Source organism: Delphinapterus leucas, chromosome 4 (assembly GCF_059928025.1).
Source record: "Delphinapterus leucas isolate spDelLeu-1000000601 "Yukka" chromosome 4, BTC_Dleu_Yukka2, whole genome shotgun sequence".
Lineage (NCBI taxonomy): Eukaryota > Metazoa > Chordata > Mammalia > Artiodactyla > Monodontidae > Delphinapterus > Delphinapterus leucas.
In genome coordinates, this window is record NC_143132.1 from 106,919,145 (window position 1) to 107,162,937 (window position 243,793).

At 39.7% G+C, this 243,793-nt stretch overlaps 2 protein-coding genes, 1 non-coding gene and 1 pseudogene across 3 annotated transcripts; 3 read left to right on the forward strand and 1 right to left on the reverse strand.

The window, feature by feature from the left end:
- The first annotated feature begins 33,187 nt into the window (after window positions 1-33,187).
- VEPH1 (ventricular zone expressed PH domain containing 1) lies at window positions 33,188-242,984 on the forward strand. Its single transcript, XM_022573628.2, has 13 exons — window positions 33,188-33,382; window positions 59,308-59,523; window positions 68,950-69,124; window positions 91,621-91,787; window positions 103,399-103,608; window positions 130,663-130,883; window positions 146,454-146,663; window positions 147,235-147,632; window positions 188,617-188,756; window positions 191,186-191,320; window positions 220,780-220,897; window positions 237,082-237,218; window positions 241,201-242,984. Exons 1-13 carry the CDS (start codon window positions 33,245-33,247, stop codon window positions 241,435-241,437), a joined length of 2,502 nt encoding a protein of 833 aa, XP_022429336.1. The 5' UTR covers window positions 33,188-33,244; the 3' UTR covers window positions 241,438-242,984.
- On the forward strand, window positions 34,122-55,870 carry LOC149749403 (THAP domain-containing protein 7 pseudogene; annotated as a pseudogene).
- On the reverse strand, window positions 78,506-84,799 carry PTX3 (pentraxin 3). Its single transcript, XM_022573605.3, has 3 exons — window positions 84,141-84,799; window positions 83,289-83,693; window positions 78,506-80,070 (listed from the first exon to the last, which is right to left on the reverse strand). The coding sequence occupies exons 1-3, from the start codon at window positions 84,268-84,270 to the stop codon at window positions 79,457-79,459; spliced, it is 1,149 nt and encodes a 382-aa protein (XP_022429313.1). The 5' UTR covers window positions 84,271-84,799; the 3' UTR covers window positions 78,506-79,456.
- Window positions 135,190-135,296, forward strand: LOC115802408 (U6 spliceosomal RNA). Its single transcript, XR_004022874.1, has one exon. It is a non-coding gene; the product is annotated as a U6 spliceosomal RNA (small nuclear RNA).
- Window positions 242,985-243,793: the final 809 nt, after the last annotated feature.

Sequence of the window (243,793 nt, forward strand, 5' to 3'; positions counted from 1 at the left end):
TTCCAATCCAAGGACATGGTATGTCTTTCCATCTGTTTGTGTCATCTTCGATTTCTTTCATCAGAGTCTTATAGTTTTTGGAGTTCAGGTTTTTTGCCTCCTTAGGTAGGTTTATTCCTAGGTATGGTTTTTTCTTTTGATGCGATGGTAAATGGGATTGTTTCTTTAATTTCACTTTCTGATCTTTTGTTGTTAGTGTATAGAAATGCAGCAGATTTAATCTCCAAAATTTACAAACACCTCTTGTGGCTCAATATCCAAAAACAAACAACCCAATCAAAAAATGGGCAGAAGACCTAAATAGACATTTCTCCAAAGAAGACCTACAGATGGCCAAAAAGCAAATGAAAACATGCTCGACATCACGAATTATTAGAGAAATGCAAATCAAAACTACAATGAGATATCACTTCACACCAGTTAGAATGGCCATCATCAAAAAATCTACAAACAATAAATGCTGCAGAGAGTGTGGAGAAAAGGGAACCCTCCTGCACTGTTGGTGGGAATGTAAGTTGGTACAGCCGCTATGGAGAACTTAAGGAGGTATGGAGATTCCTTAAGAAACTAAAAACAGAGCTACCATATGATCCAGCAATCCCACTCCTGGGCATATATCCAGAGAAAAACATTTTTCAAAAGGATACATGCACCCCAGTGTTCACTGCAGTGCTGTTTACAATAGCCAAGACATGGAAGCAACCTAAATGCCACTGACAGATGAACAGATAAAGAAGATGTGGTACATATATACAATGGAATATTACTCAGCCATTAAAAAGAATGAAATAATGCCATGTGCAGCAACATGGATGGACCTGGAGATTATCATACTAAGTGAACTAAGTCAGACAAAGAAAGAAATATCATATGATATCACTTATATGGGGAATCTAAAAAAAAATTGATACAAATGAACTTATTTACAAAATAGAACCAGACTCGCTGACTGAGAGAACAAACTTATGGTTACCAGTGGGGGAAGGGTGTGGGGGAGGGATAGATTGGGAGTTTGGGATTGACATGTTCGCACTGCTCTATTTAAAATAGGTAACCGGGACTTCCCTGGTGGTCCAGTGGTAAAGAATCTGCCTTCCAATGCAGGGGACGTGGCTTTGATCCCTGGTCAGGGAACTGAGATCCCACATGCCGCGCGGCAACTAAGCCTGTGCGCCTCAACAAGAGAGCCCACGTGCTGCAAACTACAGAGCCCATGAGCTCTGAAGCCCGCTCACCACAACCAGAGAGAAGCCCATGCTCCGCAATGAAGGCTCCCACGTACCGCAACTAAGACCCTATGCAGCCCAAAATTAAAATAAATAAATAATAAAATAGGTAACCAACAAGGACTTACTGCATAGCACAGGGAACTCTGCTCAATACTCTGTAATAACCTAAATGGGAAAAGAATTTGAAAAAGAATAAATAAATATATACGTATAACTGAATCACTTTGCTGTATACCTGAAACTAACACAACATTGTTAATCAACTATATTCCATATAAAATAAAAAATTTTTAAAATACCTTTATCAGTTTAAACTCCCACTATTTACAATAGCAACAAAAATAAAATGACTGGATCTTTATCTTACACTATACAAAAATCAACTCAAAATAGAGTAAAGACTTAAATGTAAGACCTGAAACTATAAAACTTCTAGAAGAAAACATAGAGGGAAATCTTGACATTTGTCTTGGGAATGATTTCTTGGATATAACACCAAAAGCACAGGCAATAAAAGCAAAAATTAATAAATGGTACTACATCAAACTAAAATCTTCTACACAGCAAAGGAAACAATCAGTAGAATGAAAAGGCAACATATGAAATGAGAGAAAATATTTGCAAACCATATATCTGATAAGTAGTTAATATCCAAAATATACAAGAAAATCCAAACTCAGTAGCAAACCCCACTCCCCGAATAACCCAATTTTAAAAATGAACAAAGGACTTGAATAGACATTTCTTCAAAAAAGAAATACAAATGGCCACCAGGTATATGGAAGGATGCTCAGCATCACTAATCATCAGGAAAATGTAAATCAAAACTACAATGAGATATTCCCCCACCTGTTAGGATTGCTATTATCAAAAAAAAAAACCAAATATTAGCAAGCATGTTGAGAAATTGGTACGCTTGTATACTGTTGGTGGGAATGTAAATTGGTGCAGCCATTATAGAAAACAATATGGAGTTTCCTCCAGAAATTAAAAATAGCAGTACCATATGATCCAGCAATTCCACTTCTGGGTATATATCCACAAGAATAGAAATCAGGATCACAAAGAGATATGTGCCCTTCCATTTTCACTGCACAGTGTTCACAATAGCCAAGATATGGAAACAACCTAAATTTGTCCATTGACAGATAAAGGAAATGTGGTATATACATACAATGGAATATCATTCAGAATATAAAATTCTGTCACACATGACAACATGAATGAACCTGAAGGACACTATACTAAGTGAAATAAGCCAGTCACAGAAAGACAAATAATGCATGATTCCATTTATGTGAGGTGTCTAAAACAGTCAAACTCATAGAAACAGAGAATAGAACAGTGGGTAGCAGGGACTGGGGGCATGGGGAGCAGGGGGGTTGTTCACTGGGTAGAAAGTTTCAGTTACACAGGTAAACAAGTTCTAGAGATCTGCTGTACAACATAGTTCCTTTAGTTAACAATACTGTGTTGTGCACTTAAAAAATGTATGAAGAGGGGAGATCTCATGTTAATTATTCTTACCACACAAAATCATAAACAAAGTGGCACAAAGAAACTTTGGGGGTGATGGATCTGTCTATTACCTTGACCTAGATTGTGCCTATAGTTTCATGAAAGGCTGTATGCATATGTCCAAACTCATCAAATTGTACATGAAAAAACTAATTGACTGAAAAACATTAAAGAAGATCTAAATGATTTTGGAATTATAGCATGCTATGTTTAGGGAAATTCAATATTATATAAATATTAACACTCCTCAAGTTAACTGTAAATTTCATGATATTCCAATCAAATCTTAGAATTTTACGTGGAAGTTACCATCTGATTCTGAAGTTTACAGGGAAATTCAAAGGGCTGAGAGTAGCTAGAATAATTTTGCAAAAGTAAAAGGTGAGACAACTAGCTCTACCAAATGTGATAATTAAGACAATGTGTTATTAGTTCAAAGATAGGCTATATATTGAAAGAAAAAAACATAGAACTCAGAAACAGAGCATTCTCTAGAAGGAAATGGATAGAGATGGCAGCGCAGATCACTGAAGAAGGGATAAACTCATAAGTAAATGGCACCTGACTATTGGTTGACAATAGGAGGAAAAATAAAACAGATCCCTACATACCACCACATACAACAATCAGTTCCTTGTGGATTAAAAACTTAAATGTGAAATGCAAAACTATAAAACCTTTTAAAAGACAGTGAGAGGATATATTTATGATCTCAGTGTACAAAAGAATATCTTCAATAATATACAAAAAGCACAGTGCATAAAGAAAAAGATTTATAAGTTTGACTACATGAAAATCAAAATATCAGAAGACATTTTAAAATATCATAAAGACGGACTTCCCTGATGGCTCAGTGGTTAAGAGTCCACCCGCCAATACAGGGGACATGGATTCAATCTGTGGTCCAGGAAGATCCCACATGCCACAGAGCAACTAAGCCCGTGTGCCACAGCTGCTAAGCCTGCGCTCTGGAGCCCGCGAGCCACAACTTCTGAGCCTGTGTGCCACAACTGCTGAGGCCCGTGCACCTGGAGCCCACGCTCTGCAACAAGAGAAGCCCATGCACCACAGCGAGGAGTGGCCCCTGCACACCGCAACTAGAGAAAAGCCGGTGCACAACAACGAAGACCCAATGCAGCCAAAATAATAATAAATAAAATTTTTAAAATGTCATAAAGAGAATGAAATTCAAACCACAAACTGGGTAGTACTGTACTGTTGGTAGTGCAAAATTTGTACTACCAATGTCTGGAAAAGAACTCATCAGTAAAGCATATAAAGAGTTCCTATGAATCATCAAGAAAAAGATAACCAAACAGAAAAAAGACATGAATAGCATTTCACAGAAGAAAAATACGAATGGCAAATAAATGTTAAGAGATGATCAAACTCATTGGTGATCAAGGAATTGTAATTTAAAGCCCAAGTGAGACATAATATCACACTCACCCAACTGGCAACAATTAAGAAGTCAAGCAATAATCTATTGGCAATGATGTGGAGCTAAGAACTCTCACCCACTGCGGATGAGAATGTAAATCAAGACAACTACTTTGGAAAATAAACAAGCATTTTTCAGTACAGTGGGAGGTTCACATATCCTATGACCTAAAAATTCCACTGCTAAGTGTATAAGCAAGAGAAATACTTGCACATTTGTATGCGGAGACATGTATAGGAATGTCCAGAGCAGACTCTCCATTACAGCAAAAATGGAACAAGCCAAAAGCCCACTGACAAGTTAAAAATAAAGTGGGACAAAGGCGTAGAGTGGAATACTATACATCTGTTAAAAGCAAATCAGCTACATTTCCATGGAAGAATCACAAGAACATAATGTTGAGTAAAAAACATTGAGTCACAGAAGAATATAGTTTATTATCCAATTATTATTTCAAAACCATGTGAAGTATTTAGATATAAACATGGGTTATAAAACTATTTCTGAAAAGCAAGAGAATAATGATATACAATTCAAATAGTACATTACTTCTGGGTGGGGAAAGGGAGGGAAAATTGAGGAAGGGCACACATTCTAATTGCAGGTTTTTTTTTTTAAACATCTTTATTGGAGTATAATTGCTTTACAATGGTGTGTTAGTTTCTGCTTTATAACAAAGTGAATCAGCTATATGTATACATATATCCCTGTATCCCCTCCCTCTCGTGTCTCTCTCCCCCCCTCCCTGTCCCACCCCTCTAGGTGGTCACAAACCACCGAGCTGATCTCCCTGTGCTATGCGGCTGCTTCCCACTAGCTATCTATTTTACATTTGGTAGTGTATATATGTCCATGCCACTCTTTCAGTTTGTCACAGCTACCCTTCCCCCTCCCCATATCCTCAAGTCCACTCTCTAGTAGGTCTGTGTCTTTATTCCTGTCTTACCCCTAGGTTAAGCTGGGTGGTGAGTAGATGAGCGTTCATTTTATTATAATCACTTAAATTGTATATTTAAAAATAATACATTCATTTGTATATATTACAGAGTTTACAATTTAAAAAGACAAAAGGAATTATATAGCTAACAAATACAGCAAAAATTGTGAAGGTACCCCTTGATTGACCAAAGTAGGTGTCTTTCCATGCCAGAGAGGAAAAGGAAGTATGACTGCAGCATGTGCACTGCCAAAGGTCCTGTTAATTCTTTGGGGACACCAGCATATACTTGAACATTTGGCACCTGGCATGTAATACATATTCAATACAGTTGGTGAAAGAAAGAAGGAAAGAAAGGAAGGAAGAGGAGGAGGGAAAAAAGTAAAGAATGGGGTGGGGAGGGAAGGAGGCTGGCCATTCTGTGCTTGTGAATAATTGATTCTACATAATAAAGAGATTCCTTGTTGTCTGGAAAGAATTCACTCTTGTCTTGATGAGGGAGAGCTCTATTCTCTTGCAGAATTTAGCCCATTGTGTCTTCCTGTTACTAATGGCTATACTGACAGCTATAGTATACCACTGAGACTTGCTTGTCAAACATTAACTGCTATGCTATGTTATTATAGATTTTTTTTTCTGATAGAGTAATCATTACTACTTATGCAGAATGACAGAAGCTGCCTGATAGTATTTAATCTAATCTGAAAATACAAGAAATAGCCCAACTATGTAAGACATAGAATGAACCCAAAGGGATTTTTCTTGAAAAGTCAGGACAGGAAGGGAAACATTAAGCACATAACAAAACTCTGACAGACTGTACCTTTCACTTTAGCTTCAGGAGAATTGGAGTAGTAGGCAAACAGCCCAGCAATTTGATGGCATGCTTAAATCTGCATTTTTAAAATTAATTTTTAAAGGTTGAATACATACAAAATCATACTCATAAGACATTTCAAAATATAAAAATAATGATAAAACAAAAACTTGTGTACACACACCACACAGCTTTAAAAAATAAAACATTAAAAAAAAAAACAACTTAGAAGCTCTTCCTGTATCTTATCCCCTCAACTTTCCATCACCCCATGCAAAGTAATGACTGTCCTGAATTTTATCTGTATCATTCCATGACTTTTGTTTATAGTGTCACATATTTGTATATATTCCTAAACACTAAATTCTTTGCACACATTCAAACCTTATATAAATACAATACTACTACATTTTTTTTCTACTATGACTTTTTTCCATTCAGCACTGTTTTTGAGATTCATCCATGTTGATAATATATGTGCCTATAATTCACTCATTTCCATTGCTCTTTGTATGAATAGCACAACTTACATCCATTTTGTCTACTGATTGATATTTAAGCTGTTTCCAGTTTTTTGTTATTATGACACTATGATCTTTCTTGTTCACCTCTCCTGGTTCACATGTGAAAGTTTCTCTGAGACTATACCCAGTAGTGGAATTGTTGGGATATAGGGCATACGTATCTGCAACTCTGCTAGATAATAATTATTTTCTACAGCAGTTTACTAATTTGCACACCCACCAACATTGACTGAAAGTTCCCGTTGCCTCATATCTTCACCAGTCATTTTTGCCACTCTTAGGAGTTAGTATTTATCAAGTTCTCTGATGTGCCCACTTATATCATACTTTTAAGTAATCACAGATGTGATTCAGTCAGTATATTAACCATGTACTTAGATCTGTGCCCACAATTTGAAGTTAGTGCCCCATATCGAATTGAGCCACAGCCTCATTTGGACATTTATCAAAAAGCAGGGCTTAAAATGGAGAATAACTCTGTTGTTTTCTCAATAAAGTGCTGATTGACAAATATGAGAAAAAAACCATGTTAGTGGTAGAAATGAAATATTGCATTTGGCACTGTTGGGAAATCACCCAAGTTTTGTGGGTTTCTGACTTCATAACTACAAGATATTTGGATCAAAGTATACTTACTTTAGGTGACATATGAATTCATAATCCAAGGGAAAAAGCCTCATAAAAATAACTTAACATTAAATATATCTTGCAAAAGAACCATTTAACTTGGCAAAATATTAATGAAATAAAACACATGGGTTAGATTTCCCTTATAATACACATAGGAATAAAATGTGCTCAACAAAATGTACTTTGGCTTTTTCCAAACTAGAAACATCTGAAAATAAACTAAGAGATTTCTCTAAACCATAGCATGTTTCTGGCTTTGTCCTCCACTTAATTGAGTGTTGCTTTCATAATGAAGCACATTAGGGATGGGGGTTGTATTCAGCCTACAAACCATTCTTTATGAGGTAGTAAAGATAAAGACAATGATACCAACATAAAAAATACTTAATTTCATGGTCTTACCTTGTTAGCATATGTTTCATATCAGCCATACGAGTTCTTTTCTGAAATCCCCTTTAGTTAAGAAAGTTAACCATTGTTTTGTCCTGGAAAATTTAGGTAGAAATCTATTAATGAAGGTTACAGATAAAGAAGCTAGGTAGGATGTTTCCCTGGCAACTGTAATTCCATTGCTTATAAAGAACAAAGTTATCTATGTTGGTAAAGCATAACTGAAGTTCAGACATTTTTCAAGGCAAATTATTGCTTTATTCTGTGTCCACCAATGTGAACTGTTGACCCATTAAAACTAAGGTTGTAGAAATAATAAAAATATCCACAAATGCAATTTTAGTATAATCTCAGTGCATGTGCAGACTAATTTTCTAAACGTGCAAAAAAATAACACATTTTAGAGATAAAAACTTAACTGTTTTAGACTTCCACTTTCAATATACTGTAGGCAAATCAATTCATCTGATGAGAACAATAAAATCTGGACAAAATACTTTTTTTGGTGTTTGGAAAAAAATATGTTTCAAGGCACTGAAAAGGCAAAAACATAATAAAGTATCAGGGAGCCTAGATGTAGAGGAGGATTGAAGACCAGGGAAGTGAACCTGGATTTGGGGGCCATTTTTCCGTGATGGGCTTTGCTGACTCAAAAAGGAATCTGAAAGTCTAACAGGCAGAGAACCTGAGCATTACTTTTCACAGCTTCACAGAGAAAGGGGAATAGGCATTAGAGTCCAGGACCTATCAAGAAGGGAGGAGACTTGCAGAAACTCCTGTAGAAATTCCAAAGGGCTGCACCCTAGGGACAAGGTAAACTGGAAATAGAGGAAATAAAGTTTCAACTTATCTCAATACTTAAAATTGGTGATACCAGTGCTAATGCATGAGCATATTTGAATCCTCTTCTCAAGCAGAAGACATCCTTAGTTTCAAATTATTTTTATAGTCAATTTTGTAAATACAATGTCCATTCACTCACACACATGAACACACAAACACACACACACACATACATACTCACATACACATAAATAACCAAGCATACAAGGAGATAACATATATGAATAAAAACAAGAGGGGGAAGAAAACCAGGCAACAGAAATGGACTCACCAGGTCTCCAGATACTGGATTTATTAGGCACAGACCTTAAGATAATTTTGCTTATGATATTCAAGGAGGAAAAAAAGACACGACTAAAAAATTGGCAGGGAACTGGAATCTACATGTGAAAAAAAGCAAATGAAAATTTTAGAGACAAAAAAATAACTGAAATGAAAAATTTAGTGGATGGGATATTATATTAGACACAGCTGAACAGAGAATTAATAAGCTGAAAGATCAGAATAAAATATCCATAATGTAGAACAGAAAATCAAAGGATGGAAACAAGTGAAATTTAGAAAAAAAAAAGTACTATAAAGAGCCTATCATACATGTAATTAAAGACCCAGAAGGAAAAGAGGGAGAGGAAATGGGGCAGGAGTAATATTTGAAGAGACAAAGGCTGAAAAATTACAAAATGACCTCTAACCACAAATTCAAGAAACCCTAGGAATCCCAAGTGCAGGATAAATTAAAATAGATCCACACCTAAGCACAACATAATGTCATTGTTAAAATAATAAAGTCTTGTGGAGATATACATACACATTATATATACACATATTACACAGTGTACACCTATATATATTGTATTCACCAAGGAAGTACAAAAAGATAGTAAATGAGTATGTAATTTTGAAGCTTATTGAGGAGACAAAGGGAATAAAAAAGGTTCAATCAAAACAAAAGCAAGGGGCTTCCCTGGTAGCACAGTGGTTAAGAATCTGCCTGCCAATGCAGGGGACATGGGCTCGAGCCCTGGTCCGGGAAGATCCCACATGCCGTGGAGCAACTAAGCCCATGCACTGTAACTACTGAGCCTGTGCTCTAGAGCCCATGAGCCACAACTATTGAGCCTACACACCACAAATACTAAAGCCCACGCGCCCAGAGCCCGTGCTCTGCAGCAAGAGAAGCTACCACAATGAGAAGCGTGCGCACTGCAATGAAGAGTAGCCCCTGCTCGCTGCAACTAGAGAAAGCCTGCACACAGCAACAAAGACCCAACACAGCCAAAAAGAATAATAAAAATAAATAAATTTAAAAAAATTTTTTTTAAATATCAAGAAAGAAAAAATCATAAAACAGAATATAAAACAAATACTATAATGATAAACTTAAACCCAAATATATAAGTAATTAGATTAAATGAAAATGGTTTAAATATTCTAATTAAAACATGAAAGTAATGAGATTGAGGGGGCAAAACTATATGACGTAAAAAAGAGACATATCCAAAACATAAGGATAAAGAGAGGTTGAAATTAGGATCTAGAGCATACAAATATTAACCAAAAGATATACTGCATAATTATATTATTGTCAAACAAAGCTGACTTTAGAAGAAAAATCATTATTACCAGTAAGGAACGCTTCTTAATAATAAAAGTTTTCAACCACCAGAGACGATAACAATTCTAATTTTCTAAGTATAACAGAGCCTCACAATAGTATAATTACAAAATAGACAGAACTTCTAAAGAGACCAATGGAGAAATGGACAATTCTAAAACACAGCAGAAAATTGTAACTCATCTTGAAATATCTAATTCAAAAAGCCATATAAAAAGTAATATTAGAGAGAGGGGGAAGATGGCGGAAGAGTAACACGCTGACATCACCTTCCTCCCCACAGATACATCAGAAATACATTTACACATGGAACAACTCCTACAGAACACCTACTGAACGCTGGCAGAAGACCTCAGACCTCCCAAAAGGCAAGAAACTCCCCACGTACCTGGGTAGGGCAAAAGAAAAAAGAATAAACAGAGACAAAAGAATAGGGATGGGACCTGCACCAGTGGGAGGGAGCCGTGAAGGAGGAAAGGTTTCCACACACTAGAAGCCCCTTCGCGGGCGGAGACTGCGGGTGGCAGAGGGGGTAGCTTTGGAGCCCCGGAGGAGAGCACAGCAACAGGGGTGCGGGGGGCAAAGCGGAGATATTCCCGCACAGAGGATCAGAGCCGACCAGCACTCACCAGCCGGAGAGGCTTGTCTGCTCACCTGCCGAGGTGGGCAAGGCTGGGAGCTGAGGCTCGGGCTTCGGTCAGAGCGCAGGGAGAGGACTGGCAGCGTGAACACAGCCTGAAGGGGTTAGTGCACCACGGCTAGCCGGGAGGGAGTCCCGGAAAAAGTCTGTACCTGACGAAGAGGCAAGAGACTTTTTCTTCCCTCTTTGTTTCCTGGTGCGAGAGGAGAGGGGATTAAGAGCGCTGCTTAAAGGAGCTCCAGAGACGGGCGTGAGCCGCGGCTAACAGCACGGACCCCAGAGATGGGCATGAGATCCTAAGGCTGCTGCTGCGGCCACCAAGAAGCCTGTGTGCGAGCACAGGTCACCCTCCACACCTCCCTTCCGGGGAGCCTGTGCAGCCCGCCACTGCCAGGGTCCCGGGATCCAGGGACAACTTCCCTGGATCCGCTGCAGGCTCGCCCCGCACTCTGTACCCCTCCCTCCCCCCAGCCTGAGTGAGCCAGAGCCCCCGAATCAGCGGCTCCTTTAACCACATCCTGTCGGAGCGAAGAACAGACGCCCTCCGGCGACCTACATGCAGAGGCGGGGCCAAATCCAAAACTGAACGCTGGGAGCTGTGCGAACAAAGAAGAAAAAGGGAAATCTCTCCCAGCAGCCTCAGAAGCAGTGGATTAAAGCTCCACAATCAACTTGATGTACCCTGCATCTGTGGAATACATGAATAGACAACGAATCATCCCAAATTGAGGAGGTGGACTTTGAGAGCAAGATTTATTATTTTTTCCTCTTTTCCTCTTTTTGTGAGTGTGTATGTGTATGCTTCTGTGTGAGATTTTGTCTGTATAGCTTTGCTTTCACCATTTGTCCTAGGGTTCTATCCGTCCGTTTTTTGTGGGTTTTTTTTTTACTTAAAAAATTTCTTTTTCTTAATAATTATTTTTTCATTTTAATAATTTTATTTTACCTTACTTTATTTTATTTTATCCTCTTTCTTTCTTTCTACTTCTCCCTTTTATTATGAGCCATGTGGATGAAAGGCTCTTGGTGCTGCAGACAGGAGTCAGTGCTGTGCCTCTGAGGTGGGAGAGCCAACTTCAGGACACTGGTCCACAAGAGACCTCCCAGCTTCATGTAATATCAAACGGCAAAAATCTCCCAGAGATCTCCATCTCAACACCAACACCCAGCTTCACTCAACGACCAGCAAGCTACAGGGCTGGACACCCTATGCCAAACAACTAGCAAGGCAGGAACACAACACCACCCATTAGCAGAGAGGCTGCCTAAAATCATAATAAGTCCACAGACACCCCAAAACACACCACCAGACGTGGACCTGCCCACCAGAAAGACAAGATCCAGCCTCATCCACCAGAACACAGGCACTAGTCCCCTCCACCAGGAAGCCTACAGAACCCACTGAACCAACTTTAGCCACTGGGGACAGACACCAAAAACAACAGGAACTATGAACCTGCAGCCTGCAAAAAGGAGACCCCAAACACAGTGAGATAAGCAAAATGAGAAGACAGAAAAACACACAGCAGATGAAGGAGCAAGATAAAAACCCACCAGACCTAACAAATGAAGATGAAATATGCAGTCTACCTGAAAAAGAATTCAGAATAATGATAGTAAAGATGATCCAAAATCTTGGAAATAGAATGGACAAAATACAAGAAACATTTAACAAAGACCTAGAAGAACTAAAGATGAAAAAACCAACGATGAACAACACAATAAATGAAATGAAAAATACTCTAGATGGGATCAATAGCAGAATAACTGACGTAGAAGAACGGATAAGTGACCTGGAAGATAAAATAGTGAAAATAACCACTGCAGAGCAGAATAAAGAAAAAAGAATGAAAAGAACTGAGGACAGTCTCAGAGACCTCTGGGACAACATTAAATGCACCAACATTCGAATTATAGGGGTTCCAGAAGAAGAAGAGAAAAAGAAAGGGACTGAGAAAATATTTGAAGAGATTATAGTTGAAAACTTCCCTAATATGGGAAAGGAAATAGTTAAAAAAAGTCCAGGAAGCACAGAGAGTCCCATACAGGATAAATCCAAGGAGAAATATGCCAAGACACATATTAATCAAAGTATCAAAAATTAAATACAAAGAACAACTATTAAAAGCAGCAAAGGAAAAACAACAAATAACACACAAGGGAATGCCCATAAGGTTAACAGCTGATCTTTCAGCAGAAACTCTGCAAGCCAGAAGGGACTGGCAGGACATATTTAAAGTGATGAAGGAGAAAAACCTACAACCAAGATTACTCTACCCAGCAAGGATCTCGTGCAAATTTGACGGAGAAATGAAAACCTTTACAGACAAGCAAAAGCAGAGAGAGTTCAGCACCACCAAACCAGCTTTACAACAAATGCTAAAGGATTTTCTCTAGGCAAGAAACACAAGAGAAGGAAAAGACCTACAATAACAAATGCAAAACAATTAAGAAAATGGGAATAGGAACATACATATCGATAATTACCTTAAATGTAAACGGATTAAATGCTCCCACCAAGAGACACAGACTGGCTGAATGGATACAAAAACAAGACCCATACATATGCTGTCTACAAGAGACCCACTTCAGACCTAGAGACACATACACACTGAAAGTGAGGGGATGGAAAAAGATATTCCAGGCAAATGGAAACCAAAAGAAAGCTGGAGTAGCAATTCTCATATCAGACAAAATACACTTTAAAATAAAGACTATTAGAAGGGACAAAGAAGGACACTACATAATGATCAAGGGATCGATCCAAGAAGAAGATATAACAATTGTAAATATTTATGCACCCAACATAGGAGCACCTCAATACATAAGGCAAATACTAACAGCCATAAAAGGGGAAATCAACAGTAACACATTCATAGTAGGGGACTTTAACACCCCACTTTTACCAATGGACAGATCATCCAAAATGAAAATAAATAAGGAAACACAAGCTTTAAATGATAAACAAGATGGACTTAATTGATATTTATAGGACATTCCATCCAAAAACGACAGAGTACACATTTTTCTCAAGTGCTCATGGAACGTTCTCCAGGATAGATCATATCTTGGGTCACAAATCAAGCCTTGGTAAATATAAGAAAATTGAAATTTTATCAAGTATCTTTTCCGACCACAATGGTATGAGACTAGATATCAATTACAGGAAAAGATCTGTAAAAAATACAAACACATGGAAGCTGAACAATACACTACTTAATAACGAAGTGATCACTGAAGAAATCAAAGAGGAAATCAAAAAATGCCTAGAAACAAACGACAATGGAGACACGACGACCCAAAACCTATGGGATGCAGCAAAAGCAGTTCTAAGAGGGAAGTCTATAGCAATAAAGTCCTACCTTAAGAAACAGGAAACATCTCGAATAAACAACCTCACCTTGCACCTAAAGCAATTAGAGAAAGAAGAACCAAAAAACCCCGAAGTTAGCAGATGGAAAGAAATCATAAAGATCAGATCAGAAATAAATGAAAAAGGAATGAAGGAAACAATAGCAAAGATCAATAAAACTAAAAGCTGGTTCTTTGAGAAGATAAACAAAATTGATAAACCATTAGCCAGACTCGTCAAGAGAAAAAGGGAGAAGACTCAAATCAATAGAATTAGAAATGAAAAAGGAGAAGTAACAACTGACACTGCAGAAATACAAAAGATCATGAGAGATTACTATAAGCAACACTATGCCAATAAAATGGGCAACCTGGAAGATAAGGACAAATTCTTAGAAATGCACAAGCTGCCAAGACTGAATCAGGAAGAAATAGAAAATATGAACAGAACAATCACAAGCACTGTAATTGAAACTGTGATTAAAAATCTTCCAACAAACAAAAGCCCAGGTCCAGATGTCTTCACAGGCAAATTCTATCAAACATTTAGAGAAAAGCTAACACCTATCCTTCTCAAACTCTTCCAAAATATAGCAGAGGGAGGAACACTCCCAAACTCATTCTACGAGACCACCATCACCTTGATACCAAAACCAGACAAGGATGTCACAAAGAAAGAAAACTACAGGCCAATATCACTGATGAAGATAGATGTAAAAATCCTCAACAAAATACTAGCAAACACAATCCAACAGCACATTTAAAGGATCATACACCACGATCAAGTGGGGTTTATTCCAGGAATGCAAGGATTCTTCAATATACACAAATCAATCAATGAGATACACCACATTAACAAATTGAAGGAGAAAAACCATATGGTCATCTCAATAGATGCAGAGAAAGCTTTGGACAAAATTCAACACCCATTTATGATAAAAACCCTCCAGAAAGTAGGCATAGAGGGAACTTTCCTCAACATAATAAAGGCCATATATGACAAACCCACAGCCAACATCGTCCTCAATGGTGGAAAACTGAAAACATTTCCACTAAGATCAGGAACAAGACAAGGTTGCCCACTCTTACCACTGTTATTCAACATAGTTTTGGAAGTTTTAGCCCCAGCAATCAGAGAAGAAAAGGAAATAAAAGGAATCCAAATCGGAAAAGAAGAAGTAAAGCTGTCACTGTTTGCACATGACATGATTCTATACATAGAGAATCCTAAAGATGCTACCAGAAAACTACTAGAGTGAATCAATGAATTTGGTAAAGTTGCAGGATACAAAATTAATGCACAGAAATCTCTGGCATTCCTATACACTAATGATGAAAAATCTGAAAGTGAAATCAAGAAAACACTCCCATTTACCATTGCAACAAAAAGAATAAAATATCTAGGAATAAATCTACCTAAGGAGACAAAAGACCTTTATGCAGAAAATTATAAGACACTGATGAATGAAATTAAAGATGATACAAATAGATGGAGAGATATAACATGTTCTTGGATTGGAAGAATCAACATTATGAAAATGACTCTATGACCCAAAGCAATCTACAGATTCAATGCAATCCCTATCAAACTACCACTGGCATTTTTCACAGAACTAGAACAAAAAATTTCACAATTTGTATGGAAACACAAAAGACCCCGAATAGCCAAAGCAATCTTGAGAACGAAAAACGGAGCTGGAGGAATCAGGCTCCCTGACTTCAAACTATACTACAAAGCTACAGTAATCAAGACAGTATGGTACTGGCACAAAAACAGAAATATCGATCAATGGAACAGGATAGAAAGCCCAGAGATAAACCCATGCACATATGATCACCTTCTCTTTGATAAAGGAAACAGGAATGTACAGTGGAGAAAGGACAGCCTCTTCAATAAGTGGTGCTGGGAAAACTGGGCAGGTACATGTAAAAGTATGAGATTAGATCACTCCCTAACACCATACACAAAAATAAGCTCAAAATGGATTAAAGACCTAAATGTAAGGCCAAAAACTATCAAGCTCTTAGAGGAAAACATAGGCAGGACACTCTATGACATAAATCGCAGCAAGATCCTTTTTGACCCACCTCCTAGAGAAACAGAAATCAAAACAAAAAGAAACAAATGGGACCTAATGAAACTTCAGAGCTTTTGCACAGCAAAGGAAACCATAAACAAGACCAAAAGACAACCCTCAGAATGGGAGAAAATATTTGCAAATGAAGCAACTGACAAAGGATTAATCTCCAAAATTTATAAGCAGCTCATGCAGCTCAATATCAAAAAAACAAACAGACCAATCCAAAAATGGGCAGAACACTTAAATAGACATTTCTCCAAAGAAGATATACAGACTGCCAACAAACACATGAAAGAATGCTCAGCATCATTAATCATTAGAGAAATGCAAATCAAAACTACAATGAGATATCATCTCACACCAGTCAGAATGGCCATCATCAAAAGTCTAGAAACAATAAATGCTGGAGAGGGTGTGGAGAAAAGGGAACACTCTTGCACTGCTGGTGGGAATGTGAATTGGTACAGCCACTATGGAGAACAGTATGGAGGTTCCTTAAAAAACTACAAATAGAACTACCATATGACCCAGCAATCCCACTACTGGGCATATACCCTGAGAAAACCATAATTCAAAAAGAGTCATGTACCAAAATGTTCACTGCAGCTCTATTTACAATAGCCAGGACATGGAAGCAACCTAAGTGTCCATCATCGGATGAATGGATAAAGAAGATGTGGCACATATATACAATGGAATATTACTCAGTCATAAAAAGAAACGAAATTGAGCTATTTGTAATGAGGTGGATGGACCTAGAGTCTGTCATACAGAGTGAAGTAAGTCAGAAAGAGAGAGACAAATACCATATGCTAACACATATATATGGAATTTAGGAAAAAAAAATGTCATGAAGAACCTAGGGGTAAGACAGCAATAAAGACACAGACCTACTAGAGAATGGACTTGAGGATATGAGGAGGGGGAAGGGTAAGCTGTGACAAAGTGAGAGAGTGGCATGGACATATATACACTACCAAACGTAAAATAGATAGCTAGTGGGAAGCAGCCGCATAGCACAGGGAGATCAGCTCGGTGCTTTGTGACCACCTAAAGGGGTGGGATAGGGAGGGTGGGAGGGAGGGAGATGCAAGAGGAAAGAGATATGGGAACATATGTATATGTATAACTGATTCACTTTGTTATAAAGCAGAAACTAACACACCATTGTAAAGTAATTATACTCCAATAAAGATGTAAAAAAAAAAAGTAATATTATAACATTTGGAAAGCTAATTTGTAAATTTGATGTAGTGTACATAAACAGAACACTGAATCCAACATACAATCATATTTTAAAAGACCATATGCTGAGACATAAAACAATATTCAAAGCATTTTAAAGGATTGAATAGAGTGGATTCTCTGCCTAAAATGGGGGAATAAAAAGGCAACTAGAAAATCACTAAATGTTTGGAAGTTAAACAATAAACTTCTAAATAAGTCATGGGTCAAAGAAGTCATGATGAAAATAGAAAATATTATGAACTCAATAATGATAAAAATACCACATATCAAAACTTATGAGTGACAGCTAAAACTATGCTTAAAAGAAAATTTAGTTTTAAAGGCAAATATGAAGAAAGAAGGAAGGGTGAAAATCAATAACCTCAACATCAAACTCAGGAAAACAGAAAAGAACAGCAAAATAAACCCATAGAAAGCAGAAGGAGGGAAGTAATGAAGAGTATAAAATCTATAAATACAATATAAAGGAAATTTTTTAGAAAACTAAAAATTATATATGGCTAAGCTAGTCATTCCAAGGGACTAGGGGAAAAAATGTAAGCTCAATAAAATTTGTAGAAAAGAAACAATAGTGATAAAAGCAGAAGTTAATGAAACAGAAACTAAAAAGAAAAATAGGACTGACCAACGAAACTGATGCTGGTTCTTCGAAATGACTAATGGCAAAATGTGTTAAAAAAATCAGAAGGGGTTCAAATGAATAAAAAAGAAGAGGAATATAAATTGGGGGGGGATGGATAAAACTGTCCTATTTACAGATGGTAAGATTATCTACATTCAGAAGTCTCTATAGATAAACTTTTAAAACTACTAAAAGTATTCAACAAGGTTTTGGATACAAGATTAATATACAAATTTCTTTAAGGCTCCCTTACACTAGGAATAATAAAATAGAAAATGTAATTAAAAAAAAGAATCACAAAAAAATTATACAACAGTACCTAAGTTACAAATTACCTAGGAACAAATCCTACAAATATGTGCATGAAGTTCATAAAAAAATATGTTATTGAATAACATAAAAGAGAACTTGAATTAAGTGGAAATTGTACCTTGCTCATGAATTAAATAAATCAACACTGAAAAGGTATCAAGGGACTTCCCTGCTGGTGCAGTGGATAAACTCTGCACTCCCAATGGAGGAGGCCCGGGTTCAATCCCTGGTTGGGGAACTAGATCCCACACACATGCAGCAGCTAAAAGTTCACATGCCACAACTAAGGAGCTGGCGAGCCACAATCAAGTAGCCCGCCTGCCGTAACTAAGACCCAGTGCAAATAAATAAATAAATATTTTTTAAAAAGAAATCAATACTTCCGAAATAATCTATAAAATTCATTAAAATCCATATAATTTTAATTACAATTCTAATCAAAATCTCAAATTGATTTCTATGAAAAAATATTAACTGAGTCTACAATTTATGTGGTCAACAAGCTGTAAAGGTCAAAGAATTGCTAACACAATTTCAAAAAGAAAGCACAAAGAAGGGGTACTCTTTCTATACAATATTAAAGACATATGCAAGACATATTAAAGACATATGCAAGATATATTAAAAAGCTAAGATCATCAAAACTGTGTAGTATTGGCACAGAGGAAAACAAATAGGCCAATGGAACATAATAGGTACTCCTGAAATAAACCCAAACATATATGTAAATGTGGACTATAACAGAGCTGGTATAGTAAATCAATGGGTAAAGAGCAGACTATTTACAAAAAAAAAATCATGCTAGAAAAATTATATATATATACATACACATATATGTATATACATATATACTAATAAAGCCAGATTCCTACCTCACATTATAAACAATAAATTTTGCATTAAAACCTAAATATGAAAAATCTCTATATTAGACATTAGAAGTATGAATCATAAAAGGAAAGATGAATTTTTTAAAAGCTAAAAGCTTCTATTCTAATTTACTACTCTATTTGTAGAAATGAAGAAAGATTGGAATTACCCAAACACCCATTACTAAATAAATTATGCCGTATCCATACAGTAGAATAAAATGCAGATTTAAAAAGAATGAATTGGACTTCCCTGGTGGCACAGTAGTTAATAATCCACCTGCCAATGCAGGGGACACGGGTTCGAGCCCTGGTCTTGGAAGATCCCACATGCTGTGGGGCAACTGGGACCGCGAGCCACAACTACTGAGTCCGCGTGCCACAACTACTGAAGCCCACGCTCCTAGAGCCCATGCTCCGCAACAAGAGAAGCCACAGCAATGAGAAGCCCACACACCTCAACTAAGAGTAGCCCCCGCTCACCGCAACTAGAGAAACCCCACATGCAGCAACAAAGACCCAACGCAGCCAAAAATAAATAATTTAAAAATTAAAAAAAATTTAAATAAAAAAAATAACGAATAAGCTAGAGCACCATGTTATACTGTTAAGTGATTGAAGTGTTATATACCTAAAGTATCTGTAGTGATGTCAACTCTTTTATTCCTGATACAGGTAATTTGTGTCTTCTCTCTGTTTCTCTGATTGGGCTGGTTAGAGTTTTTTTGGTAAAGGATATGCCTCCTTACCAGTGCTAGGAAAATAAAAAAAATTTTTTTTTACCAATTTAACAAGAAAATAATTATATCTCAGCCAAATTGATTTATTTGCTATATACTTCTTTGTTTCTGCATCAGAATTCTTTTCAATTACAGAATTACTGTTTTACTGATGCTTTAAAAATGAAGCCTTTATTCATGAAATTTTTATTGAAGTCCTCCTCTGTGCCAGATAGTAGGCTAGAGCTGGAGTTTCTCAGATGAATTAAAACCTGGTCCCTGCCCATAAGGGTTTGTCAGCTAGTGGGAGATAATGAGATTAATATGGTAGATTAATATGGAAACAAAAGACGATGAGGTCAGCTCTACTTGGCATGAGTATCTTTACAGAGAGGAAGAGGTAAGAATCATGGTGAAAGGATGAGCTGGCACTTTATACACAGACCAGGTGTTCCAGGTAGAGGGGCTGCCAGGTACAAGGCACAGTAGCAGAAGGGAGAATGATGGCTGTATCATGGTTCCTTTTTTTAGTTGCAAGCAGTGGAAGCAGTTTGGGGTTGATTAAACAGAAATGGATTTTCATTAAAAATCCATATTAGGAGTTCCCAGAATGCTGGGAGGAGTGAAGGATCATTGGAGAACAGGTGGGGAAGCCCCTTCTGCTCCTGCACTGGGAACTGTGGGGAAACCACTCCAGCCTGGTCCCACAGGTGCCTGTGTTGAGTCAGGACCATGACCTTGCCACCACTCCTGCCCATGAAAGATGGATGTTTCTTTTACCAAACTAAATGACAAAGTGGGTTCTACACAGTTATCCTTCATCAGGTTGTTCACTTCTAAATTACAGTCTTGCATGGAGAGTCTGATTAAGCTTAAATTACCTTCCTTTATTTACTCAAAGTTTATTCAACAAGTCAGGTCCATACTATATGCCAGACACCAGGTTGAACTCTACGGAATCAACTGAACAAAGTTCCTACCTCCATGAGGTTTATAGTTTTGGAGGACTGGTGAGAAAGAAGTGTAATAAAAATTTTTTACAAAGAAAGAAGTAAATATATGTTGCGGGCAAACATATATAGTATGTCAGGTGACAGTAAGTGGTATGGACAAAAATTTTAAAATAAAACATGCAGTGGGCTTCCCTGGTGGCGCAGTGGTTAAGAATCCGCCTGCCAATGCAGGGGACACGGGTTCGAGCCCTGGTCCGGGAAGATCCCACATGCCGTGGAGCAACTAAGCCCATGCACTGTAACTACTGAGCGTGTGCTCTAGAGCCCACAAGCCACAACTACTGAGCCCACATGCCACAACTACTGAAGCCTGTGTGCCTAGAGCCCATGCTCCACAACAAGGGAAGCTACCGCAATGAGAAGCCCGTGCACTGCAACGAGGAGTAGCCCCCACTCGTCGCAACTAGAGAAAGCCTGCACGCAGCAACGAAGACCCAATGCAACCAATAAATAAATAAATAAATAAAACAGGAACTGAGACATGCAAGGGAGGCAGGGAATGTCACTGTTTTATAGACAGTGGTCAAGCAAAGCACGCTAAGGTGATATGTGGGTAAATATATGAAGTCAAGGAGCCAGCCATAAGGACCTCTGAGGGTAGGGCCTTCCAGGCAGAGGAAACACAAATACAAATGCCCTCTGCTGGAAATATATCTACTGTGTCCAAGGAATAGCAAGGAAGAAGAAAACTCTGTGTAGCTCCAGTGTGGCTGGAGCAGAGACAGCAAAAAGCAAGAGTGGCAGATGAAGTTGAAGACAAGGAGGAAGAAGGGGGGGAAAAGCTGTATCATACAAGGCTTTGCTGATCATCGAAAGGACTTTGGCTCTGAGTCAGGGTGAGATGGAGAGCCATTCCACCGGAGAGTATTGAACAGAAGGGAGTCAGTTTTGACTTGCATTTTCATAAGATCATCTAGTTGTTCTGTTAGGACTATATTTTAACAAGGCAAGAACAGAAGCCAGGGAGCTATTGCAATAATCCAAGTGAGACATGAAATAATGGTGTTTGGATCACAGTAGTAGTGGTAGTAAAGAGAGGAGAGTGAAAGGTGATAGGCTCCTGGATGTATTCTGAAGGCACTGGCCTCACTACACAGGGCTGTGTGTGCGTGAGTGGTGCAGCAAGCTTGAAAGGGGGTGGGAGCCAGATTACAAAGCCCTTTGTATACCAAGTAAAGGAGTTTGGATTTCATCTTCAGGCAGTGAGCTGTCACTTACTCAGTTTTAAGTAAAAGAGTCATATATCATATTTTATTTGAGAAAGCTAATCAAAGTTGAGAATGGAATTGAAGGGGCCATGCTGGAGGCAGGGAGATCTGCTAGGAGACTTCTGTCACTATCCAGATAAGAAAGGATGAAGAATTTGACAAAAAAAAGAATTTAACAGAAACAAAGCTATCTAGCTATCGCAGTGGAGAGGGGGGAATTGTCATGTATTAGTTTTCTATTGCTCTATAACAAATTATCATGAACTTAGTGGTTTAAAACGGCACACATCTATTGTTTCACATTTTCTGTGGGTCAGGAATCCAGGCATGCCTTAGGTGGGTCCTCTGCTCAGGGTTTCACAAGGCTGCAATCCAGGCGATGGCTGCGCTGTGTTCTATGGAAACTTGACTGGGGAAGAGTCCTCCTCCAAGTTCACTCAGGTTGATGGAAGAATTCATTTCCTTGTGTCTGTAGGACTGAAGGCCCTGGCTTCTTGCTGGTTCTTGGCTGGACGCTGCCCTCAGTTCCTAGAGGCCTCCCATAGTTCCTTGTCACGTAGGACCAATTACTTCATCAAGCCAGCAAGGAGAATCTGAGAGGGAGTCTGTCAGCAAGATGGAGTCCCATATAACATTAGGTAATCATGGGAGTAACCTTCCACCGTCTTTGCCGTATTCTGTTTCTTAGAAGCAAGTCACAAGTTCCACTCACACTCTAGGGGAGAAAATTACACAGGGCATGAACATCAGAAAACGGATCATTGAGGGTCACCTTAAGATCTGCCCGCCACATATAATAAAGAATGTGGAGAACACAGAATGGACAGGATCTAGGATGTGACAGGGTCATTGTATGTGAGCCTTGTGGCTTGTGGGATCTTAGTTCCCTGACCAGGGATCGAACCCACGTGCCCCCTGCCCTCGCAGTGGAAGCGCAGAGTCCTAACCACTGGACTGCCAGGGAATTCCCACTACCACATTTTTAAAATCAAAGTATTTTTTATTTTAATGAAATAGACAATAAACCTAGCCCCAGGTCCTTATTCTCCTTTTCCTAAAACAAACGAACAAACCAAAAAAACAAACTCTTGCAGTTCAAGCCATGTGTTATTTTGCTGAGCTAAAAGGAAGTTCCTGGACCTGTGTGAATTTCTGTGTTTCTAATGGACTCTTGCAAACCTGGGAGACTGAACACAGAAATGGTATACCTGAAGCAGTGTGAGTGGTTTCAGGTAAGAAAAATTATTTATAGAAAATGAAATCATCCAGGAATTCTCAGTGTTTATATATAATTTACACATTTAAAGCCATTTTAGAATTTATATATGTTCTGTAAAGGAAGCATCTTAGTTTGACTGTGGTTAGAGATTCTTTATTTCAAGTTTGCCAAGGGAGTGTGGGAAGGGGTGGAAGTTGTGCAGAAACAGGGGAGGGGGGAGAGCAATACTCTGTGAAACTAATTACCCAAAGGAATTTATGAAAATTGTACATGGATGGATGGATTCCATGATTAGGTTTATTAAGGTCACATAGTACGTGACTAGGATCCACCAAACAAGTTTAGGTGGTTAAAGTGGAAATATTTGGGGAAGTTAACATATAATTGTTTAAAAAGAATTAATTTGGAATGTCCCAGTTTCAAGTACACTGAATGACTACATTCCTTGTAGGCCTTTCCTGTCTCTAACTGTTGTCTGTGGAAGCCTGTGGTTGTCACTGAAGAGGCCCGTTTGACAGAGGTGGTTGTCCACTTCCTTTGCAAGGAGCTGCCCTGTGGGGACCCAGGAGAGCCCATCCACAAACCTGTCTTCAGCTGATTCTGTCCCATAAAACTTTTTCAAAACAAATGGCAGAAAACCCAACCTAAAATCACTTAAGCTATAAAGGCTTACAGTGAAGGGTGGATCTTGCCAATATCAGAAGCAGCTGGTTTAAGAGCTTAAACAAAGTCACAAGATTTGTTTTTTGGTGGCAAGAGCAACCAGACCTTATATCACATCATCAAGTCTAGCAGGAAAGACTCTGTCCCCCCAAAGCCAAACAATCATCTTTATCTTGACTTTCATTGGGCTGGAAGGGGTCATACACCTCCCCTAAATTAATCACTATGGTTAGGAGAATCCAATTCTCTGATTGGCTAAGATCCAACCTGTTTATGTAAATCAACTCTATCTGAAGGACATCATTTCCAAGGAAAATTTGGGTATAGTTTTTACCAGAAGTAGGATGAGTGGATGTTGGGCAGTAAACACAGAAGAAAGTCCTCTTCACCCCATGAGAATGCCTTTTAACTGAGCCAGCAATTTATTTACGTGGTAGCATGATTGCCAATGACATGGAAACATTGATATCTGTGCAACTTGTACAGTTGTACAACTTACATCTTATTCTCCCCACCACACTACCCCACCACACTCACATACTTCATTTGACTGAAAGCTCTAGTTAGAAGAGGCTCAGAAATATTCCATTGCTTTGTGTGCAGGCAAAATCTCAGATCAATAAGTGTAGAAAGCCCATGTCATGTACATAAGGGGAGAGAAGTGCCTCCAGATACAACAATCCACTGGGTACCACCAATTAATTTATGCATTAGAGGTTTGAAGAGCACTCTCCTTAAAGGAGAGAGAGAGATGTAAGGATATGTAGGACTGCTTGTAAGGGATCCTCAGTGTATTAGACCTGAGAAGAGGAGTTCCATATTTGGATGGTAAGAGGAAGTGAATTAGAAATTTGGATGGGCACAAGAAGGGACAGTGCTGGCTTGGAAAGATCTCTAGTGCTACTAGATGCTTCATTCAGTTGTTCAGGGTTTCACTAGCAATACTAATATAGTTAGATTGTTTGCTCATTGAGACTAGTTATTTTCCTTCTCTTGTGGTATTTTTCTTCTATCATATTTGGCTTAAATACTATCTCATTCCACTACATTCCTCCCTCCATCCCTCCCCAGACCTTTTCACTGATGCCTGCCTGATAAAAGGCCCCACATCTGATATTAACCTAAAAGTTCCTTGATTCCTTAGAGTGAGCTATTCATTAACAGCACCTAAATTACTGGTTGTTAGGCAAATCTAATTCTTTTCAATCTACGGATCTGCTCCGAGAGGCTTCTGTAAATCTACTGCAGAAATAAGTGAAGCTTTGTGCCAGTTGTTAGCACTAAGCAGAAGTTTGAAAGAGGGAGGAGAAGTTACTCATTTGCTCGATTCAGCATGGTGAGTCCAGGGGAGGGAATCAAGTGTACCTCAGGCTTGACAAGCAGCTCAGGAAAACACGGCTGCTGCCTGCCGACAGGACAGAACCAGGCAGGGGCGACTGGGCTGCTTCTGAGCATGGTCGTGGGTTCCTGCCGAATTGCTCTAAAGATCAAGCATTTTTCCATCTATTTCCTATGATGGCCAGAGTTTCCTGTGCTAAGAGGTATGGCTGTCTTCTTTCCTGTCCTTTTGTTCAGCAAAAACAAAAGCTAATTAAAGTAAACGTCAGAAGCGGTACTGGGGCAAGGAGTGGGCTTCGGGACTGGGGCAGAGAAACTTCCAGCGGCTGTGGCTGATTATGCAGATAAGGTGCACTTGGGAGCTGTGTGTCTAGCCATGTATGCATGCTTTTCAGTTATTATGATAAAGAAAAAAAGCAACCTCTCTGTGGGTTATTAAAACATGTCTCTAGGCCTCTGAAGCAGAAAACTGTGTTTCTAGATTCACAGAATGTGCATTTTTGTTTTACTCCATAAGAGTCTAGGCTCATTTCTATTTCATACTTTTGTTTACCTCAAGAAACATTTTGCAACCAGCAAAGAAACTGGCTCTGCCTATCATTTTCAAAGAAAATTCAGTGGCATCATTACAATCACTGGGTAGGACAGTCACCATTATTGTTTGTTGTTGCTGTCATTTTTTTCCCTTGATGTTTCAGATACCTTACAAATCATAACTGAATCTAGCCACTTTTTTGTTTTTCAAATACATATTTAAATCGCTATAGTACTCAACTGCTGAATTCCATGACATTTATATATGTTTTCAATTTAAAGAAAATACTTAGGGCATTATTTGAATTGGTCATGCAGTTGTTTAATATATGAAATTTAAATGTAAATAAAGATACATTTAACATTGAATTTTCCCTGTAATTTGCAACTCTGGATATGTTCTCTGGAAAAGCAAACCCAGAAAATTGGAATTAAAATTTTTTTGGTGAGATTTGTATCAATTCCAGAGCAAACGTGTCTTGTGAAGTCAAAATTTACAAGTGAAAATTGATACACCTTGAAATCATTATGACAGGTCACAAATTCTTGGTTTAGAAAGTTTGCTAGATGTTTCCTTCATTCCTGATGAAATGTTTCCTATCTATTTGTGTTCTCATGAGTTGCAATACACTTTCAAAATAAAGTAGAATTTTTTGAGCTCTTGCCTAAACAGGTCACCAAACCTATTTTTTGTATGCGCCTATGATAACAAGGCTGCTACAAACTTAGACTGTATGAGTTCTAGCAAAAACACCAAGGGTTGAGTCCTTTAGCATCATTTGGAATAACCCAGCCTCAAAGGCTTTCAGTAGAAGTGAAGTGTAGCAACATGTCGCAGCAGAGGGAGCCAAGAGACGCCCAGGGAACAATAGACATCTTGTGGGAAGGGCTGAAATGTATGCGGCCCATTCCCATGGGAACGCCTGTAGTTCTTTCACACTGTGTGAAAAAGATGCTCCTTGAAAAGGATCTTTAATCCTTTCTTTCAAGGGAAAATCTGAGAACTTTATTGAAAGTTTCTAGAACGCAAATGGGTCTAAGTTAGTCACTGGGTATTTTAAACACAGGTGAATAAAATGAGAATTTTTTGATGCACAGTAGTGTTATCCAAAGCATAATGTAAATAAATATTGCTATTCTAGAATTGTCTGAAGTGAAGAAACCAGAGAATATCCTAACCTGGAGTTGGAAGCTAGAGGCTCATTTCTTCAGAATAATTTGGCTTCCTGAGATAGTTATGTTTATTGAAATCCCCCCAAAAGTGGTATCCCAATAGCTGGGCGAGTAAGTCCTCTGGTTCAAGTGTGTTTTCATTTAGCAGAATCTACTGATGCATACTAGAGTAAACCAGCAATGTCTTATTAGCCCCCATTCAGCGTAAGTCACCTTGAAAAGTCATAAAGAACTTTTCCCTCTGGTGCCCTGGAGGGTATAATACCCTCCCTCCTTCCTAATAAACATGGGAGTGAGCGTGACACTTAAGTAGAAAGCTCAGGTATTTGGATTACCTGGCCACAAAAAGTCTGAGATACATTGTATTTCAGTCCATATCCGCTCTGTGAAAAAATTCACTCTTACTGTTTGGCCATGGTGGGGACAGCATCACAGTAAAGCTGTCTCTCCAAGAGAACAAAGCAAGTTTGCCAAGAAATCAACAGGGACACATACAAGATAGTGTATGAACTGCCCAGATTTAAGACTGGGGGAGAGTACAACTAGGATATAAATATGACACAAATGGGAAAGACCTAGGCATCTTTAACGCTGTGAATTCAATGTCAGGTAGCAGTACAGTCATTGTTAGCATTTACAAGGTATGGCATGGGGACATGTAAACAGGAGAATGACCTACAAGAATAATGATATTATTAAGGATATGATTGCTGTCACTCTTCGTGTGGTTGCTATACGCCAGATCTGTGTGAAATGCTTTACATAATCTCTTTAAACCTCCCAACAACCCACATCACCATCCTCAGGTGTAAATAAGGAACCTGAGGCTCAGGGAGGTTGATTAATCTGCCCAGGTTTATACTGCAGGTAACGGCAGAGCTGAGCCCAGATGTGTCCACGTCCCCCCGCACTTACCACTCTGCTCTTCTTACTGGGTCCCCATACTCTGTCCAATTCTGGACCCTAAGCTCATTTAAAAATGAAAGAAATTGAATAAAAACTAGTGATAAGTACCGTGAATGATGAATAGAGGATGAAGAAGAGGGAAGACTAAAGAAATATAGTCTATTCCAATAAAAGGAAATAGAATACAGCTACTGTATCAGAAAATTATCAGTGAGAGAATACACCTTCTCACGGATGACTAGGTTCTCTATTTTTATAAAGTAAACTCTTTAAGGGGACAGTCCTCCACATGTGGATGGCATAAAAATAGATTGACCACCAAGTGTTTAGGAAGATTTAAGAGGTTATTCTCCTGAAGCATATGACCTGGCTCAGTGGCAGGTGTGTGGCCACCCTGAGCACACACCTTTATGGGGTAGCACCACTGGGGAGACACCTGCAGTGTTCACATCTTGGTGATCATGCAGATGAATTTATCTGCAGCACAGCTTTTTGTGCACTTTGTCAGCAGATAGGTGACTCCATGGGACGAGCAGACCTACTATAGGAACAGACAAGCTAGGGGTAGAGAATAATATAGTTTAAAACATGATTTAAAGATGTGTCACTAACTTTTGAAACAGTAAGGAAGGGTTTCGGTACCTTTTTCTCCTCTGCAGTATCAACAGATGAAGCAGTATCAACATTTTCTCTGAGTATTGCTGCAATATTTAAAGTACCAATCTAAGTCTGATCCAAGAATCTCCCAGCAAATAAAGTGGGAAAAAACAGGGTATGCATCTTTGTTGAGTGAGTTTGTTCTGTTTATTAGCAACTTCCTGCATCCTGAAACTTTCAACAATGTTGATCTAGAGGCAAAGCAAAAGGATGACTTCTTTAGGAGCTGTGACTCTTCCTGAACAAACTCTCAGTGTTTCACACTCTGTACGTGAAATCTCGAGGGGGAGGGAAGTGTTAATTAAGCTGCAATTCTCCTCCCTTCCGGGGAGGGGAGGGGAGGGGGGTGGATGTTGAGAAATGGCTCCGATAGCCGTCCCATTCACCTGCTTGAGTTCCTATTGAAACCGTGTTATCTGCGTGGCTTTTTTTTTTTTTCCCCCTCCATTCTTCTCAGGGAAAGTATAGATTTTCATGAACACAGGCAGTTTTGTTTTCGCTGTTAAAAACAACTCCACTTTACTGGAGCAGGCTTTCTGTTTCACCCCAGGAAACAGAGCGTTTCACTCAGAGGTAACTCTCCACTGGGTGAGGCGCAGCCTGTCACCTGACCAGCTCCAGAGCTGCCAGTGGCATTCCTAGAATTCTTGAACCCGGCACCGCAATGAACAACTTCAGGTTCACTGAGCTGAGTAGATTCCACTCCCTGTGCCCTTGGAGTCCGCTGCCCGAGTCTCCCACCCAGTCTCAAAATAGACCGTTGAGTAGCAGCAAGTGCGTCTTTGAGGAGTAGCACGCAGGTAAAGCGCGTTTGTGGGGGACAGCTGGGACTCCCCGAAATGTGTTGCGCATGGTTCAGAATAATTTCTCTTTTTGGGGCGTCTGTTTCTCCATACAGAAACCCGACTTGTCAGTCAACATCTGCTTAAAAAACGTAGACTGAATAATGAGAACCTGGGCGTCAGATTAGGGAATGAAATTAGGAGGGCCAAAGGCGGGGATGGAAAGGAATTTTATAAGGCAGTTTTTGTAACATAGAAAGTAGAAGATTTGGAGGCTGACCTACTTGGATGTGAATCTTGGCTCTGTGTGTAACCTGGGGCATGATGTTTAACCTCACCAGTCCTGTTTCCTCTTTGGTAATCATATCTACCTGCAGGGTTGATGGGAGAACTGAGAAGAAAGTGTCTAGTGAAGAACTTGGTACATAGGAAGTGTCCTAGTGTGTGTACATACATGTGCTTGTGTGTGTACGGTGGATGCATATGTACACCTACATATAGGCCACAGGACTATGACATTCATAAGAGTACGAAGTTTCTCAGAAGATGAGGTAAAATTTGATCTGGCTCTAACCTTCTGGGCTGTTGCAAACAGAGCAGCAAGAGAAACCAGACACCTGAGCAAAACATTGACCGGAGCTGCTGAAAAATAAATAACATGCCCTGTTGATTCTTATCCAGGAAAGGGAGGACTGGATAAGTATGCAGGGTGCTCTTTAAATGAGGACAGATGGAAGGGAGGTGCTCAATAATTACCATGCACAGTCATGTATGTACCTACACACAGTCCTGAGAGGGGCTTTGTCCTGGGAGACCAACTGCTTTCAATCCTGACTCTGCAACTTACTCTCCAGGTCCCCCTGGACTGCTTGTTTTCCTCTCTGGACATCAGTTTCTCATCGCATGGAATTGTTGTGAGAATTCAGTGACTTGTTATGTGGGAAACTCTCAAGAGTAGTGCCTGACACATGGTAAACACCCACTAAACATCAGCTGGTGGGGTCATTATTTTACAAAGTGCTCTTTTGTGTGTTATCTGCTTTGATCTTCAAAACAACCTGATGAGGTAGATGAGGTGTGCCTTACACACGTTTTGCAGATGAGAAAACTGAGGCCTGGGGAAGGGCAGAGCATGAACCAAAGGCCCCATGACCACTGACTGGCTGGGCTGGAACTTGAATCTGGGGCCCCAGACAAGCAGGTGGCTTAGTATGTACTCAGCACACATGCACTGAATGAAACCTGAAAGTTCTGGCTAAACACCATTTCCTCCACAGACCCATTCCTTGTCATCTTGCCCTAGGAGAGATCTCTCTCTCCCTCGTACTTCCCCAAACTTCCTTTTGTAGTACCTCGGCGACTTTTCTCTGGGTCATCCTTGTAATGTAGAATGTTTGGTACAAGTCTCCTCTCTCCCTCCTCCACCCCTGGATGTGTGAAAGTTTTCATGTATGGCTATGTGTTGAATAACAATGTTGCACATGGTGGACACACAAGAGTAACAGCTGCAGTTGGAAGCATGAGCGTGGGACTCCACACCAGGTGTCACTGCAAGTGTGAAAAGAAAAGAAGGAGCCCAGGAGAACCCTGTGGGTGCCCCTCTCCCCCAGCACGTATTTCTGCTCCTTCTCGAGTTCCAGCTTGAGAAGCTCTGCTATGTCTGGGGCAGCTCAATCTGCTTCCAGAAGTGCCTGATAGTGACCAACAAGCTGACTGGTCGAGGTGAAGTAATTTCCATCCAATACCTTATTTTCCTGAATATTATTTCACGGAGACTCTGTCATTGCAAATACCTGGGTGGGGGAGGGCGAGGGGAGCAGGGGAAAATTCAGGAAAACACTGCCCTAATTTTTCTTATAGATATTGTAATTCACCCCTCCACATTTGCCAGGATGCAAAGGTCCTTTGTAGGATCCTCACTCTCCTCTCTCCCCATCCCCTGAAACCTTCCCCACCCCTCTCGTTCTTTTCTCATCCTCTAAGCCTCTCTTCCTTGTGACTCTCCTGCTCTCTGGTTGGCCTAAATCCCAGGGTGTAGATGGACAAGGATGCAGGGTCAGTGTAGGAGGCAAGAGGAATTCATCTTCTTGCTTTATGACCCTACCCATATCTTCATCCTCAAATGTTACTAATGAGGTCTCTACTCCTAATGGTAGCTTCACGTGGAGCCTTACGTGTCATCATTGGTCCACAGCAGTTATCGACTGGGAGCCCAGCACTAGAGTCTCTGGGTCCAAATCCCAGCTCTCTAATCTACTAGCTATGTGGCTTAGACAAGTTATTTAATGCCTTGTGTTCCCCACCTGTAAAATAGGAATGAAATAGCCTCATACAGTTGTTATGAGGATTAAAGGAGTTAATGTTTACAAAGCATCCAGGATCTGGCATATAGACAAGCATATGTAAGTATTGGGCGTCATTTTTCTAAAGCTGGTAGGTAGTGCAAAAGTTGCATGTAGACAATACTACCCTTGAAATCTCTTCAATGGCCTGTAAATTGCACCGTTTGGAATACTACAGGTAGCTTCTTCAGTTAGGTGCCTGATGAGGGATTTGGCTTGTGTTTAGAGAGCATGTTGTATGGAGAGTATGTATCTTTAAACTTTAAAAGTGCTTTCAGCACAGAGAGGTGCTGCCACAGTGATAGCTCACGGGGGGACACCCAAGGGAGCAGCAGACTTTCCCTTTTCACACTCATTCTGGGGAACACATTCAGACTGAAATGCTGGGCAGAATCGCTTATGTTACATAAATCACTCTCAGCTCTCACTCTTGGAACAAGTGGCTGCATTTGTAAGTTACCTGTATGTATGAGGTGACGCCACTCTAACGTAAACTTGGGGGGAACCCACTGGCCTGCGATCAGGAGAAGAGCACTGCCACAGCTACTGTGAGGCCTCGAAGAAGTCTTAAACCTCCCTGGTTAAGAAATGATTGCTAAGGTCTCTACCAGTGCAAATGGTCTATGGTTTTATTAGGCCCAGAAAGGAGCTGATGAGAATAATCAGTTATTTAATTGGTACCATTGCCTTACTCTCTGTGGGCTGTTAATTAAGTAAGAACTACAATGGGACTGTATTATTTCAACTTTGGGAATAGAGGGAGGATTGCCCGATCCTAAAACCCTTCCTCTTTAGCCTTCATTGCAACGTTCTCACCTTCAAGCTCTGTGTTCAAGTTCACGCTCACGTTCTATAGAGATTTATCTGGTCTCATACTCCCAGGCAGAGTTCTTTATTTCATAGCCATTTGTTTAGAGAGTACATAAGAATAGGGCACCTCCTGGACTGAGGTTCAGGAAGCTCCTGTTGTCAATACAGCAAAGAAGCCCAGCCAAGGAGGTAAGTTAAGCATTGGTTTCCACGTCCAGGAAACAGGCAGTGGGTCTAAAAGGTGTTTCCTGTGTTCTATCTTCCTTTCATTGCCCTTTTCTGTTTGGTTCCCGTGGGAATCTGTTTGGGGAAAATCTGGCAAGTATTGGGCATATTTGTTGCTGGTCCACTTGTTTCCTTGTGGCAGGGAGAGAAGGACAGGATATAGAAAGGATATAGAAAGGAGAAAAGTAGGGGATTTAAGCTGCTTTTTGAGGCTCAAATTAAATTCTGGAGAAATATAATCATTTTTGACAGGACTTTTTGAGACAAAATAAGGAAAGAGTTCTTTTGAAGATCATCAAGCCAGAATCTGTGATTCCATGCACATTTCCAAATGTCTTTGTTTTCCTCTCTCTCTTCTGGGCACCAAGTTCACATTCTGAGCTCATGCCATCCTACTAAAGGCTATCTTGTGTCATTTGTTTCTCTTGCAGAGCGTGTCAAAGAAGACCTCAAAGTCTGGAGAAAAATGACCTTTCAAGGAATACGAAGTCTATGTCCTGCTACATGTTTTTGTCTCACTAACCTCTGGTGACTGAGACGCGTGGTCCTGGGCCTGCGGATAGTCCATTGATTATCAGACCCCTCAGCATGCATCAACTCTTCAGACTGGTCTTGGGACAAAAAGATCTTTCACGAGCCGGCGACCTCTTCTCCTTAGATGACTCTGAGATTGAAGACAGCCTGACAGAAGCCTTGGAGCAAATTAAAATCATTAGCTCATCTTCAGTAAGTAAACTCGTTCTTAGACTAGACCCCTGAAATGACCTATTCCGGAGCTAAATGACTGTACATATCCTGGGGAAAAAGATCTTTGCAGAGGAAAGAGGAAGGACCACTCATGTTGGTCTCTCTTAGCCCTTCTCTGTGGTTTAGCTGGCATCTGAGAAATAATACCAGGGAAGTCTTTGATTTGGGGAGCACCCAGACCACCTTTTGCCCATTCACAGAGACCAGAACTCTGGAAATGGCAGACCAGAGTGGAATTCTCACAAAAGGCTGTCTAAAGGTTGTTTCTACATCCTTGAAATGACATGGAGAGGAGAGGGAGCAAATCTGGGGGAAAGCAGACCCACCGAGCTGCACAAGAGCATCAGTAAACAAAGCAGCGCCTGAGATGGGGGTTAAATAATGAAAGAAGGCAAGGTGACACCTCCTGCCACACAGGTAATACGAGACCAGGACAGCTATCTCTCTGCTGCCAGAAGTGACAGTTGCCCAGGGCTTAATCACGCTGATTCTGTTTGCTTCTGTATAATCTCTATTTTTTGAACCTTTCCTTTGCTCCTTTTTCTACACCCCCCCCACCCATTTAATTCAACTCACCCGTTATTAGCCCCCGGTACGATTAGACAAACTTAAAATCTCCATCAACCCTCCCATTCCTTCGCTTTTCCTCAGTGTCAAGATTATATATCCTGAAAGCACTTCTGAAAGAGAGCGCGTGTGGAGTGCCTGGCGTGGTCGGATGTTGACCTTCTTGACTGTGCTTGCAGGTTGGTCCCATTTCAAAGGCCAAGGCCACCAATTATCCCTTCCCATCCTCCCAGCTCAACAGTGTTTTTGCCAACACTTGGCACAAACACCCACCAGGCAAAGGAAAGAGACAGGACTCCAGCCATAAAATACTGAATAGCAAATATGTACATATTTCAGAGATAACAGCTTTCTTCCATGTCATAATGAAAAGATGCTTAAAAGGCATAGCAACCAGTGCTGCTTCCTCCTCAAATCTGTCAGCACGTTCTCTTGTTGGCTGCCATTAACGTGCCAAGTCCGCCCAGTGACAAGTGAAGTCACTGCCCAAACACTATTTTTTTCTCAGGTAATGTTTTTGACAGCAATTATGTGTCCAGAAAATTAATCAACTTAGTCTGACTCAGAAAACAAAGTATTCCTGGTACATTTCCGCTTTCTGGGTAGGATTTGTGTGCTATTTCCAGCAGTCCCTTCCTTCATACTCCTCTGGAAGTAAACTGGCTGAATGTGCTACTGATTTTATCTAATCTAATGGAAAATATGTGTATGTATATCTAGGTATCTGTATCTATATTTCCCTGAAGCCTATTTCCACTAGAGGTCACTAGTGTCAGTGATTTCTTCTGTTTCTTCATCAATTGCTTTGTCTCACAGATGTCAAATTCAGAATTTCAGGACTGGTGAGTTCTATTATGTGTCCCCACTTTTAACCATTAAGGCTGGCATGTCCTTTGTCATCAAGAGCACTGTCCATACTTTAAGCCCTCCACTTAGCATCCCACGAGACTAGTAGGTCTGGAGAGCTAGTAGTTCTCTTGAGATCTACATCTACTAATTTCTGTCACATCCCATTTCTTCCATTCTCTATCTGTAACCATGGCACAGAGTAGATAGGTGGCAGAATAAAAAGAATAATTTTTTTTTAGAGGAAATCATGCAGATCATTCCAATTTTTAAATGCAGGGATCATGTTGATCGATACAGTTTTGAAATTTGCTGATCAATCCTAGTTATAAACATGTCCCTGTTTGGCATTCCTTCCCAGCTCCCCTTCTTTAAAAGCCAGTTCAAGTTTCATTATTCCTGAAATGATTTCTAGTGGTTCTAGTTCTTAGTGGTTGCCTCTTTCTAAAAGGACTTAATTGCCCTTTTGCATTATACTTTTCTTATTGAAAGTCATCTATTCATATATCCTCAAGTGCAGTCTCTACATGGGGGAGTCCAGGATCTATGTTTTCAGCCTTCATATCTCTCGCTGAATTTCAAGCTCGTACTAATTGATATCCATCACCTCAGATTCAATATATCTAAATTAGCAGTTGTCACCTTTCTTCCAGTTATACTATACTACCCTTTTCCTAGATCTCCAGGTTTGAAACCTGGAGTCATTCTTGACCTCTTTCTCTCACTCTCGCCTTTTCCTGTAAATTCTGTAGGCACTGCATGAGAAATGCCTCTCATCTGCTGCTTCCCTTCCCTTCCTGCTGCTATCACCTTGGCTTAGGCTCTCAAACTAATTGATCTCCCTGCCTTTGGCCTTGCCTTTCTCTAGTTCAATCTACTAACAGTTACCAGCTTAAATTTCCTAAGCCAGGTTTTATTACATGTCTCTCCATTGTTCATAGTGTTTCCATGATGCCTCAATACCCATGACATTCAATGACCAATGCCAGTGACCAGTCCCCTGAACGACCATGCCTACTCTATGGTTACTTCCCTGTTAGCTGCATCCCATCCTTCCCTTATAACCAAGATCAGATAAATATTCCTTCTTAGGCCTTTCCTAATGACCCTGGATCTCAGTAATCAATTCGACTTCTCAGTTCCTCTTTAGAAACATAGAACTGGAAGGACCTTCTAAACTGTCTTGTCCAACTTCCTTACAGCACAGAAATCCCTTCTTTAGGATTCTCGACAAATAGGTGGCCTCTCCTTCTGTTTTTGCAACGATGGGGACATAGTACGTTTCTGATATTTTTTTCCTGCTCCACCATTTTCCTTTGGTAAATTGCCCCTTCCCATTGCCTGAAGCCTTCCTTGATGGGGCCTTGAGTCAAGGTTTTCTACTTTGCCTTTGACAGGGAGGGGGGAAGGCAGGAGTGGGGACACCTGACCCAAGCTATGCCAATCAGATTTTCTTTCCCAGTAATTCTAGAAAAGAAATCAGCAAAGGGTGAGCTATCATGATGATGGTGTCCCAAAGAAACAGTCCTTGCTTCCTGTCCCTCTATGACTATAGCTGCCTCAGTCATTGTCTTTCTAAGGCTAGATACTACAAATTTCCCTTCAAATCTGCAAGCCACCTCATATCTTTTAATTATTTTATTTGTTTGTTTATTTTGCTACAGTTATCCAAACTTTTCCTGCTGCTTATGAACAAAGAATCCTAACTGTCAAAGAGATAGCTGTCTCACTGTTGGAAGTTCAAATTGTTAGTGTGTTCCTCCTTTTGGCCTAATAAAATCGCAGTCTATGTATTTTCTTTCTACTATTCTTTGTTCTATTCTCTGCCCTCAACAATCAAGAGAATCTAACCTCTGTTCCTACAAGAAGAACTTTAAACATGTGCAGATAGGTATCAGGTCTCACCTCTGGCTTCTCTTCCCAGCTGAATATCCTTATGTTTTTCCGTGACAAAGAAGGGCCTGTAGCAGGGATAGTTTACACCAGTCTCTGGTCTGGAAACTCAATTTTGTCAGTACGTGAGAAATGCTATTTAAATCATGCTATCAGAAGTATGAAACATAATGGTGACTTAGTGATTTATAATGAAAAGTATAACGTCTGTCAGAATTATTGTGTGTTCCATGCTATTCTCCCCGACTCTATTTACCCAGTCTTTCTCTAGACAAGGAGTATTATTACTGATTAAGCGTCTTCCTCCTCTATTATAATCACATTTTAGCCCTACCTCCCGGAGATTGTATTTAACTTACCTGTAAAGTCACCCATGTATAGGTAGTGTCTTGCATTAGCCCTGTAGTTATTAGCTAATCCCACTCATACAAGTGGGGTTTTTTTGTTTGTTTAATCCTCAAAGGGCAATCTTTTTTCCAGATTTTTGGAGGATGCCTCTTTGTAGCCTATGTTCTCAGAATTTTGGTTACCCTCCCCTGGAATCTTTTAAATTTGTTATTGTAATTTATCATTGCCTGATACTTGAACCAATTGCTTGGAACAGTTGCTGATTCTAGTCAGATACTCTGCTTCTAAAACTTCTTTTCAATAGTAACGTCACACAATTGGCCACATTTATCCTTTGATGTTCCAAGACCCTCAGGTTAAATCAAGATTTGTAATTAGATAACTTGAAAAAAAATTTTAAGTATAGAATATCACATTTTAACCATTGAAATAATATTCTTGTCTTTAGGCCCTCATTCCAGAATGTTTATACCTTTTAAAAAACCATGATTCTGTCCAATATATTAGTTATCATTCCCAGCTTTGCAGAATCTGAAAATTCAGTAAGCAAGCCTCTAATCCTTCCCCCAAAGTCACTCATAAAACAATCGAATGTTACTTGACTCTGCTCTGCAGTCCATGCCCTTTTTTTCCATCAGTTACTCTAAAACAGAGCTCGAAAATATTTTATCCTCAGGCTTGATTTGAGAAAGTGACTTCTCATTCGAAATTCTAAGTTCCCAAATACACCTTTAAGTTTTGTCTTTTCATTTCAAGTCTTATCTGGACTACCTAGGCTCCCTCTTTCCAGACTATCCAGGTGAGACTTTCTCCCTATCCATTCAGCCTCTTCTCATACTCTCAGCACCACCTTTCCCACGATGCGCACCCATGCCTAATCGATCTACCCGTCTTCCAGTTCTCTTTAATTTTTTTAACAATAAAAAAATGTTAGGTACACGAAAATCACCAAATTTAAGAAATTAAATAAAATTGTTATCACCTGCATGTGTCTCTCTAACCCAACGCACCTCCCTTTCCTCTCTTAAGGAAACCAATATCCTGTTGTGGTATTTATCCATACGTGTTTTTATTTCTTTGCTACATATGCACGGCTCAAAAATGATATAGCACTGTAGTTCATGTTTTTAAACTTTATATAAATAGTGTCATAAGTCTCAATGTTATGTTTTTGAGGTTTATCTATGTCGGTACATGTAGTTCCAATTCTTTTGTTTTCAGTGAAATAGTGTATTCGATCACATGACTATGCCACAATTTATCTATGCAATCTTTTTTTGATGGACATTCACTATTTTAACAGTGCTGCAGCGAACATTCTTATAATTAACAATTTTGGCAAATGTGCTTAATATCTAGTGTACACAATCAGTAGCGAAACAACTAATTTTGGGGTTTTGTGTACTTTCAATTTTCTGATAAACCACCAAATTGCTCTCCAATGTGGTTTTACCAATTTACACTCCCATCAAACATGTACAGTATGAGAGTCCCAGTGGCTTTTTTTCCTTATCAATGCTTGCTTTTATCAGATTTTTAAAGCGTCAGTTTAAGTGAAGCAGTGTCTGATTGTTATTTAAACTTTCACTCCTCTCATTATTATTATTATTATTTTTGTGGTACGCGGGCCTCTCACTGCTGTGGCCTCTCCCGTTGTGGAGCACAGGCTCCGGACACGCAGGCTCAGCGGCCATGGCTTACGGGCCCAGCCGCTCCGCGGCATGTGGTATCTTCCCAGACCGGGGCACAAACCCGCGTACCCTGCATCGGCAGGCGGACTCTCAACCACTGCGCCACCAGGGAAGCTCTCACTCCTCTCATTATTAGGGAGTCTGACCATTTCTTCATATGTTTATTTGCTATTTGCTATTTGAGTTTTCTTTTAAGTAAAGCACCTCTTTATGGTTTGGGTTTTTTTTTTCCTTTCCATTTTTCTCTTGAGGTTTAAAAAGAATCTGTTCTTGTTAAAGGAGTTTTTTGTATATTTTTCTACAAATCCTTTGTCACTTTGTGCATGTTGCATGTCTCTTACTCCAAATATAGCTTGCCTTTTTTTTTTTTTTTTTTCTTTTGCGGTACACGGGCCTCTCACTGTTGTGGTCTCTCCCGTTGTGGAGCACAGGCTCCGGACGCGCAGGCTCAGCGGCCATGGCTCACGGGCCCAGATGTTCTGCGGCATGTGGGATCCTCCCGGGCCGGGGCATGAACCCCTGTCCCCTGCATCGGCAGGTGGACTCTCAACCTCTGCGCCACCAGGGAAGCCCAGCTTGCCTTTTACTGTAACATCTTGATATCCGATAGGATGAGTATCCCCAAACTCTTTCTTTAAAATTGTTTTGATTTATTTCTGTTCTTTAATAATTTTGTATTAAGCTTCTCAAGTTTCATGAATAATTCTGTCAGTATCTTGATTGAAATTTCATTATATCTATAGATTAATCTGAAGAAAATTAACATCTTTATGGTACTGTTTTCTTATCTGTAGATAATGTTCATCTGTCCATTTATTTAGATCTTCTTCAATATCTTTCAATAAGGTTTTATGATTTTTTTTCTTAAGGGTCTTGAGTCTTATACATTCTTTAAAATTTATAAATATTTTATGCTTTTAGCTGAAGTTATAAATGGTACCCTTTTAAAAAATTATATTTTTCAACTATTTTTGAGGTGATAATAGCATAAATAACACTTGTATAGTAATATTATGTCCAGTAAACTCCCTCAACTCTCTTATTACTTATAAATTTTTTCCATTTATTCAACAAATATTTATTAGGTACCTACTATGTTCCAGACACTTCTATGCTGAGGACATAGGAGTAAGTAAAATAGACCAAAAAAAACACAAAAAACAACTCTGCCTTCATCCATTTAATTGGGTGAGGCAGAAGACAAAATAAATAAGGAAAATATGTAGTATATTAGAAGAGGATAAGTGCTATGCAGAAAAATAAAACAAAGAATGGGGACATAAAATTGGAGGTTTGAAATTTTAAGTAGAACAGACAAGGCAGGCCATACTAAGAAGCTGACATTTAAGCAAAACTTGAAGGAGATGAGGGAGCATTACCTGTGGATACCTGCAGGAAATCATTTCAGGTAGAGGACCATAAAGTACAAAGGTCCTTAAGTTGAGGGCAGCCTAGAGTTTTTGAGGAACAGCAAGGAGGTCAGTGTGCTTGCAGCAGAGGGAGCAAAGTGGAAAGATCATAGGAGATCGGGTCAGAAGGAAAGGGCAGGCTGGATCATATTGGTCCTTGGGCAGAGAGCTGGAGAGTTCTGACCAGAGAAGTAACATGATCTGACTTTCCTTTTCCTGTTTTGAAAAGAGTCTGCAAAAAGGCAAAAGTGGAAACAGGGTGGCCAATTAACCTGCTTCTGCAATAACCCAGATATAAGAAACAACAGAGACTCTTGGAGCAATAGAGGTGATAAGAAGTGTTCAGATTCTGGATATATTTTGAAAGTGGTACAAACAAGATTCGTTGATATGGGTACGGCATGTAAAATGAGAGAGAGAAAGGACTCGAAGATTTTTGGCCTGAAAAACTAGAATGATAAAATTGTTGTTAAGTAAAATGGAGAAGACTGGGAGGAACAGATTTGGGGGAGAGGTAGAAAGGACTCAAGAGTTCTTTGGACATGTAAAGTCTGAGCTGTCAGACATCTGAGCAGAGATATAGTGTAGATAGTTGGATATATGAGTCTGGGGTTGAGCAGAGAAGTCTGGGCTGGATATTTTAATGTTGGAACTCATCGGCCTTGAGACTGGATGGGATCACCAAGGAAGTGAGTGTAGACAGAGAAGAAAGTCCAAAGGCTGAGTCCAGCGCACAAAGATCAAAAAGATGATGAAGGAGGACAAGTCAAGTACACTGAGAGAAGGGTCCAGTGAAAGAGGAAGAAAGTCAGAAAAGCATGATGTCCCGAGAGCCAAGTGGACACTATCAAGGACAGAGCGATGTCAAATGCTGCTGATAGGTCAAGTGATGTGAGGACTGAGAACTGACCATTATTCCAGCACATGAAGGTCATTGTGACTTGACAAAAACAGTATCATTGGGTAGAGAGGAGTGAAAACTGGATTGGAGTTCAAGACAGAATGGGAGGAGATTTGGAGAAAATGAGCCGTGACAACTCTGGGCATTTTCCTACCAAGAGCAACAGGGAAATGGAGTGGTAATTAGAAAGAATTAGGGAGTCCAAGAAAGGATTTTTTTAAGAAAAGAGAAGCACATTCTTTGGAATTTTTTATATATACAATCATTATCTTAAAATAATGATGGTTTTGTTTCTTCCTTCTCAATTCTTACGTCTTTTATTTGATTTCTCTGTCTCCTTGTCCTGACTAGCTCTCGAGAACAATGTTGAATACAATAGGAATAGCAGATACACTTTTTTCCTTCTTTAAAGGAAGCTTTCTGACTTTGCAATGTAAGTATAACGTCGTTTGCTCCAGGCTTTTGGTTAATATCTTTTGTCAGATTAAGGAGATTCCCTTTCATTTGTATTTTTCTAAGAACTGTTAAAGTTTATCAACTGCTTTTTCTGCTCTTTCTAGATAATCCGATTTTCTCTTTTAATCTGTTAATGTGGTGAACTGCAGTAATAGATTTTTAAAATATAAAGCCATTGTTACACTCCTGGGATAAAATAAAATTTTACATTTATTTTAATATATTTCCTGATTTGGTTTCATATTTTTAAAGCAGTTTTGGAACTGTAAGCTTGGCCTATAATTATCCTTTCTTCTACTAATCTTACCTGGCTTTGGTATCAAAGTATAAATACTAGTCTCATAAAATGAGTTGGGAAATATCTCCACATTTCTATTATATACAACAGTTTTATAAGGTGGTGATGATCTATTCCTTGATCTCACAAAACACCCTTGGGGCACCATGAGTTTGTCTGGTTGGTTTTCTGGGGTAGATTTCTGAGGTACTGATTCAATTTCTTTGAAGAAAATGGAAGGATTTTTGCTTCAGTCACTTTTGATAAAATATAATTTCTAGGAAATTGTACATCTGAGTTTTCAAATTGATTGACATAAAAATGTTTGCATTATTTTGTGTGTGTTCTGCTGCATCTGTATTTAAATGCTCTTTTTCACTGATATTTTCTTTCATCAATATTTTTAGAATTTTGTCTTTTTTTAAAGCTTTTAGCATCTATATAGGATCTTTCTTTCTTATTAATTTCTTTTTTAATGTTTATGATTTTCCTCTTTATTCTTTCTCTGGTTGTATTCTGCTTTTTTTTTTTTTTTTTACTCATCTCCTGAGTTGTATGATTAGCTTATTGCTTTTTTTTATTTTCTTATTTTTTAATATAAGCACTTAAGATGATAGATTTCTTGCTAAGTACCACTTAGCTTCATCCTACAAGTTTTTGAGACATAGTATTTTCATTATAAGTTCTAAATACTTTATTGATTGTGATTTCCTCTTTGACTCATAAGTAAGTTAGAAGGTTGTGCTTTAATGTCCCAAAGAATATTTGTAATCTTGTTGAGTTAAAATTTAACTGCATTGTAGTCAGAGAATGTTAACTGCATGATACCAATTGTTTGGAAATGGTTGACTTGCTTTGTAGCATAGTTTATGGCTAATCTGTGTACATAGTAATAGCTAATGCTTATGTAGCAGTTGCTTTGTTCCAGGAACTGTTCTAAGAGCTTATCACAAGTTAATATGCTTTTTCCTTTCTAAACTTTTGAGATAAATATACTAATATTATCCCCATTTTATAGACGAGGAAACTGAGAGACAGAGAGTTTAGTAATTTAACTTGTCCAAGATTATATAGCTAGTAAATTGTAGAGCCAAGAATCAAGTTCAGAGAGTTTGGCTTCAGAAACTGTTCTTAGCACCACACTATACTGCCTGCCTCTTTACATGTTTCATATGTGCCCAAGAAGAATGCGTATTTTCTAATCATTGAGCATAAGACATTAAGCTTGTCAATTAAAGAATTCTTATTAATTATATTGTTCAAATTTTCTATAGCCTTAATAAAATTGTTTTTGCTTGGACTGCCAATTGCTAAGAGAGGCATTTAAAAATTTTAAATTTCTATTTCTAGTCTCTTAGTAGTCACCTTTAAAATTTTAGCAAACATAGTCACTATATTTCATCAATTCTAAGATACTTTTCACATATCTATATCTCTGAAACAAGTATACATTTTATAATTGATTGAAATCTAACAGTTGCTATGGGCCAGGCAATAGGCATAATATAGTTGTCATTGCCCACGTATGCATGAACTTATCATAGCTTTGCATATTGTTACCATTCCAACTGAATTATGTGCATTATTATTACCAATATTGAGTTAATATACATTTAAAATGTTTCAAAACTTCTAAATATAATGTGGCACTGAAACAAAAACTTATTAGCAATGCAGAAAGGCACGGAAAGAGAGGACCAGGGTATAAATTCTGTATTAACGAATGAAATATTCATAATTGCGGGAAAGATAGAAATTCCATCTTTTCTTGCAAAACAGTAACTGAGAACTTTATGGAACCTAAAACAAAACAAAATAAAAACACCTTTTTATTACTGAGGTATTTGTAAAAGATTGCCTATTAAAATATAGTAAGTAGTGCAACTGAAAGCAGAAGAAACAGGCAAGTCCCTTAGAATAGATGAAAGAAATTTCAAAGAAACGAATTCGTGTCGTGCATAAGATTTTCTTTAAGGCATGATGTAACTCACAATTAAATGGCACATTTTTCTCTTTCTTCATAATGGTAGGTCTTATAATTGACACCTTCTTACATCTGATAAATTATAATGAATGTCTAAAGTTATGCAATGGCTCTATTCTCCTCCTATTACCACAAGGAAGTTGGAACACTTTAATACTCATCTTACATATTCTTAAGCAGCACTTTTATTCTACCTTGTTTAATGCCCTCAAAACTATTCTTTAAAATTACTGACTTGTTTTTTTAAATTCAGCCAATGCTTACTTTGAGCACCTAAGGTACTGTTTCTTTTCTCACCATTCTTTTTTTTTTTTATTATTCTCTTCCTCCTTTTTTTTTTCCTTTTGAATCCAAATTCCTACTTTCTGAAGTATACATTTTAAAGCCCCTTCAGTGAAGGTCTGTTAGTAATAAACCCTCTCAATGTTTGTTTTTCTGTTTTTCAGACTTTCTGTCTTTATTTTGCCCTTAATTTTGAATGATAATTACCTGGATATAGATTTCTAGATTTGTAGTCTTTTTATTCCTCAGTAATCTATACTATTGCTGTTGTGAAATCTGCTGTCAGTTTGTCATTCCTTTATGCATAATCTACTTTTTTCTATTTTAATATTTTCTCTGTGTCTTTGATGTTATAGGTTTTCACTCTATTATGTGTCTAGATGTGGTTTTATTTGTGTACTTCTACTTAATCCTCATTGTGTTTTGTGATTTTGAGTTTTATGCCTTTTATCAAACTTGGAAAGTTCTTAAATATTGTATCAAATATTGCCTTTCCCATCTAATCTCTCCTTCTGGAAATCCTATTTATTTACTGATTTATGCATTCCAAAAATATGTTTTGAGTACCTACTATCTTCCAGCAATGTTTTTAGATATTGGGAATATAATGGTAAACAAAGCAGACAAAAAGAATTGCCCTCATATCCTTTATATTCTATCCTATTTTATTCATGTCTCTCTTTCTTTTTAATTGTGGTATAATTGACATATAACATTATGTTAGTGTCAGGTATACAACATAATGATTTGATATTTGTATGTATTGCAAAATGGTCACCACAATAGGCCTAGTTAACATCCATCACCATCAAAGTTACAAATTTTTCCCCTTGTGATGATAGTTAATAACACTGTATTGCATATTTGAAAGCTGCTGAGAGAGTAGATCATAAAGGTTCTCATCACAGGAAAAAAATGTTTTGGAACTCTATGTCTCTTCATCTTTTATATTTTCCATCTCTATGTGATACTTTGTTTTTTCGTTTCCTCAGCTCTGTATTCCAATCCACTGAGTATTTGGGGGTTGGAATTTGATTGCCATCCAAGTTTCATTTGGCTTCCATTCTAAGTTTCATTCGGTTCTTTTTGACATCTTTGGGGCCTTTTTAAAGTGACTTGGTCTTTGTTCATAAAAATAATTTTCCTTTGGGGCTTCCTTGGTGGCGCAGTGGTTGAGAGTCCGCCTGCCGATACAGGGGACACGGGTTCGTGCCCCGGTCCGGGAAGATCCCACATGCCGCAGAGTGGCTGGGCCCGTGAGCCATGGCCGCTGAGCCTGCGCGTCCGGAGCCTGTGCTCCGCAACGGAAGAGGCCACAACAGTGAGAGCCCCGCGTACTGCAAAAAAATAATAATAATTTTCCTTTATACATTGAATCATTTTGAACATATAATTGCATAATTTGAGATCAATAATTCTATTACTTGAAATTTTTGAGTATCTAATCTGCTTATTAGAGACTTAGCTTCTTATTTCCTTGAGTGCTTTATAAATCTGAATTTTTTAGTTGTGTTTAAATAAGGATTTTACTTGTGTGAATACTGAATTGCTTGAGGGTTGAGTGTTTTATCCCTCAAAGCAGTTTTATACTTGCTTCTGCTGGGAACCCCAGTGATATTATCATCTCTGAGACAGCTTCTGGTTTTGTTGTTGTTGTTAGTGTTAGTGTCTTGAGTTTGGAGATTCTTGGAATGGTAAAATAAATGAGGTATGCATATAGGTGTGGTTTTTAAAGTGGAAAGAGTGATACAAATATAAAGGATTATCAATATGGACGCCAATGTAGAATGTGACCATAACCGAGGAGTAACTATGTGGTGTTTTTTGTGCTGTATGTTATTTAGTGGTTATGGAATAAATGTATAAAAATTGTAACCAAAGAAGGCAATATCTGGAATTCTCTGTAAGTTATAAACCCAAGGCTGGCTTTTAGGGTTCTGGTATCCTTAAGAGAAATAATAAACATAGGAATAGCTAACCTTTATCTGTACTTACTATGTGCCACACACTATTGTAAATCCTTTCCCTGTATGTTAGCTCATTTAATCCTCACAACTATGACTATAGGAGGTAAATATTAATAACATTCCAATTTTAAAGATTAGTCAACTGAGTTATAGAGAGAAGTGATTGCCCAAGATTGCAGAGCTGATAAGACCAGAACATAGCTTTGAGCTTGGGCGGTCTGACCCAAGAGCCCATGCTCATAACCACTATGTTATACTGTCTCTAAAGGGGAAGAGAAATGGTCCATCCTTTGCCATAAGATGTCTCCCTTCTTCTCTCTCAAGCCCCTACTTTCATGCCAAATCCACTCTTCCCACCACTAACCATTTTATTTCAGAGGTTCCACATTCCCTTTTGCCAGTGGGCCATTCCCTGAAGAGTGCTTACAACATAGAGAAGGGTGACTAAAAGATTAATGGATGGTGATGTGGAGGTGTGGTGTCTATGGCTGAGTGGGAGTTATCCATCCTGATAACTAGACCTGGAGCAGCACAATGCGTGACTTTTTCATTGTCCTACTCCTCCATTTTGACATGCCCACCACTTTAGGATAAATTACTTTAAAATTGACAATGACCAGGTCACTGTGAGAATGAATCTCTAAACTCAGCTTGATGGGTTTGCTATTAAATAGATCTGGTCCTTGGAAGATATTCATTTTAATATGCATGGGTACTAACCCAATCTTGTGCTCAAGCATAAACACATACATATGAACACATATATATTTCATAAGAACAGGGTGTTTCCTGGAATGTGAATCAGGAAAACCCTAACTTCAAAGCTGATTCTTCACCAAAAAGCTTTAAACTATTCAATTACATCATTAAAATAATTTAAAAGGTTGGGTTTTTTTGTTTTTGTTTGTTTGTTTTGCTTTGTCTTTTTGAATATCTGCCGAAGGAAGCAGTTAACCACTAATTCAGGTTTTTCCCTTTACTGGAGGAAATCTCCTTTTTAGAGAATAAATTTTTCTTCATGTCATACATAGGAATTTGAATATATAAAATTTCCAGTTGAGAAGTCTCTTTATTTTTAGTGAAGTGGTATGGAATAAGAAATTATTAGCTTCAAGAAGTTCACAGTAATAAGAAGGTTCCTAACTGGTGCACCTATACCTAATATATTAACATATCAGCTGAATTTACGACCAGTGTGAAGTGATTTATCCTTATGGACAGCTGCTCAACTTTGCTAGTTAGAAATCTTTGAATATATGCCTTTGGTTCAACAATCTCACTGACACTATCCTGCACACTCCAGCGTCATTCCAAGGCAGCTTTTTCAAAATTTCCTAAAAATTCAGTACTCTCTTAGCATGGAAGTTATTGAACCTTTGTGTTCATGAACCAAGACACATACATATGCCATGTGCTTTCATTGATTTGCACCTTCAACTTTTACTGAGGCTTGTTTCATCCAAATGAAAATCTCTTTGCTATTTGTTGTTAAATGATTGTTTAGGCATGGTTTAGTATGTTTCTCAATGTCATCTATATAAGCTCTGTGGTAACTGGGTTCCAGGGACCCAATTTAAAATGACTGCTCCAAGGGAGAAACAAAATCTTGGGTGAGGCCATTTCCTTTGACCAAGGACAGTTTTGGCAGGCAAACTTGGCTATGAACCAGCTGAGAAAATAAGTGTCTTTTTCCTAGCAGGGGATTTGGGCAGTGTAGCATAGTCTCTACTACAGTCTACCCCTGGCACCATGTGAGTCCATTTGCTTTATGTAATCATTTCTTCCCATACGGAAACAGCTTCTCGGAGATGCTGATTGATCTCTACCACTCCAGTTGGTATCAGTGCTGCAATTGGTACTCATCGTCTCATGGCAGGCTGAATAATGGTTCCCCAAAGATGTCCACATCTTAAACTCCAGAACCTATGGATTTTACCTTACATGGCAAAAGGGATTTTTCAGATGTAATATAGTTCAGGATCTTGACATGGGGAGATTTTTCTCTTTTATCTGGGTGGGCTTGGTATAATCACAAGGATCCTTGCAGTAGGGAGGCGAGAAAGTCAGAGGCAGAAGAAGGAGATGGAATGATGGAAGCAAGGTTGGAGTGATGTACTTTGAAGATGGAGGCTCATGGAGGCCATGAGTCAAGGAATGCACATAACTTGTAGAAACTAGAAAAGAAAAGGAATTGGATTCTCCCCTCAGAGCCTCCAGATGAACTATCTGTACTTTAGCCCAATGAGACTCATTTTCAACTTTTTACCTCCAGAACTGTAAGAAAATTAATTTGTCAACACAAATTCTTGAGCCTCTAAATATGTGATAATTCATTACAGCAGCAACAAGAAAGCTGATATAGTCTTCCTCCTTCAGCACCTATTCTAGATTCTTCTCACCTTCAGCTTGCACCTCTGCTGATTTAAGTTGCTTCTTAGTTGGGGGACTCAGATGCTTTTTCCTGAGGGATCTGAGACCCTGGTCTCCATGCCCTTCTTAGGCTGCGACTACTCCATTGTCCATTTACATCAAAATTGGGCAAGGGAGTGCCTACAGATGCCCCACTGTGTAACAGCAGCCCAACCTCCTCCTAATGCTGTGGCCAACTACCCTTGCCAGGATGGCAGCTCTTTTTGTTTTCTGCTGGTCTCTTGACTCAGGAACCTGGAGTGGCTGGGCTCCCAGGCGTGTGTATTCTACCCATAGTGAATTCAACACCATGCGATGGTCATTATTTTAGCATGTATGTATGTATATATATTGCTTGTTGGAGAATGGTGGCCCATTCATATAGAGTATTTGGCTGAGTTGCTCCTTCAAAAGCCTATTCTATTGATCTGTTAGTCCAGCAGTTTCAGGTGGTATGTGATAAGAACAAGTGATAGAATCCCATGATCATGTGCCAACTGCTGAACCTCCTTGCTGTAAAGTGGTTCTTTGGTCAGATACAATGTTTTGTGGGATCCTATGTCAGCAGATCACATACTCTGTGACCCCTTAAATAGTAGTTGAGGCTTAAGACCTGGGGGCAGGAAAGGCAAACTCAAACTCTGATTACATCTATTCAGTAGGTATTGATGTCTTTTCTGGAGTGGAAAGACCTAAAGCAAAAAAATTGCCATCAAATGATTGATTGGTTTTCTTGAGGGATAGTGCATTTTGGGGGCTGAGCACTGACCTCTGTTGCCAGCAGACTGCACACTTAGGCAATGACAATAATAACAAGATCAACCTTGGTGAATAGGAGCTTATGCTGTTGGGTGATGCCTAGCTTATATCCCAAGGCTACTCCATTCATGCACCCATTGGATCACACTGTAGTGGCTATGATAAAGCTGATGTCATCTAAGCCATTCTATCCACTTGTTTTTTTAGTGCCCCTTCTGTGGTTAATGCTCTCATGGGCATTAAAATGGGATAAAAAAGATATCTACACTTTGTGCCAAATTCCATGTATCAAACCACATGTTTCTTGCTCAGAGTTCCTTATCTCTGATCTCTCAATCTTCCTTCTTCCAGGCCCTTGTCCATTCAGCCAAGCCATCTGCCACCACTCATGATTCTTAGCTCTTACATGTACGTTCCTTTTTCCATACAAAGTTAATGACCAAGTGCACAGCCTGAAGCTCTGTCCATTGGGAGAATTTTCTCTTATTGTTGTCATTCAAGGTCTACTTCTAACTAGGTCTACACTGTAACAGCAGTCAAATTTTGACTTCCATCCACATACTGAGCTAACCCATCAGTAGTCCAAGTTCACATGTTTTCCTACTCTGTCAGCAGATCATAAGGGAACCTGCCATATGACTGTGTCTTGGAGGTGTCATTTCTATAGTAGTAGATGACAAAGGAGTCTAGGCTTATTTGTGCCTTCTGGCTTTGTTTGTGTCTAACCCAAGATGTGCCACTTCCTAGCAAAATAACTGAACTCCAAAAGTTAAGAAAAAACAAAATCATAGTACAAAATAAAATGACATATTAAGATCAAATATATCTATCATATCATTTCATCTAAATGGTCAAACTTGTCTGTTATAAGAAAAAGACTTTTAGATGGGATCACAAGGCAAAAGCTAGCAAACAAGAGACATATATTAAATAAAATGATTTAGAAAATGTAAAAATAAAAAGATGAAAATCAATAATTTACTTTATTAAAGTACATGTTAAAATTTATTCAAATTAAAGCAAATCCTTTTGATATTTACAGCAAAACCATATGCCACATATTCAAAACTAATATGAGTTTATTATTATTTTTTGTACCATGCCAAATTACCAAATAAAGCACATGAAATGACACTTTGAGACAGAAAGTCAACACTGAGTCAAAATTAATCCTCTTTGCTGAAAATTCTGAGAAGCAGTTTGTCCACATATCTGCTAAAGCAGGGCCCTCTGTTCTCAAATGAAGATCTGTGAACTCTGCATGTAATCCCACCATGTTTAAAAAAGAGTGGATATATGTATATGTATAACTGATTCACTCTGCTGTACAGCAGAAACTAACACAACATTGTAAATCAACTATACTCCAATAAAAATTAATTTTAAAAAAGTGCTGACAGAATGATTTGGAATCATATGATCAAGTACTACCTTCTTATTTTTGTATAACCTATATACTAGGCATATCTTCAGCTATTAAGAAGCATTGAATAATGACTACTAAATTGTTTTATACAAAGTTATATTAACAGCCATTCATTTGATGTAAATCAATGTAAAAGTATGTAAAAGAAATGTTAAAAATAAGAAAATGATGCTAGGAAAATGCAAACCAAAAGAAAGAACTCATGATCTTTATATCAGACAAGGAAAAACATATGCCAAAAACACTAAATGAGACAAAGAAAGGAAATTTTTACGACAAAGGATTTGGTTCACAAGTTATAAAGATTAAGAATATCTATGTATCAAATTATATAGCAACAATATTCATAAAATGAAAACTTTAGGAGATACCAGGAAAAAAAGATAAGATATATTAGTTGTAGGAAATTTTAATTCACTTCTCTTGGGCCATAATACATGAAAGTAAAAAAATTTAAGTAAGGCTATAAGAAAGATCTTCCAAAATCTTTTTATGAAATTGTCATAAAGTTGGTATGAAACCTGACAAAGATAAAGACAAATCCCTCAAATATTGATGCAAAATTATTAAATAAAATATTAATAAACCAAACCCAGTAGCACATTAAAAAATTAATTTCCCAGGATGCAATAGGATATATTCCAGGAATGCAAAGATAACTGACATTAGGAAATTTGTGTCTATAATTTATCATATTAATAGATCTAAGGGCAAAAATAATATATCTATAAATTCTAAAAAGGCATTTAATGAAATTCATTATCCATTCTTGATTAAAAGATAAATTCAATAAAACAGGAATAGAGGGCTTCCCTGGTGGCGCAGTGGTTGAGAGTCCGCCTGCCGATGCAGGGGACACGGGTTCGTGCCCCGGTCCAGGAAGATCCCACATGCCGCGGAGCGGCTGGGCCCGTGAGCCACGGCCGCTGAGCCTGCGCGTCCGGAGCCTGTGCTCCACAACGGGAGAGGCCACAACAGTGAGAGGCCCGCGTACCGAAAAAAAAAAAAAAAAAAAAACAGGAATAGATTGGTACTTTCTTAACATTATAAAAAAACAGCATAATGCTGTTTACGCTGTTTCTTAACATTATAAAATATATCTTAACATTACAAAAAAACAGCATAATACTTACTAGAGAAATTCTAGGAGTATTTTCCTTAAAGTTAGGAACTGTACAAGACTTTCTAGTATAATGTAATTCTTTTACATTTTTCTAGAGATTCTAGCCAAAACAATAAGAAGATAAAATTAGCAAAAAGTTTAAAAAGGAGGAGGTAAAATTGCCATCTTTTGCAAATAACATGAGAACATAACTGGAAATCCAAGAGGATCAACTGAAAACACTCTAACATTAAAAGAATTCAGTGAATTGGTAGGGTATTAAATTAGTGTTCAGAAATTGGTAGATTTTATATAACAATAACCAGTTAGTGGAAATAGTCACCAAGAAGAACCAATTTAGAATGTCAACAGAAAGATAAAGTATCTAGATATATAAATAATCTGCATGAATAAATGTGCATGCTCTAGATTAAGAAATCTTTAAAATCTTTTTGAGGGGCACAAAAGTGGACCTGAAAAGTAGAGAGCCATGCTATATTCTTACATAGGAAACTCAGCATCATAAATATGTCAGTTATCCCTAAATTAGTTGAAATATTTTAATAAAAACATCATCAGAAATTTTCTTTCTGAACTAGGCAAGATGATTCTATAGCTCCTCTGTGTAGCAGTAGTAGTACTCACAGTAGTGATAATAACAACCAAGAAAAAATATAAAACAGAAGAGTAATGGAGAGACACCAATCTACTTCCACTTATAGGAATTTGTTCTATGCACATGCTCCTGTAAGTGTGAAGTAACTTGCATATGAAGTTAGACAATGCAACATTTTTCATAATTCCAAAGACTGGAAACTGCCTAAACATTCATCAATAGGGGGCAAATTAAATACACTATGGTACCTCCTTACATTGGTGTACTATCCTACCATAAACGTGAAAGGCGAAACTCTTCATATGTTAGTTTGAAAAGATCTCCAAGATTTAGTATGAAGTGAGAAAGCAAGATGCAGATGTGTATGTCCATTTTGCTACCATTTGTGTGTAAAATAGGGAGTGGGGGAGTATATATGTATATGTACGTATGTATGTGTATCATATATTTCTCTACGTACATATGTACATTTGCTTGAATATGTATATAAAGTCTTTGTAAGGATACACAAGAAAGTAATAACTTGGTTCTTTGTGGGAGGGTAATGAGTAGGGGAAAAGGGAGGCTTTTTTCTTATTTCCTATTTTTTAAATTAAATTTTAAATTAAGATTCATAAATATATTTTTTCACATAATTAAATTCTGAAAATCAGTGCCAACAAAATCTTCTTTCCTATTCAATTAAAACCAATGAGAATATTATGCTTAGTGAAATAAGTCAGAGAAATACAAATACTATATGATATCACTTATATGTGGAATCTAAAATAATAATACAAATGAATGTATACAAGACAGAAACAAACTCACAAACATAGAAAACAAACTTGTGGATATCAAAGGGGAGAGGGAAGAAGGGAGGGACAAATCAGGGGTATGGGATTAACAGATATAAATCACTATATATAAAACAGATAAGCAACAAGGATTTACTATATAGCATTATACCCATTATCTTATAATAACCTATAATGGAATATAATCTGCAAAAATACTGAACCACTATGCTGTACACCTGAAACTAACACACCTGAAACTAACATAATATTGTATATTGTGATACATATATCAACTATACTTCAATTTTTTATAAATTAAATAAATGAATAAAACCAATGAACCTTTACTGGGCATCAACTATGTACCAGGTACGATTATATGTTCCGGAAGCACTGTGGTACACAATTTCCTCTTCTTCTTGGAGTCCAGAGAGCTTAGAGAAAATGTTATGGAGCAATCATATTAACCATCTTAGCATTTACAGTTGGAATACAGGCTTCCTTCTGTCTGTGGTATTGGTTCTGTTTCATCTGATTTTATGTATATTCCCTTTATTACATAAAGTAACCAATATGATGCTGCTTCATATTTGAAGATGATGCCATTAAAATAACTGCTTTTTACAAGAACAGTTATGGCCAAAGATAGTGATTTTAGCCCAATGGTGTTCTCTGTTATTTTTCTCCCCTAAGGATGGTTTTGGTTTTTCTGTTGCTGCAGAGATTTTTGGAAAAGTCAGCGTCACTTATTTGCCCTCTAATATTCCATTTTTCTCTATGACTTGGCTCTATAAGTACCTATTTGCTATATAGGTTCTGGCACAAGTAATAAGTCTGCTGCATTAAAATTAAAAATACACTCACCAACAAAGGAGAAAGGTAAAAGAAAATATAATAAACAGTCCACCAAACCAAGTGATGTTCATTCTAGGAATATGGTGATGGATTAATATCCGGAAATTTCATACTATATGATAACGTAACACTTCACATCCATAAGCCAGGTAAGGAAAAAAATGCTTGGTTACCTCTATATATGCTGAAAGGACATGAAAAAAATTAAAACAAATATTTAAACTTTCAAAATAGAAAGTGGTGCATCTATATGATTTAAAACACAGTATTTTCTTGCTTTTGGCCATAAAATTGTATATATCAAAAATCAAGAACTAAAACCAGAAACTAAACCGCATTCCTTCTTTTATCCTTTTTATGTGAAATAGCTTAGGAAATTCTAGCTGACACAATAAGCCGTGAGATATATAAAAGGTACAGATACAATACAGAAGTCTTTCTAGTAAACCCAAGAGAATGATCAGAAAAAATACTACAATTAAGAAGGCTAGAGGGCTTCCCTGGTGGCGCAGTGGTTGAGAATCTGACTGCCAATGCAGGGGACATGGGTTTGAGCCCTGGTCTGGGAAAATCCCACATGCTGCAGAGCAACTAAGCCCGTGCACCACAACTACTGAGCCCACGTGCCACAACTACTGAAGCCCACGCGCCTAGAGCCTGCGCTCCGCAACAAGAGAAGCCACCACAACGACAAGCCCGCGCACTGCAAGGAAGAGTAGCCCCCGCTCACGGCAACCACAGAAAGCCTGCCCTCAGCAACGAAGACCCAACGCAGCCAAAAATAAAGTAAATAAAATTAATAAATTTTTTTAAAAAAAGAAGACGAGCTAAACGGCTCGGTATCACACCTCGCCAGACTTCAGCGCAGCAATGGTGAAACCACGTCCCGTCACTGCTCCGTGCAGGGAAATGCACGTGGGACACATGCGAGACGTGCAACCGTGGCATCTCCTTCCACAGGCTTCCCAACAAGGACAACCAGAGGCGAGGCTTGTGGCTGGCCAACTACCAGCGCCTGGACCCTAGTGGCCAGGGCCTGTGGGACCCGGCACCCGAGTACATCTGCTTCAAACACTTTGAGGAGAACTGCTTTGAGCTGGTGGGAATCAGTGGGTATCACAGGCTGAAGGAGGGAGCAGTTCCCACAATATCTGAGTGCTTCTCCAAGTTCCGCCCAACGACCAGGACCCAGGGGCACAGTTACCCACTTGGACCTCCTAAAGTCAGCCAGCTCCCGCGACGCAGTAAGCACTGCTCTGAGGGCCAAGGGTCCACAATGCCAACTTCTCCGCCTCCACCTCCTGACGTCACTTGCCTTCCGGCGGAAGAGCCGTCAGCCCCTGCCGCTTTGCCTACGTACCCCACTGAGAGGCTGGAGGCTCGCCTCAGTAGCGCCTTCTGAGACCTCTTGGGGCCTCTGGGCGCCCAGGCAGATGAAGCGGGCCGCAGCACTGATCCGGCACCCAAGCGGGAACCGGCAGCCGTCGCCTCTGGAGCCGAGGACCGCCTCCCCCTCGGCCTGCGTGCTGCGCCTTCCGCCACCCGCCGGAGCCTCCATCCAAAACGAGCCCAGCGACCGGGTGGGCAGCGGCCTGCTCTGGAAGCGGCGGGCTGAGGCCGCACCTGACGCCCTGGACAAGGCCCAGCGCCAGCTGCAGGCCTGCAAGCGGCGGGAGCAGAGGCTGACCAAGCTGCAGCAGGGGCGGCGCGGGAGAAGAGGGCCCAGGCGGCTGCCCGCCGGACTCTGCAGGAGCATGCGCAGGACTTTGCCATGCAGCTAAGCCGCAGCATGGCCTGAGCGAGGGGCTGCCCGTCAGGGCTCCAGCCTCTGCCAAGCTCAGAATCCTCCTGGAGAGGGACCTGACCTGAGTTGCGTTCACCAGACCTGCCAGATGCCAAAATAAATGGGATTCTAGAAGGAAGCCCTGCTCTCTGGCTCAGCTCCCCACTCACCACCAGGCCTGTCTCATCGGAAAAACACGAGAATGACGATTACTGACCTCCTGAGGCTGCTATGCTTGGCAAGTAGTGAGGGCCCTACAATGACCTTTCTGGTCCCTGGAGGGCAGGGATGAGGCATGTGGGGAGCAGAGGGACAGGCACGTGGGCAGCCATCCTGGCCTCGACCTGTGTCCTCATTTTCCTTCAGTTCAGCTGGAATGTGGAAGGCCTCCCCTCACCTGTGGTCATCAGGTAAGTGTGTGAGGTGACGTACAGCACACGTGACCTCTGCCTCTTGGGCCTCGGCCACAACGGCCCCAAGAGCACCACTGAATTCTTTCTAGTCCTGGAAACGGCCACACAGTGTTGTGAAATTTGCTTTTGGGGGCCCTCGGAGTACAACTTCATTGATTCACATTACGCCTGGGAGAGTGGAACGGCCATTACAGGAGGCGGACGCAGAGCAGGGTTCACAGGTGGTTCCCGAGCCCAAACTCTGAGGCCAGCTGAGGCGCATCTTGCACCGCCGGCTGCTAGCTTGCAGGTGGCTACAGGTGAACTCCCCTCGCCTCAGGGCCACCAGCACACGGCACCCGGGACTCTTCAGCAAGGCCTGAGGAGTGGCAGGTGCTGCATTTACGCGGGGCACAACCAGAGGCAGGAAACGAACTCTAAGGCCCAGAAAGTAGACCATCTTTCCCTAAAGTGGCTTCCTGGCAGCTGGGGCAGAAGGGCGCTTGTTCCCAGAAGGGAGGCAGAGTGGTGGCTTCGGCACCGGGCTGGACTCTCAGCACCTTCTGCCGGGAAGGTGGGGTGGCCTGCCCTTGCTTTCCCGGCCCAGGCAGGAGCCTCCAGTGCAGCCCAGGAGCAAGGCAGCCACAGAGGGGCCGGGAGAGCCGGCTCCAGCCCCCCAGGGCTCCGCTCCGGCGGGGAGAGGCCAGAAGTCGGCCTGCATTCCTCCCACCGGCCTTCCAACTACCTGGCGGGGGCACCCCCGGTAGGGGTGGGGAGCTGCTGGCATGAGCAGAGAACCAGGCAAGACTGGCTGATCCTGAGGCCTCTGGTGGCACGGCCAGGCCTCAGCTCCAGGAGACCGCGGACTGGAACCCACCAATGGGGACTGTGTGGCAAGGTTTGTGTGTAGGTAGCACTGCTGTGGCTTTAATGGAGCAAACCTATGACAAATACTTACGAGAGACAAAAAAAAAAAAAATTGAACAAGTAAACAGAAGAGACAGCCCTGAATTAGAACCTGATATACACATAAAACAATAACTAGGAAATGCATTATTCAGTGAATAATGATGGGAAAATTAGATGAGCTAATTCGTAGAAAATGAACATCTTTACTTACTTCCATAAATGCCAGGTAGACTCAAGAGCTAAGTGAATGGTTAAAATATTAATTTCTAAAATACTAAACATTAAATGTTGTTGAGTTGTTTTTTTTTAATGTAGAAAAAGTACAGGTAAATTTTTTAAAAATATTTATTTATTTATTTGGCTGTGCCGGATCTTAGTTGTGGCATGCAGGATTTTCGTTACTACGTGCGGGATCTTTTAGTTGCAGCATGTGAACTCTTAGTTGTGGCATGTCAGATCTAGTTCCCTGACCAGGGATCAAACCTGGGCTCCCTGCATTGGGAGTGTGGAGTCCTGGCCACTGGACCACCAGGGAAGTCTCCAGGTAAATTTTTATTAAACCTTTGAATAAAGAAAACATGAAGTTAATAAAAAGCTATTAAAGGAATCACAAAGAAAGGGAGGGAGGGAGGGAGGAAGGAAGGAAGGAAGGAGTGCATGTAGGTGGAGATTTGTATGAGCAAAGAGTACATCTGTCAAATACGTGAGAAATTGGTGAGCATGGTTTCCCCAGGGAAGGGAACTGAGGTGAAAGGGAGACTAACTTTTCAGTGTAAATCTGTTCTTTGTGTCTTTTGTATTTTTGTACCATGTCCATGTATTATCTTTTCAAAAAACTAAATAATTTAACTAACTTTAATTTCCAATTAAAAAAAGGAGAAACAATAAAGTCCCCAAAGACTGATAGATTTGGCTATCTAAAACCTTAGCATGTCAATAAGAGCAGCAAAACAACTAAAAATAATGTAACATGGGGACATACTCACAACCAATATGCCAAAGGTTGACATAATATCCTTAATAGAAAAAGATATTATTTCACCAAAGAAGGACCAAAAAAAAAAAAAAATGAAGTCATTTAAGGAAAAATAGACATAAGATACAGTGGGCAATTCCCAAAGGAGGAAATACAAATGACAAATAAAACGTGTGAAAATATTCAACCTTACTTCTGATCAAGAAATTCCAAGGAAAACAGCAATGAGATACTGTTTTTCACCGATCAAATTAGCAAAAATTAAAAATACTCTGTTCTTGCAAAGGTACAATGGGCAGAGCTCGCTTTAACCCAACTGATGGGAGTATAAATCAGTAAGACCTTTCTGGAAAATAGTTTGGCAGTATGTATCATGAGCCTTAAAATGTTCCTGAGTTTTGTCTCAGAAATTTCCACTTCTGGTGAATCTGGACTATACATAATCTACAGCATGGAGAGGGCTTCACGCATAAGATATTTATTGCAACGTTAGTTGTAAGAGTAGAAAAAAGATCAAGCTAGAGCCTGCAGTTGGACAGGAAAGCCCCACCACTTCCTGGCTCTAATGGCACATGATGGTGCAAGAATCTAAGCTCTTCCCTGCTCTGTTTTGTGTTCAGTTTTGCCAATCCACCACACAGAGTTCACAGGCCAATTTTCCAAGTTAAAGTGATGGACCTATTTTTCACATTTAGATTTTTTGAATGGTCATATTACCTCTCCATAAAGATCATTAGGTATTTGAGGAAGAATTAAAATAGGGGAATGGAGGGAAATTTGGTTGGGGAGAGCTACAATGGACTTGGTAGTTATTTGAATTGAAAAGGAAGAGATGAAATGATAAGTTCTGTTATGTGCAGAAAGAGAGAGAACACTCCTGAGGGGAAATTGGAGAGTAATTTGAAACATTTCACAAAAGTTGCTGAAATGTCAGAGCAAAGAATAAACCCTGACCTCTAATGAACTTAGAAACTGAAATAGCCTGAAATTTGAACCCACGTGCAAGTGAATAATTAAGCTCTTTTGGACTCTCTCTGCTCCCTGTCTGTGTATCTGTGATAGTACAAACCTGCTCCATTTTAGCACGTTTGCAAATCTGCCTAGTCCACAAAGTACCCATCTCCAAAGAAGAAGGTATTGCATTGGGCTTTACAACCTCATCCTTTAGCCGCAGTGTGGCACACCCATTTGTTAAGTGACTGAGTTCATATTTTGAAGGTCCTTCAAAGGATAACTTTCCAGAGTATTATTTAACATGAAGGTTTTCTTTCAAACAGGATTACCAAACCAATAACAATGACCAAGCAGTGGTTGAAATCTGTATCACACGAATCACAACAGCCATCAGAGAAACAGAGTCGATTGAAAAGCACGCAAAGGCCCTTGTGGGGCTCTGGGACTCCTGCCTGGAGCACAACCTGAGACCGTCCGGGAAAGATGAAGATACTCCCCACGCAAAAATCGCGTCTGATATCATGAGTTGCATTTTACAGGTACGTCAGTGTTCAGCATCATGCTATTTGAGACCGGCTTGGCAGCTTAGGTGAACACGTGGTGTCTCTGAACCGAGAGCCAATGTTTCTGTAGCATTCAGATACTGTAAAAAGACACCACCAACCATCAGTAGCTAAGCTGAGCAGGCTGGTAATTAATAAACCGAGAAGGTTGTACTGAGCCCCTACTGTATGCAAGACACACTGAGGGGAATTCAAAGTAACACCACAGCAAGCTCTGATCTATTTGGAGAGATAAGACGTGTACATATAAAAAGCTAACAGTAAAGCACTGTGTGTCCAGATCCAAATGAGGAACATTGGAAAATTCAGAAAAGGAGACCAAAGAGGGGGTGGAGTCTGAGTTGAGGGGCAGTGAACTTGGAATATGTGGAGAGAAGTGGCTAAGTCATTTTTAAGTGCATTTCTGTATGTACTGTGAATTTTCCATTATAATAATATTTGCCTGTTCTGACCATGTTTAAGTTCTTTCCTGTGGCATAAACGTGAATTTGGAATTTTGGCTTAGCCATGAACTAATTATGTAAAATTTAAATGTTGGACAAGTCACATAACTTCTAAGCCACGGTTTCCTCCCTACAAAATGCAGATGAAGTGACATTGTGACAAATTTTACCAACCAGTAATGTTGATAGTTGTTTCTTTAAAAAGAATTCTGTGGTCAAATAAGTTGGGAAACACTGAATTCAGTTTTTCCCTTTTGAGCTGTCACAATGTTTCATAGCACATTAAAAGCTCTGAAAAGTCCTGCAATAAAGAAAGCTGGTTAATTGTTTAGAACAGCATTTTGCAGTCTGATCTGACCATGTAACTTCCTTCCCCATCTCACCCCAACACAGCGTTTATGAGCATCCCTCAGAACTAGTGTTCTATCGAGCATAGGTCAGGAAATTCCAGCTATGTTAAAGTGTTTAGCACTGTGTGTAGCAGCTAATATTAGCTTCCTTTCTTCTGTTTTTTCTCACAGTTGTCTGTGTTTAACTGAAGCATATTGCATTTTGTCTGCTCAGTTCCGGGACTGGTCAACTGAACAAGAGTCTCCACACACTATCATACTGTTTTTCCTTTGTCCCCAGGGTTAGAGATGGGAGGGGAGGAAATGGGAATTTCAGCGAAATTAATGGAAGATTAATGCTTTTGGATATAACAACAAAGACCTAACACACCTTTTCTTCATTGATTATTCTTCTATTTTTATCTTGAGTATTTATTAATTTTTAAATTTTATTTATTTTTTATACAATTTTTAAAGGTTACACTCCATTTATAGTTATTACAAAATATTGGCTATATTCCCGGTGTTGTACAATACATCCTTGAGCCTATCTTTCACTCAATAGTTTATACATCCCACTCCCCTACCCCTATGTCGCCCCTCCTCCCCTCCACTGGCAACCACTAGTTTGTTGATTATTCTTGACTATGTTATTGAAATACATCAGAAACCTAGATTATTTCACTCCAAAGTGCTACTCCACAGACATTCAGACAGAAACTCATAAATCAGCCCGATTCTCCAGCTCCCCCTGTGATTTCAAAACCACTGGTCTAGATTCCAGCAGCACTGTCCAACAGAAATACAATGCAAGCTACAAACATTAGCCACATATGGAATTTAAAATTTTCTAATAGCCATATTAAAAAGAGGTGAAAACAGACGAAATTGATTTGATATTATATTTTCCTTAACCCAATATATCCAAAACGTTATTATTTCAACATGTAATAAGTATAAAAATTAATGAGATGTTTTACTTGTTTTGTATACTAAGTCTCATAAATCCATTGTGTGTGTTAGCATATCTTACTTTGCACTGGTCACAATTCAGGGGCTTAGTAGGTTCACTCGGCTCCTGTGTTGGTACAGTTCTAGAGAGTCTGGAAGGCTTTCTGGATGGAGATCGAATTTGAAAGGGTTATGAGCAATTATTGGGAATTTTACCAGGTAGGAAAAGTGGAGTGAGAGAACATTCCAAGTAGACAAAACAGATTGTACAAAAGTCCAAATTTGTGAAATGAGACCCAGATCAGAGAACTAAGCAGGCTGACCTTCCAAAATGCCCCAAAGTCTAACATAAAGGGGTGTTTCATTCTGGCTAAGGCATTATGTCTCCTACTTTAAAAAGGGGATGGTGGGGAGCAAATAAAAACGTGAAACTCACTGCTGATCAAGGAGAATGAGTTTGTAAGATTGTTGAGAGCAGGGCCCTGAGGACAAGCACTGACATTTTGGGAAAGGACAGAGAAAAGGGCTAAGGGTTAGGCGTCTTGGTTGAGAGGGACAAGTGAGTCACAGGAGTGGGAGATTCTAGCCTGTAGGGCCAGTGTGGTCACAGGGCGTCCATTGTGTGCCCTCTGAGCAGGCAGAAGGTGTAATAATGGAAGATGGAAAGCCCTAAATGTAAACTTGCCTTTTTCAGAGCAAAGTGCAGCAATTTGTCCAGGCTACCCCTAGGGGTGTGGTCCCAGAAAGTCATTTCCCACGAACCAAAGGCAAGCCTGTGGTTGCAGCTTTGGCATTTAGCTTTCAATCAGATTTTAAGGGGAACATTTTGGCCTGCGGTAAATATTGAAAAGAAGATTTTGTCCTACTTGTAAAATAGGTTCTTGTGGGAAACATGTAGAAATCCAGATGACTCATATTCTGTTTTGTTTTTTCAGGAAAATAAAACAATAGGTCAACTTTAAAGTCAACCACTTAACATTTTTAGCTACACACACACAAAGATTCCCTCTCCGCCCACCTTACCGCCCAAGATAAGCAATCCCAGCCTCACACAACCTGATCAAGCAAGGGCCCACCAGTTCTTCTGCCCGTATTCTTAAACATTTTTTTTTCTGGCCACTTTGCTGTCATTTGAAGCTAAATATGTTCACACACACACAAGAAAAAACCTTTTTTTTTTTCCTAAATTTCCTTTTTCAACCTACACTCAAACCTACTTCAGATGACCATTCCTATTCTACTTTTATATCTTTTTTTTTTTTTTTTTTTTTGCGGTACGCGGGCTTCTTACTGCCGCGGCCTCTCCTGCCATGGAGCACAGGCTCCGGACGCGCAGGCCCAGCGGCCACGGCCCATGGGCCCAGCCGCTCCGCGGCACGCGGGATCCTCCCGGACCGGGGCACGAACCCGCATCCCCCGCATCAGCAGGCGGACCCCCAACCACTGCACCACCAGGGAAGCCCCCTATTCTACTTTTAATAATGAGTGGTTATACTGCTTTCTTTTCTTGGTCCTAACTGTATGAACTTGCAACATTTACCTCAAAATAGTTGTAAAATTTTCAGAATTCACCTTCTATACCTTCCTCAGTGCAGAATCTGTACATGTATGAGGCATGCACTTGTGAGTTCTGGTTTCTTTTGTGGTGGGTGATACTATCCTGCCATCCCACCCTGTGTCCTTAGACATCTGTAAAATGAAGGATGAATCAGGTGAGCTCTCAGATCACCTCCTAGTCTGAAATTCTGACTCCCTTAGGAGATGCTGAGAGGTAGAAGAGCAAAAGGCTTTAGAGCTTGAGGGCCTTAGAATCAGATACTCTTGGTCTCGTATCAGTGAGAGATTGGCAAATTATTTCGTCTCTCCAAGCCTCTGTAAAATGGGCATAACAATACTTGCTGCTCACGAAGAACAATTTTATTATAAAAGCAATCTCCATTTGTGATCCAGCCACTATCTGGAAGTACCTATTTCAAACAACAGCTTCCTCTGACCAGGGTTCTATATGGAGTTGGCCAATGCTTCTTTGTTTGCCTGTAGAAAAATCCTGAAAGAGTAGATACCCCTCTCCCCCTCCACAAAGCATATTACATTCTAGGATAAATCCAAACCTGAAGAGGGTTGAAGAAAATACACATGCACCTCAAGGGGGTTGTAATTACTGACATAACTGATGGGCTAGAATGAAATTCTAGAGAACTGACAGACCAACCATCATGATGTTGAGAGCCAATGCTTGGTTTTCTCCTCAGTACAAGTTACAGTGGTTTCAGCCTCTTCCCCAACCAACCAAATCGCTTAGCAGAGCTAATGCCAAGTAAGCTCTGGCTTTTATCTCTTCCTCCACATCTTCTCACACTGTTGATGATCATTTGAAGAGGGAGATAGCCAAAGCAGGGAGGAGGGAAGAATGAAATAGCCACCAAATTCACTGTGGGAAAATCCAAAAGTATCTGTTTTTCCTTCTTTATAGAAGGAACCCCCACTATCCATTCACCTTGATTCCACGCTTCAGTTTTCTTATTTCCTCTTCCCCAGTTAATGCTGCATGAAGATTCAAAATCTGTCCCTGGCTGGCATGCAAAATGCCTTAGGCAATGTTGAGAGCATTTCCTTTTCAGCTCTCAGAGGCAGGACTGGTCATGTTCATCTAGAAGTTTATTCAATAGGCAATCCCAGCTCTACCATTTACTGGCAGGGTGATCTTGGGCATTTCATCTTTCTGTGCCCTAATTTCCTCATCTATAAAATGAAGGTAAGAGTAGCTGCCTCATGAGTTTGTTGTGAGGATTAGATGGATAGACATTAAAAAATAGACATAAAATATTTAAGACACAGGAAGTGCAGTATGAGGATTAGCTCTGGTTGGTATTGTCCTCATTATCATCACCTGCAGGAAACTCTAAAATAGCAGCAACACTTTGTCATTTAATTATTTATTTTAGCCATCGTTCATTGCCTGTCTCCCCCTAGCCAAAATAGAAGCTTAGTTTTATTCACTGATATGGTCCCATCACCTAGAACAGTGAATGGCACATAGTAGGTGCTCAAGATAATATTTCCTGAATGAATTAATCAATGGACAAATGAACACATGAGTAGCTCAGGAGACCTGACTGCCCTCTGGCTTTTGTACTAGCCGTGCTTCACCCCAGAGTGGGCCCCAGTACCATTTCCTCACTTAATGCTACATAAGACAGGGGCATGAAATGGGAGGAGATTGGGACACCCCCCTACCCCCCAGGTTCCTGAGACCCATTCCCTTATTGCCTGTCAGAAAATACACTGGGAAAACTTAAGTGGATGCCATTTAGATTTTATATATAGCCATGCTGCTAAGAACCAAACATTTTATATATAAATCCAAAATTTGATTATCTGATCCATGATGGGGATGAAAAACAATAAAATAACCATTTTAATATATGGCATTTAATATTTCTTGAGATTACTCTTTTACGGCTCTTAGTTGAATTCAAGGCCTGAGACCAAAGAGCTTTTTAGTTGCTATCACCTCAGATATCTATCTCTTTTACTTAGCTTTATTCTTTTCAATTATAAAACACTGGGAAACCTTCCCAAAGTGCATTTTCCAAAGGAAAATCTCCACCAGCAGCTCAAATTGGTGCTAATCTAGTCAAGAAATAGAATTCTTGGCATCTGTAGAACAAAGCCCTCTTGTTTTGTTTCTACTGCTGGATATAACTGTCCCCATGAGCAAGTCTTTATTGCTACCTTGTACTTCACTGAATTGTTCCCTGAGTGCTGAGTATTGAATTGTGCGTAAGAAGATACACATGCCATCATGCTCACATCTGCATGGAGGGGCAAGATGTAGCATAAGCTCTGGCATTAACAGTTGCTGTTAAAGTGGTTTATTTGTACGAGCAATCACAGGGGCTTTGTCTGCATGTATACCATTAGCATTCCTAGGATCCAAATAATCATAGGGATAAAATAATTTCAGGGGCCTGAGATCTACTGCATTAGCAAATCCTTTTGCTTCACCTGAGAGCAAAGCTCAGCCATTGGAAGGAGGTCCATAGGACCCATGTTTGCCCAGCCTCACCTTGGCCTACCAACCCCTCACTCATATCCTGTTGCTCTCACTAGTGCCCATGGTCTCTTGAAACACTAGGAACCGTCTAGATGCTGTTTAGAGATTGAGAGCCTTTGGTGGCAATTCCTTGGTGTTTATATGAACTATTTGCTCTTTGCTTAATGTTTCACTTCTCTTCTCATTTGAGAGATTTCCAGATGACATATGTGGGAGGAAAACAGAAAAATTGAGTGTGTTAAAGTTTTGTTTTGTTTTGTTTTTTAATAATGATATTATACATTAAAAATTTTTTAAATAATTTTCACTTGGAACCACACTTCAGAGACTTCAATAGCTGCCCACTATTTTTCCCTAAGACATCTAGAATTGTAAAAAAAATATGACCAAATTGGTTAAGACAGCCTGTTCTTTCATTGTTGCTGGCAAACGTTAGCTCATTCCCAAGGTTTAAAAACATTAGTTGCTGTTAATATGATTTTCACTGATCTTTTACTATGCCTGTCAGTGTTCACAATTGGTAGGAAACACTTGAGTTGTACTTCCAATGCCACCATCGTGGTTTCTCAAAAAGTTACAGGTAAATATGCTTAGAGACATTTTCCTCCAATGGAAGGCGTATACTTCTCTAGCTGCAAGTTGTTTTGGCTAAAGACAGAAAAGATAAAGTAACTGGGGCATGATATTCTTTGTTGGAAAGCTCTAAGAAGAATTGTGTGATTGTGTTCCACTCTCAAAACTACAGCTTTGGCAGCCATGACAGGGACAAAGATATGTCATGTAAAAGGTAAACTAGCAAAAATCTACACACTATGGAGAGATTGGGGCAACCCAAGAAAATTGATAGATGAGACGGAAGCGTTTGGGAAATACTCTGTTCAAATTGGGGTATAACTTAAATGTAACCTTAAGGGAGCGGGCATAGAATAAGATTATAACAGAGAAAATCGACAAATCATTCGGGCTTCCTAAACACCACATGTCTGAAGTGCATGTCAACAAAAAGAGGATGCTCAGTATGGGGTCATTATTTTGACACATTTCCTCAGCACTGTCTGGGGGGGGGTGAAGGGTGGGTAGAGACTTAATCTGATGGAGAGGAAAGTTCCAATCACCAGACATGGGGATTGGCTGTAGGGCAGGACCGTTAGGTTTCACCATGGCCTAGATGAAATAGCCCTCAAGATATTCCTTTGCTCTGATCTGCTCTTGTGCCCATGAGTGAACATTCTGGTTAGTAATCTGGCTCCTGATTTCCTAATGGTGTGAAAGGGTGTGACCTGAAAAGACTGTCACTGTGAGAGAGTAAATTGGCATACCTGATCATGCACCAGCCTTTTGGAAATCCCTCGGTGTGAGTTTCCCTCAGTGGATGCAAACAGTTCTGTAAGGCCTGGCCAAGTACACAGGCAGACTTCTAACGCTGAAGGGTGGGGAGCAGCCAGCCTCCCAGGGATGCCTGACAGCTCATCACTCCAATAATGGCCCAGTCTAATCAGGCACAGTTAAATTACCAGGAGGGGAGACACTCTAGATAAAGCCTGATCTGAGAGAAGTCTGGCTGCAGGCCCTGGTTCTGATAGTTAGATGGTGTTAGGAACTCTAAGAAGGATAAGACAGAGACTTACTGAGTGGAACTGATACATAAACACATGATTTGTCACCAAGGAATAGGGTCAGAGCTTTCATCATGGCTGACTTCATGGTGAGACATCAACTTAGGTTGTTGAATACCTATTTTCTCTGCTCAGGAGTCAGACTGATCCTTGAATCTGAAAAATGGGTGGAACTACAGGAATGGATTATGGATTTATCAGGTCTATTTTTGTTTCTAGGGACTGGGAAGAAAAAAAGTCTAAGCATAAGAGACTTAATTGGCTCACTTAGAAAAATTTAGGGATAGAACTGGCCTCAGGCACAGCCTAATACATGGGGCTCAAATGATGCCACCAGGTTTCTCTTAACTTGTCTCAGATAGATCCATGTTGCCTTGAATCTCATACAGATTCTCTCCTACTGAGGTCACAAAATGACAGCTACTCTTGATCTTCCATTCTCAGCATTTTGAATACGACAGAAGAGAGAGAGTCTCTTTCACAGAGCCCTTGAATGGCTCCTCCATTATAATTGGGTAACTTGCCCATCCCTGAACTTATCATTTGGAAATGTGATTCTCTGGTTGGTCAACGTCTGAGTCATTTGATGGCCCATGAAGCTAAGGGTGTAAGTGCCTTCATTAGAAGTACCTGGGAGGTGGCCGTGGAAGTCCTATTTGCTAAGGAGTGTGTAACAACTCACCTGCCCAATCAACTAGCCCTGAAAATGGATGGCACTGGAAGCCATTGCTGGCAGTTGGTGACCCAAGCAAGAAGGTGGGAGCGAGCAGGCCCTTTCCCAACCCCATCACCTGCCCTTCCTTCTTCCCACCACATTGGGTTCCCAATCATAACTATCACTATAGATTTGTATTTTCTTCATTAGTTATTCAACTTGACAAATGTTTATTGAAGACCTGCCGTAAACCTAGAATTGTGGGAGGTATTAGAGGGGATAATCTATGGGTAGAAAGATAGAAGCATTTTTCACATGAACAGTCAGAGAAAAACAACCACTTTTTATTTCTAATGTAGTAATGTAAAGTTGAACAAATTGTGCACTGTGCAACTTTTGCTTTATAGTTAGCCTAAGGGGTGGGGTTGATGGTTAGAATGGTTAATGGTAGGGAAGACATATCATTCATTTGTAAGAAAACAATTTGTATTTTCCAAATAGTATCCCCTAATTAGGTAATTGAATGCTGATGGCACTATTGTGTATGTAAGGATATTGATGTTCAGTCACAAAGTACATCAAAAAGAGAATTATTTCAGGATCCAGAATTCCTTTAGTTTTTAGCCTTACGTTCATTCATCTTTTTCCTTCCGAATCTCAGTCGAAACTTTAGTTTTTAACATACAGTCAGGAAGCAACTGATTCAACATTCCGTAGGGTTTTTTTTCTCAAGTATAAATCTAAGTTATTCCTCTCATCAGTGACTCCTGATCACCCTAAAGATCAATTCCAAACTCCTTAGCATGGTGGCAGACCTTTCATAATTAAGCCTGTTTACCTCTCCAGTCCCCTCTCTCATCTCCTACCCCAGTTTTCCCATGTGTACCCCACATCATCCATACTGAACTATTTACAGTTCCTCAGATGCACAAGTTCTCTCACCTTTCTGCTTTCACACACGCTTTTCCTTTTGTCCACTCCTTTCCTAGCTATCTCCCAGCCATTTCCTCTTCATCCACCAGGTCTCAGGGAAGACATCACCTCCTCCAGGAAGTCTTCCTTGACACCCCCTTCAGACTGGATTAAGCGCTCCTTTTTTGCTCCCTTATCCCCCTGCACATTCCTTATCATGGCCCTCATTAGCCTATGCTATTAAACGCCAGTTTGCCTCGAAGTCTCCCTAACAAGAACAAGAGTTCCCAGAGTTCCCAAATACAAGGAAAATAAGGTGGGCCCTGTGTTTTCACAGCTGCACTCTGAGAGCTTAGCTCAATAAATATTTTTCGGATGAATGAATAAATGAATAAAGAATGAACCACTTATTATTTGTTGATTTCTTATATTTCCTCAGAATTACAACCGGCCCCCTGTGATGGCATTAGCCATCCCCATTGCAGTGAAATTCCTCCACAGAGGCAACAAGGAACTGTGCAGGAATATGTCCAACTACCTGTCCCTGGCTGCAATTACCAAGGCAGACCTCCTGGCCGATCACACAGAGGTTATAGTAAAGAGCATACTCCAAGGTATGGTGCAACGGCTGAGCTTGGGGACGTGTTTTAACAATCATTTTAAAGTATTTTCATGAAGCAGTTATGGTTTGTGGAAAGTAAGACTTTGAGTATTGAGAGGTACGTTAGATTCTCTGCTTTGCCACTAGGTGGCTGGGGAACATGGATAAGGTTACTTGAGCTGGCTGAGTCAGGGTCTCTTCACCAGGCAGATGAATTCTTTGGACTCATTAGATGAGTCGCACGCTTCCTTTCAGCTCTTCATGTCTCATTTGGAGAACTGTGTTTTCCGTGCTTCTGGTAATCTTGTCCAACTACCAACTGTGCAGAACCTGTCTGTACTAAGTGGAATGTGTCCCACTGCTGTCGGTGGCAGATGGAAAAGCTCTTCATCCTTTGTTTTCCAAAAGCACAAAATGCTAGATAAAATACACCAGAGAATGTGTAAAGACCTCTTAAATGTGAACACGATTTGGGACTGATTTATAATTGTGTTAAATACTACCATAAAGTATCAAATGAGGACATCTCTGTTAATGTTTTCATATTTGTATGAAAGAGATCAAGTTAGTGCAGTCAGAATATTCTCTTTTCTTGTATTGTTTTCCTTTGGTTTTAGATCTATCAGAAACCTTTTTTTTGTTTGTTTGTTTTTGGTTTGGGATCAAAGAGCAATATATGGTATTATTTGATAGGTACCCAAATATCCCCAGCCCTCATTAATATAAATGTCTGAGGTCCATGAGTATCTTGGCCCACATTTGACTGCCACAGGCCCACATACTCAAATGGAGCATCAGCCCTCTGGAAAGTGCTCCCAGACCAAGTATTTCTGAAAGCCCCAGTATTCTCTTCTTGCCACAGCATAGTGTGGTGATGCCCATCTCTACCACCCTGAGCCCAGGAAACTCTGTGGACTGCTACCATGGAGGCCCCAGGAATGGACTTGCCCCACACTGTCCTGCCCGGGATGGCAGCCTCTGTCTCTTTGTGCTGTTACCCCTGAAGTTTCAGAAGCCACCAGTCCTCAGTCCACTGTGGTAGGATGGGGAAGAGAACCTGTCTTTCCCCTTCGTGTTAGACTTTGGTAGACAGCCAGAGCAAGGTTGCTTGGCTCCCAGTGTCAAAGTATGGTACTGAGTTCACAGTAGAATATGTTGTTCCATTTTATCTGAAACTCTCTCTTTCTTCCCTGGGCTCAACTATCCACCCAAGAGTCAGGCTAGTAACCAATTAGTCCACCAGTTCTCAAAATTCCTACAGCCCACCAAGGACCAGGATTTTGTTCACCATACCAGACATTCCCAAGAAGAGCTCTTAGTACCCGCCCCCAACCCTGGACATCTGACCAGCCACCCCAGTGGTCTGCCAGATGCCCAGTTTGTCTGAACCCCAACCATGACAGTGGGGTTTGGCTACAGGACTGAACTGCTAATTTCTCTTTATGCATGATCTAAATTTGCTAGAAGTCCAGGAAAGCAATTATGCTTCTTTCACCACCTTGACTACATATTTGGTACAGATTTTATAGAAATTACAAACACACACGCCACACATTTTAAATCCATGATAGTTAGACTTGCAAGTAACTGATTTATGAGGGGAAAAAATGGAATTGTCTCTTTGCACCTGCCAAGAACTTAACTCATGTATTTGTTTTGTTTTGTTTTTTTGAAATGCGCTTTCAATGACAAAGAAATCTTTTGAAACGCAAAATACGCTTTCTGAATTAACTGCTAGTATTTAAAATAAATGATTTCGTTTATTTGATCTGGCACTATGAAAATCATCATAAAATAAATGAAAATTTAACCTATAAAAGGTTGGGACTAAATATTTCAGGGTCAGATTTTTAGGACTGATGTGTCTGTAAAAGTCTGCAGTCACTCACATAAGCTTATCAAACTTTGAGTTGCAAAACGGAAGGGACCTTTGTGTCTCTGAGTAGTAAGTTTCCTGCTCTGCAAATCTTTGTCATATATCCCCTGCAAAACAGCCTTAGGAGGCATCATTGGGATTTCTTTTTTCTTTACATGTAGTTTTCTCCCCTTTCGATTTTCCTCTTTGATTTATATTATCCTAATCCTTATTCTCCCATTTTTCTACTTCTGCAGAAAATGCTAAAGTGTTAGAGCTATTTGATTTGATCTGTTTTTATTAGACTAGAATTGTAAAATTGTAGAATCTTAGGTTGATTCAGCTCAGTTACCCAGGCAGTGCTTGAATCCCCACAAAATTGTCATCCATTCAGTGATAACGATAATAATTATAATAACAGTAATAACTACAATGGCTAGAATTTATTTCATGCTCTGTTTATGCCAAATGCTGTACTAAGCATTTTATACTGGTTAAATCATTTAATCCCCACAAGAATTCCATAACAGAATCCTATTATTATCCCACTTTACCAATTAGTTATAGCTTAAGTAACAGAAACCCAGGTATAAATAGCTTGATGATGATGATGAAGAAGAGGAAGAGAAGAAGAAGGAGGAGGAACTCCTTACTGGCACACATGACTGAAGAATGCATGAATGTTTCAGATTTCCCACATGGATTGATTCAGGACTCAAATGTGGTCCCAAAAAGTCATTACTCGGTTCTGCTTCCTGTGGATTGGTTTCACTTTCATGTTTCATGTAATGGGCCTCTCTCATCATGAGAGCTCACATGAGCTCATATCATCATGAATACCAGTTAAGAAAAAGAAACTCCATATCCAGTCTTATTGTCCCTGTTTGACCACATGCCCATTTCTGAACCAATCCATCATTGCTGCCGGGAGATACAGTACTTCAACTGGCCGGACTAGGGTCATGAGCCACCCTCAGAGCAGGAGCTGATAGTAAACTCAGCAGAACCATATGGATGAGGAGTAGATAACCTGAAAATCCAGGACTGTGCCCAACAGTGTTGTAAATTAATACTGGGTACCAAAAAGCAGCCTTATGTAAGTATTTACTTTTATCCCTTCATACTTCTTAAGAGATTCAGTTCACTTCTTTGGCATGCCAAGATCTCACTGATAATGATCCTCCATTTCAATATATCTCCAATTCTTCCAAGCTTCTTGTCATCTGTAAATTTTATGAACAGAATCACTCTATCTTCATTTTAAAACGGTAATGAAAAGGTAGACCCAATGGGGCCAGGCAAGCCTTGTGGTGTACCAGTGGCAACTAACCCCTTACCCTTGGCTGGTGTTATTCCATTGATCATATTTTTTCAGTTGTGTTATATACATGTCTATCCCTAATTCCAAACCAAATGCGTCCTTTAAGCTTAAATCAATCATGAGAGAATGTCAAATGGGGTTAAATATTTATCCCTGAAGGCTAGTTCCAAGCCAGTGTTTTACTACTTCCCATTATTAATGATTGTATATGAGTAATACTATTTACTTTTACATTAAATGTAAATATGAATTCATTTATTCAAATTGCTTAGACTCCATTTGCCTGTTTTGTGTTCTTTGAATTCTCCCAGTGAGAAGGAAATTCTGAAAGTCCCTCTTTTTGGAGAAAGGATTAAAGGCACGAGCAGAATGTTGTCTTGATTTGTATTAATACTTGAACGCTAAGGAGATAGAGAACCTGAATGTCCCTATATCTAATAAGACAATTCTGTCAGTATTTTTAAATCAACCCACCAAAAAAAAAAAAAAGCCTGTCACATTTAGTATTATATGCAAATTAGAACAAATATGCAAGGAGTAATTACAGTCTTATCTAAACTTTTTCATATAATTAAAAAAGAAGATAGGGAGGGTGGGAGGGAGATGCAAGAGGGAGGAGATATGGGGGTATATATATGTGTAACTGTATATATGCTATATATATATGTATATATGCTATATATATATATATAACTGTATATATGCTATATATATGTATATATATGTATAACTGATTCACCTTGTTATAAAGCAGAAACTAACACATCATTGTAAAGCAGTTATACTCCAATAAAGATGAAAAACAAAGCATTATGGGAATGTATGGGCACAGATTTTTGTATAACAATATTAATGAAACTACAAAACAGAACCTAAAATACTGCTTTAATGAGTACGTGCACAGTACCTTGCAGGTGAATCACAGTACAGTTTCCCTTTTGTTCTGCTTGCTTGGTAGTTTACACATGTTATTATATATGCCTGCCTGCACCTAGCTGTGTTGACAATAAATTAATGTGGTAATTTAAAAAAAAAAGTACATTCTCCAGCTAATTCTATAAGGCTGGTATAGCCATGATATCAATACCAAAGGACAATATAAGAAAGGAAAATATAGACCCATCCTAATTATAAACAGAGATGCACAAATCACAAAAATTTTAGCAAAGTGATTCTCGCAATGCATAAAGAATATAATAGTTAACATTCGTTGAGTTCTTGCTCTGTACCAGGTACTAGTCTTTTAACTCATATAATTCTCCTAATAGCTTATGAGGGAGGAACTATTGTTATCCTCTTTTTATAAAAGTTATCCCAGGAATTCAAGGATGACAATATTCAAGATGTAATTCTCCACAGTAAAAGACTAAAAGGGAAAAAAGTCATTTGATCAGTAAAAGCATCTCATAAAATTCTGTGTCCATTCATGAAAAAAAATAAAGAATGCAACCTAGGAATTTTGGAGAACTTCCTGAAACATTAAGAGGATATAATATATATATATGTATATAACTAAGATATATATATATATATATATATCTCCTTTCCTTTTGTAAAATTCAAAGTCTGTTCATGATTTAAAAAAAAAAAAACCTCTCAGCAAACTAGCAATAGAGGGAACATCCTTAATCTAATAAAGGATATCTGCAAAAACCTACATCTAAAATCATACTTAATGAGGAAATGTTGAATGCTTTCCCATTGAATTAAAAAGATAAGACAAGGATGTCCCTTGGGTAATTAATTTGTTTTCTGCTTAAATCATATCAGGGCAATTTAATATTTTGTAACGTCAGAACCTTTTCAGAGTGGGAGATATGTTTTTCAGTGGTCCTGAATAATTCTTCAAATTTGTTCTTTGCTATGTGAAAATGCTTTGTTAAACCTGTCCAGTACTGGAATATAAAAGCACAACCAATGCTTAGTGCAGCATGAGTTAGCATATCTTTCACCTAGGAAGTTGACAATATTATTGGTGATCCCTAAAATGAGGGTATCACAAACTGTAAGGGATTATTTGAGAGCCTATGGGGAAATCCTTTCCAAATTTTTATTTGGAACTCTGATGCAATACACACCACTACTATCAAAACTAAAAACAGTGACGTCCTTTCATCTGCATTTCTGAATCAGTGATCATAATAAGGAAATATTCCTCTCTGTCAATATGCCTTTTACACGGTCCTCTGGCACAAATCACAAGATGACCTCAAATGATTTGAAACTTAAGTAGAAAGTCTTTGGAAAGAAATGTAATCTTGTCTCAGCAAGAGTCCAGATTCCTTTCTGACTTCCTGGCAATGGCCTAGAAAAGACTGTCTAGTTAATTATGATAAATTCACCTCATTTCTTTCTCAGTGTGAGACAAAGTTCAAACCACTGATTGGTGAGCTGTCTCAGAGAAATTGAGATAGAAAATTGACCTCCCGTTTATTGTGGCAGTGATAATACGTACCAAATAGTGTGGATGTGAGGCTTAAATAGATAAAGCAGCTATACTTCGCACGGTGCCGGGCCCACAGTTCATCAGCGGTTACCATGATTCTTCTTTTTATCACCATCATCATAATCATCGTCATCGTTACTGTCATCACTGAGCGTCTGCTTTATACCAAGTCCATATTAAAATATTAAAGGCAGAATCACATCCATTTGTGTAGTTTTGTAATTTCTGGGGAGATACTTAGCCATTAAAAATTCACGATACAGTTATTCTTCAAGGAAAAGGTTTTAAGTTCACCATATTACAGGTTGTTGAGAAAGAATTTACTAATCAAATATTCTAGAAAACAGGCTGCCAAAGTAATCTCATTAAGAATATTCAACGTGAATATTAATAGATATAGGGAAATATTAAATATAATGTTATAGAAGTCAATACAAATGTGCACCAAGAAATAGAGACACGTCTTAAATCAGAAAAGAATCTCTTCTGAATCGTTAACCAAGTCTTGGATCTGATGCACGCCAGAGTTTGCACCTTCCTGACTTCACCAGCAGATGTTGCTGTGGAGTAGAATAAGGCCTGCACAGTTATAAGCATCCATGGGCCGAACTCTGAGAATAACTTACCCACGATGGAAGGGAATCTTTATATTTATTTGTTTGTATTTTTGTTTGCTTATTTTTTATTTAATCCACTGGGAACGACTTGAAAAACATTTTTATGATAACTATTTCATTTCAAAAATTATTTTAGGGTTTATAAAGCATTTTTAGATACATTATCTCTTGTTGTATCATTTTCATAATGCCCCTTCAGCAAGGTAGGTAAGTCCTGTTATCCCCAGTTTTTTGGCTAATTTGAGATTCATAAAGATTAGTTAGCAGGCCTGACATTTTATCGTTAGTGGGTAATGGTACTAGGATTTGAATGTTGTGTTTTTGACCCCAAGCCCAGCAAGCTTTCTTCTATACTCCAGATTTATAAAACCGAATGCAAGGGTCAGCAATCTGAGTTTTCAAGTTCACTGAATCCAGGAATATATAAGTGAACACATACAATTACTTTGACCAAGATTTTTAACTTTTTGAGTGCCCTCCCTCCCTCCCTCCCTCCCTCCCTCCCTCCCTCCCTCCCTTCCTCCCTTCCTTCCTTCCTTCCTTCCTTCCTTCCTTCCTTCCTTTTCTTTTTCTTTTTGGCTGTGGTGGGTCTTCATTGCTGCACGTGCGCTTTCTCTAGTTGCGTCAAGTGAGGGCTACTCTTCGTTGCGGTGCGCGGGCTTCTCATTGCAGTGGCTTCTCTTGTTGCGGAGCACGGGCTCTAGGCGCGGGCTTCAGTAGTTGTGGCACCCGGGCTTCAGAAGTTGTGGCGCATGGGCTTAGTTGCTCCGCGGCATGTGGGATCTTCCCGGACCAGGGCTCAAACCCATGTCCCCTGCATTGACAGGTGGATTCTTAACCACTGTGCCACCAGGGAAGTCTTTGAGTGCTAGTTCTTAGTGGCTAAAATACAGTTCTGGAAACATTTGGCCTTAGTAAGCTTCTCAAAGAAGAGCTTTCTAATATAAAATTTAAGAAGAGATGAAATAAAAATCAATTATAGTTTCTTCTTTGTTTTCAAATCTGTTTATGAAAGTGAAGTTAGTTGAGTAATTGCAAATACCTAGCTCTAATATTCTATAATATATACTTAATAGTCAACTGTTCTGGATTTTTTTAAAGGAATTAATACTTAATTAAAAGCCAACTCACATTGCAATAGACAAGGAAAATATATCAACTCTATCTTGTTCAGATACTCTCTCTGCAAAAAAGTTGCTCTACTTACATACATATGTAGGTACTAGAGTGACAAAGTGTCACAGTTTGCCTAGGACTGAAGGATTTCCTGGAACAGGGGACTATCAGTACTAAAGCTGGGTTGGTCCTAGGCAAACCAGGACAGTTTGTCACTCTAGCACACATACATAATATTTTATATTTTGTACATGTAATGTATTATATATTAGTTATACATGTATTTTTTCCTCTGAATAACTTGAGCCATCTTGCACAGTTCTTTTACTGTGCTATAATATGATGATGCCCTCAGTAACCATCCTGGTGAGTGAAACTCTTTGCCAATGTGCTAGACTAAGCCAGCACGCTGATATTTCTCTTTAGATTATTTTATTACTATTTTACACATTTCTTACTTCCTCCTTTTGCTGACACTGTGTATTCTAAAACTCATTAAATGCTATTAGTTTAAAGAAAAGAGTCAGATAGCCAGCTTCCTGAGACTGTAAAGTGTATTTTGTACATATAGTCTGAGTATTTTGAGGGAATAAAGTGCTTGGTCTTTTTTATTAAAAAGAAAAATTGCTCTACGGGATCAGGATTAGATTAAGTGGTCAACCAATAGTGGATTGAAGAAAAGATAAAGGTGTATTTTTTTGTTGTTGTTGTGTAAAAGAAGTGCAGGGACAGGCAGCCTAGGGCTGGCAAGACAGCTTCATGATATTAAAGGCCCAAGCTTATTCTATATTGTTATGCTAAATCTCTTGATCTAAAATGGTTGCTGAAATTCCAGCTGTGATTACCATATTCCCATCAGTCAGAAGGAGGAAGGGAAAGGGAGTCACATTCGTTATTTCACCATCAGCCAGAACATAGTCATTTGGCCACATCTAGCTGCAATTGATGCTGGAAAATAGAGACTTTACTCCGAGTGGCCATACATACCATTAAAACCAGAATTCTGTTACTTAGGAAAAGAGGGAAAATAGATATCAGGGAACAATTAGAAGTCCCTGGAACACTTATCCAGATTTACTGCTGTAGCAGAGGTAATTTCTACTTTAGTAACTCAAGGGTTACTTTCTTTTTTTCAGTTTGTTTCTTCTCTGCCTTCAACATGTAATTCCTGTTAAAAATTAGAAGTTCCCTTACATTGAACTCTATCAGCGTATGAATTTGCATATCTCTTGGCCAGCATCATCTTGGGTCTCTTGAACAGATGTACTTCATGCTGAAATGTGAAAAGGAATTGAAAGCATGCCTAACTCTCTGCTGAAGGTTCGGTCAAGTATTTCCTCCTTCAGCTCAGCATTCAGAGTCATAGACAGTGGCTAAACAGGGACTCGCATATGGCCACTGTAACCTTGGATTATGTAATCTCCGAGTGTCTGAGACTGACCTGTGACCTCAAAACTGGGAAGGATTTTCTTTGAGACATTTCACCCTGGCTTTGTGGGTCTCACGAGTAGGGTGAAGCTGTATTGATACCATGAGTATATCTTCAAAGATTCCTAGATTTATAGAATTTCACTGGACACTAAGAGTTTAACCCCCTCCTTTTACTGAGAAGTTCCAGAGGAGTTAAATAACTTGTCTAAGGACCAGGCTAGTTAGTTACAAAATGTGGTTTGATAATTACTCCTGGCTCCCTTCTCCACACCTCATGAACAGGAGATGACCTGTGGTTGTTCAGGTCCTACCTTTAGGCGGACACATCATCACTGTGGTTCTACCACATTTCCTACTGATGTTCAGATGTGGCTTTGTGGTTCTTCTGTCAGCCCTTGCTTGCGTCGCCTCTACAGGAAGAGAACATTAGTGTGGTAGAGAGTTATCTCCCCATCTACAGGTTGAAGGGACTTGAGTGTTCTCTCCTTTATGCATAAGAGAATGGGATGTGTATTAAGGGCAGAAGTCATTGTTTCTTTTCCAGATTTTTAGATCTCCCCAATAACAGTCCTAAACCATCTCATGTGAATCTGAGGAACTCTGAATATAATTCATATTTTTTCCCCTGTATACATGGGACAGAAAGTTGTATATGCTCATAGCATCATCAAATTGGAAGGAATCATTATTTCTTCAATTCCTTGACTTCTCAGTTGAGGAAACTAAAACCCAGAGAGATGAATTGACTTAGCCAAGATCATATTTCTTGCCTATGATTTATAGGAAGCCAATGCTTAAAACAACTCTATAGTTTGTTTCTAACGATAGTAACTATTACTATTTACATAACAGATTAGTATCTGAAAACTAATTGCCTGCTTTAGATTTAAAAAAAGTGTGGATTTGCTCCCAAACATTTTAAATTTATAATTAGATGACATGGACTCATTTTTATAAAATATTTTATTTACAGTAGAGATTTACAAAAATAGTCTCAATAAAATTAATACAAAACCATTTTACAATATAACTTATATAACTATCTCCTCAAAAAATGACATTTGATTATAACACACACTACATTTGTATTTGTTAAGTCACATGGTAGTATAAATATGTTCTATCATCATTTTTTCATAATAAGATGTGTACCAATAACAATGAACAGTGGACAACAAATGTTATTTTATTATTCTTCCAATGTAAAATTCATCTCTGGCCAAAACAAAATTAGCCAAAGAAAAGTAAAACAATTGTCCTTGTGTTCAACCATACAGTCTTTTTTCATTATTTGAGAGTTTATCTGACAAAGACACAGCATTAATCTGAAAGCACATGGCATAAAGTCTAGTAACAATATCCCCAAAAGCCTTCTCCAATGTCTCCCCTTCGACTATTTATTCAGTATTTTGCCAAGATAAATAAAGATTGATCTCAACTCTCTCCTTCATTAGTCTCAAGTGTTCTTAATAATGCATTCAGGTTGTTAGACCTTCCCAAGTGGCATATGCTTAAAATGTGAGTTTCTTTCTTTGGCTTTAAGTAGAGTTTCGCCACACTTAAGAAACATACTGCGCTCCTCCGTGGGGCTGAATCTCCGTGACTGCCCACCCAACCACATTGCCCCGGATGTGACAGGACTCTGCTCCTCCGGTCTTTCTTATGTCTTCATTGCTGAGAACATGATCCCAGATGTTGAAGCCCGTGAGTCTGCCAGAAAAGGCTAATGTCTCATCAAAGCCACCACCCACACAGCAGCCGTTCTTTTCTTGGCCAACCTGCAGGATTCCTCCCTCGGGAACAACGTGACCCGTGGCCATGTCTACAGTGGCGGCCACCAGGTCACCATTTACCCACAAGGCCACGTGCCCTTTCTCTGAATTCCAGGTGCTGCACAGATGGGTCCACGTTCCCAGGGAAATCACAGTATCGGTGACCAGTCTGTTTTCCTCTCCACCCACCACAAGCACGATGGACTGATAGCTGAGGTACAGCTGGATCTCATATGGATTCCTCTTTGTGCCATAGGAAAACAGGACAGTTTTGTTTAACACATCTGTGGCTTTGACCCAAATGCAGGCACTGAAAGCCTCAAGTTTCATTGGTGTTGCTGGATGCACACTTGCAAAAATCTTCTTGGAACGCATGGGGAATAAAATCGCTGTTTCACAACCTAGAGTAGCAAGGGAGTAAGAATATGAAAGAAAATACAAATTCATTCCGAAATGATTCTGGCAGTTAGGCATTTTAGGATGGGCCTTTTCATGACTACGGTTAAAAACTATATGCAGCAATATGTTATGACTTGAGGGGCCCAAGTATAAAATCTCTATAAAGGAAAGAAAACAGGAATAAGGAAAATCAACTGTCTCATTCAGAAGCATGTAAATGGAAAAGAAGGCACACAGAGAAATGGTAAAATTGGGTTTGAACTTGGGCACTCTGGCAGCAGGAGCCACACCCTTAACCAGCACACTGCATTGCCTCTTAGTGGTAGAAGAACCCCTGGATTTGGCTAAAAGAGCTGGAATTCAGTTTGTTTTACTACTAGTAAGCTGTGTTGCTTTCGATGAGCCCCACAATCTCTCCAGGCTTTATAGTTATCTGTCAAAGGCTCTTCCATTCTCCTTGTAATATTCTGCAAGTCTGTAAAGAACAAGCATGTAGCAGTCGAGAAGAGCTCTGTGGACCAAAGATATGCTTAAAAATTCTTACTCTGTCCACATGCTTATAAATGCTATGTAAGCCGTAACAGAAAACCTTTAAGGAAGAGTGAATTCTTCCACGGGGTCGGATAGAGTATATATTTCTGCTAATACGCACTTAGAAGGAGACTTTCAAACTTGGGGGTTGGGAGCTTAGTAAATTCCCATCTCTGTCCATCTCCAGGTCACATGGCCAGTCAGGGAGCTGCAGATGCTGAAGTGAAGACCTTTTAGGTGTCTCTAGGAAATAATGTGCTAAAGCCTTTAACAAGTGAGCTCTACCTTGTGCTAACCTCATATATGCATAAAAGACCATATAAAGAAAGAATTTTTAAAAATCTAAAGTAGGGCTAGGTATTCAGTTTATAACAACCTAAAGAAGATTTACCGTAAGATAGCTTTAAAAAGCAAACTCTCAGAGATTTTAAAGACTAACTGGTGAATAGAACTTACAGGAACCAAATATCCATGCAAAGTGTGGTAAACTAAGCTAACTGCCTACAAGTGGCTGAAGGCTAGGCTCCATCCTGAAAAAATTAAGCAGATGGACCTTATCCTTTAGAAATAGTCAGAGAAGATAATGAGGTTCAGAAAATCCTAGAAAAATAACTATCATACTAAAGCACAAAATTGGTCCTGTCATACTTTGGTATTAACTTTTTCACTGAATAATTTGAATTTCTGAAGATTTTTAAAAATTAATTTTTAATGAGGTGTTGATTCTTTTTTCAGATGAAATTGGTAGGTACATGCTTTCCTAGCTATGTTATTTAAATCAATCAAAGATCATGGAACGAAAGATCACCATATGCATGGGCATTTGACATACTCTCTGTAATGTTTCAGTAGTGTTCAGAGAGGGTGCCAACTACAATCTCATGAACTGATTTCCTGTTTAAATAAGCCCAGGCAGTTAGGATTGCATTCCAAAGCCTTCCTTGATTGCTTCTCAGAGACCCAGCTTCCCCTCTTGGCTGCACTGGTTATGTGAGTTCATGGAGTAGAACTGCATGTTGACAAGTTTTTTTGTGGCTTCTTTTGGGGGCCAGTGATTGAGGCTCTTGATATGTCTTTAAAATGTCAGAAACTCTCTCATGAAATGGCTTTTAACTAATAGGTTTTTCTGATTATATTATCAAAGACCAAACAGAATTAAAACCAGGTTCTTAAGAGGCTGACAACAGAATGATTAGGAATCCCTTAGGAGCCAAGCTGGCAGGAAACCAAGAGAGGAGAAATCAAAGCATGTGGGTAAAAGTATTAGTAGAGGATGTATTATAATAAGAAATTAACATTTTTGAATTCAGAAATACATCCCTCTTGTGCTCTAACTAGTATGCAGAGGTGGAAGTGAAACAGCATAATTCTTCAGTTTTCCTGGTATGTGATATGTACAATGATTTTACATGGTTTGCAAAAGACAAGAAATTTCATCCATTAAAACAGCTAAAGAATTATAATTTGTCTCCTTGTCACTTACATTGAGGATCTATTGTATATTTGATTTTATGATTTTTCCCCCCTCTGAAGCCCTACTTAATATTTTAAAAAATATGTTCTGTACTGATAGTCCTCAGTTATTTAGGAAAGACTCATATTCTGGTATGGTTTCTGCAATTTTAAATGCAACATGCTCTCACACATGCATGATTCTTCTCCTACCCCATCCAATAAGAGTTGCTTTATTGGACATAAAGAAAGGATGGTGCTTTTTGTAATTGTTTTCTGTTCATAAGATGCTCAGGAAAAGTGTAAGTAATATTTTCTTACATAGGACACAGATTTTCTAATGTAACCCACAATTGTTACATCACCATTTCTTAGAAATTTTGATTTACAAAGGAGTGTTACTTGGCTCCAAATCTACTCTTTATTTCCTTGAACTGTCTTTCAAATGTATTATTTCGAGCCCACATGTGTTTGAAAATTCACTAAGTATTACATGGGACTTCGACAGGTTGCATCTGGTTTGAACTGCCTCTCTCCTGTTTCACCCTGATCCTCCACATCCCTGGGGTGCCACCTGGATACCAGTTGGCTCCTACATCTTACTGTCTCTCTTTGGATCCCTCAGCCTCTGGTTTATTCCAAACCTCACACCCTGGACCTCACTCTGGCGCTCATTTCACAGACCCGAGGGCTGGGGGGACCCCTTGGGAGATCAGATTCAGCCTCAAGTCTTTTGTTTGGAACTGGCAGGGAGGAGGGGCCAGCCCAGGGATTGGAAACCCTTCCTAAAAATTAGGCTGGGCCCTGAAATAGTGCGGGGAACCAGAGCTCCCCTAAAGAGAGAAGCCGGCTAAAATTAGACGAAGTGGAAATCCCTAACGGAGGGAAGATGACACCGAGAGAGGTCACGGTTATAACCGGCCAATAGAGCTCCTGTAACGCCTGGTCGGATCGGGTGTCAGTCTGGGGCCCCTTGACGTCTATTTCAAGACTGTGATGATTACGTGCACATCTATCCTCTGGATTCCTCGGGACTGGAGACTACTTTTGAAAGCAATTTTCCCGCCTTGTATGGTGTGTCTGAGCTCTGTGACCATGCATGGAGAAACAGAAGGGTGTGTGTGTGTGTTTCCTCCCACTAAAGCCTCCCCTAGAGGGTTGGCTGACTCGGCTTCCCGCAACTCGCGCTCCGAGAACGAAGCCGCGTGGGGGTCCCCGCCCGGCCCAGCGTCCTCACCTGCTGGCAGCCAGCGTCCTGCCGCCCAGCCCTGCACAGCGCGGAGGTCGGCCTGCGTCTGCCGCAGCTCCTCGAGCACTGCGCCAAGGGCGCGCCCCGCCTCCTCCTGCGGCTGCAGCGCCCCGGCTTCCTCCAGGCGCGCCAGCCTGCGGCTCGCGTCGCGGCTCGCCTGCAGCAGCTCATCCAGCGCCCGGGCCAGCCTGGCCTCGGCGGGGGCCACCGGCGCGCACGGCCTCGCCAGGCTGCCCGCCAGCCGGCCCAGCTCGGCCCGCAGCTTCTGCAGCTCACCCCGGAGGACGTCGTCGGTGGCCTGCAGCAGCATGCCCTCCCGCATCTGCGAGTTCTCCAGCATGATGAAGAGCTTGTCCCACTCGGAGTTCTCCCGACTGCAGTCGCACGGCGTAGCTAGAGCACGGGACACACACGCGTTACCGACCCGCCCAGGCCCTCCTCGGGTGTGCCTTGTAAAATGCCGACCTCCCTCTGTGGTCCCAAGTACTCATCCCCAGTACCCCCCTTTCCTTTCAGGATACCTGCAAAAAACCAGCATGTAAATATCTCGAGTGTGACAGAAACCATGCAAGTTTATATGAAGTTGAACTCTATGAAATTGCCGTTCATGGAGCTCAAAACGAGAATATAGGCGATTTCATACAGTTCGACCCATTATGTATCTCTGACAGAAGTAACTTTTTGAAAACTCTCCCTTTCCTAACGTGCTTTTTCTCTTTTGCAAAACAAACTAATTTTTTTTGCTTATTTCATTGGCTACAAAATATATGTATAATACTTAGACCCAAAGAGGCGGATATGTAATTAGGATTAGCAGAGAAACAGTTAAAATGAACTTACGGTCCTCAGTGGGATGGAGTCCATTGTCTATTTCATTGTCCAGATTCACATACATGAGCTCATATTCATCCGAGTTCTCGGCCGACACTGCAGACCAGAGAGCACAAAACAGAATCACAGGGAGATGCATTGCTGAAGAGACAAAGTTCTTCCCACAGACGTCGGGAGGGGACGAGACAAGAGGCTCTCAAGTGAGTGGAGAAGGAGCGGAGGAGAGTGAGAGGCAGGAGCTGAGAGCCCTTAATAAATGCTGGGGAAGGTCTGAATGGGGATGAATGAGTAATGCCAGTGGCACTGCGTTCACGGGAGTTCCCCTGAATTGGGGGGGGAGGGGTGGGGGGGAGGGCGAAGGAGACGTGGGGAGTTGCACAATAGTAAACCACAAAGGTTTACACTGCAGTCAGATTAATTGGAAGAGGGTCAGAGGGGAAAGAGGTGGGGAGACTGGGCTAGGACTGTCTCCCCCTGGGGATTAGCTGTTGTAACTTGAATTGGTAGCACTGAAGGATGAGAGGGAGGGGAGGGGTATTAGGGGGAGAAATAATTCAGCAGGCATAGAGGTGTGAAAGCAAGAGCATCATTTCAGCATTTTGTGTGCACTCGCATTCTTTCACCACCGTTATGTATAGAAAATTTTTTTTCACTTTTCTTTGTACACAGTTTTACAGGTCTAAACTGTGAAACTTACTCTGATTTCAAGATAAACCAACACAGTAAAAATTTGTATGGCTCTAGAAGCCAAATCCATTCCGAGTTATTCCACCTTTAATCCTTCTGGAGTTGCAACTATACTTTTATAAATGGACTTTCTAATGACAAACACAGCAAAATTGGTAAACCTAGAATGAGAAGGAGCTGGGGAAAAGGAATTAACTGATTTTAGGTGTGTTTCTTTTCATAACCTGAAATTATGTGGATATATTATTTCACTAGGCTTAGAGTCAAAGATCATGTTTCTAAAGTAAATTTAGGGATTCCTGCTTCTGCCAATATATGGAGATCTATATAAGCTGAAAACTCTGGTGAAAAAAAAAAAACCTCGAAATGTGTTTACATTAGAATAATAATAAAAACTGAAAATGTACAAATAAGCTTCCAATAAAGTAAGGGAGATATCCAGAGGCCAAGTAGAGGGAACCAAAAACAGACCAGTAAAGCCCAAGAGCTGATGCTAGGCCCCCTCCCCCCAGGGGAGGTGAAGGGGTGGACATGTTGTCTGTTCTGTGATAACCAAGTGTTAATGGCCATGTGGGAACAAGGCTTAGGCCAGGATGAGGAGTTACCTATTGGATTTCAGTTGGTCTCTGCCCTAGCTCAAGAAAGTGAGAAGTAAGCATAGCTCTCTTTAACTGAACTCTACAGGGTCTCTGAGAGTTTGTGACTTTGGGCCTGCCCTCATACATGTTCCAGATTCAAATGTATACTGTCTGACACATATTTATTATTAAAAATAAATTCATAATAAAAATTATTTAAACATATGAGGGAACAATCCACCATAAATTAGAACCAACAGAAACCAAAAGGGATTAGACACCCCTCCCTCAAAAATTTCACTTATTTAAAATATCAGCTAGAAACTAGAAAATAAGTGTGTTTAAAGTGATTTAAGATCTACAAGAAGCAATTGGAAACATGAAAAAAGAAAAAGACACTGATGTTTTTTAAAGAATCAAATATAACTTCTAGAATTAAAAAAAAGTTAATTGAAATTTTTAAAAAATTCAAGGAATGGATTAAATGACAAATTAGGCTGAAGCTGAAGAGAATATTAAGGAACTGGAAGAAAGAGCTAAGAAAGTAATTCTAAAATCCTTTCATTGTTCAAGACAGGAAAATTAATTTTTCTTTGTTAGTTCAAGAATGTTTATCTTTTAAAGGACAGCCACCAAAACCAAAAGGAAATAAAATGTCCAAATAGAAGGAATAGAGTGAATTAAAAAAAAAAAAAAACTTGACCTATTCAATAGGAAGCAGTGAAGTAGGGAAGAAAAGCATAGACAGAGCAAGATAAGTAAAAAGCACAATGTAACGTAAAAATAAATCCAAATATACCAGTAATCACTATAAATATTAATGAAACAAACTTTCAGTTAAGAGACAAATGTTTGTCAGATAGAAATATTTTTTAAGTTCAGCTATAAGTCACAAGAGTCACACATAAAACATAAGAATCTAGAAATCTCGAAAACAAAAAAATTTAAAAGTGGTGAGAGAATATACCATACAAGGGCAATTCAAAAAAGCTAGCATAGTTGTATTAATATCAGTCAAAAGTAGACTTTAAAGCAAAGAGAGAAATTAAATTATGATGAAATGCTTTACCAGGAAGATATCTCAGAACTATCTGGTAGTTTCAAAAAAATATGCCAAGTATTGACAGACTTATAAGAAGAAATTGACAAATCCATAATCATAAAGACAGATTTTAACGTACTTCTCATAACTGATAGGTTCACTTCTGTCATAACTGATCATTCAAATGCCAAAAAACTGCGAAAGGATACAGAAATTTAAACTACATAATTTAAATTTTGATATGATGAAATATATGGAACATTGCTCAGAAGGTTTGATAAGCAAGTTCTACCAAGCAAGGAACATGTAATCCCCATTTTATATAAACGGCCTCTGAGAATAGAGTGTGCAGGAATGCACTAAATTCTTTTTATATGTCTAGTAAGTATGATACTAAAAAGAGACAAGGTCAGTACAAGAAAGGAAAACTGCAAGTCAGTCTCATTTAAGGATATAGATGTGAAAGCTCTAAATGAAGTATGAGCCAAAATCCAGCAATCTATGCATTAAAATGCATCATAACCAAGCTGAGTGTATTCTAAGAGTATAAGATTGATTAAACATTAGAATATTCATTAATTTACTACAATAACAAGTTAAAGGAGAAATCATATGATCATGTGGACAGGTGCGGAAAAATCGTTTAATAAAATTCAACTCTCATTCATGTTCAAACTAGGAAAAAGACAGGAACTTAAACTGATAAAATCTAAATACCAAAAATGTGTAGAAACATGTTACATACATTATGATGAGTCCTTAGAAACATACTCTTTAAAGACAGGAATAATAAAACGATACCAGTGGACGCTGGTTCTATTCATCAAAGTGTTTGAGGTCCCAGCCGGTAAAGTAGGACAAAAAAGAAATGTAAGGAATAAGGATGGAAAGAAACGAAGTTTTCATCAGTTATTGTAAGTTGATTATCTATATACAGAAAATCTAAGAGACTCTGAAGACAGTTTATTAATAAAAGAACTAAACTTTTGCTGGATGAAAGGTCAATGTACAAAAATCAGTTGCTTTCTTAATGCAGCACATAAATAGAAAATATCTTTAAAAGACCAAAAACTTTCATTTACGATAGCAACAAATATGGAATACCTAGGAATCTATTTAACAAAAGATATATAAGGTACAGCTAATATCACAAAACTTTGACAGACATAAAAAAATTACATAGAAGAATATATCAAGTTCTTGAATAAGAAGACTCAGTTTCACAGAGATGTCAGTTATTCCAAATTAGTCTATATATTCAATGTGAAGAAAAAAATCCTAACCTAGTTTTTCAAGGAAGTTGACAAACTAATGGTAAAATTTATATAAAGTAGAGGAATTTGAAGTAGAAGATGAAGAAATTTGCCCTGTGAGATATAATGATTTATTATAAAGTTATTGTAATGAAGAAAATATATAATTGGTGAAGGTATGACAAATAACCAGAAACAGATCCAGATACATGGGAAACTTTATATACGAAAGAGGTATTACAAATCAGAAGGGAAACAGTTGGCCACTCAATAAATTGATCTGGGACAATTGTTTATATACACACAAATATATATTTATAATTAGATCCCTTCCTCGTATGTACAAAAAGTAAAATCCGGATGGATTAAAGACAAACATAAAAACGAAATCATAGGTACTTCCCTGGTGGCGCAATGGTTAAGAATCCGCCTGCCATTGCAGGGGACACAGGTTCGAGCCCTGGTCCAGGAAGATCCCACATGCTGTGGAGCACCTAAGCCCGTGCGCCACAACTACTGAGCCTGCACTCTAGAGCCCGAGAGCCACAACTACTGAAGCCTGTGCACCTAGAGCCCGTGCTCTGCAACAAGAGAAGCCACTACAATGAGAAGCACGTGCATTGCAGCGAAGAGTAGCCCCCACTCGCCGCAACTAGAGAAAGCCTGCACGCAGCAACGAAGACCCAACGCAGCCAAATAAATAAAATAAATTTTTTAAAAAATCATAATGCTTTTAGGAGAAAATATAGTAGAATATTTTTATGAACATATTCATTATATTAGGGAAAATTTTCTCAATGACAAAATCTTTACAAACCATAAAATAAAAAATTTAAAAATCAACTCCATTAGGATTGCAACTTTAAAACTAATAGACCAAATATTAGTGTCCAGAATAAATAAGGAACTTCTACAAATCAATAAGAAAACACAAACATCCCAATCGAAAATAGGCAAAGGATATGAATGGCCAAATCACGGCAGAGGAAATGACCTGAAAACGTATAAAAATGGTGCTCAGCCTTACAAGTGATTAAATAAATGAAAATTAAAACAAAAAATGAGGTGTCACCTTACACCCCATCAGATTGGCAAAAACCGATGTCTGTCAAGACCAAATGTTGGCAACAGAAACATTCATGCTCCTGGTGGGTATGTAAATTGTTATAATTGTGATGGTAGGCAGAATAATGAACCCCTCCCCAAAGATATCCACGTCTTAATCCCCATGACCTGTGAACATGTTGTGTTTCATTGCACAGAAGATGGAATTAAGGTTACCATATAAGGAGATAATCCTAGATTATCCAGATGGACACAGTGTCATCACAAGGGTGCTTAAGTGGAAGAGAGGCAGAAGGGAGAAGCAGAGGAAGAGGTGTAGTGACAGAAGCAGGATCAAAGAGTTGCTCTGTAGCTGACTTTGAAGATGGAGGAAGGAGACCCCAAAGCAAGGAATGCTGGTGGTCTCCAGAAGCTAGAAAAGCCAAGAAACGGTTCCTTCCTACAACCTCCAGGAAGGATCCCAGGCCTTCCAGTACCTGGATTTTAGCCCAGTGAGACTCATGCCAGACTTCTGTATTATGGAAACATAAGATAATAAATTTGTGTTATTTTGGGCCACAGTTTTTGTCCATTTCTTATGGGAGCTATAGAAAACTACTACAACCACGTTGCAAAGAAATTTTGGAACATGTAGAAACTTAACTCTGAGGGAAAACCCCACTGCTTTGCTACTTAATTATGTGGTCCAGGGACCATCAACATCACCTGAGAGCCTGTTAGAAATTCAGACTCTCAGGTTCTACCTCCAATCTGTTGAATCAGTATCTGTGTTTTAACAAGTTGTCCAGGTGATTTCTAAGCACATTAAGCTCAGAATCAGTACCCAAGGGAATATTTCGCATTTATGCACAATGAAATAGTCTAAAACGTGCAGCACTATTGGTGAAAGCAAATAATAACAATAATAACAATAATGAAAATCTTCCAACCATATAGTATATGAATAAATTGTTGCATATTTATACAATAGAATACCATACAGCTGTGAGAATAAATGAAGGAGAACTTCTTGGATATAAAACTTCAATACAATGTTGGATGGGAAAAAATATGTTGCACAAAGATATGTACAATATACTATTGATATAGAATTTTAAAGCATGCAGAGAACACTATAAATGCTTATTGATATATTCACATACAATTGAAGTGTAAAAACATTCACAAGATGGTAAACACCAATTTCAGTTTGGTGGTTGCCTTTGGGGAGAAAAGGAAGTGAGTGGGGTGGGAAGCAATTATGGTACAAGGTTAAGTTTTGGTAAAGCTGGTTGGTAGGCACACCAGTGGTCCTTATATTTTTGCCTATATTTGTCTAATGGCTTGAAATTATTTCATAATGAAGAAGAATATATTAGCTTATGAATGAAATTTATAGGATTTCTACACCAAAGTGTCTTCATCAGTTTCAAATTTTTAAAAAAGCCCTTATTTATTTTTGTATTCTTTGATCGAAATCCAAGTCAGCTAAAGATGACTAATCTGGGTTTTCCCTCTTCAGGGGTCCCAAGACCTTTAATGAGTATTGTTCCTGTCTTCAATTACAATGACAGTTCCATTTATTGTGGCCCTTTTTAGCAGTTAATCAGTATGTCTACATAGCTAAGTTCTGTGAGCTAATGTGCTTTGTAGAGATTGGGCATGACATTGACAATTCCTGATCCTTTAAGAAAAAGCTCTTAGTAAAATTAGTAAAAATAAGCAAAAATAAAAAAATAAAACAATGTTTTTTACATTAAAAAATAAACCTGAATATTTCCAATACCTTGGAGTCTGTGGGCATATGCCTAAAATCTGTTTGAGACTAATTCTATGTGTGGAAAAAGCAATTCTCATTATTTATCGTCACCGAGATATATTCACCATGACCCAGGATCACCCTTTCATTAACTTTAGTCATAGATATTCTGAAAATTCTGGCCTTATTTTCTTAATCCTCATATCTAAATGTCCCCACCATTTACTAAGGGTCTACACATGTATAATCACTGCTTATTTGATTCTTTCTGTGTAAGTCTTCTATATACAGAGCCAAATTTAAAGTAAATAGAAGCAAGAAAATTCTTGTTCGAGAAATCCCTAGAAACAAATTCTGAGACATTTAAGTTCCTGAGAGGATTTTTCGAAAGAATCCATACCATAAAATGAAAAGCAGGTGTTTCCCATATGTTGTTTGCTGATGAGTCCCTGCAAACCTTACATCATATTTTTTTCTTCAGGTTCTGCCATTTTAAACCCAGTTGTCCATACAAGCCTTTGAGGCAGATCACCTGTGACAAACAACCTGAGTCTAAACTTCCCTTGAAATAGTGCAGAAATTGGGGATCTAAATTTGCATTGCTACTTTTCTAACTCTTCGTAAAAATAAGGCATAGTTTCCATGTATCAGCTGTCTGAATCATGCCTCCATGTCTCTCAGGAACATGAATACATTCCTCTGCACTTTTTTTTTTTAGTTCAGTTTCATTTAGATTCATGCTTATGTCACCGCTTAGTTTTCATTTAAACAGCATCCAAATGTTGTTTTTCATCAGGAATTCTTTATTGGAACTGTTTCCTTCTCAAGGGTGTTGTCTGGTTACTGTCAAATTTTCTTTTCCCCATGGTGCATTACTCAGGAAAAATTTTCATTAGATAATAACGCTGATCATATCATAAAATATTCCCTTTTATGGAATCTGTTTAAATAATGATTCAGTGATTTTTCAGAATAAGGTACCATGTTATTTTTAGCAGAGGATTTGGCCATTAGTCTGTGCTATTTAATATGTGAGGAGGTCCAAAATTTGTTGCATTGATAATAATGGTATTCTATGGCTCATGGGCTGATAAAGTCATCATTTCTGTTATTATTCCTTCAACAGGTAATGCCATGTTGTTGAGGGTGTTACCTGCTGTGTACGATAAGCAGCCTCAGCCAATTAACAGACACCTGACAGAACTCCTAGCCTTGATGTCTCAGCTGGAACAACCAGAACAGTACCACCTTTTACGGCTTTTGCATGTAGCTGCAAAGAGGAAGCAACCGGAGGTAAAATTTATGTTATATACATGATGGTTCATACAACCGGGTCTGTTTCTGGGTATGTGGACAGGATGTATGCTTCAGCTTTCCTCTCTCATGTACCTGTGCATGCTCACCTTTACATAAAAGGACTCATTCACTTTTTCTAGAATCATAAAAGCGAGGAGGTAGTGGCAGAAGTTGGATACTGTCTTAGTGTTCTCTAGAGAAACAGAAGCAATAGAATGAATCTATCAATCTGTCTATCTATCTGTACATACATACATACATACATATTTATCATGAGCAATTAGAGTTGGCTTATGCAATTATGAGGCTAAAAAGTCCCACAATCTGCCGTCTGCAAGCCGAGGACCCAGGAGAGCGAGTGATATAGTTCCAGTCCAAGGACCTGAGGACCAGAGGGCTGAGGGTGTAAGTCCCAGCCTGAAGCCTGGGGAAGACTGATGTCCCAGCTCAAGCAGTCATATGCAGGCCTTCAGCAAATTGGATGTGGTTCACTCACACTGGAGAGGGCAATCTGCTTTCTCATTCTACTGATTTAGATGCCAGTATCATCTGGAAACACCCTCACAGACATACCCAGGGTAATGTTAAACCAAATATCTGGGCACCCTCTGACTCAGTGAAGCTGACACATGAAATTAACCACCACAAGTACAGTAATACAAACACAACCAATGTGCAAATCTGTAGCCATTGCAGGACAGCTTTAATGAAAGGTCAGTGTGGTTGTGCAGTCCTAGGAATCTACGGTTTCTCAGATAGGGCCAAGGGGGAGACCTACACATGCCTTGACTTATGGGGAAATCAGACTGTAGTGAGAGCAAAGGCTCACTTTCTAGATAGCAAATTACTTGTTCTTTGGATTCAGGTAAAAGATTGTAATAATTAGGATGCTTGTGATTATCAGTAACCGAACACCCAACCCACAGTGGTTTAAACAATAAAAAGAATTTATTAGCACATGCAATGGGGAAAAACCTTCAGATGAGGCTTGATCAGGGGCTCAAATATGTGAGCAGAACAGCTTCTGTATCTCCATTTCTCAGATTTTTGATTTCTCGGTGTTGGCTTCCATTTTCTGTAGGATTTCTCCTTGTGGGCTCCGGATGGGGCTAGGGGTTCTCTAAGCAGTATGCTTTCCTACAACATCCAAACCAAAGTCCTGATAGTCTCCGTTTCAGACACATGCTCTACCCCTGGAGCTTCTCCTGAACCCTGAGGATACTCACATAGAAACTAGAAGCTGCCAGGAAGGAGGAAGTAGAATTGGATTCTGGAGGGCACCAAGACATGTGCACAGTACAGATTAATGGTCAGCCAAGGTTATATATGGCTGCATCTTCGCTCCATTTTCCTGATAATATCAATATCCACCACTTGAAAAACCAGTCAACACTAAGGTGAAGACTGGAACATTTGGATTCAACATCAAAATTCAAAGAAAGGCAGGCAAGAATGGTCATATGCATAATTAACTACAATAGACTGTAAGCTCCTTGTGGTAAGGCATGATTTCTTCTTTTCCTTTGTATCCCACATCTTGGTACAGTATCTGAGAGCACTCAATGAACATTCATAAAACTAAACTGAACTAAACAGGGTGATAAGTGCGCTATGAAAGGTATAAATGGCGGGCAGGGGGCAGTGAGTTTTACCTTAGGGGAAAATAGGTGCCATGAAGACCCACAAAGGGAGTGGCATCAGGCAAGATGTTGAAGTTTTATGTCAGGTGGAGCAGAGGGGCAAATGGTCTTCAGGAAGTGGGGACTGGGCTGGGAGACCTGGACACTGGAGAGCAGGCTTAAGCCCCACCCCCAGAGGTTTCAATTCAATAGGTCTAGGATGGGGTCCCCAATTCTGCCCTTTTACAAGTTTCCAGGTGATGCTGCCCCTGCTGCTTCAGGGACCACACTTTGAGCAGTAAGGCTAGAAGTCGGGCAGAGGACTGGGCACCTCTCTGTTACCTGGTATGCATCTTTGCTTTTGCCCTTAGAATAACATATTGTCACTATTTTTTCCACGTCCATCTCTTCCAGTGCACCTTAAACTCCTTGAGGAGCAAAGAGTGTGTCTGCATATTTGTATGAACTCCCTAGCGTAGTGCTGGGCACCTAATAGGGTTTCAATAAAACGTTGTTGAATCTGGAAATGAATAAATGAACAAAAGAGGCCAAAGAGAGTGAAGACCATGAATAACAAGGAAAAAGATGTGTGTGGTCTCCAGAGGGGGAAAGTGGCTCAACAGGCTCAAGATCTAGGGAGTTAAAGGAGATTGGAGATGGGAATTGACCTTGGATTTGGTAGCTGGGGACTCACCAGTGACCCACGAGAGGCAGTGGTCTGTGGGGTGAAGTGGGGAGTGGCAGGCATCCATTACTTATTGTGTGTGGCAGGGAAGGGTAGGAAATGACCGCACGAGTGTGGGAGTTTAGGAGAAATAAGGAGGGTTTAACAACATCCAGTAAGAATAAAGTGATTGAGGTTGTGGGAGAAAATATTAGATACAATAAGGTACTAGAGGAAGTCTGGGAGTGAATTCCAGAGCACAGATGGAGAAACGAGTTTCAGAAAGGATTAAGGACAGAAAGGATGGGCAAAGCTACAACAGAGTTTGGGCTGGGCAGGGAGTGGAGTTGAGGGATCACTGGGTCACCTAAAAGAAGGCTCAGGGTGAGGTGGGCACAGACAGGATGGTGTATTCGTTTCCTGTGCTGCTGTAACATTACCACAAATGTAGTGATTTAAAACAACACAAATTTATTACCTTACAGTTCTGGAGGTCAGAAGTCTAAAATGGGTCAACAGGCTTGCATTCCTTCTGGAGAATCTAGAGGAGAATACGTTTCCTTGTGCTTTCCAGCTCCGAGAGGCTGGCCCATGGCCTGCATCACTCTCATCTCTGCTTGACTCTCCTTTTTCCCTCTTCCAAGGCCCTTGTGAGTACATTGGGGCCGCCCAGATGATCCAGGATTATCTCTCCATCGCAAGACCCTTAACTTAATCACATTTACAAAGTCCCTTCTGTGTGGAAGGGAGCATTTTCACAAGTTCTGGGGATTAGGGTGTGGACATCTTTGGGAAGTAATTATTCTGCCTACCACAGATAGAGACTGGGGACCAGGTGATATGGGGAATAGTGAGAGGTGACTAACAGGCCAAACCTAGTTTCATAAAGGAGGTGGCTGGCATGCCATTTGATCTGCAGCCTGAGAGCAAAAGCAAAACAAACACAGTTTTTGGAAAGGCAGGTTCAATAAAAGTTCAAGGGGGATTTGGATAGAATAAGCTAATTCTATCCAAATAGAATAAGCTAACTTATTTCCCATAGGGTAAAGGATGGGCATAAAGGTAAATGAAACCAGGAGGAGGCTCACTTATAGGAAGGGGGGGGGGAAAGGCCTTGGTGTCACCTGACCCAAAAAGGTAGGGTCCAAGAATGAGGGTGGCACCATGTGTGACATTCAGAGAGGTCCTGTCAGACCTCTGGTTACAGGCCTTCTATGGCTGTCCAGAGACTCGGGAAAGGGCTTATGAGGCCATTTAAAACCAGGCCCCTGACTGTTGCCTGGCCTCGTAGGGTCACTTTAATCCTTACGCCTTGGACAACTATACAGTCTTAGGGACCACAGGTGGGCATTCTCTATCAGGGCACTGAGTTTTTACATATATGCTATGTTCTCCATCTGGAATGTTCTTTCCTAACCAGGACCACCCTTTCTGGGCTGACAGTTGCTTAGGTGTTGCTTTCTTGCCAGTAGTCCTCTCTGACTCCTTTCTTCTGCCTAATCCCAGACATAGCAAATTTCACACTGTCATGAATTTGTCTCTGCTGGTCTCTCTCCCTCTGGATCACCTTGGCTGTGATGCAAATGCTTGAGACACAAGGACCACCTTATCCATCACTGTGTCCCCAGTGCCTGGCATAGTACCTGGCACACAGAAATCTCTCCACGAATATTTCTTAAGACAGATGAGTTAGTATTAGTGCCTAAATTTGCAGAGGATTTTACCATTCACAAAGGACTTTTGTTTTAACATCTAATATCTCATTTAATCCTACCAATAACTCTATGATGTGTTATTTTTTTCTCCATTTTACACCAGTCAAAATGGATGCTTTGTTGCAAATGGAGTGTAACCTTTAAAAACTGTATAAAAATTAAAAATAAATTAATCAGTTAAAATCAGAAAAAAAAGAAAAGAAAAAAGAATGTTTTGAGAGGTTATCTTGCCCCCATCTCACAAGTAGTAAGCGGTAAGTGACAGGTCCAGCACTCTGACTCCCAACCCCCTCCTCTCTTGGCCTGGGGGAGTCACTGAGTAGCCTCCACTTCAGAAGGCCACAAGGGAAGTGTTCCCAGGTTACAGAAGGCAGGGGAGGGTGGACAAGGGGCACCAATAGTGGTTGAGCTCATGTCAAGTACCAGGCACTGTGTAGGTGTTTTACAGAGATTATCTCACTTGTTCTCCACAACCTTTTCATTTTGTAAACAGAGAAGTTGAAGTTTGGAGAGGTCAAGAACAGTGCTGGTACCAAGGAGCGACTTGGTGAGGTGGCTTTTCATGCCCCCCTTATCTTTATCGGCCCCTCCAGTTTTCAGACGGGCAATGTCCATGTCTTCCACAGGCCATTACAGTCACACTGTCCCGCCCCTAAGACTGCCATTTACAGAAAATCTGGGGCTGACACTGGTTAGGGAACTTTCGCAGAGCCATACAGATTAGGCTGAGCTACCTCATCAACCCAGTCTAATTCCAGCCAATGAGATCTTTTGATCTCAACATGCTAAAAAAATGAGACTGTAAGGCTGTGGCTTGTGAAACAAATGGGCGAGCCGGGGGACACAGTAGAAAGGTAAGCTAGACAAGAAAAGGAGGAGAACCGGACAGAAGGGGAAGGAGAGGGGGAAAGCAGATTGCTGTAGGTATTCCTGTAGGTGCTGAGTGTGGATCCTAGAATGAAGAAGCAAAGGGCTAGGAAGCACCCATAATGACGTGAAGGGACCCACCAGGGTCAGGATCCTAACTGGTGGCAGGAAGTGGTGACTAGGGCACCACCCAACCCTTTGTTTCCCATCAGCACTTCTCTTCCTGTTAAAGCAGCCCTGCCCCTTCCCACCCCCCTTGCCTCCTTCAGCTCTTTGTCAGCTAACACCTGATTACTGAGATGCTCAGGCAGTGAGCTAGAGAAATCCTTGATTCACCTCTCCTCTCTCTCATGTTCATTAATTAGACAGCAGGCAAGGGGAAAAGGAGGGATACAGAGAAAAGTCTACTGAGAGAGGAAAATGAAATACGTGGCAACAATCAAATCTATAGACTGAGGCTTTCAGTGTAAGTCTAGTTAATTCAATTTCAGATGAAATAAGAGGCTAAATGAGAAGGATTTTGACCTTGTGACATTTGGATTAAAAGGGGGTTTTTCCTTCTGCATAAAGGTTGTGCCAGTGCTCTGTAACTTGGAGGTAAACTGAGCAGGTTCTCCAATGAAGGCAAGTGCAGGAATGTTTTCATGCTTTCTTGAATGCACTCCTCATTACCCACCTTCTGTGACCAGTGATAACTGGACTCTCCAGGGCTGGAGGGTCAACAGTTGGCCCTTGAAAAAAAATCTTCTCTATGTATAGCTGACTAGTCCATGAGGTTGTGAAGGTGACATAGCATCAACATCCATCCGTCTGTGAGTTTCTGATGTTGCTGCCCGACCATGTGGTGTCCCTTCCTCCATCACTGCCCTCTGAGTATCCCTCTTTTAGGAAGCTATCCTTCCTAGGTGGAGGGAGGCAGTTCTTGGCTAGTGACTCGTGGCTGGAAGCTCCAGAGGATTCTCCGAGTTCATTTATAGGAAAAGGCTGGGTGGTCAATTTTCCAAGTGGCCTTCTGGGGCTAAGTCTATATTCTCGGCTGCCAAAAACCATGCTGTAGTCTAGTCAAAGAAGGAAACAGAATTTAGTAACACATATGAGCATATGTGTTATTATCCCCAGGATGTAGGCGTCTAGCCCTAACCATACAGAGAAGAGTGGCAGGAAATGGCAAGTTCAGCCCTCTGTTGATTAATGTCCAGACCCAGAGGAACTGCTTTTGTGGTCTGGTCCCTAGAGTCATTTTCTAGGATTTTCTCTCAGCAGTGTAGAGCATTCCTATTCACATACCTAATCCTACAGCACCTAACATAGCATCACCAGGCTGACAAGACTCAGAGGTCACTTGGTATTTATTTAAAATGAGAAGCCAGTTGCAGAGCATTAAGATAGAGTGATGGAATATATATAGACTGTTCTCAAACAGCCTTTGGAGCAGAACCCTGGGTTTCAGAATATATATTTCATTAGTATGGTGGGTATAAGTAATACCTGAAAAGAATAGCAGTTATTTTATAGGTTTCTGGAGATTAATAGAACTTGTAAGTACTATCCAAATTAAATTGAAAGAGAAAATTGAACCTGAGGACTAATTTAAGAGGGAGTGTGGATACACACGTGCACATACACACGTACATGTACACAACAGCTCGACTTTTTATTCTGTAAGTAAGAATATAAGTGTCATTTGCTGCCAGTTAAGTTATGGAGCTATGTTTTCAGATGGTCGCACCCTCAAGGTGCCCATGGGCTGGAGTAATGAGCTGTGTCCACAAAATTTCAGTTCAAGGACAAGATGCTAAACTTGTCAGTAGACTGCTTTGGGAGACAGAAAAGGCAGTGATTAATTCTGCTCAGGAAGGACCAGAAAAGTCAGGGATAGGACCCTTCCCTGGGCTACTTGCTTTATACTGTTCTGGTTGGCCCTCCTCTGCCTGTGCCCCCAGTTCCCATGCACTTCCCTGTCTACTAGACATAGTCCAGATAACTGGGACCTTGGAATCCCCTTCCTGTAAGTCTCCATCCTGCTTCCAGGATGCAAGGCCTGGTCCCTGGGCCTGTTTTCCCAAGGACAGGCCGTGCCAACAGTGTGACCCCATAGGTCTGAGAGGCAGCCTAGATGAGCTTGCATATGTGGGCTGGGGTATCCACATATATGCATAGGAGACTCCTTGAGGGCAAAGCCAGGGGTAGGAAGAGAAGGGAGGGGCAAGAGATGGGGATTAAGGGTCATTTCTTCCTGTTCCCTCTACAGGGGCCAAAAATTCTAAATTCAAATCAAGCCTCCCAGATTGTTATAAAGGTGTATGTGTCAGGTAAGAAGATAGAACACTGTATAAGACTATAGAATATTTCAGTGTGTGGTCTGGGGGCCTCCCTTGTTCTCTAGCTTCAGGTTCTGTGTATGTTAGAGCAGGCTGGAGGGAAGGCTTCCCAGAAGTAGAGCTATTTGAGATCAGCTTTGAAAGTATGAGTTTTCTCCGTATTCAAGCCACTGTGGGTGGTCAGTGGCATGTTGCTGGCTCAGAGGGTTCACAGAGGAAGAGGCAGCAGATACACCCATAAGTGAAGACCCTGGAATGCCGTGGCATTGGGATTCCAGCCATGCACCATGGGAAATCTTTTTTTTTTTTTGCTGTATGCGGGCCTCTCACTGTTGTGGCCTCTCCCGTTGCGGAGCACAGACTCCGGACACACAGGCTCCGGACACGCAGGCTCAGCGGCCATGGCTCACGGGCCCAGCCGCTCCGTGGCATGTGGGATCTTCCCGCAACGGGGCACGAACTCGTGTCCCCTGCATCGGCAGGCGGACTCTCAACCACTGCGCCACCAGGGAAGCCCCATGGGAAATCTTTGACATAAGCAGATGAAGTTTTAGGCAGTGAGGAGGCTGAAGAAAGGGGAAAAGACTTGAGGCTAGGAGGTCAGTTTGGAAGCTCTTTAAGAGTCCATGGTGTGGGGCTTGTGGCCTAAACAAAGGCCGTGTTAGCTTGCTCTTTGCCAGCCATCTATGTTACCTTAGTGGCTACTCTGCTCTCAGCCAAAGGAGGCTTTCTCTGAGTTATGAGATGACTCCAATGAGGCACCATGAAGAGACCAACCTAAGGAAATGCCCTGTGTTTGGAAAATATAATTTCTCCTTATCCAAGAATATCTAAAGCCCAAAGCACCACTTCCCTTAAATGTGAGTGATAAACTTCAAGAAATATCTGCCTTTATTCATTCACATTATTCACATTTTATTATTATTCCCGTTATTCAGGGCTTCTCTTTTCTTTGCTCCTATGGATTCAACTCTGCCCAGAAGTATATATATTTGCCTGAGCCTGCCTGCCTGCCTTTCTTATTTTTTCTTTCTTCCTTTCCCCTTTTCTTTCTTTTCCTTTTAAAATTTTCTTTATAGGCTTGGGATGTATGGCTGGAGTTTAAATAAAATTGTCATGACTGGAAGCACGTGTCACAGGTGTTCCAGGAATAGGACATGAAGAATAAGGACTAGGAAATGGAATTTTGTAGAATGGGGCAGGAAATGTGTAAGCGTTTTCCATTTCTAAAAGCCTCAGGTTAAGTATGCTGCCCTGACCCGGAGCAGCTGGCTGACACTTCTGCCATAGGTGCCGGGGACCTCTCATAGTTTCACCCAAAGGACATACGGTCAACCCCAATGCACAGGCAGCCTTTACTGAACTGTTCATTCATATGTGCCATTTACCAGAAACTAGCTCTGTCCTTTTCTCCGCAAGTACTGGATATGAATATCAAGTTTAAATTTATACACAGGATGATCCTAGTGATCTCAAAATTATCTTCTTTTATGTCCTTATTAGTTATGTTGTATATGACACATGGTAGTATATATGTTTAAACATTATGTACAACTATTCAAGTACTATGGTGTGGGGTGGGAGTTGGGGTTATCCCAAAACTACCCTATAAAATCATTTAGATGTGTCTTTTATTTGTTCCTTAAATATTTATTGACTTACTTTCAGGCCAGACTCTGTGCTAGGCACTGAGTATACATTCATAGGTACAAAATGGAAATGATTCTTGACCTTGTAGAGATTTCAGTCAGTCTGCAAGGCAGACACTAGAACAGCAATGAGAAGGAAGTATGAGGGTAGGAGCTTTAGCAGGGACATGAGACTGAGAGGGGAAAAGAAGAGGAGTTGAGGAAGATTTTTTAAAGGAAATAATAGCTAACCTGAAGCCTCAAGAATGATAAGGAGTTATCCAGCAAATTGGGGGCAATAAGAACTACAGGCAGAATGGATCACATGAGTAAAATTCCAGACACAAGAGAAAACTTAGCAGGTCAAGAACATTTTTTAAAAATCCAACATGGTGGAAGTGTGTTATGAGATGGGATCTGGATGGGGAGAGAGTAGAATAGGTGGGTAAGGAGCTAAGTCTAGAAGATGGATAGGAGTCAGTTCAGAAAAGGTATAGTGAACCTCTGGCTTGAGAGTAATGAGAAATTAGTGAAGTATTTTAAGCAGGAGAGGGTCACCATTGTGGCCACAAGGTCGAGAAGGGATTGGACGGACAAGACTGAAGGCAGGGAGAACAGTTAGGAGGCTGTTGGAATAACCCAAGTGCAGGGTGACTAGATCAGTGTCTCAGCTTAAATGTCCCTGCTGAGAGGACTTCCCTGAACCCCAGCCTAAATCAGGGCCCTGGGACTGTGTCTCACAGCACCCTGTATTTTCCCTATGTGACATTTATTAAAACTTATAATTACGTATTTATCTTGTAACTATTTGTTTTACTAAGTATCTCCTTTACTAGACAGTGAGTTATTCCATGAAGGCAGGAACCTGTCAGACCTGTTAGAAACATTAACTCCAGCACCTAGAATAGTACCTTGCAAATGGGAAGGACTCCATAAATATTTGTGAATGAGTGAATGGATAGATGAATGGACATGGAGGGAAGTGGACCCATCTGTGGGATACTTGGGGGGTGGAATCAATAGGACTTGGTGATTGCTTGGATGAAGCTGCTGATAAGGGAAAAACAGTTGTCAAGAATGATTCCTAGGGCTTCCCTGGTGGCACAGTGGTTGAGAATCCGCCTGCCAATGCAGGGGACACAGGTTCGTGCCCCGGTCCGGGAAGATCCCACATGCCGCAAAGCAGCTGGGCCCGTGAGCCATGGCCACTGACCCTGCGCGTCCGGAGCCTGTGCTCTACAACGGGAGAGGCCACAACAGTGAGAGGCCTGCGTACCGCAAAAAAAAAAAAAAAAAAAAGAATGATTCCCAGACTGCTGGCTTGAGCAGTCAGATGATTGTGTCATTTATGGGGAAAGAAGACACTTGGGGCTAGAGAGGTGGGAAAAGCAGGTTTTGGGCAGGGGATGAGTTCAGCAGATTGAGCTGTGCATCAGATTCAGTTTTTATACTAGAATGTACATTTCAAGTCTCCCTTACCAAAACAGCAAACCAAAAACAAACAAAAGAAATAAGCATAGTAGAAGTATGGATGGACAAATAGTTTGTACTTCTTTGTTCAGTTTTCCACAGGTTGTCCTTTCTAATTCTTTTATTTTAGCAGACAAAACAATTCATTAAATCATCAGTATGCAATGTGTCTATGTGTTAATATAGAGACTTTATTCCACAAAAAAGTCACATTCTCCTTAATACCAATTATTGCATCTTTATATTGATAAAAGCATTAAAAATTAAGAAAGATTAGGATATTGAGAATATGGTAGAAATTATTTTACTTTAATAATTTTTTATCGTATTACACTTTTGTGATCCAAATGGAAAATCGAAGAAAATGGAAGAGCTCTTTCCTGCTTCCTTACTTTTATCATTAAATATTTCCACACCATATTTCTCCAGTTTGAAGACTCTGATTAAAGTCATCGTCAAGGATCTCTTACATACTTATATTGTCCTTTAAAATGAAACTCTCTGATAGTCTGTGGATAATTAGGAATTAACTGATGAAATGAGGTAGTGGAGAAGACCTTATTACAGAGAGGGAATAATATATGCACAGGTCCTATGGTGAGAGGAATTTGAGAGAGAAAAAAATGCCATTGTTACTAAAGTTGAGAGAGCAAGGTGGTCATGTCCGAGGTGATGTCTAAGGAGCAGGCAAGTAGGGACTGAGTATGTAGGCCATGTTAAAAATTTTGGCTAGTATCCTAACTTCTAGGAATCTCTAGGTGTTCTGGGTACATAGTAGGTATTCAATAAATATTTTTAATGCCATCTATGCTTTTCAATTCGATTTAATTAGTGGTCAAATTCATTCTTCTCAATATATGCAGCACAGTTGATAATGGATAGCACAACCAGTTTCTGAGAACACTACTTGATAATGTTTTCCGTGAGTCTTTAGGAAAACTCTATTGTATATGAGCACCAAAAATAAAATAAAAATAAAAAATTGAAGCTTTCAGGGTGGTTTGGAGGAAATGTAACACTACCGATAAGGACATAACACATCAAAACTTGACTTACGAATAGAAGCATTTAAGCATTTTGCAGCCTTTACTCTTCAATAGCAGAGTGCAGATTTAAAGAGGAAGCAATAGGAACTGAAGCCTCTGAAATTTTATTGTAAATTTAAAATTTCAGACTTGGGAGATTTGTTTGAGCTCCAGCAAGAGTAATAATCTCAGAATGTGTTGAGTTCAGATTGAATACAAAAAATATTAGGTTGATTCTGACTTAATTAATTTCCTCTTTGTTTCTCTTTCTTCCCTCTTCTTCTCCTTTCTTTCTGTAGGTGGTTCAGAAGTGTATTCCTTTCCTAATCGGGCATTTGAAGGATTCGACCCATAACGACGTCATCCTAAGCATCCTCATAGAGATAGCAGGCTACGAGCCAGTGGCTTTGAACAGTTTTCTTCCAATGCTGAAAGAGATTGCTGAGAGATTCCCCTACCTCATTGGACAAATGGCGAGAATCTATGGAGCTGTTGGGCATGTGGATGAAGTAAGTATGGGTTTTTTTCTCTCCATTTCCCTAAATTCCATTGGCACTTAATCCATAGGAGCTCTGTGACCTACAAATTTGTCCTGAGACTTCTGAGAGTTTCGTTTCTTTCTCTCTCTCTCTCTTTTTTTTTTTTTTTGCATGGACAGCAGCCTCTGGATCAAGGGCACATTGTGCAGGGTTATGTGGAAGGTTCAGGAAGTGAGGATTTCATTGCTGGAGTGTCACTGAGGAAGGCGAAGGGTTACAATGGAAAGAGCACTATGACAAATTCAAGACCACTTTGTAATAACAGCAACCAGTAAAAGAGTTTCATCTCATTTCTGGTTGCAATTCTGGTCAACCAGGAGACCATCAGTAAACACAGAGTTAGGTCCCAGAGACTGCCTATTAACGAGAACCCATAGCTATCCTGTCAGTAATTGCCTGGACTCTTATGTTTTGAGCCCTCTACATGATGTTACTTGAGAGAGTGCAGTAAACGTTCATGGATGTTTAAAAGTCCTAGTCTAAATATTTGCATAATAAAATCTTTCGGAAGGGACAACAGGATGCCACCAGAGCTTGTGGGGACTAGGCAACTAAGAAAGAATTTCCAGAAATTAAAGTTCTGAAGGGTGTGTGCATGCATGTATACACACACATGCATGTCTGTCTGACGATTTCATATTGGGATTTAGGATTTTTATCTTTTAAAAATAAAAGCAAATATATAATCGATAGAGGAAAGCTTTTACTTTCACCCACTTACCTATACTGTAGTTTCCTATTAGATAAATATAAAATTGTACAACTCTTAAAAGAGATTTCATAGTTCACCAAGTTTAGCAATCTGTTTTGTTTGATTTCTGCTGAGATTTGTGGAGAGCCTGGTGAATGCCAGGCTTCCTCCTGGTTGAGGGCCTTACTCCTCTAGTTTCCCAGAAGTAGGTGGGAGAACTGGTCTCCCAAGCAGTGTGTATTTATGAATGTGACAGTGACTCTTGTAAAAGGATTACTCGGTACTGACGTGCTGCTTAGTATAATCCCTTTCCATTCAGTGCTGTTTGGAATGTCTCCTGCCTGCCATGATCTGCCTTCTGGTAACAGTTTCTGTGCCCATCGCCTTTGCTGCCAGGAGAGCCTGCTGGTATGCCCAAGTGCTTTTAGGCCAACTGTAACCAACAGCTGTTTGCCTGAATCTGCTGACATTGCAGATTTTTGCGTGGACCAAAAAATTCAACCTCTGATGTGCAAGGCCTTAGAATCTTCAAGTGGTAGTTCTTTTTGTCACAAATAACATTTATGATTCATTAGTGTGTAGTGACGCACATTGAAAGTGACTACACCTCCCATAGAAAATGTAATCTGTAAACAAAGCAAAACAAAACAAACAAAAAACACTAGCCACTGTAGGTTTATCTGAACTAAGGCTAACTTGAGGGAGAATGGACTATTAGGTGACATTTATGTGACTCCAGGTGAGTGCAGAGAGAAGGTGAGGAGGGTCCAAAGAGCCTCAGGGATCACTTATTTCAAAATTCAGAATATCAGAATATTCTCTCATCTCTGTCTCTCTCACCTCTCTCTCTCTGTCTCTGTCTCTCTCTATCTCTATCTCTATCTCTCATTCTCATGTGCCCATGGAGGCATCTATGTTTGGGAGAGAAAAAAAATTTTTCTGATGCTTCTGATTCACTTCCTCAGCAGAGAACAATTTTAGATCAAATACTTTCCAAATGTTTCTGGATATCAGGACTATATTAGGAACTTTTTTAACAAAATAAGTTCTTGGGCCCCACAGAATACCTACTAAATGAAAAACTCCAGGAAAGGGACCCATGAATCTGGATTTATGGGCCACCCCTCCCCCACATCTGCCAGGGTAATTCTGATGCAGCATTTTGTGGATCAGCATTGGAGATCCCTTGACATAACATATTTAAAGCATTTTATCTTTTAGACAAAGGATCAATCAGGCCTTATCCATCACCCATCCTGCCCTCCTCCATCAAGTCATGCTAATCAATTAAAACTTTTCCAGACTACTGATATAGCAGTTTACATGTGGTCAGGAGTAAGTAACACAAAAATTCAAAACAACAATGGTTTAAACAAAGATACACATCTATTTCCCTTGCACATAAAGAAGTCTAGAAGGCAGTCAGTCTAGAACTCCATGTTTCAGAAACCCAGGCCCCTTCTCCTTTGTTGCTCTCCTACCCTTGAGCACACCAAAGAGCACGGGGCTTCTATCTCATGGTCCAAGATGGCTACTCCTCTCCACCCATCAATTCAACATTTCAGCCAGTAGGAAGGGGAAAGGGGAGAAGAACTCTTCCAGACAGTCAAACACAACCTATTGTTTATAGCCCATTGGCTAAATAAAACAAAGCTGCAGATGACCATACCTAGCTGCAAGGGAGGCTGGAACATCTAGTCTGGATTTAGGTGGCCATATGCCCAGCTAATCAAAAGAGGACAGAAAGAAATGACAGGGGACAAAGAATGTCTCTGTTGCAGTTCATCAAGTCATTCGTTTCTCTGGGTCTCTTTTCTCTCCTCAAAGATAATGTCTTTGCACTGGATTACCGCCCTTCTGGCTCTGATATTCTTGAATTCCATTATTCCATTTCATTTAAGATCAGACTGACACAATTACCTATAAGTGTTAGTCAGGAGCCTTTACTCAGAAATAATGCCTAAGATATCAGCCTTTGAAAGTCCTTCTTTTAGTTTTAAGAATGCTAAAATTCAGATGTCCCAAGAATTAGTAGTCTAAGCAGCTATTAACTGCTTAATTTGAGTAAACCTGTTCAATGTTCTAAAAATGTTGTGGAGCCATATTCCTAAAGACCAAAACCAATAAGCAAGATACATGTGTATGGTTATTTCTCTCCAGCCTCTTTGCAGAAGGAAACAGAGAGTTACTGAAGTGCATTGCCAGGTGGGTATGAGGGCAGAAGTCAAGTATGGGCTCCTGGCTACCTATGGAGGAGGACACTGCAATAAAAAGAGAACAGCAGGAGCTTTGCCCTAAAAAGGCCCAGCTGTTTTCTGTGTGGAGAGCTTGGTCTGTGTGACATAAAGGGACATGGGGATATATGAGACATGGAGATGTTTAGGGTGTTAATGAGACAGCCACAGGACCCTAGTGATCTCAGGCCCTAGGATCCTCTTTCTCAGTCTCATCTAAAAATTTCCCAGCCTCATCTAAAAATTGACTTAATTAAAATTTTTTTTCTCTTTGACACCAGAGTAAAATTTTCAGATGTATTCAGGGGTTCCAAGTATCAGATGATTTCTGTTGCTAGGATTTTAAAAGATTTTGGAAATACAGAAAAGCCGATGCAATTTGAGTATCTTGCTTCAACTTCTGAGATGCGCAGCCTGTGACTGATTGGAGCCTACTGTTGATCCCTCCCTTGCTGCCTGCCTTCCAGCAAACTGCATTGTTTGATCCTTGAGAGGAAGAGGGGAGTCTCCAGGGAATGTACGGCTGGCAGTCAGGCCCAGGGTAGCCTCAGGGGTAAAGTCAGCCTGGAATCAATCCCACATGTTATCAATTGACTTCTGCCCCACCTTCTGTGCCTGCATAAAGCCAAGTGTAGGAGCTGCAGGACTGGCTATGGGGAACCGCACCAAGTGTGCCTTTCTTTCAAATCAGCCCCCATCTGGGTGGGCAAACTGTTTTCAGCAGCTGATAGCAGTCACGGCCTTCCCATCTGCTGACGTAAACCCAGCAGAGGAAAGGTGTATCTATAAAACAAGAAGTAACACCCTATAGATACTTACTTTCTCTATCTGCCAAATTACCTCAGGGATCTTTTTTTGCCCAGATTTGGAAAGAAACCATGCTTAATAGCCATGGTGCTTGTGTCACTATAGGAGGCTGTACGGTGGTGACTCACAGGCAATTTTCAGGTGTGTTCCGGCATCCAAAGTACATATGTTGGATGGAGAGTGAAACTAGAAGGAACAAAGGGCAGAGAAATCTACCCACTTCTAGGGTAACTGATGAGTGGTTGCCTCTGAGGTGTACCTTCTTTGGCCCTGTCCAGTAAAGGACACAGCTGGCTCTTCATAATGCCAGGATACACCCCACTTCTGTGGTGTGTTCAGTTGAAGCAGATGCACAAATAAGGAGTATTATTTGATTAGACATGTCCTCAGCATGGCAAAAATACACAGGTCCTTCTGTCTTTCTCAAATGAGGAGACTATATAGTGGAGACCTCCAGACAACAGCAGAAATGACTTAGTAGCTTCTGAGGGTCCATCCTCAGACCTACATCCAGAGAATTCATATAAAGCCCTTGGCACAGTGCCTGGCATCAGGTAAGTGCTTGATACATTTCAACTAATAATAGTAATAATAAAAACAACAGCAATATAATAAAATCCTACCCAGTTGGAGAGTGTTACTGAGAGAGGAATGTGTTTCTTCCCACTCTAATGCATCTCTTGTAGAATTACCAGTTTTTTTCCTAAAAATGCAAGTGTGATCCTACTTCATTGCACAAAGTCTTCTGTTGGCTCCTCCACTGCCTATAGGATGCCATCGTCTCGGCTTGGCCCTACCCTCCCTCTCTAGCTTTAACTCTTATCTGTCCAGGCTGTTCCAGCCCCACTATGTTCTGTCTGTTAGCATTTTACATCCTTCCCTGAGCACACCTTGCTCTGACGTACGTTGTGATCCTCACAGCCTATTCTTCTGCCTGGATAGTTTCCATCCCCTGCTCTTACTTATCTTTCCTGACCCAGATCAAATGTCGCCTCCTGTGTAAGCTCTTCCAGTTCCCTTAGGCAGTTAGTCACCCCCTCTATGCTCCCACCTCACTCTGGCTGTACCTCAAAGGTCATACCGACTGTGCCATGTCATAATTTGCCTGTCCATGTCTATGTCTTCTCCATAAGTTTCTGAGCTGTCATAGGAAGGAATCATACCTTATCCATCTGAATTCGCCTGTGACCAAAAGAATTCATGAGTACTCTAGAGTACTGTTAACTAAGAACTTGAAGGTTGGCTTCTCACTAGCCACTTTCCTTCAGTCAAGTCTCTAATTCTTCTAGGTGACATAACTATAACTTAAGAGAAAGGAGAAGAAAATATTAAGATGGAAAGTGTTGTTGACTCTTCAGAGCCTACACAATTTATCTCTAATACCTAACAGGTGAAGGATGAGAATAAATTGGATAGCGGACCTGACGTTATTAACCAGAAAGCATACGATGAGCCATGTCTATCTGTGATTCCCAAAGATCCTGGCTCTTGGTATGTGACATCAGAGCAAAATGATGTTGAGTGGATCATGAAAAGAGGTTTTCAGTGACTTCCCTGGTGGTCCAGTGGTTAAGACCTTGCCTTCAAACGCAGGGGGTGTGGGTTTGATCCCTGGTCGGGGAGCTAAGATCCCACTACGCCTCGTGGCCAAAAAAACAAAACATAAAACAGAAGCAATTTTGTAACAAATTCAATAAAGACTTTTAAAATGGTCCACATCAAAAAAAAATCTTAAAAAAAAAAGAAAGAAAGAAAGAAAAGAGGTTTTTATATATGAGAGCTCAGCAGGCAGCAAACCGGTTGAAGTACAGCTCCCAGGAGGAACATTCACCACTGTAGACTGAGCAGTGATCACCACCTAGGATATGTCTGTGTAAGAACGCATTGCATGAATGATCTTGCTGCCCATGGGGACATCCATACAGTGTAACATGGTGGCTAAGAGGGTGGTCTTAAGAGTCAGACCGCCTTGGTTTGAATCCTCACCCACTGTGTGGCCTTGAGCAAGTTACATCACCTCTCTAGATTCAGTTTCCTCATCTGTAAAATAGGAATAGCAGCATTATTTACCTCGTAGTTTTGTTGTGAGAATTTAATGAGTTAAACCACGGAGAACAGTTTCTTGCAAATGGTAAACATTCGATAAACATCAGCAATTTATTACTTCCTCAGTGGTGCCCAAGGCTTTCTCATTGCATTTATTTGGATATAGACTGAAACTTAAGCCAAGCAGACTGAAATCAGGGAAGACAGGAACAGGTAAATGGTGTGCCTCAGGGAAAGAGACTGAGTGGATGTGTATGTGGGGGACAAGTCAAAATAAGGACAGAAATAAAAGGAATGAGGTACTGCATGTACCATCAAAGGTATAAAGCAGGACTGGCTGTATCTTCTTTCCTTGTTAGGAAATAACTGGTATATATAAATTCTTTTTCTCAGAGTGGAATGTATATCTGCATTATATTTATATTGTAGACCACCATTCCTGAGGGGAATAAAAGTAACAAAAACAATAATAAAGCCACATTTTGTAAAAATTTTTATAATTTAAAATAAGCCTAGTTTTCTTGGGGGCACTGGAAGTGCATTGCTTTCCATAAAGGGCAGGTGGTCCCCAGCTCCCCACCTATAAAAACAGCTCAAATAAGTTTGCAGCAATTTTTAAAAAATTCTCATTAACTAAATCTGAAGTGGTTTAAATTAGATCCAGGCCAGATTGCCTTTTCTTGCCCATGAAGAACTGAAGTAGAATGCTTCAATTCCAGAGGCTTTATTTTTTTCATTATTTTCTTCACTCATGAGACTCTCTGAGCCGTGCAGGTGGTCTCAGCCCCCTTGGTTGGGTATTGCCGTTATTACAACCCTCTTTCCTAATGCGGGTTCACATGCAAAAGAGACTTCTTTAGGAATGGCTTTGACTTTTTTGAGAGGACAAACTGCATTCATGTGTTCTGTCCATCTACCTAAGTCTCAAATAAACGAACTGAAGCAATTTTAGTTTAAGAGTTCCATCCTCACCAGGACCTCATCTCATTAGAAGGCACACACTACTACAGAGCACACCCTCCATAGCTGTGTTTCCCCCGCCCTATGCCAGACCCACAAGGCAGCCAACCTATGTGGCGGAAACAGAGATGCCCTAAACTGCTCTTTACACATGATCTCATAGTACGTGGAAGGATGTTACGGCCAGTTGTTTTCCTTAGCTGGAGACCAACAGTTTGCACCTGTGAAGAATCAAATGGCATGCCCTCTGAGTGCGGCCACTGCCAGGGCGGGTGTGAAATCCTGTGCCCTCTGCCTTGTTTTCCTAACTGGCTGGAATATGCTGGCCAAGCACCAGGGTGTGTTTATTACATCCTCTCTGGGCTCAGAGTCTTGGACACTTTTCAAGTAGAGAAGTGACACACATCTTGCCCAGGTCGCGTTTCTGTGACATCCGGCAGGCCTTCCACAAAAACACTTTCAGGAGGAAAAGGAAAAGAATGACAAAGGCAACTGAGAACCACATTACTGTCCTCATCCTGACTGTGTGGAAAAACATCCTGCGAAATAGGAGCTGGATGGATGCTATGCATCTTTAACTTGGAAATCAAGACTAAAGGCCCTAGGGGCCATTCCACAAGATGAAGGACCTGTGACTTAAAAACCACAATTTCCCCAAGGGTGGGGAATTTAGTTAAAACTTTGGTAGGTTCAATGTCTTTGGGGAAGCCTTGGTTGGTGCCAGCTGGCAGCTACTTAATACTACAGAATTGTCATCATTGGGGAAGATTCTTTTTTCCAAAATGCAAATAGCTTTATTGTTTTTTATATTGTAAAAAGGGTACATGCTAATTGAAATGATATTAATAAGTCTCTTGCAGAGTGAAAGAAAACAAAAAAATCGTTTAAGTATATACAAGATATGCTTTCACATAACAGAGCTGATTTTCCATAGCCTCCCTCAATGATATAGGGTTGAGTCGCTGATTCTTTCTGAGTGCAGACCCCAGTGCTGGTGGTGAAGGGAACACAGAGAGGAGAAAGACATGGTCCCTGCCCTAGAGGGGCTCACAGTGAATGGGGAGCAAGAGAGATGTACAAACAGATGACTAGAGTTTAACTTGGTGCCTGTTAACTACTGATTTCTGAACTGGATCAAGAAGGAAAGAACTCACCTTGTGTGGCTGAGTTTGGAAGTGTGTTCTAAGTGAGGCTTGTCGTATGATAGGATTATGTCAGGGGAGGAGGAGGAAAGTATTCATGGGAGGACACAGCAGGTGCAATGGCAAGCAGCTGGGGGAAAGCCTTCTGGAAGCCATGAAGAGTTTCAAGTGCCTGGATAATGGAGGGAGGGGAGAGGGATGAGGCTGGATGGTAGACTGGTTCCAGATGATGGAAACTCCTCATTGGTTAGCAGGCAGTTCTTGTTTTCTACCTTCTCTCTCCAAACTTAACTTATCACTGGTGTCCAGGTCACCTGGGAACAGTATTTTGTTTCCCTTTATTGTGTAGACAAGCAAATGAATACTGTGTACCTCAGAGTTCCCCAGAAACTAAAGAGCCTGGTAAAAGGACAAACAGTCCCCACAAATAGTTGCAAATGTAGGATAGTAATGGTTACAAAAGTTACATGTTGCAGCAATTTTCAACAATGTCTTGTAATTATCAACTGTAATTTAGGCCAACCGACCAAACCCACAAGGGGCTGTCAGTGCCTCTGTGAGGGGAGAGCTTGGCAAGGCCTAGAAAGGGGCCTCTGCTTGACCAGTCTCCCCTCAGGATTGAACCCCAAGGATAGTTAGCCTGGTCCCCGCAGATCTCACCTCCTCTTTTCAGAGGGGACTTCTGCCTTTCTTATACCAGTGTCTGTGAGGAAGCAGGCCTGTGCCTGCCCCACCAAAAGCATAAAGTTTCCACTTAGCAACTGCCCTTCTAGGCTTGAGCTTAAGATGTAAATGAATCCTGGATTCATCAGAAAGGGCAACTTGGCATTGGCAGCAAGTGGGTTGAGGGGATAAAGCAGTTGCTACTTCCAGCTCAAATCCTGCTGCTCTTTTAAGGCTATAGCACAGACCTTGCTCTGCCCATAGCCCTTAGGCTTAAATCACTTCAGCATAAGCCAGCTCTTCTGATCTCTGGTGGCCTCGGCCTGCAGCAGCTTGAAACAGGGTTTTGGTTCCTGGCCAGTGATTGAGGTCTGGTTGCAGCCGTGAGAGCACCGAATCCTAGCCACTGGACCAGTGGTCAGTGACAAGGCCCTGGCCCTATGGCTTTGCAGAAAAAGAATTCCCACAGAGATGGAAAGTAGTGAAACAAGTAAAGTATTTATTAGGAGAAAAACGAGTACATTACGTGTGGATAGACACACGGGCAGGCTCAGAGAGTCATGCCCTCGTGGCAGTTTGAATCACTTTTATGGGGCATTTCTTCCGGGTTTCCTTTGGCCAATCATTTTGATCTGCCTGGTTCAGAGTCCATACCTGGTTCAGAGTCCGTATTTGATATAGCTCAGGATTTTCCCATGTGTGCGCACACATCTCTTAGCCAAGGTGGAGTCCACCGAAGAGGCCTATGTGTAGGTTTGGCCACTTGGTATCACTCCCCTTTTTTTTTTTTAATTTCAATTATAATATTTTTTATTTTTAAAAATTCTTTTTGTTTCGCAAATTTGCAAGATCATTACTTTTTTTGTATTTTATTTTATTATTATTATTTTTTAACAACTTTATCGGAGTATAATTGCTTTACAGTGGTGTGTTAGTTTCTGCTTTGTAACAAAATGAATCAGTTATACATATACATATGTTCCAATATCTCTTCCCTCTTACGTCTCCCTCCCTCCCACCCTCCCCATCCCACCCCTCTAGGTGGTCACAAACCACCGAGCTGATCTCCCTGTGCTATGCGGCTGCTTCCCACTAGCTTTTGACCTCCAAGGAGCCTTTCTCTGCATGTGTAGCTGGGGAGGTCTCCTGACTTTGAGAATGAGGAATATGTGGTCTCTTATCTTCTATCTGGGCAGGGCCCAGCCTCCTCTCTCAATTGTCCTGTTATTCCCTTCTCGGAGTATCTGTCCACAGGGAACGAACTCAAACCATTTGCTCCAGGGGCCTATCTCTCTCCTGCTTCCCTTCAACTGCTAGCATCTGCATTTCTGAGTCTGTGGTTTTCCCCAACTTTACAAGCCACCCCGCTGACATGCATGGCAGGATAGATGTGTGATGAATATCACCCCCAGCCCCACTAGCAGCCTTCAACCAATGATGGGGGTATTTATACCCCAACTGTGTCACTCCTCAAATGAGGTAACCCTTTCCCCAGAATCTCCTGGCATCCCTTCCGAGCTATTTCCCTTCTCTGCCTCACTCTTCTACTCCTGTACTCATCGCTGCAGTTTCCAAATAGATGATTTGCACATAAATCATCTCAGGGTCTGTTTCTGGGGAGCCCAATCCAAGAAAAAGTCATTTCCATACCCTCCCAGGCCATCACCATCTTCCCTGCTCTGAGCATGTGAGAGTGTACAGCTGTAACGTGGAGTCTGCACCTGACTTTCTTCTGGTTGCATTTGCCTTCTGTTCACTTGGTGTATGAATCCACACACTCCCAACCCACTCTAAGCCCTCTGAAAGAGGGCACACTATACCTTACATTTCCTTGTTACCCTGCACTGCGACTGTATTTGTGGCTCCTAGCATGTGGGCCACAAATACTTGCTGACCAGCTGTTACGTAGAGACTGGAACTTGACTGGACACTAGTACAGGTCTTGTACTAGTAGACGGCAGCTGATGACGTGGCAGGTTGTGAGGAGGACCAGGAGCATCAAAGACATTGGGTTCCAGTTGTGGGTGGTGGCTACTGGTTTTCAGGTTCTGTTGGTCTCCTTTCTGTGTGGTGACCAAAGTGTGGTCCCCAGCTTTGGGCACCACTGGGAACTTGAATCAGAATCTACAAGTTAACAAGATCCCCAGGTGATGTGTGTGCACGTGAAAGTGTAAGAGGCACTGGTCTCAAGGATCCAGGCCCCACAGGGCTTATCTGCTATAGGATCCCCCCGGGGGTCTGGGCATGCCCACATACGTATATGCATGCATGATTCATGTATGTTTATAGACACAGCCATACCCCTGCAGGTTTCTTTGTGAGGCCCATTTGTTTCAATGTAAATAAATCAATAACCTTTAAAAATGATCATCTTTGGCAATGTTAGGGTAAACAGAAACCCAGGGAGCATCAAACATTATTTATGATACAGTTTCTGAGCATTTATCACACATCTGATGTGTGCAAGGCACTGTAGAGAGTGTAAAGTTAAATAAAATTCAGCTCTTGTGTTGTTGGAAGGGGCTTCGGTTTTTCTTCACTTAGAAATGATCCTTCAGTGGGCTTTGACACTTCCTGTATAACATTCCTAGAATTCCTCACCCCATCCCCACTCCTATGGAAAATGAGGTGGCAATGAGGGGAGGATGGGGGGAGAGTGTTCCTGATTAACAGTTTTAAATAACATAGGGGATATATACAAGATTTTCCTATTGCTTAACTTTTTTTTTTTTCCTTGTTACTCAATTCATCATCTTTTGACCAGGATCTGGAAGCATCCCCAAAACCCCCAGCAGGATTTGACACATAGATGGTATCACCATGATGTAAAGGTTTTTTTTAATAACTGTACTCTCAAAAAATATGAGGAGAGTACTTGAAAGTAGATGAATTTTGTTGCATAGCCATAACTATACTATTTGAGCTGATATTTACATTTCAGCTCTCTGCCTTATTTATCAAAAACTGTAAGCCTGATTTTATTTTGTAGTGAATAGGAATGGGGAACTTGGTGTTGGTTCACAGCCCCTAAGAAAAGATGTATCTGACAGTTGGCTGATCAGTCACGCTGAAATGTTCACGTTATAGTTCTTAGCATTAACCAGCATGAGTCTTGTTATCCACATGTATATAACACAAAAGAAATTACACTGAGAAGGGTATCTTAACATCAGTTTATTCCTTGTTAAGTAATAAATAAATCTAGAGTAGATAAAGAAATAGTTGCTATTTAAGATTAGTAAATTTAAGATGTCTGGAAAATGTTTTCAGAACTGTAGATTTCCCAACTTCAGCACTATGTAGATCCCATAGAGTTTCAAATATCTGGCAATTCACCCAGAGAAGTGGAAGACAAACACTTTCCTAACTATCTCCCATTACTGAAATCTTTATTTACTTAGTATGGTTGATTTTAGAAATCCCTGGATTATACTAAGCTCCTATTGATGTCTACATTTTCTCTGGCTCTTCCTTCTACTGCCTTCTTCTTTGAAGACAAACTTCCTTCAGCTGTACGTAGCATTCTCTGTGACGGTGGTCCCTATCTCAATCAAATGTCCCTTTCCTCCTTCAAAACACTTCCTAGAGCCCACCTTCTCTATGATAGTTCCACATTCCTAAAGCATTATTTGGTGACCAACTCTTTCTCCTTCATGATTGGTAAGTACAAACTGATTGTCAGGGAAGGAGGGTAGTGGGAGGAAACGGGAAGTTACAAAGATTTCCTGAAGGAAATATTCTACCTTTCTCCACTTTAGAAAGTGAGAATTACCTTAAAGGCTAAATGCATAGATTTTAGTATCCCATACAGTAGATAAAATGGAAGCAATGGATACAGTGAGGTGACTCTTCTATTATTCTGCTGAGGAATGGCAAGATTAAATCATGCTATGGTCTAAATGTGCATGGCCATCCCCACAATTCCTATGTTGAAGCCTAACCTTAAGGTGATGGTATTAGGAGGTGGAGCCTTTGGGCGGTGATTATGTCTTGAGGGTGGAGCCCTCATGTACAGGATTAGTGCCCTTATTAAAGAGTTTCCAGAGAGCTCCTTTGCCCCGTTCTTCCATGGAACCAAAAACCAAATCTGCCAACACCATGATCTTGGACTTTGCAGTCTCCAAAACTGTGAGAAATAAATATTTGTTGTTTACAAGCCACCCAGTGTGTGATATTTTGTTACAGAAGCCCAAATAGACTAAGACAAAACATGAGTCCATTCAAGATCTCAACACAACCTTATCTAAAAATCCTAAAATGCTGTTCTGCTTTATTTCCACTGTTTACATAAAGGTGATCTCACAAGTGAGTGGAAAGCAATTTGGAAAGTAATTTTTTCCTCCAAGCTACTACATTTCAGACCTTCTCTTCTGAGCACATCCTGGCCAGACAGACATACCTTCAAACCCCCATCCTATTAACTGCAGTTTGTTTGCATATTTTGATTTACTTATTTATTTATGCCCTGCTGACTTCCAGCAAGCAGTTCAGGCAGTTCACAATGAAAACATAGTTGCTATGAGACCAGAAATAATTAACCCAAGGCAAAATCCAGGAACGAGAAAGGGGAGCATTGGCGGGATAGGGGGCAAGTAGCAAAAAAACTTAAACTATCCTAGCTAAGGAAATCAACAATCTCAGGCAGGGTCACATTTGCAGACTGCATTTTTCCATTTCATTCTCCCCTATAAGTAATGAAATAATATTTATCCAAGTATTTCTGTCTAACTTGTATTTTGGGAGTTACGTCTCAGCTACCATGAATAAAACATCCTGGTGATATTTTTTTGACAGTAAGTAGGTATAAAGAAATATAGGCATCTTGTATTTAATTGTATAATGAGTAAATTATGTAATATAATGAGTAAAGTATGGAAAGTTCAATTGTAGCTGATGTATAGTTCAACTGAGTTAAATCTTACCATATTGTTCCTTTTCTAATGACCACAAAGCACTTTTTCTTTTTTTCCTGGCAAAAGGTTCAAACACAATTTCTCTTTCTTTCTTCCTTTCATTTTTCTTTCTTCCTATTTCTTTTCTTTCTTTTTGGACCTGTAATAAGCAACTTTCTTCAACATGGTTTCCATGATTGGGCCAGAAGACCTGTGGTTACTTTTTTCTATCATTCTGTGATTATACCACATTTGCAAAACAGATATTGTGTAGTTAAAGATGGGCTGCTTCTTTGAGTTCTCTAGAAATGTTTCAATGCTAAAATCCCCAATGGTCTTTCAAAACGTTTCCTTAATTGAAGCAAAAGAAATAGTGGAACCATTGTTGGGGATAATCAATGAGAGGTCATTTACATGAGGGGACCGTGGTGTGGTGGGAGAAGAAATTCTGGCTCCGTATAATTCATTCTGAGTCGCTTGAGCCCACACAAAAGATTTACCTTTAAAAGGCTAAGTTCCCAAGCCCCCAGTTTTTAAAGAGTAAATCCGAACTGTAGAACCTCTAAATCCTTTATCAACCCACAAAATAACACTATGTTCAAAGCTCAAATTAGATAGATTTCTACAAGCTTTAAGGTCTGTAAGTATTTGGGGGTCAATGCAAAGAAAAGATGCTGGGAAATAAACTCTCAGCACAAATGAAGAGAGATTTGGGTTTTCAGACATAAATGTGGCCACACCAAATGCTATTTAGGGAAAAATAGTCTTAAATTGGAAACACTTATTTGACAGCAGACCGTGTTCAGTTTTCTGGCCTTTAAAAAAATCAGTCATACTAAAAACATAATTTATTTGGTTACATTATTGTCTCACATAGCAAGACATAAAAGTAAGCTACCTTCCACATTCTCTGATTTCTACTTTAAATCCTAAGTCAACTTCATTGAAACCTCTCTTTGAGGAAGACATAGTAAGTTCAACATTTAAATAAAAGCCATAACTGCTTTATAAGTACAAAAATTATACCTTGTATTTTTTTGTTTTTTTGTTTTTTTTTTACAAGGGCGGGGTTTACTTTAGCATTCTGTGCCTAATGCACGGAGTTGAACTAAGTCCAGTAGATCCTTAACTTTTGCCATGTTACAAAATTTGAGGTTCATTCCAAACAAAGGATGCATCTGTTTTCATCAGCTGCTTCTTAAATTTTATTACTGGGACTTATTCTTTTTAACTGTTTTGCCTAAGCAGTATTGTTTTACTAGGCATGGTTTATTACTCTCCCATGTGCCCACAGAAACTGTCCTGAAATCATGCAAACTAAATAAAAAATCATAAGGAAAGGATGGGAAGTTATTCCCTTTACATTGGATTAAATGATCATTTAGAATATGTAAATCTGTTTAAATTATAATAGAGCTTTGTTTTTCAATGGGAAGAAAAATATGTTCAGTTAACTCCAAGCTGATATAAAGAAAATTGAGGCATGATCAGAGGATAGAAGAAAGAATTGAGGAATATGACTTTTTGGAATGCGATTTTAAAAATCAGCTCAAAATTGGAGGATTATCTGCCTAAGGAGACATTAACAGTGTTTTTGTTTATATATTCTCTACTTCGTTCCACAAAAAGGGTTCTCAGGCAGCTTGCTCTCTCAATGTTCTATTTAAAATAAAATATCGAATCTTAGCTTTTGAACATGATAAACTAACAGCATTTGATGCCTACTTACTGTGCAAGCATTTTGCATATATTTTTGTGCTAGTATTTTCAGGCTAGAAGAGCATATCCTTGTCTGGGGGTAGCATAATTTTTAAAGAGTAAAATTTATTAACTGTAGAATTATCTTGGAATTTATAGATTACTGGATGACTTTATTTTATTGGACCATTACTGCCTTATCTACTTCAATAACGGCGACTTTTTGTGGGATTGAAAATGTTATAACTGTAGAATATTTTTGCTTCAGATACAGGAAAATATTGAGAAAGACTGGGAAATAATTGCAAAGAGAAAAAGATCTAGCTATTGATAGATCATGAGGATTCAAGTCACTAAGAAAACCTTAAGTTATATGGTCTTTTGACTTAATCATGTGACATTTTTAAAAAGAGAAATAGGCTTTCTCGGTAAAATGTTGAGCACATTTCACTTCTAGCTAAACCTTTCCGCAGGTTACTGAAACAGTGGCCCATGTTTGCTTCCTGAGCGGGGATTGGGGTTTTGGACATCTCTAGAACTTCCAAACCTTTATCAGTTCACAAAATAAGTTAACTCAGAAAAATTAAGGGAATATATGGCTTCTGAGACAGCTTATTTTAGTTTTGGTGATAATTTAGATACGTCTGCATTTACATTTAGGATTTTCGACACCGAAACAATATTAGCTAAGATTTACTTAGCATTTCCCTGTGCCAGGCATTGTTCTGAATGCTTTGTTTTTAACTCACTGAATCTTCACAACCACTGTATGAGGCGGACCCATTAACCTGTTTTATGAACTGAGCCATGGAGAGTTAAGTGACTTGCCCAAGGTCCATGACTGCCTGGTGGCAGTGCCAGGATTCAAACACAGGAAGGAGCTTCTGAGCACACTGTGACCACCACACCACCACCCGCTTCTGCTCAGCTGGGAGGGCTTTCCATGGGACTGCCACCTTTCTGTTCTCTGAGGGTGGAACTTCCTCTGGCAATATGTATCCAAAGAAAATCTCTCACACTTATCAACAACTCAAACAGCCAATACTCTTTTTGTTTGCCCTGCTAGTGTCTTACTCACCAATTCTACTTTCCAAGCAGTAAAGGAAGCCTCTGGAAAGGCAAACACTCATTGTTTCAAGGGGAAATTTTAGGCAGTGGAACAACTTAGGCTGCTGCTAGAAGGTGTCTCAGAAAGAGCTATAAATCTTCAGGGTGGGTGCGGTTCAGAGAGGCCTGAGCAGGGGCTGAGATGGAGAAACTTTGCACGTTGCACAGACAGACCAGCTAAATCCAACAGAAAAGCAGGTCTCTAATGAACTGGACTCGGTCATTTGGAATTTCTAAGAAGAGTGACTATAAACTCATCAGTCAATAGAATCTTTAAAATTTTATTTTAAAGGTTAATATCTCAAACTCTGAACAGACAACAGAATAGGAGGGACCAAAAGTCTTCCAGTAGAATAGGACCAGGAGTCATACATCACCAGTAAGTAAAACTTTACATGTTTCAAAGGGACTCCCACTGTTTAAAAATGACTTTTAAAACCTGATATTGATTTCTCTGCAGGGGAGGTATTCAGAGAAAGAGAGAAGCACAAGGGAGGGGCACACCGGTGCTTTCAATGGTATTCCCAGTGTTCTGTTTCATTACTTAAATATGTTTATACATATTCTTTCATATGCAGCACATATTCTATAATGTAAAAAAAAAACCATTAAACATTTACTATGTGCCAAATAGTATGGCTGGCATTGACAACAATAATATAATAAAACAATAGGCCTCTACTAAATGGCTTATTTTTTAACTCATTGACATTTCTAGTATAATCACATCTTATTAAGAATAATACTTGTAATAACAATTGATTGCTACCATTTTTTAAAACCATTTGCTCTATGCCAGGTCCTTTATAGGTATTATTTCATTATTCCTCATAACAAAGTCTTGAAGAATTTGTGTCAGCTGAGTTTGTTAATAGCATATCACACTAAAGGCAGCTTCAATAATAAGAATATTTATTATCTCATTTAAGAAGTCTGAAAGACTTGATGGGTCCAAGTTCCTTCAAAAATTCCAAAGTGTCATTGAAAACCCTTGGTGACAAGGCTCTTTTCTCTCCACCTCCCCAGCATATTGACTTGGCCCCATAAGTATGTCCCCTCATGCTTGTAAGATGGCTGCCACAGATCCAGGCAGCACATGGTGTAGACACAGCAACGTCTGATCAAAGAAAAGGCATGTGTCCTTCCATGTCTCTCTTCTCATTTGGGAGAAAAACCTTTTCCATCAATCTCTCACCCCAGAAAACTTCACCGCAAGTCCAAATGCCCAGGATAAACTCATATACCCGTCCCCTAGTTACAAAGGAGGCTGAGGAATTGAATAGCTGTCATTTTCACATTATGGCAGGATGGAGATTTTACCAATAAGAAAGAAGGTGATAGGATGAGATATGACTATTGATAGGCAAGCAAAAATATCTGCCACTGAATTGCTAGCTCTAATTTATAGATGAAGAAACTGAGGCTCAAAGTGGTTAAATAAGATGCTCAAAGTTATACAGCTAATAAAAACACCAGGCCCCAAATCATCTCATGTTTTTCTTAGCATAAGTCCAGCCATGCCAAAAATATCTATCAGTACAGCCATTCCCCAAAAGGAGGTAGGAAGATTTAACAAATCCTATGTTGCTGAAAAGCATGAGGTTTCCCCACCTCATGGTTCCAGAGCCATGTCAGGAGTGTTGGGGTGTTGATGGTGATTTTCAATAATAAACTTTATGTCAGGCAACACATTAAGCACCGAAGGTACAAAGATGAACATGACAAGTCCAGCCTTTGAGGGGCACACCGGGAAAGGTGACAGTGACACAGAAATTGCAGGCACGGATGTCAGGGCTCTCATGAAGATACAGCCAGAGGTCTGAGGAACACAGAGATAGGTGCAAGCAACTTTGGCCGGAAGAGTTCAGGAGGACTTCACAGAAGAGGTGACATTTGAAGTGGTTTAAAGACGTGTGGGAGGGTACAAGGAAGAGAAGGGGAGGAAGGGCTTCCAGTAGCCAACAGTCTGCCCTAATGGAAGACATCTGTTTCTGATGGAAACTGGGTTGCTAAAGGAGATGGAAGAAGAGAAAACAATTTTAAGGGTGGTCTTTTAAAATGGCAACAACCCCTAGCCACAGATAGCTCCGAGAAGAAGGCATATCTCAGTATCTCCAACATGAACACCACTTCATAAATGTCTTACCGAGCATATCAGAATCTATTAAAAAAGGATTTACAGATAAGTTTCTCCTTTGGCTTTTTCATAATTACAATTCTCATTCAGGGAGAGCTTCATTTAGTGTTCCAAACCAAATGGATCCCTTTTTTTAAAAAGAATGGCATTATTCTAACATCTTTTTTTCCATTTTTTTTTAGTAAAGAATCAAAAAAGGTAAAGAAGGATTTTAGAATATGTCATGTTACCATGTTTTTCATATTCTGCTTTAAATAACTGAGTTGCTGTTCCAGTTATACTCAAAGAGAATGTGCATACTGTTTTTTTGAAGTTGATTTACAATATTGTGTTCAATTCAGGTGTACAAGAATGTGCATCCTATTTAGTTCAGGATTTAAAAAATATTTCTAATAGCTCAAATGTATTAATTATATGGTTAGGTCTTTGATATATCTACTTGTGTGTTACTTGCTTTAACTATCAATTTTGAGAGAAGTATATTAAAATTTCCAACTACAAATATTGATCTATTTCTCCCTGAAGTTTTACCAATTGCTAAATAAATTTTGAGGTTGTTTTGTTAAAAATAAAAAACAAAAAACAATTGAGTTGCAAGCAAAAAGCAAATGGCTATCGCCAGCCTTCAGTCTGCACACCCAAGTTGGGTCATATATACAAATCCATCTGTGGTGGGGAAAAGAATTAATATGTGGGTGAAAAACAGAGCACATGTGGATTTGGATATACAGTAACTTACTAAGGAAAGAACGTTTCAATTAGTTTAAAGGCAAGGAGAGAATCTGCCTGTGGTCAAAAGTAGAAGGAAAGAAACTGGCAAGATGAGCTGGAGACTTAAACTCAAACCAAACTCCATATGACCTGGTTAAGCTGAGCTCACATTCCTGATGGCTGAATGGAAAGTCAGGCCCAGCAGTTTGGAATATCTTTCAATTCTGACCAGAAAATAATTTTCTTTTATAGGAGGTCCACAAAGATGCAAGATTGATTAATCAATCCACCTATCTACGTGTCTATCTGTCTATCTATTGATATCTATCTATCTTTCTATTGACCTCACTGATTTTATATTCACAAAATTCACCCTAGTCTCTAAACTGTGTTTGTAACCCCAAATCAATACTCGAGGTGCTTGTGCGGTCACTCACAGACATGCACAGAATAGTGCCCACTGCACAGGTTCCCAGCTGGGGTTGAACAAGGCAATGCTCTGCCTTCTTGTTTCAGTTCCCCTCTCTCTGTAAACAAGTGTCTGTTCTTCTCATGGTCTATTTAGTGCCACAGTCTAATCTTTGTGCTCTTTCTTGATGACTTCATTGCTTAAAATGTCCACAAGTTTAGTGCTGAAGTGCTCTCTAGTGTTCCCAAGTGTGAGAAGGCTGTGATGCACCTTATGGAGAAAAGTTGTGTTATGTAGGCTGCATTCAGGCACGAGTTATAGCGCTGTTAGCTGTGAGTTCAATTTTAATGAATTAACGATCTGTATCAATTAAGACATCTTTATTTTTTTCCTTTTGAATTTTACTTTATTTTTTTTATATAGCAGGTCCTTATTAGTTATCTATTTTATGCATATTAGTGTATATATGTCAATCCCAATCTCCTAATTCATCCCACCACCATCCCCCCCCGGCTTTCCCCCCTTGGTGTCCATAGATTTGTTCTCTACATCTGTGTCTCTATTTCTGCCTTGCAGACCAGTTCATCTGTACCATTTTTCTAGATTCCACACATATGCATTAATATACAATGTTTGTTTTTCTCTTTCTGACTTACTTCACTCTGTATGACAGTCTCTAGGCCCATCTATGTCTCTATAAATGACCCAATTCCGTTCCTTTTTATGGGTGAGTAATATTCCATTGTATATATGTACCACATCTTCTTTATCCATTCATCTGAAGAGGTCTTTAGATAGAAACACACATAAAACAAGGTTATGTATTGATCAGTTGATGAAAATGTGTGACCAGAGACTTTCAGGAACCTACCTCTATATTTGCTCTAGAAGCAATGCTTCAGTATTTGCTAATTCAGTGTTTGAAATGACTTTATAGAACATAGCTACTATGAATAATAATAATCGACTCTGTGTACACAAACACACGCATACACACAACACACACACATACACATATACATAGAGAGACAGACAGTGATATATCATCACATTCACCAGCAGTGTGAGGCTGTCTAGCAGAGTCCTCCGAGCTGAAATAATTTCCCACCTTCTCACAGACTCCAGAGTAGGGTGCCCAACTGTCCCAATTTGCCCTCGATTGAAGAGTTTCCCAGGATTTGGAACCTTCAATGCCAAAACCAGGAAAATCCCAGGACCAATCAGAAAGAGTTGGCTCCCCTACTCTAGAGTTTCTTGAAGCCAGGTAATTGAGGTGGAGGAGGGGCCCATACTAACCCTTCAGCTCTTGCTCTGAAGCTAGTAACCCCACCATCATTAGGAAAGAGGCTCATGGAATAAATACACCACCAAGCAACTGCTGGCCTCACTCAAGCTTCTGAGGGCTCCTAAGTAAAGGCTGGGCTCTCCCTGGCAAAGCTTCACTGAGAAAGCATTAACAAGCTCATTTGATTTACATTCCTAATGCCCCTTGCAAGTGTCTTTTTGGTGTGTGGAGACGTCTAAGGGTTGAATTATGAAAAAATAACAATGAAATGGCCCAGTAAAAAAGCAAGAATAACAGATGCCCAGTAAATAAAATATTTTCATTCAGGCAGCAAAATAAATTATTTTCTTTAACTCTTTTGTAAATTGATAAAGGACAGAGAGAAAAGTATGGATTTTAGTACCAAATCCACATTTCCTAAAATCAGCAAATTCTCAAACTTTCAGAGATTTGGAACTCTATATAGACTAGTGATTCTCAGCCCTGGCTCTCTATTAGAATTACTTGGGAGGTTTTAAAAATTCCTCTGCCTGGACCCCGCCCATCACAATGAAATTAAATAGAAATGGGGGCGGGGGGGGAGAGGGGAATTATTGGGCATTAGAATTGTTCTAAAAGCTTCGCAGGTGACTCTAACATACAGCCAGGGTTGAGACCCTCTCACAAGGAGCGTAGTGTTGAGAAAGGGTCTTGGGAAAGTTCAGCAGAGAACGCTGAAATCAGTTGCTGATACCCGCTGTGGGTGGAAGACAGGAAGGTAGCAGCAGACAGGGCTGCACTAAGCCATCTTTTTCAGCCTAGCCAAAGTGGAAATATTCAAACTCCGAAATCAGGCAGATCTTGATTCACCCTTGTGTCTGCTACCAAGACTCGTATTACCAGTGTAATCTTGGTCCAGTGATTGGCCCTCTTATCAGTTTCTTCATCCTCTTACCATTTTGCAAGGTTGTCATGAGGATTAAGTGAGGAAGCAGATGCCAAGTACCTGGGACACAGTGGATGCTTAATAGAGGGAAACAATCATCACCATAACCAGGCACCCACATTTTCATTTTTGGCCGCTTTCTGATTTACATTCTGTTATCCTAACAAAGAATAACAGAGGCGTTTTATGAGATAATAGTAGCAGTATTTTACAAACAAAATGAATAACACAAAAAAATGAATGGTATGACCAAGGCAAATCACTGCCTGTGACCCCAATCCAGCCACACCTATTCATTTACTTATTGTCTGTAGCTGTTTTCCCATAACAGATACCACATGGCCCGTAAAGCCAAAAATATTTACTCTCTGATTCTTTACAGGAACAGTTTGCTGACCCTTGATTCTAGTTCATCAATTCCCAGTGCGGTCCATGGACCCCTGAGACCCCTTCAGGGGATCTGCGAGGTCCAAGCTATTTTCACACTAATACTCACACATCATTGACCTTTTTCACTGTGTTGACATTTGCACTGAAAGGACAAAAGCGATGATGGGTAAAACTGCCAGTGCCTTAGCACAGATCAAGACAGTGGCACCAAAACGTACTCATCGACTCCTTCACCACCACATGTTTGCAGGGAAGAAACCAAACAAACAAAAAGCCAGTTTCACTTAACTCAGGTTGGCCCTGTTGATATTTTGAGCCAAATATTTTGGTATTTGGTTTCCGGGGGGCTGTCCTATGCCCTGTAGGATGTTTAGCAGCATCTCCAGCCTCTACCCGGTAGATACGACCAGCTTGTCCCCCCTAACACCCCCAGCAGTGACAACCAAAAATGTCTCCAGACATTTTTTGAAATTTATTTAACTTAATAACTGGTAAATATCAATAGATATAACTCAGATGAACAAAAACTCTTTGGTGTCTTCTGTAACTTTTTAAGACAGTAAAAAGTTCCTGAGACCAAAACGTTTGAGACCTGCTGGTCTATTTTGTATTTACAGAGTATTTATGATATTTATACCACTCAGTCAAAATAAAGTGAAAAGGATCCTATAACTGATGATGAACAAGAGACAGGAAACAGGAGTGGGAAGATACGTGCAGGGGTGGGTTTGGGATTTGGGGCGGGAGGGATGGAAGTATAGCCAGAGAAGACACAGCTTTAGAGACACGGGGGTCAGTGTGACCTGAGTGAGTTAGTCCTCCATCTGTGCCTCAGTTTCCTTCTTATAAAATGGCAGTGATCACAGTATTATTGGGAGGATTGCATGAATAAATACATAAAAATCGTATAGCATAGGATTGGCACTTAGATTAAGTGTTCTCTGTGGGTCAGCTATTATTATTTTAATATTAAATAATCAATTTATGTCAGAAGGGATGAGGTCAGGCTTGCCATTAAGGCACACAGGTGCTGCTGACCCTGTCCCCACGGTGGGATGACTGAAAGCAGAAAAATGCAGTCACTGGTCCCCAGAGATGAAATATTGTGGAGCCAAGAAAGAAATCAGAATCTCCTAAACCCCTTCTTACCCTGACATCACACTTTCTAATCCAGAATCACATCTGTTACCCCTGTGAGGTACATGGGCATGCTCCAAGTTTTCAGAACAAGCGATGTGAGGTTGGCTAGGCTTCATGTGTTAGCTCCAGAGCAGTTATAACTTTTCTTGTTCCCACACTGTGATTAATTTTTCCTTCAGCTCAATTTGGCTTCCACAAAATCATCCAGAATTGTGTTGATTTCAGCAAGTACGCACACAGCCATCCTCACCTTTAGGAAGACATGTGCTTTCAAAAAAGGGCTCTTAATGAAACCGTAGGGACACTTCTTAGGTAAGCAAATGAAATGTTTGTGGACTGACTAAAAAAAACTGCTAAAGAGGAACCTGAAGCTGAAGCTGAGGAAGTTACTTGAAATTTGAAATCGCATTCTCCATAGTAAAGTGCCACATCTCCCCTGTCCCTTTTCTTATCTCTTCCAACCTCCCTTTGTCAGTCAGGACACTTTTTGCTGTAACTGTTTTCTGTGGTTACTGAGACTGTTGGGTTTAGATCCTAAAATCTTGCTGAATTCACATGTAATATTCTCTGTGAAATCTGACCTGACTACACTATTTAACATTAACCCCCCTCTGTGGGCCTCCCTAATCTGCCTCATCTTCCCTTGAGGTACATTTCTCCATCCAACACACTCTGTATTTTACACATGTATTTTGTTTATTGTCTGTCTGCCTCATTATCATGGCAGAGATTATCTTGTTTCTTCAGCGCTATGTTCCTAGCTTCTAAAACAGTGTCTGGTGCAGGTTAGGGACCCTCACATCCAGCTTTTGCCTTGAAATGAGGAAGGGAAAATGTCCCTGTGATACATTGCACACCGTGAATTCACATACAGAGCCCTTGCATGAATGAAAGCATCTATGTTGAAAAAAATATTAGACTCAAGAGTACTTAGGTGTCCTTCTGCAGCCTGACAATTATATGAGCCAAAGTATAAAATGGGCTATCAAGGAACTTGTTCCAATGGTGTTTATTTTTCATTCCTCTAATATTGTTATCCTTCAATGAGTAAATATCTCTTCAATTAGCTGTCCAGCTCACTGAAGTGCTAGCCTTAGTCCCACATATCCAGACAGAGCACTGTGCCCTAGGGGTTCTTACCAAATAGTTATTAAGGGATTGATGGCAGATGTACCCCCTTCCCCAAGAGATGTGTTCCAGTGCAATTGTACATGGACTCTTTGAAAAACAAGTTAAGTATTAAAGACTAGGGAAGTTCACTACTGCAATCTGTTCTGTAATAAATATTTCTTTTAAAGTACAGAATTCTTTTGCAACTACATACCTTTATTTGTAAAGTCATGCCTTGGCGTATAAGGTTTGCTTAAATCAGTGAATCAAGACATACACACCGAGTGTAGACACTGCAGGCTCAGTTCTGTGCCTGGCTGATGATTGATGTATGAGAAGTGGCCCCTTTAGGAGACTTGAGTGGTACATGTAACCGTTAGGGAATTATATGTGGAAGGGGGGATTGTGGGTCCCTTAAAGGCAGAGACCACTTCTCATTCACCTTTGTCGTCTAGTATCTAGCACAGACATATTACAGGCATGCAATTAAAGCACAAGTAAACAAATGATCAAATGCAATCAAGTACTAAAAAGATTTTTTAAAAGAGTTGATAATACAGTGAAAATTCAGACAGAAGAGGTCATTGGGAATGGCTTCATGGAGGAGAAAGAAGTTACATCTTGAAAGAAATGAAGGCCCCAAATGCTAGAACAAAGGGGACAGGGGAATTCCTAGCTAGAAGAGTAATTTACACCTGCGCACCTATCACTTAAAAGGATTTTGAGCATCAGCCTCCAATATATATTTATTTATAATTATACATATGGTCTATTTTTTTTTTTTTGCAGTACGCGGCCCTCTCACTGTTGTGGCCTCTCCCGTTGCGGAGCACAGGCTCCCGACATGCAGGCTCAGCAGCCATGGCTCACGGGCCCAGCCACTCCGCGGCATGCGGGATCTTCCCGGACCGGGGCACGAACCCGTGTCCCCTGCATGGGCAGGCGGACTCTCAACCACTGCGCCACCAGGGTAGCCCCCATATGGTCTATTATACTACCGTTATGAAAGTTTTTAAATACATTAAAAAATAAGATTTTAAAAGAGCAGTTAAAGATAAAATAAGCATATTTTTAATTATTTTTGTTTATTAATGGTATATCATTATATTGGGCATAAATCTACATTTCAAATAACATTCTTGATACTTTTGAATTTTTTGGCTAACTTCCAATCATGTTGGATTAAATCATGTCACCTCATAATATGACTGATGAGAGGATTTATCATAGGTATAAGAGACAAGTCAGCTAAGCCATTTTCTTGTTATTCACTCACGCCTGAGTTATTCATGCTGTTCTTCATCTTCAGTTTTTTGAAGGAACGTATTTAAGTCAACTGTGAGAGTTAACTTGATTAAAGCTGAGTGATAGAATCTACTCATTCGACCAGGCACATAAAATCTGTAACATGCTGACAAATGCTTAAAGTGAACAAATGAGAGAGGATGTCCTGTGGAGAGGAGGTATACCATTATGGTACATGGCATCATCTGACAGGCAGATGGATGGGGGGTGCCGTTGACCAGGCCTCCCCTGTCCACATGGAGTTAGTGAGTCATAGGCATAGAGGCTTGGCCCAAGGAGGAACCAGAGTTGGGAAGGGTGAATGTGGGGGTCAGATCATTAATGACGGTTGAGAGATTTGGACCTGGCAAGATAGGCTCATGAGACTACATATTTTTAAGAAAGGAGTAACAGGAAAAAGGTTTTATTTATTTTTTTTAAATTGTCTTGGAAATCAGGAAAAAAAACCTCAAAGAAGCCAATTAAGAGGCATTATGAATGAAACATTGTTAGCTTCAGCTAGCTCTCTAAGTAAACTCCCCATAGAATTGTCATCTGCAGGTCATGGGACTCTGACTTTCTTTTTAACCAATATAGACCTTAATTCTTCATCGTTCTTCCCCACCACCACCACCCCAGCTTTGTTAAGGTATAATTGACAAGTAAAATTATAAGATATTTAAAGTGTACAACAAATGATTTGATATACATATACATTGTGAAAGGATTCCCCCTATCAAGTTAATTAACCCATCCATTATCCCATATGTTTTAGCAAATTTCAATTACATGATACAGTGTTATCAACTATGGTCACTATGTTATACATTAGATCCTCAGACCCTATTCATCTTATAACTGAATGTTTATACACTTTACCAACTTTTCCCTATTTCCCCCCCCCCCACCCACTAGTCCTTGGCAACCACTTTTCTAGCCTCTGTTTCTTGGGTTTGACTTCTTTTTTTAGATTCTACACATAAGAGATACCATAAAGTATTTGTCTTTCTCTGTCTGGCTTGTTTCATTTAGCATAATGCCCTCCAGATTCATCCATGTAATCACAAATGGCAGGATTTCCTTCTTTTTTGTGGCTGAATAACTTTTCATTCTATATATATATGCCACATTGTCTTTATCCATTCGTCTGTCAATGAACACTTAGGTTGCTTCCATGTCTTGGCTGTTGTACATAATGCTTCTATGAACATGGCAGTGCAGATATCTCTTTGAGATAATGACTTCGTTTCCTTTGGATAGATTCCCAGAAGTAGGATTACTGGATCATAGGGTAGTTCTATTTTCAGAGGAACTGCCGTACTATTTTCCATAGTGGCTGCAGCAGTTTCCATCCCCGCCAACAGTTGTACACGTTCTCCATTGTTCTTGGCAGGAGAGAGCCAGGAGCTGCTTGCCGTTCCTGGTGAGTCAGCTGGCCAGCATGGAGCACTCGTTTCACCATATTCTCCTCTTGGAGATTAAGAGCATCACGGACACCTTCTCCTCCATCCTGGGCCCTCAGAGCAGAGACATCTTCCGCATGAGCAACAGCTTCACTGCCATTGCCAAGCTCCTTATGCGACAACTGGAAACCACCAAGGCCAGAAGTGACAGGTGAGCAGGGATCCCTGGGTACCTCAGGATCTGTTGTAAACCCACTGAGACATAGCACAAAAGGCTATGTTTTCTTTTGTAAGCATAAAAGTTCCCAAAGAAAGCCAAACTCACTATCTCAACATAGAGTAACTTCTGAATAAATTATGACATTTGCCAGAATTTTTTCTAAATCTGTGAAAACCAGAATGTAACCAAAACAATCCTAAAAAAAGTGTAAAAAATACGGTAAGGGAATAAGAATGTAGTGCAAATAATAATGTTTGTAGAACTCGTTTATTTATTTAACAAGCATTTAACAGTTGCTTACTCTGTACCAGGAACCCTGCCAAAAGCTAGACATATTGAGAGATAAAACATGTTCCTTTACCCAAAGAGCTCATTGTCTAGCGAGGAGGTAAATATTGAGTGGGTAATTAGAGAACAGTGGGAAGATTATGCTGATTATGATGCTGTCAAGGAGTTTGGGGAACACAGAGATGGGGGTACCTACTTATTCATGGAATGGAGAGGAATGGGAAGCTGAGATCAGGGAATGCTTCCCAAAAGAGGTGATATTTTGAACCAAGTCTTGAAAGATGACCAGATTGTACCAGGCTGGCTTTGGGGCAGCATGTGAAAGAGCACGGCACTTTCTGGAAACAGAAGTCATTTTGTCTGGCTAGGATGTGTGTAATAAGGAGAGCGACATTAGGTAACACTGATGAAGTGGTAGGCAGGGACCAGATGATGCAGGACATGACAGACCTTCTTAAGGAGTTTGAATTTTATCCTGGAGGCTGTGAGGAATCATGGTGGGTTTTTACATGTTAGGAGATGATCAGAATCCATGTTTCAGGAAGCTCACTCTGGCCCCAGTGCAGAGAACATCTCAGGCAGAGGCAGACTGGAGTCAGGTCAAATGAAGGAAGGACAGAAAAGTGTCCACAGATATTAGCAATTAGAAAATTATTGATGATTGTAGTGAGTGAGCTGCCAGTGGTATGGCTGGACATAAGACAGGATGCCTGGGGTTGAAGGGAGAGGATAGATACAATAAACAAATCTTGTCCTTTCAAGAAGTTTGTGCAAAAAAATAAAGACCATGCAAGATTGAGGGAGGGGTTTTATTATGTTTTGCTACATTTTGAATAAGGAGGCACTTGGAAAGTGTTATGACCTTAGAAGTTACAAAGTACTTTCAAATTCATCATCTCATTTGATTCTCATGATCACCCTAAGGGGTAAGAAGGGCAATTATCATCATTCCTATTTTATAGAAGAAGAAACAAAGGCTCAGAGACTGGTTAAATCTCTTCCCAAGGTTACACAGTAACTAAGTGATAAAAGATGGACTCAAATTTCAGATCCTATGCACTGGAAGGTATTCATTTATGGAGAAGGGGCAGGGCACATTTGAGACTAGCATCAGACTTTGTGAGTTTTGGGGCTAACAAATGATGCATATCATTTTCAGTCTGAAACAGCATTCCAAAAACACGAGAAGCCATCCTTACAAAATAGTGAACATTTAGTCACAAGGGTCCACTTTATGTCCAGCATGGCACAGAGCCTGGAGGTCCCAAGAGATATAAAACAAAACGTAAGACATAAAACACCGTTCCTCAAAGGTTTCACAGTCAGTGCATGTGATGGGGTTAATGGAAGTGCGTATAGCAGGCATGAGAGACATACAGCCAGGGAAACGAAGAATGTTTCACGAAGAAGGTGAAATTTAAGTTCATTCCACGTTTATTGAGTAGCTTCCATGTGCCAGGCATCTGCGTAGGTACCAGATTAAGTTGGGCAGTATGAATGAAAGTTCCCCAGATAAGCATTGAAAGGATACTCCAAACAGAAAGGACACTCCTCACATGCAAAGATAAAAGAGCTTAAGAGTGTGTGACCCAGACTAACGAAAAGCAACTCGTTCATCGTGGCTGGAGTGAATACATCAGTGGAGGGTGGGAGAGTGAACTGAAAAGTTAGGTCAAAGGCAGATTCTCAGAGAAGCAAGGAGTTTGTCCTGTAAGCGACATGGCGGCTTGGAAAGATTTTAATCCCGGGAATGAACACTGCTCCTAGCACAGTAATCAGCAGATAGCGAGCACTCAGTAAATATTTCTTCACTAAAGGACTAGGTGGATGAGGAAGTGGCTGGCGTGCTGGAGCCCTGAATGGATCTGGCTGGAGCTGCAGGCTGGCAAGAGAGAGAGTGGCCAGGGTGCTATTACTGCGGGCTTAGCAGCAGGCTCCCTCCATGGTGTGCGAGGCCTGGGCTAAATCAGAGGTGGGGAACCTAAGAAGTCAGGACAGATCTTTATAGTGAGAGAGCTTGGAATTAGGAAGAATCGATTATTGGTGAGAGGTGGGGTAAGGAGAAGGGGAGGAGAGTGAATGAAAACCCAAAGATATCTATCTTGAGTGACCACATACATATGGAAGAGGATGCTGAAAACCGAGCAAAGACGTAGCAGGAGGGGAGCCCATCTGGAGGACCTCTTGTACCACTCCACACAGAGAATATTTTATGCCCAAGATGGTCATCAAAGTCAACAATAGCTATTCATCTGAGGAAGCCAGATAGCAAGTGCCCTTTTCTCTCAACACCATAGTTTTGATTGAGCATATAAAAATCTGTTGCTGCCTGGTTCAATGTCTAGTATAGATGCCTATAATACCAGGGTTTCTAATTTTGGTGCTCTTGACATTTGGGCTAGATAATTCTTGGTTGTGGAGCTGTTCTGTGCATTCTACAGTACTTACGAGCTTCCCCAGCCTCTGCCCACCAGATGCCAGTAGCAACCCTCCCCCTCAGCTGTGACAACCAAAAATGTCTCCAGACGCTGCTAAATGTCCCCTTAGAGACAAAAATCACCCGCAGTTGAGAACCACTGCTATTTACGTATTCCATTTAAAAGCAGCATTTACACAGACCCCATGACCTGCCTAGCAGCAGCCTACACATGGCAGCATCCAAAAAATCCAAAGCCAGCATCATGAAGGGATGATTTGTCATCTGTGTGCAAGCAGAAAGTCACTGTTGGCCAATTTTCCTGATGTGGGGAACTTCAGTTTAGAGCTTCTACAGGTGGTGTTCGGGGGAGCCACCTTACATTCTGTGCTCAGCTAGCCTGCTCATTTCTTCTTCCAGTGGTGACCGGTGTGTGCGTCAGATGTGAAAGCTCAGGCGCGTATTCTGGCCAGCAGTCTATCCATTCTTTCTTGCCTCTACACAGGCAAAGTTTCAAGAGGCCAGTTGACTCTCCATGAGATTATATGTGTGAAAAAGGGTTTGTATAAAGGAGAAACATGTTATACAAGGGTGTCACATTAGGCATTCTGACAGGAAAAATGATTCTTAATAAGCAGGCCCAGTCCAAGTAGCAATAAACAACTTCCACATGAAAAGAAGAATTTAGGAGATATGTAGACAGGAGAAAAAAATGAGGTCTCACTGTCAAAATATGAGTCTGCATTAGGAAAATGCATTTCTCCGTTTATTATTTTTCTGAGGGGAAAAAACAAAGAAAAAATTAAATGTGAAGAGATGAAAGGTCACCACTCCCTTCACATACACCACCACCACCACCATTGCCACCACCTCAGCCTCTCTCAGTTCAAAATACTTCACCCGTTTCAACCCTCTCTGTCAGTCTCCTTCTAATCGATTGTAAGTATTCGGTGGGAATCTCAAAAAGGCTGGTGTGGACAGCCAGGCTTTTGTATTAGCTGCTCATCCTCTCTAGGATGGTTGCTAGGCTTCTCTCCCCACATCTTTTCTCTGAATAGCCTTCATTGTGACCATTTAGCTTCAGTAATTTTAATCTGTGCCCCACAAAGCAGAAAGGTCCACACTTTTGTCTAAAGCATCCAGCAAAGTCTGATCCTTACAACTGAAGGGGAAATGAATAAGGGAAGAGAGCTCAAAAGAAAATTAAAGATGGATTAAATTCAAAACAGATGTCATCTAATTTACAAATCTGACACATAGCCCAGCAGGCCAGATTTTAGACTTCAGGCCAAAATTACAAGACTATCAAAAGAAAAACAATTAGCATCCTAGAGAGAATGAAAAACTGGAGGAGACGGGAGCCTCCTTTGCACCAAATGACTGAATTAATCGGGTGATTTTTTATTTGATGCACCAGGTAAGCACACTTGCACTTTTCTTGTTCCTGTATTTCAGGATGAATGTTTTTATCTAAATAATAAACCACCGGAGGCTGACTAACAGGACAGCCATGCAAAACATTTAGATTTTGAAATTAATTCTGGAGAAGCAAAAGAAAGATAACGGCAATTGTGGATTAAAAAAGGGAGGGTGGTGCTTGCTTTGGCAGCACATATGCTAAAGTTGGAACGATACAGAGAAGGTTAGTATGGTCCCTACTCAAGGATGACATGCAAATTCGTGAAGCGTTCTCTATTTTTCTTACGGTTACCAAGGGGGAAGGGGTGGGAGGGAAAAACTGGGAGATTGGGACTGACATATATGCACTACTATATGTAAAATAGATAACTGATAAGAACCTGCTGTATAGCACAGGGAGCTCTAGTCAATACTCTGTAATGACCTATATGGGAAAAGAATCTAAAAAAGAGTGGATATATGTATGTGTATAACTGATTCACTTTGCTGTACAGCAGAAACTAACACAACATTGTAAATCAACTGTATTGCAATAAAAATTAATTCAAACATTTTTAAAAATAAAAAAGAGAGGGTGTCAAGATAGGAGAAAAGCTCTATACCTTTCACAACTGTATGAGCCCTAAGTAGCCTGCTGGGTGGCCACTAACCATTGAACCATTTGCTTGCTGGGACCCATGGGAAGCTGGGGAAAGAGAGGGTGGCTCCTGGCAGCTGTGTGCTGGCTGAGCAGTCAGTGATCCTTGGACTAGAAGACGCCTTTGCCAATGCTTGTGGTGCCAGGGACCACAGAATTGGGGACAGTTTGTCACTGGTGGTCTTAGTAGGAGGTTAGGCTTGGCCCCAACTAGGGATGGAAGGTTTGAGGGATGGAAATTGTGAAAAGAAAGCAGGGGTGGGGGGGTAAATAGGAGAAATGAGAAAAAGGTAGGGAGAAAGAGGGGCCAGGAAGAAGGCACAAGGGGAAAGCAGAGGGAAAGGAGAAAGGGCACCTGACACAGCCCTAAGTCCCAGGCCTGGGGGGGGGGGGCGGTGTGGGTAACAGTTCCCTCAGATACAGCTTTCACACCCTAGCCAAAGCCATCAAAGTCATGGGGGAGAAAGTTACCTTTAAGAAAAGTTTTAACACAAAGCATTAACCTCTGGCTTGATTAAATGGGTGTATGTTCTTTGGTTGTTTTGGTGGTGATGGTGATAGTAGTGATGAGACTGTGTTTATTCTTTGTTTTTAAGAATCAGGTGGGAGGTGAGGGGTAGGCAATGGAAGGTAAAATATAGTCAAAACCTATTCGGTAGGTTTAAATCTGATTTCGGGATACAGGTATCCCTCACTTTTCAAAAGTTCACTTTACGCTCCTTTGCTTTGAGGGAAGACCTACATTAGTACAGTCGTCTTGATTCCAGGACCCCTCGGATACCAAAAGCCATCAATCCATCGATCCTCGAGTCCCTTTTATAAAATGGTGTAGCGCAGTTGGCCCCTGTATAGGCTAGTTCCACATCCTCAGTTTCAACCAATGGCAGATCAAAATTCAGAATTCATTCTGTGGTTGGTTGAATCTGAGGGTGTGGAAGGGGGGATATGGAGGGCCAATTGTATCTGTTTTTGCTAACAGAAAGAAATCCAAAGAGGATTTTCACTTTTACAAAAAAAAGGTAATTGCTTCTTCACCTTATACCCATTTCAGCTTAGGAAAGGCTTCATAGGAATGCTCAGATAGCGGGGGAAACCTGTAAATGGAAAGCAGTGACACAGTGGAGGGAAGGAAATGAAACAACAGTATGTGGGAGAGAATGAAGGGAAGATAGAATAAGGAGATTATGTTCACAAGGAAAGGACTCCAGGACATCTCCCCTCCTTGGAGTCACCCCAGAGTTTTGTTTTATTCTAAATTTCATGCATTGAACATCAAAGAAGTGGATGACAGGGTGGGACAGGGGATTTGAGTCAATGTGTGTCTGGAATGTATAGCAAAGCAACATGGACTGCAGAGACCCTTTTCCAACTGTGAGACCCTTTGCAACCTGTCATTCCAGAGTTCCCATCTTGACATCTGGGAATCACATCAGAACCCAACCCTGGTGTGATACACAGTCTCTGAAGGCACAGCCCGAGAGTTTAGGAGTGATGGCTCTTTACCGAGTCCACAGCCAAACTGCAGAGAGCAGGGAGCCAGGTTCTTCTCTCCAGCTTTTCAGAGAAGGCCATGTTTCTGAGTCTGATCAAGCTTTTAACCAGCTCCTACCATGTGATGGGTTCAGCTCTGGGAGCTTTTACTATGTTATATTGTTACATCGTCACAACAACAACATCTTTTAATATATATTAGGGTTACAGAGGCTTCATACTAAAGCATAGTGGAGAAAACTTTGTGGATGGGCAAGAACAAAGTAAAATTCTGGGTTTTTTTTTGGATGCGTTGAGTCTTCCTTGCTGTGTGCAGGCTTTCTCTAGTTGCGTCGAGCGGGGGCTACTCTTCGTTGCGGTGCTCCGGCTTCTCATCGCAGTGGCTTCTCTTGTTGCAGAGCACGGGCTCTAGGCGCATGGGCTCAGTAGTTGTGGCTTGCGGGCTCTAGAGCACAGGCTCAGTAGTTGTGGAGCACGGGCTTAGTTGCCCCACGACACGTGGGATCTTCCCGGACCAGGGTTCGATCGAACCCGTGTCCCCTGCATTGGCAGGTGGATTCTTAACCACTATGCCACCAGGGAAGTCCCCAAAGTAAAATTCTTTACCCAGCCCCTACTCACCTCTAGGTTCATGGTAGTTCTTCGAGGGGCAATAGTGTAAATGCCCAGACATCAGCTCACAGAGTTTTCTTTCATTTCTTCCTTTAGTGTAGTCCAGTGTATCTCAAATTGTAGTGTGTACAAGATTTACAGTGTTCACAGTACTTCATTAATAAAGGAATTTTAAAGGAATGTCAGGGGTGACTTGCCTGTTCCTCCCCAAAGTGATACCACACTAACCTTTATTATTACCTCCTATCAATAGAACGCCTTGTTTGTGCCTCTCTTCCCACTGAAGGCTGCTCTTATCCAGGACTCCAGTTTGGTATCCCTTCCCCAGGAGGTCTTCCCCACCCACCCATGCCCATGGTGACCTTCTCTCTTTTGCCCTGCTACAGCTCACATTGCCTCTCCACTCCTCCACACCTGAAGTCCTGCACTGAAGTGCTAGGCATCTTTCTGTTTACCCTCCAGTCTCCCCCAAACTTGACAGAGCTAATATTCAGAGCCTATGCACTGTGGAAGGAAAATAGAGTCTTAAAAGTGCTTACAAGAGCTCCCACTTTTTTAGGCAAGACATGTTTATACAAAGAGAAATTGATTCTTTGAGAGCAACTGTTGGCTCGAAAAATGCACATAAGGAGGTTCAGGACCATAATTAAAAACATGTGATGTTCTGGTCAGTGTTGCCCCCTGCTTAGGAAAAGCTGAATGCAATTTCACCCCACCAAGGTAACCAGAGTTTTCATAAAAAACATGTATATGTTTTCAATCTAGGGAGGTCTAGGGTGGTCACTTGTATAAAAAGAAAATTGGAACAACCATTTGTGGCAGTAGCTGTGGTTCTTGTTACTCCTCCATGTGTAGGGAAGGAAGGGCTTCGGTTTTTTGCCCCTCTTCTTACTGAAGAAGTTAAGTCTGTCATGTGGTACCATTTACGTTCCATCTGCTGTTCATTTACTTCCACCATTTGTCCTTCCTTAAAGCAGCATTTATGGTGATGTGAAGGTCTGGAAAGGTATTTCAGGAATTCATTTATCAGCAAGAGAGGTAGGTGGGAGACAGCATTACCAGCTTTGGAGCCCATGAAGCAGCCCCAGGGAGCACAAGGCCGCAGAGGGGCTGGCTCTGCCAGTGTGGACAGCCCTGCCCGGAGTGTGAGCGGCACAGTCACACCTTTGCCGGGGGGACCAGGCCCCTTTCCTGTAACACAGCTGTGTTCAAAACACGGGACACACAAGAGAAAATAGCTTTTCATCAGGCTTCTGTGGTTTGGCTTTCCCTTCAAAACAAGACAGGGAACAGCAGAGCATTAGTCTGGAGGAAAGGAAAACCTGTGCTGTGGGAGGAGAGGTGAGAGGGACTTGACCCTAGACGGCCCCTTGTGGGAAGGGTGACCGCTGAGGATAAAACAGTTCTACTTGGGCTTCCCTGGTGGCGCAGTGGTTGGGAGTCCGCCTGCCGATGCAGGGGACACAGGTTCGTGCCCTGGTCCGGGAAGATCCCACGTGCCGCGGAGCGGCTGGGCCCGTGAGCCATGGCCGCTGAGCCTGTGCGTCCGGAGCCTGTGCTCCGCAACGGGAGAGGCCACGACAGTGAGAGGCCCGCGTACCGCAAAAAAACCCAAACAAACAAAAAGAAAAACAGTTCTACTTGACCCTGATGACCCAGCTGTTTGCTATTTTCATTCCCCAAAAGCTCCCTGTTCCTTTTTGGTATCCATCATAATTGAACTCTGAAGTTGCTATTTGCATGCTGTTTCCTGAGTTTTGAACACCTTTCAGTTTTTGTTAAAGGGGACACCAGAATTTATTTTTCAGACCTCTGTGAAGGGTTGCTCAGCGATTATATGTCAACTCTGTTCTGGTGTGTTCCCACAGGATGTTACTCGGCGGCATTAGCATATAATAATTCTTGTTCGTTACTGTGCTGTCACCAGTCCCAAAATATGTATTGCTTCTTCCTGTGGTAGAGTCAAAGGCAAACTGAAGGAAACACCTACTGAGAGGCAGGGGGAAGAGGGTATGAAGCGGGTGAACCCTGGAGATGGATACTTGAGTTTAATGCTGGGTTTACTAGTTGATCTTCAGTAAATTAGTCGACGTCTCTGTGTCTCAGCTACTCCATCTGTGAAATGGAGATGGCAAAGGGCCTGCTTCACTAGTAGAATGGGCAGACCGGATGAGGGGATGTATCAAAAAGGATAACTTAACCATTGCCCTGCTCTTCCAGTATTAAACGATGGTGAGTGACAACGTCTTACCTTTTTCCCTCTTCAGGCCCAGTGGTTGCATTTCATGGCAGATACCCTCCCCTTAATCCTCATGGCCAGCCCCCATTACCTGCTCACGTTCCCAGAAAAAAAGTTAGCCTAGAAAAGGAGGAGCGTGTTGACTCTACAATTCTCACTCCTGATTCAGAGTGTTCTGATGACATTACTATGTTACATTTTTGTACTCTCTTATAATTTTCAAAGTGCTTTTGTAACTTGTGCCACATCCAGATGACAATTTATTAGGACCTGTCAGCCTTCTGGTAAGGCTGCCGCTCACCAGGTTTGCCCATTCTAGGCTCGGGAACCTTGACTAATGATTCCGGGTCCATCTGAACCAGTATCTGTCAGGGGCAAAAAGTGAAAAGGTACCTTTACCTCAGAACTGATAAAGACCCTGGAAGGCTTGAGAAGGATAAAGCTATGGAATGTGAGGGAACTGCCTACAGTTTACCACACTCCAAATAACACACAGTTATTTATTTACTTACTTATTTACTTAGCTGCGTTGGGTCTTCCTTGCTGTGCGCGGGCTTTCTCTGGTTGTGGCGAGCGGGGGCCACTCTTCTTTGCAGTGTGCGGACTTCTCATTGTGGTGGTTTTTCTTGTTGCGGAGCACGGGCTCTAGAGCGCAGGCTTAGTTGCTCCGTGGCATGTGGGATCTTCCCGGACCAGGGGTCGAACCCATGTCCCCTGCATTGGCAGGTGGATTCTTAACCTCTCTGCCACCAGAGAAGTCCCACACACAGTTTATTAAGTCTCACCTCACTACAGAATTAGTGAAACCCCTGGCAGCTTTGCTTGATTAAGGGAAAGTGTCTCTGCCCTGGTCTGCTTAAGATTCTGTTCTTTCAGTGCCTGGGCCAGTGCTTCTCAAACTTGAATATGCACTGGAACACCTGGGGATTGGGTTAAAGTGCACACTCTGATTCGGCAGGTCTGGGATGGAGCCCGAGACTCTGCATCTCCAACAGCCTCTAAGGTGATGCTGATTCTGCTGGTCCAGCAACCTCACTTTAAGCAGCAAGGGCAGGGGCTTTGCACTTTTTGCTGATCTTTTTCTGTGTCTCATTCCTTCTTGTGTTGGTTTAATGAAAAGAGAACAAATGACTGAGCATCTGTATTAGAGTGATCACTTCCTCGTATCAGGACTTTTAAACTTTTGTTCTATTAGCAGAACGCTCTCTCTCCATGCCTGCAATTGCTCAGAATTCATCCTTGAAGTACAGAGATTTTTAAAAAATCGACCATTTCTATATCCCAGTCCTTGTATGCTCACACAGTAGGGAGGGTCGCTCTCCTATAGTCCACAGTCTTTAGGATGCTGCAGAGGTAGGAGGGACTGTATGGTCCTTCCTGGCTTAGAAAAAGAAGAAGCTTATCTTCCAGGTTTGGTATCACCTGTACAAGCTGCCTTCTTTCGGTATCAAATGTCCACATTGGGCAGTAGCCACCTAGAGTTTTACCATTTGACATTTTCATGCCCATTCTGTATTGGGCTACACTGTCAAATCCATTATCTTGTATAATGTTTTCAGCAATCTGGTGATACAGTATCATTGATCCCATTTTTAGATAACAGAAAAGTCATAAAGAGGTTTGCCTGTCACTCACAGGAGATTGGAGTCATAAACCTAGATCTTTTCCCTGGAAGGCCATATTCAGTCTATTTCCCAGCCACGCTCTCCTTTCGAAGCCCCTAAAAAGAATCTTGTTGTGGATGAAATAAACCATGGAGTCATTTCATTTCAGCGAGTTCTATGTTCTGGTGCCCATATAACTGAGCACCTGCTGGTCTCTGCTCTTGTGCACTGAGGCAGTCAGGGGCAGAAGAGAGTACCAAGAGTTTGGATTCAACATCGTCCTTTCCCTTAGTATTCAATTTTAGCTTTTCCAGAGGCATTACTCATTTCAGTTCCAAAACAGATGACAGTGCCGTGGAGCTGGGGGATCATCTCTGTCATTCTTATGATGATTGATGACCCAAGAAACTGCTGAAGAGTAGGGAACATAACATCCTAAGAATTTAGGACTCCTATGTGGATTTGGTCCATCACATTCTCCTACTTCTCCTCTAACAAGCTCAACTCTGCAGGATACATACCCTGGGCATGGGATCATAAGCCAAGCTCATCAAAAGTTAACTAATATTATTTTTCTTTGATTTAAGGAGCCAGGAGGAGAGGCTGCCAATCTCTCCATCTCTGTCAGCTTTATAGTCTCATCTCCCAGCTTAGTGAGAGCAGTGAACTGCCCAAGGACCAATTCGTTTCTAAGGGGGAGTCCCGCTCACACAAGAGGGAGATAATTAGGCCTTCCCCTGCCCCTCCTGGGTATCCCTAGAGATGCTTTTACAAACTTTACCTTGGCAATAGACACCAAAAACTGTTCAGACTGGAAATCATCTGAGCCTCTTGTAATGTGGCATGTTGAGTTAAAGCCAAGTTAATATTTAGGGGATTATAGAACTCTGACAAAGATTTCTGTAAAATTACCTCTGGAGTTAAAAGCAACAAATGGAAAAAAAAATAACAACCCCCTTGCATGAGCCCAACTCCCTGGCCCCCACAAATAAATGTAAAGAGGACCGGGACCTCCACTCTCCACCCATACTTTCACATTTGTGATGCATTTCTTTGCTCTAAAAGGAATGCAGAGTTTCTCTCTCTAAAAGATTTTTGTTTTTGAACAATTCTCTCCTATCTATTTATACTAAATTTAAAAACCAAGAGAGGTCAAAGAGCAGTGAGTTTTTTTTTATAAATTCAAACTTCTACCTACTATTTTCTGACCTTTCAACCTATTGGAACAAAAACTTATCCTAATTCTCTGCCAGCAAAACTCTGTGACAAATCCAGGTGGATTGATGGTCAGTAACAGAAAATTCTCTCTGGTCCATCTTGTGGCTTTGGCTACCTTGGAGGCCCTTCATTACCACCCCTATCCCATGACTCCTGTGTTATAAAATCTCCAAATCATAAAAACAAGAAAGATCGTGTATAAGAGAGAAATTCTTTGTGGTGAGAAACCTACTCATCAGTGGCCCTCATCAGCCTCGTATCTAGAGATTACTTTTCTGGCCCAGACATTTTATTGTTGCTTCTTTACCTATTTAGCCCTTTGCAAATCCCTCTTTTCACTCCTACTCTTGCTCCTTGCTTCTCTCCACAGTTGATATTTACCAAACGACACTGCCCCATCCCCTCCTCCCTGTGAGTAGGGGGAGACCAGGACCAGGAGAAGCAGCCAGTGCTTCACAGACATCTGGTAGACCTCCAGAGGGTTTTTTGTGGGTGCAGGGAGCAGGCTGGCTTCAGACATGTAGGTGGTCTCAGTTCATTCATTCTGCAAACACTTCAGGTACCTGTGAGTGTCAAGCACTGTGCCAGGCACGGGGGAACAAGGATGAGCATTATAGTTCCCTGCCCACTGAGCAGCAGGGATTTACCCAGGAATAGGGTGGCCAGATGAAACTAATAGAAATACAAGACATCCCGTTAAATTTCAGGTAAAGAACAAATAATTTTTTAGTATAAGTATAATCATTTTAGTATAGTACAATACATTTTTTACTATGTCCCATTAGAGACATACCTATACTAAAAAAAATATTTGTTGTTTATCTGAAATTCACATTTGGCTGGATACCTGGCAACCTGCCCCAGAGGCACCTGACCTAGCCCTCTTGGGTCAGCGGATGTCTAGGGTTAACCCATAACTTCTTTCATGCCCAGAGTCCCCTCGGGGATGCCGTAAGGCAATCTGAAGGTGAAGGGAGGCATACTCCCAGGTACGAGAGCTCTGACTCACACAGTCCATGGTGCTTAACAGCCCACACTTGGTGACTGGAGACAGGGGCAGGGAAAGGGGGCTGAGTGACTGTCCTCTCCTAAAGTCTGATGCCGTAGCATTCTCCAGGGGACATCAGTACCTTCCAGGATATGGAATATTGATCTGCCTGTGTCTAGGCCATTGGTGTTTTCTTTTTACATTAACACAATGCCTAGACAAGGACAGATAAAGCTTCCAGAGGAGTAATAATAATAATAACAATTAATAATAATAATAAAATTTAACATCTCCTGACTTCCTGTTTTGTGCTAGGAACAGTGCTTCACCCCGATTCTGTCATTTCAGCTTCCCAACAACCCTATGAGTTAAGTATAGTTATTATCTCCATTTTGTAGATGGGGAAATTGGTATGAAGAGGACATGAAATAAAAGATCTCCATAAGTAAGAAAATTTTATTTAAAAAAATCAGAAACTGATCCAATAAAATTATTGAGGGAGATTTACTATAATCATGTGAAATTTGAAGTTTTTTGGAAGAAAATGCTATTATTTAAACTGTTGTTATAACCCAGAGCTTTATGTAGAAAGAAGAAACTAGTAAATGCATAAGAAACTATACCTCTAACAACTTGTATGTTTTGAGATTTAAAAATTTGTTTAATGCTCAACATCTGATATATACATATTGGGGTATACTTTGTGCTTCACAAATTTTTAAGTTTTAATAATCCCAGCTATAGATATTTCTAAAATAAAGTTCAAAAATAAAGGTATCTTTCATTTTTGAAATGTGATTAGGTTCCAAGGAACCAGAGGAATACTTTAGTTTGGCGACTATACATGGACTAACATAGATAGAAAATAAATACTGCCCCCAAATTTCTCATCTTGAGAAGGATCTTTTAAAATTAACCTTTGTAATCATGATGGTTTTTAAAATACCATCCAATGACAGCACTATCTTGATTTTATTTGGAATAGGAGTAAAAATTCAGCTTTTAGAATCTTCTGGCTGGAAGATGTAAAAACCTCCCATGTGTTTGTGGGCAGCCAGTATCTTATGTGTGTCAGAAAGGGAAACGTGTTCAAGATGAGCATTTATTCCCATGTGCTGGTTCTTGAAATCTACTCATGTATATTTCACTCAATCATGGGATGGAAAATAAGTTTTTCATTATCTATGCAAAACCATAGGAAGCCTATAAAAGTTATATTAAAATGCATTTAAATTTTCTCAGAAATAGCTTATTACACAATAAACAGTGTCCTATTACTTAATGTATGATCTACTCTCCTTCCCAGTTTTCACCTTCAGCATCTCTCCCTGGGCTGGACTAACAGGAGGACTCCAACCCCTGAGGACCCAAAACTAGGAACCCTCCCTCAAGGCCAGGACCCCTCTCTGGGCCAGTCAGAAAAGCTGCAGGATCCAACCCTTCAACAATGCCCACCACAGACATGGCCCCAGAATAGGTGGAAAGTAACTGAAAAAAAATCATCAACAGCCCCTCTATGTTGGTTTTCCCTAAAAAAGCAGTGCCGCTAAGAAAACCGAGATTTTATTTTCTCACCCTAACTTAAGAAGTATGACAGGTTTACATTGGCCCTTATGGAAAAATAGCCATATGTTTGAAAAAGCCAGGATTTTTCTGTGAATTTGAGGCGCCTTCCCTCAACCTCTAGGAAAAATACGAAAACCAAGTAAATACACACAGACAACCAACAGAATTATTAAGCCATCTTGGTGAATGGATTCCTAGAGATTATTAACCCTTGTGTTTATAAGGAAAGAATTAATCCTAACCCCAAATTATATGATTGATAGTGATTATTAAATTGAAATTAAAGTAGCTCTAGTCTGGCTCGATATTAGAAGGCAGGTAAGGGAATATAAATGCATACTACTTTTCTCTGATCATTCAGCACCTCAGTGAGCATCAGTGAGCTATTTCTGCAGCTTGTCTGTGGGATATTACTCTATCTAAGCCACTGTTAGCCCTTAGAGAGGTAACAAAGTTATTTCACAAATAACCCCTGCCTTAAAGGAGGTAATTTTAATGACCCACAGAGTGTTTTATAAATTCTACTATACAAGATATTTGGAACTATTAATGTCATTCATGGAAAACCTCTTTCCTCCAACATAATAAAATTCAAAAAGATTTTTCTTGCTTCATAAAATGGAAGAGTCCCACTGATTTCCTTAAAATAACAAAACCATGAGTTTACACAGTCCATTTGAAATGTTCTTATTCTAATAATTTCAGTACAAACAGATCAGCATATATAAGTTTTCTAGAAAATTCCTGGCATGAATTTCATATGAAAGCATGCTTTGGAAAGCTAGATAAGAATATGGTAGATGACCATAAAAACTGCTTTTCATCCTCTGAATCCTTCAAAAGGATTTCTAATACAAAGTTGCCATAAACACCAATGTTTCTAAACTTCTGGCAGAATACACTGTAGAAGCATTTTCAAAGACCTGTGTCCACAGTAGTTACTCAATAAATATTTGTCAAATGACAAATTAAAAAAGTGAGCATGTACAGTTTTCAGTTTTGAATAAGAAGCAGTTAGCAGTTAACATTGTTCTGAAGGGTATGTGTGATGAGCATCGAATGCAATGATTTTCATTCTTTTAGGAGAAAACTCAGCACTGAAATCGAATTTCTTGAGAAGCTGGAAGAAGCCAGCCTCACTGTTGATGAAAATGAAGATCATGAAAAGCTCCAGGTTAAAATACAGGCTTTTGAAGAGAAAATAAATGCTGAGGGCAACACCCCTGGCTCAATCAGAAGATATAGTTTGGACCAAATTTCTAAGGAGGAAAGAAAAGACATTAGATTTAATAGGTATAAATTTTGTTTGGCTGGTTTTTAGAATATGTGCTTCATGTTTGCTATTAGTTTTGTTATCACACTTCTATTAAGTGGTTCTTAAATATCTTTTACCTATAGCAAAATTCATCCACAGTGCTTTCGTTATCCAAAGAAGCTCGCTATATTAAAAGGAGAATTCAAATAAAAGTCACAAACCTATGGTTTATTTTTTAAAAACACTTCTTAAATATAAATATGCTGATATTGAGAATGACTGTCAAAAGCTTTTCTTGATTTCTGATGAAAAAGCAGAAGCAAAAGTAGAAAAAAGAATATAAATATGTAAGTTCACCATTTCCCAGGCACTTTTGCCATGAAACTGATTTTTAAATCTTTGTTTTGGGAGGTAGCCTAGATCTACAAAGGTTTAGCTTATTACATAATGTGTATGTTTTATCAAATTCTGTTAATAGCACCAATTTTCAGTTTCACACTCTAGAGGAAGTACCTTTTGCCCCAGTGCTATTATTCTTTCTTTTTCTTGTCAGTAAATGGTAGCCCAGCTTCTTTACCTGCCTCAGCCTTCCCTTTGTTTGTATTGTAGGTCAAAGAGTTTGGCTTTGCACACCGCGCTAACGAATGACTTGAGTTCAGAGGATGGGGAATTTGTAGAGAGTGGAGATACGCCAGCCAGCATCTCTCTTTCAGAAATAGACCCACTTGGCCAAGGACATGACAGGTCGCCCTTTAAGGGAGACACTGATGGATCACAACTGGTAAATTCTTCAGTTTCACACCCAAGTATTATGCATATAGAATCTGAGAATTTGCCAGAAACAGTTAAAGAAAACTATCAGGAAGAAACTCCAGATACAACCTCAAGGCCTGTAGAATACCATGATAAGCTCTACTTGCACTTAAAGGAAAACCTCAGTAAAGTGAAAGCATATGCTGTGGAAATGGGAAAGAAGATTCCAGTCCCTGACCAGTGTACCATTGAAGGTAAGTGACCTGAACTCACCAAACTTATGAAATTACAGGTATCGCTAGAAAAAACAAAAAAATAAAACTCCAGTAATGTAAATCACCATACCCTTCTGGATCTTTTGCAAAATAGATAATTTGAAAATACCCTTACATTATTTTAATTGCTTTTTTTCCCCAGTAAGTTTAATCATCTTTTTGATTCCATTTGAATCTACCTAAATCTACCAACTCTGATTTTTTCAAACCTCAAAATATATTGTTCCTGGTTTCCCATCCATAGTGTTCAGGAAAATTCTGGAAAGGGATATGTGGCCCCCAAAATAGACTCTGGGGTAGGTGTCCAACCAGAGGCATTTTCAATCCACATAATCATGCAAGAAAGCTGTGGGCAGCGTTGAGCTCCAAGAGATTTTCCTTCTATTCATTCAACAAGCACTTATGAAGCAGCTACCGTATGCCAGGCACTGTGCCAAAGGTTCAGTTATGAACCAAACAGACGCACTCCCTGATCTCTTGGAGGTTAGACTATCGAAAGAAAAGATCGAAGCCATAGTCAGGAGGTGATGTAAGGTCAGGAGCCAGTGAGAGTGTGAGCTAGTCAGAAAACAACAGACAAAGTAAGAAAAGAATGTCAGGGCCGGAACTTCCCTGAGGTGCCCCATTTAAGGAGATGCCAAAAAAGCTCAATAAAATTTTAAGTAAAGTCAGAATTAGTAACAACATCTTGCCAAGCCATAATGAGCTGAGGCAAAAGGAGGTAAGTAGTAATATTGAGCATGTCTTTATTTACAGTTTTGATATTTTGTTTATCATGGACTTTTTGTATTAATTTTGATTTTTAAAAATATTATTTATCTTGACTACTAAATTTTCTGGTGCTCCTTTAAATTCTGTGCCCTAGTCCTGGCCCCGGGAAAGATGATGGGTTGGAGACACAGGTACTAAAATGGCAGAGTGCCCAGGGCAGGCTTACCCTTCCGGTAGTGGGTTGAGCAGGTGTGGATGGCTGCAGGCACTCTCGGGCTAATTAGATCTTTCCTACAGTCACTCTTAAGCAGCAGCCATGTTCTTCCTTTGAGATTTAGATTAAGGTCCTTGCCCACTCCTAGGACATAACATCTTTTCACAGGTTTCAGCTCCCATAGAAAAAGCCAGGCAGCCTCTCTTCTAGAAAGAAACACAGCTGAAGGATGGGGAATCCAATTTATATTTACCCACCCACTGACCATCATCCCCTTTCATGTTGAGGTACTAGGAGGGTTTTTTCATACTCTACTTTCTATTCCCTTCTACCACTCCATATCAGAGGAAGGTGGATTCTCATGCTACCAAAGGAAAAGGGCGGTTCAAGCATTTTGTAATGACAAATATTACTGTTTAGCATGTTTGTATAGAATCTGACAGTTCCTCTTTTAAAAAACTGAAGTATAGTAGATTTACAATGTTGTGTTCGTTTCAGGTGTACAGCAAAGTGATTCAGTTATACATATATATGTGTGTGTGTGTATATACATCTTTTCTTTTTCAGAGTCTTTTCCCTTATAGGTTATTACAAAATATTGAGTATAGCTCCCTGTACTATACAGTAGGTCCTTGTTGGTTTATCCATTTTCTATATATGTATTAGTGTGTATATGTTAATCCCAAACTCCTAATTTATCCCTCCCTCCCCCTTTCCCCTTTGGTAACCATAAGTTTGTTTTCTATGTCTGTGGGTCTATTTCTGTTTCGTATATAAGTTCATTTTGTATCATTTTTTTTAGATTCCACATATAAGCGATACCATATGATATTTGTCTTTCTCTGTCTGGCTTACTTCACTTAGTGTGGTGATCTCTAGGGAATCTGACATTTTCAAAAGTGTTTACATTAATTTATTGATTAGCCTTCTTAAAACTCTTTTTTGAAATGGTAACAATAAAAGTGATATTGCTCATATTCAATATAACTTTTGGATAATTAAGTACACCAGGACTTGAGAATGGCTAAAATCAATAAGACTGAATTAACACACTCTTAACAATTGCATGCTTCACTAATTATCTATGTATTTAACACACATGTTGGAGAATTTAATATAAGAAAGGTTAAGTGAATTTCCCAGCTTGACAGAGGACGTCTGTAGCAAATATAAAGTTAGATACATTTTCATCTACTGGAATAGTTTTTTTTTTTTTTTTTTAAGTTTAGCTTAAATCATTAAAGATGTACTATACGGTGAGGTTTAATCTTGTGAAAATGTGAAAGAAGTCTGGCAGAGTTACTTCAAGCATCTGGTTGTCAAAATGATATTTCTTATGGCCTTGAATTCTTTTGGGAGATTGAGAGTTAACTAGGTGACTTGGGTTTTTTTTCACAAAATATTGAATGAATCCATCATCTTTACTTAAAAAAAAAAAAAAAGTTTTTTCTTTTCATGTTTTCTACCAAGCATGGCCTAGAACTGAGAATGTATTTTTTTAAGTTGACATTTTGGATTCATTCATGCTTTTGTAATTTCCAGGAAGTTCCTGGGAAATGCCTTGCACTGAGATATGAGTGAGGGATTGAAGATTTATATGACTCACTGTAAATACATCCACGGAGAAGGGACTGGTACTGACTGCAGGAGACACATTGTTATTATTTCAGATTGTGTAGACCACTCAGCAAAACTCCAGCAGTCATCTGGCTGACACAGTTTTGCTTATTGTCATTGAGATCACTCGGCTCAACAATATTGTGTTTCTTTCCTTAAAAATTTAATGAAGAAAGATTTAGGCTTAGGATTTGTGTTCTGTTTAATGTATTGTTGGTATAAAAGAGGGATATTTAGTCTTTCTTGCTAAATTATGCAAAGTAGTCAAGAAACATAGAGGAGAACCATAAAAACCACTTCCACACTATTAAAAAGACAAATAAGCCAGCAGGAAATAAGAACAAGAACAACAACAAAGAATTAAGAACAATTTTAGACTGTGCTAAAAGGACATGACAAAACAATCCTTTAAAGAAGTTCTTTTTGTATTGGTTTGAATCATATGAAAAAAACTGATGTTCAACTTCCTTATTTTGACTGACAAAAACATCACTTTCATATGGTTCAACATAATACTTCAGTAATAAAATATGTTGAAAGAACAGGAGCCTCATAGTCACTGTACAGCAGAATTCAGTATGTGGTGAATCAAGTCACAAATAGCATTCTTGTCCTCAGTCAGCCATCTTATTACTGCATGATATTGATCACAGTGGGAACAGGCAATGGGCAATAGATCAGCACAAATCTATCATCATATCTGGAAAAATTGTCAAACCCCAGGTCTTATTGAAGCTGGGTCAGCAGTTCATTTTGGGTATGAAAGCCTGTTATTCCCTAGTCAGTTATTCTCTCCTGGGCTCCATTGACCTCTGGCATAGGAGCAGGTTTGCCAGCCACTGAAAGTTAATGTATTCATGTGCAGAGTGATAGTCTAATACCTGCCTGATTATGTTTACATAAAAGACCAGAGGAATTTTGTTCATCTGCCAAGGGGTATTTTAAAAATCTGAATCACTGGTATTCATTTATGTGAACAAAAATGATTTAGAGGTTAAAAACAAAGCACATGATATTGAAATAAATCCTTGAAAATCTGGCCCATCACTGGAGTTCTATAAAGGAAGATATAAAATCTTACAAAAACCCATCAATGCTGCCTTGGTTCGCTTTGAAGTATTTCCTGATTGGGTGAAAATACATCCCATCTGTAGAGCACATCAGCAAAGCTGACTTGCAGAAAGCTAATTTTAAAGCTGGTAATGTGGTCCTTTCTCTAATAGACCCACATGAGTTGATTTTTCTTGACTCGAACAGATATGAGAATGTACAAAAATAAAATACAGCTCATTGTAAATATCAAGAAGCAGGTGCTGTTTTCATAATTAATTATAAATAAGGCTTCCTTATTGAAATTTTGCATGTAGTCAAGTCCAGCCTCATATTGGGATGACCGAGGAGACAAAGCCTACACCAGTCTTTTACCTCTTATCTCCTCAGTTGGTCCAATCTGGAGGGTAATGATAACACTGACCCACTTAATGGTTCTGGGGGAGGTTTCTTTCTTTCTTGTTTAGAATAGATTGGTTTAATCCTAGGATTAGAATCATTTACCCATGGGAAGAGTTGTAAGATATGCAGGTAGAGAAAAATCCTAAAGTTTTTCCACACAATTTGAGAGGGAAAACAACAAAATAGGAAGATGTCACAAATTCTCTGGAACCTCATTTCACCGATGTGGTCCACTGAACTCGTTTGGAGAACACTTGTTAGGGAAAAAATTTTCTAGAGAATTTTTCTTGGTGCTTTGGAATTTATCTTGGGTGACCTACTCACCAGTTCCCATTTCTCCAGAGTGGATTTGAATCAAAAGAAGACAGGTAGGATGGTGGCAGGGTTCTCCCCTTCACTTTCTCCTGCCACACACATCCTGCTTTCTATAATCTACATTGGCCCATGAGAAACACCCAAATAATATGAAAAGACCCCTTCTGAACTCCTATCAAGTTAACATCAAGTCACTGCCCTTGCTCATCCCCAGCCAAGAGTAGCTGTAAGGCCTAGACAGATACCATGTCACTGGTAAGGATGTTATGCACTTAAATCCACAACCTAACTTGTTCTACTAGAGGGCATCAGATAACTTTATTTCTCATTAGTTATATTTTCACAAGCTCTTATTAAAAAATAAAAAGTTTGATTTCCTTTGCACATTCAAATAAATGACTAAAGAAAAATGCCCTAACTGTGCTATTGGACAAAGAAGTGTGCTGCTTATTTGCATACTTGCATTTGGTTTACCTGATATTATCTATGGATGAGATGTTTATTCATCCAGCTAGGAAACAGTGCAAAGTGAGATTGATAAGCACGTTTTGTATGGAAATTGGGAGAAATTATCTGTCAGTAAATGAAATGAGTCAACTAAACTCTTGAAATGGTTAGTTCCTCTAATATAGTGTCCACCTTGGGTAGGTGTCTAATGGATTTAAAGGGACTGTGCTAATAAATAAACAGAAGCAAAAGTAAGTACATAAACTGAGCAAAAAATGCATAGGAGTGCCTTGCAGTATATCTCGCCCTAAAAGTAGCCACATTAAAAGAAGAAGAAAGAGGAGGAAGAAAAGGAGGAGATAGCTAGGAGCAGAAGTAGTACGCTGTGACATATTTCATATTCTTAAATATATTCTTCTAAATGTATTATTTGTAAAATAGAAGGCTATATGGCATTATACTTTTATGTCTGTAGTGAGTATTTTTATCTTTTTCTTAGGGAAGCTCATACTCAGAGATTATTTTCAGTCTTCTGTTATTGTTGTTTGGGGACTGTCTTTACTCCAAAGCATACAGTGGTGGACAAAATGGTCCTGAGCCACTGATGGTCCCCAGCAGAAGGGTACATTCCAATCCAATTTGCCACAAACCAAATTTCAGGAAAGTGAATGTTACTTTTTTTTATTTACTTTCATTATGAAACTGGCAGTATGTGCCCTGTAGGGAAACAAAATGGTCCCTAGATATCATCAAATCTCATTTAAAAACTGAGCAAATCTATATTTCTGAGCTCTGTTGTTGAAGAGCTGGTAGCCAGGAAACTGGAAAGAGATTATATGGCTGGGTAAAGGGTTTTGATATGACAGAGGAAATGGGTGGGTGGAAAAAAGATGGTTTCCTCTTGTTTGCTCCACATTAACCATCAAACTTTAGATGATGGAGGATTTTTAAATGTTTTTCTAAAAACGTAGGCAATCACACAGTTGGCAATCAGGAATTCAGGTGTTTGATAATTTGGTGGCATTTATTTGTTACAGTCCATTGCCATAGAGGTGCATATTTACAAAGAGCAGATGAGTCTGTCTAAGGCAGACAGAGCCTCATGTCACATATTGGCAGACCCACTTGGGGTCAGTGAAAAAGAGCTAATTAAAGCACACCAAGTCCCTGGGTTTCCTCTGTCAACATTTTTGACCTGTCCACATTAGAGACCAGTGAGAAATTATAAAAGGCATTTTTTTCTTTTTATAATAAATGATTCAGTGGACTTTTAAAAATAGTTTATGGAAAATACTCATTTTTAGATGAAATATTCACATCAATTATCAATTATGCCATCATTAAAATAGGCCACAAATTCAGGAGACATAATGCCATTGCAGAAACTCCGATTCTGTTTCTCGTATTAAAACCCCTAATTTCCAAGTAGCCTTTTCAGATTGGCTTTTTTCACCTAGTAATATGCATTTAAGCTTCCTGCATGTTCTTTTTTGTGGCTTGATCGCTCATTTCTTTTTAGTACTGAATAATATTCCATTGTTTGGATGTATCTACCATTGTAGTATCATATAGACTAGTTTTACTGCCCTAAAAATCCTCTGTGCTCTTCCTATTAATCCTATTAATTCACCCATTAATTCTACAAATATTTCTGAGTGCCTACCACATGCCAGCATCATTCTAGGAACTGGGAAACATCAGTGAACAAAACAGGCAAATATCCTTGCCTTCACAGAGACTGTTCTAGTAGGAAAAGACATACAATAAATAATAGACATGATAAATAAATAAAGTATGGAGGATGTTAGAAAGTGATAAGTGCCATGAAAAAAGTAGAAATAGAGCTGGCTAAGAAGAAACAGGTCAAAGAAAAGGATTTACATTGTGTGTGTGTGTGTGTGTGTGTGTGTGTGTGTGTGTGGTTCTAGAAGGACACCCATCAAAACCGTCACCACCGGTTTTCTCTGAAGAATCAGATTGGAGATGGGGGGAGTGCAAAAAAAAGAGAGGGAAAGAGAAACTTGCACATTTTAAAGTATACATTTCTTCAAGGTTTGGAATTTTGTAACAGTTTTATAACAACAATTTTGTAACTCCCTTCAGTAGAAAAGAGACATGCTGATAACTTGGACCCAGGTGATAACTCCAGTCTCCTCAGAGTCCTGTCTGCCCAGAGTCTATAGAATTGAGTTGAGGTCCTAACTCTGCTGTTGGGCAGCTCCAGTTCCTCCAACAGATTACTTGATCTCCTGTGACACCAGTTCCTCACATTTATCCCAAGAGTATATTACAAGGTCATGAGATTTCAACCTGTGCTCCCTGAAGACCATTGGGGCCCCTTCAAAGGGCCTCGGACACCCCATCTTTCTTTCTCTGCCCTGCAGACAGAGCACCTCTCATGTACCTGGTGTTACACGTTGGTCTTCCTGATAGGTGTTTAAACCAAGAATTCCACAGCTTAAAGAAACTTGAAAAGCACTCAGCTGCATCATTTTTAAGGCCCTTTTTTAAAGTGCCTTATGTTCTAAATTAATTCTAAGTGTCTTATGTCAGAGCTGGCAAAATGTAAAACGTTCGTTATTTGACAACTTTTTGTTTGTTTGTTTATTGAAGTATAGTTGATTTACAATGTTGTGTTAGTTTCAGGTGTACAGCAAAGTGATTCAGTTTTATATATAAACTATATATATATAGTTTTTCAGATTCTTTTCCATATAAGTTATTACAAGGTATTGAATATAGTTCCCTGTGCTATACAGTAGGTCCTTGTTATTTATCTATTTTATATACAGTTGTGTGTATCTGTTAATCCAAAACTCCTATTCCCTCCCCCCACTTTCCCCTTGGTAACTGTAAGTTTGTTTTCTGTCTATGAGTCTATTTCTGTTTTGTGAATAAGTTCATTTGTATCATATTTTTTAAGATTCCACATATAAGTGATATCATATGATATTTGTCTTTTGGCCACATTTTTAATCATCCTCAACTTTATTGCTAATTTTATATTTCTAATGTAAAGTTAAACACTTTTCTTTTATGTTAATTTTCTGTGCTTTGTCCAGATATCTGTATCCGTCAATTTATAATAGTTTGTTGGGAGAAAATAAGCCAGATTGTTAAATACTTTTTTTTTACCTTTTTTTTTTTTATTGATGTATAGTTGATTGTTCAATACTTTTGAGGCCTGTCTCGCTATCTGCCCAGATTCATCAGTATCTATCAAATAGCCAATGACCAATCATGATCAGTAAATTAGTGCCTTGTGTCTGTCCTAGCTGGTCTATTTCTATTCAAATTGTTTGGTTTACCTTACTTAACAGAAACCAATCTTATTTCAAATTGTGTAGAAAGGAGCCTACAAAAATATATAATAAAATAAAAAGACATAATTTGCTCAGTTTAAGGGGAACAAAACAAACATATAGAAACAAATCCAGTAGTTGAGTTATTTTTCAGAACTGTATCCCTGGAAATTTTCACAGTTTCTAAATGTGGTTTGCAAATTTATTTCTGAGCATTCTAGCGGCCATAGTAATGAGGGAAATAAAATTAGTTTAAAAAAATCTGGAGTGTCCATAAGTAAAAATATGATAATTGCTCATGGGGGAAAAAAAGATAGCTGTTTATTTATTTGGTTGATAAGGCTGTGCCCAGTGAATCTAGATCATCAAAAAAGGTATTTACATTATGCAACAAACAGTTAACCACTAAACACAACAATAGAGTAGTAGTTCTCAACTGGAGGCAATCTTATGGCCAGATTGGGGACTTTTGGTTGGGGAGGTGAGGTAGGTGCTACTGTCATCTAGTGGGTAGAGGCCAGGGATGCTGCTAAACATCCTGTAGTGAATGGACAGCGCCCCCCGACCCCCCGACCACTAAAACAAAGACTTTTTCAGCCCCAAATATCAGTAATGACTCAGAAACTCTGCAACAGAGCCTTGTTTCTCAAAATGTGGTCCGTGGACCAACAACATTGACATCACCTGGGGACTTAGAAATTAAGATTCTCAGGCCCATCTTAGACCTACTGTATCAGCATCTACAATTTAACAAGATCCCTCAGGTGATTCATATGCACATTAAAGTTTAAGAAGCAGTACTGCTGCAGGAATGAGAAATTCCATAGTGTCCTAGTAGTAGAGAATATAATTTTCTTCCTTACAGTGACTTTGTGATATAATTAATTGACTCTTCATTTAATGCTTACCTCTTAATTGAGGAGATGAGTTTTCGTCACAAGGACACTCAAGGATATGGGGCTCAGTCATTTGGACTGTTTATGGCACTGAATTTGTGGTTCCAGTTCTTTGATTCTTCTCACAGGATATGAGTTTTAAAAAGGAAAAATAAGCTTGGAAGCCCGGAAGCTCTACTCCTTGGTATATGTTTGAATTTGTACTATGTGACCTTCTGACTTTTTATGAACATGGCATTTAGTTCCTCATAGAAGGTAATTTTAATAACTGCAGAATACCATGTGTATCAAATATGTCTTCAATGATGCTTAGTCAAGTTGTGTAAATGAGTTAGAAGCATTTGGATTACATTTCCCTTAAAATATGCATAGAACTAAAATTAAGCAAAAATATGCTGGAGGCAATGTATGCTTTCCAAATTGCAAAACCTTGAAAAATGGGTTGAGACAAGTATCTGTATGTGAATACACCTACCATTGATATTTACAGGTTAATCCACTTGGCCTTCATTCCTTTTATTTTTTTGTTACATTAATTTATTTATCTTTGGCTGTGTTGGATCTTCATTGCTGCGCGCCGGCTTTCTCTAGTTGCGGCGAGCGGGGGCTACTCTACGTTGCAGTGCACAGGTGTCTCATCGCGGTGGCTTCTCCTGCTGCAGAGCATGGGCTCTAGGTGCATGAGCTTCACTAGTTATGGCATGTGGGCTCAGTAGTTGTGGCTCGCAGGCTCTAGAGCGCAGGCTCAGTAGCTGTGGCACAGGGGCTTAGTTTCTCTGAGGTATGTGGGATCTTCCCAGACCAGGGATTGAACCCGTGTACCCTGCATTGGCAGGTGGATTCTTAACCACTGCGCCACCAGGGAAGTCCCTTCATTCCTTTTAATTGGAACTAATGTCATTGTACTTTGGACCATCTTTTCTCTACTAAATCTATATCATTTTTTCTAAGCTCTTCTAAAAAGAACCTTGAAAATATTTAAATGAAGCTATCTTTTCCAGTAAAGTAGACAGTTGAGACTATTCCTGTATCCCCTATCATGTCTTTCTACTGAATTTTTATTTTACAGTAACACCACTTCATAAATACAATTATACCCTGGGGGTTTATGTTTGTTTGATTGATTGCTTTTTTAACAAAGCCTTTGCACTCTTAAAAGTAATGGAATCTATAGTAAAAGAATCAAGACAAGCATAGGCATCCTTTATATTCTTACAACATTGATATTGTATGACCTCTCCATAATTCCAATGTCAAATGTACATTGAACACTTAAGGTGTTTGTTAACGCTTCCAGAAATTTTGTCATGGTTAACTTTGCATTCCCTGGATTATTGTGGATTTTTAATTTATGTGTGACAGCAAGAAGAATTATTCTGTCTTCTTAAAGTAATTTAGTATATATATAAATTTAAGGGTTTACTTGAGAATTTAAAGCACTAAAACATGAAGCAATTTCCGAAGCAAAGAATAAAATGATAGCATATTGCCATCCTTGGTTTGTTAAAGTGTTACCTGCGAATACCTTTAATGTAAATTATAGTGCCTTAATGGGTAAGGGTACCTATTTAAGTCCAACTGAGAAACTGGTTTTTCAAACTCTTGGGGCTTAAGAAATTCCCAAATGCTTTTTAGTCAAGCATTGTTATTGTTAACTTTCAAACTCATGCACATTTTAAGGAAATGTAATCCATGTGTTTCAAATTCATTTTCACTTAATCCATCAAGATATGGTTTGGTAAACTCTTCTGATCCATATGAAGTATTTTACTGATAATAAAAATCTCATCAAGAAATGACTTTTGCTGATAGTTAAGAAGTCTACCCTGATTGCTGAAATGTTGACCCTGTTGACTTTTGAAGACAAAGATCTTTTTCTGGTTTTGGTCACACTCTTTTTCTTCCATCTCAGTTACCGTTTAAAAAAAAAACAAAAAACATAAACAAAACAAAAAAAAACAGGATGACATGGAATCATAGAATCAGCTGGTTGTGGGCAAGGTTTGTACAGGGAGATAGGGACTGGTCATTCTACTCAAGGTAGGCTTGGAACCACCCCTGTGATAAATTAATGATTAGGCACAATAAATCAGTTAAAGTGTTTGAGAAGAATTCCCCTTCTTTTTTCCAATCCAAAGCCTATACCACCATCACCACCTTCTTGGGGGGAGCCTCAAATAATTTCTCTTAGCAAGTCATTTATTTGTGTTCTCACTTTGTCCCGTTCCCCCAAACAGAAGGGGCTGACATTGTCCAGACAGATGAGTGTCTGCAGACAAAGAACTTAAAGAGTGGTGTGGCGGAGGGCTGTCCCCAGTGAATGTCCTCGGTATCCAAAGAGCAAGCGGAGCCCTCAGCTGCCTTTACACCTGCCCACCCCGTGCAGGGCCCAGTGCTTGACAGCACCAGCCCGGGAGGACTGGCAAGGTTGACATCTTTGGTGGGCAGCTGACCAGGGAAAGAAATCCATTGCAGCAATGTGTCCAGCTGGAGTCAGTCCTTGCAGCCAGCTTAGGCCTTCTCAAGTCACAGATCACTGCCTTCATCAGATGAATGACCTTCCAAAAATGCTTCTTTGTGCCCTGAAAAGGGGATTCCTGGAGCCTTTCTCTACCCTTGCATGAAGTTCCCAGCTGGGTAAACAGAAGCCTGGGTCACCAGCTATGGTCTTCTCAGCCCATGGGGGCCTTGACCAGGTCCAGGACAGCAGTACCACTTGGAGCCTGAAGAGATTCCTTGGGCCCTAGAGTAGGACTCAGGGTGCCTTTTTTTAGGTTTCCAATACCTTGGCTTTTAGGGCACTGGTTTCAATAACCATTATCTAACATCCCCCACTCTCACACACCTTGTGAGAGGGCATCAGGGTTTGGAGTCCCAGAAACGGAGCTGGAGTGGGGCATCACTCCAGCCCCAGCAACTGAGACGAGAAGCAGGCAGCACAGGGGTCTGAGTCTATATCTTGTTACAGCCGAGCAAGCTCTGGACCCTCTCTACCCCAGTGCCCAGCACAGTGCCAGGCACAAAGCAGGTGCTCAACACACATGGCTGAATGAATGAGTGAATGAATGAATGAACAGACAAATGAACCAACAAATGAAGAGCAGGAGCAGGCCCGCCCAGAACCTGACCTCGTAGATGCCGTGTGTACGACTAATGTGCAACTGAATCTCTTTTCGCCAAGTGGGCTTTCACAGTGCATGTGACTTTTCGCTTACGGTTAGGTTAATAGCCGATATTTCATTAGGAAAAGTTCATTGTGTTGTTATGCAACATAAGAGGTTGAAAACCCACAGAGACTGCCACAAATAAAGAAATTAGATCTCAAACTCAGCATTAAAAAAAAGGCAAAATGGTTAATCATTTGCTGGCAATAGGTACATGGTATTTTTCAAAACATTTGATAGATTGAAGAAAGTACTGAATTAGTGAAAACTGCTCATTGTTAGTTCTATGTAGATAAATGAGCTTCTTTATAGTTACTCATACAGTTAGAGGGGAAAGTGCAGGAGTGAGGCTGTGGGGTAGAGCTGTTAGAAGCATGGGCTCAGGCAGCCAGAGTTGGGGCCAGGAGTCTCTCTTCCACAATAATGGCCAATTCATTGCATATTTGAGAATTAAGTGAGATATGCATCTAAAAAGCATTACTCCTAAAAGCTTTTAGTGTTTTTAACTCGAATTCAATCAGTATTCATGTTGCAGGCTCCAGCTATCATGGACATTAATTACATGTGGATTTTCATCTGTAGGAGAAAAGGGGTGAGGTGGGTGAGGGCGCAGTGTAACTCCCCACAGTGCCCCACCGCCCGTATACAGGAAAGGCATGGGCTGAGCAGTGGACGAGGTGAAGACTTCTGCCCAGAACAGTTCCACAGCCAGTGTCACCTGCAGGGAAAATGATCTTATTCTTCAAACTAAAAATGAGACATGTGAGCTGAAGAAAGCTGCCTATTTATTTATATCCAATGGATGTTTTTCAGACACAGTTTTTAGTTTCTGAGTATTTTGTACCTCTGAGACTATGATTGCCTGAAATTATTTTATGTATAAAACAAACTTAACTCATCACTTATCCTTCAGAAGGCTAGCCCACTGTGATAATTTTGTGACAGCTGGTAGATTAATTGAATTTATCAACCAATAGCACAACCCAATTCTAATCCATTTCCTAGTGGAAAAAATTCCTAGAGAAGTTAATTTTGCTTACAGTTATAAAAGCATAATGTTCACTGTAAAAATTTGCAAAATAGGGAAAGGAGTAAAGAAAATAAATCATCCTTAATCTTACCATTTTACCACTGTTAGAAATTTTATGTATTTCTTTCCAGGACTATATTGGAAAATATTTTGACCTTTTCGGGAAGGGCTATTTTTCAAAGATGATTCGCTTTTTAATCAGACAGTGAACATTTGGGTTTGAAAATTGTGGACTAATTTAAAAGTACAGTTTAACAATTTAAGCCAGCAGTGTGTAATTATAACTACCTTTTGCTGCAAAATTTAAGCAGGATAATCTTCTAAATGGAATATTTTTGTTGAAGCACCGGGAACAACAGACCTGCTAGTCAACTAACATGAATTTAGTATGTGAAGAATTGTCAGATTTCCCTCTATGAATAACATTTATCTCACAGCTATATCGGATACAAGATATTGAATTTAGATCAGTACCTTTCTTTAAAAAGATATTTTTTTGCCATACCTTAGTAAAATATATTTCTTTCCTGGCTGCGGCATTCCCTTTGAGGCTAAGATTAAATGTAATAATTTAAAAAATGTTAACATTCTTCAAGTTTGAAACATAGAAAAATATTTACATCAATCCTAGCAATATTAATCATTGTTACCAGCTTCATTCTAGACTAGAGGTTGGCAAACTTGCTATAAAAGGCCAGGTAGTAAATATTTTTGGACAGAGGCAGTCGATGAGGTCTCTGCTGCAACTACTCAACTCTGTCACTGTGGTGTAAAAGCATCCATAGGTAATATATACATGGAGGGGCATGACTGAGTTCCAATAAAACTTTATTTATACAAGCAGTGAGTCAGACTTGACCAGCAGCTGTAGTTTATCAAGCCTCGTTCTAGACAGTCAATTTTTACTGGCTGTCACATTCACCTAGAGTTTAGATGCAGTTTAAGGGTTTCTGACCCTTCCCGCATCCCTTATACACACAAGACTTCCAGTAAGCATGGTTGGTTGAACACATGTTTATGTCCACTACCACTAAAATGCCACATAAATCACAATAAAGGAATTAAAAGGTATAAACTTAGGAGAATGGAGAAGACAGCAGACAAAGGATGTCAACAAAAGGTTTGGCCAAGTAAGGGAGATGCAAACTTGGCAGTAAACAGTGCCTGGGTAATAGCATTTGTGGTCCAAGGGAGGTGCCACATGAGAGGGATCTTGTACAGTTCTGCTGAGCTCTCATGATCTAGGTAGGGCTGGAGTAAGCAAACTGCTTCTCAGGAAAGTTGGGCAGAACCTGATGCAGTCACTGCCAGAGCTGCCACACTTAGCTTATTTGTAAAACTCAAAGTAATTGGATGAGGGTCGGGGAGGAGGTCTTGACTCCAACTGTAAACGTTTTGGTATTCAGTGGGTTTTTGGAATGAGAAGAATAGTGCCAACAAGAACTAGCAGTTTAACTGCTAGTGCTTTTAGAGCTATTAAGCTATTCTGAAACTCTTTCCCTTCAGCCTTCTTTCTGAGACCCAAGTGAACAATTTGCCCTTATTTGCAGGGTCACTTCTAGCACCCATTGATGAGTTTCCATCATGTGAGGAAGGAAGGGACAGAAAGTCAGAAGACAAGAAATGGCAGAAAGGAGGCTTCTGGCTGCAGATTTGCAAGTCTGGGTCTCTGTCCACAGAAGGAAGCTCAGACTGAGGGAGGCTGGTAGCTATGGCGCCAGATGGGCTTATTCGGGTGTCTCACTCCACAGCCCTGCATGAGTCTGACAGACAAAGGCAGTGTGTTAGGAAGCCGTGTGTTCTGTTGTGACAGATGCAAACTTCAAGGGTCACTGGGGTCATATATAACAAGCTTCAGTAATTCTGAGCCAAGAACTCCCATCTCCTTTTCCCAGCACAGTATTTAGAGAATTCATGAAAAAAAAAAATGAAGTTGACTTAGGTTTTTTTTTTTTTTTTTTTGAGATAGACCCTTTTCGTGCTCTGTTTTCTCTTTTGTCCCAAGACAGACACTAGTTATATTCAGGTCCTGTTTGCTCTATCTATTCAGAGGGAAAAACATTGGATTTCTTGTGTTATTACTGACACTGTCCCATTATTGTGTTTCCTTTGATTTGACTTCCTTTTCTCATAATGAATCTTCCTATCTTCTCCCTCTCTTTGATGTTCTTGTCTCCTGCCTCAGTTCATTGTATTTGCATTTACTTCTCCCATGCACATCCCTTTCATTCTTTAGTTTGGTCTACTTTCTTTGAGAATGTCAAAGAAAAAACACCCCTGAGACCCCATACACACAGACTTTGGGCTTTTCCCTGGCAGCTTCTCAGAGAGCATTTTACTGAGCATAAGGTATCATAATATTGATAGAGGTGATTAGGGGAAGGGGCTAGTCACTGATCTTCAGTTTGGGCAGAAGGTAAAATTAAAATCAAATCAAATTCAGCAGCCCCTCCTTTCTACAGGGGTTAGGAAAGGCATGGAGTACAAGGAACCATGAACCCTTCCTGGTGGTAGAGCTTTAGCTCTGCCATCACTGCCCACCAGATGCTGCCTGCTCACGGTGGCCTCTGGTTCTCCGCCTACTAGATTTTACATTAATGTGGATACCTGGGGCACCCACATACCCAGGACCATCTGTAAGGACATGTGCAGACAACCTGCAGCTTTTACCCTTGGATTTAAGTGATAATTGTATTTGGGGAAAGGCTGACTCAGCAAGATACAGAGAGAGGTAAAACAGTGGTCATTTGCCATGTTGGACCTGCAGGAAGAGCTTTGGCCATCTCACTCTGAGCCAGGTGCAAGTGGTTCAAGCAGAGAGGAGGAGTTATACACTTAATAAGGAAGTAAAATTACCTCTACCACCTTTTGTTATACTCTTTATTACCATTTTATTCTTGGAGCACAGCATAGTCCCATGGTTTCTTGTAAATTCACGGTCCGATTTGAGTTTCCTTTTGTGAATGCGGTCTCCTGAAGCTGGAGGGTCTTTTGTAAGTCATCCTTCTATATATGCTTGAGAATTAGACTACTCCTGCAGCCAAAAATATGGAGTTTTCAAAGTTCTATTCCGAGAACTGCCGACGGATCTTAGAGGTAATCCAGACCAAGTTAGCTTTGAAGTCATCTATCGTGGTCAAGGTTTATACACATTTCAAAAGAAAAAACTAGGCTTACCAGAACCAGCGTGGTGTTTGAGGACTATGTACATCAGCCCCATAGCCAAGGTTCTTTCCCACCACGGGGCCCAAAGCTGGACCCTTCTGCTCTCACCCTTCACTTTGCTCACCCCTGCCTGTCCTAGAAGTCTCAACACAAACGTTGCTTCCTCAGAGCAGCTCTCTCTGACCCCCACCCCAGTCTAAATTAGCTGTTCCCAAATTGTTCTTTGGAGGTTTTTTTCCGTCTTCTTTTTCCTTCATGGTACTTAACACACTTGTATTTTTGTGCATTATTCTTTATTGTTTGTATCCACTAGATAAAATTGGTAGCACATTTACTGCATATTCAATGTCTATACTGTAGGAGCTCAGTAAGCACATGTTGAATGAATGACCTTTTGAAAATTCCTATGAATCTATGTCTATACTGTATTAAACCCCTTTTAATATGTGTTTTTTTACTGCTTAGGAAAACGAATTTTTATTAGGAGCTCTATTAGCCCAATCTAACCTTTGTGTGTCTGGATATTTGGGATTTTATTTTTACAGCTTGTATTTTGACTACCTTCTTTACAGCTAACCCCCTACCCTCTTAAAAACAAACAAGAAAATAGAGAATCATTGGAAATTATTGAACAAAGCAATGTACAGATGATAAATATTAGAAAGAGACCATTGTTCGATTTCTTCGATTGGTTTGTCTTTGTATCAGTGATAGTATCGAGGGGCTGTAAATTGATGGTGGCTGCTATTTGTATTTGATGTGGCTTATCCCTCTAGTTTCCGGCTCTAATAATTTCCCACATGGACTTGCTCTTTCCAACTGGGTTGACTCATTGTGGGTAAGAATAGCTAACTTTACTGAGCATCTTTATGTTGCATAATGAAGATTTGTTGATGAAAAGGATAAGCAAATAATTGTTTTTATTTAATCCTGATGAAAAGCATATACCATCTTTTCATGCTCATCATGAAAATGCATCATGATCATCATGCTCATTTTATAGATGAGAAAAGAGAAAGTCATATAGCTATGGTAATATGGCCAGTGGATGGCAGAGTCAGGACTCAGCCCTGGATACATGACCTTGTTGCTGTCTGTCCATCCCACGCTGCCTTTTTGGACGTGCCATTTTCATCCACCCTCCACGCCTTTGCCCACATCATTGCTCCTCTAGGTGCCCTCCGCTCCATTTCTCTAGGGCCACCATTCATTATGTCTAGATCAAGTCTTACTTTCTCTGTCCTCAGTGATGGCAGGCACTGTTCATCTTGTACTTTACCTTGGATTGCTTTTTCTTTTTTTTTTAATATTCGTATATTCCTAATATCTCTTTTTAAGTTGTAAGACTCTCAATGAGTCTTTTTATTGTTTCAGTACCCAGCCCAATGCCCCATACTTGATAAATCTCCAAAGTATTTGTTGATGATGATGTTGTTAGATATTTCCCTGGTGCAGGATATCAAGTGAAATCAACCTTCTTTAAGCTTACCAGTTATTCATATTGTCACAGCAACTGCATCAATGGCAACTAATCTCTAACATCTTTCACAATTTATGCTCTAAGAGTACAGTTCATATGAAAATACCTTCCTCAGAGGCTTTCAGTTATACTTGTGGCCTACAGTATTGAGTTTCCCTTAAGTCTAGAATTATGTTCTAAAATTAGCTTCCATTTTCATAGTATATCTCAGAACTGGCTGCACAAAATTAGTTGCTTTCTCTTCAGCGAAACCTCATTGAGCAGCAGCAAATGAAATAAGATTCTCCCTAGTTTTCCCATGTCAGATACATGATTATGAAATCAAAATAGATTTCCTAGTGGACATCTTAGGAAAGCCAGGCTCAGTTAGGAGTTGCTAAAGGCCACTTCTTGCAAGATCATCAAAGAGTTAGAGACGGACTTCCTGGTGGCACAGTGGTTAAGAATCTGCCTGCCAATGCAGGGGACATGGGTTTGAGCCCTGGTCCGGGAAGATCCCACATGCCACGGAGCAACTAAGCCCGTGCACCACAACTACTGAGCCTGCACTCCAGAGCCTGCGAGACACAACTACTGAGCCCTCATGCCACAACTGCTGAAGCCTGCGCACCTAGAGCCCATGCTCTGCAACTAGAGAAGCCACCGCAATGAGAAGCCCGTGCGCCACAGCTAAGAGTAGCCCCCGCTCACCACAACTAGAGAAAGCCCGCACGCAGCAACAAAGACCCAGTGCAGCCAAACATAAACAAATAAATAATACATAAATTTATTTTAAAAAAAAAGTTTGAGGCAGTACATATATACTGTGTGGAGGTCCTGTGCAACTTGCAACAACCTATCTGACATCATTGAACCTCTTGGTAAATACATATCACTCTCTAAAGAGTGTTTTATTAAGGCTGTCAGGTGACAGTGAGGCCAGAATGCTTTAGTTCAGAAATGCCAACTGAGAGAGGAATGAGTTAGATGACTCACGTGTAGACAATCTTAGGCTCATCCTCCTTTCCTCAGGGGAAAAACATGTGAACAGACCCATTTTAGTGGAGTTTAATAATAAAATTTCCTAAAATTTCCTGTGCCCTAAATCTGGTTGCTGTTATACATTTTGCAGAATTGTAAAGTAATTGGTAGCACATGGCATGGTACCTGCAGGGGATCAGGGCTTGCCTGCCTTGTTTGCCTCTGTACAACTTTTGATATATCTCTGCTAGGTAGAGCCAAATGTTTATTTATAACACATGGGCTTCCACTGACTCAGTGTGACCACAGAGTGACTCTTTATCATTGCCAGAAATCAACTACATTTGCATCATGCAAAAAAAAATATATATATATATATACACACACACATAATCTATATATGTGTGTATTTAATTTAAAATTCATATAAGTTTCAAAATTACTTTCATGTCTGCAAATTGTACTAGCTCCTATGAAAATATCCCAGATTTGTTTCTGATCATATTTCTGTTGACTATTTTGTATCCTTACTGTTTGGACATCTAACTTGTATTTGGCTACCATCAAGAGTACATGGTAGGAAACAGTTGAATTCTTCCAAATGAACTTCCCCTAGAGGTTTTGTAATTGGATAAGTATTCAGGTTCCTCCTCCTAGGGCTGAGTTAGACTCATCAGTGTTGTTAGAAGGTGCACGCTTTCTAGTGGTTACCAAAAATTCACTGGAGAAGTAATAAACATGTCAATGGGGTCACTTAAAAATAAGTTCAATTTTCAATTCATTTCATAAGTTATATTTCATTATTCTTACTTTGGGAGGAGTACTGGCTGGAAATATTAGAAACAATATTGAAATTAACCCACAAATATGAATGACGTTGCCACATAACCTTTTTCTGCAATTATGAGCAGTCAGTCATGCAATCAGAAATGACTCCTGTTTGAGTACTATTCATAAGGGTAGCTACTCATCTGTCTGCACAGTCAGGGGGCCAGGAAAGTGACTGCAAAAGTCGTTATTTAGGTACATCTCTTTCACAATTAATATGGCAGGGGTTTTTTTTTAATTTTATTTTTTGGCTGCGCTGCATGTCATGTGGGATGTTAGTTCCCCAACCAGGTATCGAGCCCGTGCCCCCTGCCTTAGGAGCACAAAGTCTTAACCACTGGACCACTAGGGAAGTCCATGCAGTTTTGTTTTTAAAGTTGGACATTATAAGAACAAGGAAATCAGTGTTAAAAATACGTGACCATCCCTCAAGAAATTAAACATAGAATTACCTTATGATCCAGCAGTTCCATCTCCAGGTATATACCCAAAATAATTGAAAACAAGTATTCAAACAAATACATACACTGCATAAATGTTCATAGCATCTCTAGTCACAAAAACCAAAAGGTGGAAACAACCAAAGTGTCTATCAATGATTGACATTGAATAGATAACAAAATGTAGCATATCCAACAGTGGAATATTAAGTAGTCATCAAAAAGAATAAATACTGATACATGTTACCTCTTGAATGAACATTATGCTAAATGAAAGAAGTCAGACACAAAAGGCCACATGTATATGACTCCATTTATATGAAATATCCAGAATAGGCAGATCCATAGAAACAAAATGCAGATTTGTGGTTGCCAGAGACTAAGGGGAAGGAGATTGACTACTTAATAGGTACAGGGTTTCCATTTGGAGTAATGAAAAAGTTCTGGAACTAGATAGAGGTGATGGTTTCACATCATAAATGTACTTAATGCCACTGAATTATATACTTTAAAATGGTAAATTTTATGTCACGTGTTTTACAGTTAAAAATTTAAAACAATATATATGACTACACATTCTGTGACAAACTCCATACTTAATAAGCAGCAGGTACTCAATAATTATAGCATGGTTCTGAGTTAATCTCTCTGTGCTACTAGTAGCAGCAAGCACAATGTGCTAGGCACCATTTTAAATGCTTTACTCTACCCTGAGCAAGTATTGTTCCTAAATTACAAATGCAGAAACTGAAATATGGAAGTGAAAACAAAATTTGCCTCAGACCACATAATTTGCTGGTGGTAGACCTGAGGTTTGATCCCAGGTTGTCTAGCAACAGAGTCTGTACCATTAGCTGCTGTGCTATAGGGTGAGCTAATGTTGTCCTGTGATAATAAAGCTGATGTGCTTATGGCAGCATGTTCTCAGGCTCCCAGAACAACGTTGATAAAGTTTCAGTTCTTAAAGAACAGATAATTTTTATTCATATCTGCAAAGTACAAGCATATTTCTATTGCCTATAGTATGTATTTGATTACCAGGTAATCAGTTAAATCAGTGGTTTAATTACTGTTGAACATACACATATCACGAAAGGACTACAAGAAGTACAGTTCTCTTTCAGTGCAAATTCACTGTGCTGTGCAAGGCCGCTGGCTGTGGTCAGAGGTATCATGTGGCCCTTTGCAGTCTTCTGTTGGAACAAGAGTTACCTGCAGTTTCTCAAATCTCTCTCTCTTCCCCAGTCTTGCATTCCAGGGGCTAGACATAGTAAGCTAAGTCAGATTTGGCTGAGTCATAAATCAGGGACTTGGCCATGAAGCATGCAGGGGGCTGAGAGAAGTAAAGAATATCATAAGCACAGAGAATGGGGTAAGAAGTGATAGGTGAGAAGAAACTAACTAAAATAAAATGTCAGCCTCCTCCAGGGATCTCCATACAATCCCAAATCACACTGTCTGAGGAGTGAGGCTCACTTGTGCTGCATTGCAACGCCTCTGCATTGCCCACCTCTAGAAGGGCGCCATTTACTCTGTGGCCTTTGTGAATGACACCCTCTGAACTCATGTGGTGTAGAAGCTAGTCAGTGTAGAAATACTTTAATTTCAAAATGAAACCATTATAATCTAAATATATGGGAGGAAATTGAACTGTGCACTTTGCCATGCTTCTAAGAGATTTGAATCTCAAGATATTAAGGAAAAGAATAGCTTCCTGAACTGGTTCCATTGCAATTCTGCCTTAGAGAAACTACCATTCAAAACCCTTCTAGCTCTGGGACTTCAGGATTTTTTTAACTGGAATCTGGCATCAGATTTCCCGCATAAGGCAAATTTTTGAGATGCCAGAGTTCTGGGAGCAGGGCAAGAGGCCACTCCTGCAGCCTCTTTTGAATGAATGTTGATTATCTTCTCACCCCAAAGTTTATGTTATCCGCTGTACTATTGGGAAATAGCCAACTGAGGCAGGGATAATTCGACTATTAACCCTCACTTTGGTTCTTCAATAGATCTTTTTGTCTTCCTCTATAGGACAAAATACATAACCAGCTGTTTCAAATTTACAACCAGAGAGTTGAGTTTCTGGAAGCTGAATGACATTGCTACTCCCTTTTATGATGTAACTTCTCTGGACAGCAATAAGAAAAAGAAGGTAGAAATAATTAACCAGAAACAGTAAAAACGTTGACTCTGTTTAATGTTAACTGTGATGATTAATGTCATCATCACTGGATTTTAGGTCACATAAGAATGAAACAAGTTACACTTAAACACAACTTGAAAGAAGGAATGGATGAAACTAAGGCTTTCAAAGATATAGTGACCTCTGTCATGTGTAACATTGATTTATAGAAAAATAATTTTATGATTATGACATTCACTTCTGCTAGAGACTTTCTGGTTTCCCAGGCTAACTTGACAGAGACAATTTATTTCCTTGGCTTATTTCCTTGATTGCTATGCTTTCAGTTTGAGTGGTTCCCATTGGGGAACAGTAGTATCTTGAGTTGGGATTTCATGGGTCAATCACGTGGGCTTCCCTCAAGAGAGGTTTGAGCAAGAATGAGAATGTGCCACATAACTCATCCAATTGTACTATACAGATCAAAACCACAATCAAAACTGAAAACAAACTATCAACAAGTCTAAATACTGTGCAAATGAAATTGATACACAATTTATAATAGGATTTATATAATTGAAAATACTTAGGTATAAATTAAATCCTCTTTGACTTCAACTATTATTAGTTGCTGCTTGAATCAGACATAGTAAATCACAACATCTTTGAGTCTCAGATTCTTCTTCTAAACTGGAAGTATCTACATCACAGGATTGTTTTGAATATAAAGGGGCAAAACACACAAAAAGCTTTTAGAATAGTGCCCAACATATAATAACCAACCAATCAATGTTAGCTGTTTTTTCCATTTTTGGTGCAAGAAAGTCATCTTCTTACTTAGGGTGCTTTGAACACAGCAAAATGTTAAGCCTTTCCTTAGAGCTTCCTGGTGGTGTTCTTGCTACATGACTACGCTACTGAGCCTCAAAATAGCATCAATATCAAAAGCCTCACTTGCTCACCACTTGAAGTACTAGAACTTTGAAGGATTTCGGAGAGACCAAGTGAATGGCTTGAAGCACTGTTACAGGATCTTCTTTCTTGCTAGATCTTCTTCTGTCATGTCCCCAGAGAAATTTATTTCAGTTGTATAGAATTTTATTTCAGCCTGCACGTATTAGCTTTGTATTAAGTTATTTTTGCAATAAGCAATTAGGTGAAAATTTCAGGACACTAAGAGACCTAGAGATTCCAGGGGTCATTAGGATCCCCTTTTCTCTAATCAAAACAGCATTATGGTTGGGGTTTCCCTGGCAGTCCAGTGTTTAAGACTCTGCTTCCACTACAGGGGGCGTGGGTTTGATCCCTGGTCGCTGAACTAAGATCCCGCATGCCGCCAGGAGTGGCCAAAATAAATAAGTAAATATTTTTTTTAAAAAACAGCATTATAGCAGCCTTCCTGGCTGAGGGCTGATTTCTTTCCCCATATACAATAGTCGTAGTTGTAATAACGATCATGATAATGATCAAAGAAACATTATTAAGCACTTGCTCTGTCCTGAGCACACGTCTGTCTGAAAATCACTTAAATTAACGCATTTTATGCTCACGTTAACCAGGGTGACCAATTCCTTTTGCCTTGTCCAGGTCTTTCCCAGTTTTAGCACCAAAAATTTCAAGTCCCAGAAGCCACCTCAGTCCCAAGCAAATAGGGATGGTTGATCGCACTAAACATCCCTTAGAAATAGATGCTCTTATTATTATTCCAAATTAAGTCACAGAGAGGTTATGTAACTTGCCTAATGACACAAAGCTAGTAAGGAGAAGAGTCTGGCTCCAGAGTCTGGGCTCTGCACCACCACCATGGAACAGAACTGGATTTTGGATGAGGGGTTGGAACAACTGGACCTAGAATGGCTTCTGAAGGGATGGGCTTTTCAGTCCCTGTCTCAGGGCAGAGACACTGGTTGTGAGAGCATCCCAGAGTCTCTGTCACCTGAAGGTTAATGGGCAAGTCTCACTCTGTTCTTTAATGGCAACACAAAACAGCAAGCTGGTACAATATCTGAACAGTTTTCACGTAAGACATATACAAGCATATATGCACCAAGAGACACCACTGTGTGTGATTAGATTTCAGCCTTCACATGCAAAATGTCCTGATACCCTGCCTCGGTCAACTTCCCACCCTCTACCTTTTGCTGTGTGAATATTAATAAGACTCTCTTTTTATTAGGACAAGATTTCTTTCTCTACCCAGGTCTTCTTGTTCAGGATAGTTTTATTCTCTATCATTATCATTATTTTTCACTTATTGTAAGATTACAAAATTTCACATTACAACTTAGCTTTGCAGAGAAAATGCACCATCATTTTGTCTAGAACTCCTCGTGAACAACTAACCACTGATTAGTAAGGGGGAAATTAACTGAGTCCTTATTTAAATTTAATCCCATCTGATCATTTGAGTAGTATGTTTAGGAAACAACCTCTCATTTGAATAAAAATGTTCTTCCTGTTACCGCCTGCCATGCTTATCTCTCTAAGGTGGCATTTGGGGGCATGACGAATTGGGTCCTGTTTCCTTGTGGTTGTGGAAAAGCATCGTTCGTGGGGGTAGCGGGGTGAGAGGGAGTGTCTTCTTGCCTAAGGGATAATGTCCTTTGCTTGCTTTTCACCCTCTCAGCTAAAGTTATGGGTGACGTTACTTATTTTCCAGGCACTGTGTGCATAGCTCTTACCTAGTAATCTGACTGCAACTCAGCACCCACTGGTGCTGTGGCCCCCTCTGAAGCCTAGCTGGGTCAGTTCTCTATGCTGTATACTGGACAGAGCTCCTCCCCACTACAGTGATTTCTCTGAAAAGCTGTCCAACAAGAACCTCAACTGCTTCTTCCTCCTCCTGTCCACTCCATTACAGGGACAAGGGTGGCCCATGGGAGCTGAGCCTTATACCTCCTATGCTTGCCTCCGAGCTGTGCTTTTAACTAAATTGGCTGCCCTGTACTGGTGCAGAGAGCCACCTAGGAGTGGATCTCCTTCCTAAGGGTCACCACTGCCCTCCATGTTACCATACTTAATCTAATACACTCCCCTTCCCCAAGCTGAAGTCCAAATATAATGAAGTCAGGACCCACTTCTGATGACATCACAGTTATCTCTCTCCACAATCTGCCGTGCCAGAACTGAAAAGTCTTCTCTTTTGCTTCTTCTATGTTATATTCTCCCTACCAACTGTAGAACTGATATAGCTGCCATCCCCTCCACACCACAGGTCTCTAATGGAAGTTCTTCATGCTCAGGGGTTGATAGACTAAAGGGAGATAAAGAAATTTAGAAAATCCTTCCTCAAGACAAAAGCTTTGCTTGCAAGGTGTTGTGCTGTATAATACAATTTTGGCAGTTAAGAAATGAATTCCTTCTTACCTTAGTCTTCCTCTTTGTATTCTTATAACAGTCTATACCCCACCCTAGAGCAAAGTTTTTGAACTCTGGAAGGCAAAAGAGAAAAATAACCTTTAAAACTATAACTATTAGCCTCATTGCATGGTAATTTTGTGAGACATCATTTAAATTACCTCCTTTAACTAACATCAACTTTTTCATTGTATATGATTCTTTTCTTTTTAAGTTATACAGATAATACATGAATATAAACCCATAGGGAAAGAATTAAAATAGTACAGAAGTATATGGAGTAAAATAGTGTTTGCTCCCCACCCTAATCCCACTTCTCGACCCAGAAATAATCACTGTCAATTGTTGATGTGTAGTTTTACAGACCTTTCTCCCATGCATTTATATAAATATATGGGTTTATATACCAATACATAATTTTGACTTCCTTTTTCCAAAATAGAACTTTCTACACCTATGGTTTGTATATTTCTAAATATAAAATTACCAAGTTTCCCTTCACATCTCTGAATTTAATTTGCATTATTAAGGCAATCCCTTGCAAAAGAATTTTATTTCATTCTGATGATTCAGAACAAAAGCATCTGTCACGCTTGTTTGACAACTGGCTAGAATTTTTGCCACGAGTGGGAAAATATGCATAGTACTTTTGCTCCGGGTGGGGATGTTGCGCCCACGTGCATGTGATATGGCCAGTGGCCAGCCAGCTTCTGAGAAAGGATCATGTATTTCTCAGGCAATGATATCATAAACAGAACTTAGTGAAAACGAGACAAAGTCCTCTTTCCTGTTACCTTCCTGCCCTAGATTCTTCATCAAATGAGAAATTTGGTAGTCTTTCCTTAGCACATATTAGTTCAACAACTCACATTTCTGAGAACCTATAGAACCAAGCCCTGGAAACACCAAGATGATTAAAGCAATGTCTTCGGACATTGAGAAAATTTCAATATTATTTCAAACAGTCATTTCAGAAATTCATCTTCGCTTTTGAGAATCTAATTTTTTTTTAAGTTGGAATTTCTTTCCTTCTGTTTCCTGCATCAAAGTTGTGGAATAATTGTTATTTTGTTCAAAACTTCTAAACTTGAATTGGGTAGTGACAGGGGAGTATAGTTTCAGTCTAAGATAAAAATATATTTTGCAAATCATATGGAATTAAAGTTTGATAAGTGGTCCACACTGGCTTGTGATGTCTTCCTTTTTTTTTTTTTTTTTTTCAGGCAAAAGCAAGAGTATTTTTACGTGATGAGTTTGTTCTACATTTTTTCCCCAAAATTGTAATTTATGTTTTACTTCAAAAACATGATTTTTAAAATACTTTGGAAATGTTCTCATCAGACAAATTACCGGTTTCATTTCCTCCTATTCTTTTTCTGTCCAATTTAGGATATTTATACAGTTAAATGACAGTATTATTCATTCATTCAGGATCAGTATTTTGAATTCCATGTCTTTGAAATATATCAAAGGAGAGTTAATTGGGAGAGGGAAGAAATGGCTTCAGTGGTTCCTGTCTGGCTAGTGTCGGACAGGAGAGGGAAATATACTCCAACAGACCCTGTTGCCGTCTGTCCTGTATTGAGTGCTGAGAGTAAGTCCTGGCAGCCCTGGGCAAATGTCCAACCCTGCTTTGGACAATCATCAAAGACACATTTCTTCATGGGCCCCTAGAGGCCCTCATTGAATCATAGAATTTCTAAGCTAAAAAGTACATTCTAGTACGGCAGCTCCTAAAAAATTAAACATAGAATTACCGTATGACCCGACAATCTCACTTCTGGGTATGTACCCAAAAGAATTGAAATCAGGGTCTAAAAGAGATATTTGTACACCCATGTTTATAACATTATTCACAATAGCCAAAAGGTGGAAACAACCCAAATGTCCGTTGACGGGTGAATGATGACTGGGTAAACAAAATGTGTTATATGCATACGATGGAAAATTATTCAGCCTTAAAGAGGAATAAAATTCTGATACATTCTACAAATTATATGAAACTTGAAGACATTATGCTAAATGAAATAAGCCAGAAACAAAAGGATAAATATGATCCCTCATATATGATCCCACTTACGTGAAGCACTTAGAGTAGTCAAATTCATAGAGACAGAAAACAGAATAGTGGTTCCCTGAGTTTGAGGCGAGAGGGAAACGGACAAGTATAGTTTAACGGGTATAGATTTTCAGTTGGGGAAGATGAAAATGTTCTGGAGATGGATGGTGGTGATGACTGTACAACAATATGAATGTACTTAAATGCCACTAAACTGCACACCGAGAAATGGTTAAAATGATAAATTTCATGTTATATTTATTTTACCACAATAAAAAAATCCTTACCCTCATGGAGCTTGCAATCTAGAAAGATAATAAGCAATTAGAAATGTAAAATTTTTAAAAGTACAGTTTAGATCAGCTTTGGCCTGCTGTCATTTTTACAGATAAGAAGTGAGAAGACACAGAGAAGAGATAACAAGAGTCTACTCACTAAGACCCTGGTTGTCTGACTCCTGGGCCAGTGATTTTTCCATTGAACCATACTTCCTTTTTGAGGTACTTCTGTTACCTCTATTTTATCTAAGCTGTTCGGTAATATCCTGGAAAGAGAACAGGCTTTGGAACCTGGGTTCAAATTCCAGCTCCTAGAAGTTTGACCTTGAGATTTCCTTCTCTATAAAGTGGGAATAACTAAACCTACTTCATAAGGGTTCAGTGTAATCTGTTACACTTACACCTAGGTACGAAGTAAGTAGTCAAAGAAAATTAGCTCCCTCTCTGCCAAGTTCTTCAAATGCCTTCTCTGAATTTGTTGCTTATTTATGTTTTGTTCAATGTGCTAATACTTTCAACCTACCAATTTCTGCAAAGATATTCCTGTATTTGAGTTTTTATAAATCATTCTAGAAATACAGTTTGGATATGGAGAAGAATGATTCAGTTGAAAAACCTGGGAAACAAGCCAGAAACACTCAGTTGACCCTTATTTAGCTGGGAGAGAACTTTCAAAGTGTAAGTTTGGTAAAGAATTCAAAAGAGCTAACTTATTCCTTTTTCCAAAAAATAAAGCCAACTCTTTGATATTTCTACTAGCTATAAAAAACTTGAAGTCGTACTCTATTTTTATTCTTAAAAGGCACTTATCTCTAAATAAAAACTATATAATGGCATGAATTAGATATAAGTACAACCCTGGAAGATGAGTTGTGTCTCATCTCCCAAAAAGAATGGTGTGTTTCTGAGATCCAATATATTTAGAAAAATAGTCACACTTATCAACTGTTAGCAGAGAATCACAGGGCATCACAGCTACCACCACGGTCCCCCTTCACCTGATTCTACAGCTTTCACCACCTCTAAGAACTATAAGCCTAGTTATTTAATTATTCCCTCTGAGTTTAGCATCCTCTCCTACTTCCTTCTACCACATTTGAGGATAAAAGAGATCAGTTATTCCCAATTTACATAGGCCTCTAAAGAACTTCTCTTTATTGATTTGCCACAGCTCTTTATATTTTATGAGAAGATTTGTCTTATCCCCAGGTTAGAGAATTATGTTGACTATATAGTAATTGCATAGAAATTAATGCCTTGGGTTATATTTCTAAGCCTGAACAACTTATGTTGTCTTGTTAAAGGTACTGGCAATTTATTTTGGATTGTCCATCCTGTCCCTGCAGAAGCTACAGATAGCTTAACTGGGGAAGTTCAAGATCATTAAACAATATGACTTTGCATGAGGCCTTATCACTTTGTGAACAAAACATGGATCTTACATTTTAATGAACTTGGGTCTTAATCCTGGCTCTGCATCTTAATTGATTAAGTCATTTAATTCTCTGACACTTTAACCTCTTAAGTGAAAAGCGATAATAGATAATTATAAGGATTAAATGATAATTATATAAAACATCTAATGGAGTGATTGGTAAAAAAGTAAATACTTATATTAGTTATTCCACACATCAACTTGCTCTAATATTTTAAGTAGTACACACACACACAAACTAAAATCTGATTTTTATTTTTGATTATGGTTTTGCTTGATTTCGAATTTCCACTAGACTTTTTTTTTTCATCTTTACTGGAGTATAATTGCTTTACAATGTTGTGTTAGTTTCTGCTGTATAACAAAGTGAATCAGCTATATGTATACATATATCTCCATATCCCCTCCCTCTTGAGCCTCCCTCCCACACTCCCTATCCCACCCCTCTAGGTGGTCACAAAGCATCGAGCTGATCTCCCTGTGCTATGTGGCTGCTTTCCACTAGCCATCCATTTTACACTGGTAGTGTATATATGTCAATGTCAATGCTACTCTCTCACTTTGTCCCAACTTCCCCATCCCCCGCTGTGTCCTCAAGTCCATTCTCTACCTCTGCGTCTTTATTCCTGCCCTGCCACTAGGTTCATCAGTACCAGTTTGTTTTTTTGTTTTTATTTATTTTTGGCTGCGTTGGGTCTTCATTGCTGCATGCGGACTTTCTTTAGATGCGGCGAGTGGGGGCTACTGTTCGTTGCGGTGCATGTGCTTCTTATTGTGGTGGATTCTCTTGTTGCAGAGCACGGGCTCTAGGTGCATGGGCTTCAGTAGTTGTGGTGCATGGGCTCAGTAGTTGTGGCTCATGGACTCTAAGGCACAGGCTCAGTAGTTGTGGCCCAGGGCTTAGTTGCTCCACGGCACGTGGGATCTTCCCAGACCAAGGACTGAACCCATGTCACCTGCATTGGCAAGTGTATTCTTAACCACTGCACCACCAGGGAAGTCCCAGAACCATTTTTTAGATTCCATACATATGTATTAGCATATAGTATTTGTTTTTCTCTTTCTGACTTACTTCACTCTGTATGACAGACTCTAGGTCCATCCACCTCATTACAAATAACTCAATTCATTCCTTTTTATGGCTGAGTAATATTCCATTGTATATATGTGCCACATCATATTTATCCATTCATCTGTTGATGGACACTTAGGTTGCTTCCATGTCCTGGCTTTTGTAAATAGTGCTGCAATGAACATTGTGGGTACACGTATCTTTTTAAATTATGGTTTTCTCAGAGTATATGCCCAGTAGTGGGATTGCTGGGTTATATGGTAGTTCTATTTTTAGTTTTTTAAGGAACCTCTGTACTGTTCTCCATAGTGGCTGTATCAGTTTACATTCCCACCAACAGTGCAGGAGGGTTCCCTTTTCTCCACACCCTCTCCAGCATTTACTGTTTCTAGATTTTTTGATGATGGTCATTCTGACTGGTGTGAGGTGATGCCTCATTGTGGTTTTGATTTGCATTTCTCTAATGATTAGTGATGTTGAGTATATTTTCATGTGTTTGTTGGCAATCTGTATGTCTTCTATGGAGAAATGTGTATTTAGGTCTTCTGCCCATTTTTGGATTGGGTTGTTTGTTTTTTTGATATTGAGCTGCATGAGTTGCTTGTATATTTTGGAGATTACTCCTTTGTCAGCTGCTTTGTTTGCAAATATTTTCTCCCATTCTGAGGGTTGTCTTTTCGTCTTGTTTATGGTTTCCTTTGCTGTGCAAAAACTTTTAAGTTTCATTAGGTACCATTTGGTTTTTTGTGTGTTTATTTCCATTTCTCTAGGAGGTGGGTCAAAAAGGATCTTGCTGTGATTTATGTCATAGAATGTTCTGCTTATATTTTCCTCTAAGAGTTTTATAGTGTCTGGCCTTACATTTAGGTCTTTAATCCATTTTGAGTTTATTTTTGTGTATGGTATTAAGAAGTGTTCTAATTTCATTCTTTTACATGTAGCTGTCCAGTTTTCCCAGCACCACTTATTGAAGAGGCTGTCTTTTCTCCATTTTATATTCTTGCCTCCTTTATCAAAGATAAGGTGACCATATGTGCGTGGGTTTATCTCGGGCTTTCTATCCTGTTCCATTGATCTATATTTCTGTTTTTGTGCCAGTACCATAGTGTTTTGATTACTGTAGCTTTGTAGTATAGTCTGAAGTCAGGGAGTCTAATTCCTCCAGCTCCATTTTTCGTTCTCAAGATTGCTTTGGCTATTTGGGGTCTTTTGTGTTTCCATACAAATGATAAAATTATTTGCTCTAGTTCTGTGAAAAATGCCATTGGTAATTTAATAGGGATTGCATTGAATCTGTAGATTGCTTTGGGTAGTATAGTCATTTTCAGTGTTGATTCTTCCAATCCAACAACATGGTATATCTCTCCATCTGTTGGTACCATCTTTGATTTCTTTCATCAGTGTCTTATAGATTTCTGCATTCAGGTCTTTTGCCTCTTTAGGTAGGTTTATTCCTAGGTATTTTATTCTTTTTGTTGCAATGGCAAATGGGAGTGTTTCCTTAATTTCTCTTTCTGATCTTTTGTTGATAGTGTATAGGAATGCAAGAGATTTCTGTGCATTAATTTTGTATCCTGCTACTTTACCAAATTCATTGATTAGCTCAAGTGGTTTTTTGGTGGCATCTTTAGGATTTTCTATGTATAGTATCATGTCGTCTGCAAACAGTGACAGTTTTACTTCTTTTCCAAATTGGATTCCTTTCATTTCTTTTTCTTCTCTGATTGCCGTGGCTAAAACTTCCAAAACTATATGTTTAATAATAGTAGTGAGAGTGTACGCCCTTGTCTTGTTCCTGATCTTAGTGGAAATGGTTTCAGTTTTTCACCATTGAGAATGTTGTTGACCATGGGTTTGTCATATATGGCCTTTATTATGTTGAGGTAAGCTCCCTCTATGCCTACTTTCTGGAGGTTTTTATCATAAATGGGTGTTGAATTTTGTTGAAAGCTTTTTCTGCATCTACTGAGATGATCATATGGTTTTTATTCTTCATTTGTTAATATGGTGTATCACTTTGATTGATTTGTATATGTTGAAGAATGCTTGCATTCCTGGGATAAACCCCACTTGATCATGGTGCATGATCCTTTTAATGTGCTGTTGGATTCTGTTTGCTAGTATTTTGTTGAGGATTTTTGCATCTATGTTCATCAGTGCTATTGGCCTGTAGTTTTCTTTCTTTGTGACATCCTTGTCTGGTTTTGGTATCAAGCTGATGGTGGCCTCGTAGAATGAGTTTGGGAGTGTTCCTCCCTCTGCTATATTTTGGAAGGGTTTGAGAAGGATAGGTGTTAGCTCTTCTCTAAATGTTTGATAGAACTCGCCTGTGAAGCCATCGAGCCCTGGGCTTTTGTTTGTTGGAAGATTTTTAATCATGGTTTCAATTTCAGTGCCTGTGATTGGTCTGTTCATATTTTCTATTTCTTCCTGGTTCAGTCTTGGAAGGTTGTACGTTTCTAAGAATTTGTCCATTTCTTCCAGGTTGTCCATTTTTTTAGCATATAGTTGCTTGTAGTAGTCTCTCATGATCCTTTGTATTTCTGCGGTGTCAGTTTTACTTCTCCTTTTTTGTTTCTAATTGTGTTGATCTGAGTCTTCTCCCTTTTTTCCCTGATGAGTCTGGCTAATGGTTTGTCAATTTTGTTTATCTTCTCAAAGAACCAGCTTTTAGTTTTATTGATTTTTGCTTTTGTTTCCTTCATTTCTTTTTTTTTTTAATTAATTAATTTATTTATTTTTGGCTGCATTGGGTCTTCGTTGCTGCACGCAGGCTTCCTCCAGTTGTGGTGAGTGCGGGCTACTCTTCATTGCAGTGCGCTGGCTTCTCATTGCAGTGACTTCTCTTGTTGTGGAGCACGGGCTCTAGGTGTGCGGGCTTCAGTAGTTGTGGTGCCTGGGCTTGGTAGTTGTGGCTCATGGGCTTAGATGATCCACAGCATGTGGGATCTTCCTGGACCAGGGCTCGAACCCATGTCCCCTGCATTGGCACTGTACCACCAGGAAAGCCCTCCTTCATTTCTTTTTCATTTATTTCTGCTCTGATCTTTATGATTTCTTTCCTTCTGCTAACTTTGAGGGTTTTTTGTTCTTCTTTCTCTAATTGTTTTAGGTGTAAGCTTAGGTTGTTTATTTGAGATTTTTCTTGTTTATTGAGGTAGAATTGTATTGCTGTAAAGTTCCTTCTTAGGACTGCTTTTGCTGCATCCCATACGTTTTGGGTCATCGTGTTTTCATTGTCATTTGTTTCTAGGTATTTTTTGATATCCTCTTTGATTTCTTCAGTGATCTCTTGGTGGTTTAGTAGCATACTGTTTAGCCTCCATGTGTTTGTGTTTTTTACAGGTTTTTTTCCTGTAATCGATATCTAGTCTCATAGCATTGTGGTCAGAAAAGATGCTCAATATGATTTCAATTTTCTTAAATTTACTGAGGCTTGATTTGTGACCCAAGATGTGATCTGTCTTGGAGAATGTTCTGTTTGCACTTGAGAAGAAAGTGTATTCTGTTGTTTTTGAATGGAATGTCCTATAAATATCAATTAAGTCCATTTGGTCTAATGTGTTTAAAGCTTGTGTTTCCTTATTACTTTTCTGTTTGGATGATCTGTCCATTGGTGTAAGTGGGGTGTTAAAGTCCCGTACTATTTTGTGTTACTGTCGATTTCCCCTTTTATGGCTGTTAGCATTTGCCTTATGTATTGAGGTGCTTCTATGTTGGGTGCATAGATATTTACAATTGTTATATCTTCTTCTTGGATTGATCCCTTGATCATTATGTAGTGTCCTTCGTTGTCTCTTATAATAGTCTTTATTTTAAAGTCTATTTTGTCTGCTATGAGTATTGCTTTTTGAATTTCCACTAGACTTTTAAAATATTATTATAAATTATAACTCCTTTCTGACAAGATAGGGTGCTTTCAGGTTTCCATGGCTATATCCCACTTCTGAAACATTATGATATCATTTAGTACTATTTCTAATTTTAAAATGTTTTCTAGAATGTTAATTGGTAGAATTTCTAGATTTCTAACTTTTTTTACATTAATATTTTACAACCATAAAATGAATAAAGAAGTATTTCTTTACCAAGGTCATAACAAGATTACTAGCATCTGAAGTATAGCTAAAATACAAGTGGCTAAGCTAAGGAAGAATGTTCACATTAACAAATAGCTGTATCTCAGGACTTCCCTGGTGGTCCAGTGGTAAAGAATCTGCCTTCCAATGCAGGGGATGTGGGTTCGATCCCTGGTCGGGAAACTAAGATCTCACATGCTGCGGGGCAACTAAGCCTGCATGCTGCAACTACTGAGCCTGCACGCCTCAACTAGAGAGCCCGCGTGCCACAAGCTACAGAGCCCATGCGCTGTGTAGAGAGAAAATCCATGTGCCACAACTAGAGAGAAGCCTGTGCACCACAAGTAGAGAGAAGCCCTTGTGCCACAACAAAAGATCCTACGTGCTGCAACTAAGACCGGATGCAACTAAAAAATAAAAATAAATAAACAAATAGCTATATCTTTCATGCCAGCTGTGAAAATGTGGAATGTTTAGTTAAATTTAAGTCAAAATTTCAACATGAAAATTAGTACTGTATTATTACTATTATAATTTCTCATTATTTTCATGGGAATATCCTACTGGTTTTATCATTGTTGCTCCAGAAGGAATCAGAAAGAGTATAATAAAATATCATTATTATGTTTTGAGGTAAGCTTCTCTATGCCAGGTACTATGGTGGGTACTAAATATACAAAGATTTTTTTTTTTTTTAAGATGTTGGGGGTAGGAGTTTATTAATTAATTAATTAATTTTTGCTGTGTTGGGTCTTCGTTTCTGTGTGAGGGCTATCTCTAGTTGTGGCAGGCGGGGGCCACTCTTCATTGAGGTGTGCGGGCCTCTCACTATCGCGGCCTCTCTTGTTGCAGAGCACAGGCTCCAGACGCGCAGGCTCAGTAGTTGTGGCTCACGGGCCTAGTTGCTCCGCGGCATGTGGGATCCTCCCAGACCGGGGCTTGAACCTGTGTCCCCTGCATTAGCAGGCAGATTCTCAACCACTGCACCACCAGGGAAGCCCCACAAAGATTTTTAAGAGAGAAAGAGAGGAGGGTGGAAGGGAAGGAGAGGGGGGAAAGAGAGGGAAAGGAAGAGGAAAAGAACTCTGCCTTTTGTAGTGGACAGAGATAAAAATACTAAGAGTGTGACTCAGGCTCCTCACTGTTGAAGTGGGAGTTTACAGGTAAGCAAGGGGTGGAGGCTAAATGATCCATGTGGTAATGAATTAGAATTGAAACCATGGGTATGAACTCATGTTTAGCTTAATATAGATACAGATGGTTGCATATAGAAATACTTGTAAATATATATGTGTACATATACACACATAATTTCCCTGCTTTGTCACCTTAGGAGGCCAAGGAACAATGACACCCAAGTAACAGCGAGCATACGTAGTACCTAACTCTTAGTTTCTAACACAGTTCTCCAGTGAAAGGAACCAGAAGTCCTTGGAGAAACAGCTGATTCTAAGACAGGGCAGGAAACATACAAGATGAGCCTGGAGCATCTTGTATGTGAGATATAAGTAAGGAAGTGATGAACAAACAAATTAAAAACCACACACACAATGATGACAGCACATCAAATGGACACAGGAACCAACTGAAAGAGCTCCCTGTGGCCAAAGCTGGAACAGTTAGAGCAACAAAATAAACAAAATAATATTGAATCATAAAATAAATATCTGTGAGTACATACTGATAGAATAATTGGCCAAATAATTTGAATGTAATAACTAGAAGAGGAAGAGACAAATTTGTGCAGAAGAATTCCACATAATTTATGCAGCTGTTCTGCCCTCAGGAGGTGAAGCTAACTCTCCACTCTTTAAGTATGGGTTGCACATTGTGACTTCTTTTCAAAGAGGACAGTTTGGAAAGTGGGGGAAAAAAAGATTAACTTTACAGTGGAGAAATCTTGTGAACACTACCTCAGCCAGATGTTCAAGGTCAACATCAATAGTCATAGGTCATGTAGATCAAATGTACTCTCCATATGATATGAGGAAAATGGCACTTTATCTCTATGGTTTTCCTCCCCCAAATTCGAAATCTCAGTCTATTCATGAGAAAAACAGACAAATCCCAACTGAGAAACATTTTACAAAATGTTTCAAAACTGTGAAGATCATCAAAAACAAGGAAAGTCTGAGAAATTGTCACAGCCAAGAGGAGCCTAAGGAGACATAATGAGTAAATGTTCTGTAGTGTCCTGAATGGAATCCTGGAACAGAAGAAAGACACTAAGTATAAACTAAGGAAATCTGAATAAACTATGGACTTAAGTTTATAATAACGTGTCAGTATTGGTTCATTACTTGTAACAAATGTATCATACCAACTTTTTTTTGGCTGCATTGGGTCTTCATTGCTGCACGTGGGCTTTCTCTAGCTGTGGCGAGCGGGGACTACTCTTCATTGCGGTGTGCAGGCTTCTCATTGTGGTGGCTTCTCTTGCTGTGGAGCCGGGGCTCTAGGCGCGTGGGCTTCAGTAGTTGCAGCACACGGGCTCAGTAGTTGTGGCACACGGGCTCTAGGGCGCAGACCCAGTAGTTGTGGCACATGGGCTTAGTTGCTTCGCGGCATGTGGGATCTTCCAGAACCAGGGATTGAACCCGTGTCCCCAGCACTGGCAGGTGGATTCTTAACCACTGTGCCACCAGGAAAGTCCCTCATAGCAACTTAAGATATTAATAAGAGGGGAAACTGGGTTATAGTATATAGGGAACTCTCTATATATTGTAATTATATACAATATATAAATATATAATAATTATACATTTATATATTATAATTACATATATGTAATTTTTCTGTAAATCTAGAAGTATTCTAAGGCAAAAGTTTGTTTAAGAATGCTAACATAGGACTTCCCTGGTGGCGCAGTGGTTAAGAATCCACCTGCCAAATGCAGGGGACATGGAGGAGCCCTGGTCCGGGAGGATCCCACATGCTGCGGAGCAGCTAGGCCCGTACGCCACAACTACTGAGCCTGCACTCTAGAGCCCACAAGCCACAACTACTGAAGCCCATGCACCTAGAGCCCGTGCTCTGCAACAAGAGAAGACACTGCAATGAGAAGCCTGTGCACCACAATGAAGAGAAGCCCCTGCTCGCTGCAACTAGAAGAAAAAATAAAAGCCCACGTGCAGCAACAAACACCCAATGCAGCCAAAAATAAATAAATAAATAAATTTATAAAAAATAAAAGGACCAGAGCAAAAAAAAAAAAAAAAGTGCTAACAAAATTTTAATACAGTACAATGAATGCAATGTAGGAATAAAAGCATATGAACTGTGGGAGAAAAGTGTGAGAGGAAAAAAAGAATTCCAAAATGATCCTTAAATACTTTGACTTAAAAAGAAGATCAGGGCTTCCCTGGTGGCGCAGTGGTTGAGAGTCCGCCCGCCGATGCAGGGGACGCGGGTTCGTGCCTTGGTGCGGGAGGATCCTACGTGCCGCGGAGCGGCTGGGCCCGTGAGCCATGGCCGCTGGGCCTGCGCGTCCGGGGCCTGTGCTCCACAGCGGGAGAGGCCACAGCAGTGAGAGGCCCGAGTACCGCAAAAAAAAAAAAAAATCAAATGCTCTTTTGTATCATGTCTTTAAATTTATCCATGTGTAATGTGTATATTTTGGGTATTTCAACTTACAACACATTATATTATACAGTTCTTGCTGCTCATGTTAACTTCAGTATTTTTAAAGACCAAATCAAATCCTTTGATTTTTTTTTTTTTTTTTTTTTTACAAAAATAAGCCACAATCTACCAAAAGTAAAGAAATAACAATCAGATTTGGTGGAATATGAGAAGCATTCTATATTTAGTGAAGCATGACCTCCTCTCTTTTCAATATTTAATCTAGAAAAATAAACAGTTTGGGCATCAATTGTATAAATAAAAAATATCTTAATAACCCAGATACACTAACCTTACTACCCGGAATTACCTTGAATATTCATGCCTTATGTGATTTTTTTCAGGGTGTTCCCTACTCTTAAAATGCTTGTCTCTCTCACATTTTTTCTAAGTTCAAAATCTTGATTTAGCTTTCAAGGTCACCTCAAATATTTCCTCCACCGGGAAGCCTCACCTGGTTCCCCAGGGATGATAGCTGCTCATTGCTGTGAGTGGTCGGTACTGTGTGTCCCTCCATTATCCCATGGACTTAATTTACAACTGTTGTTTATAGGTGTTTCTCCCATTTGGCTGTAAACTTCTTAAGAGCAAGGTCAGAACCATGGCTCCTCTTGGTCTCTGCACAGTGTCTGACACCCATTCATTCATCCAACACCATTTATTGCATGCCCACCATTCAATACCATGGAATGAACAGGAGGGAGAAAATTACAGAGAAAAATTAACAACTAAATGTTAATGTTGGAAAATCTTTCTAATCCAGCAAAGCTCAGAAAAAAAAAAAAATGAGGAGAAAAATATTGAAACAGATCCAGTTTACTGAAAGCATTAACAGAAGCATTATATCACAGAACTGATGTGTTTTTATCACTGGTGTATATGCTTCTAGGTAAAGGGCAAAGCTTCTATCGCTTTGCCCATTTTCCGTGATCTGGGACCCCTGTGGTTTGTGTATAGAAAGCTGGTAGGCTCAGGGCAAGTAAAATAAATTGAATCAATGTTCATTTTCAAAAGAAAACATGAACGAGCAGTAATTTAGGGGAAGGAAAAAGAGAAAAATGTTTTTTTCGTGGCAGAGGCCCGAAGTCCAACTTGGACTGTCAAGCTACTGCACAGGTTCTTACAAACGATCTTTTTCCCTTTTGAAACTTTCTGTTAAAGCAAAACAAGGTGCTGTCTCAAAGTATACGTTACAGCTAGATTGATTTCCAATAGAACCATTTTTTGTGTATGCGCTCTTATGGAATTCTTGGTTTCTGCCTTCTCTAGTATTGATTAATTTAAATTCAGTTTTTCAATGCCAAAAAAATATTTTTAATTACCATTTTCAAACAATGTCGGATAGGGCAATTTTAAGTGGATATTGTGCTCTATTCTATTCTATGAAGTCTTGCCCTGTCAGTGGCAGGCCTCCTGGTCTTTTCCACTGAACTTTCAGGCACTCTTTATATCTCATGATCCACTCACCCACAGAATGCAGAAATGATTTCTGATTTCATGCAAGATTTTGAATGCTTAAATTTCCCCCAAACAGCTAACATCATGAAAACTAGTCCTCTTTTATACCAATGGTTCAGAATCACACAGAAAGTTATTATTTATTAAGATTTCTAAATATGTTTCTAAATTGCCCTGTGGCTTTATTGTTTGGTTTCCAATGTCGTCTTCTCTAATCTGTCATTGGCCACCCTCCCTTAACTCTTCCAAACTCTTTCCCAAAAGCCTGTTATTCCTTCACACCTGAGCCCTGATGGTGCACAGATAAGCTTACCCTGTCCCCACAATTCTCTAGGGAACCCCATGCACTCTCATGGGTTGGGACTGACTCTACCACCTTATTAGGGTTCCCATCAGCTTTTAATAAACTCTAGTCCATTTCCATTTTTAATAGTAGGGCATAATTAATCTATTTATTTTCAAAATATTTCATTTAACACGTCAGATTAATTCTGAAACAATAAATACCCCATGAGCTATCGATATGACTCTACAGATTTAAAAATTCCCAGTATGGTAGAGCCTAAAGCACCCCAACGTGGCAACAGTTTGGCTGAGTTCAAATCCTCATTCTGCCACAGATAGGGCAAACTTGAGCAATTTTTTCTGGATCCTTGAGCATCATTCATCTCTCCAGACACTCTCTTTAGAGCATCTGTTGCGTGCCACGTGCCAAGGTCATAGTGGTGAACAAGGCAGTCACAGTGGTTCACTAAGTTGACCCTTTAATGGGCTAAGATTCCTCATACTTAAAATAGAAACAGTAACACCCATCTTGTAGGGTTGTAAAAATCAAATGGCTCCTAAACATGGCTCCTCAGCATCTCTGCTCTATGCCACCACCACCATGCTCCCCCACTTTCTTGTTCCTAAAGGATGATCTCTTTAAGTTTCCCTGTTGAAGCTCTTCAAGATGAAATAACCTTTTTGAACCAGGACAGTTCACAGGAAGCCACCCCCTGGCCAGAGTTATTCTGGGGGTTGTTTCTGTGGCCTCTGTACAACCAAGAGAACAGTGCCCCTGGTCATGGCACACCATCACTGCCCAGAAAATGCCTCGGTTTCCTTCACCCATTTGTTTATGCTTCCCAGGTTATTTCAAAGTTCCCAATCATATGGAAATGACACCTATCTCCCTTTCTATTGGTAAGAGGTTTTTTCCTCCCATGCAAGTTGCTTGGAGACTCCTCATCCATTGTTAATCAAAAGAAAAAGAGGAATAGAATACAACTTGCTTAAAGCAGCTACATTTAAATCTACATTCCATGAAATGGATCTACTCCAAAATCCATAGTTGTTTGAAGTTATTAGCTCACAGACTGAAAACTAAAGAATGTATTTCTAAAGATGTTTGTATGTTGAAGTATAAGGTGTAACTCTGGGAAGAATCTAATGTTTAATGCTATGTGTATTTGTTTCTAGATTCTGTTAGAAGTTGTGTAGCAAAGCTGTTCTTCACTTGCTCCCTAAAGGGTCATTATTGCCTCTACAGTAAATCCAGTTTTATTCTCATCAGCCAAGAACCTCAGCCGTGGATCCAGATCATGTTCCTATTTCAGCAGGTGTGTATAATTCACATTCATCGTGGCTCCTTGATGAGAACAACTCACATTTTGATGTGAATCAAATTGTATATGAATATAAAAAACAGCATTGATTTTTCTTCCTTTTCTTGAAATAATGATCTTATTCTTCTTCTACTTTACTAATGTTTTTCAAATGGGTTTCATCTTTGGCTTTGTTCTTAACAGTTGTCAGTTTTCCGAAAACAAACCAAGAAAACTTGATTTTACTTTTGCCCCTTCAGTCTTATTTTATTGACTTAGTCTGATTATTTGTTTTTCTCTTTGAGCAAACTCACCAAAAAACATGTTTATGCTGCTTTTCTTCGTTGTTCTTTTTACTATAATGTTTCCTTTCTTCTTCCACACCTTTGATATTATGTGATCTGGATGAAGCCTGACTTTGAGGTAAATAAAAATCAAATCTTTGACGTGATAGTTACAAACCCAGTGCTAGCCTTGTATGCTGGGCCAGACTCTTCCCCTTCTCTGTCAGTTTATGCCTTCATGCAGTTCTCAAATTAACAGATTCCAGTCTAAATGGACCTCTTTGGAATGATGGTGAATTAAATCAGGTCCTGCTCTTCTTTAAGTGAAAGATCATATGCTGTATAAGTTTCTGGTAATAAGAAATTCCCAGATGTGTCCACATTTTTTTAACTTATTTTATATTGGAGTATAGCTGATTAACAACGTTGTGATAGTTTCAGGTGCACAGCAAAGCATGTGTGCACATTTTGGGTTTCACAATCAATCTGTTACTGCTCTTGACCTTTTTAAATCTGTGGGCAGCTTACTCAGGGTATAAGATCCTCTGCCTTTTCCCACTCAGTATAAAAAGCAGCTCATCTTGAGGATAACAATAAGATTTTTCTGGAAAAAGAAATTGTTATTCACTTACTAAATAGAAACTTTGTACACAAAGACCACCTAGAGAGTCTTATAAGTCAATATTTGGACAGTCATTGACATAGAAAATGGGATTTTACAAGGCAAAATCATTATTTTATTATACCTCACACATAAAGGATAATATATATGGTATTTTATATGTGTGTGTGTATAATTTTGTGACTTTTATGTTCTATATGTTTTTATAAAATTGTTCCCTTGAATTGAGACACTTCTCACATTCATAGATATAACACCACAACATGTAAATAACTGTTAAACACATAATTGGTTAGTAAACATACAAACAGTTTAAATCTTCCTTTGAAAATTTTAGAACCTAGGGGCAGGACAGGAATAAAGATGCAGACGTAGAGAATGGACTTGAGGACACGGGGAGGGGGAAGGGTAACCTGGGACAAAGTGAGAGAGTAGCACTGACATGTATACAGTACCAAATGTAAAATAGATAGCTAGTGCGAAGCAGCCACATAGCACAGGGAGATCAGCTTGTGACCACCTAGAGGGGTGGGGTAGGGAGGGTGGGAGGGAGATGCAAGAGGGAGGAGATATGGGGATGTATGTATATGTATATAGCTGATTCACTTTGTCATACAGCAGAAACTAACACACCATTGTAAAGCAATTATACTCCAATAAAGATGTTAAAAAATTTTTATTTTCATTGGCTTGAATGATATATATGTAAATGTGATTCTTTTTTTACATTGACAATCTCATTTTCCCAAACTGAGAATATCTTAAAGCTCTAAGAATATTCAGCCATTACACATTTTATAACCGAAAATGTTTGTGTTTCCCCAACCCCCCCACTCATACTGTTCACATCTGAGCAATTGAATAATGAACTCTTGGTTATTTCATGTCTATTCTTCATGATTTACTCTGTATAAATAAACTTGATATTTGTACTCTGTACTCTCTTGATATTTGTTTTAATTTTATACCTTAATTCTCAGATCTTTGAAAAATAAATATATATATTAATATTAACCATTTTCCAGTTAAGTAACATGCTTGAGAAATGATTGAAGTAAATACTACATTACAAAGGTTAGGCGTATTTATAGAGATCAATATCAACTGTCTTAAAAATCCTATTTATGGGCTTCCCTGGTGGTGCAGTGGTTGGGGGTCCGCCTGCCGATGTGGGGGACACGGGTTCGTGCCCCGGTCTGGGAGGATCCCACATGCTGCGGGGCAGCTGGGCCCGTGGGCCATGGCCGCTGGGCCTGCACGTCCAGAACCTGTGCTCCGCAACGGGAGAGGCCACAGCAGTGAGAGGCCCGCGTACCGCCAAAAAAAAAAATCCTATTTATGTTAAATTTTCTGTTAAGAAATAAAATACATGAAATGTACCATATGTTTGATCTTCAAGACAGATTTCCCTGTAGCTTTATTTAAATTTAAACCATTTTTAAGTTCAGACCAAGCCTAATAGTGCTTTGCAGCCAATCAAACAATACTGTTAGGACAAGAGATAACATGTCACGTTTCTCTCATTAATGCCCTTTCAGAGCCTGTTTCCTGAGCCCCTGTCTATACAGAGCCGTTCTGTGCAATTTCTCAGAGCTCTGTGGGAGAAGACCCAGGCAGAGGGTGCTCACAGCTTTGAAACAGCCATGATGGAGTCCACATTCCCACAGCAGAAGGTAAATTCTTTTTTCCTTGGACATGTTATTTTAAACCAAGATTCAAGATTAGCTTGAAACAGTTTGCCTTTTCTTGATAGTTCAGTTTTTTCCCTTCATTCCTTTATTTTCTTTTATTATTAGAAAACACTAAGTAACGATTTACATGTCATGCTATAGTGGACTCAGGACCTAGAGATATCAGTAGACAAGGTCACTGCCCTTTGAGGCTCCCAGACTGACATAATACTGCCCACTCAGAGCCACACAAAAACCACACACATGGTATGGAATAGAAAACAGTTTATAAAAGAAGACAGACAACTCTAGGACTGAAAAGGAAAGAGCATTGGGGAATCAAGCTCCAGCTTCTTTAGTGCTTTTCATTTCATCCTTCCATACTTCCTCTCATCACCTTGCCCTCTGTTGTCACCACAAAGCTAGAAAGGGAAGACAAGGTGAACAGGAAGGTCAGGGTGGGAAAGAGCTCTGTTGAGGCAGACAAGGATGATGTGAGACAGAGCATTTTAGGAGTGTGGAAACAGGGGCATCACTCTCAGAACACAGTTGGCCGAGATCTCCCGAGCAGGCCCTTGAACTAGGAAAGGACCAAAATGTGGGGCTACGCCTATCCAGTCAACAGAGTGTAACCAGAAGTGGACGTTCACTGCCATGATCAGATCTGCCCATGAGAAAGGTCACAGGCCTGGCTATGGAGAGAATGATTAGAGGAAGCCTGACTGGAGACAGGAAGACTACAAAGGAAGCAACTACTGTAGTCAGGTAGGAAATGAAGGCCTGAGCTAAAGTTGGAAGTTGTAGGAAGAGGATGGATTCAAGAGCCATTAAAGAAACAGAATCAACAGGACTTGCTGCCTGATAAGGAAATTGAAAGAACCAAGGATGACTCCAGGTGCATTGTGTGGCCAATGGATGATGGCACCATCTTGAAAAAGAGAGACCACAAAGGAAGCTGATGTGGAGGAAGAAGATAAATCATTCTGGCTTACATATTTTGAGTGTGAGTGGTTTGTGTAGATAACCAGATGGTAATGGTGGTTGAATTGCCACTGTGGACCTCAGGAAGAAGGACATGACTGGAGATAATGGATTTGGGAGTCAAAGATAGCACTTGATGTCATGACAGTAGATTGGATAACTCAGGAAGAACATGGATAATGAGAATAGAGAATGGTTATTGATCTCTGCTTAGTAAATTGCCAGCTTCTGTAAGTCCTTCTCACACTCAGAGATCCTGATTATCCTTATTTTGCCTTCAAGAAAGCCCAGTAATAAGCATTGGATGCTTACTGATCAAACCAGAGATTCTGAGAGTATATGATCATGGTCTTTGTCCTTGTTTTACTATTGAGAAGGGGAACAAACATACTAATATTAAATAAACTCAAAGTACAAACAAGTAGCAAATTAATCAAAAACTGTTACATTGTGAAACAAACTCATTACCTCTTAAGTGCTGAAGGATTGTGAAAAGATGAGAAATGGGTGTGATTAATCAGAAGTTTAGTTAGTATGGTCTGTAAGACACTGAAGCCACACCCAATTATTGCATCACTATTTTTTGGCTTTGGTTTAAGAATTAGACATGTCGTATTAAGAATAAAAGAAATGCCATAGTTGCATCAGTGCAAAGTAGAATGGAATTCTTTGCATATTTCCTGCAAATTTTAAAGTTTTGTATCATGTTTAAAGACAATGCCTCAAATTCTTATAAATGTTTCATAGTGAACTGTAGTTTAACTAGAGGGAACTTGTAAATTAAACCTCAGCAGACTGCTTCAAGTCCTAAGAGGTTGAAAAAAAACCCCAAAACTTCGCAAACCAGTTTTGTGCATGCTCACAAGTATACTTATTCATATTTCTTCTATTTCATGCCAATAAATATTCCTCTAGGGAAAAATTAACTGCAAACCAAAATGTTTTATAAATTTTTAAAACTTTATAATTTGGTTAATTCATAACTAATAGAAAAACTTTGATGTCTGGAATGTGCACTGTGTGACAAAGTTTATCAACCTGGGTATTTCTCAATCAAATTGATTTTCTACTCTCTTTATTTTATGAAGTGTTCTTCCCATGAAATTCACAATAGCTGTGAGAATGGTCCAAAGTCTGCTTTCTTTTCACCATATGTGCCAGTCTGTACATACACTAGTGATTTGAAAATGATGGGCATGTGTGTATCTGTTGCTGTGATAGAATTAATACTGCAGCCAACTGGATTCAGGTATAGAAGAAAGGAAGACACTTCTGAGAAAATGCCTAAGTCTTTAGAATATAATGCTCTGGAGAGTTTGTTATTGAGAATTCATTTTAATAAAATCTTGGAATTTTAGAATTGAAAACCAACAGTAAGTTATCTATTAATTTGTAAAGTGCTTGAGGGCAAGGGATGCACTATGTTTACCATTATATTTCCAGGGTCACACAGTGCCTGGCACATGGTAGGCTCTCAATAAATGATGAGTATCAATTGAATAAGTAAATAAATCCTGTCACTTTCCAGATGTTAAAATTGGAAGCATAGGGACCTGTCGTAGGTCACCTACCTAATCAGGTGCAGAGCTAGAGCACAAGCATACACCATGGTGACATCAGGTCCACCACCAATATATCTGGGTTTTCTCTACTCTGGCTTGTAAAATTACAATTCCCTGCCTCTTGAAGTAAGCCTTGATCATGTGACTTGCTTAGCCAATGATATATGAGAAGGGATATGTGTCACTCCAGGCAGAAGCTTTTCAAAGCCAGTGTTTCATTCTCCATCTTCCCTTTCTTACCCTACCATGGGGACTGCAGAAGCAAATGTTGATATTGAGTTGTCAGAAGACGGACAAAACCTGGAACCCCAAACTACCACATAGAGGACTGCTGCTCTGGAGAGCCACCCAGACCCACCACACACTTCGCATGATGAAGGAACAACCTTCTGTTTTGTTAAAGACAGAAGTTTTGGTGTTTGTTATGGGCATATAACCTATCTATCTTGACTACTTTTCTTAATTTTAAATAGTAATAAAAACATTTTTTTAAAACTTGGATTAATGGAAAGATATGCCCTTCTCATGCCTAGGAACACTGATTACACAAATGGAAATTTTCTCTCAAATCATAAATACAATTTATTTCCAATCATAATAGCAACAGAATTTCTTCATGGAGTTTGACAAAGTGATCCTAGATTTGAGAATAACCAAAACAGTTCTGCAAAAGAACAGAGAGGAGAAAATTTTTCTACTAGGAAATGAAAACTTATTCTAAAAGCACAATAAGATGAGGAGGTGATTATTGCTATAGGGATAAATTAATACTAATAAGGAATAAAGAGTCCAAAGATAGTTCCAAGCATATATGGACACTTGGTAGATGATAGAAAGGAGATTTCCAATCAGTGAGGAGAAAATAAAATATTTTAAAAATAATATGGGGGACATGTGACTTTTCAGATGGAAAAGATAAAATTAGATCCCACCCAGACACTATAATAAATAAACTAACTCTAGATAAAGCTCTAAATGTAATCAATGAAACTTTACAACAAGTAGAAGAAAATACCCATAGTTGTCTTTGTGACTTCAGGATAAGAAAGAATTTAAGACATAAGTAAACAGAAATCATAAAGGAAATATGAATAGATTCGAGTACTATTAAACTAAAAAGTTTAAATTTCTGTATGACAAATTACACCACAACAAAGTTAAAAGGCAAGCACAACCTGGGAGAAGTTATTTAAAATATATGTAAGGGCCCTGAACCAAGATGGCGGAGTAGAAAGACGTGCTTTCCCTCCCTCTTGTGAGAACACCAGAATCACAACTAGCTGCTGGACAATCATCAACAGGAAGATGCTGGAACTCACCAAAAAAGATACCCCACATACAAAGACAAAGGAGAAGCGACAATGAGACGGTAGGAGGGGTGCAATCACAGTAAAATCAAATCCCATAACTGCTGGGTGGGAAAATCACAGACTGGAGAACACTTATACCACAGAAGTCCACCCACTGGAGTGACGGTTCTGAGCCCCACGTCAGGCTTTCCAACCTGGGGGTCCAGCAATGGGAAGAGGAATTCCTAGAAAATCAGACTTTGAAGGCTAGTGGGATTTGATTGCAGGACTTCGACAGAACTGGGGGAAACAGAGGCTCCACTCTTGGAGGGCACACACAAAGTAGTATGCATATCAGGACCCAGCGGAAGGAGCAGTGACCCCATAGGAGACTGAACCAGAGCTAACTGCTAGTGTTGGAGGGTCTCCTACAGAGGCAGGGGGTGGCTGTGGCTCACAGTGGGGACAAGGACACTGGCAGCAGAAGTTCTGGGAAGTACTCCTTGGCGTGAGCCCTCCCAGAGTCTGTCATTAGCCCCACCAAAGAGCCCAGGTAGGTTCCAGTGTTGGGTTGCCTCAGGCCAAACAACCAACAGGGAGGGAACCCAGCCCCACCCATCAGCAGTCAAGTGGATTAAACTTTTACTGAGCTCTGCCCACCAGAACAACAGTCAGCTCTACCCACCACCAGTCCCTCCCATCAGGAAACTTGCACAAGCCTCTTAGATAGCATCATCCACCAGAGGGCAGACAGCAGAAGCAAGAAGAACTACAATCCTGCAGCCTGTGGAAAAAAAAAACACATTCAAAGAAAGATAGACAAGAAGAAAAGGCAGAGGGTTATGTACCAGATAAAGGAACAACATAAAACCCCAGAAAAACAACTAAATGAAGTGGAGATAAACAACCTTCCACAAAAAGAATTCAGAATAATGATAGTGAAGATGATCCAGGACCTTGGAAAAAGAATGGAGGCAAACATCGAGAAGATGCAAGAAATGTTTAACAAAGACCTACAAGAATTAAAGAACAAACAAACAGAGATGAACAATACAATAACTAAAATGAAAACTACACTAGAAGGAATCAATAGCAGAATAACTGAGGCAGAAGAACGGATAAGTGACCTGGAAGACAGAACGGTGGAATTCACTGCTGCAGAACAGAATAAAGAAAAAAGAATGCAAAGAAATGAAGACAGCCTAAGAGACCTCTGGGACAACATTATTCGCAACAACATTCACATTAGAGGGGTCCCAGAAGGAGAAGAGAGAGACAAAGGACCAGAGAAAATATTTGAAGATATTATAGTTGAAAACTTCCCTAACATGGAAAAGAAAATAGCCACCCAAGTCCACAAAGTGCAGAGAGTCCCAGGCAGGATAAACCCAAGGAGAAACACGCCGAGACACATAGTAATCAAACTGGCAAAAATTAAAGACAAAGAAAAAGTATTGAAAGCAGCAAGGGGAAAATGACAAATAACATGCAACGGAACTCCCATAAGGTTAACAGCTGATTTCTCAGCAGAAACTCTACAAGCCAGAAGGGAATGGCATAATATACTTAAAGTGATGAAAGGGAAGAAGCTACAACCAAGATTCCTCTACTCAGCAAGGATCTCATTCAGATTCGATGGAGAAATCAACAGCTTTACAGTTAAGCAAAAGCTAAGAGAATTCAGCACCACCAAACCAGCTCTACAACAAATGCTAAAGGAACTTCTTTATGTGGGAAACACAAGAGAAGAAAAGGACCTACAAAAACAAACCCAAAACAATTAAGAAAATGGTCATAGGAACATACATATCGATAATTACCTTAAACGTGAATGGATTAAATGCTCCAACGAAAAGACACAGGCTTGCTGAATGGATACAAAAAAAAGGCCCATCCATATGCTGTCTATAAGAGACCCACTTCAGACCAAGGGACACATACAGACTGAAAGTGAGGGGATGGAAAAAGTATTCCATGCAAATGGAAATCAAAAGAAAGCTGGAGTAGCAATACTCATATCAGATAAAATAGACTTTAAAGTAAAGAATGTTACAAGAGACAAGGAAGGACACTACATAATAACCAAGGGATCAATCCAAGAAGAAGGTATAACAATTATAAATATATATGCACCCAACATAGGAGCACCTCAATACATAAGGAAAATGCTAACAGCCATAAAAGGGGAAATCGACAGTAACACAATCATAGTAGGGGACTTTAACACCCCACTTACACCAATGGACAGATCATCCAAAATGAAAATAAATAAGGAAACAGAAGCCTAAATGACACAATAGGCCAGATAGATTTAATTGATATTTATAGGACATGCCATCCAAAAACAGCAGATTACACTTTCTTCTCAAGTGCACATGGAACATTCTCCAGGATAGATCACATCTTGGGTCACAAATCAAGCCTCAGAAAATTTAAGAAAATTGAAATCATATCAAGCATCTTTTCTGACTACAACGTTATGAGATTAGAAATGAATTACAGGGAAAAAAATGTAAAAAACACAAACACATGGAGGCTAACAATATGTTACTAAATAACCAAGAGATCACTGAAGAAATCAAAGAGGAAATCAAAAAGTACCTAGAGACAAATGACAATGAGAACACGGCGATCCAAAACCTATGGTATGCAGAAAAAGCAGTTCTAAGAGGGAAGTTTATAGCTATACAAGCCTACCTCAAGAAACAAGAAAAATAAACAATCTACACCTAAAGGAACTAGAGAAAGAAAAACAAAACCCAAAGTTAGCAGAAGGAAAGAAATCATAAAGATCGGAGCAGAAATAAATGAAATAAAAACAAAGAAAACAATAGAAAAGATCAATACAACTAAAAGCTGGTTCTTTGAGAAGATAAACAAAATTGATGAACCATTAGCCAGATTCATCAAGAAAACGAGGGAGAGGACTCAAATCAATAAAATTAGAAATGAAAATGGAGAAGTTACAACAAACACCACAGAAATAGAAAGCATCCTAAGAGACTACTACAAGTAACTCTATGCCAATAAAATGGACAACCTGGAAGAAATTGTCAAATTCTTAGAAAGGTATAACCTTCCAAGACTGAACCAGGAAGAAATAGAAAATATGAACAGACCAATCACAAGTAATGAAATTGAAACTGTGATTAAAAATCTTCCAACAAACAAAAGTCTAGGACCATATGGCTTCACAGGTGAATTCTATCAAACATTTAGAGAAGAGCTAACACCCATCCTTCTCAAACTCTTCCAAAAAATTGCAGAGGAAAGAACCCTCCCAAATTCATTCTATGAGGCCACCATCACCCTGATACCAAAACTACAAAAAAGGAAAATTACAGACCAATATCACTGATGAATATAGATGCAAAAATCCTCAACAAAATACTAGCAAACAGAATCCAACAACACATTGAAAAGATCATACACCATGATCAAGTGGGATTTAACCCAGGGATGCAAGGATTCTTCAATATACGCAAATCAATCAATGTGATACACCATATTAACAAATTGAAGAGTAAAAACCATATGATCATTGCAATAGATGCAGAAAATGCTTTTGACAAAATTCAACACCCATTTATGATAAAAACTCTCCAGAAAGTGGGCATAGAGGGAACCTAACTCAACCTAATAATGCTATATATGACAAGCCCACAGCAAACATCATTCTCAGTGGTGACAAACTGAAAGCATTTCCTCTAAGATCAGGAACAAGACAAGGATGTCCACTCGCACCACTATTATTCAACATAGTTTTGGAAGTCCTAGCCACAGCAATCAGAGAAGAAAAAGAAATAAAAGGAATACAAATTGGAAAAGAAGATGTAAAACTGTCACTGTTTGCAGATGACATGATACTATACATAGAGAATCCTAAAAATGCCACCAGAAAACTACTAAAGGTAATCAATGAATTTGGTAAAGTTGCAGGATACAATATTAATGCACAGAAATCTCTTGCATTCCTATCCACTAATGATGAAATATCTGAAAGAGAAATTAAGGAAACACTTCCATTTACCATTGCAACAAAAAGAATAAAATACCTAGGAATAAACCTACCTAGGGAGAGAGAAGACCTGTTTGCAGAAAACTATAAGACACTAAGGAAAGAAATTAAAGATGATACCAACCGATGGAGAGATATACCATGTTCTTGGATTGGAAGAATCAATACTGTGAAAATGACTCTACTACCCAAAGCAATCTACAGATTCAATGCAATCCCTATCAAATTACCAATGGCATTTTTTACAGAACTAGAACAAAAAATCTTAAAATTTGTAGTAGACACAAAAGACCCCGAATAGCCAAAGCAGTCTTGAGGGAAAACTCCGGAGCTGGAGGAATCAGACTTCCTGACTTCAGATTATACTACAAAGCTACAGTAATCAAGACAATATGGTACTGGCACAAAATCAGAAACATTTCAGTGGAACAAGATAGAAAGCCCAGAGATAAACCCACGCACCTATGGTCAACTAATCTATGACAAAGGAGGCAAGGATATACAATGGAGAAAAGACAGTGTCTTCAATAAGTGGTGCTGGGAAAACTGGACAGCTACATGTAAAAGAATGAAATTAGAACACTCCCTAACACCATACATAAAAATAAACTCAAAATGGATTAGAGACCTAAATATAAGACTGGACACTATAGAACTCTTAGAGGAAAACATAGGAAGAACACTCTTTGACATAAATCACAGCAAGATCTTTTTTGACCCACCTCCTAGATTAATAAAAACAAAAATAAACAAATGGGACCTAATGAAACTTAAAAGCTTTTGCACAGCAAAGGAGACCATAAACAAGACGAAAAGACAACCCTCAGAATGGGAGAAAATATTTGCAAACAAATCAACCGACAAAGGATTAATCTCCAAAATATATAAACAGCTCATGCAGCTCAATAGTAAAAAAACAAACAGCCCAATCCAAAAATGGGCAGAAGACCTAAATAGACATTTCTCCAAAGAAGACATACAGATGGCCAAGAACCACATGAAAAGCTGCTCAACATCACTAATCATTAGAGAATTTCAAATCAAAACTACAATGAGGTATCACCTCACACCAGTTAGAATGGGCATCATCAGAAAATCTACAAACAATAAAAGCTGGAGAGGGTGTGGAGAAAAGGGAACCCTCTTGCACTGTTGGTGGGAATGTAAATTGATACAGCCACTATGGAGAACAGTATGGGGGTTCCTTAAAAAACTAAAAATAGAATTACCATATGATCCAGCAATCCCACTACTGGGCATATACCCAGAGAAAACCATAATTCAAAAAGACACATGCACCCCAGTGTTCACTGCGGCACTGTTTACAATAGCCAGGTCATGGAAGCAACCTAAATGCCCATCGACAGACGAATGGATAAAGAAGATGTGGTACATATATACAATGGAATAATTCTCAGCCATAAAAAGGAACAACATTGGGTCATTTGTAGAGACATGGATGGATCTAGCAACTGTTACACAGAGTGAAGTATATTAGAAAGAGAAAAACAAATATCGTATATTAACGCATGTATGTGGAACCTAGAAAAATGGTACAAACGAACCGGTTTGCATGGCAGAAGTTGAGACACAGATGTAGAGAACAAATATATGGACACCGAGGGGGGAAAGCTGTGAGGGGGTGGTGGTGGGATGAATTGGGAGATTGGGATTGACATGTATACACTGATGTGTATAAAATTGATGACTAATAAGAACCTACTGTATAAAAAATAAATAAAATTTAAAAATTAAAATAAAATATGTGTAACACACAAAACTCTCCTACACATCAACAAGGAAGAGACAAGCAACCCAAGAGAAAACTGGGCAAAGAACATGAACAGAAAATTCACTGAACAAAAACTCAAGTGGCCAAAACACCTAAGAAAGGATGTTTAGACTCACTAAAAATCATTGAAATAATTGATTTAAAATGTTAAAAATGAAGTACTTTTTACAGTGATCAGACTGGCAAGAATAAAAAATTGTAGCAATACAAGTTTTGGCAAAGATGTGAAAATATAAGAATGTTCATACATGACATATGAGACTAAAACAGGTTTATCTCCTTAAAAAAGAAAAAAGCACTTAAGAAAAAAAATATATGTAGTCAATAATTAGATTCATAAATGACAACTAGCTGGCAGTCAGGGTAGGTGAGTAACTTTCCAGAAGTTACTTAATTACATTTACAACTTATCAGAAAAAACCTTAAGCATTTTCCCCCACAAAGGATTCCCCTATCTAGTTAATTAACATATCCATCACCTCACATATTCTTTCTTTCTTCCCTTCCTTCCTTCCTTTCCCTCCCTCCCTCCCTCCCTCCCTCCTTTCTTTCTTCCTTCCTTCCTTCCTTTCTTTCTTTCTTTCAGAACATTTAAGTAGGAAATGCTCATTTCTTTCCACAAGGAGGTTTTATATTATAACATATAAAAATGTTCTGTCCTAGACAAGGTTTAAGACAAATTTTCCTTTACAACCTTTTTAAAAGGGCAATCTGGCAATAGCTGGTTATATTATAAATTCATGTACCCTACTATCTTGCAATTACATTTCTAGGTGAAACTCTCACATACTTGCACCAGAAGACATATACAGATGTTACCTGAACATTGTTTGCACCAAAAAATCAGGAACAATGCAAATGTTCATCATTAGAAGGACACAGAAAAATGTCGTGATATAGTCATGCTACACAGGCAGTGAAAGTGAATTAATTAGACCTATGTGTAGTAACATGGAATAAATCTTAAAAACATACTATTGATTTTTAATAAGCAAGTTGCAAAATTATGATATGAATAGTATGATAGCTTGCATATATTTTTGAAACACACTGAGCAGTATTATGCATTATTTATGGGTACATATACTTGTGATAAAAATACAACAGCATATTTAGAATCACACCAAATTCATGATGGCATTGCCTCTGGATAACGAGGAACTGGGGAATGGAAGGAGGGAAATGTTACTGGGAAGAAAATTAAGATCTCAGTTTCGTCTATAATTTTGTTTTTAAAAAATCAGAAGCAAAATATTAGCATTTGTTAAATTTGGCCTGCAGGGTCATGGGTATTTGTTACATTATCCTTTGTACATGCTTTTCTTTCTTTCCTTCTTTTTCTTTCTTCCTTCCTTCCTTTCCTTCTTTCTTTCTTTCTTTCTTTCTTCCTTCCTTCCTTCCTTTCTTCCTTTCTTTTTTTCTTTTTCTGTTTTTTTTTGATTAAACCTGTAATGTCTAAGAGTAGAGGATTAATATATTTAACTACAAAAAATATAAAATTTATAAAAACAAAATCTATTTAGTAACTTGAAAATATGTGTAACAAGTATGAAAGACAAGTTTAATATCCTTAAGATACTGTGGGTTTGTGCAAGTCAATAATCAGTGGGCCAAAGACATGAGCAAATAATTCAAAGGAGACTTTGAGTGCAGAAAAAGTATTCAGCCTCATTAGTAGTCAAGATTAAAAAATTGAAATTAAAATAACAGTACCTTTTTAATCCATTTTTAAAAAGGCAATAATCAGTGCTGGCTAGAGTAAGGGAGTTTAGACACTTTCACACATTTCTAGCCAGAGTGTAAATTATTTCAACATTTCTAAATACGTAATTTAGCAATGCAGGTCAAGAGTCTTAAAAATATTCATATCCTTTAACACAGTGATTCTACTTCTAAGAATCTGTTCTAAAGAAATAATCTGAAATGTGTATAGAACTTAAGGTACCCACACCAAAAAAATACTTTGGAGTAATCTGTTAACAGCCTAAATGTCTAAAGGTGGGAAAATGAAAGTGTTATGTACACATGCTTGGGGTGGGAGGGGGAAGCTGGGGCGAAGTGAGAGTAGCATCGAAATATATACACTACTGAATGTAAAATAGCTGGCTGGTGGGAAACAGCAGCATAGCACAGGGAGATCAGCTCCGTGCTTTGCAAGGACCTAGAGGGGTGAGACAGGGACAATGGGAGGGAGACTCAAGAGGAAGGGGATATGGGGTCGTGTGTATGCATATGGCTGATTTGCTTTGTTGTGCAACAGAAGCTAACACAGTATTGTGAAGCAGTTATACTCCAGTAAAGATCTATTAAAAAATATATATATACACATTATAACACAATATAGTATAATATTTTCTAATATATAATTTAGATTATTAATATAAAATAATTTACAATATGTGATATAACAATGTACATAACATATATGTCTAAAGATGGGACAATTAAAGTAATACATATATATAGACATCCATCTATAGGGAAGAATATTAGGAAACCATGAAAAATCATGTTTATGAAAAATGTTTAATGACATGAAACAATGCTTACGTCAGATACCACATTGTGGGATGCAAAATTATTTATATAAAGAAGATTATTTGAGATTTGCCCATTAAGACAGCCGAAAGGAAATATACCAAAATGTTAGCAATGATTAGCTCTGGTTGATGGGATTAGCTATCTTCTAAATTTTCTCTAAGTATCTATTTCTTTTACAACCAAGGGAAAAATATAATTACAGAAGTACCACTTTTACTTATATTGCTTTTTGTAAGTAAATGTAAGTAACTGAGCAGTTTAGTTAAATAAAGCAAATTTTATTTTACTAAGCAGAGATGAGTGATGCAGCATCATATTGGCAATGTCAAAGATACTGGTCTTTAACATCTTAAGGAAGGAGGAGATGTTCATTTATGTTTCCAGTAAATAATTAGAGTGCTTACAATTGCCAGGTAGTCTTCTAGATGCTGAAGATAGAGGAACGAATTTTAAAAATACATAATAAAAAAAGAAAATTCCATTTTAAGATAACCAATTTTCACTGTAAAGTAAGGATTTTAGAAAAAGGGCAGAAAATCCATTGATTTATTTAAGAAATGAAGAGAATGGCCTCTGTGGAGTAACTAGAGATACTATTAATAATTCCATTCCAGGGCACGTGCACCCAGCCCTTCAGAGGGAGCAGTGCTCTGATTATCAGAGGACCAGACAGTTGACAAAGCTGATGCAGAGATTGCTGAAGGGCTGGAATGTGAGAGAGGGGTCTCTGTTATTGACACACATGTTCCAGTTCCCAAAGCATGCAGAAATTCCATATGCCATAGAAATGAGTTCTCGAAGCTATGCCCATTATGGAAACGAAACCAGAAAAATTTAAATTTACTGCTGAAATAAAATGTACCCCATGTGGCTAACACTTGGAGATTTGTTTTCAGTCCACATTGCTACGAACACACTTGACAGTTCCCAGGGTAACTGGCTGTAGTGTCAAAGTATAAATAAAACTAAAGCTCCAATTCTTGGTAGAACAAAAAGAGACCTTCTGATGCTCCCAAAGGCTTAGATTTAGTGTTCTGAGTTACTGTGTTAACATAGTGCTTGAATAAATAAATACATAATAAGTAAATAAGTAGTGGGCTTATTATATATAGAATATAACTTCAAAATCTTACCGGAAATTCAAGTGTACATGTGTGATATAAGTGACAAGTGTTGGTAGGCCAGCCTCAAAAGAGAACAGTGTGAACCCAGGTGTCTCAGAGAGGTTAGCTGTGTTGAATCTCCCTTTCGGAGCAAGCTAGATAATAATGGGGTAGATGGAAATTAGGTTCGAGATTTCAGAAGCCTAGATGGGGTGGAGGGCTCTTAGGCTTTCAGGCTATGAGCTCAGAACCAGGAAAACCTGATAGGCATATCTAAGAAGCAAAGGTGAGGTAAAGAGATAAAAAGAAGGTGTGAATAAGCATCCATCCAAAGAAGCCGGGCAAGTGGTAAATCCATTGATTATGGGGTAAATTCCATGGGAATGCAAGTCATGATAGGAAACCACAGGCAAGGGGGTTGGGAGGGCAGATTGAGGGTGGAGTGTGGATGCAGATGCAAAGTTGGGGGGAATGGTAGACATTAAAATACAAGGTCTGGGCTTTTAAAAGAAAGAGGAAAGTGGTTCCATGTACGGAGAAATGACATGAGCAGTAACATGGAAGAGACAAAAGATCTCAGCGAAGTCATGGTAAATATGACTCAAGTTCATTCATTCAGTTAAAAATATTTTTTACAAATGCCTGCTCTGTGCCAAGTACTGTGCAGAGACCGAACCTAAACAACCACACCCTGCCCCATGGAGACAAGTAATGTACACGTAAATAAATACACAATTCCACACTGACAGATGCTATACAAGCATAAAATGCCTGAAGAAAGAGGTGAAGGACGAGGGCATTTGACGGATGGTCAGGGAAGTCTTCTCTGAGCTGGTGTCCAAGTTTTCCTGGCAAAGGAGCCTATTTGCATAAAGGCTTTGAGATTAAAAACACACACACACACAAACAAACAAAAAACAAAAGAAGAAGAATTTAAAAAGAAAGTCAAAACCTTGGCATATTAGAGCATTCTTCTCCAAATTTAAATCACACATCCAATCAGAAAAATTTTTAGAGTGAGCACCCTCCATGTTTATATTTATTTACTTATAAATTATATACATGTATTATACTCATTATTTCCATTAGAAAACATATTCAAAAACAGAAATTGTAAAGGAGGAGATGAAAAAGAATGTGGAAATTCCATTTTCCTCTTCCTACATCCCAGTGAATGGTCATGCATATGCGGGAGTCAACTCACTCCCCTTCCACAGTGTTGGAAGGAGTGTAAGGGTCAGGGTTGAGCCCTGTGAACAAAGGGAGAGTGAAGATTAAGGGGTTGAGAGTTGGTCTGGGGGAATTTACCCCTGGCCTCTTAAGCCATGGCAAAGAGATTTTATTGCAGTATGTGGGAAGCCACCCAAGAGTTTCGAGTGGCAGACATTACCCAGCTTGTCTTCGAAAGATCACTCAGTCTGCTGTGTGGAGACTAGATCAGAAAGGGGCAAAAGTATCGTGGAGATCACAAGGGAAACTATTGCTAATCCAGATGAGAGAAAAAGAGTAGTTAAAACTGGGATGGTCCTGGAGGGATAGAAATAAATGACACATTCAATATAAATTTTGGAGGTAAATGAGTGGGGTGTAAAGGTGAGGGAGACTTTCGAACATCTTAAGTTTAAAATGCCTGTGAGATGTTCCGGTGGAATCGTCTAGTGGGCAAACGGGAAATGGTTTAGGCCAGAAATATAAATGAGGGCATTGTTGGCACAGAGATGATGAAAGCCATGGGAAGATTAAAGCCATCTGGGAAGAGAGCACAAAGAGGGAAAGGACCCTGTTCAGGATTGAGGCCAGAGAACAGCCGAGAGACAAAAGAAACCCAGAAAGAGTAGAGGTCACATATCTCAAGAGAGAGTCCAAGAAAGAAAGAAAAGGGAATTGGATGGAATTTGGCAACCAGATCAAGGAAGGTAAGTACAGATAAGCATCCGTCCAATTTGGCAAATTAGAGCAGTTTTACTGGAGCTTTAAGAGCAGGGTTCAAACAGGAGTCAGTGGAGAACTGAGAAAGCAAGAATGAGGAAGGAGACATAGAACATGTAGGGAGCCATTTTAAAATTATGGTGCTGAATGGGTTGGTGATGGAGGAAGTGTGGAGATGGTTGAAAATGGAAGCCCCCAGATCACCTTTATAAGTTGCTGGGATAAAACAATAGAGGGCGAGAATGATGAGCAGGTGAGAGGATAAAGGACTCCACACAGGCCCAGGTCAATTAGTGGATTTGGTGGTGAGAAGATGAGTGAGTTCTTTTTTGTGGCTTTTCATCTTTTTCAATGAAATAAGAGATGAGGCCATCAGCTGAATGTGGAGTCAGGGAAGGAGGAATGGAATGTAGGAGGTTTGAGGAAAGAGAAAGTTTGAAATGAAATTCTCACAGAAAGGAACCATGAATTTGCTAGAGAAAGATGGCAGGACTGTCCGGCAACAAGGAACATCCATTTGGGTTCTGAGATAACAGATTTAAACTAAAACAGACGGATGATTTTCTCCAGCAGTGACCAGCTGTTCAGGGGCTAAAATGGAGTTCATCCAGGCTTGGGCTTTTGTCTTTTGGTTGAGTGGTAATGAAATGGTGAAAAGTTTCAAGGTAGGGGAGATCTATGTTTGAGAAGATACAGGGTAAAGATGTAGACCAGGACTTCCCTGGTGGCGCAGTGGTTGAGAGTCCGCCTGCCGATGCAGGGGACAGGAGTTCGTGCCCCGGTCCGGGAGGATCCCACATGCCGCGGAGCGGCTGGGCCCGTGAGCCATGGCCTCTGAGCCTGCGCGTCCAGAGCCTGTGCTCCGCAACGGGAGAGGCCGCAGCAGTGAGAGGCCCGCGTACCACAAAAAAAAAAAGATGTAGACCAAAGAAAAGATTTATGCTGAAGAGGAAGAGTCTGCACCTAGGAGACTCCACTTGAGAAACAGAAAGATGGTCTTTAGAGCCCAGAAAAAAGCAAAGTTATTTTCTGAATGAAGACAATGGATTTGTGCTGAGCTTCTCTTCACAAGACCCCTCTACTTCTCCCAGCACCAACCTATGTTCTACCATTCCCCTTGGAAACAAGGGCAGAAGCTCATGCATGAGCTCCTCACCAAAGTGAAGGCAGACAGACAACAGCTGAGAGGCCAGATGAGGCTAAATGTGACTACGGCCACGTTTACACCGTGCTCTGTGCATAAGGCTTGTGATGCTGGGAAGCATTTCCCAATGCTTAAGTATTGGTAATACTCAATGCTTGAGCATTAGCTTAAGCATAAGGTGAATTTTTATCACAGTTTATCTAGCATCAGTGGACTTGCATTCTTTCACCATAGCCACGTAATAGTTCATCTGGGATTACCGTGATGAACATAAGAGGAGAGGCTTGAAGATGAACAGACTCCTTGAGAGCTGACACGTCCTCTGGAACTTTTATAAGCATGATTTTTATTGATGTCTTAGGACCACTGAGTTTGGAAGTCCAGCCAGATTCTAAACTTTGCCTCCCTAAATTCTGTCTCTACCTTCATTTGGATTCACTCTTTTTTCCCCTTAACAGCTATACATTATAACAATCTAATTGAGCCCCTCATTTAAACAATTCCATACATACAACTCATTACATTAAGTGATTGCACATGATTTTGTAAACACATTAAACCTAAGTGACAGTTCCATTCACTATTAAAAAACTAGAAAATTATTACTCTTTTACTTGGCTAATTAATACACACCAGTAATATCCCCCTAACCACCATTCACATATACTGTGCTTTTTTAAAGAAATTACAATCGGCATAAATATTTTCTTGGTTTATTTTAAATCCTGGCTGATCACACGTATTGTGTTTCCTTCATGTTTCACAAGCCAGACTGTCTTATAATGAAGCATGTCAATTTTACTACTGTAGTGAACATTCCTTCACAGTCAGCCAGATGTTCTGCATCAGTCAAGGAAATTAAAAAAAGAAAAACCCTTCAGAAAATAGTTAACGAAATACCTCTATTCCTGGGGGAACAGAGGTATGCAGTCCCTCTGAAATGTCTGTTCTAATTCAATAGTGGTTTAGATTCTTTTCTTAAATAATCAGTGCATGAGTACAATCTTATTCTTTTTCCCTTGATGCTATCATGGATATTGTATGAATGCCTACAGACACTGGACACTGAGCTAGTAGACAAAAACAGCACCTCTCTTCAAGCAAGGTGGAAGCGTAGTAGTTTGAAGCTCAGGACCTGGGTTTGAATCCTGGCTTCACTACTTACCAGTTCTTTTATCTAATTCCCCCGTGCCACATCTTCTTTACCTGCGAAGTGCACTAAACACTAGTACCCAGTTCACTGGGGTGTTATGAGATTTGGAAATATACGCAAAATCACTGTACAGTGACCGGGACATACATAGTAAGAGCTCAATAAACCGGAACTAGTATTGTTTTCCTGCACTTCCTGTGCAAGACCCCTCTCAACAAAATGAATGACAAAGCTTTCATCTTTTGAGAATGAGCTTTATTTTCACAATAGCCAAAATGTATCCAGGCTTAAGTCTCTTATAAAAGGAGACTACTCAAACTGAGTAATAGGGCTTCCCTGGTGGCACAATGGTTGAGAGTCCGCCTGCCAATGCAGGGGACACGGGTTCGAGCCCCGGTCCGGGAAGATCCCACAGGCCACGGAGCAACTAAGCCCCTGCGCCACAACTACTGAAGCCTGTGCACCTAGAGCCCGTGCTCAACAACAAGACCGCAGTTAGAAGCCCGCACACCGGAGCAAGGAGTAGCCCCAGCTCACCGCAACTAGAGAAAGCCCGCACGCAGCAACGAAGACCAAATGCAGCCAAAAACAAATAAATATATTTTTGAAAACCTGAATAATAGTTTCCAAGTTAAAAGTTGGACTTCACTAAAGTAATGAAACTTTTTCATGTGTGGCTCACGAATATACTCTAAAAACAATTCCGAAACAGACTTCTAAAAAGGCAGAGGCTGTGTCACTAAAACGTGTGTCATCATCGAGGTTTAAGACTCATTTCAAGATATAAATTCTGGGGTTTTTTAATCTAAAAAATCATAGCAATTTATATATCTCAACACTGGACATATCAAGAAGGAGAAGAATCAGTGGCACTATTGGCTTTTTTTGTTTTTTAAGGACCCTGAAAGTTGCATGTAGATTGGCAAAATTTTGGTCCTAAGAACACATGACCCTCTTTCCCTTAGAGGTCACAGACTGTGGAGTAATCTTCATATTTTTAAATTCAGTAAACAAATATTTCCTAGAGTCTAATTATTTTCAGTACATCTTTGAATTTTTATGCTATTTTCAATATAATTTGGGGTTCCTAATGAAGACCAGTCTGAGGGGAAGGAGCCATTTTTTTAAGTCCTCCGCTAAATACAGTCCAGAGTATCATCTGACGCCTCATTCCAGGGTCTGGTAATTCCTTGCCCAGTCCCACTTGTAGCCATCGCAGCCGCCCACACTACACGTAAGCCCCTTTCTCCGTGATCTTTCCCCAGAGCTAATGGGAAGCATTAGAACACCGTCACTCCAGTGCTGGTTTCACTGAGTAATTCTCGGACCTTAGCACGTCAAGAGCCCCTGGAGAGCTTGTTTAACTGCAAATTCCTGGGGCCTCTGCAGATCTTGCAAGGGGTACTTGCTTGGGTGGGCCTGGGAATCTGCATCGTAGACAAACGATCCAGGAGATTCTGAGGCAGTATGTCCCACAGTCTACTCTTACAGAAACACCAGAAAAGAGGCAAAGGCACCTGGAATCCAGCTGACTTGGCTTGAATCACATCTCCACCACCAACACGCTCTGGGAATCTGCTCAAGTTGGTTAACCTCACGGAAACCCACTCGCCTCGTAGGGCTGCTAGGAAGGGAAAATGAGATGATGCATTTAGTTAGTTAAGCACCCAGCAGAGCACTGGCACAGAGTAAGTGCCCCATAAACAGCACCTATAAAACCATTACTTCATAAACTTCCAGACTGTGGTTAAATCACCTGTTTAGTTTTCTCTTTTTGGATTTGTAACAATTTAGATATATTTATGGCCCTGCTTTGAATTTTTTCCATTTTCACTCCTTTTGTAAGAACTGAGTGCTATGGTCTGTGTCTGAGCAGGGCTCAGATACCTCATTATAACCCTATGTGTGTGTCTAATTATTCTCTAAGTGGGCACACCTCACTGCACCCTTTAATCTCAGCATCTCATTAGAGTGCTCCGTTTGCCACCTTGTTATTTCCCATCCCTTCACCAAGGTCCCCTTTTTTGTTCTGCTCCTCCTTTCAGTCCTCACATCTTCTTACACCCATTTCTTTATTCATAGTATTAAATCCTTCCTTTTATGCTTGTCATTATTCCCTCCTTTCTGTACAGCTCATTACATCCCTCCATCTGTGAACCTCATTATGCCATTCCATTTGTATCTCATTACACCCTCATCATGCACATATTATTAGCTCCCCCATTCATACACAGCACTGCATTCTTTCACTCTGCTGCTTATCACAGCCTGCCCTTTCCACCCTCCCTATTTAATGTTTCCATTTATAAATCATATTATGTCCCCCGCAAATGCCTTTATTATTACATCCAACCATTTATGCATCTCATTACCCCACTGCCCAGGCACATTTCTATTTGCTCATCTCATTGTGGCCCCATCGGACATGCACACGTCATTACCACCCTTTCAGGTGTTCACGTTGCATTACATCCTTCTATGTTTGCATCTCATTATACCCAATTTTCGTAGGTTTGACAACAAACTAACGAAAACAGGCAGATAAATATGTTACTTGCCTTAAGAAAATGAAATATGTTTCTCAGACGCCTGATATCAGTGTTTCTTAAACAAGTCATTCATTTCAGAAAGATTTACATATATTTATCTAGCTGAGACAAAAACACTGTATATTTTATACGCATGAAAAGGAGTGTCTTATCTTACTTTGTTCATATCATCATAATTATCACTACTTTGTATTACTTCTCTACAGTTTACAAAGTAGCATAGGTATCCATGAATTGATTTGTGGTAACAGCTCTCTGAAGGAGGCAGCTTAGGGATCACAGTCATTGTGCAGATTGAGAAGTACATTGAAAGCCCCGAGAAATTAAGATATTTCCCAAGAACTGCTAGTAAATGACAGTAGCAGGGCTCAAACTCAGATCTTCTGGCTCCCAAACCTACATTCTTTATACCATCCCACTGTGCAGAGAAGAACCTTATTTCTAAGTATCACTTGTGTCATCTAACCCATTCTGTAACACTTCCCTACCGTAGAACTGGGTGCCAGTGTTCTTTAGGTTTGGTTTGTTTTCTAAAACAAAACAGTAGAACATATTTCAAACACTTTGCATTTCATGTCTTTGTCTCTGAGTTTGAAGAGCTAGAGTAAAAGAAGCGATCATATGGAGCCACCCAACAAGAATAAATGCAAAAATCAAGAGAAATAAATGGTCCTTTAACGACCATCACCACTGAGGCCAGCCTCACACAGGCAAAATGAGGAGATCCCTCTACAAGTGATTTGAAGGACACCAAGGAATCCTCCCCACACGCAGAACCTTTGTTCCTCACAGATTCTAACCCCTGCCAGTCTCTTTGCTTCACTGAACTGTGTTCTCTGCCTCACTTTTATTTATTTTTGACTTTATTTATTTTGATGAAATAACTGACAAATTCAGGAAAGTGCAGAAAGATGACATCCATTCCCACCACAAGATAGAAGAGGTGTTTACATTTCTTCCATATTTACTTCAAATATTTTCCTTTACAAAAAGAAGGAAACTGTTGCAAATACTCTCCTGAGGTCAGTGTGTATTATTTCTGTGAATGTTTTGTACCATTGTTTTAAAATTTTACATATGTGTTACTGTATTGCATACATCTTTCGTAATATGCTTTCTGTGTTTTAAAAATATGTCTGTTCATACATGTAGATCTAGCTCATGTGGAATTTTCCATTGGGTAAATAGACCAGAGTTTGCTTTATCCCTTTCTCTACTGAGGAGTAGTTCATCTTATCCCATCTGCCTTGATCTCTACTGCTTCACCAGTGCTTAGCACTGTGCTCTGTTGAAAGACTAAACGGAGACATTTGAAATTCCCATATCATGGGAAACAATGCCTTCTCCTTAAGTCCATGATAAGAGTCAGTTTTATCCCATTGATCACTATTCCAAGTAGTAAACAAGTCGACAGAATGATCATTCTTAAAATAAAACTAGACCCTGGCCAAATGTTGATATGCACTAGTGTATTAAAATAATTGTACCCAAAAAGGGTGGTCTGATGCCCAGAACCTGGAATGCTTCTGATGACAGCAAAAGGCAATAAAGGTAGAGAAAAATACAGTGTTTTCTACAGAAGTGTGGTTGATTTTCCCCATGGTTTAAGAAGCAGTGGTATTAGAAGCCACTGGAGACTGTTGCCAGCCCCTGATGCAATCAAACCACGGTGACTGTGGTCACCAAAAGCATGGCCTATTTCAGGCATTAGAAATGGTTGTTGGATAGAAATTCCTCGAGAAACTTCAGAGTCTAGAAAGTCCCTTATTGTGATGTGGAAAAGGACTTCCTCATGCTGTGCTGGTGGGAATGTAAATTGGACAGCCATCCTGAAAAGCAATTTATCAGAACCTAGAGAAGTTAAAGATACGCATAATGTTAAATTTGTTAATGTGTCATGCAAACAAGGTTTCTGGAGCAGAGCAGATTATTGTTATTTACAACGGATAACCTCACCGCTTCCCCTTTGCCTCAGTTGTTTACCCTCAGGCAACACGATGAGAACCACATGTCATCCTACACATACCAAGGTCTGCATTATAGGTAAGGAACCATGAAAACATGAATCTGGATATTTACATAGGGGAGGGACAACGCCCCCACTCATCTGAAAGAAGGGGAGAAAAATCTTTGCTCCTTGGGAAGGATGCTGGGTTCTTACTCTTAACTTTTGGATGCAGATAAATCGCTCCATGGAGAGGACAAGACTAGTGTCTCCAGCTTGATAACCCAGGGATGTCTCCAAATCCTGGGTCTCATCCCCACCTTGAAATATGAACACATACTTCTGGGAAGATAAATCTCTCTAGGTGGTCTCTCACTTTCTGATTAGTTATGAATTCACTTCTAAAGCTTTTTCTTTTAGCCCAGGTCCCAAGTTTCAGTAAAATTTGCTCAGAAAGCCCAGACTCTGCAAAACCATAAAAATATTTTCTCTATATTCTTACACATACCCTATGATCCAGCAGTTTCACTCCTGAATGATTATCCCAGAAGAATTCTTGCTCATGTCCACAAGGGGACATGTATGATGAGAATATTCATTGTTGCATGGTCCGTCTAGGTGCAAAGGTGGAGGCACCCTTGATGCCCATACTTAGGAGAATGGTTAGATAAAATGTGGTGGGTGGTGAAAATGCACTAGTAAATCACATTACAGCAGTAGAGGCAACAAACTAAATACACATACAAAACCTTCTAGAGATCTTGAGTGAAACAAGCGAGAAATAGAATGTGGTCTATGATATAATGTATTTATGAAAATGACAAATACCCTAAGCATTGCTCCATATTTTTCAGGAATACATATCTGTTCAAAGACATATCGAACCCCAAAGAGTGAGAACTTATATAAAGGGGAGATGGGAGCAGAGTCTGAGAATGAGGGCAGTATCAGGGATAAAGGAAGAAAATTAAGACAGCAAGAGAAGGACCTCACCCCCAGCAAAATAATGTACAGAGCTGAGGGGTATGATTATCTCACTAATGGATTCCAAATGAAGAAAAAGAAAGCCTCTCGAATGAGCTTTTTCCACATCAGCACCTCTATGGTCTAGTACACATAGTAATACATACTAGTACTAGATGCTCAATACGTAGTTGTTAAATGCAGGTGGCAACCACTGATTAGAAAAAGAAAAAATCACTGCAATTCTTTGCTTTCCAATATGAAAGGAGGTCCCATGGGAATGCAGGCTTTCATTGCCAGTAGTTCTGGTGATTACATTTACTGCTGACACCCTGTAGAAATGCCAACATTTTCATGACATTTGAACATTGGTAGTCTTTTGCCCTTGCTTCCACTCTGATAAAAAATACTTTGCTGGTTTTAATGGGCTAAAATTTAAAAGAAATTGATACAGCAGAAACTAACACAGCATTGTAAATCAACTATACTCCAAGAAAAATTAATTTAAATAAATTAAATTAAATTAACCACTGGGGAAAGAAATAAAACAAATTGGATCCTTCAAGAAATTAATTATGGGTTTATCAAACATTTATGAAGCTTCACCCAATTTGCCACCTTTATTTTGACTCAATGCATATATGCTTATATTAACTTTTCCATAAACTACTTTATTTAAACTCTTGTCATGCTTACTGCCAACATTCTGTAATCAAAAATATCACTTTTTTTTGGTCCTTAGGTGAGTGTGAAAATTTGGCTTTTTGAATCAAATCAAATATTCTATCATATTTATTGGTTCTTGAATGAAAGAACTCTTCAAAACATCTCTCTGAAATAAATCAAACATGGGTGCCTTCTTCCAGCCACTTGGAGCCAGAACCATAGAATTGTCATGACTTGCCAGGAAGCAGTTCAGTTCTTCTCAACACACTGGGATTCAAAAGATAGGAAGAAGGTCAAGTCTATTTCATGATCTGCAGTGATAGTAAAAAGCTTGCCACTTTGACCTCAAATACTCATGTGTACTTAGGGTTCTTTTCCTAATCTGGGATGGAAAAAGGAGAGACAATGGAATGTAGCACATGTACGACATCCATGTTGAATACTGGAGCACACTGTGAGTTCTTCCAGGTCAGCACCCTTGCCACCTCTGCTCAGAATCTGTCTCCCAGCTGTTACCCACCTCCCTCCTCACACATCCCAACCTCCTGCCAAGTTTCAGATAAGTCCCAACAAGTTCAGTATTCATGCCTCAACTCTTCCTTCTGTATTGCAAAATTTGGAATAAAAACATCTCTGATTATCAAGAGTGGAATTTTTGCTCTTGCAACCAGATTATGTATTTTGTCATATGAAACCAAACTATTGTGGAAAAGTATGAACATATGCACATGAGGATTGACAACTTCCTCAAATACCAATTAATGGAGACAGATCAGCCATCCCCACCTCTGTTCCCAAGGGTGTAGAATTAATTTCCCAGTCAGTGCATGCCAGAATAACTTGGGGAGCTTGTTTAGAAATGCAGATTACCAGGCCCAAACATGGACTTATTGGGTTAGGCTTCCAGAGGCAGACCTGTATATGATGTTTGTAACAAATTTCCCCAGGATTCCTGATGCCCATACCTCCTGAGAACTGGAGATCTGGAAAAGCTGAGGGTCTTGAAAACAAGCAGTCAACATGCTATGTTGATGGATTCAGGCAAACATTCTTCTTCAATTACTACATTTTATTCTAAAAACTTGTTTTATAAAGTTAAATAAAATGAATTCCTGTAATATAAATAGAGACACAGGTATTTTTTTTAAAGTAAATATGTTCTAAAAGAGCTTAATAGTCATAACTGAATAGACATGAAAATTGAAAATCTAAATGCCACTGCTGATATAAATGTGGCTCAATTAGCAAAAATTTAGAAAAATTCGTTGAACAGCTCCTATGGGCAGAGTGCTATGCTAATTAATTTCAGAAGCTACAAAATAATATAGAAATATAATAATATAGAAATAAGCTACAAAATAATATAGAAATTGTTAAGGAACTTTAATCCATTTGAGAGCCAAAAAAGTCACATCAGAAGAAGGTTAATAATAACCACAGCCAAACACAAATAAAGGTGTGTTCTAGTTTCCTTCTGTGAGAAATACTGTGGACCCAGTGGATTGTCTTCTCATGTCCTTGGAATACAGGACTGTGTCTCCTTCATCTATTTGTCTTTGGTTCCTGACACCAGGTGCTCTTAATTCTAAGTGATATGAATTAAACGCAACAGTGATATTTCTCAGAAATTGAAATAAATTTTTAAAATTAGAGCATAAATATTCTTTAGTGTCTCTTTTGTTAGTTTATTCATTCAACATACAGTGTTTCTTACGAGACAGTATGACTACAAAATGTAGGACAACATGAGTAACATAAAGATGAACAATATAGAGAAGAATCATTAATTTTCTTCCCTCAATAAGTTTATTTCACACCCTGAACTCCATACAGTTAGAACATGTGCACTAGAAATAACCATAAAGACGTAAAGTGTTACTATTATGTGAAAATATTGAAGATTGTTTAAAAAATAACTCTTGTTTACATTTCTTAAAACATGCTTGAAGTATGTGCCGAGAGTTGATCCTATTAACCATAGGCACATAGAGCGTGTGAGGCAATCCTACGTTTCGTTATCTGTGCAAAAATAGAGTTAGAACAGAATTTAAATGTGCCAGAACCCAAAGTTCTTCCAGATGTATCCTTTCACTGATTTCTGGAAAATTGTTTCCCAATACCTTCTCACAGTACATAGACCATGTTATAAGATCCACTTCGGACTTTTACAGAATCGATAGCATTGACTCATGCTGTCATTGTCATCAAAGCAATGTTGTAAATATCCTCTGGTCTTTCCAAGCTGCCTGGCATATTTTTCCCTTAGGCTTTGCAAGAGACTTTTTATATAGTTTTCCAAATTCCTACTCCCATTAATGACTTTTTTTTCTAAAACTGGACAAACATTTACTTAATCAGCTGTTTTAAAAACATCATTTTCCCTCTCCAAGGGCCTTTACCCCTTTTGAATTAGATGGTGTTTATCAGGAAAATCCTTCTTAGTGCATGCTTACTATGATTATGTATCTTTTTTCTTTAAGTCAACAGAAATAATACGGACTTCAATATTCTTTGGGTTTTATTGAGGCCTGATTTGGTGTGTACTTGAAAGAATGTGACCCCTCTAAGTAGAAGCATCATTTTCATTGAAAATTGGCCAGCAGTGTCACCTCCTCTTCTCCTTCAGAGCGCAGTCTCAGTATTGATGCCTAAAACTGCATAACAAACCACCGCAAACCTAGCAGCTTAAAACAGCATGCATTTGTTACCTCACAGTTTCCTTGAGTCAGGAATTTGCTTGTGACATAGCCAGGTTCTCTGCTCAGGGTCTCACAAGGCTGCAGTCAAGGTCTTGGCTGAGGTGTATTCTCATTTGGAGGTTCGAATGGAAAGGGTCAGCTTTCAGACTTGCTCAGGGTGCTGGCAGAAATTTGGCAGGGTGGAGGGGTTGTTGTAGGACTGAAGGGCTGGATCTATTACTGGCTGAAGGTGGCCTCTAGGTCCTAGAGGCACCCACAGTTCCCAGCCATGTGGCCCTCTCCATAGGCAGTTTACAGTGTGGCAGCTTGCTTCTTCAAGGCCAGCAGGAGAGTTTCCCTGTGCATCTGCTGGCTACATGGGCTTTGTGTGTGTGTGTGTGTTGGGGGTGGAGGGAGGAGATACATAATAATACAATCACGAGATTAATATTCTATCACCTTTGCCATATTCTTGGTTAAAAGCAAGTCTCAGGTCCCTCCCACACTTAAGAGAAAGGGATTATACAAAAGGATGAACACCAGGAGGTGGGAATTATTAAAAGGTCACCCTAGGGTCTGTCCACCACAATGCCATTGAACGGAAACACTCAATGAGTGACCCTACTTAGATCTAAATTATTTTTATTACTCTTCTGGAGTCTAGTTGTCTTAAAGGAAGTTTGTAATTCTCTAACCAAATCAATTTTAGTTCTCTTGCCTTAAAAAAAAAAAAAGCCATACAGCAATTCCTGGGCAAGGCCTAGAGAAGCTACAGGACCCAGGAGGGCAAAGAAGATGAGTAGGAAAGAGAAATAATGACCTCAAGCACGTTGAAGAAGTCAAAATTCCAAAAGTTTAGGTATCACGAGTTGATGGTTTGTGTTTGCTTGTTTTGTGATTTATTTTGCTTTGATTTTCCACCAGTGTTTGGAACTACCTGTGTATCATTTGTCTCTCTATTCAAAGTTGACTGTTACTGCCAACTTCAGCAGTTCATAGAATTACCATCTACTTCCTCACTCATTCCCCTTTGCACGACACCTAAATCCTCTGAAGAAGTAAGTCTGCTTTTGACTTGAGAACTTGAACGCTGGGATCTCGCTTGCCATCTGTCTTAAACTTTTAAAGTAACTTTTTGCCAAGACACATGTGGATTATGAGCAACAACCTGGGACACTTCTGGTCTCAGAACAGGAAAAATAAAGGAACCCTTAAGTATTATTTTAAGTACTTTGTTTGCTTGCAGTGTTTGTGGTGAATGGTAAATTGATCCTTAATTGTGTGGGAAATAGAGAAGTGATCTGCATGCCAATGGCCAAGTATAGACTTCAGAGACTTAGCAGTTTTGAAACTGATATTTATGAACATCTGCTTTTTCCCCATAAATTTTAATATGGATTTCATCCTTTGAAACCTACAAAACTCCCAGGTGCTTCTTCAGTCTTTATCTTGGAAACATGCTTTTTTAAAACATCTCCTTTTTTTCATTGAACACATTCAACATCACTTTTGCTAAAACAACATTTCTTTATAAACAGTGCCTATTGGAATGCCTAAAAGATGGTATTAAATGTTAGCAGCTCAAAACACTGTGTTCAGCATTTTGAGCCTCCAAAATGTCCAATCCCAGAACACAAGCCGTAACAGTCTTAATAAAGGATGCTAAAAAGAATTCATTTCTAGTCCCAGTTTATGCCTTTCTTTATCCCACAGATATTTCTTTAATGCTTGCTTATTTTTAGTACTGACATTAGAGCAGCCAATAAAACAAAGTCCCTGCCTTCATTGGGTTTTTTGTTCCAGTGAGTGTAAATGTTCCTGAAAAAGAATTCACTTTAAATTTTCATAATACTGTTCGTATAGTTCATTGGAAAACTTTGCACTGGGCCTGCAAACCAATGATACTCATCCATTCTTGATGTTGGACTAGATTCTGGGGTTGTAACTTGTGAACGCAGTAGATATGTTTCTGCTCTCAAGGAGCTTAGAGTTTAGCATACTTCTCACCTGTGTCAAGAAAGGCAGACCCAGGGAACTTTGAGGTAGGATCTGGGTAGCCCCTGATCATTCTCTATTTTAGATCCGCTGTAAGTAGGGCTAACAATGCCTCCATCCCTTGGCTCTTGGGCATACTAAGAGCCGTTACTATGGGTAGAAGATGAGTGTGTGGACCAGAGGAAAGGAAATAAAATCACAGCTCAATAGACGACAAACAGAGAAATCAGCTGGGCACGTGCAAGGCTATAAAAGACATTAAATCCCTGCTAGGAAAGCAACTTTTTAAGAGTGCAATTCTGACCACTCTGTAGCAGAGGCTATAAGTCATTTACATAATAGGAAAGCCTCAGGAGGATAGTAGAGCTATTTAATTTGGTTAAGCTAATAGTTTTCCATCCATTTACAGTGTAATGGAACCTCCCTCCTCTGCCTCTTAAACAGGAGCACATTGGCAGGTTGCCACAGGGCACATAAAACAGGGGCGGTCTTCTTGGTGTGTCAATTCTACTCAACCATTTAGAGGGGAAAAGGTAATTAATTTACTGATAAGTAATTTAAGGCATTATTTTCCATTAAAACCAATGCAGCCATAAAATGGACTAGCATGCAAAATTTGCATCCGCTTTTAAGATAAGCATGAAACTAAAACAGGGCTGGAGCCAAGGGCTGAGGGATTAAACCCTCTCACACATTTTCTATCAGCCCCCTGTGAAGCCAACCTAATAAAAATAATTTTTTGGTATGAATAATTGATCCTCAATGTTATGTAAAGTGTAAATAAAAGACAAGTCCCCCAGAAGCATTCCTTTCAACCACACTGCCACTTGGATACCCCAACTTTTTAGAAATTCTGGAGCTGCTGTTAGATGTAAGAAAATTCTGGGCCACTTCACTTCCCCACAACCTGACGCCCAGCCCTAGGGCCCATGCTCGCTGCCTTCCACATTTAAGAGCACTGCCCTGGGAGAGTTTGAACTGGCTGCTGTGTTCCAAAATGGGCCAAGAGAGGTTTGCTCAATGCCCCCTCCTTGTGCCTGGCAGTGAATTTGAGCCCTGGACGTCCTGCTTCCATATCCCATTTTCCCCCTCTCAGAATGCTATGCGGCAGGCAGACCCACTTATGTTCTTTGTGCTTTGTGTTCCTGAAACAGGATCTGGACCAGGTACAGCTGCATCTGGAAGAAGTGAGGTTCTTTGACGTGTTTGGCTTCAGCGAAGCAGCAGGAGCGTGGCAATGCTTCATGTGCAACAACCCTGAGAAAGCAACTGGTAAGAGCCTCCCTCCCCTGGCTGCTGAGAATCACTTGTGCCCCTGGGATTTACAGGGATGCATGATCCCCACCGTTCTGGTTGGCTTTCTTCTTGCATAAACATCCTAAGTTGGCATAATCCACAGAGGTGTGCCTGACTGCCTCTGCTTCATGCTGAGAAAGGTATCCCACCAAAGTGGGAGTGAGAAAAAGGGAGGATGTTGAAAGGGAGAGAAACATAAATGAGAAATGAGCAAGAGAAACAATGCCTACAATTATATGGCTATCGAGAGAGTGGTACTGGCCATTTTGCCCTGAAAACATTCTTCATTTCGACCCCGATGACCCTGAGGGTTAGAGAAAAACAAGCATCCTGTCAAGAAGCCCAAGGAAACGAGACCACACTAAATGAGTGAATGGTTGCACAGGCCTCCTCATCTCATAGTCCTCCCTTACATATGTGCTTGATGATTGAACTGGGTGAAAAGTGAGACATTTAAAGAGTAGGGAATTATTTGAGAAATAGCTTCATAGCTGGTTATTTACCATTCCCTTCCTTTCTGCTGCCCAAGGAACTTGGTCTACTGACCTTGCCTAAAAAATAATCGTTGGTGAATCTGAGCCAAGCTCTATGTTAAACATGTCAGTATCTCATTAACCTTCACAGTAATCTCATAAGGCTAGTACTAATATTATCTCCATTTTACTGATGGGGCACCTGAGGCACAGAGGGATTTGGGAACTGCCTGAGGTCACACAGGTAATAAGTTAACAGCGTCTGGATTTGAACTCAATCTGACTCCAGAGCCCACGCTCTTAACCAACTCTCCATGCTCCCTCCCAGTTACGCTTGCCCCAGTCTGACCAGTGGAAATAGGTTGATAAAAAGTCTAATCTTCACAAAGTTATGCTGTCCTTGGGAACAGAATACTTTATCACCAATGTGCCCTCTTAGAAGGCATAGAGCTCTCAACACTGACACTGCTCAGGAACTGCAGTTTAGACCAAGAGAACGGTATTAAAACACTGTTGAACACAAACCACTTTGTAGATGAACCATCCTCTAGAGAGCCGTTGATTATACCACCTGTACCCATTCCTTGAATTGGGGGATTTTGTGCATCTTAAAGATCATCCATTGTGGCAAGTCTATCCTCTTGCTCAGCCAAGAAGTTGAGACTGAATCGGGAAAAAAATGTGTTTATTTGGCCAGATGGAAATGTGAGGGGCTCTCAGAGAGGCACCAACTAAAACGTATTACCCCACAGAGATGGTATGGGTGGAAGAAGCTGGCATTAAGGATAGCAGCCTTCGTGAGGCACACATTGCTGGATGATTACAGACCAAGTCTGGGTTGATGCCAGAATGAATGCCCCAATTTTTAAAAAGTTAATTTGAGCAAAGAAGGAATTGAGGAACTGAATGTCTCCATTATGAAACTTGCTAATTAGACCTTATTTCACCTGTGAAAAAGACAAAGCATAAAAGAAACCTTATTTGAGATCGTGGCGAAGTAAGGTGCTTATCTGAGGTGGCTCTGAGGGGCCCTTAAGAATTTCATTCCAAGTAAGCTGAGTCCTTACCTTAGTTCAATAAACATTGAATCGTATCTGGCCAAGGGAGGCTCAGGAAAGGGCCCGCAAGTTAAAACCACAAAGTGCTCCTTTAATATATGTTTTCTCAAATTCACTGCCATGAACTTGAAAAGAACATTTTGCACATTCACTCGTTCTTATTTGTGTTTCTCACAGTTAAATATAGACCAAGAACATATAGCAATAAAAATTCAAACAAGGCCAAATATTTTATAGCAGAACATACTGAATCAAAACGTTTGGTGCCGAAAACTTAGCGTGCTTAGGTTTCTTTTCTCATTTCCTTTTGCTCCATGAAAGGGGATTTGAATCTGAGAGAAATCCTATTTTAAATTATTATTTTCACCAAAAACTCTTGACTCTCTGAAAAGTTTATATAGGTTGTTGATCTAATTTTCTTATTTTTATATAGCATATAAATTATATATTTAAGTGAAAAGTCTAACATAATACTGCTGACACATATATTATTCATAGGGATGATATTTGCATTCATGTTATGCTTAAATTGTAAGTTTAAAGGTGATCAAGACATAAATATTGGGAAAAAAAATTTTTTTTTTCCAAGGAATAAATATTTTGTTATTTGGTTATGCACAGCTAGCATAGTACTTGGGTCCCATTTTTCATTTATGAAATGCACGTTTGTTGTGTTGGTTGAATGTCTTCTCCAGGCTGAGCCTTGGGATAAAATATGAATAAGGTACAATATCTCTGCTCTGAAAGGATTCATAATCCAGTTAGGGCCAGAAGACATATATGGAAACATCTAACATACTTCCTTGTATGTTTTTAGCATGCAATAAATACCTGTTGAGTGAGTCAATGAATGAATAATACTTAGAAATGGAAAAGTCAAATACATCTTGAATATTAAAATGTTTCAAAATTGTGATTATGTGTTAATAATATCAAGTACATCACTATACCATACCCATTGCATTCTGGGTCTGGTAAATGGAGGTTGGTGCTTCTTTCCTCTTTGAGAGAAGTCACCGTATACACATCAGAGTCTGCTTCCCTGTCTTTGCTCCTGATGTACTGTGCCCAAGTCCTGTTACTGCTCTGGTTTGGTGAGCGCTCCTGCAAGGCCCAGATGCCCTGTCAGCCTCAGGGAGGAGGGATCTAAAGAGATAGGATTGGTGCCTAGGACAAAAGACTGAAGAAATTGCATTTGGGTTTTTTTTTTTTAAGGTATTGGCAAATGGTACAATGTTCTCAAATATTTGTTGTTCCAGTATTTTCTAATGAGGCCATTAGAAAATTTCAGTTAGACATCAGGAAAGTCATCCTGAAATATAAATCCTTCTTAATAATGTGTAAACTAAACTGTGGGACTCCAGAAATTGACAGCAAATCAACTGGCTTCCACGGTCACTTTAAGGACATTCTCCTCCTTGGGTAAAAGTCACATCACCCCGCCAACTCCCAGTCATCTTCCCATCAACTCTACCATCAACACACAGAAATGCACAGAAGTTTACTATTTGGTATTCAGAAAAATATTTTTTTGTCCAGTTGGGTGTGAAGTCAGAGGAAGCTAAATGCTAGCATAGTGTAAAGGTCTTAAAATTATAAATTGCTGGCATTTATCATACTAACTATGTGCTAAGTCTTACATGCATTTTTCTCGCCATTATTGAGTCCATTTTACAGATCAAGAAACTGAAACACAGAGAGAGGTTAAGTACTTTTTCCAAGGTCACACAGCTACTAAGTGGTACAACTAGGATTTTAATCCAGGTTAATTCCTGAACCTGAAATTTCAATCTCTAGGGCAAATCCAAGTTAAGCACATGGAATATTGAAAATTACAAGAACAATTATTTCATAATGTTATATTGCATTGGAAAGACCAAGGAGTGATCTACTGATACCTCTCTGATGACTTAATCTACTCAAAAGATGAGCAGGGGTTTTGGTATGATAATGTGTGGGAAATGATTACATGTAGGAAATGGTTACGTAGAAGCTATTTCCAATCCCTCCAACTGCTGATTCAGTTTCTGATAATCATTTTATAAAAGTACAGAGTAGAAGGTTAGTAAGTCACTGAAGTAACTCAAGAATCCTCAGAGACTTGCTTGTTGGTGTTTATTGCCAATCCCATTACCCCACATGAATGAGAGAATAGAGGTTGAGCAAATAGATCAAACAGAACAGAATCTATTTCTGGAAAACCAAACAAATCCCTTTATCAGTCATCCTTGTGTCCTGGAACTGCTAGTGCATGTTAACAGTAAGAATTAATCAGCTGGACCGTCCTGGAACACATCTGGCTGTCTATTCAGTCACATTGTTTTTTTTAAAGGAAGAGGAGGAACTAAATCGTGACTTTCACTCTTGTTTCTTGAGACACATGGGATGCCTTTGTTCTTACACCCTACAGAAAACAACTCAGAGATGTCTTGGTTTTGGCACTTGTGTCTCCCTCTGTAGATCTGAGCACTCGCCAGTGTGATCACTCTCTTAGTCACTGGATATTTAGATATTGAATGTGATTGTCTGTAGGAGGTCTCCTTAGGTTATAAAAGAGAATGAAAAACATTTTTTCAGACAGACTTCAACCATCTATCATGATTCCTCTTTAGAACTTGATTTCAAACATTTGTGCTATAAGAACATGCTGTCCATTATATCACATGGACAAATAGAGATGGTTTCAAAATGCTATCAGGATAAGAAAGACCTCTGTCAGGAGATATTCTTCAGACACTAGAAACTGGTAACAGCAGTGTGGCTCTCCTTTGCTGGACACCTTCAGCGTGAGCTAGATGGCTTTCCACTCGAGACACCAACATGAAAATGGACTAGGGACTTCCCTGGTGGTCCAGTGGTTAAGTCTCCGTGCTTCCACTGCAGGGGTCACAGGTTCGATCACTGGTCAGGGAACTGGGATCCTGCATGCCGCACGGCGAAAAAAAAAGAAAATGGGCTAAATGACCTCTGAGGACCGAACTCATAAGACATAAATCGCCTGTGGGTCCATTAGTATGGAACTTTTCCATTTAATTTTAGTGCCAACTTTCACAGAACTTTAAGGGTGACAAAAGAAAACCCACTTTGGATTTATGCAGTGACTGGGTTTGTCTTATGATGCCTTCCCTCCTACCATAGTGTGTGAGCATGTTGTCTTCCATGTTAAATGTGGTTGGAGTGCCAAAAACAGGACAGTGGTTGGGCAGGATAACATCACATTTTCACACGTATATACTGTTAATGTCTCGGTTCATAAGACTGAACCCCAGACTGTTGTTCAAAGATACTTTGAATTAGTTAATGACAAAATAAATACATGCTCATCAACTCAGATAAGTTATTATCCTTATCCTGAAATCTTTTTCCCTTTCCCCTCTTCCCATCTCCCTGTTCTATGCCTCTCTGTTAAGCCTTCCCACACTCACATTCTCTCTCTCTCTCTGTCTCTGTCTCTCTCAAACTCACATACAAACACACACACACGTGCATACACACTGGCATACATGGACACACCACCCCAACAGAATAAACTCTCTCCTCTCTGTCCTTTCCGTTCTCTGCCCACACCTTCTGTAGTGTACACAGCACGTTGCCATCAGCCTCTCCCACTAGACAGTAAACTAGAGGTGGAAAAACCATCCATTATTTTTCTTTGTATGCCCTACCCAGTACCTGGCACATGGTAGCATTTAACAAGTATTTGGCATATAGATGGGTGATGGAGTAATTCATGGATCATGTAAAGTGATAGGATGATGATAGAAGAAATAAGATTTGTTTTGAAATGCAACTTTAAAATCTAATTCTTTCTCAAAATTAAAAAAAATAACTTACTAAACTGAAACCTTGAAATAGCAGCTTTTGCAAAGTAAGCTTTTATAAGAAGAAAATGTTGCTATGTACAAAGTTTCAACACTATATGGTTACCCAATTTTAATATTTTACTAAACGGTTTCAATACACACAGAGTTCATAGTAAGCTTGCTAATAACCTGTGAGCCTCTATGAGAAATAAGCTAAGATCAGTAGCCTAATACCCGGCAGGGGTTAATTTCCATTTTTCAACCAGCATCACTATCCTAATCCTTCTGCCTTTCCACATTGGGTCAACAACAATCTTATCTTGACAGGCTGAAAGTTTACTTGCAGCAAAGCGTGAATCGCTCTGTGGTTACCCACAAACAAATCATCAGGCATTGAAATGTGTCCTCTTACACTCAGAGAATAAGCCGAGTCAAGACAACCCATGGAGGGGGAGAAGCATGCTTTAGAAAGGCAGACTAGAGTGAATAAATCAGTCTCTACCACTTTACAGATTCGAAGTGACATAAGAATTTTTATGTAGTTTTCTAAAATAAAGAACTTAATATCTTTTAAAAGAGCTCTAGTCATCACCTTTCAGAGTAATCTTACTTTTTTATCTACCTATACAAATACATTAGGAATGAAATTTATTTTTCAGACACAAGCTCCTCTATGTAAAAGACATAAAAGTGCATTTAGCGGCCACTGAGAATGAAGTCATCAAATACCTCATATTTTGCCTTGGATCTCATCCCTTCCACCTTCTCAGAAACTCCACAGCGTAGATTACCCTTCCTCTCTTTTTTATTCAATGTCTCCCTCCAACTTTAACTCCCATGGGCTTTTAAACACTTTCAACTGGCTTAATGTCTCCTTTCCCTTTACCTACTGCCTCTCTCTCACCTCCTCTTGAAAGCCAAAAGAGTCCCGTCACTGCTCACTCTGAATTTCCTTGCCTCCTTCTCCTCCTGCTTCAACCCTCTCTAATCTGGCCTCTAAGCCCATTATCTCTGTGGTCATTTAAGGCCACGCAGGTCCCAGGCACGGGGTATGTTCAGTCCTTGTGTCACTTGCCTTAAGCAGCATTCAATTCTGTTGGCCAGTTCCTCCTTCCTCAAACATTTCTCGCTTTGCCTTCTGAGACAGCACTTCTTGGGTCTCCCTCCTACTCTAGACACTCCTTCTCAGCCTCCTTTCCAGGCCCACCTTCCTCTATCCACCTATTCATTGTCAGAGCACCTCTCTTCCCCTCACTGTAACTCTCTCCTCTGTCAATCTCCACTGCTTCTGCGGCTTCAGTAACCTCTTCTATGACAAAACTCCCAAATGTGTATCTGCAGTCCAGGCCCCTCCTCTGATTGACTTCTCCCATCACTTCAAAGGCATCTCAAACTCAGTTCATTTAAATTAAAACTCATAAGGGTCCCGCCCTTGTCCCCTCCCCCCCAAAAAAAAACAAACAACACTTGATTTTCTTCCAGCATTCCCCATTTCAGTAAATACAACATCACTCATTCTGATGCATCAGCCAGAGACCCACTGCCCTCTCTCCTACCCCTATCTAATCTATCACCCAGTATTGTGGATTTACCTTCTCAACTGTGCTCAACTCTGTCCACCTCTCTCCATTGCCCTAAAGCAAACTACCATCACCTCTGACCTAAAATAATGGCAATAGCCTCTTGACTGTGCTACTTGGACCTTCCAGCCTCCTTCCCACATTGCAGCCAGAATGACCTCTTCGAGGCACAAATCTGATGGGACCACTCTCTGCATAAAACCTTACCATGGCTTCCCACAGCTCTTAGCTTAAAGACCAAACTCCATACCATGTGCCTGAGAGCTTCACATGCAACGTTCTCTCCCAGCCTTTCCAGCCTCATCTTGTCCCCAGTGCCATCTGCTCCTCTCTGCTCTGCCCAGAAAGAGCTCCTTTCAGTTTCTTATACTCACCTCACTTCTTCCTGCCACTATGCTTTTGTATCTGCTGTTCTTCTGCTAGGAGTGCCCTTTCTCCCCTCATCACCTAGTTAATGTAGATCTTAGCTTTCCCATTACAACTCAGATTCATTGCCTTTCTATAACCTCCTGATTTATGCTAAGGTCCTCAAAGTACTTCGGAGCCTCTCCCTATAACACTTGATATACCTGTCATCTTGTTTTTTGTTGTTGTTACTCTTTCATTTGGTTGGCTTTTGCATGTGATTATCTGATTAATGTCTACTTCCTGCAGTAAACAAGTTCTATGGAGGGAGTTCCCCTCATGCATCTATCCTCAGCCCCTAGCACACAGTAGATACTCAATAAATACCTGCCAAATAAATGAATGACCAATTTTGTATTTTCTCAAAAAATTTTTAGTAAAATTTTTCTTAGGCAAGTGGTGACAAAAAACAAATTAATGAATTCACAATAATTCACTGTAAGAGAAACAAGGTATTCATATGATGACATTTGCAGTGTATCTTTTGTGCTAAACGTATTCTTTGTATAAACAGTATTTTCTTAATAAGCTCTTCTCAAAGGCACTATGAGAGATCATTTTATTTAACAGAGAGTAGTTATTGTGTGTGTATGTATGTATGTCAGATTCACAGAGTGTTATGGTGTATATGATACAGATAAAGCTTCCAATGCAGACATTGTAAAACTTCTATTTATTGCCGAAAGGTTTGAGGCCAAGTGTTGAACCACACCAGATGGAAATTGTGTTAAGTAATTCCACAAAAGCAGTGTAGGCACACCTTAGAATGCTCTTAAACACCAAGAATGTACATGCATGCAGGTGGGACAATGGCTAACGTGTGCAACTTGTACAGCCCAAACAAGGTGACCCTCCTTATCACAGAGCTGGTACAAGTGTGTCAGATCTATTTTTTTCCATACAAAGAAAGCTGTACAATGTCAAGGCCGTGCCGGAAAGCACTCAGCATTTTAAACTGTCTAAAATCCTATGGTCAGGTGTTGCCAGCAATACCTATCCATGACATCATATTAATGAGATGACAGCATGGGACCAACATGGGAAGTGTGTATGGAACCCTTTTTTATTCAAAGTTCAAGAATAAGGTTGAGCAATTCTCTCCATTCATTTCTCCCACCCCTGATCTTTTCCCATTGGTCCCTATCAGTCGTTACTGGGCAAGTCTGGGCCAGTCTTCTTTGATAGGTTCCCATAAGGGCACAAAGGTGACCATACTTACTGCTCAGAACTTACTGAGCAGGTTACCTTCTTGGCAAGTGGCCTTAGAATTTTTCTTTCACTGATGACACCATAAGTAAGCCAAATTCCACAAACATTGATTCTGAACATTTTCTTCTATAACTCTATTAACTTAAGCCAAGGACATGCATGTGATCTTATACTGCTATCCTATTCTTTAATTTTATGGAAAGGTCATAACAATTTTCTTCCCACTATTGGTTTTGCAGTTTTACTATTTTGGGTATTGTACGACCTATTACTGTCATCTATCATGAGGCTACTATCATTTCCTAGAAGTTCCTGAGCTATGTTAGAATAACCTGGGGATCCTGTTAAAAACGCAGGGTCCCTCACCCTACCCCAAAATTTTGCTTCAGTAGGTTTGGGGTGGTTCCTTGTAGCGTGCATTTTAAGAAGCCAGCAGGTAATTCTGATGTAGGTGGCCCTCAGAACAGTTTGGGAAACACTGCTCTACAAGCTTATAAAAGAGTAGTGCTGAGGCTTTTTTTAGAACAATATTTCAGTGATTAATAGAGAAGCCTAGAAAGCAGACTGCATTTTGATGGGTATGAAATTACTGAGAAAGGAAGCCATTCGGCACATGTGAAAGTGCCCTCAAAGGGCTGCTGTCAAAATGAGTTTGTCCTTTTTTGGACCCCACGCATCTTGTAGGATGTTACAAAATGGATGCTGGATGATAGCTCCTCGTTTATTTACTACTGTAAGGAAATATGAGCTTCTAAAACACTGCCTGGATATTCATACGAAACATGCCATTTGTTACAATCCTCAGTGATTTCAGAAACCACAGATGCTCAGCCTACTAAATGTGGCTCCTATGACCTCCTCAGTTAATGATTCTATCCCTCTTTAAGCATATCCTCTGTAATTAGAGTTGGCTTTATTAGAACTGGCACACATACAAGAAAATCAGTAAAACCATAGAAGGGAATTGAAGTAAAGTTGAGACTCTCAATACATAAAAAATAATTCCCCACAGACTGTACAGGAGTTGTAATTCCCAGAAGCAGTCATTTCAAGGGAAAAGTTTTTAAAAGACATACTTTTTCTCAGTTCTTCTTTTAAAACTAAGTATTTGAGATTGACGTTTTTTCTTCCAGAATATGCCTTCTTTTGAAGGTATTTGTCTTTAACAATCAAGAAAAAATATCTAAGAATTCGAACATCACAAATTAAATTCACAACCGTCTTAATTATTCTTGTACAATGCAATATTTTCAAGACAAAAGTTGCGTAAGCCAGAAAGCATACATATAAGGAACTTCTGGGTATGGATAGAGTTTGGTACAATGTGAATAGTAGTTAACGGTGGGGGACATGTCACCACCTACTGTCATAAGAATAAGCAGGAACTCTGGAATAAAAGGGAGCGACCACCAATGATGTGGAAAAGGCTCCCAGTGCAGCCCAATCCACTATTGGATTAGCTTGAATATGGCAGTCTTTGTGAACAAGTGGATCTGTTACTCAACAACAGAAGAGTTCACCTCCCTTTGGGACTCTGAATTGCTTGTGACACCTCAAGTTCAAAGCCTGCAGTCCTTGGACTTTAAAAGGGTTTCCTGTCTTACTCTGAATTCTCTCACTGTTCCTAACACTTTAATATAGTATAGGTTTCATTACATCCTTAATTGGAGGGAGGGAGATGGGTTTTATCCTAGAGTCATTAGGATATGGTATTTATAAAAACCACCTGGTCATCATCACAGTAAGAGATGATGATGATTTTATGGTCATGATCATGGTCATGATCATGATGATAGTAGCTACTATTTGTTGACCCCTTATTATGTACCAGGACTTAGTTAAGCAAGGCTACTGTTAACCTTTACAGCATTTTTGTGCCTTTATTTATGGTGGATGATGTCCACTTGGGGGTGTAGACTTAAACAGCAAAATTCGGGCCGAATTTCAGCCCCTACTTACCCCTTGGCTGAGTGTTTTTGTGCAGTGCACAGCCATTCACAGTGGCCCTGTTGTTAAGCATGACATCTTTGGAGAAGAGGAAATTGAAGCTCAGTGAAGTTAAACAACTTGTACAAGACAAGTCAGCTGTTAAAGTAACAGATTCTGGGCTTCAGCTGAGGTCTGACTCCAAAGTCACTGCCCTTACCTCATCAGCCCTAGGCCTAGGCCAGAGAAAGTCTTTGGTACAGCCCTGTATGATTTATTATAGTAAGGAGTAAACATGGCGTTCAACACACTATGTTTAACTAAATTATAATTGGCTAAAAACATATTCACAATTGCAACAGATCTTAAAACAAGGTGGAGACCTTGAATTATTGAGCTCTTGTGCTCTTGAGATAAAGGGGTTATATGACTACAGAAATTATTATTTTTTATGATGTTATGTTACAAAGTATTAGCTTCCACTTTGCACGATGTCCAGGGATCTTCAGGATGAGTCTCTTCTTGAATCTCACATCACATCTCTTGTTTGCCAAGCCCCACCACGTTCCATCACAAAGAATGAGTGACAGTTCCTAGAATGTATTTCATGCCCACTCTGTCGGCCTCAGCCCTTTGCATATGTTTTGGGTTTTTTTTTTTCAGAATATCCTTCTTCACTTCACCTTCATCACTGCTACTTGTCCTTCAGAATTCAGCTCAGACACATTTTCTCCAAGAAGCTTTTCTGCTTCCTACACCCAGTTTAGAATAGGTGCCTCCCAGGGTGCTCCATTCTCCTTACTTCTGGCTTTCAGTTACATTCTGGCAGGAGATCAGAGGGAGGGAGCAGAGTGAGGTCTGCTTATTTATTCCCGACTCCCTCCCTGCTTGGTCACCGCAGGTTGACTGTGTCCTCAATCCACAGCCACAACTCCTGTCAGGCAGCGCTCTTGCATACAGGTCTCCTTCTGGGTCCTAACTGTTCTCTTCGCTTTCCTCTTCAGCCAGAGAGGGGTGTTATGCCTCCTCCTGGCTCCTGGCCCCAGAGTACTAAGGTGCTTTTCCTACACCTTGCCCACACCTGTGTAAGTAGTCCCTTTATTAACTGCCCTCAGTTGCCCAGCTTGAGGTGCCCCCGTTTCCTGCTGCAGCCATGCCTGATCCATAGCAGATCCCATCTGGGGTCTGTGAGGCTTCATGTCTGTGCTAGCTGGACCTTCGCAGGCTCTAGGCCCCTCCTTGGTCCTTAAGAAAAGCAAGGTCCTTTCTAATGGGATTTCAGAAGAACTTTCAAATGAAGTCCAATATGGCCTCCCCATGACTATTTGATACCCAATCTCTTTCCTGGATCTTACACCAAAAAGTCTTGAATCGCCTGCCGATCCCCCACCTTCAGCTCATGACTTTGACCAAAGTGACTGCTTTACTTGCAGAAGAAGTGAACTTGCTTCTGAGTTCATTGATTCTTCCAGCTTCTTTAAGTTTTTTTCTTTCATGCACTTTCCTTCACATGTCCCACTTGTTACCTCAGGCCTTCTCTGTACTCCTCCTAGAAGTTCCTTTCTCCCTTCTTCAGCGGGGGCCCAGCCCCCATGTCACCCTCTCCCAGCTGGAAGAATTTCCTTTCTTTGAGTTCTGTAATGCTTGGCTTTTACTTCTGCAGGGGCACTTGCCAAACTCTACACTGAGTTGTCAAATTCGTAAAATGCTTTATCTCCCCACAAGATGATAAACTCAAGCTCTCTCTGAGCTGGGCTTTATGACCCCCTCAGATCCAAACACAGTGCCTTACAGCTTATCTGTGCTCAAAATTATGTGTGAGATGACTGGATATCGTTGGCAGATCAACAGAGGAATATTCTTTCTTGCTTTAAGGTATCTGGTCTGATATTATTTCACTCTTATTCACCAACTTGGTGTTGAGTAAGACTAACACCTTCAAATTTCATCTTTTATCAACATAAGTATTTTCAACCCTTGGTGCACAAAAGGAATACAATTAATATATGACCACTTGTATTAGCATTCTAAAAGACTTTTAAGTTGATAAACATGGTAATAGTTTGGGTTCCAATTGCACTAGAGAATTCAGTTTAATATTCCATAGTTTTTTCAGCCAACTGATAATTTAAAAAAGGAACGGATCCTGGTTGGTAAAGAATGTCTTAGCCAAATTGTGGTGCTTTGAATGAAATTATGTGTTAATTGGCAAGAGAGAAAATATTTAAATATCCTTTATGCATTATGTGCAAACAAGATAGTTTTAGACACACAATCATTCCCTCATAGGCTCATTCCACATGTTATTTTTCAAGTGGAATATGATCATCCTTAGAAAGAATTAGTTCCCTGTTTTGACCATGAAGAGACTGCAATATCATATGAGAATTATTGCTTACCAGGACATGCTATGGGCAATAGGCCTATTAAAAGGACACATGGCCAGTCACGCATAAGCCAGACATAATTATAAAAAAAAAAATTTTAGGACCTGGGATAGCCACTGGAAAAAAATTTAAGTCTTTTTTTTTTTTTTTTTTTTTTTTGCCTTTTGAAACTATTTTTAAATTAATCCTACAGCTACAAATAGCCTGGTTTTTACATATTATCTGAAGCTGACTCTGATGCCTAAATTAAGGCCCTAACATGCAGCTAGTTTAAAGTGCTTCTAACATTTCCTTCCTAAAATCCTTTCCATGGACTTTTCCCCTGGGATCCACTTTCACTGGGCTACAGTGAAAAGTCTTCACTTAGCAGCATTTCTCCATCATCCTTCATCCTTTTGTTCTCCAGTAAGCCTATCATTTTCTCTGGTGTCTCTCACAGTCATTGTGGGCATGTGGGTATGTGGGTATGATATCCCAGCCACTCCATGTCTCAAACAATTCCCTCAACTATTTTGCCAAGTGCGACTTCCGTCACATACACTTAAAGTGAACCATTTGGACCTGCCTTGAGATTTGGGTCTATGTTGAGGAGAAGTTCTTGTAGCTAATTCCCTATGTCAGATCTAGAAGGACACATGTGCTTAAATATTACCTAAACCAATAGTGATTTCAAATCAGCTCAGATATCATGACTATTTCAAATGTTTCTTTGAGTAAATATGGGAGAAAGACTGGAAAAATATTCTGTTATTAAATGACATTGCATTATATTAAATCATCTTACCATTAAAAATGGCAAGACAGCAATGTGGTTACAAAAGGTGAAGTAAGTTCTTTAATAAGAGAGGGGGGCAGGGGTAGTAGTTCTTTGCTACTTACCTAGTGTCCTCACATAAATCTCTTTATTTTGATTTTTGATCTCTCAACATCCTTGTAAAGCAGGTGGGAGTGATTATTATTTCCTCTTCGCTGAGCAGAAATCAGTGGTTAAGAGGACTCGAATCTAACTCTTCTGAATTGTTATTCAAAAATCCTTCAACATTACAATTAAATCAGCATTTTTTTCTAATTTGAAAGCATAGGAAATGGGTGTTTTAGAAAAAAATTAATCCTATTTTTGGCTTGGGTTTTTCCTTGTTGTTACTTAGTTGCTTGTTGGTTTGTTTTCTCCTCTTGGAACTCCATTGGACCTTCCCTTCCTCCTCCCAGACAGGCTGCTGCACTCTTCATGACTCAACAGCACGTGTTAGCAGACATTCATGGAACCCCTAGCCCAGGCCGACACTGTGAGCACAGGGCAAGCAGGCTGTACCCGCCCTCTAGGACCAGTAGCACGTGGGGAAGACATGGTGTCCTAAGTGCTTTACCTGCTGCACAAAGGAAGCAAGCACTGTGTTTATGGAAAATTTAAATTTGCAAAGAGCATACTAGCTTTAAGAAAGCTCTAAATCAGATGATTCCTAGTAAAGCAAAGCAGAACACTGAGATAATTTTCTTGACATTGATTGTCAATGATTCTTGAGTGACTGCTTTCCATACCCTCTGCTATACCTAGTACTAGCCACCATGGAGCATCGCAGAAAATGGGGGACACTTCTCATCACTGAAGCCTCAGATTAAATGCCACCTCAAATATGCAAGCTCTTTCCTGACCACTTAAATGCATGTGCACCAACCCCCAAGTCACTCACTCTCTATTCTATCTTCATCATAACCCTATCACTATCTAACAATATATTTCATATGTTGTTTCAGTTATTAGCCTTAATTTGGGATTGATAATGGAACATCCAATTGACTAGTCATCAGACAAGAAGGGAAAAAAGCTAGATTAACTTTAATAGAACTTTGTTTATAAAAACTATACATTGCATTATTCTTAACCCAACAGTGCTGTTAAGGTGGACAAATCCCCTGTCTGAGGTAATTTTTTTACCTACATTAGATAAGAGAAATGGTAGATGGGAAGGATAGGTTGTGTTCATATGGTTAAAGAGGTACTGTCCAAATTTCATAGTGATGAACAAATTTCATCACTTTCAAGGTGCTATGAAAATTGAACATTAATGTATATAAATAAATATTGTCATACTCCCCAGAAATCAGATGCGTTCACATGATTTTGAAATTTGAAGAGTGAATCTTATGTAGTTGGTAAAACAAATGGAATTCTTCAGTTCAACATTTAAACTTCTGACATTGTAACCGGATTTCTAATTCTATGGTTATGTGTAATCATACACACTCTACTTCAGTGTAAAAGGAATCCATTCATTCACTCATTCGACAACAATTTATAGACTCCATACTAGGTTAGATGCCTGATGTAACAATAGCGAACAAAGCAAAGACCCTGCCCTCATGGAGCTTTCAGTTGAATGGGAAAGAAAGACATTAATAAGGTAAATACCAATAATCATCTACAAATGATGATACCTGATAGAAAAGAAACACGCCAGTTGCTTTGAGAACATATAGAAGACAGTCACTCGGTCTGGGTTTGGGAAAGGGCTCCCAGAGGAAGCAACGTTTGAGTTGAAACATGAAACGATCAGTTTTTAACTAGGTGAAGATTCAAATATGGACAGTGGAGACAGAGTGTATGTGTACCAGAGTGGAAAAATCATGTTCAAAAGAGTTAGGTAAGTTTGCCTTTGCAGCTGTTAAGGATTCAGAAAAACACATCTTTTGGAGCACTACATTGACTTTTGCTGACAAATAGCTAAATATACTTGGTTTATGATTATTTATAAAGTTATATTTCTAAGCAGTTCACATGAACAGAATACCATGAAACAAAGGAGTTAGGAAGCACAGAAAGCTGAATGTCTGGATGAACCTTACAAAACTGCTAACCAGGGCTTCCCTGGTGGCGCAGTGGTTGAGAGTCTGCCTGCCGTTGCAGGAGACACGGGTTCGTGCCCCGGTCCGGGAGGATCCCACATGCTGCGGAGCTGCTGGGCCCGTGAGCCATGGCCGCTGGGCCTGCGTGTCCGGAGCCTGTGCTCCGCAGCGGGAGGGGCCACAACAGTGAGAGGCCCGCATACCGCAAAAAAAACCTGCTAACCAAATGCCCTTTTCGTGAACTATGTTCCTTTTGCAAATCTCGATGAGGGCTTTCAACACTTTCCCATTATCGTATCTAAATTGTGCATTCTTTTAGGGACAAAGGGGGAAGGTTAACCAAATTCATAATTTGTTAGCCCATTATCCAAATGTACTTAACTGGGTCTGGTTCACTGTACAATTCTGACTTTTGATCACTTGCCAAATAAATAATGGAAAATAAATGGCTTGATCGTTCTGTTACCTTCAACAGTTGTAAATCAAGATGGCCAGCCTCTCATAGAAGGAAAACTTAAAGAGAAGCAAGTCAGATGGAAGTTCATCAAAAGGTGGAAAACCCGCTATTTTACACTGGCTGGAAATCAACTTCTGTTTCAAAAAGGAAAGTCTGTAAGTACCCCTACCATCTTTTATACTTGCATTTTTAAGGTCTTGATCTCTGCCAGCTAGGCATTTTGTCTTGAGTTAAAAGGCCAATAATGTTTTCCTTCTCCATTTTACAGTGTCATTTTATTATATATGCCCCTTTGACTGTCTACTCTGTTCATTCCTATGTTAGTTGGTTCACTGTACCTCTTCAGTTTATTACGGGAGGGTTTTTTGGTTAACTTAAGTTTTAGAAGACGAACCACAGAAGGTGTACCCGGGGATCTCGACTTGAATACCATACCTTCTGTTTCCTTGTGGATCACCTAAATAAATGTGTGGCTTATGACATTGACTCTGACTTCTTTTAGGATTGAAGGTTATATTTGGAGGTGGGGACCTGACGAAGGAGACAGTAGGCAGGGAGGAAGAAAAAAAGGCTGATTTATTTTAAGTACTTTTTGTAGTCAACCAAATTCAATTCTGATTAGGGAAAAATATTACTATCTTTCATTCATTTAATATTCAGTTAATGAATACAATAGAATTCTGAAAGAATTAATAAACATTCGTTTAATATAATTTTCAATCTGAAGTAGGATGCTCAGTAAATATTCATATTCTGAATTTTCAGTGGGAAACTTGTGAAATAATATTCTATTGCAATCAACAATGCAAAGTTATCCCTTTCTTTTCAAATCAGTTTTATTTATCATTAAACTCTACTCATTACAGATCAGAGAGCATGAAATTTTGACCTACTTCTTGACCATTTTGAGATATAATAATAATAACTTAACAGAGCTTATCACATGCCACACTGGATTGCCTCTATCTATCTTTGGAACAATCCTTTGAGGTCAGCACTATTGTTATTGCCATTTTATAGATGGAGAAACTGAGGCACAAAGAGACTGATAGGCTTGTCCAAGGTTAGAGCCAGTAAGGTGCGAAAGGGTAAAACTGGAGTTAGGCTCAGGCAACGTGACACCAAGGCATGTTCTTAAATGGGTACACTGTCCAGCTTCCCATGTACACTTAAAATACAGGGTCAGAGGCAAACCAAACTGTGTCTGAATTAATTAATGAGAGTGTTAAATTACTTAAAAATTACATTTCACTAAGAGCACATGCACTATATCTTTGGAGTGCTCATTACAAAATTTATTTGAACTTACTACTCAACAGGAATCAAGTATGGTGTATCTGAATTATGACAAATTCTGATCAACGCTCTTTTAGTTAATAAGACTTCACATTAACTTTTTGAATGAAAAAGAACATTTTGGTGACATCTATTTTGAACTCATGTTACTTTCTTCATCTGTGTGTTTTATAAAATATACAGATGGGCTGAAGGTCTTTTTAACTGGGAAGTATAATGGTGTGTTCAATTTGAAAAGTTATTGGCGGTTTAAGGAAACATTTTTTTAGCATAGGTTCACACTGAAGCATTTTTAAAGTGTTTAAAATGACCATTTGAATTTCCTGTCTTTATTAAAGAAATCAGAATAGAAGTTAAGATGTAGTGATTTTTCAGATCCCTCTTATGCATTAACAAAGTAGAGTTAGTGCATAAGAATGTTTTTCCTGAACTCAAATAATGACCTTTATACTTCTTGATTCGGAGCTTTTTAATAAAGTTTAGAGAATAAGCTATTGTATAATTGGCTAACTTATTTGACATCTTTATCAGGAAATAATGGTTTGACATTCCAGAAATATGACAGAACATTTGGCTCAAATATTAGGAAATAATATAATGTAGCGTGAAGACCACAGCAAAATCCCTCTCATCCCCAGGGAGACAGTAACCATGCAGTGGTCAGCAGTCCCGCTGAAGCTTCAGCCACATCATAAAGGGATTTTCTTGTAAATGAGGAAAATGTGCATTTTAAAGTAAGAACTAAAAGACTATAGTGCCTTATTTTTCACTTTTCTTTTTTTTTTTTTTTTTTTGGCTGCACTGGGTCTTCGTTGCTGTGCACAGGCTTTCTCTAGTTGTGGTGAGCGGGGGCTACTCTTCGTTGCGGTGTGTGGGCTTCTCATTGCAGTGGCTTCTCTTGTTGCAGAGCATGGGCTCTAAGCACTCGGGCTTCAGTAGTTGTGGTGCGTGAGCTTGGTAGTTGTGGCTGAGTAATAGTCCATTGTATATATGTACCACATCTTCCTTATCCATTCATCTGTTGATGGACATTTAGGTTGTTTCCATGTCTTGGCTATTGTGAATAGTGCTGCTATGAACATAGGGTTGCATGTATCTTTATGAATTACAGTTTTGTCCAGATATATGCCCAGGAGTGGGATTGCTGAATCATATGGTAATTCTATTTTTAGTTTTCTGAGGAATATCCGTACTGTTTCCACAGTGGCTGCACCAACTTACATTCCCACCAACAGTGTAGGAGGGTTCCCTTTTCTCCACACCCTCTCCAGCATTTTGTTATTTGTAGACTTTTTAATGATGGCCATTCCGACTGGTGTGAGGTGGTACCTTATTACAGTTTTGATTTGCATTTCTCTAATAATTAGCGATGTTGAGCATCTTTTCATGTGCCTATTGGCCATCTGTATTTTTTCTTTGGAGAAATGTCTATTTAGGTCTTCCGCCCATTTTTCCATTGGGTTGTTTGTTTTTTTGTTGTTGAGTTGTATGAGCTGTATGCATATTTTGGAAATTAAGCCCTTGTCAGCTGCATCATTTGCAAATATTTTATCCCATTCTGCAGTTTGTCTTTTCGTTTTGTTTATGGTTTCTTTTGCTGTGCAAAAGCTTGTAAGTTTGATTAGGTTTCATTTGTTTACTTTGTTTTTACTTCTATTGCCTTGGGAGACTGACCTAAGAAAACATTGGTACTATTTATGTCAGAGAATGTTTTGCCTATGGTCTCTTCTAAGAGGTCTATTGTGTCATGTCTTATGTTTAAGTCTTTACTCAATTTTGAGTTTATTTTTGTGTGTGGTATGAGGGTGTGTTCTAACTTCATTGACTTACATGCAGCTGTCCAACTTTCCCAACACCACTTTCTGAAGAGACTGTCTTTTTCCCATTGTATATTCTTGCCTCCTTTGTTCAAGATTAATTAACCATAGGTGGGTTTATTTCTGGACTCTCTCTTCTGCTGACATCAGTATTTTGAATTACTCTTTTTGTTTGATGCTCCTGAGATTTCTCCAAGGTGGACAATACACCATAGAAAGTTTAGGATGAGTGGAAAAGATGCCTTTCCACTGCAAAGTGAGAGAAGGGTGATTGTGAAAGGGAGATGGGAAAGGAGGGTAGGCAAGATTCTCAAACACAGGTGCATTCTCCAGTGGACAGAATGGGCTCAGGAATATTAAAGACCTGAAATTGCTTTAAGGAAGTATCTGACTCCTTAAAAATATTCATGCTAGCCCATCATGATGACTCTGGTGTTAGAGAGATCCTTAAGCATCTGCTTTAATGCAAAGAAAATGTAACGTCATTAAATATTCCTTCCCTTAATGCTTGTGGACAAATCATGCTTCCAAAGCTCAAGAGACTTTCAAAAACAGTTTCTTCGACTTAAACATTAGAACCCTGTTTGTTCAATAAATACCTCTTTCTCAGAGGTAACACAAAAGAAAATTAAATGTCAAGCCTGTAAAATTATCTCAGATTCTGAGTTAATATTACCCCAAATTGTACTGCTGCATTTTGCTCTAGTAATACAGTGTTAATGTCAGTAGAAAATGACATAAAGTCAAAGAAATATGAATCAAGCATTTTTCCCAATCCCACTGTATAATAATTTTCTATAAATTGGCTATTTTGTTTCAACCCTAGATAGTACAACAAAAAGCCAGTTGCTCACTCCTTCATTTGCTCTAATGACTCTTTGAGGCTTTAGCACCCAAAATAACAAAGGTCTTAAGCCACATGAAGTGAAAGGATTCTGATCCTCTTAGAAAATTCTCCAGAAGCCAGAGATCTTTCCATACTATTGAAAGCTAGCTCATGTTCTTTCCTTCCCATGCATTTCAGAAAGATGATCCTGATGACTCACCAATAGAACTCAGCAAAGTACAGAGTGTGAAAGTTGTGGCCAAGAAACGCAGGGACCGCTCTCTCCCTCGGGCTTTCGAAATCTTCACAGACAATAAAAGCTATGTTTTCAAGGCCAAGGATGAGAAGAATGCAGAAGAGTGGCTCCAGTGCATCAATGTGGCAGTTGCCCAAGCAAAAGAGAGGGAAAGTAGGGAAGTAACCACATATCTGTAGGGATTTGCAAGCCGACCTCACACCAGTTGTATACAATGGGCATTGCACTGTCATTGCCAATGTCAGGAAAAAGAGATAAATTCACCATGTCATGCTGTTTTTTATTAAATACCAATGGAGCAGTTTTCCCCAAGAAGCAGGACCTAAAAGTGGCAAGATCCTGAGTACATTTCAGATCCACATGGCATTTGCATTAACTCCAGAACAGCTGTGTGAGGCATATGGGAAAAGGAGCTATGGATGGTATGAAGCCAGAAAGGGGAGAGTAGGGATCTAGAAACTTCCATAGACATGTTATTGTACATTGTAAGAAAACAACTTTAAAAGATACCTGAACTACCTATCCTAAGGGAAGATTACGTACTTCTGATGAAAAATAATCTGTCAAAAGTATTAAAAGAAGGGGCTTCCCTGGCGGCACAGTGGTTGAGAGTCTGCCTGCCGATGCAGGGGACACGGGTTCGAGTCCCGGTCCAGGAAGATCCCACATGCCGCGGAGCGGCTGGGCCCATGAGCCATGGCCGCTGAGCCTGTGCGTCCGAAGCCTGTGCTCCGCAACAGGAGAGGCCACAACAGTGAGAGGCCCGCGTACCGCAAAAAGAAAAAAAAAAGTATTAAAAGAAAAAAAAACCTACAAGGAAAAGTCAAATTGATGAACACTGAGGAAAACCATATAACTTACTTACGGAAATATAATTACATTTATCCTCTCCTAATACAAGTGAGGCTAACACTTTGTAAAATGGTTCTCAAGTTAAGCCAATTATGTAATTAAATGTCCTTCAAACTACTTATTTGATTATTCCTTTTAGGTTCATATAATATGATCTAAAGTTTAGATACTTGGATATTTCTCCTGCCCAAGGCAGTAAGTGTAAGCCAGGATAAGCACAGAAAACCATTTTCCCATCTTCAAAATATGTGTCATTCCCATTAAACTTTGAGATTTTAAAGTTCTATACGTTTCTTCTTTGTATTCAACACTTTAATATCTCCAAATTACAAACATTTATTGGTTTTTGCCATTACCCATAATTAAAAAAAAAAATTAAGCTGTAGTAGGCAGAATTCTAGAATGACTTCCAGTGACCCAAACCCTGGTATAACCTCCTCACCCTGAGTGTGGTGGGACCTATAACTTGCTTCTAACTAATAGAATATGGCAAAAGGGATAGGATAGTCTCTACCATGATTATGTTACATTACATGGCAAAAATGAAGGAAATTTTCCAGATATAATTAAGGTCCTTAATCAGCTGACTTTGAGTTAATTGAGAGGATATGATCCTGGGTGGGCCTGACCTAATCAGTTGAGCCCTTTGAAAGAGGGTGAGCAAGTCAGAGTCCCTCCCACTGGCCTTGAATAAGCTGCCACAAGTTCTACAGCTTCAAGGAAATGAATTTTGCCACAATAGGTGAGCCGCTTGGAAGAGGATCCTGAGCCTCAGATAAAGCCCCATTTCCAGCCAACACCTTGATTGCAGCTTTGTGAAACCTTGAGCAGAGGACCCAGCTAAGCCATGCTTGGACTCCTGATCCATGGATACTTGGAGATAATAAACAAGTGCTGTTTTAAGCTGTTAAGTGTGTGGTAATTTGTTATGTAGCAATAGATAACTAATACAAAAGCTTACTTGCAATGCACATACAGGTTGATTTTTTCTTTGAAATTTATTAAACATAGTCTAGTATAGAAACATGGAGAAGGATTATAAGTAGTCAATACCCTGAATTCTACCCTGACTCTACTGCTAACTCACTAGGATAGGAAATATAAAAGAAACCAAGTTTGGGGAAGGAAACAATTCAATTTTAAGTTTTAACATAAAGTTTGAGAGTATTGTGAATCGTAGAAGTTCTTAGAAGTTGGAAATAGAATTTGGAACGTGAAAATTGGGCCTCATCATATAAATAGATGGTTGCTGAAAATGTGGGATAAGATGAAATTACTCAGGGAGAATAAGACAAAAGAATTAATAAGGGCTTCCTTGGGACACCCAGGATTTAAGCAAGGGGGCTGATTAGTGTTCAGAGATGTTATAAACCAGAGGAAATAATGTCACAAGCACCAAGGTTTTCAAGGAAAAGAGAGAGATCAGCCATGTGAAATCCTGAAGAGTAATCACTTAAGATAAAGAATGACTTTTGCAACCAAGAAGCAGTTGGTGTCATTGGCAAGAACAATTTCATTGGAGTGATGAGGTGAAAGTCAATTTCAGTGGACTGAAGAATCAACAGGAGATTAAGAGTTTAAAGCAATAATTGAACTCTCTTTTCAGTAATGTGGGGCTAAGATGGAGAAAGTGTTTTTTGTTGTTTGCTTTAAGGATGCATTAGACTTAAGGGAAAGAAGTTT

Excerpts from the sequence above, each read along its gene's own strand:
- VEPH1 (XM_022573628.2), top strand. The coding sequence starts at position 33,245 with ATGCATCAACTCTTCAGACTGGTCTTGGGACAAAAAGATCTTTCACGA. Across the intron at positions 103,609-130,662 it reads CTGTTGGGCATGTGGATGAA|GAGAGAGCCAGGAGCTGCTT; the intron begins GTAAGTATGGGT and ends TGTTCTTGGCAG. Across the intron at positions 147,633-188,616 it reads TGACCAGTGTACCATTGAAG|ATTCTGTTAGAAGTTGTGTA; the intron begins GTAAGTGACCTG and ends ATTTGTTTCTAG.
- PTX3 (XM_022573605.3), bottom strand. The coding sequence starts at position 84,270 with ATGCATCTCCCTGTGATTCTGTTTTGTGCTCTCTGGTCTGCAGTGTCG. Across the intron at positions 83,694-84,140 it reads ACTCCATCCCACTGAGGACC|CTACGCCGTGCGACTGCAGT; the intron begins GTAAGTTCATTT and ends CCCGTGCTCTAG. Across the intron at positions 80,071-83,288 it reads AGGACGCTGGCTGCCAGCAG|GTTGTGAAACAGCGATTTTA; the intron begins GTGAGGACGCTG and ends TTGCTACTCTAG.